Source organism: Ctenopharyngodon idella, chromosome 20 (assembly GCF_019924925.1).
Source record: "Ctenopharyngodon idella isolate HZGC_01 chromosome 20, HZGC01, whole genome shotgun sequence".
Taxonomy (NCBI): domain Eukaryota; kingdom Metazoa; phylum Chordata; class Actinopteri; order Cypriniformes; family Xenocyprididae; genus Ctenopharyngodon; species Ctenopharyngodon idella.
Window position 1 is genome coordinate 9024984 of NC_067239.1, and position 217351 is coordinate 9242334.

Consider the following 217351-nt stretch of genomic DNA (forward strand, 5'->3'; position numbering starts at 1 on the left):
CATTTCACAATTTGTATCTATACTGACAGCATTACTCAGAGTGAGCGTCAATGGCGGAAGAGCAAACCCAATGTAATTTTACAAATACTACTGTTAGTGTGTCACAGAATGTAGGTTTTTTTTTCTCTCTTTTTTAGGTGAGAATGTAGTTTAGACCTCAAATAAAGCACCTATTTGAAAATTTCTTTAGATGTTTTCAGAGATATTGCTTTGCCATCACAGGTAAATTGCATATTAAAATATATTACAATAGTAAACAGTTCTTTTAAATTGTAACAATATGTCAATCTTTCTGTTTTTACTGTATTTTTGATCAAATAAATGCTGTCTTGGTGAGCATAAGAAGCTTCTTTCAAAAACACTTTAAAAATCTTTTTGAGCCCAAATTTCTGAACAGTTCTGAACATGCTGGGTGAAATATCCTTAAAAATGATTAATCATACATATAAATACACACAACAGGGTCAGCATTTGGGTTTCGCTTAGCTTTAATGCATATTTAGTCTTTAGTTTTAGTTCCATTTCTTCAAAATTTATCAGACACAATCACCGTTCAATCACAATATTAACATTATTAGAAAGACACACAATCAATATAGATAGAAAAAACAAAATGTCCAAAAGTCAAAGGAGTGATTTCTACAGATTCTGTCAATACCATTTCAATCCACAATCGAGTTCATCTAATTATGTAAAAAGCTGCTTGTCAACGTAAACATAAATATGGTTTCAGCTTTTTTACTTAATTTGATGAACTGTGCAAGAATCGCAAGAATCGGATGGACGCTATGGCTTTACGTTTAATAGTTGCATCATCCACGCAGTGACCACGGACAAATAATGTCTGATGAGCAGTCCAAAATATGGGATAGAAAATATACCTGAATTCCCATTCAAATCCACACAATGGGCAAATATGTTTTTTTATTCTAGAAAGAGTGTGCAGCATATGAATGTATCTAAACTTTGTATATAGTTCAGTTTTAGGCTGCAGTGTGAAAATTCAAAAACAAGAAAACCGAAACTGACATGCATCAACTTCAAATATTAAAAGCTTATCTTTGTAATCTAGGTCAGTACGACTTAAATCTTAATCCGTTAATTCTGAAAAATGGATGTAATGCTTCGAAATAAAACATTACAGGGGTGTTCAGAATGGAGCAAGCAGAGATTCAGCAGTTTACACCAATTCTGATGTCAAGTGCCACATGCCTCTGTATCGTCTGTACATTTTTGATAATAAAAAAATGTTATCATGATAATAATTACTGAAAGACCATGTGAAATATGCAAACAATGCAGTGATATGTCTAAAAATACATCGCTTCATTATGCATTATTATTTTGTATTAGCAGAAAAGCTGTTTAGTTTACGAGAGGCACATAAACACTGTTATGGCAATGAGGAGTCTCCATATTTGGCTCATTAGAACAGTCTTTCTGTTAACTAAAAAGTTTCCCCTATGAGAGCAGACACTTACTATTTTTCTGTGGCACACTTTTGAGTGACCTATTTTTGTAACATGATCCATAAAAACCTTGATCCATAGCAAAAGCAAAAGATGGCCATATCTAAAGAGCAAAAGAAAATAATTCAAATCAAACAAGTCACGAAAAAAATAATCCAGTGAGAACAAACAGTAGCAGTGTTTCAAATCAAAGCAAAGGCTCTTTAGTGCTGACATGGATTAAAATCGAATGCAAACGGCAGTAACAGGATGTTCAAACGAAAAAAAAGACATCAAAAGTGTCACTGTCTTCATATGCTTGGCAACATCAGAGCAGTTTAAAACTCGTCTGATAAAGACACGGTGAAGATCGAAGGCCGTTCACAGACACGGCAACCTGCTGTCAAGTTTGTCAAAGAGGGAGAGAGATAAAAAGAGTGCTTCTAGCGTAGCAGGGGCGTCCCAGATGGCAAACCCGTGACGTCCCTTTAAAACTCGATGACAGGTAACCTTTGTAGTCAGCGAAGCCGTGCCACCTTGCAAAATTTGGCATTATGTTAATGAAGGCAGTTTTGTTTGGTTTGGCCCTCCAGAGACTCTCCATGTACGTGTACGACTACAGTCGAGCGAGGACGGGCTTCTGGTTGGGAATTTTACCTCCTGTGTGACAGAAGAAAAGAAAAGTAAACAAGTTAAGATGAAAAATCGAACGGAGAAGCAGGAGGTCATGGCAGTACGGCACAGCAAGAACTGGGTCACAGTGTAAAATGAGGCACACAACACAAACACAAACTGTGACCGAAAATTTAAAACATTACTTCTTAAAAAATTGACAGAATTTTCCAGCAATCCATCGCTGCGTCCGAAATCGCATACTGTCTGAGTAGGTACATTTGAATTTAAACTTACTTCACGACTGATGAAAAAGTGTGTTCTATATGGTAGTATGAATGAAATTCAGACATACAAACCGATTCCAAAAAAGTTGGGACACTGTACAAATTGTGAATAAAAAAGGAATGCAATGATGTGGAAGTTTCAAATTTTAATATTTTATTCAGAATACAACATAGATGACATATCAAATGTTTAAACTGAGAAAATGTATCATTTTAAGGGAAAAATAAGTTGATTTTAAATTTCATGGCATCAACACATCTCAAAAAAGTTGGGACAAGGCCATGTTTACCACTGTGTGGCATCCCCTCTTCTTTTTATAACAGTCTGCAAACGTCTGGGGACTGAGGAGACAAGTTGCTCAAGTTTAGGAATAGGAATGTTGTCCCATTCTTGTCTAATACAGGCTTCTAGTTGCTCAACTGTCTTAGGTCTTCTTTGTCGCATCTTCCTCTTTATGATGCGCCAAATGTTTTCTATGGGTGAAAGATCTGGACTGCAGGCTGGCCATTTCAGTACCCGGATCCTTCTTCTACGCAGCCATGATGTTGTAATTGATGCAGTATGTGGTCTGGCATTGTCATGTTGGAAAATGCAAGGTCTTCCCTGAAAGAGACGACGTCTGGATGAGAGCATATGTTGTTCTATAACTTGGATATACCTTTCAGCATTGATGGTGCCTTTCCAGATGTGTAAGCTGCCCATGCCACACGCACTGAGCGCTGATAACAGCTTGGGTTGTCCTTGTCCTCTTTAGTCCGGATGACATGGCGTCCCAGTTTTCCAAAAAGAACTTCAAATTTTGATTCGTTTGACCACAGAACAGTTTTCCACTTTGCCACAGTCCATTTTAAATGGGCCTTAGCCTAGAGAAAACGCCTGCGCTTCTGGATCATGTTTAGATATGGCTTCTTTTTTGACCTATAGAGTTTTAGCCGGCAACGGCGAATGGCACGGTGGATTGTGTTCACCGACAATGTTTTCTGGAAGTATTCCTGAGCCCATGTTGTGATTTCCATTACAGTAGCATTCCTGTATGTGATGCAGTGCCATCTAAGGGCCCGAAGATCACTGGCATCCAGTCTGGTTTTCCGGCCTTGACCCTTACGCACAGAGATTGTTCCAGATTCTCTGAATCTTTGGATGATATTATGCGCTGTAGATGATGGTAACTTCAAACTCTTTGCAATTTTTCCTCTGAGAAACTCCTTTCTGATATTGCTCCACTATTTTTCGCCGCAGCATTGGGGGAATTGGTGATCCTCTGCCCATCTTGACTTCTGAGAGACACTGCCACTCTGAGAGGCTCTTTTTATACCCAATCATGTTGCCAATTGACCTAAGTTGCAAATTGGTCCTCCAGCTGTTCCTTATATGTACATTTAACTTTTCCGGCCTCTTATTGCTACCTGTCCCAACTTTTTTGGAATGTGTAGCTCTCATGAAATCCAAAATGAGCCAATATTTGGCATGACATTTCAAAATATCTCACTTTCAACATTTGATATGTTATCTATATTCTATTGTGAATAAAATATAAGTTTATGAGATTTGTAAATTATTGCATTCCTTTTTTATTCACAATTTGTACAGTGTCCCAACTTTTTTGGAATCAGGTTTGTACTACATCCTCCATGTAGTTACTGTCACGTGACATACCTGCGTCAGCTGTGTCGCTTCACTGTTAATCATAAATCCTCTTCCGTGGCCTCATGGGATAGTAAAGTGTCACACTTCAGAATCTAGCCGGAAGTAGTAGGTCATCCAGGTACTTTTTGCCTACTGTTTTATAAACACTATGGATTCGGACATACTTCTTTAGGCGTACTGTTTTTCGCATATACCATATAGTAGAAAAGTATTCGATTTCGGACACAGTGCATGTTTTCACTGTTATATGGTAGGGGCGCTATTATGCATCTTCTGAAAGAGTAGAATCTCTGGATCAAAACAGGCAAAGAAGGAGCAGAAACAAGTGATAGCATTGCTTACGCATATGTACACTAACACTATCATCAACCATTATACAGCATATAAATCATAACACTAACACTATCATCAACCATTATACAGCATAAAACTGCCTAATGCTACCAATTGAAATGTCGAACCCAAGAAGAGGTATAGGACTGTGCAAGTTTTGGGGGTGTTGATGGAAGTAATTTGCTCCATCTATGTTTTGATCATTATTCTGAATCCGATCTGGACGTAGTCTTTGACAAAAACGCGATTTTCTCAGTTTTTTGTACAAAATGTTTTCATGAAAAAAGAAAAAAAAAAAAGAGTGCATTAAGCTATAAAATAATTTTTTTAAAGCTAGCTCTGTTTTTTCTTTTAATAGAATGTATGTTCAGATATTCATACAACAAAATATTCTACTTGTCATAAAATTTTTGTGAAAATGGGAAAGAGTTAAAGAGGAATTTTAAAAGCAAGCAATAAAATATCTGCTCAGCAGCAGGGCCAAAAAGTCTCAAGATTAACTACAATTTACTTTTTGTTTAGTTTATTTATAATTATTTCATTTATAAATACCATCAACATTTACATTTTAAATGTTATATATTTAGTTGTATTTAAATGTATTACCATATTAGCTTCACATGCTCAATATAAACAATAAATAAACACTTGAAATTCAGCTTGAAGGAAAAAAGACTAAACTATTTTTAATACACATGACATCTCTATAAAAAATTCTTTAATTGTACTTGTGACAAAAAAATGTAACTATCCCATGCAACTTACTATGCACAGTACACTGTACATACTATATACTGCAGAAATATTTACATTATTGTTACAATGCGACTCCAAACACTGCCATACTTGAACGCATGCAATTTTGATGACATCACTCTTACCCAGCGTATCCCCCAGTGAGTTCACTGCAATCTTGTTCACCTTCAACGCCACCTGATCTCCACTGTGAGAGAAGTTCACAGTTAAAAAACCATAACATTTCAAAAGCCTATAACATATCTAATAAAATAAATGGTAACACTTGACAATAAGGTTCATTTGTTAACATTAGTTAATGTATTAACTAACATGAACTAACCAAGAAAAATACATTTGTTACAGTATTTGTTAATCTTTGTTAACGTTAGTTAATAAAAATACAGCTGTTCATTGTTTGTTCATGCATAAATTAATGTTAACAAATACAACTCTTGATTTTAATAATGTATTAGTAAATGTTGAATTAACATTAACAAAGATTAATAAATGCTGTAGAAGTTTAGTTCATTATTAGTTCATGTTAATTAATGTAGTTAACTGATGTTAATTAATGAACCTTAAATGTTACCAAATAAAGACTATTAGGGCTGGGCATTGACACAAATTTCACAATTTGATTCGATTTTGATTCATTTGGATATATATCAGATACAGTATTCCTCAAAGAAAAACATATTAACTTTTTAGTTACATAATTATGTTTAAAACATTTAAACGGTGGCTGTCATAAAAAGATGTTTTATTCAAACATTTATTTAAACATATTAAATATTGAAAGACATGTTAAGAAAAAAATATAATGAATATGTAATATAGTGCATATATTTACTGAATGACTTTTGTAGTGACAGTGTACGTTTACATGACAACAATGTAATAAAAACGAAAAAGTTTTTTTCTTTGCGTTTAAGATGACAACGTTGTCAAAACGATACCTGTTCACACAGGCCCTGTCCCAAATGGAACACTTCTATGCACTTTCGGTCTTGTGGACTTACAATGGCTGCCGCGTGCGTGTGTCTGTTAAGTCCACGAGACCTTAGGGTGTCCCATTTGTCAATTTTAGGCTTCAGAAGGGTGCTTGCGAGTGCCCCCTTTGCGGCCAATATGCACCCTCGATGTGCACTTTTGCTGAGCCCGCACTGGTGTGAGCTCCGCGGCAGACTTCTTCCCGACAGTCAAAGCGACGTTACGTCACGAAAGTGCAGACTCGTAGGAGGGCCGTGAGTGTCATTTGGGACAGGGCCACAGATTCACGAAAACGACTAAAAACGCTGTATTATTCATGCCAGTCCAGTAGTTGGCGATGTCACTTTGTAAAGAAACACTACGCATTTATAGAACGAACACGTAATATTCATGCGCATGCTCAATCATCACCATTTTCACCATTTTTGTGTTTTTGTAGTTTACACAGAGACGATAAAGGTATTGTTTTCAAAAACTTGCACTTTGAAACCTGTTTTCAAAAGTTGGAGTTTTCAGGCCCCCAAAACACCGTAGTCATGTAAATGAACGGCCAAAACACAAAAAGTTTTCTGTTTTTAGTTAAAAATAGTGTTGTGTAAACGGCCCCTGAGACAGATCAGACACACAATTATTTGTTACATTTAACAAATAATCCACAATACCCCTCTCCCAACAAGCAAACCCCAATCTGCAGCTAACCCCAGATGTACTACCAGGCTTTGGTTACCATAGAAACAAAGGCACATTAGCAAGATAAGACTGTTTTAGAACCCAAATGACTTTAGGGAGAGTTCACTCTCACCTCATACCCTATCGAAACATATATGCCCATAAAAAAGACTCCTCTTCATTAACTCATAGACAAACCTTTCTATGAATGAACATACATATTGTGTGTATTAATATTATCTTTTGTATTGTATACTGTTTTATGCATGCCTACCATGTTTCATTTCAAAATGATCCTCGTTTAATTTCCAAAACATTGGAGTACATCTCCTCCTCATAATGTGCATTTTATAATTGTTATATTAATCAGAGTATAAGAGGACACAAAACTGACAGCCCAATCTGATCATGCAAATGAGTCAGCTTCCAAACAAAGAAATGTTTCCCACATGAAATCACACCCTTTTCATTGGTCAAGCCAATCTCAAGAGGTGTGACCTCTGCAAAAGTTAACAGTCCACTATCTCAGTGACCCTGCCTCTTCTTTGGGTTGTACATGTGGGAAAAGAGCGGAAACATCCAGTCCTACCGTGACACCGCGGGACCTCCCCGCCGATAAAGTTACACAAGCCATGTTGTAACTTTCCACCCAGGAGCAAGGACTCTCCCAACAACTGAGTCAGAATTATCATCGAACTATTGAACTATCAAGGCTTTTGTCCCAGACTACACATGGCCACTCGTTCAACAGCTATGGCATTGCAATTATATTTTATATTTGATTAAAGGTGGACTCAGTAGAATTTCAAAAACACTTTTTGGAAGTTAGTCGGGCCGACACCAACAACAAATGTCTAACCAATCAATATATGTCGAGGAGAGAGAACGAGCAAGAGGGAGATTTGAAAATAAACAAAAAAAACTGCAGAACGAGACATGGGACACAATACAAAAGAGCTCAAAAGAATATCACTGGAATGAAGGTTTATGACTGGGCAAGCACTTTAGGACCCGCGTTTATATTAGAAAAGCTTTTCAGCGCTGGAGATAGCTAAGCGGGAAGGCCTCCAGGCCAGTGGAGGATAGGCCGGGGTTCGAGACTGACTCAGAGCAGGGTGGTTAGGATTGGAGTGTGAGTTTAGGAGGTGGAGCAATGAAGAGAGCAGTGGGTTTGTTTGGGTTGATTTCAAATATCAACAATGTCCAACAGCGTTCTTCAAAATCTACTGATTGCACCTTTAACTAAACAGAGGTTTAGTATAAGCTGTAGTCCCTTTGTTAACAAGGTGCTTTAAATCTAAGAAACTGATGGTTTTGTTCAGGTGGTTAACTGACTGACCCCTGTTTCTGTTTCATTGTTATTCACGTTCACTTTTCATTTTGTCCATGTATGCGTGATTGTGTTTGTTTAGACTAGTTATGTGTTCCTGATTTAGTCAAATAAAACTTTTATGCACATTCACGTGAGTGTTGATTCTGTGGTCACTGCTTACAAAAAAACGATGCGACCACAGCTAACCTTTCTGAGAGTTGATAGACGATTAATACGGAGTGTTTTCTGGATGAACAGATTAATTGATTGTGATATTAATTCTGCTACATCAAGTTGATTTGTACAACTGATCCAAATATTTATAATTAATTATAATGAGTTATAATGAATTATTCTTATTTCCCTTCATATTTGCTACACTTTTCTGAGGTAAATGTGCTGTTATGTGACATATTGCTTATAAGCTGTTTTATTGCTGTCTCTCTGAGGTTGAAACACTGATTACATGAGACATGATTCATTTTGGTAAGCTGTACTGTATCTTTCAACGTACCTTCTAATGTTCATTCATGTTTATTTCATGCTATAACTAGTAATAGAGAACTAGTAGCAGTCGATATCGGTTCATCAAAATGAAAATGTATTGAAATCGAGAAATCAATATTTTTAACCCAGCCCTAAAGATTATATGTAGATAGACTTACACTTTGACCTTCCTCACTGCTTTGAGCCTCAAGAGAGCTGCTAGAGTGTTCTTCTGCAGGTCTGAGGATAAAGCTTCATAACACTTCAGACGGCCTGATGCCATGATGACAAACACAGAGACAAAACAGAAGATGTAACCTCAGGCAAAATCAGCTTTTTGAAGTCTGAGACAATTACACCTCTACAAAATCTAATCACAAGCATACACAACACAGGAGATGCATAATCAGATCACCTGCGATGGATGTCAATACTAAGTGTAAACAGGACCTGATATGTAAAAAGCCAAAACACTGTCATACTGTGTTACCTGCTAATATGAGTTTCAGTGCAAAGTTCCTCACAGCGGGAATAAACTCCTTCTCCGTCAGGTTCTCATTAGTCTCCTCACACAGATAGCGGCACACCACCTGCACAAAGACACACACAAACTTAATATGATCTGCAATAGCAGTTTCTGAACCTAAGAATGTGTCCTATGTGAAAACACCTTAAAGGGATAGTTCTATCCTGGCTCTTCCAAGCTTTATAATAGGAGTTAATGGTACCATTTTTTTCTTAAGCCCAAAAAAGCGCATACATCCATCATAAAAGTAATCCATATGGCTTCAGGGGGTTAATAAAGGCCTTCTGAAGCAAAGCTGCGCATTTTTGTAAGAAAAATATCCATATTTATAAACTATAATAACTGGCTTCCAGTAACGACCGTACGCAAGTCTAGTTCCGGTCAAAAAGTGAACTCTAACCAGACAGGCGTATTGATGAACGCGGAAGTGCAGAAGATAGAGCAAAACAAAACACCGGTCACTAATTAAAAGCCTAAAATGCTTGAGTTTGTTGCCCAGCCCTATTTGTTTGAATCGCGAGAGGTGTCTACCAATGCTTATGCTACACCTACTGTCCTATGTCATACGCCGAAACTCTTAAATGCGCGGACGGCTGTTGCTGGAAGCTAGTGATTACAGTTTATAAAATTATGATTATGGATATTTTTCTTACAAAAACACATCGCTTCACTTCAGAAGGCCTTTATTAACCCCCTGGAGCTGTATGGATTACTTGTATGATGGATGGATGGATGCACTTTTTTTGGGCTTCAAAAAAATGTCATGATTCACTCCCATTATAAAGCTTGGAAGAGCTAGGATATTTTTTAATATAATTCCGATTGTGTTTGGCTGAAAGAAGATAGTCATATACACCTAGGATGGCTTGAGGGTGAGTAAATTATGGGATAATTTTCATTTTTGGGTGATATATCCCTTTAAGAAATAAGCATAATTATACAGGACCAACTAGTTAACTATTCCTACAGACAACTCACTAGCTGTTTCCATCCACCTATCTTTTTGCAAACTTTGGGAGTTTGAAGTCGGTAAGATTTTTAATGTTTTTGAAAGAAGTCTCTTATGCTCAGAACAAGGCTTACATTTATTTGATCAAAAATACAATAAAAACAGTAATTTGCGAAATATTATTGTTAAATATTATTACAAATTTAAAATAACTGTTTTCTATTTTAATATACTTTAATATGTAACTTACATTTGATCAATTTAATTCAACCTTGTTGAAAAAAGAATTAATTTCTTTCTTTTTTTTTTTTTTTTTTTTTTTTTTTATAAATGATTGACACCAAACATTTAAATGGTAGTGTACATTTGCACACTATGTGTAAGGTGTCACCTGGTATCCTTGCAGGAAGGGGTCCAGAACTGCACACAGGAAAGCGAGGGTGCTGTGACCGCTCGGTGACATCACAATTTCATGCTCCAATACCTGCAACACTCCACGCTTCATGAGCAAATAACATGCTTCTTCAAAGTCCTACAAAAACACACACATATACATACAATAATATATCATAGAAAGATTTTTCATTACAGACTAGAGGTGAGAATCTTGATGGAATTTGATTTGGTTTCACATCAGAGAGACATGATTTAGTTTTCAAATGATTCTCAATGTTCAAACTCAAAGTTTCAGCAACAAATCAAAAAACATTTTGTGAATGTGCTCGAACCTGAACCGAGTCCCCAGGGCAAAGAATAAATTCATTGGAGAACATGTTCCTCAGGAAGCTGAAACAGTTGTAGATGTCATCTAGAACACAAATTACTCTGTGATTGGTAACATATACTAATTCAAGGTAAAAGCAGCAAAAGCATTTATGAAAAATATTTCTCTCACACCTTTACTATTAGAGTTGGCACTTTGCATGGCCACTGCTAACAGAGCAGGTCTCAGAAACACATGCAGGATCTGGTTCCTGTAGGAGGCACAAGAGAGCACAACGACAGCTCGGTGAAACACCGTTTCCTCTGGTGTAGTCTCGACCTGCAGCGCCTCTGTGACGTTCAACTGAACGTGCCCCGCGGACACAGTCAACAGGTGTCTGTGCAGCGCTAAACTACAGCTGATGACTTCACTGCAGGTCGTGTGATCTAGAGAGAGACAGAGAGATCATATTATTGGGGATTGTTCAAATTAAGGTCAAGTAAGCTCAATTAAGCTATTGGATTTCTCTGCAATGAATTATTCATCAAGCATATTTCCTTTATCCAAGCAGATTCTGCATATCCTGGAGATATGCATGATCATTTTTGCCATGCTGGGAAAATATGAAGAGCATGATATATGATAATCGGATACAATTTCATACGACTCTAGCTGCTTAACTTTCAAATTTAGAGATCTTTATTCAGTGATACAAACAGTATGTATGTAATAAAATATTTTATATGATTTCATATAGGACTTTTGATAATCAGAATGTTTTTTCAGTGCAATTTTCATATAATGTTGTTGATTGTTAATCATGTTTGTTTATAATGCAATAACTAATGTTCATTTATACAACTTCTAATGTTAAATATGTATATGTAGAAATTAACATTAACCAAGATTAATTCTGGTAGATTTTCTGGTAACACTTTACTTAAAGCCTTATGCATTATAAAAGTATTTTTAATGCATTAATTATGCCTTGTAATGCACCTTATAATGCATTGTATGTTCTCATGAAAGGGTTAGCGTGTATCAAACTTCCAAAGTCACGCCCCCCAGTGGTGAACTATTGAAATTTCGATACACTTATGACATAACGAAGCCTCGTTTACTAAAATCACATAACTTTGGCAGTTTGATGCACGCTCTGTACCACTGATTCGAAACAAAAGATTTGTAAAGTTTCATGAAGCAGTGTTTTGAAATTGGCCATCACTGAATAAAGTCGTTATTTTGTTTTTTTGGCATACAAAAAGTATTCTTGTCACTTCATAACATTAAGGTTGAACCACTGTAGTCACATGAACCTTTTTTAAGTACATCTTTAGTACCTTTCTGGGCATTTGAAAGTGTTAATTATCTTGCTGTCAATGCAGGCCTCACTGAGCCATTGGATTTTATCAAAAAATATCTTAATTTGTTTTCCAAACATGAACAAAGGTCTTACGGGTGTGGAACGACATGAAGGGTGAGTAATTAACGAGATTAATGAGATTTTCATTTTTGGGTGAACTAACCCTTGAATAATTGTAACCTCACTTATAATATATTTTAATACTTATGTTACACCTTTAGAAAGTATAATGCATTAAAACACATGACAAACAACCAATTTCAGATGTAACAAGAAATCTGCAAATTATATAACGCTTTTTAACTTTGGTTAGGATTATTTATGAAAAGATATAATGCATTATAATGTACATTATGAATACCTTTATAATACATTATACATTTCTGTGTCCATTCAGCGCTGTGACAGGGTTGACCAATGAAAGGGTGTGGTTTTCAAGTAAGGGGCATTTACAAACCCACCATATGTAGTTTAAAGGCCAGAATCTGTTATAGTCTGAAAAAGTCAAATTAGATTTCGTATTTGGCATCACATGGGATATGTGAACTTAAATCATAAAGTGTGTCTGGAGCTGTGTCTGAACACACTCATTTTCAATTTTCTAATATAGCAAGCTGTAATATTCACTACTGTATGCAGAAAATGAGTGAACAAGTCAGCAGACACAGTAGTATATGTATGAATGTGCACAAGACGTATGAAATGCTGCTTATATTATCTCATGGGCCTTGTGAGTTTAGTACTGGAATGAGGCAAAATTTCCAAATCAAATCAGATTTGTGTGTAGTGTGAACATAGTCTAAAGGCCCTGATATGCTTCAAGCAAAATGGAAGAACGAGCTGGTGTGACGTCATTTCGAAAATGAAGTTTGTTTCTGGAGTTTCAGGAAAAGTATGCTCCGGCTGGTAAACACCTTCAAACTACCATTGGTTCGTGGCAATTACGTAATAGGTAGGTGTGGCTCTGAGGCTCTGCCTTCTTTGACATGTAAATCTTCTCTGGTTCATTTCTTCTGTTAAGTCCGTCAAGGTCAGACGCGAGTAAAAACATGAACACACTGGAGAGCCGCTTTATAGTAGAGATTAAAGTTGTAATTCTAATTGCTAGTGACACTGACAGTAATTGTTTTTTTTTTTTTATGTGGTGCTGTTCAGTCATTTTTTACCGAAAAATTTTACAATATCACACATTTCAGTCTGGGAAAAGCCCAACTAGTAAAATCTGTATATATTAATGTTAAAAAAAAAAAAGGTCAAACAATAGATCAACTTATTAAACGATGCCCTCTGCTGGATCAAGCCTTGCGTCGTGTTCTTCTGACGCAAGGCTTGATTTGTCTTCCAAACTTGAGGAAGACTTGAAGAGACTGATGAAGTTGCTTTGTTTACATTGAGAACGGGGACTTTTACAGGATTGCGTGGATGATTAAGGTACGAATAGCAGTGGGTGTGGCACATTAAAAATAATTAGTTATTTCCCAGACAGGAAAGAATGTACCTCTTCGTACGGATTACATAAAGAGAGAACATTTGTTTTGACTTGACTTATATAATTTAAAAGTAATTGATGTATTACTTTTATCTGTATGACAAAAAATGACAGAGTATTTTAAGTCGTTTTTGCTGCTATGTAAAGAAAATCCAACAAAACGCGCCGGCGCGTTTGCCGACCCCAGAGTGTTAAAGTTTATTTTGATCGTTTGCCATTTCCCGCCTCCTTCTTCCCTGAGCTTGAACTTTGTTACGGCAATACTGTATTAGTATTATACAATAGACTTATTATTAGCACTTATACAATACACATATTATATAAGTGCTATATAAATAAACGTGACATAACTTGACTGGAGCACTGAATTGCAGAGCTGGTGCAAACATATTCACATCACCTTTATCAGATGCTTTCTTATCGGCCGTCATTTTTGTTGTGCGTTTATTTTGTTATTGAGAGGAAAGCATGCAACACATATTTACATATTCACTAAACATCGCTCTCAGCAGTGTTGGTGATGACGGGATGTTCGTTAACAGTATATCACTGCAAAGGTATTTTCAACTTCTTTTTGCCCCTAAGCGAAGAACGAAAAAGAACTTCGCCTTGAGTATATCGGGGCCTTAAATGTCTCAGATTTAAAACACTGGATCACTTTCAAGCATGCCATGAACCTCTCACACTAGCTTTGGCAAATCCAGTGATTAGTTCTCCCTTAGAAAGTCATCAGCCCTGAGGGTTTGACAAGGTGCTTCTCTTACCAGGCCAGTCCAAGAACGCTCCAAATGCCAGTGCCAGATGTCTAAGCCAGTCTGTCTGCTCCGTGAGAGAGGAGAGGTCCAGACCGTCAGGGTTCTGTAGCAGCAGTGTGGCGATGAGAACCCAGGGCTTTAGAACCATGTTCTCCTCCTGTATGCGGACCAGACGGAACGCAGCATCGTTCAGAAACTCATGAGTGTCTGTGCTGGGTTTCTGAGGAATGTACCTGATTAAAAAAAACAACAACAAAAAAAACACACTAAATTCAGTCGTGAGGTTCAACCTGACATTTCACTTTGTAGAGAACAGGGTGCTTCAATTAAACTCATATTGTGGCTGAAATCTGTAGAAAATAAAAAGATAAAAAAATAAATAAAAAAAAGTAATAAATTGGCAATAAATTAGATAAATATGAATGTACTATACATAAAGATAATATTGAATGTAAATGGATAAATATAAATATACACTACCATCCAAAAGTTTGGGGTCGGTTAGATTTTTAAATCTTTTGCTCACCAAGGCGGCTGCATTTATTTGAACAAAAATACAGAAAAAAAGCAATATTGTGTAATATTATTTCAATTTAAAACAACTGTTTTCTATTTTAAAATTGTAATATATTTTTAAAATAATGGGAAAAAAAAAAAAAAAAAGAAAAAAAAAAAAAGAACATTGATTATTAATTTTCCAGTAACACTCCCAAGAAGCACTTCTCACACTGCAAGTTGCTTTAGATAGAAATGTCTGGCAAAATGCAAAAATTTAAATAATTTGATCATCTTTCTGATTGTTTTACACTACAGAAAACTTTTTATTAATTAACATAATTTACTGTGACATTATTAAACAAGGATCAGAAAACTTTGCATGCCATGGTGGTCAAATCCCGCTATGTGGCTGCTAGCATGCTTTGTGTGAATAATGTTGACCTTTAGTGCAAAACTGCAGGTGTCATACCTTGGCAGCAGGTTGTACTGAGAGCGGTTTATTTTTCCCTCTGCCAGACTGCGCACAGATACAGGATGACCAAAGTACACATGCATACTGCCATAGTCCTCACTCAAGACCCGCCGGGCCTTCAACAGACCCTGAGAGAAACAGAGTTGAGAAATGGATGTCAACAAAAACAGAACAATTAACTCTCTGGGATTCGTTCTTCGTACCTCACTTAATACATATGAGATGATTTGACACATGCCAATTCTTCTAATCGTGATAACTAATCTCTGGATAATTTGATTAATCAAACAAATTTGTGGATTTGATTAAAATATCTGGATTAAGTTGTCTGATATTATTGCATGTTCATTGGCCAGGCCAGATATATCAATACTCGAAACCATGATCAGCAATGCAACGATTGGCTGGTGGCAAGACGGCACAATAATGACATCACAAATTTCTATAAGGAAACAGCCAAGTGACCAAAACAACATAAAAGTTATAACAGATAAATGAAATGTGTATTGTTTGATACATAATTCCGTATTATTTCCATTATTTCACGTTTTCTAGTAATTTGTACAGTCTTTACATTTTTATTTCAATGCTGTACTTAGCAATTCATTTAATTTTACCTGTGAAGCAAGTGTTACATGACAGCATTAATTAAATTTTCTTAAGGGTCAAGACTTTAAATATCACCTTCACTTAAAAAGATGCAATCTAATCCTGTTTACATGAAATAAGCCCGAGAAGTTTTGAGCTTATGGACCTGTTGCTATGACAGTGAGCTTTGAAGAACCTAACAATCCTGGATCATGTCAAATCATCAAAAGTAAAATCCAGATAACTGAGTAATCCACATACGAAGAGCGGTTCCCTGAGGTCTGTCTTTCCAGTAAAATGTCTGGATGTTCCAAAAAAAGAAAGAAAAAAAAAAAAAGTTCCAGTAAAAAAAAACTAAACATCCAAGCACTGAGGTTTTATGTCTGAAACACTGAAAGAATATTTAACCAAAGGGGTGAGAAAAAAAAAAAAAAAAAAAAAAAAAAAAAATTATATATATATATATATGTGTGGTAACACTTTACAATAAGGTTCATTAGTTAAACATTAGTTAATGTATTAACTAACATGAACTAACCATGAGCAATACATTTGTTAATGTATTTACTAATCTTCGTTAACATTAGTTAATGAAAATACAGTTTTTCTTTGTCTGTTCATGTTATTTCACAGTGCATTAACTAATTTTAACAAGATTTTAATAATGTATTAGTAAATGTGGAAATTAACATTAACAAAGATTAATAAGTGCTGTATAAGTGCAGTTCATTATTAGTTCATGTTAACTAATGTAGTTAACTAATGAACCTTATTTGTAACCTAAGTGTTACCATACATTTATATTATATGGACTCCATTATGAAAAATATTAAAATGACTTATTCTTTCTAGGTACATACTTTCATATTTACACACCATTCAAAAGTTCAAAATCAGTAAGGTTTTTTTCTTTTTCTTTTTTGAAAGAAAATAATACTCAAAACTTTTATTCAACAAGTATGCATTAAACTGATCAAAAGACTTTAGAAAAAATATTTAGAACTTTTCATTCATTGAAGAATCTGAAAAAATGTGTCACGTTTTCCACAAAAATATCAAGCAATACAGCCTTTTCAACACTAATAAATCAGCATTAGCAAACATTTCAACATTAGCAAATCAGCTTATTAGAATGATTTCTGAAGGATTATGTGACAGTGAAGACTGGAGTAATGATGCTGAAAATTCAGCTTTGCATCACAGGAATAAATTACATTTTAAATTGAAATATATTAAAATAAAAAAGAAAGTTATTTTAAACTGTAATAATATCTCACAATATTACAATTTTTACTGTTTTTTTTTTTATCAAATAATGCTGCGTATATTTTGTTGTTATACAGTATGTCTGCTAAAAATGATGATTGAATAATAATGTGCAGAAGAAGGCCACACGTACTGAAGTCGACTCTTTGGGCTTCGGGACACCAAGCAGCTCACGGGCGTACAGAGTTTCTTCCAGAATTCTCTCGTAGCTGATGCTGACAGGAACCAGGTTCACGTCAAATAGCTCTCCTTTAAAAAAAGGCTCCATCACAATATTCAACAACCCTTAGGGAGAAGAAGAAAGAAAGAGTGTGGGAGATGAAGCTGACACAAAACGGTGTTCAAAGAGGTGGACCATTTTGTTTCTCTCATTCATCTAAATTTGCTTTTGTTCCATTTGATTGATGAGCTGCCACCGTCATGCTTTCCAGGTTTCAAGCTGTCGTTTTGAACCTCTGTGCCATAAATTAGACAGGGGCGCTATTTCATTCTGGGACTATGATTCAATTGTGAAAATCCTGTGAAATTTCATTTAGCTGGCATCTCACTTCCTGTGAACAAGCAATGCAGACCAAAAAAAATGTTACCTGTCACCTTGAATTATTTGTGCAGCAATAAAAAAGGCTGAAAAGTGAGGAAAAGCCTTGACGCTGCACAATACATGCAGAAGTCAGCAAAGAGCTTTTATCAAAATGAAACACCCCAAAAAAAAATGTCACAGCAGCACAGACAGCCTGTTTTTGAAATTATATAAAAAAAAAAATTTACAAATCGATAGTTGATGTATAATTACCCGTCTTTGGTGTAAGAGATTTGCTCGTCCTGCTTCTAGTTCCTTCCAAGAAGAACTCAATTGGGGCATAACCATTCTGAATAAACAACATATAACAGGTTAATAATTTTTAAACTGTCAAAAATGCAGGTATGTACATTAAGTAGTCATTTAACAGATCCTTATATCCAAACCTACTTACAGTACACTTATTACAGGGAAAATCCCACTGGATCAACCTGCGTGAACTGCATTTTGATCAAAGGTAAAAAGCCCTCCTAATTACATGTTTATAAGAGGGTTAAGAGCAGTGTGAAAAGAAGGGCTGTGTGATTACTCAAAATTGTGTTTCGATTTAGATTTTGGCTTCTGACAATTATGAAAATACAATAATTAAGATAAAATGATTATTGTGCCCCATTTCTTTCCTTTACAGCGGTGCACTTTTGCTCCTCCTTAAAAGCCCGAACTTAACGTGCAAATCAGTAAAATCATGTAACGTGACTTTCGTAAAATGAGACGTGCTTAATATCAAAAGCGCGAAAGAGAACTTGCGCTGTTCCTTAGGTGGCTTTCTGTGCACACGCTCAGAGACGGAGTGGAATGTGGACAAGCAAAGTAAACACTGAGATTTGGGTGCGTGCCTAAACAGTTAAATACATGCAAAAATGTGTCAAAATGCCTGGTTTGGCAAGTACTCACTTAAAACCAGTCGGTTATGTCTTAAGTGAATGTAAACAGTTGGGAGAAAATAGAATGTGTGTCAGTATATTGGATCTGTGCATTTTGTCTTAAAGTGACAGCAGCCTAATAAATCTAATGTGAATCAAACAACAAAAGACAAAGACAAAATCACTCACTGCTCTTGACTGAATGACTTTGACTGATTGCTTATTTTCAATAATTTTTGAGGACTTTTTTTCTTACGTTAGCAATCTGCTGTGGTATTGAAAATGGTATCGAGAATTGTGAAAATTCACTGGAATCTAAAATTGAGATGTTATAGCAACCTTATTTCGAGCAAATATATACTATATTGCTTTCATTAAATAAATTACTCATATAAGATTTTGGTCATATGGCCCACTAATAATCGTGTTAAATAATCGTGATTACAATATTGACCAAAATAACTGTGATTATGAAGCAGCCCTAGTGAAAAGCCTTAAATCCACCGCAATATGAAGCCTGTTTTTCATCCTATATTAAAAGACAGTCTAATTCCCTGATTTGCTCATTTGTTCAGTTGTTTGGATGAAGGGTCTTACCCTGAGCATCGTCTTCACATACTCAGAAAACACAGCCCAGTAAAGTTTATCTCCTCCAAATGACCGACGGATGAAAAACGCTCCAGACATACGCAGCATCTCACCAACAAACTTCATGCTCATAAAATCTACAAGAAACATCATGACATTACTAAACACTACATGTAATGAATATAATATGAAATCAACTGTTTTACCAGTTTTAATCATTTTACTGTAAACACCATGATACATGAAAATGTTAATCAAATTGTACCAATATATCCAAACATTTTATAGAAGAATGCCAACAGCATATTTCAGTTTTATTTTTATTTTATTTTTTATTTGTAAAACATTTTTAATGACATTTTTATTCATTATAAATAAAATATTTAAAGAAAAATATATAAATTAAAATAAAATATGTTGTTTGCATTCTTTTACAAAAAAGTTGTGGTATCATGGTCCAATTTGATTTATATTTTTAAAAACTGTCACTACCATGTTTTCATACAGTATCTAAACTGCCACAGTTAAGGGCTTGTATTCGGATTATGAATCTGAGGGACAGCAGTAAAAATGATCATAGATGACTGTAGAGATCAAGTAAAGCAAATGCAAAGATAATGCAGAAAGATTATCAAATGTTTATATGTTCTAACTGGCACTTTTTGTTCAGTTCTAAGGAAACTACATCAAATCAACCAGATACTGTTTAAACAAGGTCGCCTCTCAAAACTCCCTGAGAAAACAAGAAAACTTGAGAGAGCCAACCAAAAAAAAAAAAAAAAAAAAAAAAAAAATGTTAAATCCAAACACTCCTCTCAAGCATATCAAATGATATATGGGACTATATGGGAGGCTGGCATAAAAAGTTATAAGACCAAAAAAATTGTGGTCAAATAAGCATAAGAACTTTTTGACCAAATCAAAATGTAATACTGTATGTGTGTGCACAAATGTTATTTGAAGTAGAAATGTTTTCGAACATAATGTCTTCATGTTTGTCAAGTTTGATCAATTTATTCATGCTTGCTGAATTTAAGTGTTCATAAAAAAAAAAACAAAAAAAAAAACTTTTGAACAAAATATCTTTGGTGAGACATGCCTCTTGAATACTTCATTATTAGAATTTATTTATTTTTGTTAAAAGTAAACTATGCAACTTTCGGCCCTTTAGCGGTTAAAAAACAAAACTGCATGCATTTTGCAGAATAACATTGTTTTATGAGCAGTAGGATAACTCTCTTGTGAACCGCACAGTCACGCAGAGCCAAAGCACAACCAAAACATTCACTATAGGCTTAAGAGATAAAACCAGTTTAGATGAAAAGGATCTCAAGCTGACTAGCTGAAGACGTTACTGTAGCTATACACATTAATAGACACTACTTCCTTGAAAATAAATACCAGCACAGCACTAAAACAAACATAATGAAATGACCCTTCAAAATAGATAATGCTTTACAGTGAACTCTGTTAGAGAGCTACATATGACCATTTAGCTTTTCAATAAAAGACCTTACTCACCCCTTGAGTAATAAAAATGCCATCTCCACATCACTTTTACAACATTTCAAATCCCTCAGTTCCCGCCTTCTCCGAAAAGCCAAGGCAATGTTGATTCTTGTTTTATTACGAGCTCTGTCACGTTCTCTTTTTGCCAGCAGACTCCTCTCTGTTCAGTGTTTTTTTAAAACGTGTGATTCCCCGTATGTTCAAGATTTAGCTGCTCCATTTCAACATTTCTCGCTTGTTGTGACAACTAACCAATTCCCCTCCCACACCATACACACGTCAAAGTAGCTGGAGCAACTTTTTTTCTATTTACGGATATGATGAGACATGCATGGACGAGTGATGCAAGTACGCAATTTCATGCGAAAAGCATCCAGCTCAGTCTAAAATATAAACACTTATAAAAGGCATACCATAGTGAATTAGGGTAGTACAAAAACACGTTTTGGAAAAAAGAATGATGGTGTATTGACTCATGATTTAAAGGGTTAGTTCACCCAAAAATTAAAATTATCCCATGATTTACTCTCAAGCCATCCGATCTTCTTTCAGACAAACACAATCGGAGATATATTTAAAAATATCCTGGCTCTTCCAAGCTTTATATAATGGCAGTGAATGGGGGGCCCGATTTTAAAGCAAAAAAAAGTGCATCCATCCATCGTAAAAGTACTCCACGCAGCTCCAGGGTGTTAATAAAGGCCTTTTGTAATGGATTTTTGTAAACAACAACAACAACAAAAAAAACATATTTAAAACTTTATTAACTATAATAACTAGCTTCCGGCAGACGGCCGTACGCATCAATTTGCGGCGGAAGAGTAACCCCTGACCCGACGCATGACGTAATGACAAGCAAGCAAGCGCAGAGGATATAGCAAAACAAAACACCAGTCACGAATTAGAAGTCTAAAACGAGAAATTTTAAAGAGAAATGACGAAGGACTTCGAAATATGAGAAGAGGAGCTTGAGTTTGTTGAACAGCCCTATTTGTTTGAATCATGAGAGACGTCTAAGCTTATGCTACTCCTACATCATACATCGCGTCACGGGTTACTCTTGTGGCACAAGCCGATTTGTGTAGTATGCGTACGGTCGTCTGCCGAAAGCTAGTTATTTTAGATTATACAGTTTTAAATATGGATATTTTTCTTACAAAAACCCATCGCCTGCTTCAGAAGGCCTTTATTAACCCCCTGAGCTGTGTAGAGTACTTTTAGGATGGATGGATGCACTTTTTTTGGCTTCAAAATCGGGACCCCATTCACTGCCATTATATAGCTTGGAGGAGCCAGGATATTTTTAAATATATCTCCAATTGTGTTTGTCTGAAAGAATAAAGTCATATATACCTTGGATGGCTTGAGGGTGAGTAAATCATGGGGTAATTTTCATTTTTGGGTGAACTATCCCTATAAATTTTGTTAATTTTGAACAAAAAAAAAAAAAAACAAAAAAAAAAAATCACCTTTAAGAACATTTTCTGACAAAAAGTTTTAAAACAACATTTTTAGAAGAAAATTTGGCTGGTGCAAAATTCACTACAAAGCTAGAATCATCTAGGAGAGGGGGTTGTTATGCGGTTGCTTAGGTGTTCTGAGGGGTTGCTTACTGGTTTAAAAGTGTCAAGATTAGATATTTTGGTCCTTTCTTTAATGTAAGTTTTTTTTCTGTTGTATCATCTGGCAGGCAAAATAGCAGGTCTGATTACTCCAAAAAGTACGTCTAAACAAACTGCTCAATTTGAGGTATCCTTCTTCATGTCTGTAGCAACAAACAGCGTGGGATGAGTTACATGCCGAAGTTTAATGCTTATAAATGCATACTATTATTGTTGTTCATAGCAAGTTTGTATTTCAGCACTTAAAGGTGCTTTATGTAAGAATGACAGCTAGTGGTTGAAATCGGTACTGCAGTCCAAATTCAAAATATTGTTTGCCCCGCCCCCTCCTCCTCAGACTTGACACTCACGCGGGTTGCCAGTTTGAAGATACGCAACAGGAGCGAGCTCAATTGACACTGGAAGGCGGGGAGACTTACACACTGTAAGATAATTCGTTGATTTATTGATTTATGATGAGTTGATATCGCATTTTAATATGCTCTCGTTCGTAGAGATTTTTAGATGGATGCTGAGGCTTTTTAGGTTGGGTAGAATCTGCGATCTCTGACCCAGTTTTTTCGTTGGCTTCCATGGCTGCAATTCGTTGCATTGGTTTTCCGCCAACTGGCAACCCAGGGTGGCGAAATACTATTGGGTAAATTGGCAACGTGTGGTCTTGAACAGACCAAAACAAAAACAGAAATTCTGACACGGAACTCAAATTTCAAAGTAAAATAACTGGCTGTAGCAATGGTTTACCAGGTTAACCTGTTCACACTCACCCATTCCAGCTGCAATCACTGGCAGGGGAAGGTCGTATGTGTAAAGTAAGTATGACATCATCAGGAAGTCCATGTAACTACGGTGACTGGGCAGAAGAACCACCGGGTGTTCCTGTACAGCCTGCTGGAGCTGGAAAGAAAAAACGTCATCAAAACCATCATAACATCAAACTCTATCTAACTCTCCATCTAAAATCTAACTCTAATGTTTTTAATGAAAACTCTTATGCTCACCATTTATTTGATCAACAATACAGTCAAAACTGTAATATTGTGAAATATTATTACCATTTAAATGAACTGTTTTCCATTTTAATATATTATAACATGTAATTATAAAAATCTGTGATGGTAAAGCTGAATTTTCAGCATCATTACTCTAGTCTTCAGTGTCACATGATCCTTCAGAAATCATAATATGCTGATTTGCTGCTCAAGAAACATTTATGATTATTATCAATGTTAAACTGAAAACAGTTTTTGCTGCTTGATATTTTTGTGGAAACTGTGATACACAATCATTCAAAAGATTTAAAATAATGATGATGATAATAATAGTTATATTCTAAAAAGATTTCTATTTCAAATAAATGCTGTTCTTTTGACCTTTCTATTCTTAAATAAATCCTGAAAAAAAAGTATCACGGTTTCCACAAAAATATCAAGCAGCGCAACTGTTTTCAACTGTGATACTAATAAATGAGCATCAAATCAGCATATTAGAATGATTTCTGAAGGATCATGTGACACTGAAGACTGGTGTAATGATGCTGAAAATTCAGCTTTGATCACAGAAATAAATTATATGTTAAAATATATTACAATAGAAAACAGTATTTAAAAGTGTAATAATATTTCACAATATTACTGTTTTTACTGTATTTTTAATCAAATAAATGCACCCCTGGTGATCATAAGAGACTTATAAAAATTAATAAATCTTATTTATTCCAAACTTCTGACCAGTAATATATATAAGCAATAAGGTACGAGAGGCTGTGCTGTATCCTGAATAAGCCCTTCAGCCGTGACTTATTCACAATACAGCACTAGCCTCGAGTACCTTATTGCTTCAATAAAACGGTTACCACACAATACAAATATTAAAGCCAAAAATATGTATCAATGCAACTTTCATGGAGTAAAGACTGTCTTTATGAGTATGTCAGTCAGTTTACATTGAAAAGACTGAACTGTGAACATGGAACAAGACGCAACTGACAAATGCTTTGACTAGCGCCGTCAGTCACGGGAAAACCCCTTAACTGTTAAAAGGACAAGATAATACATCAGACATTTAAACATATTTTTTATTATGAACATAGGACTGACCTAAAGGAAAATGCTAAATCTGAATGCAGGTAATAAACTCGCTCACTCGATCTTTTCTCACAACACTCTTTTACATATTACAGTAAGCTACAATATCAATTGAGAACATACAATTTATATTGCTAAGAGTGGATGCTAAGGGTGTTGTGTAGTGATACACAGAACCATTGGGTAAAGCGGTCATAGCCATGTTTTATCGTGAATAAAACACAGCTATTGACCAGTCAGAACCAAGGACAGGAACTAACCATTTTATAATACCCTATATAGGGGGCCATCAGCTGGACTGAACTATAAAGATAATATTATTCATATGCTAATAAGCACATTTAAACATACAAATAAGAGATCATCATACTAATGAGAGTGTCACAGGGAGTTTAATCCCTCAATCCCTGTAACCTTATTCTACTTCAAGCATTAAGGCTGATGATATAAATTATGACATGTTTCAGTAACATTAGACGACCCTAGTAGTCAGCTCACAGTGTAAATGCCAGGTGTTTTAGCAGGAATTTCACACATGTATTTTGGGGACAGTAAAGAGTCACTCACTCTCTGGATGCCCTCCTCATTGACACACACACTGCGGAAGAGTCTCTTGAAGGCTTTGCTGAGAGTAAAGGCGAAGAAACGTATGGTGCTGAGCTGCAGGCGGTGAGCCATCTCATCCAGAATCAGAGACGCTTCCTCCGTTACACACTCACTACTGTCTCCTGATTCTAATGAAACCTACACAGTACACACACACAAGTAACCATTAAAACACCAGGTTTTGATCTGTATTGTTAAATACAGTCTAAATACAGTCTAAGAAATGATCTCAAAAGATATAATAGGCATAACAATGCCCTGGCAACCACCTGTAGCACTTCTCTGAAAACATAATTGTAATATTGACATAATTATTTGCAGTTTGTAATACTGACATATTAATAATGAAATAAAACAATACAAATACCATACAGTTCCACACTAAATTACCTTACTAAATTTAAATTGAAGTAGTTAGTTAAATTTAAAGCATTAAAAGGGTCCTATTATGCTTTTTTTTTTTTACATTTTCAACTTTTTTTAGTGTGTAATGTTGCGATGTGAGCATTAAAAAAAAAATGTCTGCAAAGTTATAAAGTCAATCCAAAGGGAGTTATTCTCTATATCAGTAAATACTGTTTGTAAACTCTCTGAAATGCCTTGATTGTAGTCTTGAGTTTTCTTCCAGGAACGTAAAAGTCACATTATTCCTCATTTTAATAATTCCTGCCCAAAGCATACAGGAATAAACGGGACAACGCCTGGTTGAGTTGCGTTTGTAGTGTGTTGAAACTCGTGGTTATGGTAAACGGTGTAACATTTCCGAAACACACTTGAAGCAGTTGACCAATCATACCACACTGGTCCACTCGACCACACTGTGCTTTTCAGAAGGAGGGGCTTCATAGAGACAGGAACTAAACAGGGGTGCATTTCTCATACAATGATGTAACTCACTGATTAAAGGTGCTGTATGTAATTTTTTTGACTATACTAAAGCAGAAAAATACCATAATACATTTGCAAAGATTTAGGAAACATGCTAAATTCACATACTTGTTTCTAAGAAAAACAATGCCGGTTATTCTACTTTGAGATGTGCGTTCTGTGTCGGAACGTCTGTTTGTGTTTTGGTCTGTGTGATCCCGCCCACTGTTTTACCCAATTTACCCAATAGTATTTTGACACCCCATGTTGCCAAATGGGCGAAAACACAGCGTATTGCAGCCAGGGAAGCCAGCAAATGAACTGGGTAGGAGATCGCAGATTCTACCCGACCTAAAAAAGCTCTATGACCAGAGGAATATTAAAACACGGATAAATCAACTCATCAATTTACAGTGTAAGGTTTGTCGCCTTCCATCTTCAATTGTGCATGTTCTCAATCACGTGAGTGTTGAGTCCGAGGCTATACAACTCTCTCCAATATTTTGAATTTGGGCTGCAGTACCCATTTCAACAACTAGCTGTCAGTATTACATACTGCACCTTTAAAGGATTAATTCACTTTCAAATGAAAATTACCCCTAGCTTTACTCAATATCTAGCTTCCGCCAGACTGCCTTCCGTATTCAAGTTACAAAGAAAGTGTAAACTAGTGTCGCGCCAGTTACACTTTTTTGCGTAAATTGAATAGGGAAGGCGTAGGACGTAGTGTAAGCTTTTTAAACTGCAAGAGTTTTACATTTTCTTCGTATGCTGAATACGGAAGGCGGTCTAGCGGAAACTAGATATTTTACTTCATAACTTGTTAAAGGAACACTCCACTTTTTTTGAAAATAGGCTCATTTTCCAACTCCCCTAGAGTTAAACAGTTGAGTTTTACCGTTTTCGAATCCATTCAGCCGATCTCCGGGTCTGGCGGTACCACTTTTAGCATAGCTTAGCATAGTTCATTGAATCTGATTAGACCGTTAGCATCTCACTCAAAAATGACCAAAGAGTTTCGATATTTTTCCTATTTAAAACTTGACTCTTCTGTAGTTACATCGTGTACTAAGACCGACGGAAAATGAAAAGTTGCGATTTTCTAGGCCGATATGGCTAGGAACTATACTCTCATTCCGGCGTAAAGCGTGCCTTGCAACCATGGAGACATTTGTGAGAGACGCTGTGCAATATTATTGCGCCTGCTGCACCCATGGTACGGCAGCAAAGTTCCTTGTTTATTACGCCGGAATGAGAGTATAGTTCCTAGCCATATCGGCCTAGAAAATCGCAACTTTTCATTTTCCGTCGGTCTTAGTACACGATGTAACTACAGAAGAGTCAAGTTTTAAATAGGAAAAAATATTGAAACTCTTTGGTCATTTTTGAGCGAGATGCTAACGATCTAATTAGATTCAATGAACTATGCTATGCTAAAAGTAGTACCGCCAGACACGGAGATCAGCTGAATGGATTCAAAAACGGTAAAACTCAACTGTTTAACTCTAGGGGAGTTGGAAAATGTTCCTTTAAATATTTCTTTTACACAAACGCTTCACTTTGCTTCAGAAGGCCTTTATTAACCTCCCGGAGATGTGTGGAGTACACATTTATTTATCAGCTCATACTCGTGAACCCTGTTCACTGACATTATAAAGCTCGGATGCGTCAGGATATTTATTAATATTTCTCTGATTGTGTTCATCAGAAAGAAGAAAGTCATATACACTAGGATGGCTTGAGGGCGAGTAAAGCTTGGGCTAATTTTCATTTGAAAGTGAACTAATCCTTTAACTACCATAGTACGATGCATCGTTTGAGAAACTAACCAACTAGTCAACTGTTTCCTGAAACCATAGTAACATGGTCGCACCTCTGTCATTTGAACCACATTGGTTCAACAATATAGGACTTTCGATAAAGATGTCACGCACAGGTGGAGGAGTAATAATTTCTGCTAATAAATCTATTCAAGATGTCCGATATGCTGCTGTAACGAACATGGCACCTAATGACTACTTTCTTGTTTTTGTCCATGTCATTTTGCTTTATTTGATGCTTGATTCATCGCGGTTCCCTTTATACATCATAAAAGATTTGTAAGCTTGCTTATTGTGCCCAAGAGCAGATCTATTTCTGTAAGTCCATGTCATTTAACAAAAAACTATGCTTCTAACCACAGCTCGAGAGCTGTTGTTCCAACCACACAAGTTTGCTATGCTATTTGTGAATGTTTGTTGAAACTGTGGTTTCGGGAAACATCAAAACGTTCAACTATGTTGGTAATAATGGAACTGACTAGATGGCTAACGATGCATTCGGAAAATGCACCCCAGTGCGTTACTGACAAACTGGGATGAGAAGTGCTGCAACAATATAACATATGTGAAGAATAATGTGTTTTTTGGACATTTAAGAATGAAAACCTATTCTATGGGACCCAAACAAATCAAGACTTTGTAAGATGGCATAACATGGCCTCTTCAAAAGCATAAGTTATTGCATGAACATATGGCCCTGAGGGAATCGTGGTGCTCTGTGTTGTTTCTGTACCTGTTTAATGACATACTGCAGGTGGTCTGACTGCAGAACTATGGTTTTCAGCATGCTGGCTTTGCAGGGCACTAGTCCTTTATAAAGTGAGGGAGTGTAACATCTCAGTGCGTATCTCAGATCACTGGAACGCCGCCTCTCCTCCAGGATGTCTTCAAAATCATCCCGCTTCTTCAGCATCCGGTGCCTAGACTGTATGAAGACAGAAAATATTTTGTTTTTTTAAAGTGATAAGACAATGGTGATCATTTATATGAGGATTAGGGTCTTTTTTGCTTTCTAACTGTAATGCATTACAATTATTTTTTTATTTTATTTTTTTAAACTGAAGAATATAATTACAAGGACCGATATTCAGTACAAATGGACAAAATATTACAGATATTCACATTTATCAAATTTAACTGAATTATGATTTGTATTTATGTTTCTCAAGTTCTTCAAAACCTTTTGTTTTGCTTGTACTTAAATGCTTTCAATTAATATATGTTTGTTCAAATGAACTGTAAACTAAAAATAACTAAATCTAAATTATACATATGAATGAACTTTCAGGATGCCCAGACTGTGTAGATCTGTAATCTGTTCAAAACTGTCCATAATTTAGAAGAAAAAAAAATATTATATTTTGATTATAGATTAAGATTAATCTAGATTATATTTTGATTATAGATTAATACATTTTGATTTGTGGTCACTACAAAATCCCTGTTCATTCATTTGTGTCATCATTTGTGTTATTTTATTGTTTTGATGACTTTCTAAAATGCAGTTTACTACTAAATAATTTGTAGGTATGTCCATTTATATGTAAACAATGTAAAAAAAAAAAAAAAAAACTAAAAATGTAAAATTAAATAGATTACAATTAATGTAGCTTAAACAATACATGCATATAATTATCACTATCATAATATCATACAGTAATTAATACAATTCCGCCAGATTTAATATAAAGTTGGGACCTTTTCTAGTGATATAGGGCTATAATTTTAAAAACCAATGACTCATGTGCACTGGACGTGCAGTGTGCTTAATATATCCTAAAATATTAAAAAAATATTACAGGAAGCTTAATGAGAAGATTTACACTGCAAGTGTTGCAAGCATGTGATACTTAATCAAAACATGCAAAAATGTCCTCCTAAAACACTTACCGAATACAGTGCTCTAGACGCCATTTCCATTCAGTACCTATCAAAGCATGAGTGTATTAGATCAAATGAGTTCTGTGTGAGAAAGTTTGGATCAAGGTTGATCGTTTAGCCCAGTACTCATTCCTGTCATTGAAATACAACAGGCGGGTGGAATGACAAATGAGCATGAAACAGCGGTTACCGGGTGGGCGGGGTTTGGTGGTACGGCTGTCAGTTTGGAATTGGTCTAAATAATAATTTTATTTGTTGTTATTATTATTATTATTATGGTACTCTAAGATATTTGTTTGTACGTCACAGACTTCACTGAAGTGTCCTGAAAACACCTCTCTGTAAACAGCAACAAAAACAAATCGAAATATGATTGGCTAAAATACCAGATTTAGCCAATCAGGATCGGCCTCTACCTGTCAATCATTTTGTGAGTTCGAGTTTGCTGGTTTATGGTTAGCTGATCAGTTTTTGGAGGGCCAGCTTTTTAGAGAGAGAGAGATTTGTTGACAAAATATGGCTGAAATGAGTAAAACGGATGAAATATGGTACCACAAGTGCTACCATTTACTTTTCTCAGCGCTGTCTGGATCGGCCAATCACTGACGTTTGTGATTACCAGATTGCAGATTTCATTTAATCTCTTTATTTAAACAATCTGCACGGATTTTTTATTACAGATAGCACTTTACGAAAGTAATAGATTTAAAAGATCATACTTTGTATCGTACAACTGTATCCATTAAGACAAAAACGCCGTGAGATTTTAATGCGGTTCAATGGAGTTCTGGCTCTTTGAACCTCACTGCGCCGCCTAGAGGAAAACAGCGGCTTTTTGACAGACATTAGAATTTCTTTCTTCTCATGGGCGGTGTCAAAATTCAGATTGTGTTACTTCCGGGACGAAGAATGGGTTGACGGAAAGTGAGGAAGGACATTTCGCGTGTATGATGCACACACGTGAAACACACGAATACAAGGTTTAATGTTAAAACTTGTGTTATTTTTCAAAAAATGAGTGTAGCAAGAGATCTACACGGCGGAGAGGCGGACGATGATCGTTTTTTCCTCGATGAAGTTCTGAACAAGTTGTATGATTTCGGTGAGAGTGAATGTTATAATAACAGGCTAACATGTTAAGATATTTATAGCAGATGCTGATTAACACCATTAATACCGCCAATAATGTATGATAACTTCATGTTGTGTAGTAATGTGTAGTGTGTTTACATAGAAATGTAAAATATACTGAAACATTACTTAGTATGCAACGATAAACATTTCAAACAATAGTAATCCTAACAGTATACTGCCTTCAGCAAGTGGCAATTAAAAACAGTTTTTTTTTAACCCTTATTTTGTTTAAATAGTTGTAACTTTGCACACAGATCAAGTAATAAGTCAATAAATAAATAGAAATTAAAGGTTGTTATTAATTCAAACTAATTTTGAAATGCATTGCATTGTGGGATATGGTATTGCACACTGCTTACTTTAGCAAAGGTTATTTTTTAGTATCCTATGCACACAGTAAAATTAGCAAACTGTGCATAATATAGTCATACATTCTAAGTATGCTAACAACAGTCTATGAAGTTTCTAAATACCGGTTATTATATTTCATGTAATTTTTTATGTTTAGGTGGTGGAGAACACAAAGGATCGAAGAAGTCTCAGAAAAGGATAAACGTTGCTAAAGATTACAACGCTGATAATGAGAATGATGCTGAGGAAAACACAGATACTATCAGACATGACACAGATTCAGAGCTGCCCATGACAAACTCAACTAAACAATCCAGTGTGGAGGTTGTTACATTTATTAATCCTCTGAAGAAAAACAAATTATCAAAGGCTGTTGAACCAGCAAAGAAGGTAAGAGGAACATGCAGCCTCAGAAGTACATGTTCTCCATGCTGCCATCTTTGCTTCATGGGCACTTTTTTTTTTTGAGCCAAACACCTGAGCCCTAAATGCCATGTGACTGATGACTCTATATTCTCTATATAGAGTGTTGCCGTGATGAAGTCATTTTGTAGGCCAACTTGTAGGTTATTCTGCCGTCACGTGCCTTCAGAAATTTCCTACTTCCCAGTGGTAAATACGACTTGAGAGGCCATTCATGTCCAATTTTTAAGTAGGAAACTCATATATACGATAATTACGATAAAACCTCTGTAGTCCCATTTAGCCACTTGTTAGCAACTGCCTTTTACAAGACAAGTAAAAGCTTTAAAAAAATCACATTACTGACGTATTACATGTGAAACGAGAATATTCATCACAGACTTTATTTTAGGCATTTAAACAAAAACCCATTCAAAATTACCTTTCCCTAACTATTGGCCTACAAAAATATGGCATCCCTAAAGCACTCTATTGTCTATATATTTATATACACTACATAAGTCACACTGTTAAGAACCCTAGTGAAAAATTTGTCCCTGGTAAAAGATCTACAGTATTTTTATTTTTTTTTGCAATTATAAATATGATATATGAACAAATATGAGGTTAGTTTTGAATGGCCTTTTTTGCATTACTATGGAAGCTTGTTTCTGTCACGGTAACTTTTCATCTCGCAATTCGGACTTTTTTCTCTCAGAGTTGCGAGATATAAATTCAGAATTGTGAGTCACAATTCCTTTTTTAATCATCTTATTGCGTGGCACAAATGAATAAAACAGAATTGTGAGACGTAAACTCAGAATTCTGAGGAAAAAAGTGAGAATTGCGAGATGGAAACTTGCAGTCATGAGTTTATACAAGCTTGCAACTGTGTAAAAAAAAAAAAAAAAAAAAAAAAAAAACAGGTCTGACAGGCCTGTGAGATTACAAGTCACAAGTACCTTTTTTATGTATTTATTTTTTTTAATCTGTGGTGGAAACAAGCTTCCATAAGTTACTATATCTACCAGCAGGCTGTCAAACCTTGATCTCCTGGGTAAATCCATGTCTAGCTCAAGTGCTCATGGGAATTCAAAGTCTTGTGTTGTAAGCATACGTGCATAAAAGAAGGAATGAACCCTACAAAAAAATGACAGCTGACTGCAACTGCATTCACATCTCATCTGTTTTCATCCATATTTGTTTATCCTCAGGCTCCTGTTGTCAAAGAAAAGAAGAAAAACTTCACAGATAAGAAACTAACGATAGAAAAGGTGAGATTATTGCTATTTTTTGAAACCTAGTAAGCTGGTTATGTAGTCAGCATTTTAAAATTAGCATGAAATGAATGTTTTCTAAATGCACTTTACTGATCTCAATGTGAACTATTCATCCATGCATACTTATTTTTTTTTTTTTTTTAAATTGACCTCAATGTCATAACTTGATCTACTAGTAAAATGACAGACTTGGTGACATATGCCAGACTTCTCCAATAATTTAGTCTGCTTAAACCCCGCCCCTTTCTTACAGTCGACTAAGATGGATTGAACCAAGTCTCCGCCCTTTATAATAACGTCTTTAATAACATCTTTATTTCACTTGGATGTACGTATGTCACAATTTGGAAGAAAAAATCTGTAGCTATGTCCATTTCATCGCGACTTCAAGGCATCATGGGCACGGTTGGCTGTACCAAAAAATAGGCAACTTACTTGTCTTGCTTAGTAAGATGCCTCACTTTAGGGAAATTTCCTTCATGAATCCTGCACAGACAATGCTGTCCCTTTGGCATTTCACTCTTTGGGCCTGTCCCAATACCCACAGCCGAATAATGACCAATACGATCAAATTTTACCTCTGACTAAATTCTGGCAGTGTCACAAGATTTGACGCACAGTCCTGTAGTGTGAGTTCTACGACTACCGTCAAATTAAAATCCAATAGGAGCGCAGAACCTGATGATGCAGTAAGTGAGACATCAAAAAACCACAACTTGCTCCATACACTATGTAAGTTAAATATACATTTATTCTCATTAAAGTTACTAAGTGAGTCAGTTAAAAACAGTGATTTTCTCTTTTGTTGTTTGATTAACATTAACAACAGACAGCAACAGGAATGTTAGGTTGCTGTCACTTTAAGAGCGAATGCACTGATCCAATACACTGTTATACATGCGTTTTCTTTCTCAACTGTTTACATTCACTTAAGACATAAATGACTGTGTTTACAAGGATACTTGCAAAGATGGGCATTTTGACACCTAAGTGTGTGTATTTGACCGTCCAAGCCTAATAAGGCAGTAAAAAGAACTCGGTTCAGTACTCTTGTGCTGTATGAGCAGCAGCTTTATGTGCGTTCGCTTCAGGTGTGTGAGCTCAGAAACCGTCTCTCTGAGGGCGCACGCATATAGCAAAACGAGTTCTCTTTCGCTGCTTATTGCACTTCAGTGGTTTAATTAAAATCACTTGTTTTTAAACTGCAATGCTTAAAAACGTATGCAAAAGATAACCTTTCGTAACAATACAGCAAAACAAAGTCACATGATCTTAACCGCGATAGTCCAAAATCTGTACCGGTTGACACATTTCTGCTGGTTAATAGTGTCTACCGGTTTATCGCCCACCCCTAGCGGAACTATGTGGTTTTCATGTTAGTTACGAACAAACAAAAGGATGTTGCGCAAATGTGCATGTGCGACCAACACAAAATGAAGGAACCGCTCTCTAAGACACTGGCTGCATCCGAAAACTTAAAAATGCTGCCTTCGGAGGACGCATTCCAAGATAGGAAGGCATCAAGGCACGTTTGAATCCTATGTTAGTTTCACTTCCCGTCTCCTGAGATACCTTCTGATCAATTTTTGAAGGCAGCATAGATGTATCCTTCGCCGCTTTTGATATCCCACAATCCTGTGCCTTCCATTCTGTCACTTTGAGTTGAAAAAAATAATGATGGTGTCTGAAAGTTGCTGTTGCTGGTCAGTTTGTGTGTACAGTAAATGCATGTTTTTGACCACTTCTGATGTCATTCGAGAAATTACTATTGTAGTAATTAAATATTTGCTTAGTTATCACCAAAGCTCTCTCTATTTTGTTGTAGATCATTAAACTGTTATGCTGCCTCAGAAGTCTGTCCGAAATCAGTTTTGTGAGGTACCTCCATGTGCAAACACTGCCTACAAAGTCATTGCCTGATAAAGCAGTGAAGTAACAAATCAGCTGCCTAAGTTTTCGGAAGCAGCCGTTATTCCTGAGTTATATAAAAGATTTGTTCAAAATGAATGACTCGTTCATGCTAGGCCATCACTAATTGGGACAGGCCCAGTGCAAAAAATAAATCCAAGATGATGGACAAAAATAGAGAAATGTTGAATATAAATAAACTCTGAATTCATTTGATACTGAAAAGTATCAACATAAATAGTTTAAAATCATATAAAACAAAAGCCCAAATGTGTTTTTTGTGCGTTTTTGGTTGTTAGCTTAGCAACATGTAAATTTCAAACTCTTGAAATAATTTGCAGTCACTGTTACTTGCCTCGTGGATTTTGCTTATATAAAGCATTCAGTCATTTGTGAGGTTCTGCCATTTCTCTTTTGTCGCCTTTGAAATCAGTTGTGAGTTGAGTCTCTTGTTCTCAGTGTACAGAGTGATATTTGTACTGCTTATGTATACAGTTCCAAGTCAGTAACTTTCATGGCTGAAACTCATTTGCAGTATGATATTCCAGTTATTTCTTCAATGTCCCTTGAATTCATGTTGTGTGTGTCCTCCACAGGCCCGGTTTGAGGTTCACAGGTTTGGACTGTCAGGGTATGAGAAGCAGCAGCAGAGAGTCTTTGAGCAGGACAGAGCCATCATGCTGGGAGCCATAGTGAGTTAAACACAGATCCAATAATCAGATGCAACACTGGTGGACCTAAAACATACTCAAAGCCTTTAAATCTTATTTGTGTTCAGAAATGTCGCAGAGTGCAATTCATAACACAAGTACACATTCTCAGCTTTGCCACAAGGGGTGCTACAGCAGGATATGAACAGAATCTCACAGAGAACCATAGGCTGCATTTACATTACAGAATTCAAGTGACCCAATTCCGTTTTTTTTCCCTCCCATGTGGCACAGATCGGATATGACCCATTAACATGTAATCAGGAATAAAGTACATGGATTCTGATATTCTCAGACTGGTTTTAGGTCTCATTCATATGTGGAAATAAATCTGAATCAGAAACGTGCATTTGCATCTGCCATGTAAGCAGGCAGATCGGATATTCCCATGTCAATGCGAGTCGTATGTCAGAAGTGAATGACACCAACTGAGATCACATGACTCTTTCCAATGCCTAGGCTGTAACAAGGGCTCTCCTCTTTTTTTTTTCTCCACCTTAAGAGACCAATGTTTTGCTGACCTTTAAAGATGGTGCAGAAAGAAAAAGCTTGTATTATCATTTTGTCTGCATCTATTGCAAATCACGCTGTTTTTACTTCCTTTTCGGCCTAAGCTTTTCTGGGTCAGTACATCTGTACGCCAAGTGTACAATGTAAATGCAGATATCGGATATGGGTCACTTTTAAAAGATGATGTAAGCTGGTTGTCAAAAAAATTGGATATGGTCAACGAATCAGAATTTGGGCATCAAGACCTGCAGTGTAAATGCGACCTTAGTTAAAGCTAGTTAAACTGTTGACGTGTACATTTATTAAAGGGTTAGTTCACCCAAAAAATTCTGTCATTAATTACTCACCCTCATGTCGTTCCACACCCGTAAGACCTTTGTTCATCTTCGGAACACAAATTAAGATATGTTTGATAAAATCCAATGGCTCTTGAGTCCTGCATTGACAGCAAGTTAATTTAGACTTTCAAATGCCCAGAAAAGATACTAAAGATATATTTAAAACAGTTCATGTTCACTTCAGGGTGAGTAAATTAAAATTTTTTGGTGAGCTACCCCTTTAACCGTTTTGATTTAAAAACATTTTTACAACACTCAAGTTTTTCCCCCTGTGTTTTTTCCCCTATAGCCCCCTAAAAGGCAGTATGTTAACTACAAAGAGTATCAACGAAACATAAGGATACAGAAGAGGCAAGAGAGAAAAGGACAATCCGTGAGTTCAACATTTAAATTTGAATGGTTATATGATTACTTGACACTGAACACTTGACTTCTTCTGCAGCATGTACAATCATTCTAACTTTCCTTCTCTGGGTCTTTTGTCAGGAATCACAGAACAAAAAAACGAAAAAAGGAAAACCAAGGTTTGTGTTTATGTTTTGAGTACAATGACGGTAATAAGAGAGATGTCAATTGGTTCTAGTTTGTTTATTCTTGATTGAATTAGCACAGGCTTAAAGGGTTAGTTCACCCAAAAATGAAAATTCTGTCATTAATTACTCACCCTCGTGCCGTTTTACACCCGTAGGACCTTTGTTGATCTTTGGAACACAAATTAAGATATTTTTGTTTAAATCCGATGGCTCCGTGAGGCCTACATAGGAAGCAATGACATTTCCTCTCTCAAGATCCATAAAGGTACTAAAAACATATTTAAATCAGTTCATGTGAGTACAGTGGTTCAATATTAATATTATAAAGTGACGAGAATATTTTTGGTGCTCCAAAAAAAAACAAAATAACGACTTTTTTTAGTGACGGCATGAGGGTGAGTAATAAATGACAGAATTTTCATTTTTGGGTGAACTAACCCTTTAAGGCCGGGACACACCGAGCCAGTTTTAAAGAGCTAACGGTGACAAAAGCCGACTTTGTTGTCGCCTCTCGTCAGCTGCGTCTTGGCCAAAAAGTTGCCTTTGAATGCAGATTAGTGAAATTTGTCTATGTAAATGTAGCTACTGGTAACTGTCAAGATATCAGGTTATGGTATTTGTAGTGTTGCTAATTTTTGTTTTCTTTTTGACTTTCCAGGATTGAGAAAAGTAAATCCTCCTCTAGTGTAAAGCTTGGTGGACAAGTGGGACGCTTCAAAAATGGAATGCTGGTCTTGAGCTCCAAAGACATTCAGAAATTAAAAGTTAAAGCCAAAAAGTAACAGCCAATTGGCAACAGAAAACCTGAGCTCATTTGAAATGTAAGAGCAACTACATAGCAACATGTTAAAAAACACCTTCACAAAACCCTCAATAGCCTAGCATCATAGTAGGTACACACAATTTCTTCAGGAAGTGTAAAACTGTAGTTTTATTTTATTCACCCAAGAATGATTTTTTTTTTTTTTTTAATACAATTTAAGTCATGTGAAAAAGAACACAGATGAGATACTTTGAATAAAGACACATGAATCGGTCTTCACAGTTTCATTGTTTATTAAAAGGGAAAGACAGTTTTTCTTCTACACTAAGTAGTAAGAAAAGAATGTCATATACAATGTATTTGATATACAAACCACAAAGACATACAAAATATCACATTAGTAAGAGGAAATGATAGCTCAAGATCACATACAGCGGAACAGTACCAAAGACTCACGCACCCACACATTAGTTTTCGTCACAGATGACGAAGATGTCACACAACACCAGGGCTGTGTTCATGTGTGTGTCCTGTGTCTGCGGATCAATGGAAAGATGCGTCTGGGAAACAGCTTGTCTTTTTGCTTAGACTAATGTACATCCACATAGGCAATATGCTGTATATATAAAAATAAATCCTTGAACGCTTGGTACGCAGATGTTATTGGGACTACAACACATTTTCTGATGATGGTCACACTCACAGGCAGTCATATTAAGCATACGCCTATATAACAAACACCTCAAGACCATTTCATTTTGTGCATTATCAAAAGCATCATAAAAAGATGGGATTACTCTTTACTTGTTTTTGGAAAAATCCAATGGAAATCATCTGTGCTTTCTGTTGATGGATGTTTCTTCAACTTTGGCCATTTTTATGTTAACTTTTTTGTTAGGTCACATTAAAACTAATTTCCCATGTCTTCATTTATTTTTGGTACTTTTACAATTCCATTTATACATAGTTTGTTTTATACTTTTGTGCCAGAGTGCCACACACAGATTTATAATATCTTTTTAATTAATAAATTACAAGTCCTTTGATGATCTAAACAAAAAAAGAAAAGAACAAACTATTTAGTTATTTATTGCGCAAAAATTATTATATTAACCAACATGACCAAAAACTCGTGAAGTTCTTGTGAACAGAAATTTTTGTGCGTTTGGAGCAATAATGCAAATATGTAAGAAAATAATCTTCTATTAATTGTGTGTATTCAGGATATATAAAATGGTAGGTATAAAATTAGCCTTAGCAAGACAAATGAGTTGACCGTTCTATTTCAAAAATGTTTAACATGTAATTTCCAGTTGAGATGTGATGGAAATTACATTTGTTGGTTAAATAAATAATAAAATAAAATAAATAATTAAAAAAAAATCTTTAACTACATGCATTGTTGGACCTTGTTAATTGGGACAATGTATGAGAGTTTATTTTCTAAAAGTTTACAAGGCAAAAATGGCCATAGTTGAAGAAGCACCCTGATATGAAGATGTAGTTTGTTGGTTTCCACACCACATTCCCAAGCAAATTCACTAATTTTGGCAGATTTGTGTGAATGAGGCAAAGCTTGAGGTTAACTTTCTCAGCCTAATGAATATTTAAGACTGTGAGAAATTGGGAAAAGTAGGGAAAACTACATGTCTGATCTGGATATTTCAGGTCATTAGTGATATTGGCTGAGGAAGTAAACTTGATCCACAGAGTAATTCCTGCCTAAGTGAATTTTTCAACCATCTTTGTAGTACACATCCCTCCTCAAACGATTCCTTGGGTCATATCCATATTTATCTTTACACATGAATTCTCCATTACTGTACAGTTGCTTTATTATCATACACATACAGTGCACTCTCAAGTTCTCATGTCAGCGTCATTCCATTCTCAGCAAACTTTTATGAGTGCACTTTCTTTCATATTCAGTATGTGACCAATGATTCTATTATCTATATTGACATAAACTTTTAAATATACTTTAATACAAAGAAATTGTAATTTTTAAAATTACACTGTAAAAAAAGTTGATTCAGCAAGATAGATTTTCTTGGACAGACGGCAGTTTTGGCAGGTGTCACCCACACAATCAGTATAAATTGGTTTCAAAGGAATGTTCAGGTTCAGCTGTTACTTTGCCCCACTGATGGGCATGGTGGATGAGGTGAAAAGTCACGTGACTGAACAAGATGCATATGGCACATATATAGCAATTACCACTGACAATAATATATTCTTGCCACTTACTCTACAATAGAGGTCTATGGGTCGAAACATTATGGAGGGTCTAAATGTATAGGAATATGCAGCTTATATTTTCACCAAAGCACTTACACTTGTTATTCCATTCTGAAATGTCTTAATTGAACTGTGAAGTTGTCTAAATCGTCATTTTAGCAGCCAGATGACTTTTCTATGCTGCTTTTGTAGTGTGCGAAAACTGGGTTTAGGGGTTTATTTAGATGAAAACTTGGAAATAACTTTACAAAGTTTGCACTTTTGTGGTACTCAAGACCAGACCGGAATGTCTCAAGTCTGAGTTCAAAACCATATTTTCATAGTCTTGCTCTTGTCATGGACTCAGGAGCATTTGGACTCGGTCTTGACTGTTAACTCCTCTTCTGGTCTTGGTTTTGACTCTGACTCAGCCTACTCAGGTCTCATGTTACTATGTATAATATTCAGTCTTGTGACTATAGTCAGTGTGTATTTAAAAAAAAAAAAAAAAGTGGTCATAGACCTTATGATTTAAATGGTGTATTGAACCCACATACACTTAGTACTTTAAAGATGCAAATGACCCAGGACAACAAAGCCAGATGATGGCCTTGACTGAACCAAGGACATTCCTTTAAGCATAGCTTTTCACGTTTTACCGCTTTATTCCTTTTTCTTTTTTTAAACAAGTGCTCAAAATGCACTTGGTTGTCGCCTGCTTCCTTTTATTTTGGTACTCCTGACAGCAAAGTACTCACTCCCCGATAAAAGCATCGGCACAAGCTATTTACATTAATTAAACTTCATAGAAATGTGTTATAAATATCAACAACATCCCATGCTTTACATCACCAATGGGTCATTATCTACTCCCATAATCCGGTAAGTTAATGTCTGGACAAGATAATAAACATAAATATAATATCTTCCATTTATCTCTCATTTCTCCCTGAAACCATTGTAATTTGAGCAGAGGTATAAGCTGAACATAGGCTTGTATCTCCTATTGTGAGGTCCATAAGTGGCTCTTCATAGCGTTTAATGTGACATGCACCGGATTTATGACAATAAGAGAGCTGTTGCTGTATGTAGGTATGTGGCTTCTTGGGGGTTTACCTCAAAGCTACATTGTCAGAAAATAATTCCACACAACAAACACTAGGGGGCAGACTGCAACTCTCCATACTGTAGGCCCTATTCCTGTTTTATCGGTGTCATCATTTGTAACACAAATTCAATATAATGAATATGTAACTCATGCACGCCTCACTGCTTTGACCATATTTACAGCTTATAAAACATGCAATTGCAATCATCTCACCCGACTACATTGTATGACTTGCTATTCTGGCATTGTCTAAAAAAAAGCACAGAAACCATTGAAGGGCGTGGCGTGGAAATAATACTAATAAATTGATCCATGAATTGCTCATTTACTTGTTATGAGGTGTATGAAGCTTGAATCTGTCATTTACTTAAAGTCAAAGTGTGTAATTTCCAGGTCAACTAGTGTCACTAAAAGAATTTACAAAAATAGTGACTGTTTTTAAAAGGGTTTCTCAAACACTCTTTCTGTTGTTGGTCGAAAATACAGATAGCCCGCCCCAAACTCTCAGTCGTTGAGTCGTTGTTGCCAGGGGTAGATCAAACAAATTGAGCAATGTTTTGAAAGCACCACAGAGGCACAGTGTTTACACTTTTCTCTGAAATCAACCTAAAATGGCTTACTTACAATTGCCTCTGCTTATTAAGCTGGAATAGGAGAAAAATTACACACTTCATCTTCAAAACTCGAGGAATATGTCTGTCACAGTGTAAGGAGAGTTGAGATTCTGGCTAAATATTCACAACTGTGGCTCATATACAGCACCAAGACCAAATCTACTTGGTGGTGAGGGAACAATCTATCTATAATGGCAGGTATTCATTTCTGTAAACCAGAACTTTGTGTGTGTGTATGTGTTTAGTGCTGTTTGCTAAGACAAGCATCACAACTGTGCATACGATAAGCACATAACTCATCCCGCAGTTTGTGCTACAATCATGAATGATACCTCAAAATTGTGCAGGTAATTTAGCAGAAGTGTGCTATATATGCTTACTTTTTATCCTTTTTCTGTAGTCCACAAGTTGAAAACTGTAAGTAACCTCCTAGCAACCACCCAGAACACATTAGAACCTTTACAACAACCGGCTTAAGCCATTCAGAACACACAGCAACTGCATAGCAACGCCCTAAAAACCACCCAAATCACTCTATCCTCCATACAAGTAGTATCTATTTCATATTATACAAGAAAGTTCTGAATCAAATATTAGGATTGGAATTTGTTGAACTACAGAGATTGTAAACTTCATTCTCTGACGCAGGGCCTTTGGCTTGACTGGGACTTTTTTAATCCCAGCGACCCAGATTTCTGGTCTGAGTGATGAATTTGTTGAGGCCTTTTGAAGTGTGTGCTGTGATCACACAGCAGATTAAAGGTGAGTAAACCTGAGATTCGTGTAGCGTGTTAAATAACCTGAAATGATTTTAAATTCACTTTTAGGCTCACAGTTGTTTGATTACTATCGGTTGCTCTATTCCATTGCTAACATATCAAATGCTTGATATGTTGATTTTTTAAATCAAATTACATTTTTTGAACGGTGCTAAATTTTCATTGGAGGTATGAAAAAGAGGCTGAACTCTACTTCAAAGTGCTTTGGGTTCGACTCCAGCTTCGGCCCCAATGGGGACATCCAGTGGTTTGTTTTTCTGTAAACATGGGAATGATTTGTAAACACTGAAATGCAAATCACCCAGATGACCATAAGGGAAAAATATTAACTAGATCAAATATTCCAAAACATATTTTTTCCCCCCAAAGTTTTATCAGCTTTATATATCAGTGCAGTATAAGAGCACTGACTTGTTTGATAAGAAAGATCTGGCTCGTTGTCATTGGTCAAAGATGATCACATGATGCTCTTTGGGACTTCCAGACCTGTGATCAGAGTCACCTGTGGAAAGACAAATTTCAATCATTAACGCTGAGTGATGTGATGTGCTGATCACTAGGGAGTGGAATCATGATGAAAGATTCTGATTCATATTATGATTCACCTTAAAAGATTCTAGTTCCATCTATTAACAATTCTTAGTACTTTTAGAAAGGGTTTAAAGTACCATTTATTACAACAAAACAAACCAGAAGAATCCAGATGTTTGGTCAAGAATCCTGAACATCATGAGAATGATTATGAATAAGAATCAGTTCTTGATTTCCAAAGCTACCTATCACTGAGTAGGTTAAAGGTCAGTGTGGATCTGCTGCTCACCTGGACGTTGCGGTTGAGGCTGACGGCGGGCATGAACACACCCTCCAGGTTCTCGAAAGCCACTGGTCCATGCTGCTGTTTATTGATGAAGAAGGTCAGTGTATGTTTTGTTAGGTCTAACAGGATCCCCACAGTCGAACCTTTCGTGATGCCACCCTCAGCCCTGCAAGAATCAGGTAGAAGAGGAAGGTATTCAAATCTAAACACAGAGAACAACTGTATCATAGAAAAAAATGGCATGATACTAATTGCATGTGATGTAGTTTTCACTCATTATTTTAACAATTTGTTTTGTTCTATACATATTATGCAACCATAGACTGTAAAAAAAAGAGATGGACAGCAGTCTCCGCTTCCTTCCACTGTAGAAAAATAAAGCCAAAATATCCCAGTAATGGTTGTTGCCAATTATGTCGTTCGGAGTCTGTGCAGTAGTGATCCTGTGGTGGAGCTACGGTATCAAGGTCCCTCCCACATTCCCGCAGACTGTCAATCATAACTTTACACCCCGTTTTTATAGCATCAAATAACTAACTAAAACCAAACTTACTCGGAAAACGAACTCTTGAACATACATCTGCGTGATACAAACTACCTAAAATGACACAAACCATCTTTGGAAAAAAATTATTTGACGCGTAATTGGATTTTTTTTAGTTTGGCTCGCGTTTTATTCGATTAAAAAGAGAGAGGGCGGGGTTTATGACCTATACTGCAGCCAGCCACCAGGGGGCGATCGAAAAGCTATGGCTTCCCTTTTCAGGACTTGTGTGGCACACTTGTATGCAGCTGTAAGCTATGGTCTTCTAATCTGATTGGCCAAGCATTATTCAGTTCTGATATTTAGTATGAACAGCACTGGAATGTTTCACTGTTGGCTTCACTCTGCTTGTCTCTGTTTGTGTTTTTCTGAACCAGAGCATGTGTGCGATACAAAGCGGGGAGCGGAATTGTGTAATTTTGCCTGGAAAAAGGAGCAGGTTTTCTTTAAAAGTCACAGCCTTTGAGTTTCCTTTTGATCCAAGATCAATGAAATGAGGAAAATTTGGAGTGGAGCTGGAGCAGAGAAACTCTACTTACAACTCCAGTCTGTATGTAACGTCTGAATCACAGCAGTGCTCATATTCAGTCTGACAGGAAGACTGCAAGTGTGAAATCACATACAGTACTTATATTTATAGAGTGGTGAAACCAGTGGTTCAAAAGTTTTAAAAGAAGAAACATGTTGAGGAAGTTCTACATATCAAGTATTTCTAAACATTGGCCATGTTTCTATTTGGTATTAAAGGGATAGTTCACCCAAAATTGAAAATTCTGTCATTTACTCACCGTAATGCTCTTCCAAACCATAAGACATTTGTTCATCTTTAGAACACTAATGAAGATATTCACACGTCAAATATGGTGAACAGAAGCTCAACCATGCTTGATGCACAAAAAAAACAATGAGGTTTGTTCTCACGTGACAAGCAGGCACAGTTGAGCTTCTTTCCACCATATTGATGTGTACTGATCAACGTTTATATATGTGAATAAAAAAGTCTAAATTAAATTTGTTCATCATATGAAGTGACCTTTCTTCAGAAGACTTGGAATAAACTGTTCAATTCATATGGATTACTTTTACAATGTCTTTATGAACATTTTGAAGTTTTTCAAAATTTTGGTTGTGTGAAAATTTTGGATGTACAAAAATGATGAGAGAATATTAAAAATATCTTAATTTGTGTTCTGAAAATGAATGGAAAACTTTGGAACATGATGGAGAGTAAATGATGACAGAATTTTTCTAACATTGATTTCAAATGCATCTCTTGTGACGTCCTGTGTTCGGATTTCTTTAAGACACTCCCCTCTTTTTTTGTCATAAACTGCATCACTTCTGTGTGAGCGGCAAGTGTGGAACACAAATACTACTGAATGAAATAACACTTGTTAAGCGTCTAACAAGTGAGCAGGAAATCAAGCGAATGAAAAGGAGAAGGAGGGAAGCAACGATAATGACGGTAATCTGTGTTTTTTGGTAAAATCACCTGCTTTGATTTGCTACATCACAACACATCCCATAATAATGTTCGTGTGTTAGGTGAGTTGGCAGCGCTTCAAGGGATAGTTCACCCAAAAATGAAAATTCTGTCATTAATTACTCACCCTCATGTCGTTCTACACCGTAAGACCTTCATCTTCTGAACACAAATTAAGATATTTTTGATAAAATACAATGGCTCAGTGAGGCCTGCATTGACAGCAAGTTAATTTACACTTTCAATGCCCAGAAAGGTACTAAAAACATATTTAAAACAATTCAGGTGACTACAGTGGTTCAACTTTAATGTTATGAAACGACGAGAATACTTTTTGTGCGCCAAAAAAACAAAATAATCATGGGCGATTTCAAAACACTGCTTCAAAGCTTTACAAATCTTTTGTTTTGAATCAGTGGTTCGGAGCGTGAAAGTCATGTGATTTCAGTAAACGAGGCTTCGTTACGTCATAAGTGTTTTGAAATTTCAATGGTTTGCGTGACTTTGGCAGTTTGATTCACGCTTCGAACCACTGATTCTAAATAAAAGATTCGTAAAGCTTCGAAGCTTCATGAAGCAGTGTTTTGAAATCGCCCATCACTAGATATTTTTGAATATAGTCGTTATTTTGTTTTTTTGGCGAACAAAAAGTATTCTCGTCGCTTCATAACATTAAGGTTGAACCACTGTAGTCACATGAACTGTTTTAAATATATCTTTAGTACCTTTCTGGGTGTTTGAAAGTGTAAATTAACTTGCTTGTCAATGCAGGCCTCACTGAGCCATCGGATTTTATCAAAAATATATTCATTTGTGTTCTGAAGAAAAACTAAGGTCTTACGGGTGTGGAACGACATGAGGGTGAGTACTTAATGACAGAATTTTCATTTTTTGGGTGAACTAACCCTTTCACTGCAGTCCGGGACGGTTGACACTACAAATGCGATGTGGTCACATGCATTTTTGCACTCTCCGTATGTGGTGTCAGTGGACCTGTTTCCACCTGATATTAGGATGCATTTTTTGTGGTCCAATTACAAGTGGTCAGCACTAAATAGAGGTGGAAACAAGTTCTAAAACACTTTGTGATCAGATCACTGAAACTATATAAAATGCATTTTTAATACAAACACTATCTGTCCTGAATGATTCCCGAATACCTAACATGTTTGCTCTGGGACACATTGTGAGAGAATGTACTAAAACAACTGATACAAACTCTGCTGTCGTTATGGTCAAGATCTGCCCTCCTTATCCTTATTCACTTCCTGCTGCTTGCTTGCGAATCAAAATAAAGGCCCATTCACACCAAGAAGGATAACTCTAAAGATAACTGTAAAGATAACTATATTAGTGTCCACACCAGCGATAATGTTCTGATTATTATAATCAAACACTATAGTTTTGTTATCTGCTGCTTTAAATGCTCAAACTCTTTAAAGTCAGGTGGATTCTTAATACCCGGTGGAAAAAGGGCCAGTGATCTGATCACAAATCATTTTAGACCCTTCTTCCACCTGTATTTAGTGCTAAACACTTGTGATCGGATCACCAAAAATGCATATTATTATTATAAACAGGACCACTGTGTTTCTAGAACATTCTCTCATCTAACAACCATCACAGAGCTGATAAGAGTACTAGAACTATTACTAGCAGAGTTCTACTGGAGTGACTATAAACTACTTTCACCTGAAATGGTTTACCTGCTTAGAGCCCCTGGGTGATGAAGGGACAAAAGAAAAAAAGAAAATGTGTATAGGGATTTATAAAATATTACAAAAATGTATAAAAATGAAAGGAGATGCATGGATCCAAGACTGACAAAGAAGTAGAACAAGTCTGGCTTCAGGCGACATTAAGTGGGTTACATACAAAAGGCACAGATTTCAGGGATTAAGTTTAACATTAGCAATACTGTTAGCGTGTCCTCTCAGTCACCTCAGCATCCATAAACGGAGACAGAATTTTAAATCGGTGCATTAGTATTCAAGTGTTATAATCAGCCTGTCCTTGATACTCACCTGAGGGCACTGCATCAGCATAAGTGTGACATACACTACATGAACTACATGTTTCAATTAAGCTTTATATTCTGGTTGCTCCACAAGTTGTGATGAATCGCTGAGTTGTGACATTGGAAGAGGCTTGTCGATTTGAAACATGGTAGAAACTCTTATCTATAATAATAATAATAATATCATATATATGTGTAACCTATATATAGAGAGTCTTCAGTGAATGATGTTAAAGGGGCTATTTTATGCCCTTTTTCATAGTCTTGATTTTGTTTTTGGGGTCTACTAGAATAGGTTTTCATGCTTGATTTAAAAAAAAAAAAAAAAAAAATTCTCATATTTTACATTGTTGCAGCACTTCTCTTCCCAATCTGTCAGTAACACTCTGTTTAGTTCCTGTCTTTATGAAGCCTCTCCTTCCGAAAATGATTGGTCGGATTGGTCGGCTGGATCAGTGTGTTGTGATTGTTCAGCTTCGAGCGTATTTACAAAATGTGATGACCCTTACCGCAAGTTTCAACACACTACTAAGGCAACTCAACCAGGCCTTGTCCCTTTCGTTGCATATGTCTAATTTAAATGAGGAATATCACGTTCGTTCCCGAAAGTAAACTCAATACTACAATCGAGGCGTTTCAGGGAGTTCAGATGCAGTGCTTACTGATATAGGGAAAAACTCCCTTTGGAGTGACTTTGTGCTTTGCAGCTCAGCAGACATTTACATTACACAAGAAAAATGAAATGTAAAATAGCACAATAAGACCTCTAATAAATGTTCACACTTCACATTTACAGTAGTCAACATTTTAAGTGGATCAAAACCTTTCATCAAAGTTGTCCTAAAACCTTCTTCTTAAGACAACTTAGTTCTTAGGACAACTTGGCCTCCAAATTCCCCAGATCTCAATCCAATCAAGCATCTGTGGGATGTGCTGAACAAACAAGTCCGATCCATGGAGGCCCCACCTCGCAACTTACAGGACTTAAAAGATCTGCTGCTAACATCTTGGTGCCAGATACCACAGCACACCTTCAGGGGTCTAGTGGAGTCCATGCCTTGACAGGTCGGGGCTGTTTTGGCAGCAAAAGGGGGACCAATATAATATATTAGGACGGTGGTCATAATGTTATGCCTGATCGGTATAAGTGATCGAAATGGATATTTTTCATCATTTTGAATTCAGATGTAGTTATCTGTGTTTATCGTTCACAGTATATTTCTTTTGTGTTGTTTATACTACTTCCATGTTATGTTTCAGAATACTTGAATGCATGACATATCATCATAACGAATGCCCAATTTGGAGGTACAAGTTTCCCAGGTGCAGTTAAAGGCAGCAAAAATTAAAATCAACAAAAATTAAAATCACAAAACTAGAAAATTTAGGCATGTACCTGTTGGTGTGGGAGTTGTTGTGCATGAACCAGGAGCGATTGTTGTCCACATACATAGCCCAGGCCTTATCATCCTTCCCAAGCATCATGTCCTTCATTGTATTAATCCGTGCCACACCGAATGCAGGATCGGGGTGGTTATCATAGCGATCCACGCTAAGTTCCCAGTAATGCACACCCTTGGAGAAGGCAGCTGTCCCGAGCACTACGCGATCATCGTAACTGTTACAAGTCACAGTCTGGTTTTCGTTGGACAGGACAATGTCTCTGTGAGCTGACGTAGGGTCAAAGGTAAACCACGCCACTGCAGAGGAAAGATAAAACCAAAATATAATAGCCAAAATAATTCAGTGTGGTTCAGAAAAATGCATATTTTGCAGATAATAAGAGGTTAACCAGTCTAAGAATTAATCAAAATAGCATTTCACAGTGGTCGACTGGTAATTGACATACCAGTAGCTATGTTTCCATCAACCTATTTTTATGCACATTTCGGGATATCGCATCAAAAAGGATGGAAACACCAATATGCAAAAATTCTAAAAATGCACATAAAAAACTTATGAGCTCAAGTAAGTCTGATAAATTTTTTATGCGATAGAAAACGTGCATAAACTACGGTGGAAAATCTTTTACCGAATAAAATGCCTTGACGCGCATTAAAAAAGAGATGACTTTGCTATGGGACGGCATAACTGGACTAACCAGCGGACCTATCTAATTGCACAGCATCTGAAATGCTGTTTTGGTCATTCTGTAATGCCTGAGCAAGGTCTGTCGTAAAAGTGCCTCGGTGTAATTCCCTCCCAGAAGGGCTTCACATGATTGCGTTCACAAACACCAAGGATCTAAATGCAAGATAACATGACAGCGTTTATTGCGGTTCACCTGCGCACTCTGAGGCGCAGGTAATTATATATGAAAATTATTGGCTTCGACTGCAGAAACTTCCATTTTTCTTAGTGATATTTAGTGCCAGGTAACCAAAAAGTGACGAGTTTGTTCTTTTTGTCTCACTGGATGGAAACAGTGCTTTACTCGCAAATGTTTATGCGATATTCCAAATTTCCGCACAGGTTAAATTCACAACTTTGGATGGAAACGTAGCTAATAATTAATGATGTTACTGAGACTGTGTCTAAAGGGTAGTTAATAGAACCAAATTTGTGGCCCACCATTTTCTTTATGACGTAAAAGGCTGGCTTTGACTGGTCCCCTTGTTTACTGTCTACAGAGCCCAGTGATTTTTTTTTTTTAGGACAGATATTTCCGTTATATCCGACAGACAGAGGTGGAAGTAATGAATTACAACTACTCACGTTACTGTAATTAAGTAGTTTTTTTCGAGTTGTACTTTTGTGAGTACATTTTTAAATCTGTAATTTTACTTGTACTTAAGTACAAATTAAGCTAAGTAATCTACTTCGTTGCTTGTAAAATCACATTCCGTTACTGAGTACGCCTACATTTTGAATTAACATTGAAACCTTTGACCGGCATATCGGTAGCCGATAAAGTTATCTGATCGTAAACAGACCAATGAAAACCCTGATATTTTACCAGCGGCGCGTTCTCATTCTTTCATCTCACCAACAGCGAGTTTGACACACACCTGCCTCCTCCTGCTGTCACTCGTTTCAGTTACAGCGCAGGACTGCAGGTATTGCGCATAATTTTAATCATACCCGCAGGTTTCAATGGTGTATTTTAATTACAAATGTCGAGAGCGCATTATTGTAATGCGAGAGCACATTCATGTAATGGCTGAAAACAATGCAAGCTCTCAAATATACAAGTAAACTGCCTCTCCTCTCACTCAGATGAGCGCGCGCTCTGTGTAGTGTGCAATCGCGAATCTCTCCGTGCTCTTAAATTAAACGTTGTCAAAAGTTATCAAACAATCAGAATACACTTCCATGCCTGGCCGATGAAAATGCTACAGGAAATCGTATTGGCTATAAGCGAAATGCACTAGAAAGTCTTTCAACAAACAAAGGTGGATCTTTAATTTCTTTACAATGTAAATGTATGTTTCAGAATGGGGCATTTGTATCATTTGTACATATAAATAACCTAGTCTAACTGCATCACTACATTGTACAGACAGGTCAAACCATTCTGATGTTCTTTTTATCTAAATAAACAACATATTATATGGCTCTTAAAGGGTTAGTTCACCCAAAAATTAAAATTCTGTCATTAATTACACACCCTCATGTCATTCTAAACCCGTAAGACCTTTGTTCATCTTCAGAACATAAATGATATTTTTGATGAAATCCGAGAGCTTTCTGACCCCAGACTGCAATGTAATCTTTCTGGGCCTGCAACTTTTGCAGGCCCAGAAAGATAGTAAAGACATTGTTAAAATAGCCCATGTGACTACAGTGGTTCAACCTTAACGTTATAAAGTGACCAGAATACTTTTTGTGTGCAAAAAACAAAATTAACGACTTTATTCAACAATTTCCTCTCTTCCGTGTCACTCTCTGACGCTGTTCATGTGAGCACCACAGCGCATGCATGTGATGCTGACACAGAAGCCAGCCAATAATGAGCTGGCATTCTGACGTAGAACCTGGAAGTGCTGCACTTTGTTTACTACGTGAACAGTGTCAGAGACTGACACAGTAGAGAAGAAATTGTTGAATAAAGTCGTTTTTTTTTTTTTTTTTTTTTTCGCACAAAAAGTATTCTCATCGCTTAATAACATTAAGGTTGAACCACTGTAGTCACGTCGACTATTTTAACAATGCCTTTACTACCTTTCTGCGCCATAAAAAGTGGGAATAACGTTGCAGTCTATGGAGGGTCAGAAAGCACTTGGATTTCATCAAAAATATCTTCATTTGTGTTCTGAAGATGAAAGAAGGTCTTACGAGTTTGGAACAACATGAGAGTGAGTAATTAATGACAGAATTTTCATTTTTGGGTGAAACTAACCCTTTAAGATACACAGCATATAAAAAGTCTGTGTTGTTATATTTTGTATACCTCAACTGAATTGAGGTAATTTGTTTTATTTGTTCTTATTTTATTACTGGCTGTTTACTTGTCTTTTTTGTAAATTCAACTCAGTTTGAAATCAAGCTTTCTTGTGCTGCATGTGAGCTATTGCAACAAAGTTACCCTATTGTAAAGACACAAATACACAGAGTGAGCAAATATTTAAGTGAGATTATTGTAATGGTAATTGATCAATGTTTAAATATGTAAACAAAAGCCTAAATTAAAATCTGTTCATCGTATAAAACAGACGTGTCTCTTCAGAAGACTTGAATTAAACCGCTCCATTCAAATTGATTACTATCACGAGTCTTGTGCTTTTTGAAGCTTGAAAATAATGATTGCTTTGACAAAACAGATGGACATAAAAATTATATTTTAAAATATCTATATGGCAATATACAGTATGTGGTGGTTTTCCCCATGGTTCTTAAAATTATACTGAATATTGATCATTTTCAAGGTATTGTATTGAAGTTAGAAATTCCAGTATCGTGACCACTAATTCATGCACTTCATGAATAAGGTGAAAGTGCTTTGTTGAAAGTAGCTATTTTCTACTGAGATCTATGATTTGATTGAATATTGTTTGGTAATTCATTAAATATCGCCAGCTAAAAAGTAATTAGTAATTTGTAATTTGAGTAGTTTTTGAGAAGAGTAATTTGTACTTTTACTCGTGTACTTTTTTGACACCAGTACTTTTACTTGTAATTGAGTATTATTTCAGCAATGTAACAGTACTTGTAATTAAGTACAAATTTCCAGTACTCTTTCCACCACTGCCGACAGATAAAAGGGACATTTTATGTGTGATATTCTCATGAAACAAATGCTTTAAGCACCTTAAGCAGGATATAAAAGAGTGTAAGTATAGTTTGTTGATCATACACACATCTATCTACACATATTCGCTCCTTCAGTGACACATAAATTATTAAAAGAGTTAAAGGGATGAAATATTAAAGCTGGTATGCTCTCTTAGAAGTGGAGTTTTACAGTGCCTGTAAGGCAAATCTAGCATCAAATCCTTGCATGTTCTGTGTTAATTAAACATCTCCTCTGGGACCATTGGTTTATGTAGTCATGCAAACACCAACTCATCCAGGTCCTGCTAAAATTACTATAACTGAGGTTTTGTCTTAATTCTAATAATCTTGGGCTGATTAAAAAGAGAAAATAAAACTTAAAAGCAGTGGTGACCAGTCACACTAATTATTACTAATTATGTTAGTGTTTTAGAACAAATAAGTTGCGTGAATGATTCACTGACTCCCTCATAAAGACAGTCACTCTACTGGTTCAACATTGTAGCCTGCAGAAGTAGAGTGGAGTGATACAAACAGTGAAAAGTCCCAGTGCTGTTGATATAAATATCAACACTTTTGAAACACTGCTCAGTCAAGTGTATTCAAGGACCGAAATTAACTCAAAAAGCTGAAACAGTTGAAGTCTCTATGTACCTAAAGTTAAAGTCTATGTCTACAGTAAAATGTTTGATCACTGTAGAGTAGCTAAAGTGTGATGAGAGGAGTTTTCCTAAGACACTCATTAAAGAGAAGCATCCACAGCAGGGATCCACTAAGGAAACGGAATATATAATGTGGAAGCTGTGTGTGTGCGCATAAGCATCATAGATAGAAAAGAAGTTTTAAGAATTCTCAGAAACCCTATTTAAAGGTGAATGCAAGAAGCTCTGTGAAGTAGACGACCAAAACACCCACCATCAGATGTCTTCAGAACAACAACCTTGCTGTACGCTCCCACTCCAGCAGAGTTGTACGCTTTGACTCGAGCGTTGTACGAACTGTTAAAATGAAGGCCGTCAACTGTACAGACGGTCTCTTTACCCACATATACCTCCTGGAACATGAACAGGACAAGAAGAACAGACAGGAAGTAAAGTTAAAAATGGAAAGCATCTGGAAAAACATTATCCTGCATAAGATAAGATATAAGATGATGCTGCATGTTTATCATGAATTATAAAATAAGCTGTAGATGTCTTAAAGAGAAGAAGATAATTTATTTATTATTTTGCAAGCATTAAAAAAACTAGATAACAAAAAGGCATCATTTGATGGATGGATGGATGGAAATCAGTCATTCTATCAACTGTTTTTTCTTTAGAAAACAGATTTTGCATTGGATGTCAAATGACGACAACACAATGCCATAATTATTGTTTAATGTACTGTAGTTGCAGTCATATTTTCTTTTACCTTGCATAGTTTTATTGTACAGAGCCTCGCACATGACAAAATATCATGGCCACAAATTATAAATTCGTTCTCACTACTTAATTTGTTTCCACATTTTAGTTACATCGCACCACCTTGGACTAATTCACTCCCTTATTTTCATTCATTTGTGCCCTCCAGGAGCAGGAATGGACACCCCTGTTCTAAATCCACAATGGTTATATATGTGTTTCAATATTTGCATTTAGCATTTGTGGCTTCTTGTCCATGTCTGTTAGCTTTGAGGTCATACCTCTGATTAGCAACAAATGTAACTGGACCTACTTACATCATTCTGAATGGGCAGCTAACAAGGTCGTTGAAGACCACAGCTGCTAGCTTGAGGTTGTGAAAATGTGTGAAAATTTCCCAACCGTGACATCCCTACTACCATCTGGGTCACGGCACCAACATCACAGTTCCTACTTGCACTGCTCCAAGTGGGATTCGAACTGGCGTCAACCCGCATAGGAGGCTAGCATTGCATAGCATCCCAGATTAGCTAGCATGTGTTACACAAATAGCAAATCACGTTCATGGCTGTGATGTAAACTTGCTATTGACTATTTTTTTAAAAGAGGGACAAATTCTTCAAAATGTCTTGGCCAAATGACTTGTTTCACTGAGAAATACCTCAGCACAGGAGTGAAAACTGTACTAATCAGTTGATTTCATGGGATGTTCATTTAGCATTCAGAGTACAAAATAAACAAGTTTTCCTGACTGATGAATGATTTCAGTGTGGAAATAAAATGTTGACCAGGTACCCGGTAAGGCCCGCCATTCCCGTCATCCAGCTCCAGCACGTAACCCTCTACAGGCAGGGCTTGGACTGTAGTTATCCTCCAGGCCAGAGTGGCGCTGTTGTTCCGCATGCAGCATTTTTCCAACTGTAACAGTGGTGCGGGAGGCACTGTGGGGCTCTCTGCTAAAAGAGAGAACAATGTACACATTTAAGCATTGACTATCATCCTCTGAGGCATCAGAAGGTTAAACAAGGATAAATCTGGAGTGACATGCATGGGAGTAAGCACTTCCTGAAAGTCACTGGTGCATCTAAGAAACATACGGAGGATAAGGGACTGTGGTTTGGGGTGGGGTCGAGCATTACAGGGGAACAGTTTGTAGCAGCTCTGAAATACCTCCTGTGTTCTCCTCCTCTTTCTGGTCACTTGCATGCATTTGTTTCAATGATGCAGCCTCCTGACCATCTGAAAGATGATATCGGACAAAGCAGGTGTTGCATGTATAAAGGTAAAACTGGGGGGGGGGATCATTTGCCTCTGAAACTAGGAATTATGGAATTTGTGCTTGGATTGTGTAAACTATTCTTCGAGACGATGATGAATTTGAATTTGCAAGATATATTGGTTCAGTTGCCAATGTTGAAGAGTTTGTTTACTAGTCCTTGGATTCTAGAATCAAGTTCTAAATGGAAAACAAGAATCTCATTGCAACAAATATATAAAACAATATATTATTAGCCTAAAGTGACCACCAGTGTTGGAGAACGTTACTTTTTTAAAGTAAGGTGTTACATTACTGCTAGACATGTGCCGATATTCGGAAATACGATATATCACGATATTGAAAATGCACGATATTGTTATCATGGGAACTTCAAAATACTGTGAATAATTGTTTATTACGAATTATTACAATTTTTAGAATACATTTTAAGAATACTTGCCCCATCTAACGTATAAAATGCACAACACCGCTGTATGCTGCGTCAAAGGGACGCGCACTAGATGTAAACAAGCTCAACATGCACGAGAAGCACATGGCGGAACGAGTGAAGGAGACACGCTGAAAGTGCACGTTCACTCTCTGACAGCAGAGGGTGCTGATGAAACAGCAGAAATTCTGCGGTTACCCCGGAAACCCCGTAAACAAATCAACTGCGCTACTGAACAGTATCTAAAATGCTTCAAATAGCCATTTAGTTTTTTTTTGTATTCGCAATGTTGTTCATCACAGCACCAATTACTTAATACTTAAAGACTTAAAAGGCTATTTATTTTAATCTGGACTACAACATGCTAGAATGATTGAACATGTTCTGATTATTTGTTATTGTTCAGTAACACTAGTTAACATTAGTTAACATGTTAATTCCTTATTATCAAACTGACAATGAAAAGCATTTATTAATCCTAGTTATTGTTAATTTCTTATTTAAAGTTTAATAACATTACTAAAAAGCTGTAACTATTATTAACTATTATTTAATGGACCTGAGCTAAAACTAACAATGATCAGTTGTATTTTTTAACTAACATTAACAGAAAATAATACCTTCTGTAACAAAACATTCTTAATCTTAGTTAATGCATTAACTAACGTTAAATAATGAGACCTTTATTGTACAGTGTTACCTGTTGATCTTTATAGTAATTCTTTTGCACTTTAATCTGTTTGAAACATTTTACTTTTTTTGTGTGTATTGCGTAATTGTAATTGTTATAAGAAAAAGAGTTCTTAAACCTGTTATATGACAACACTTTTTTTGCATCTTATTTCAATATTGTGATAATACCGTATACTGTGATAAAAGCTTCAGCAATTATCGCAACATGAAAATTTGATGCCGTCACATGCCTAATTACTGCATTACTCATTAACAAGTAACTTTGCGATAATTACGCAAAATATGTTGCAGGATTAATTAATTATTGAAATCTACATACATTTCAGCAAATATTTCTGAACCATCCCCATAACAATGCAGTGTTGAATCAGCGTTGAAAACAGTTGTGCTGCTTGATATTTTTGTGGAAACCTTGATGCATTTTTTTTATATTATTTGATGAATAGAAAGTTCAAAAGAACATCATTTATTTGAAATCCATGATGGAAAAAAAGGATTAATTTATTTCAAAACAGTCTTTCCAACCCAAATGAATTGTATTGTAAGTGTTCTCTGTCACTTCCGATGTGTTCCATCCATCTGTTTTATCGCAATAACATGCCAAATCTTAAAAATTATTAGTTTCAAAACATAACCTTATCATGTAATGTTATTCCCCAAACACTGGTGACCACAAACAGCGAATGTTAAATCTCATTTGTTTGGTGTGTTGTCACATGTTACCTTTATTCTGGGTGAAGTCCAGCTGGAGAATTGACTGCATCAGAGGGTCTGTGTTGACTGTCAAGGCAAATTCTGGGCAGACCTTTGGCTCCAACGCACCTTTTACCCACTGGTCCTGAGAGGCCTGAACACGCTTTATCAATGCATCTGAGATCTGGAAGAAGAAAGAAATGAAGAAGAGAAGAGAAATGATCAACTGTGATGTCTTAAGGCACCCTCACACTACAAGATAATTGGGCCGATTTTGGGCCCAAATCTTTCCTTCCGACAATCCTAGGTAAAGTCGCGATTATATTCTACAGATTATCTTATCAGATGTTCCTGTGGTTTAAGGTGTGTTAAGAGTGATTGAATCTGCTCAGAAGAACGTCGGGGCCGCACCAATCTCAGGATTAGAAATCCTGTTGTATGGGGGGAAACCCTGAGGTAAAATACACATGTGCTCTGTAGATTGGGTGTCTTTTTGTGCCACATGCCAATCAGAAAGCGTGCTGATGAAAAGACAGAAGCATAATATGACTTTATCCAAACCTTCTTTTTTCCCCCGCATTTTCTGTAAAAAGCAGTCCAAACACTATTATCACCATTTTTTTGCCCGTCATCCGCCATCCGTCATCCGTTTACTCTAAAGTCGCATCTGACTGTGAGAGATTTTGCGGGATTTCGCGTGTTCACAGTCGGGGCTCTGGTTGTTTGAGAATGGAATCTGTTAGTGTGTGGTGTGCTGTCTTGGTCACTTCACAGCACTCCACGCACTATAGCAGGGGTGTCCAAACTCGGTCCTGGAGGGCCGCTGTCCTGCAGAATTTAGCTCCAACCCCAATTAAACACACCTGAACCAGCTAATCAAGATCTAACTAGGCATATAGAAACTTCTAGGCAGGTGTTTTGGAGCTGGTTGGAGCTAAACTCTGCAGGACAGCGTCCCTCCAGGACAGAGTTTGGACACCCCTGCACTATAGGAACAAAACTGTTTGTTTTTTATCGTCATGTTTGTGGTCTCTCGCATTTGGAAAATCTGATAAGATTTTAAAAATCCTTTAGTGTGGGCCTTTAGAAAATCAAATATTAATATAATAATAATATTATTTATTTTAATTTGTTATTTTTATTATTCTGTTGTTTGTCATTATTTATTATAATCACTGTATATATTCTTTAATTATTATTAATTAAAATAATCACAATAAACAATCATTTTAAAAAATCTACTTTTATGGTTGGAAAATGGTTTAGGTGAACTATTCCCTTAAGGACATGTTTTGAACAGTTTTGGTACTGTGTGAGGTTGCCATTGATGCACAGTATAAAAGTTTAGTCCATCACATTTTGCACAGTGTTTCAGGGATTTTTTTGTACTCGACTTTGTATCACTCTTCTTTGTATTTTGGGATCAAGACAAATCACTGTATAGTACTGTCTGCCAACTGCCTCTCTCTCTATCTTTTTCAGAAATCTCTGCTGGACAGGCATCTCTGACTCACATTACATGCTTTGTGAAGACACTCATAGAAACATCACAATTGATACTTCATAAAAAATTCAGTAAAGAGGCATCGTTGCTCCTCTGAAGCAGTCTTCGCTCTCTGTTTTACACTCACTGCTATGAAAGATCAATTATTAAAAGAGTTTAATTGCTGAGGGCCAGTCTAAACAGCAGGCAAACACTATGAAAGCTTGTTTCCGCTATGGAATAAAAAAATAGAAAAGGTAATAGCAACTTTTCATCTCATAATTCTGATATCTTTTTTTTTTTTTTTTTTTTTTACAATTGCGAGTTTATATCACAATTACCAGTGTGCATCTTACATTCATTCAAACTTCTGAATTAGCATACTTCTGAATTAGCATAGACAGAAATTAGGACAACGCATGTGTACAGTATCAGTATACTGGATCCGTGCATTAGATCTTAAAGTGACAGCAGCCTAATATTCCTGCTGCTGTCTGTGTTTTTATTGTACTAAAAGAAGATGCGAAAGGGAACTCAATTCATTACTCACACGCTGTGTGGGAAAAAATTACTTGCTGCTCTTGACTGAATAATTTTTTAAACTTTAATAAGGATTAATCTATGTTTAATTTATACACTGAAGATGATCCAGAGTTATTTTAAATTTGATTACTTTATTCAGTGTCTCTAGCTGAAAACTGCTGTTACTTGTCTTTAATAATGTTTTAAATTTATATTAGTTAGGATAGTAGTTTTAGCTGTGGTATCATTGGAATTCATAGTTTTCAGTCACATGACTCCCACAAAACATGCATGGAACTGCATTACAGACCTGTCAATTGTCCATCTCAAAAGAAGAAAATCAAAAACATGTGAACAAAATGCAAGTTTGTGATCCATACACAGCATCTTCTGCAGTATTTCAGCCACTACAAAAAACAGCATGACATTCTAAAACGGTTATTGTGAAAAACCTTAATGTACTAATGTACATTAATGTACTAATGCCTTAATGTACTAAAACAGTGATATTAAAAGATCAAATTTAGTATAAACCTTACTGAAGACGTATACTATATACAGGTGAGCAGATGAGCCCATAATATGAATGCAACATGTTAAATGGTTAAGCATTTTGTTTATAATGGTTTTCTTTGAAAAACACCTAATGAGAAACTGTGTGTTATATTTCAATTCTGGGTTAATCTACTTGCCTGTACATAATATGCATCATCAATAAGGTGTATACTGAATTGGTATTTTAATTTCAATTGTCTTACTACATTAGTACTTAGCACAAACCTGGTAAAAATGGTGGGCAATGGAGGAAAGCATTGTTTGTGGTGAGTTTTCCTATAAGTGTGTGACGTCACATGAAAACTATGAAAAGAGAATTGTAAATTTTCAGTGGTATCTAAAATTTTGGTGTCATAACTGGCTGTTTTTGCAAAAACAGTTTAATGGCAGTTTCCTTGGCAGGTGTGGCAAAAAGTTAGTTTTAGGCCCTGGTTGTAACCATAATTGTAGTAATATATATGGCGTATGCCGATTTGAATCACAATAAACATGCATGTAAACACTTTAATCGCATCTATTCCACACTGACATACATGAATGATGTTGTTATGCGCAGATTCGTACATAGAGGTAAAGAAGGAATCTCATTTTTTGGGGTGCTGAAGAAACTGAGTTAATAACATTGCGCAACATGAATATAATGCAGTATACTGATGGTCGAAAACACTGAAATTAAGACATTTTGGCGCATCAGCGAAAAAATCCAATACGTCCATAGAAAAGTGTTTTGCATTTGATGTAAGTAGATTAAAACAGTGGCCAGTAACACACCTACTGTATGTGAGTTTATCATTATTATTATTATTATTATTATTATTATTATTTTAGATCTTTGACCTTTGGCTTTGTGTTTCTCTCTGGGTTTTTCTGTTTCTCTTTGTACCTGTAGGAATCCACTGGGATCGTTCTCTTTAATAACCTCCAGACAGAATTCCATCATTCCTGTGGTCTGTCGGAGCTTCATGGTGCAGTGAGTTATCTGATCCTTTACAGTCTGAAACAGAAAGGCGATGGTTAAATTCTCATCACACACATACAGTCTGAGCAGTAGCATAAGAGACATTCCATCAAAGACCAGCTCATAGTGATGAACTCATGAGTTGAGTGTCACATCAGACAAATGCTTCAAAAGTCATATAACTAATATCAGGATCACCCAAAAACACAACTTACACAAAAAGGTAGATTGGTCTAATTTGATTCTGAAAAGTAAGACTGATTAGCTTTAACTAATCGCTAGTTGGACAGACTAGTTCTTAAAACATAGCCTTAACTTAAAGGCTATGTTTACGCAACTGGCCCCAGATTTGTATGGTTGTCAAGGATCTTCAGTTTCAGCCAATTAAGGCAATGTTCCGGGGTTCAATACAAGTTAAGCTCAGTCAGTTACCACAGAAAATGCTTTCAACAGAAAATTATTTTACAGTAATGCACTTTAAATGGAGCAAGGCATTGCACTAAAATAAACATTATAATACATTACACTAAACTAAAATATTTTCTCACCTATCCTGGATGTTGATTGATCAAGTCAAGTTGAGTCAAGTCACCTTTATTTATATAGCGCTTTTTACAATGCAGATTGTGTCAAAGCAGCTTTACAGTGATAACTGGTATATAATTTTGGCTGCACAGCAGCTCTTAAAGAAAATGGTGTCATTGTCCATCATAAGTAAATTCAGTATCGATTAATTCGGTTGTAAGAATCAGTAGTTATTAATTTTGTTAATTTATCTATATCAGCGCTGGAGTGAACAGTGATGTCATCATCCAGCTCAGTTCACTTCGCATACAATGGTGTCAATGCAGGCAGATCAAAACACTGTTGAATATCAAATGTCAAGTGTCCCCAACTAAGCAAGCCAAAGGCGACAGCAGCAAGGAACCCAAACTCCAACAGGTGACATCAGGTGGCAAACAGGTGTTAAAATAGGTGTGGTGTGATCAATACAGCATTCTAGCCATGCTAAAATGAGCCTGTATGTATGAAATTCCTAAACACCTATTTACCATATAAAACTTGATTTTCACCGCAGGGGGTCTTTAATGTTTGTTTTTGAAATACAAAGAATTGAATGTTTGACTTCATTAATCATATTCATTTATCCATCCATATCTAATTGTGCAGATCTGATCAAATCACTCTTTAAGTCACTCTTTATTAATTCTGCATTAATTATAATGCATAATTATTTGATGATGCGCTTGTCAAGCTCTCTCTGGAATGAGATGAATGACTGTTTAATTATAACTGACAGAACCAGCATTAACCCTTTAAGGTATAAATGAATGAATATTTAAACAAAACTGGCATCTCAATCAGACAAAATAAATTAATAATGCTTAAAGACATTGTTAATGTGAGTTTGACAATATGGAAATATGAAGGAAAATAGATGCCCTTTATTTTAAATTTCCACTTTTTTGTCTGCCAACCTCTTTGTGATTAAAAATCTGTGTCAAATGAACTGATGTTTAATGTGAAAAGAGTGATAGATACACCAGGGTAACCTAAATTCTTCTGCTTTCCTGTCTGCTTTTTTATTTTACACACCCAAGTTCCATTACATGAACTGTAGATAAATTCAGTGCTTTGAAAGCACAATATAATCTTGCATCTCTGTGATATAAAGCATCGTATGGATTAACTCCGTAACTCCCGTCATCCCCTGTTCATTGTGGTGAAAGAGGGCATGTGTAAAGCTCTGTTGTCAGACTACTGGCGTGGAAGAAAAGAATTAGAGTAGAAAATGACGTCTCCTGTCGCTGCAAACACAAGAACACTTCATTTGATTAACTGCACACAGACCCCGGAAGATGGAGGAACAAAAAACATCTATCATTAAGATAATTTGTGGCTAATAGTATAACTATTAGTCACAAATTATCTTAGTGGAAAAACGCTACTTATAGACTGGATTGCTGGTGATATGGTGGATACAACCAGAGATGATGAAAATGGCACCAGAAGCATCATGCTAATTTAAACATTGCCATTAGTGCTTGCAACTTCCCCTCAAAAAATACATTAAACTAAAAAAAAAATAAAAAAAAAATAATTTAAAAGCATTCAGATATGCTACTAGTGCACGTTTTTGATCATGCACTGAGTAAATAAAATTTTATTCCTTACATACAGTTAGATTAAATAAATCTCACTTTATTCTGACCATATGGAGTCACACAGATGAGACAAAAACTCAATCTGCTTTCCGTATGGTCACGACACTAATAGTGTTTTACAGTATTACAGAAACTCTCTCCCTCTATCCCATCTGTGTGGTGAAGCAGGCTACATTATCATGTGACCGATTGAGGAAATAATCTTGCTGCTGCAAAATTTAAAGTAGTTAAAGTTGAACTTTTGAATGGTTTTAAGCTGATGTTATTATTACTACTCCGAAAAAAGTATTATGCCTAATTTTAGGTTTGTGGACCCTTGTCAAAAAGTGTGTGTGTGTGTGTGTGTGTTGACCTACCTTCAGTTTGCTTTCTTTCTCCTTTGTGACCTTGGTGAGCAGTTTGGCCTTCTGCCGAGTGAGCGCTTCAATCAGAGAGTCACACTGAGCGACCAGACATGCCTCAAACTCAACCCCGTTCTCCTGTTACACACACACACACACACACACACACACACACACACACACACACACACATTGGGTTTCCATGTTTTATGGGGACTTTCCATAGGACTTTCCATTATACTGTACAAACTGAATATTCTATCCCCTAACCCTACCCCTAAACATACCCATCACAGAAAACTTTCTGCATTTTTACATTTCCAAAAAACATCACTTAGTTTAAAATGATAATGACATAATTTATAAGCTGTTTTCCTCATGGGGACCAAAAAATGTCCCACAACATAGGGAATACCTGAACCACACACACAGTATACACTCCTATAAAACAGTACATAACATATATCTCAATCATTTTGCTTTGTTCTAAATATAAAACTTTTGTAACATTTTAACCCCCCTCCAGAAGAAGTCTGCTAATAAAGTTTGTTGTGATAAAGTTGTTGAGTCCACAATTTTCCACCCTCTGTCTGAGCCTTAAGAATTAAACATGCTACTGTACCTTTAAGACTTCTATATGTAAAATACCTCTTATTATTTGCTAACATTTGAAAATTTGTACATTTGCATATTTTAATTTTCTAAATAGACTAAAATAGTGTTTATATGGGCAGTTATAATTTAAAGGGGTGGTTGATTATGATTTCACTTTTTTAACTTAAGTTAGTGTGTAATGTTGCTGTTTGAGCATAAACAACATATGCAAAGTTACGATGCTCAAAGTTCAATGCAAAGGGAGACATTTTAAAGAAATCACTTTTTAAGGACTACAACAAATGGCTGGTAGGGACTACAATGAGCTCAATTTAATGCCAATTTAAAGGGTCAATTTAATGCTGGATTAGCACAAAAGCAAACACAGCAACTACATAAATTTATCCACTAACCATTCAGAAATGTCCAAATGCATCCTAAAAGTTGTAACTTCTTCCTGATTCTCTACATCAGTGTCTGACTCCAGTTTGAACAATGTAAGGCTGAACACCGTTACTGACAATCGTCATTTTGGCTGCGTGAGATTCTCCAGCTTTGTTGTTGTTGAGCAACCAAAGCGTGAGCTGTTGAAGCTCTGCCCTCTTCTGGAAAGGGGGCCAGGAGCAGCAGCTCATTTGCATTTAAAGGGACACACACAAAAACACTGTGTTTTTCCTCACACCCAAATAGGGCAAATTTGACAAGCTATAATAAATGATCTGTGGGGTATTTTGAGCTGAAACTTCACAGACGCATTCTGGGGACACCAGAGGATTATATTAGGCTACATCTTGTAAAAGGGACATAGGTCCCCTTTAAAATTGTGGCAATGTGGATACAATATGATGTTTATATGTGACAAGTTTTTTTTAAAAAAAGCTGCTTTACAGGTTAGCTTCAATATATGGTCTGGGTGGACTGGGGAGGGAGCTGTTTTCAAACAAGTTTCACAAATACACCCCTGTCTGCCATTGGTTGATCGAACAGATAGCCCTGTCCCAAACTCATTAATTGTTTCTGGTTTTGTTTTGCTTGTTCACTGATGCTCGAACAAGCAGAGGCAAGTCTTGCCAAGCCACAATGTGACAAAATCAACCTACAAATGTCTACAATAGATGCTTGAGGCTGTCTACACTGAACATGCCAAAACGAAAGTTCTAAATCCATTTGTACTGTTGTCTGAAGTAGCGCAAGCACAGGGAGTATGTCAGAAACAGAACAAGGCATCAAGCAACAGATATAACATCACCCTTCAAATAAAATCAACAACAGTATATTGAAATATGTGCAATTAAATTTTACTTTTTTTTACACAGCTACTTCATAATGTCCGTCAATGGGCAAGGATGCTTTTAAAGGCATCAGAATGGTGTAGTTACAGCATCCACCAGAACAGGCAAACTGGACCATGCAAACCAGGCTTGGGCTCAACCAGTGGTGTGAGTTTGGTGCTGGACTCCCTGTTTGTGCAAGCAATTAAAGACAGAGTATTTGAATCTCTATTCTGCTTGGTACCCCTAGTGTCACGGAAATGACACACTTCAACTTTAAAATGTATTTTGTTAAGCTGGCAAAGATCAGTTTGAGATCGTCTGTGGTGTAGGAGTTTAGAACGGAACTAATCGTTCATTCACTTTGAGTATGGTTGTGATTCAGATGTGAGACATACACCCACACACTGACACTAGGGCTGATGGGACTGAGTCATTTCATCTACTACAAAAAGATGATGAAGAGGAGACATTTGATATGAGCATGTATGACTGGTACATTTTAAAATAAGAAGTCAGGCTTGAAACCAGACTATAGTCCTTCTGCAGGACTTGTCTCTGTGTGTGCCGGTATGTCACATTACATTGAAAATCACTGATCTCTGTAGCACTTTAGTTCAAAGTCTACTTACAGAGGCTTTTAAAGACAATCTCTCTCTCTCCCTCAGCTGCTGGTCAGTATGAAAAGGCATTATACTCTCCACTTTAGTAAAAATAGCTCAGAGCTCATAATCCAGTGGTCTCCAGGCAGAATACAGTTCAATACTCATGACATTCATATACATGCATGGATTCGATTGTATGCAGCAATTGCATTTGATCAACATTCACTACAAATAAATGTTAAGCTACAACAGTTTTATTTCTCTAGACAGGGTTTTTCAACACCTGCTCCAGGGACCCCCAGTATAACGTAAAATTTTTCCAATAACATTTTATTTCAACATTACATTACGTTCTAATTGATGTTCCAAACTTGTCATAAACTATTTTTATATTTTTAATCCTTCATGATATATCTGCCTACAGACTCTCTTGCACAGACCCCCATGGAACCCTGGTTGAAAACCTTTGATGTTCAATGCAAAAACATGCCAACAAAATTCATGTTAACATCTAACATATGGCATGTTTGTTTGATACATGCTGAACATCATAATTACCCCACTTCATTTTTAACAAGATAGTAATTTGCATATTTAATGAGACACTCGCAAATCAAAGAGGACAAGATAATATTTGAGTGCTGCTTGCATGGCTATTTTGATTATATTATTATTTTTGCTCTGATGTGAAGGCAATTTTTTATTCATAAGAGTTTAAAACATAGTGATACTTATTGGAAGATATTCATCAAAACTTCTAACCTATGTAAGCATTTAATATTTTAAGAGTTTACATCATTTTCATATTTCTAATACATCAAAACACATAACAAAGCCTGATGAAGAGTTATATACCTGTATCTGCTGAAGCAAGTTTTTCAGTTGCACCAGGAACTCCTTGGCCTCCTTGGCTTTATCAGACACTCCATTTAACGCCTGGGACAGCTGACACTGCACACAAAAACACAGGTCACTTAATTCAAAATGCTTCAAAATCTTTTCATCAAAAATCATTTGTTGATAGAGCTGTGAGCAATTTTATGTTATGTAACCCTTAATCAATTCAATTAATCTATTCATGCTACATAAAAAATTTCACAAGTTCATGGAGCTATTCACCAACTACATCCCACTGATCATTTCCAGCATACTCCAACACTGTCCAACCTTAAAGAGCATTCTCAAACACTACCTAACATTCCACGCATCCTAAAATACAACCTACCATTATTTAGAGTCCTGATCAACCCAACATTACCTGGCATCCTCAAATATCTCCCGACATTGCCACCATTCATAAACATACCCCAGATTCCCAACATCTTCAGACTCAAGAGGTCAAGGTTTGGCTGTTTAGCATAGACTGTTAGTCCCTGTTGGTACATGCCATAGCTAAAACATTATGTGGGCAAGAAGTATCTTTCACCCTTGACAGCCATTCAAAAGTAGCCTTTTATTCTAATGAAATAACACCAAAAGAAAGAATAAGACCCACTGCCCAAGGGCCTCCTCACAGGCCGCTGATCTGGCCATGCCAATTCAACATTACTCAGCATCATAAAATGACACCCAACAATCCCAAAATCCTGAAACATCCAACATGAATGAGCATTCTTATAACACGCAGGTTCAAAGAAGCAAGAGAAAACAATGGATCTAAATACAACTATTTAATAAAAGAACTAAAAACACATAGACACCAAAACACGAACAGAATCCAAGGAATGAGAACATGAACACAAACGACAACTGACAGTAAAACACAGGGGCTGTGTTTGAAATCGCCCCCTATACCCTCATTCACTATTTCCTACATTACTCCACTAATATCGTTCCACTTGAAGTTGAAAACGAGTGACACTGAATGCACCGGAAAGGCTGCCACTTTTGCATAGTTTGTGCTTGCTGTTTAATAATCATTTGAAATTTAGCAAACTGGCAGCTCTAGTAGTAATGAAAAGATTTATCTTGAACTCTGTCATGGCAACTAGCATGTGTAAACCTTAATTAAACAATTTAACAATCAATTAAAAAGGAATTTATACCTATATGATATTACGCTGTAGCCACATTGGACCAGTGGTTCGGAAAATGGATGCAACGATAATTTAGCTGCGGGCACCATCTTCTGGTCAGACGAGGGAATTCATTCAGAGCGACCGTCACAGTGCATTTTTGAGTATTCTCTCGCTGTTGAGGATACATCGGTTGTATACTTGTTATTGCGGTGCATTGTGGGATTGAATGAGAGCACTCGATAATGTCCACTATGGTTTTGGACACCACTACAAATGGCTGTCCCCTCAAATAGTGCCCTATTTAAGGGTATAGGGGGTGATTTCAGACACAGCCAAGGAATCCAGGCCTTAAATACATGAGGTTTAACAAGGAAACATAGAACACATGGGGAGACAATCACAGGGAAACAATTATAAATAAAACTACAAAGGACTACAAAAACATCACAGGGAACACAGAAACAAGAATTTCAACATAAAAGTCCAAAAACATAAAACAGGGGATACATGACAGAGCCCCTCCTCCATTTAAGGAGAGGGTTCCAGACACTCCAAAAACAGGCTGGAAACAGGCAGTTCAAGGGTTCATGAGGGGAGGTGCAGAGGGCCTTGGGAACAAGGTGGAGCAGGGGACCACAGTGGTGACCACAGAAGAGCAGACATAAAACATAAAACATTAACATAACACACCACCAAACATTCCCAGCATCTTCAAATACACCCCATATTCAAAACATCCTCAAATATTTCCACCATCCTCAAACACCACCAAACATTCCCAGCATCTTCAAACACCACTCAACCCTCCCAGTGTCTTCAAAACACTGCCCAACATTCTCAGCATCCTCAAACACCACCCAACATTCCCAGCAGCTTCAAACACCACTCAACCCTCCCAGCATCTTCAAACACCATTCAACACTCCCAGTGTCTTCAAAACACTGACCAGCATTCTCAGCATTCTCAAACACCACCCAACATTCCCAGCATCTTCAAACACCACTCAACACTCTCAGTGTCTTCAAAACACTGCCCAGCATTCTCAGCATCCTCAAACACCACCCAGCATTCTCAGAAGCTTTAAACACCACCCAACTTTTCCAGCATTCTCAGACACCAACAAAATTTTCCACCATCTTCAAACACCACTGAACATTCCCAGCAGCTTCAAAAACCACCAAACATTCTCAGCATTGTCAAATACCACCCAACATTCCCAGTATCTTCATATACAACCCATATTTTCAGCATCCTCAAACACCACCCAACATTCATATCAGCTTTAAACACCACTCAACACTCCCAGCATCCTCAAAACATTGCCCAACTTTCTCAGAAGCTTCAAACACCACCCAACTTTTCCAGCATCCTCAAACACCAACAAAATTTCCAGCATCCTCAAACACCACGTAACATTCCCAGCAGCTTCAAACACCACTCAACACTCCCAGCATCTTCAAAACACTGCATGACATTTTCAGAAACTTCAAACACCACCCAACTTTTCCAGCACCCTTCAAACACCAACAAAATGTTCCAGCATTCTCAAATACCACCCAACATTCCCAGCATCCTCAAATACAACCCATATTTTGAGCATCCTCAAACACCACCCAACATTTCCAGCATCTTCAAAACAACACCCATCATTTCTGTGGGGCCTTGAAAAATGATGTCCAAGAGCCTCACATTAGCATCATCCAATCCTACCAATCCAACATTACCCAGAATCCTCAAACACCACCCAATATCCTGGATCAAAGGACCATGATCCAGTCCAGCAATCCAGCTTCACCATTTTCCCAAAATCCTTAAACGCACCCCACATTCCCAATATCCTCAAACACATCTCAAAGACCCCAAGCCTGACAAAACATTCTAAAATACCACATAACATTCCCAACACCTAACACCAACTCTACAATACTCAACACAACTGTGCAATATGACATCACACACTTCAATCACTCACTCAATCAAATATAACTAAACTCTTTTTCATGTCCTGTCAATATTTTTCTAAACAAAACTCAACTCTCTGGATTTGAATGATTTTTATGGGTTGTATTGTGTCTGTGCAGAATCGGCTTTAGACCATTGAAACACGCCAACTTAATACTCAGTCACGAGAAGCTCTGCCCAGAGGTTTACAGACCTCCATAATCCATAGACAGCAGAATTAAGGACTAATTTGGACTTGATTATCTCAAAGCAAACAAAAGCTTTGCATTATGGTTTCTTTATGGTTAAAACTTTATCCTTCTCTATTGTGTGTGCCAACTATCTAATTCTCATATGAGCTTTAATAAAACCCCCAGCCTGAGCCCGAGCCTGGCCGACATTTGACAGCAGGAGTGAGAACCAAGATGCGTGACTCATTAATCCAGATTTAGTAGGAACACTGAAATAGCACTCATCACTAGATCTCTGACAGGAAAAGAGTGTGAAAAGATCAATAAATAATATGTTCTATTCAATAAAGTTCTATTAACAAGGTTATCGTGACAAAAGGAATACCGTTTCCAAGTCCACATCTCCACTAGTTTCAATTGAGAATCCCATCTCAACAGCTGGTAATAAGCACTATATAGCGAACTGAGATTTCGGTATGGAGATAGAATCATGATTTTTCGGTAGCATTACAGCACACCGTGAGTGTATATTAGTACTGTTTGTTGTTAGAGCATTTGGATCTAGAAACGGTAACGTGACGTAAGATAACCTGACTCTTTTCTCACAGTGTCTGAAATGGTTTAATAAAGGATTCAGTATCTCTAAACCCCTCCTTTCTGAAAGCCTGCTCTGCTCTGATTGGTCAGATGGCCTAGTCTGTTGTGATTGGTCGACCTCTTACAGCACGTCAGAAACTAAACACCTATTACCATATCTGAATTTCAGCTCTGGCGACTTCCTCAGTGCTTGATACACAATGATACGAACAGTAACAATGGCGTCGGTTTTACCGTATCATTTCAAGTCCTCATCCTTTGGAAATGCAGCAAAGTGGATTTGCTTTCACAGCTCAGAAAACAGCGTCTTCTCAACATGTTGACAACACAAACCAAACTCTTCCAGGCCTCAGCTACAACTACAGTGTTTGAGGGGCAAAGTAGACATTGTTCACAGGCGGCCAATGAAGACCATAGGCTGGCATTATGCAAATTTGTTACAAACCTATGTAGGTTCATGCCGGAATTAAGACTGTAATTACGCCTTGATGGACTGACGACTTGTTGCAGGCAGTTCAGAATTTTTTTTTTTTTTTTTTTTGGGAGACAATAACTCCATTTATTATGCATGTCACAAACAGCTATATTACACACTACATAAAAAGGTAATATTCGAAAAGCCTATTAGGGGCACTTTAATGTAATATAAAGGCCAATTATTACATTGTATTTATGTTGCCTCTAAAAGACATTTAAAGTATTCAGCATTTCCTTTTTTCAAAATATTTCTTCATCATAAGTACTAACAGAACAGCTAATGAAAATGTTAGTTGTTAAAGGGATAGTTCACCCGAAAATGAAAATTCTTTCATCATTTACTCAGCCTTAATTTGTTCCAAACCTGTATAAATTTCTTTGTTCTGCTATACACAAAGGAAGATATTTGGAAGAATGTTTGTAACCAAGCAGATCTCGCCCCCCCTTGACTACCATAGTATTTTTTCCCCCCCTACTATGGTAGTCAATGGTGGACGAGAAATGCTTGGTTACAAACATTCTTCCAATTTCCTTCTTTTGTGTACAGCAGTACAAAGAAATTCATGAATGACATGAGGGTGAGTAAATGATGACAGAATTTTCATTTTTGGGTTAACTATCACTTTAAGAGGAATCAGAACCAAACCTGTTAAATTTCTTGTGATTTCCTAACGTAATGCACACAATAGAGGGTAAAAATCTTCCATGCATGTGACTCTGGCTTGACTAATGATCACTCAAGTCTGTGGAAAAGACCCTGGCACCAATCCACACAGATACACACACACATTTCCTTTCCACCTGCTCCTTCCTCTGGGCCTTCCCTGGCCTTCTTCGATCAGCGGGTTCTTAAATCAACGAAAGAAACACACACACATAAACAAACACAAGCACACACGCAGACGTATCTCCTTGTTCTATTAATGTGCCATCTGCCCGGGCAAGCTGTCCAGCCTGCTAACAAGACCCTGACAGATACCCCTCTCATGGCCCACTTCTCCCAGTATGTGTGCCTGTGTGTTCGAGAAGAAGACACCAGGACACTGCTGGGGTCAATGATGCATCAGGGTCACCGTCCCACCCCTGCTTTTGTTGTCGATAGACCCTGTACAATCTGGCTCTCCTTCACACTACTCAAACTAATTTCAGCCAAAGAATCAAACAAAGAAATGGGCTTGTTTTTCTTCCCTTGCTTTGTTAAAATAGTGTTAACAGACTTAAAAGTGCAAAATGTCACGGTCGTAGTTGTAGTTTATTGACCACAGTCAGCACAAAGGTCAGGTGGTCAGAGTCACTTATACAGAAGTAAAATGTATATCAGCTCTACAATTTCTACAAATATTTTCTTTTTCTTTTATTCAGCAAGGATGTGTAAAACTGCTGAAAACTTACAGTAAAAACATTTATAATCTTACAAAAGATTTCTATTTCAAATAAATGCTGTTCTTTTGAACTTTATATTAATCAAAGAATCCACAAAAATATTTTCACAAAAATATTCAGCATTGTTTTCAACATTGATAATAATAATAATTGTTACTTGAGCATCAAATTAGTATATTAGAATGATTTCTGAAGGATCATATGACACTGAAGACTGGAGTAATAATGCTGAAAATTCAGCTTTGATCAGAGGAATAAATTACATTTTAAAATATATTAGAATAGAAAACAGTTATATTAATTTGTAATAATATTTCACAATATTACACTGTCTTTTTGACCAAAAATGCAGCCTTACCGACCCCAAACCTTTAACATATATAGTGTATATATAATATTTAAAATCCAAACTCATTTTTGTAAAAATTTTGATTTAAAATCGTGTTTGTGAATGCCAGTTGGTTTAACATTTTGTTATATAACTCAATGACATTCATTTTTAAATGTAGCGTAGGTGTCCAAATAGCTTTTAGGGGCCACTGTATCATTTCAATCTCTATGGAAAGCTGGACAATAAACTTTGAGATAAAAGGTGTCTGCTAAAAGAATACATGCGAATGTAGAAGTAGAAAAACACTGCACTGATATAATTAAACAGTGAGTCTGTGATAATGTGGAGAGCTCTGAGAAAAAGGCTGTGCTAATATGAAATCACATGGAAAAGTGGAGCTTCTTCATTCAAGCTTTCTATCCTGCTAAAAGACGGAGCGCTATTATCTCATTATCTACTTCAGCAGAGCAATGTGATGAAGAGGTGATGAGACGTGATTGAATTTATAGACAGTGGAAGATGAGCAGTGTGTGTGTGTGTGTGGGGGGGGGGGGCATCACAGGGACATGCATGGCAGTTCAATAACTGCTGTTGGTTGATTTTTCTGACAGGGCAATTGGGCACTTGGCTTATCAGCATGTTTGCTGGACTGAGGCTGTCTGTTTGTGCATGTGTATGTGCGTGTGTGTGTGTGTGTAATAGAAGACGATACAAATCTGTGCTGATGTAGTAGTGACCTTGATTATGAGTCCTCGGGGAGTATGCACTAAAGAATGGGTCGTTTTCACCATACACATCCAGAACTACCTCCTTTTCTGACTCTGTTCCAAATTGTAGTGAAGAACCTCTTCATAAGCAGAGACCTTTTTAAGGCAAGCATCCTAACTGATATAGACACCCATAAATAGGCTCACATACATTAGCGGAGGGACATTCTCCATTTGTTTATATTTTTTGAGATTTTAATAAAACTTTTGACCACACTGCAAACAAAAACAAAATGCAATGTGAAGTCACAGTGTATGCCTGCAGCTATGTGTGCGTAGCTATAAAAAGGACAATCACTACTTGACTGAACTAAGTGCTAAATGCATTTGAGATGCAATCACTTTGACTTTGGCTCACTGGCATACAACTTCAATGCCTCGGATTTAACACATTTAAAGTGTCGCACCAAAGCAAATTATGAGATATTTACTGTACATAAATATTTGAAGATGAACAGACTAACAATTCAACTTTGTGGTTTAGATATTGTAATTAGCCAATTAGCTTAGCAAGAAATATATTGAAACAAAAGTGCACCAATGAAATGAATTAGAAACTGACTTGTAAAAAGTCAACAAATATAAGTTAGCTAATGCTAGCTGCGCTTCCTTGATCCTCCTTGATCCTTCCCCTGCTGTCAAATGTAGTGTCTGTTTGTCAGGCTCTCAAACAAAAGGTTTTATTCTTTCACATCCATCTTTGTTTTCCATTGTAATCTGTAATTTTTGAGATTGATACTTACCGTATATGCTAAACTGATTCAAATGTGCTAAATACTAAGCAGTCTTCAGTTGTTTGGATCCTAGATGCTAAGATGCTAAGGACAAATTATGTAATATGAATTTAATATGGATTCCATATTATACAGGACAGTGGGCAAACCTACTAAAATGACTGCTTTGGACAACCCGATCTGAAATTTAAATTTTTTTTTTGAGTTGGCGTTTTCATATGAATTTGAGTATGAAAGAGTATGAAAACATATGATTTGTAGAAAAAAACTAAGCCTTTAAACCTTTTTGCTGGCAAAAACGTTCCAGTGTCTGTTGTCAGCAGTGTAGTGATATACGAAGCCCAGCTCACACAGAAGTGACTTTCAAACCAAGCAGCTTTCTATTGGTCAGTGTGGGTAATTTATGTGACTAACTGAACCTGTTGCGAAATCTGCATAGGGAAATCTTTCGCTTTCATGCGTAATTCCCAGTTGCTTGAATTCTTGTTAAAATGACTGGATTTCACTCATGAACATTTGCCAAAAAAGGTAAATGTGACTGTGGCGTGAAGCAGGGCGGGGCAGAGAGCTGTGGGAGCGGAGCGAGGCCGGTGGCGCTAATGTTAATGAGTGACATCTGCGCCACACACCAGTCTCAAGTCCCACGGAGAATATCCGGAAGGATAAAAGGAGGAGTGACGTCAGTGAATGATGAGAGAGGACTAGGCCTGGAACATTTTATGTTGTGTTTATTATGTTTATATGCGTCAGTCATCCGTGAGGGGCTGCCACTTGTTTTTGTTTTGTTGTTTTGTTTATTTTGTCATTAAACTTTACATTGAAAGTTTGCTGGTTCCCACCTTTTTCTTCCCTGAGCTTGAACTATGTTACAGTGACCACACTTTAACCCTCAGTGGGACATTACACACAAAAGAGATTCTACAAATATGCCACCAATTTGCCGAAACTTTTGGTGTTAGCATGTTGCTAAGCTAACAATACGATACACTAATAAGGCGAGGAAAAGAAAATGTATTCATAAAGCCCATTTCATTCACAATCATAATTCAAAGTGCTTCACATAGTCATATTAAAGAGAAAGAATAAATAATAATAAGCATATATCCCAAATACTGGATAAAATTATTAACTGTAATTTAATCGATTTAATTTAATTAAACTGTTACAACATTTCTACTGATTGAAATATATTTATAATCAATATTTCTCTCACTTCATCTGCCATTTTGGATGGATTTTTAACTAAGCTTATCACAATGCATTATGGGATTGTCTTACCTGTGGAAGATCTATGCTGCGTCCCAATTTGCCTACTTATACTATGCCCTAAAAGTAGGTACTCTTTCTGTAAACAAAAAGTACATACTTTTGAGCGTGTAGCAAAAGAGTAGACAAGCTTTGGAACATACTATCACGTCATACAATTGCGTCTTTGTTCTCTGTCGCATCCTGTCACCGTAAACTGGCCTGTCAATCATCTTACATCCTCCACATTTCATTTAGCTAATTTCTTACCGTATCGGAGAGAAATGCAGTACCACGTTGATCTGCAGTCGCGGGTCTTTCATGTGGAGAACTCTCCTCATATTAATGCATAATGATGCATTTAAAAGTTAATGGCCAATCGGATCTTTATAAAAGTCCACATTGGTATTGCAGATGAAATATAACATGGATAACATTAAATAAATATTTTCTATCAGGTTGAACTGATTATTAAGTCACTCAAACTTCTCAGCGTCAGTCGTGCATATCCGCCATGTTTTGTAGTTTTTTAACACTTTTTACTCATTTGTAGTTCTGAACTGAATCCTCATCCAAAGCGCAATGGGTTGTGGGCAATATTAGCCTTTATAGTGTGCACGGATCCACACTTCGAAAATCTACCGGAAATAGTAGATCATCCGGGGACTTTTGGCATACTCTTTTCAACATACTATGCTTTGGGACACACTTATTTTAATCTCACATACTATTTAGGATGGATAGTATGGACATTGAGATGCAGGGATACAGTATGTGATGCTAGAATGTTAGAAGGCAGCATAATGCAGAATATCCAAACATCTTTAAAACTAGACAAATTTAGGAGCAAAATATTAAGATTTAAATAGGGAAAGAAATGGGCATGGAAAATAAATAGCATTTAATAAATCAAGATATATTCTCTGGAGATAATATCTTAAAGGGATAGTTTACCGAAAAATGAAAATTATCCCATGTTTTGCTCACTTTCAAGCCATCCTAGGTGTATATGACTATCTTCTTTCAGACGAACACAATCAAAGTTATATTAAAATATATCCTGGTTCTTCCAAGATTTATAATGGTAGTGAAGGGGGCGTAAGATTTTGAAGCCCAAAAAAGTGCATCCATCCATCATAAAAGTATCCACACGGCTCCAGGGGGTTAATAATGTCCTTCTATAGAGAAGCAATGGGTTTTTGTAAGAAAAATATCCATATTTAAATCTTTAGAAACTATAATAACTAGCTTCAGGCAGACAGCTGTATGCATCAATTTACGGTGAAAGAGTAACCCCTGAAAATTATACACCTAGGACGGCTTGAGGGTGAGTAAATCATGGGACAATTTTCGTTTTTGGGTGAACTATCCCTTTAAGCACTTTTGTTCTTCAAGTAAATTTATCTTGTTTTAAGAATCTTTAGATATTTTTTTAATGTAAAGCAGGATAAAAATGACTGATTAAGAAAATGATTTTTGCAGTGCGAGCAGCTCATTAGGTTTTGGAGTGGAGCCTTTGTCTCTGTCTCTGTGGGCAGCTGTGTGATTAATGCTGTACATCTGGAGGTCAGAAGAACCAATCACCCATCTGACCCGACCCACACAAATCTTCTACTGATGACAACATCCCTCTCTCTGCCTCTCTCCTCTGTTTATCTCCGTGGTTTTATGTTTGAGATGGAAAGAGAAAGTCATTGGCATCATCATTTTTTAAATTAATATTTGACAGAACATTGTAATCGTGCTACGAAGCAAATCTTGCTTTAAACATTGAAATGAAAGTTACTCGCACATGTCAGTTCTTTAGCCATTTTTTATGAGCTTTTTGTTCATTCTGTGATGCTGGGCGTTAACTGCAGTCAGAGGGAATCAGGAATGTGTGTTATATGCTGAAGACAGTAAGGGAAGCCTTGAGGTTTATTTATACTCATCACTCCAAAATGTTTAAAGAAGTAAGCAGATTAAAGTAGATCTGAAATATTTACAGATTAATTAGAACTAGCAATTAAAATACTGGCATTCACTCATCCTCACATTGTTGTTTTTCATGGCACATATATAGAAATATAGCTCACAGTAACCAGGTTTGTCAAGATCCATAAAAGTAGTCCATAAGAATCATGCTCTATATTCCAAATAATAGCTGCATGTGAGGAATAGGCCGAAATTTAATGCATTATTAACCTTTCAGGAACATATAATATTTCACCCCAAAATTAAAAGAGAAAAAAATGTTGTCTAAAGAAAATCTAACCTATTTTTAGGATCATTATGTTTTTTTGTTGTTGTTTTTTTGCATTGTGACATTCTTTTCATGACAAATGTTTATTTTCATTGTAGTCCTAAAAGTAATGATATATTATTAAAGGTTCAGTGTGTAAATTTTAGCAGCATCTAGCAGTAAGGTTGCTCACCCCTCCCTTTCGAAGTACATAGAGAAGCTACGGTGGCCGTCTGGCCGACACAAGACAAAGATGTCGTCATCTGAGACAGAAGAGAGTAGCCAGTCAAGCAATGAGGTTTCCTCTTACTTCTAACAAAGAATGGTCTCTGCTTCTAATAAACCAGACGACTACTACTACTATTACTACTACTTCTTTGTGCGTATTCAACGTAGTGACGATGCAAGCTGCCTCTAAAAACACAAAAACGATTTAGAAGAAGAGCAACATAGTGACGAAACACACTCTGTAGAGCAGTTTGTCCGTTTAGGGCTTCTGGAGAAATATATCAGCGCAAAATGGTGACCTAACATGTAAGGGGACCCGCGGTGTATAGAAATGGCTCATTCTAAGGTAATAAAAACATAACGGTTCATTATGTAAGGTCTTTATACACCACTGAAAACATTATGTATATTATATTGTAGGGCTGGGCATTGACACAATTTTCACGATTCGATTCGATTTCTATTCACATGCTTGCGATTTGCTCCGTGCTGCCGCTTCTTTTTAACTGAGGTGCTAAAGCGATCTGTCACGTCACATTAAACAGCACCAAAACGGTATTTATTTTTTGAATCTCATAATAAGATGGACGTCATTTGAAATCTGAGACTTTGCTTCATATCAAAAGTAACAAAGCACAAAGATTATTGTGATTTATTGGATGGGAGGCACGCTACATGTTCTGTTCATTCATCAACTGAAAACAGACTACTACACTAATCGATACTTGGGATTTAAGAATCGATATCGGTTCGTAAAAATGAGAATCGATTAAAATCGAGAAATCGATATTGTTTACCCAGCCCTATTATATTGCATTTGTCAATAGATTAAAAAGTTATTAAGTATTCATGTTTATTTACATTTTTAAAAATGAATTATGATAATGTTTTAATATTAAGAACCACCATTTAGAATAAATTACAAAAAGTAAAATATGTTAATACATTTCAGTGGTGAGAATTAGGGGGAAAAAAATAATGGTTCTAAAAATAAGCTTCATAAATTCGTCATATAAAGTATAATTTCTAATTTTTTTTGTATTTTGATTTTGAGACTAAATGTGACCTGGACTTTTTTTTCCCCTTTTGTGTGTGAAATTAACTTAATGTTGATTTGAAGCAAAAGGGGAGGTGAGAGGTTGTCTGTTCAGCAAGTCTGAAGAAACCACAGTCACTGCAGTTATTTTCCCAGTTGTGTGGGAAAATGAAACATTGTAACCATGGAAACTTGCTAGATTACAGGATTCTGTACTTAGGCGTTGAACAGGATGGATCATGTTTGTAGGAGGGTGTGTGAAGCTCTCTCTCTATATATATTTCTCTCTTGCTTTTTTTCCTGTCTTTTTTATGAATAGTTATCAAATCTGCTGGCTGTCCCTCTTTGGCTTTAGTGGGCTATGTAAAACAGAGTAAAAATAAAAAAGTGATTTGCTAATTCTGTGATTTTGCTTGATTTTTACAAAAAAAAAAAATAAATAAATAAAATTTCTTTATTTAACAGTTTCATTTTCTTTAAGAGATGTTTCCGCTACACTATGTGTTTCAGTCTTATTTGCTGAAAGTCTGGTTTGTAAGATTCAGTCAGTGGTCTGAGTTTACTGAGCTGTTTCCTTGGTCACAGATAGCCAGAAGGAAAAAGCGTGAAAAAGACACACACACACATACACACACACACACACACACACACACACACACACACACACACACACACACTCCCCAGCGATGGCATATGGAGGAGTGGTACTGCATATTTCTGTCTGAAACATCTAACCTACATTCGATTTGCTAGTGTGTGTGGTGTGTGTGTGCGTGTTCATGTGAGGCAAAACCATCCTTGCGTGTCATAAATGTGTGTGTGGAGGAGGAGGTCACAGCTATTCCCACACATTAGTTTTATGAATATGTGTGGAAGGAGACGGCATTCCTGCATTACGTGTCTGGGTGCTAGAGTCATTTTTATTCCATTTATATTTTATTTTAGTGACGTCCATTGGTATTTCCACAGACAGAAGACATATATGTATGTATATATATATATATTAGGGATGTAACGGTATACAAACATGACAATTCAGTACGGGTTCGGTACAGCAGAGGAAAGAAAACTTAACATAAAATGTGTGTGTGCATGTTTTTGTGACATATCAGGACACAAATTTGTATAACGACATGGGTATGACATAGGTATTACAAGGAGAAGGTGACTTATGAGGACATTACCCCATGTCCCCATTTTTCAAAAGGCTTATAAATCATACAGAATGACTTTTTTTTTTTTTTTTGAGAAAGTAAAAATGTGCACAGTTTTCTGTGATGGGTAGGTTTAGGTGTAGGGTTGGTGTAGGGTGATAGAAAATACGGTTTGTACAGTATAAAAACCATTACGCCTATGGAATGTCCCCACAATTCACAAAAACATTCATTCATTCTGTCACGTGAGGTGGCTGTAGAGAAGCGCAGAAATAGTCTTTAAGAAAATAGTCACAGAAATAGTCTTTAAAAACTCCAACAGGGAATAAACAAACTCAGCTACTTTAAACTACAACGATACTGGACAATGAAACACAGGAAACTGAGGGCTTAAATACACAGAGGATGACTGACTAAAACAGTACTGGTGTAGAGCTAATTAATAAATAAGCGAACTAACTAGGAACTCAGACAGGTAAAACATTAACGGAACACGGAGAAAATGAAACCAAAGCTAACTACACGTTATGTAAAGTTATTCATTCATTCATTTAATGAACAAGAATATATAATATTTCCCTTATAGTAACTTTTAGCCCTGCTTTACACAAAAAAATAAATAAATAAATAAATAATTAAACAACCATGTCATTTATTTAAAGTGCAATTTTATATTGGTCTAATCTAAAATCATGGTTTCTGGTTTAAACTTGTTTTGATCAGTTTGTCTAAAAGCAAATAAAACTCCCCAGAGAAAAAAATAAAAATAATAATTTAGTTTAAATAGTATTTTAACTAGTCACCAGAGTTTTAAGGTGCTGAACATACTGGCTAGATTTACTGACTGCAGAAATGGATTTTATTATTATTTATTTATTTATTTATTTATTTTTGTCAGTACATAACTGATAATATGATGCATATTTTAAAAATACATATTTATTTTATAGGAAGTAACTTTATTTATAGTATGTACACTAAATTAACAATTGACTATCAAATAGTCTTTTTACTCTGTATGAATAATACTCTGTATGAAAAATAAATATTTTCAAATAATATTAAATCAAGATATAGGGTTTGAACCTAAAAACATAAATATAATTTGAGAAAAACTAACAAATTTGAGTATTTTTTAGGTTGTTTTGTTGTTGTTTTCAGTAGCTGCGTTTCCATTACCCTTTAAATTGCGCAAACTGTAAGTGCGAATTGAAATTACGCTCAATGGAAACATGTGAATTTTGCAAAAACTCCCAAATATCGCAAAAAAGTTTTTACGCTCACATGAGGTGGTTTTTCAGGCAATTCGAAAAAGGAATATTTCGCAAAACTGCAACAGAAACTGTTTTTTCGCATTTACAAGTCACCTGACGTACAGTCACGTCATCATTCTTTAAAGATAGCACAGTTTGTTTGTACAGAAGACGAGACAGGGGGTGCTTTTCTTTTCTTATGCATCTCTTTCCTCGCGCCTCAGCTTCACCCAGTAGATGCAAAGGGAGGATGCAAGAAAAGATAACAAGGACGGGGTAATCAAAGGAAATCTTATTAGTAAATTGGAATATTCTTGATCCCTCGAGCATCACTTCAGAGCGTCATCAGCTGTGCTCGTGCCTCGGACCTGGGGACCCTTATTATTAAAGTTTGACATCTAATACTAATAGCATTAATCGATTAACAATTAATAATTAACATAATAGAAACTAATAGTATTAAATATCTATGCATCTGTGCATCCTCGCTCATTGCTCCTCAGGAAGCTTTCTCACTCCTCGTTCCTCACCTCCTCCCGGTGCATTTATAGAATTAAAATGGCCTTCGAGATTTTTTTTGATCGGTTTCCAGGTCACAGGCTGAAGGATGGAGGAGTGAAGAAATGAGGAAGCATACATTGGAGTATTGAGAAGCACCCAGGGAAGCATATATGAGGGAGAAGGGCTTCCAGAAGCCATGGCAATTATTATTGTCAGCATCCTACCTCCTGTAGTTGGTCTCCATGCCTCTAGAGGCACCCTGTGTTCCCCTCTGCCTTAGTTCTTCCTCGTGTGTCCTTGTTAGCATTATCCAGGTCACCTGTGCCTTATTTCCCCTAGGGTATTTTAGTTGTGTTTTTTCCCCTTGTTCTTCACTTGGTTTTTGAGTCTTGGTTATGCGTTTGCGTTGTTTCACCAAGTCCTTCCAAGCTACCTCAAGTATGGTGTTCTTAGTTATTGATTGTTAATGTTCTCTGGTTTTGTTTTCTTCCCTCGTGGAGTTTTTATTTTCCCATGTGGTTTTTCCATTATCTCTACTGTTGTTAATACCTCTGTCCGAGAAGAACTTTTGTTGGGTATTTTTTTTTTTTTTTTTTTTTTTTTTATTATAAATTTACATTGCCTGGAGTACTGCCTTGAGTGTTTCGTTTGGGTCCAACATTACCGCCTCTGTGGCTAAGTGGTAGATCTCTCAAACCACCACACCAGAGACCTGAGCTCAAGCCTGACTTGTGACAATTACGCTCCAAGTAAAGCTCTCAGAAAGAAGTATCTTTTGGAAAATGACTCCTCGTGAGAGTTTTAGTCACATAACATCGGTTAATGGAAACGCTGTCATTTCGCAATCATTTTTTTATCGACATTTAGGATATATCACAAAGGTTTTGTGCAAATCTGTAATGGAAACGCGGCTAGTGTAACATATAGAGCAATAGGGACATTTCTGAATACACTTGACTCTGAGCACTATTTAGGGAACAGATGTCTCTCTAGCTGGTCAGGGTCAGGGTGATGGGTAGTGTTTAAGGAAGAGGTCAGGGTTCAGAGGTCAAGGGTCAGCTAATAGTAATCTACTATGAGAGTGTGTGTATAGACATCAACAGAGTTCCATAGCAACAAATACACACACTGCACAGGGAAATAAGTCAATATCAAATCAATACATTGTAAACAAATTGAAGTGGTGACAGGTGAAGACAGTATTTTATTCTATGAAACCTATTTCTGTCTCACAGTAAAAAAAAAAAAAAACTGACTTTGTTTCTTGTTATTGTAAAATTATATCTCACAATAGCCCTTTATCTTTTACAATTTTGACTTTATTTAGCATAATTGTGATTTTATATTTCACAAGTGACTTTATAACCATGCCTTTATTTTTTGTAATTGTAATATATCTCACAATATACAGTATGTCACTTTATCTTTTACAATTGTGTCCTTATTTAGCGTAATTGTGACTTTATATATCTAAATTGTAACTTTATTTTTCTAAGTGCAATTTATATTGTGTAATTATTTTTGGTAATTGTAACTTTACATCTCACAATGTCACTTTATCTTTCATAATTGCACCTTTAGCCGAATTTTGACTATATTTTCGAACTGTGACTTTATTACTCATAATTGTGACTATATTTTTTTGTAATTGTGAACTTATATCTCACAATGTGACTTTATTTATTGTAATTGTGAGTTTATTACTCGTAATTGTGACTTTGTATCACAATGTGATGTGACTATATATATCTCACACTGATTTCTTATCACTCTGATCTCTCAAAATAACCTGTTTTATGTTTTACTCCAAGGCTGAAACAGGCATGCATACAATCTAACAGAGAATATTTCTATCTATATCTGTATCTATATTTGATACATCTGTCTTCATTCAGTATGTGTCCCATGCACAGCAGGTTATTATATGTAATTCAGCAATAAAACTTGTAGTCGATAAGATCTCTCTCTTCTGAAATATCATAATGGATGGGAATCATTAGACATCAATACTTATATCTCCAACCTAATGTTTTATTCACTAAAATCAACATATATGTCCCATCTTCATAATTTACTGCCCATTTTTGGTTCATAAATGACTAGCACAAACACCACTTAAACGATAAGGACCCCAAAGCGCACCAACGTGGGGATTAGAGAGATTCAGGCTAAATTCAGTGCTAAAGGTGTGTTCTAATTTAATTGATCAGTCTGACAGCTTGATGCAACATTTGTCAAATTATCTGTTCTTTCGACTCCATCTGAATCCATTAAAGTGCATGTAGAAAAAAGAGGCCCAGCGGGAGGGTAGAATTTAGACTGACTCATACACACTCACACAGTTCCTCCCCGCCTACAATAAAACAGCACACACACACTACACAAGCTTTCCTCAATATCCTACTACCCTCTGCCACAGTCAGCAGCGCACACACATACTGTACAACACCATAAGGCACTTACACTGACATACTCACATACAAACACATAAAGCAGAGCTGAAGGGGCAGAAACAAGCATGAGTAGAATCCCAGAGTGGACAGTGTGTGTGTGTGTGTGTGTGTGTCTGTGTGTGTTAAAACAGCTTGAGTGTGTAGCTTAGATTCAGTCTAACTTAAGGTTGTGTTAGTGTGTTGGAATGCTTAAGACGTCAAAACCATAATGTGAATCATCTCCTGCAGGACTTTAAAAAGTACATGCATTTGTTAGCATAAAATAACAGCTATTTGAATTGAACAACACTAAGTGTTAGATCAGTGTTTTGTCTTGTCTTTTTGGTAAGAACAAAACCTAAAAGTATTGTGGTGGTACCATGGTATAGCGATAGTATCAGGTGGAAATACAATGGTACTTTGGTATATATCATGAATCATCAATATTTTCATATGTTTTCATGCCAAGGTAATTGAAATAACACTACACTTTTAGGGTTTATTAAGGTTTTAAACCTTTTTATGCCAAAATATGATCTCATGTTTGTTTGGAAACCCAAAAATGGTTCAATATACAATCTTTTCACTTTCACTCTTGAAAATAAAAGTACTTTATTGATATTGATGGTTCCATAAAAAAACTTTTTCTTCTATCGCATTGGTTCAGTATGAAATGGTTCTTCTATCGCATTTCTATTAAAAACCTTTATTGTTAAGAATATAGCAACCAACAATTAGGGTTCTTTTCATTAACCTCTAATAAAAAGTTTAAAACATTACAAAAGCTGTCACTAGTGTGGTACCTTTTCAAAAGGTACACTTTTGAACCTCATTTACCCTGAAGGGTGCATATTTGTACCTTAAACGAACATAATATTATCTAAAGTGTTCATATTAGTATGCTAAACAGTACATACTAACTAGTACTAGTACATTTTCAAAGGGTACTGGTCCAGTATCAGATTTTGTACCCTTTTTTTTTTTTTTTTCTGAGAGTGCATGGAACATTTTTGGGGTTCCAAATATGAATCCTTAGTTCAATATAACATAATTTCATCTAAGAGTGTGTGGTACATTTGGAACTTTTTTTGCTACTGTACCAAGTACCAAGTTTTTTCCCTTTGCTTTTTTCCCCACCCTTGTTCTTTGGAAGACAAGTACCGTGGTATTCTTGAAAGTACCTTTGGAGTGACATGCCACGGTACATGATTTTCAGTAGGTAGTACTATGGTTTTACCAACATGATAGTACCATCACTGTACTATACGGGCACTGTGGCACAATGTGTCAATTACCTTGTGTTGTTTCCACATGGCAGGCAGGGGCTTCACGTCATGTTTGCCGTGTTTTCCCTCCTCCAGGCACTGGTAGCATACAGGGGTCTTGCAGCTGACGCAGTACATGTTGTAGTTCTCCGATTCGTGATCCACGCAAGTCGCCTGTTTACGCGCGGAGGCTCCGGTCGGTTGCGCGATCCCCGCCTGTGCCTGAGTCGGCGGCAGCAGCCGGTGCTTGGCCAGCGGTCCGCGGGAAGGGTGGCAGCGCTGCTGGCACGGAGCACAGTAGAACACATCGCACTGCTCGCACATCACCGTGGCGTCCACCGGATTGCGGTCGCACAGCTGGCATTTGACAGAGGCGGCGCGGCTCTGCTGGTAGCGGGACACGATCGCCTCCAGCAGTCGGTTTCGAGGGAATCCCCGGAGCCCCCGCTCGTCCAGGGATACGCTGCGGTGGCACAGCGGGCAGGTGATGGAGCAGTGGCGGTGGACCAGTGCCGGCGGGAACACTCGCACTCCGTTGGGAGACTTCAGGCACGGCGTGTATGAGCCGTAGCCGCTGTCCGTCTCGCTGTACATGCTCATCTTGTCCATATCCAGATAATCATAGTCCGAGGTTCCGGAGCTTCGGTTCTGCGGAGGGGTCTCTCCCTCCGGGGTCTGCACGATGATATTCCGGGCACACGCCAGGCAGACATTATGAGAACACGGTAAAATAATGGGCTCCTTAAAGAGAGAACCGCAAACCGGGCATTTAAGTTCTTCTTCCATCGCGTCCATAAACCCACTCACACGCGCAGCCGTTCAATGAAATCAGAGCAGCACTACCAGACGCGGACAGCTCCGTTACCCGCTCCGCGCATGCGCATTGAGAGAACGATTGTGGGCGTTGTAGTCACTCTGCCGATACCCGCCTCTTCAGTTGAGCTCTTAAAAACTACAACTCCCTTAATTCCGCTAATTAAATGCGGCGAGAAGAATTTGTATTATCGTCCCGTATTCCAGGGTCATGGGTTTGGGGGAAAAAAAGCCTAATTTGCAATTTAAAGAAACCCGTGTGTAAACAACCCCGTCAAAGGAGGACAGGCGTTGTAATTGTGATGGCATCCAAGAGAGGGCTGACCAGTAGCCTATTTCTGTGAGTGGCCGTAAATAATTAGGGCAAGGAATTTATCACAGCGTGCATCGAGCTGCTTACAGTCCATCCTGCCCACACAGTCTAATTACAGCACAGAATTAATGAGCACTTCATCACACATGCATCACCATAATCCTACCACACTGTTATCTGATGATTGACTGGTAATGGGAAAAATATTGCATTCATATAAAAAAATAAATATTGTGCATTTATAGTATTTTTTTTCCCCCTTGAAACAGATAAGGTAAGTTAAAATGAAAGACTTTTCTCATGTACACAAATTACACATAATACATTTATTTATATTTAATTATACTATTTAAAAATTTTAGACTAAATTAGTTTTCATTATGATTGAATGTATGTGTATATATATATATATATATATATATATATACTGAAAAATACACAATCATAATTGCAATATATATATATATATATGTTTACATACACACATACATATACATATATATATATATATATATATATATATATACATATATATATATATATACTGTATATAAATATTTACTGAAAAATACATAATCATAATGAAAACTAATTTAATCTAAACCTTTAAATAATATAATAAAGTAAAATAGTAATATAAAGTAATAGTGGTAATAAATAATTTTTGATAAACTAATGTCCAGTCTAATTGAATCTAATAGTAGAGCAGTACAGAGTATTTGGTTTGACTTCAGGGCAGCGACAGCACACACTATTGTTCTTTCACACACACTTGTGTTGTTCAGAGGCGCGAGACTGATCCGTGAGATTAGGCTGGGGGTCTGCCAAGAGAAAAATGAGCTCTTGTCATAACCCAGAGTGATGCATACCTAAAACACTGGAAAGCCAGCATTCATGTTGTGTGTGTGTCAGTGCAAACCAGACTATATCAAATAATGAAGTTAGATTTTATTGATGCATTAAAGTCTCATGAACATCACACCATTTCCTCGTATTATCATTCTGTCTGTGTCAAGAGGGTTTAAAAAAACAACAAAAACATAATGCAAAAAGATCTTGTGAATATATGATCAAGGATATGCAGTGCGACAGAGAACAGAAACAGCAGTATGAAAGAAAAACAGATGAAAGGGGAATAGTTTTAATAACTCCATGTTATTGTCAAGACTGGCTTTGGGATTTTTTTAACCAAGTCTTACTTTTATTGAACAATTCCCTGTACACCAGGGGGCACTACATTTAAAAGCTTAGACATCTGGAGCACAGGCTAAAGTCAATTCAACATATTCATGTTCAGCTAGTATAAAGGGTTAGATCACCCAAAAATTAAATTTCTATCATTAATTACTCACCCTCATGTCGTTCATCTTCGGAACACAAATTAAGATATTTTTGATGAAATCCAAGATGTTTTTTTATCCTCAATAGAAAGCAATGAAATTACCACATTCAAGGTCCAGAAAAGTAGAAAAAAACATTGTTAAAATAGTCAATGTGACTGCAGTGGTTCAACCTTAATGTTACGAAGCTATGAGAATACTTTTTGTGGCAAAAACAAAACAAAAATAACGACTTTATTCAGCAAATTCGTCTCTCCTGTCAGTCTCGTATACAGAACGCAGTTCAGCGCTTCCAGGTTCTATGTCCGAATGCCGGGTCAGTATTGGCCGGCTCCTGCATCAGCATCACACACGTCATGCTGCTCATGTGACCAGAGCGGGCCAATACTGACCCGGCGTTTGGACATAGAACCTGGAAGCGCTGCAACATAAACAGAATTTATGACGAATTTGTTGAATAGAGTCGTTATTTTTGTTTTGTTTTTGCACACAAAAAGTATTCTCGTCACTTCATAACATTAAGATTGAATCACTGTAGTCACATTGACTATATTAACAATGTTTTTACTACTTTTCTGGACCTTGAATGTGGTAATTTTGTTGCTTTCTATTGAGGATAAATAAAATCTCTTGGATTTCATCAAAAATATCTTAATTTGTGTTTTCCGAAAATGAACGAAGGTCTTGTGGGTTTGGAACAACATGAGGGCGAGTAATTAATGACAAAAAAATTCATTTTTGGGTGAACTAACCCTTGAGCGAGTTTAATGCACCTTGCATTCTTAAACAAAACAATGTCTTTACTAGTTAATAAACACAGTGAAAAGAGAGCAGTAAAAATTAATGTTTTCATCTCTACCTCAGTTTTGATTTGTTTTTTTGCTTGACTGAAATGACAAATGGTTCGAAATGTAATTCTTTATATTTTAACAATATTAATTTTCATTTACTTTAATAATATACAATATACATAAGTTATTAAAGAATCAAAAGCACACTTACTATTATACAATGTAAGTGTTATACAATCACTATTTATTTTTCAATAATGCTTTTTTTTGCCATTTTTTGAAGCTTGATTGTAAGCTTTGAAAATTGTAAGATTTTTTTTTTTTAATTCTCCTTTTGTGTTCCATGTACAACAACATAAAGCTTTGACGTGAAGTCAAGTTAATAATGACAGAATTTTTATTTCCAGTGAACTATTCCTTTAAAGAGTGTGAGAGTTTGGAGTGCATCACGACACAAAAATGAGTCATATGAGTGTACTCAGTGAAATGTGTTGAGATTTGAAGACCTCTGTGGTAGTGCATTAGCAGTCTCATTAATTCACATTCACCCCGTCTCTCTTAAACAACAGACATGGTGCTGTCGGGGTTGACTCTGACAGGCCGAGAGCTCTTCCTCAGATCCTGGAGCTGTTTGGCTGGTTTCCCCACTCCCTCCTCAAACCTCCTCTCCACAACAGGAAGCACCGTCTCATGCAGGAAGGATGCGTTCTGTAGAATGAAGGCTTTTTTCTCTGTCTCCTGCTCGCAGCGCAGGCTGTAGTCCACATGCTGCACCGCCACCAGTATGATCTCCCGCAGGCTCTCCAGAAACACCATGTGCAGCTCTGGGAAGTATAGCTTCAGTCCTTCCTCCAGGAAGGCCATCATCTGCTTGGTGAAGGCCACAATGGTGTAGCTCAGGTTAACCCAGCAGTCTTCGCCTGTATACTGGTCGAAACTGCCTATCCCGCAGCTTCGCATTTCATCTTTGAGTTTTGCCAGAGCTTCAGGAGTCATGAGGTTCATCCTACGCCACATCTCCTCAGAGTTACGATGCCTCGTTGCTTCTATGATGATGTCTTTCTGGCTTTGTAGAGCTGCCCTGATGTCTTTCACAAGCAAAGACTGTAAAATGAAGGTCAGATCCAAGCCGATCTCGCTCAGCTGCTTGCAGTGCTCGCTTGCGAATTTCACGCATTCTGCGGCGGTGGACAAGCTCTCTTTGCTGTCAAACACCTGCTTGCTGAAGGCATCTACGAACATCTTCATCACCGAACGAGACCAGACCACAAAGGCAGAGTAGCAGCCAGTGTTGCCCGCAAAATCCGTCTCAAACTCCCTGGCAGTTTCCAGTAGGCTTGTGAAGAAGATGTTACAGAGCTTCTGGATGTAAAGCAGCGTGGCTCCTTCGATGCGAAGCTGACGGATGGCGGTTTGGACGGCCGCTGCTCTGTTTTTCAAAAAGAGCTCACAGGCCTTCGTGGACTGGCCCAGCCGAATGAGCTGGGATACGGCTCGCCGTGTGGCTTTAGGTCCTCCGCGGAGAGAGCGATCAGGTGAGAGTTCAAACACCAGAACCTCCGTCAGCTGTCGAACGCGCTCATCCACCTTCCCCCTGAGCTCCTTCACCCGTGGGCTCACTGGTTGCTCCTTCAGATATTCGTTTAGTTTATCCAGAAGATCAACAGCACCCTCAAAGTCTCTCTGAGCGATGCACACGTCAAGGTCTTCTGGAAGCTCCTGGATCCATTCGGGACTCAGATCCACCAGCTCCTCTGAATCCAGAGGTTCTTCATCATCAAATGGGTTTGTGGAGACTTCCTGTCTGACTGGGGACGTTGGCACCTCCTCTTCCTTTTTGTGCTTGTCTTTTGCCACTTTGTTTTTCTTTGTTTCCTCCAGGATCTCCAGCCACTCCTTCTTGATTTTGCTGTTCTCAGCTTTGAAGATGCGGCTGTCTGGAAACATGAGGATTTTGAACATGTCTTTCATCGGAGGGTTGTCTTTTACATTTACAACCGCAAAGCTTTCCAGATCATACAATGCATTGTATTTGTATTTCACAGCTCCGCGCCTGTTTGCCAACCAGGTTGCAATTAGCAGGCAATCGTTCATCAGGAACGCATGGACCTTTTGGATCTGCGACATGTTGTCTACGTCATACTCCAAAAGATCACCATTATAGACCAGATATCTGCCTGGGGTTTCCATGATGTTCTTGCATCCCTCCACTTTTTCCAAAAGTGTGGTAAGGGTTCTTTGTTTGACCTCTTCTGTTTCCTTTGGGAAGGCTGTGAGCATCTCTTTGGCTGTTTCATCTTTATCTGTGGACAGGAGAGACTGTGTAATGCTCTCCATTATGCTCTTCTGCTCAGTGAGAATGTGACTGAGCTGATACATCTCACTTTCCAGGTAGGAAATCTCCTTGGCTGTCTCAATAAACTGTCTGTAGTTTTTATAAACATTTTTCTTCAGGTTTTGTGCGGTTTCGTCGGCGAGTGTTTGTATTTTTTGACGGTGTTCTTGTAAATCTCGGTCACCGTCCGACTGCTGCGAGAGCTGCTTCACATACGACTGAGGATCAAAATTAGGGGTTTCCAGCAACTTACGCAAACGATTTCCAGTGTCTGCCATTTTTTGGTTGTTAAGGCTGAAGACAATGTATAAAAGAAACACAAATATGGATATAATTGTTTGAAATCAGTCCGACATTGTAGTACAGCTGCAGAGAGAGAGAGTGCTTCCTCAACAGGAAACGCACGGCACCTCCCCGTAACGTCAGTCACATCACGTGAAGAGCGAACATTTCAAAATACACAACAACAAAGATTTACCCACTTGTAATATGTTTGAATAATTCAATAATAATAACATGTGCATCTCGTAACACGTTGTTGTTTGCATTCAGTGTATTGTACATGCCTTTTGTTGTTGTTGTCCATGTTAATATGCCTATAATAAGTAAACAAATAAATAGTTTGATTAAAAAAACACACATATTCACCATACAAATGTTTTAATTCATACTCTTTATGGCAAATATAGCTCACAAATTTAAAGTATATACATATCTTGAAATATGCCTATTTGAGTAAAACAGCGAGACCAAAAATAAGTGCCGCTTCCTTTGTAGGAAGTGTTTAACAGCGTAAAATGTATAAATTACCCTTGAGGAAATCACCTTCTTGATAAGGACAATATTTGCATAAGACTCCAAATTTCAATATCGGAGTGAATAATTAAATATCAAATTATTAATTCTACTATTTGTTGTTGTTTGTGCAGCTATATCAACTCCGTGCAACTGTTTTGAATAGTCAACATTTTCCATAAGAATAACGTAACCCTGCATTCATTTTTATTTTATTTTAGTAATTCTATTGTATCTGTTTGGATATAGCATGTTGTATATATCCCCTCATATCCCCTATTCGTGCATATAACGTAACATTGTAAAATCTAAAAATAGAAATACATTTCCCAGCATTCCCCACACTGTGTAACTTTATGATTGGCCAACAATTATTTTTTCATAGGTCTCTAGTGGATATGCACTGACAGTATCCTTTCAAAAAATTTTAGACGTTAAGCATTATCGTCACACTCATGAAAGCCTACGATTAGCCCAAACTTTATACAAAACCCTTTAATGTATAAAGCGGAAGTTTCGTTGGTCGTGATTAATGGTTATATGTGGAGGTTTTGTGCTGGTTGATGTTGTCATCCAGTTAATTTATTCTTACTAAAGCAGACTGAAGATGGAGGATGAAGACTTTTTACTCGCTCTTCGTTTACAAGAGCAGTTTGATCAGGAGACATCGGCTGTTGGATGGAGTGATGAAGACTGTCCATCCAGTAAAAGGCGTAAAATTGACTCCTCTGGTCTGATGGATGTGATTCCTTACTCTCAGGCCAGACCAGAGAGACCGCTGTCCATCGTGGATGAGTCGTGGGAGACCCTGGACCCCAATCCAGACATAAGAGCCATGTTCCTGCAGTTTAACGACAAGTTTTTCTGGGGGAAACTCAGCGGTGTGGAGGTGAAGTGGAGTCCGCGGATGACACTGTAAGATTCACAAATGATTCTGTATGATGCTCAGCAAAACTTATAGATAGAAAAACTATAGGTAGATAGATAAATAGACAGGCAGAAAGACAGACAGACAGATAGATAGATAGATAGATATTTAGATAGATAGACAGACAGACAGGTAGATAGATAGTTAGACAGACAGATAAAAAGACATAAATTAATAAATAGATAGACAGACAGATAGATAGATGTTTTTGACTCATGTTAATTACTGGCTAATGTTGGACTTCCTCAGATGTGCTGGTGTTTGCTCTTATGAGGGAAGAGGAGGCTTATGTTCTATTCGTCTCAGTGAACCACTCCTGAAGCTCAGACCCCGAAAAGATCTTGTACAGGTTGGTTAAATGTGACTTTCTTCATTTTTAATGTCAAAATAAAAAATAAAAAAATCTTAACCCAAGCCTATTGTATAATATCTAAGGCCTCTAAACTTTACTTTACTGACAAACCTGTTGCACACAATCTTCTACATGTCGTTTGATTTCTGTCGTCCAATTGATAGTTTATCCTTTTTTTGCAAGAAAAAGGCCTTTTAGCATAATTGTAAAAAAAAAAAAAAAAAAAATGCCACGTCTTTGTGCTGTGAAATCTTTAATGATATTTAAAAAATAATGTAAGAATAACTTTAAAATTGTAATCATAATATTTCAAGATGAATATTTACTGGATTTAAAAAACTTTGATTACTTGATTATCCACACACACATATATATATATAGTATGTATATGTGTGTATGTATATAATATATATAATCTTTTTTTTTTTTTTAAATCATGAGAAAATGTTTGTATCAAGTATGTTACAACATGCTTTTTTCAGAACACATGCTTTTACATCTTTCATCATCACACACACACCCCCTACAATAAACTACTACTACAGTGCTTTGGCTTTAAAACTAAGCATATAAATAATCATCTTACTAAGACATATTGGGATATTGGGATATATATTGGGAGATAAATAGTGACGACTGATTTTTATATGCATTTTATGCAAGTAGTCTGCCATACTGTTATAAAATCTCATTGATTTACCTTACAAGCTATCATAATATCATATTACTTTTTAGCCATATAAATTGCATATTTTTGCTCAGTTTGGGCCTCTGAATAATATTAAGGTGTTATTTTTCCTCCTTGAGTCAATTGTAAACTCCGTATTCTCACTATATCATATGTACTATGGCTATATGAACCATAAAAGCCTGATTGTATCAAATATGATACTCAACATAAAACACATATGCAAACCTTTTTGCATATGCAAAAAATAGATTTATAATATTTCATATGTGAGCCTTTACAGGGTTAATAAATACACGCTTTTGGTCTTATTGTTTACAATGCAACAATGCACCCTAATCTAAAGAAAAAAAAATGCTTTGTTTTTGAAACCTATGTAATTAATCTAATAACTTGTTCCACCTTACAACTTTACCTGAGGAAAATTTAAAATAAAAAAGTGCCCTAAATGTATTTCATGATCAGTTGCAGCTTTATTTTAATGTTACTGTTTCTTTCCACAGACTCTTCTTCATGAGATGATCCACGCTCTTCTCTTTGTGACTCAAAACAACAGAGATCGAGATGGTCACGGACCAGAGTTCTGTAAACACATGGACAGAATCAACCAAGCAAGCGGCACCCACATCACTGTAAGACACGTTTTTGATATTCAGATCAAATAATTAAACAATATCCAGTTGTTAAAGGGTTAGTTCACCCAAAATGAAATTTTTGTTATTAATTACTCACCCTCATGTCGTTCCAAACCCCGTAAGACCTTCTTTCATCTTCGGAACACAAATTAAGATATTTTTGATATCTCCACGGATGTAGAACGACATGAGGGTGAGTAATAAATGACATTATTTTCATCTTTGGGTGAACTAACCCTTTAATGTTATTAAGCGACGAGAATACTTTTTGTGCGCAAAAACAAAAATAATGACTTTATTCAACAATTTCTTCTCTATCCTGTCAGACTTGTATGCAGTGAATGCAGTTCAGCGCTGCCGTATTTACGTCCGAACGCCGGCTTAGTATTGGCCGGCTCCTGTGTCAGCATCACACGCATGCACCGTGGTGCTTCCGTGAACAGCCTCGGTCAATACTGAGCCGGCCTTCGGACTTGTGAAGTCCGAACTGTGTTCGCTGCATTAACTGCATATGAAACTGACAGGGTAGAGAAGAAATTGTTGAATAAAGTAATTATTTTTGCTTTGTTTTTGTGCACAAAAAGTATTCTCATCGCTTCATAACATTAAGGTTGAACCACTGCAGTCACGTTGACTATTTTAACCAGTGCCGATCCTACACTTCTGGGGGCCCTAAGCAAAACTTTGTGAAGGGGCCCCTGTCAGTGCATTCTTAAAAACCCCAAAATTTATAAATATAAAATAAACCAATAATTACAATGGTTTATGCAAGGTGCACCGCCGGTTTTCTATAGCTAATGGAATTAAAACATGAAGGAAACAAGCTGCAAGAAAAAGTATATAAATATATACTTCTGGACCTTGAATGACGGTAATTGTGTTGCTTTCTATGAGGGATACAAAAAACTTGGATTTCATCAAAAAAATATCTTAATTTGTGTTCTGAAGATGAAAGAAGGTCTTACGGGTTTGGAACAACATGAGGGTGAGTAATTAATGACATAAATTTCATTTTTGGGTGAACTAACCCGTCTGAAGTCACGCGTCACAGTTTCCAGGAACAAATGCCCTGTCAGATCCCAACAGCAAACGGTGCCAATATATACTCATGGAGTCACAGTGTGCTGTAGTACTGGCTAAAAATCATGGTCTAACCTTTATGTCCATACCAAAATCTCAGTTGACCAGACAGTGATTCATCTTTTATGAATCGTTAAAATATTTGTGTCCAGGATGCCATGACCCTGAAGACTGCAGTGTAAGCTTAGCTTATACATCTGTATAATATGCTATAAATGAATAGTGTTCATAAATGACTGTTGAGAAAGTATTCTCACTTGAAATGAATTAGAGGTTTGGACTCTATGAACATTAATGACATCAATCTCTGTGCTGTATTGCATCTCTTTTCACAGATATATCACTCGTTTCATGATGAGGTTGACGTGTACAGGCAGCACTGGTGGCGCTGCAATGGACCCTGTCAGAATCGCCGGCCATTCTTTGGTTACGTAAAGCGTGCAATGAACAGACCTCCCTCGCCCAGAGACCCCTGGTGGGCTGAGCACCAAAGGACTTGCGGTGGAACATACACCAAGATCAAAGAGCCAGAGAATTATGGGAAAACAGGCAAAACCGACAAAAAGAAAGACAATAATCCTTCCAATGAGACTTCTAAGGATTCAAGGCCTCCCAGAAGCACAACAGGTGATCCATTCGCTATTACCACATTATTAAACAATGTATAAATGGATTTTTATTCATACAAATGTGCATAGTTTTAAAAAAATAACTCTAAAAAGCAATTTAGACCATCTTTTAGAGCAAATGCTAAATAGAAAAAATATATAGAAAAAAATGAACTTGAACTTTGAACTTTCTGAACTTTTTTTTTTTTTTTCACACAATTTCTACACTACTTCTACTAGAATAATGATTTTTCAAATACGGTTTAAAATTTCAAATAGAGTTGCATTCCCGCCATGCCGTAATTACCATAATTACTAGACGACAACACTAACGTTTAACTCGATGCTGTATTGTATGCTTTGGTAACACTATAAATGCAAAAATGAATCTGGGTTGAATTGAGTAATCAATAGACAAAACCACAATACAACAATAACAGACATAATGCAGATTCCTTATTAAGAAACTTATAGTGTATTTAGCCAGACATTAGATAGTTATTAAACTCTTTACTAACTATTGTATTGTCTTTCTTTTTTTTCTTCTTCTTCTTTTTTTTTCCAGACTCTTGCATTAAAGCCGAAAGTATATTTACCTTAAGTATTTTTACCACTACACCCCGCGGACTGTTGACGTGGTGTATTTTCTGTCATTTGTACAGTCCGCACACCGTCCGTGTGCAGCCAAGTTTTTGTGTTCGCGTGGACAACAGCAAGTGATTTGAGCACTCGAAAAGAATGGTCCACTAGATAGTGTGCGCATGGCCAAGGAGTGTACTTTGAAAGGCCTGGGCGCAGTGCTGAACTGTGCGCAAGACGGAGCGGAACGCAGAAAAGTATACCTGAGATTTAAAGGGATAGTTCACCCAAAAATGATTTTTTCCCATAATGTACTTACCCTCAAGTTGTTCCAAACCTGTATGAGTTTCTTTGTTCTGTTGAACACAAAAGAAGATATTTTAAAGAATATAGGTAACCAAACAGTTGACAGTAGCCATTCGACTTTCATAGTAAGAAAAAAAATACTATGGATGTCAATGTCAACTGTCTGGTTACCAACATTCTCCAAAATATCTTTTGTGTTCAACAGAACAAAGAAACTCATACAGGTTTGGAACAACTCGAGGGTAAGTACATGATGGAAAAAAATCTTTTTTGGGTGAACTATCCCTTTAATTATCCCTTTAATTCCTTATAGGAATTATTAAACAAGTATTTTGACTCACTGTTTCCACATGATGTTACAGAGGTCAGGTTGTACAAGTGGGAGCTCTCAGAAAATTGAAGTTGTACAAGTTGTAATTACAAGACATGAATGCTTTTAAGTCAGAATCTTGTAATTGCAGTAATTCCTACATGCCAGGAACGCACCTCAGGTTTTCTTAACACTCCCCCTGTCCGCCACTGGTCAAATGAACAGATGGTCCCACCCCAAACTAATGCCATTGGTTGAGCCAGTGTTGCTATGTCAGGCTACTTTTTACAAAGAGCATTGTTTTGATAGTGCCACATTGTATGCATTTCTGGACAATCAAATATGTATTTTGTTGCAGGCTCTGGCTCACAAGACATCAGAAATATCATTCCATTCAGTGGGAGAGGGTTTATTCTTGGAGGAAACATGCAGACTTCCACAAACAAGCAGAGTCAGAGTCCTCCCAAAGCTCAACCCGAACCTCTGGTCTCTCCTCCTGACTCTCCACTCCTTCCGAGACTACGGCCCTTTGAGACAAACTTGTTCAAACGAGTCGGCTCAGGTGCATCGAATGTTCCCCGCAAGAAGTCTGTTGGCAATACTAATGCCTTTATCAACGTCAATGGCTCGCCTGTGAGAATTTCCAAAGGCAATGACTTAAGAGGCAAGCAGAGGTCAGTACGAGATCTTTTCCAGGCCATAGTCCTCAAATCTCCAGAGAGAGCAGCCAGTGCTTCCAGTTCCTCCAAGCCTGACACAGAAGCCACGGCAGCAAACCCTGCTAAATGTAATGGACCATCTTCATCTAGTGCCAAAACAAGCCTGATCAATAACCATCATTCATCCACCACCACAGGGCCAAAGCCTGGCTCTACAGAGTCGAACCTCTCCAAATATTTTGGAAGCAGTGCTAAAACAGAATTCCCAGATTCAAAGTCAAAAGCTTTTGGAAGCCCCCAAAAGTCTGCAGCTAGCACACCAGGTTACGTTTCTAAGTTCTTCGGAAGTAACCAAAAACTAGGGTCCGATGCTGCAAGTTCAGGATTCCGAAACACTGGCAGTCCCCAAAGTTCACATACTTCAACTACTTCAGGGTCCAAGCACTTTGGAGGCTCTGGAAAGCCTGAATCCAACTTTCCAAGCCCAAGATCCATTGGCAGCCCCCGGACATCGGGGACTACGCCTTCAGGAGCCAAGAAAAGATCATGGGAAGACCATAACTCTGAACATATCTTTGATTACTTCCAGCGGACAGTCGGTGAGTCTGCCACGTCCGCAGTGCAGCAGAGAGAGAAGGTCGGAGACACCGTTTGGCCTGCAGTCTGGGATCAGCAAGCAAACAATCCTCCAGTCCAAATCACCGTCCACTGCCCTGTGTGCCACATCAAAGTACCTGAGTCGACAATTAATCAACATTTAGATTCCTGTCTGTCATAATCTAGACAATCTAAACATAAAGTAGAAGGCCATAGGGCTTTACTAAAGCTAGGAGAGGTGTTTTCTATGGTATTCCTTTGCTTAAAACTCAGGTATAGCTGTAAATAGAAAGATTATTTTATGTCATAGTGCTGAGAAATTGTCTTCCAATGCAATAACTATATAAGTCACAGCTCTTAAAATAAATGTATGTCTTTAGCAGAACAATAGCTCACAAAACTTCCCACATTTCATTCTGTACTAATCTAATTACTGGCTTAATCTACCTCATTTTTGTAAAAAGAGAGCATTTGCATCATGGCAAGAATGTTGGGCGTGGTCAGCACTGATTGACAGCTTAGTTGAAACTGAGTGAGTGGTTTAAAGAGACGTCACTGTCCTTGTGCGGGTTGATGTCCGCGGTTCACGCTGATTCAGCAGTACTGAATTTTGCACGTGCTGGCTCTCCGCTGTGGGATTTAGATGTGCTTAGCTTTTCTGCCGGATCAGGCTTTGCAAGATCGCTTTCATCTCAGTGTCATCAATAACAGCTCTGTCAGGTTGTCCCATGAGTGGGGGCGGAGCTTGTCCCACCTTCTGCATAAAAAATTCACATATACTTTGTGCCTTAGAGGAATGCACACATTCAAAAATTAACCCCACCCAGATGTGAATATTAAGGTGTGCAGGTTAACACCTCGTGATGTAATAATAGTCATGATGTATTGTTGTGTTTCAAATCCAGCGACCCACCTTAGAGGAAACAATGCCTGATGATGATGTCACGCCGCTCATGTTACACCTAGAACACGCAGATGTTACTTTTGGCGTGGTTCACTTATAGGCCCAAGCGCATAATATTGATTTACCTGCAGGACGCAGTGATTTGTTAAGTGTTTTCATGCTCCAGGCATCGGTGACGTAATTTGTAATGTATGCGTGCGGTTCCAACATGCACTACAGGTTCTGATAAAGGCAAACTGTGATGGTAATGCATCATTCTCTGTTGGGAGTGAAAACTTTGCACAATTTACTGTTGGCCGATTTAGGGCCAGACTTTTTGTTTTAAAAAATGGTTTTATATTGATTTATACTCTATTTTAATATAAAATTGAGAAGTTAATTAAGTGGTTTTAAATGTTTGTGTGTTGTTTTTGTTAAATGTTGATTGGATTTTCTATCGTGTTTTAAACTCAAAATTGTGCCTGATTTAGGTTTGACTGTTGCTTTTGTTAACTTTGTTGTTTAAATAAATGTTCACTTCATTAATTTGGTATCCCTTTGTCTTCTTGAAACACTCTAGATGGTGAAAAATTATATATATATATATATATATATATATATATATTTATACCAAGTTTTACATATGGGCAATTTTGGTACCTTTTGAACTCTGTAACATTTAAAAAATGTATAGACTTGTTTGTAATTTAAGGATGTATTTTTATAGGATAAAGACTTAGGGTGTGGGGTAATTTTGTGAATTGCCCCTAACAGGCAGCTTTCGCGACCAATTGTAAAGACCTTTCGTCACGACTGTTACTCCAACCTGCAGATACCCACACTTGGAAAAACCGCAAGATGCAAGCAGTGGAAAGGAAAAAAAGAAAAGGAAAAAAAACACAAGATTTCAAGACATGTTTTTAAAAGTTACAACAAAAAGTTGAAAAAGTCTAACAAAAGTTTGTAAATATATAATGTGTGTGTGTGTGTATGTATATGTATATGTGTATATATGGGAAAGTTACTTTAAAAGTAATGCATTACAATATTGCGTTACTCCCTAAAAAAAAAGTTAGTTTTTATGGAAAGTAATGTGTTATGTTACTTTTCCATTACTTTTTCTCATCTGGGCTGGGCTGTTCGTTTGTTTGTTTTTGTAACAACAAAAAGTTCAATTTTTGGCAAATGTAAAGGCCCTTTTGCACCAAAAGTGAAAAGAATAAGCCTTTACAGTAGAGGGCGCAGTTCAAACAAACAAGACTTTAAGCTGTGCTGCCATTCTGGAATACAGAAGAATAGATCGCAGGTGAAGAAGTAAACGAGTAAATGTATGCCAGGGTTGCCAGGTTTTCACAACAAAACCCGCCCAATTGATACTCAAAACTAGCCCAAGAGCATTTCAGGGTGGTCTCCTGGTAAAGGGGGGTAAAATCCGCATTTTGGCAGGGTTCCCCTGGTTAAATTCACATTTCAGGGGCTAAATATCATGTTATTTGGGGCCGCTTCAATGCGTGGACATGAAAAAAAAAAACCAGCGGCAACAGTGTAAAAGTAGCCCAATTCCGCAGGAAAACCGCGGACTTGGCAACACTGATGTATGCTCACATTTAGTCTAGAACTAGTCTGGAAGAACCATCATGTTTACACGAGCTGTCAGTCAATAAATACGAAAACAAAGGAACTTGCATTACTTATTTGAAAAAGTAACTCAGATATTTTGAGGTAAATTTAAAAGTAATGCGTAACTTTACTAGTTACTTGAAAAAAGTAATCTGATTACCCCAACACTGCATGCATATATATATATATTTACAAACTTATGTTAGATGCGATTAATCGATTTTAACAGCACTAATTTTAACTTCAGCATTGCAATTTAGAACGACGTGTGAGACGCTGCAAAAGATGCAAGCGCAGTGGTCAAAGACATCCATCTGGCGCATGTTTAAATAGAAAATCAATAGAAAAGTAGCACAGTGGAATGCAACAACGCAAGACACAGGGTAGCAGGGTAGATGATATAAATTCAAGGTTTAGAGACACGGTTTTTAAAAGCTGGACTACTTTTACCTTGAGCACTGCTTTTTTAGAACTGTCATGGGCAAGATGCTTCAAAATATGTGAGCGCAACTGTCAAACACGTCCATTTACAGCACTTGCATAGAAAAACAATGGAAAAACGTAACAGTGAAGTACGAAAATGTGTTCTGTGTGAACAGCCCCTTACAAAATAAGCTCTGGTTCCACCGGAACGCGATTCCGTATTCTTCAAAAAGCTTACGCTAAATGTCCTACGCCTTCCCTATTCAACTTATGGAAAAAACGGAACTGGCGCCGCGTTCATTCCGTAAGTTGAATAAGGAAGGCGTAGGACATTCAGCGTAAGCTTTTTGAAGAATACGGAATCGCGTTCTGGTGGAAGCACTTGTGATGCGATCATTTGTGCCTATAAAGCATATACATTTTGATTTTTTTTAGAAAATTACCGATCGTTTCGCTAGATAAGACCCCTATTCCTCGTCTGGTATCGTTTAAAGCCCTTTGAAGCTGCACTGAAACTGTCATTTTGACCTTCAACCGTTTGGAGACCATTGAAGTCCACTATAAGGAGAATAATCCTGGAATGTTTTCATCAAAAACCTTAATTTCTTTTCGACTGAAGAAAGAAGGACATGGACATCTTGGATGACATGGGGGTGAGTAAATTATCAGGAAATTTTTATTTGAAAGTGGACTAATCCTTTAATGTTATGAAGTGACAAGAAAAACCCCCCGAAAATAACGACTTTATTCAACAGTTTTTCCTCTTCCTTGTCAATCTCTTACACAGTTGACGCAGTGAATGCAATGCAGCGCTTCTGTGTTTACATTCAAACGCCAGCTCAGTATTGGCCGACGCTGTTCTCGTGAGCACCACGACGCATGCGTGTGATGCTGACACAGGAGCCGGCCAATACAGAGTCAGCGTTCGGACGCAGAACACGGAAGCTCTGCATTATTTTTATTAAAACTATTAAATTATGTGTTCCGAAGATGAATGAAGGTCTTGCGGGTTTGGAACGACATGAGGGTGAGTAATTAATGACATAAATTTCCTTTTTGTATGAACTATCCCTTTAAACACTGAGTAAGGGTGTTATTTTAATCTTTCGATATGCATATTATCAGAAATATTTCTTTATATTTTGTATTTTGTCAAACAGGATGAAATGTTTTACAGCGACACAAATCAGCTAATACCACAAAAAAAAAAAAAAAAAAAACATGTCTGAGCTGTTTTTTTCCCCAGCCACTTAGTCACTTCCTGGAGGACAATTCAGTTACATTAGGATATATGATGAAGGCATGACCATGTACTGTAAATTGACATATATAATGAATGAATGAGTCATGTGATAACATTCATAGTAAGGCACTTCATGTGGACAACGTGGTACAGAACAGAGAAATTACACAAGAACTAGTAAAGAATGGATAGCCTGCTTTGGAATTGTTTGGGTCCACATTGTTCTTTAACATAACAAAATGTCCTTGTGGTCAGATCTTTTTGCAACTCACTGTTCTCAGGAGTCTCAAACACAGATAACAGTTTCAGCCAAATTGGGGATTTCAGTCTTTTAGTTAGTTTGTGTATTCAGTTCATTGGATGTTAAAGGAGTCAGGGAAGTTTAGCAGCATCTGAGCTGTCTTTGTGTGTCTGTGTGCACATGCTGTCTTTGTAATGGCCTCATGTCAATGCTTTGTGTCCAGCTGCAGCTGGGTGTGTTGTGTCAGAGGGGCGGATCCGTGGCTGATCGTGGTCACCATCTGCCCGCTACTGACACCTTTGTTCCGTGTTGGGATTCCGGCCCTGACCTCACCCTGAGTCAATTCATCTGGCCATTTCCTGCCCATGTGTTCTTCAAGCCAAGGTCTGAGCTGCCATTAGAGAACTGTGATCTGGTTTTAACCCAGTAATCAAAATTTCTGTGCTAAATTGGAATATAACAGCATAGATGCAACACATTTGTACTTATAAAAGTGTTTATTTTTTTTAACACTTCATGAAGTTAATATAATATAGAAGTATCTTTTAACAGTTTTTGAAAACAGAATACAATTTTTTATTTTTGTATTATTGTTTTTTTTTTATAAAAAAAAAAAAAAAAAAAAAAAAAAACAGGTCAGTAGCAAATCCAAATAATATAGCTACATGCGATGAAAATGTAGGTTACCGCATAATAGCTCTGGCTGTGCTTTGATCAGAAGAAAAGATTAAATCAGAACTTAATTCTCATGAATATTCAATGACCTTCCTGTCCGTCATTGGCGGCCACGCCCAGTCTGCTCTGGGTCTCTTTAAAACGACAGGAAGTGCGAGTTCTAGCCTAGAGATTATAGGTGTTGTTCGGAGCGGTGGCTGTTACATGGGGTTTTCGACGTTGGAGTGTAAAGGTCTTTAAGGAAATTATCACATGCCGTTACTGTACTCCCGTCTGTAAGCAAAGCGTGTTATTTGTGAATGTTAGTATGAATGGTAAGGTTGGGAATGGAGCAGCGGGCGGCATGCTGGCCTGTATTGAGGGTCTACCGCCGCTGCCCAAGAGCCTGAGCGGACTGCTCAACTCCAGCGGCGGGTCGTGGAGAGAGATGGAGAGGATGTATGTGAAGAAGACCATGATTCAGGATGACTTGAGCCGAGGACGGAATAACACGGACAGTCTGCTGGCGAATAAACCAGCAAACCTGGATGCCGCCCTGGCTTTGCTTAGAAAAGAGATGGTAAGGGGGTACAGAATAGTAGGCAACAGCTGTTCTCCTGACTGCAGGCGTTTCATTTAACTTGTCAGTGCTTGTGTCTCAAAGTGAGCTTCCGAACGACTCGAGACAACATGTTTTGACATCATAGGAGCCAATAGAAATTTTTTTGGAACGCTAATGGATTTAAAAGTTCGTTTACGAACTTGTTCATTTGAACGCGCCTGCCCTTTCTTTTCGAATGTTCGAAACTAGTAAGTGATTGCCCAAAAAAAAAAAAAAAAAAAAAAATAGAATGTTTTGAACTTGACCGTGATCCTCGAAAATCCTCGAAATGTTTTGCTAGTGATTTGAACACGAATTTCCAACAATGCTAGATTCGAACGATTGGATCGTACATTTGAAACCTGCTTGTGATGCCCAAAACTGATCGATATAAATGCTTTAAATTCCTGTGATGCCCAAAAAATGTTCGCTTTAAATGACCCTGAAAAAAAGGCATGATTTGATTGTTTTGAACAGCCTGTGATTCCCAACCGTGTTTGATTGAAATGTTCCGATAGCGCCTGTGTTGAACACTGTGATCACAGGCAACACTACTGTGATGCCCAAAAATCTTCGCTTCGAATGTTTTGAACATCACTTTTTCAACTATTATTTTTATCTGAATGTTTTGAACACTCCTGTAAATTCCGACCTATGTTCGATTTGCATGTTCTGTGATGAACTAATAACTTTGGTTTGTAAGTTAACTTCCCTCTGATGCCCAAAAATGTTCGATTCGAATGTTCGAAACTAGTCTGCGATGCCTAAAAAGGTTTGCTTCGAATGCTTTGAACGTCACTGACTACTTCCGACCATTCGAATCGAACATATTTGGCCACCATAGGGAAGATGATAACGTAGAAAACCAAAGTTATTTGTTCATCACAGGCGCAATCGGAACATGCAAATTGAACATACTGTAGTTGGGAATTTACAGTGTTTAAAACATTCAAATAAAAAAATATCAAGGTGATTTTTGGGCATCAAGTTACGAACCGAACATTAGAATTGAACATTGTTGGTTATCACAAAAGTGTTCAAATCATTCAAATCGAACATTACGGTCTTGTTCAAAGCATTCTTTTTAGACGAGACCGTAATGTTTGATTTGAATGATTTGAACACTTTGATATCCAACAATGTTCAATTCAAATGTTCGGTTTGTACATTAAGAACTAGTCTGTGATGACTAAAAATGTTCAGTTTGAAAGTTTAAAAAGCACCTGTGATAAACAAAAATGTTTTTTTTTTTTTTATGTTCTTAAAGGAGTAGTTCCCTTTAAAATGAAAATTACTCTGTTTTACTCACCCTCAAGCCATCCTAGGTGTAGCTATATGACTTTCTTCTCTCAGGCGAATACAATTGGAGTTATATCAATAATCACCCTGACGCTCCGTAGCTTTATAATGGCAGTGCACGGAAACCACCTATTTGAAGCTGAAGAAAGTGCATCCATATATCATAAACGTACTCCACACGGCTCCGGGGGGTTAATAAAGGCCTTCTGAAGCGAAGCAATGCATTTTTGTAAGAAAAATATCCATATGTAACAAGTTATAAAGTAAAATATCTAGGCTAAACATCCTACGCCTTCCGTATTCAACTTACGAAAACAGCGTAACTGATGCGACGTCAGTTAGGCTTTTTTTGTAAGTTGAATATGGAAGGCGGTCTTGCGGAATTTAGATATTTTACTTGTTAAATATGGATATTAATGTGTTAAATATGGATATTTTTCTTATCTGTGATGCCTAGAAGTTCGATTTAGACATGTTACTTAAAAACAACAGGTTCTGTTTTGGGTCCTTCGGCTATTTTTAAGTGTATTGCTTTACCTTTTGCTGTAACACTTTAACAATCACTGAGAAAAGATCAAACCATTACAATGTCAGAACAAAGCTAAACTTGAGAAACATAAGGATTGGAATGCAATCACAAAATATACATTATATGACTTTGCTAAATACCACAGGTAGATTTCAAAGTAAATGTTTGTTCTAGTATGCAGTTTGTTGTCTCTTTGATCTTTCTGTATGTACTCATTACAGTTTGTGTTTGCGCAGGTGGGTTTGCGGCAGCAGGACATGTCCCTGCTCTGTCAGCTCTGGTCCCTTCACGAGTCCATCCAGGAGTACAAAGGCAGCTGCCAGGACCTCTCCGCTGTGTCCAGTGCAGATGGACCGTATGGAATGGAGAACAGCTATTTCGATGAAGATGAGGAATATTATACTGAATCCGGTATGACGCCAACCGAAACGCCAGATGGAAATGATACATCTCCTAAAAACGGGACATCCAAGGACAGCTGGATACATGACTCGTTCCATATCACAATATAAAATGCTTGACTTTTTTTTTTTTTTTTTTTTTTTCGTTAATAAAAACAAGCTGTGCCATAATTTAGTTTGCTGGCATTGTTTAGTTTTACAGCAGACTCTTTCTATAGGAAATATAAATGATTATTATTTATTGTATAATATACTACATAGTATTTTTTTTTTTTTCTCCTGATTTAATCAACATCGGAAATTTTTATAAGATCATTTTTATAAGGGCAGAAGCATATCATTTCATAATGATGTTTACAGTAAATAATGCTTAAAATTATGTTGGTGAATTTCAAGACGTTGGTTTGACTTTTCACCCCTCTGGATTTCTAAAAGTCTTATTTCTCGCTGAGCAGTCGCTCGCTGGGTGCTTACAGGAAACAGGGGTTTGTTTTTATTGAAAATATCAATTCTGAATATGCTGGAAATGCTACCTATTCTTCGCTGACATGTAATCCAGGGTATAACCAGCACAAAGAGCTTGTGACAGCATCACCAAAACAAAACTCAATGTTCCAGTTTTCTTATTGTATTATGTAACTCATTATGAACATATCTATATACTGTGTAAGTAAATCGATAACCAGCTCCATAACATTTCCTTCCCACCTTATGTAAACCTATGCTAGATCATGTATTGTAGATGTTTTATTTATTTCCTTATAATTGCTGCTTGGATTCAGTCTTCCATTGCACTTGAAATTCCTCTCAGTGCATATCACGGGAGAATCATCATGTGTCTTTTTGCTCAAATGTCAAGTGACCATGAGGTCACCTGTATTCAAAATGTGAGATAATAAACTTTGTTTTAGCAAGTACATATGGCCATCAGTCCACCAAAAAAAAGCAGCATATGCATATTTTGAATGTTATCACAGCATGCCATAATGTAAGTATTTTCTTGATGGTGAATCGAATGCCTGGAATTCAAAAAGTGCATCATGATGGATCATCTAATTCTGACTGAGAACTGACAATCTTCAGAGATGTTTCATCTACAAGAATATTAATATTAACAGAGAGAGAATCTGTTCTACCTCTTGTGTTTTTGAGCTCTGAAATGTTTTTTTCTCACACCAGCAGACACAATCAAGCCGCTTTTTATAATTCCCAGCATTTCTGATTCAATTTTAACACTATTCCAATTTATAACCTTCTTATTTGGCTCAATTTTGAGAGAAAAAAAATAAGGATCTTGTTATGCAACCACAAGGCTTTAGGTGCTTTGATCAAAAGCAGCACTGAACTTCACACATCGTGCCTTGACACACCTCGGCTTTGAATCCAGGTGTTTTTGCCATTTTTGGCCCTCTCTTATCATATAATTCCATATCTACATCCAGCATCTTCAAACATCCATTTCAGACCCTCTAATTAACAGCAGAACGTTCCACCCTGAAAATGTCTCCTCGCCACCCGCCTCATTATCTTCTACCCTGTGGTGATTTATTGCTGTGATCCTGCTCGGAAATTTCCGCTCGGATTTCGTAATTTGCATAGAAGTCAGTAAAAGTAATTTTTGGCCCGTTTGATCTCTGTGGTTGGTTGTGAAATGATTTCTGCAGTTGTTTTGTATACAAAGATGGTACATTATTCTGTTAGATGGCTTTTGTCTGTTTGACTTTAATGTTTCTGGTCAGTCCATGTTCTTGTATGTTTTTCAAAGTTGTCAGATGTGTTTGAATTGATAATTGATACAGGAATGATCCCTTTTTTGTGTTTTATTGTGTGTGTGTTAGCTATATAAAATAAATATAATAATGTATGGTCCTTTAGCGTTTTTGTTGCTACTTTTCTGTCACTTTACAATGTTCTACACAGTGCAAAAGTACTACATATAAAAATATATAGTACTATATATTTATATAGTAAATATATATAATAGTAAGTGGAAAGAATAGACAACCCCGCAATAAAAGTTTCAGACTGCTTAATTCAGATGTCCAGTTATCTTGTTTAATTTGCATCTTAATGCAATTTTGTATATAAATATCTTCACTTCTGGCAGCCTGTTTATCAAGATATTAAAAATTGCAGCTGATCTGATCTAGTTTCATCCATCACACTGGAAATGGAAGGACAGATTGAGTGCATTGCATTGTGGGATAGAGTTCTTTTATACTACTTTGACAAAATTAGTTTAAGTCATTTATCTGGAAATGTGCATATTGTGCATAGTGTACTCATTATGACTATACTTCAGTATATAGTATGCAGCACAGTATGCAAATTTTATGTATGCATAGATTTTCAGGTTGACCTACATATGTGAACATTGAACATGGAATATCATCTCCAATAATGCAATGTACTCGATTCAACCTTCCATATCCTTTTTTATTTGATCAACCTGCTAAATGTTAAGACATTTATACACAGATCTGGATTAAAAACGCAAAATTACCATTTTATTTCCAAGATAATAACATGATACCACTTGCTGAATTAAACATGCAACATAATGAGGTCACGTGTGTGACATAAAATATTACTGTTTGAAATGTTTATGTGGAATAATGTTGGACTGCCTTACTGGTCACACTTTATATTAGGTGTCTTTAACTACTATGTACTTAAGTTAAAAAAAAAAATAATAATAAAATTTAGGTACAGTGTACTTATTGTGTTCATGTTTTATTGCAAAACACTTTTGCTGCTATTTAGGTGGGATACAGGTAAGATTAGGACAGGTTTGGTGGTATGGTTAGGTTGAAGGAGTAAGGGAAGGGTCAACTGTGTAATTATGTGTAAATACAGTATAATTACACAGTAATAACTGTGTAATTATATATAAATTAATTACAGCTGTAATTACATGCAGGTATTTTTTTTAAATATAAGTACAATGTAAAAACACGTATGTTACACAATAACTTAATTGTATCAAATGATTAATATAAAGGGGTGGTTCATTGCGATTTCACTTTTTTAACTTTAGTTAGTGTGTAATGTTGCTGTTAGAGCATAAACAACATCTGCAAAGTTAGGATGTTCAAAGTTCAAAGCAAAGGTAGATATTTTCTTTTACAGAAATCTCTGTTCAAGGACTACAACAAACGGCTGGTAGGGACTACAACAAGCTTCTTCCCGGGTTGGTGACATCACTAACCCTAAAATTTACATAAACCCTGCCCCCGAGAACACGCAACAAAGGGGGTGAGGCCATGTTATTGCAATACAGTACGTAATGCAATAGCATGTCATAAAAGCAAGATGACCGTAATTAAACTAAACTATACCTGTTCTATCATCATGCAGCATATATTCTCTGACTCTGTAGGCATATTACAACAGTTTCCACGCGAGCGATTTATAGATTATCACGACAGACTATGCAATCAGTAACTTTAAGATGGTTAACTCCACATCAGCTACATAAATTCATCAACTAACCATTCAGAAACGTCCTGTTGCATTCTACATGTTGTCACTTCCTCTTGAGTCTCTCCATCACTGTCCGATTCCGGTTTGAACATAAAAGGCTGAACAGTTTCTGACATTTTCAATGAGTCTGCCTGAGGTAATGTTAATCAGAGCTGCAAACAGGAGCTCCTGAAACTCCGCCCTCTTCTTGAGAGCAGCAGCTCATTTGCATTTAAAGGGACACACACAAAAACGGAGCGTTTTTGCTCACCCTCAAACAGTGACAAATTTAACATGCTATAAAAAATGATCTCTGGGGTATTTTGAGCTAAAACTTTACATACACACTCTGGGGACATTAGAGACTTTTTTACATCTTGTAAAAGCGGCATTATATGACCCCTTTAAATGTTAGTACATAGTAGTTAAAGACAATATAAAATGGGAACCACTTATATTTAAAGGGATCCTATTATTTATTTATTTATTTATTTTTAAATTTTCTACTTTCTTTAGTGTGTAATGTTGCTGTTTGAGGATGAAAAAGGTCTGCAATGTTACAAAGCACAAAGTCACTTCAAAGGGAGTTATTCTCTATACCAGTAAACACTGTTTCTGAACTCCCTGAAAAGCCTCCATTGTAGAGTTAATTTCCACAAAAATGTACACGTCACATTATTCGTCATTTAAATAATTCCTACCAAGGCATACAGAAAAAAGTGGCAGTGCCTGGTTGTGTTAGTAGTGTGTTGTCACATGTCCAAGAGACACTCTGTCCAAAATCACATACTTCCCTACTATATAGTAGGCGAAAAACTGTATGTGACAAAAGAAGAATGGTTGAATTCACAGTACTCATTAAAGAATAGGCAAAAAAATGACCAGTATGACCCGGTAAGATTCTGAAGTGCGCATATGATAGACACTTTACTATACCATGAGACCACGGGAGAGGATTTGTGAATGGCAGTGAAGCGACACAATTGACGCTGGTAGGTCACATGACAATGACAACATGGCGAATTTATTATGATTACATTTATACTACACACATTCAGCACTAAGCAAAAGTAATTATTCAAAATAAGTACCTACTCAAGAGAGTATCTGATTTCGAACACAGCCACTGTTTTTTCCAACCCTGCACAAGTCATGCTTGTGAAAGTGCTTCAGGTTGATCAGCTTGTTCTTCTTAACTGTCATTATCGGACTCAGGCTTGAAATGATACAGCAAAACTTACGCCATATTTAGTGTAGTTACAATAATGTTTACAGTGCCTCAGAAGCCTCCGGAGCTGATACTCACCAGTTATGTTAAGGTGCGTTACATTTCCGACACATGCTCTAAGCGGTAAACCAATCACAACAGACTGGGGCCGGCTGACCAATCAGAGCAGACTGTGCTTTTTGGAAGGCAAGTTTTAAAGAAACCGAAACAGAGTGTTCAGACAGAGAGTAAAAACTGGTACTGCAACAATGTAAATTGTAAGAAAAATAATAGAGTTTTTTGAACATTAAATGATGTAAACTAAACATATTCTAGTAGACCCCAAAAACAAAATGATGAACCTGTAAATGAGCATAATAGGACCTCTTAAAAAATAAGAGGCAATTTGCAAGTATTGAGAAAGTATTTGTAGCAATGTTTAAGGCTCAGGGAAGAAGGAGGCGGGAACCGGAGAACGTTCAACACTTTATCAAATTAAACAAACACAAAACGAAAGTAAAGCGACAGCCCCTCATGGACAACTGCTGCACAAACATAAAACACAATGTAAAATCAAGGCCTTTTTGCTATAATCATAAACATAGGCTATACGCTGTAGCTATAGTAAGTTATTAGTATAGTATGCTAGTGTGTGAACATAGCCAGAGATGCTCTGCTTTATATGCTACAGTGACATTGGTCACCACATGTAGTTGCTGTTTGAATTGTTTCCAGCACTAATTGGCATATTACTAACGGGCAGAACACCGAGTCCTTGCCCTGACCTGGCAGGAACAAACATGACAATGGGATTAAAAGTCACAAGATCATGCCATGTATTGAGGAGATGAATAACATCTGTGAGTCTGAGCGATCTAGACACAGCTGCAGGCCAGTGATGATATTATGATATTCCACTGCTCACAGGTCTAACTGTACTGTCTTTAACTTGATATCTCAGTACATTTAATAGGATATTGTGTCAGTACTGATACAATTATACAGTGCTCTTCAGCTAAAGGGAGGCTAGATGTTGGTCTTCATTGTTTCCATATGAGGGTGTTTTATTGCTGTGCACTAAATCTCTAAATAGAAATCCACACCTCTGAGTTTGGGCCTAAGCACCTGTTCAGGAGATTGAGTCGGATTACCGTAATCTTTATTGAATGCGTCCGCGTCACGTTGACCAGGGATTTTCCTGTTCCAAATGCAACAAGGGAAAGATGTGTTGCCCATGCAGCAGAGAAGATGGTAAAGAAGCCAATACATCTGTTATTAGTTAGAAAAAATGAATGTAGACCCTTTTTTTGTTAAAGGGTTAGTTCACCCAAAAATGAAAATTCTGTTATCTTTTACCCACCTTCATGTTTTTCCAGACTCATAAACTGAAACAAAATAAAGAAATAATAAAGATTATATATATATATATATATATATATATATATATATATATTTCAAGTTAAAGTTTATTTTATTTTAAGGAAAATAAGTTTTCTTAATATTTTAGTTTTAGTATATAGTATATTATATACACTACCGTTCAAAAGTTTGGGATCAGTAAGATTTTTAATGTTTTTTTAAAAAAAGGTTTCGTCTGCTCACCAAGGCTGCATTTATTTAATTAAAAAATACAGTAAAAACAGTAATATTGTGAAATATTTATTACAATTTAAAATAACTGTTTTCTATTTGAATAAAGTAATTTATTCCTGTGATGCAAAGCAGAATTTTCAGCATCATTACTCCAGATTTACTTCAGAAATCATTCTAATATGCCAATTTGCTGCTCAAGAAACATTTCTTATTATTATCAATGTTGAAAACAGTTGTGTACTTTTTTTTTCAAGATTCCTTGATGAATAGAAAGTTCAAAAGAACAGCATTTATCTGAAATACAAAGCTTTTGTAACACACAATACCATTCAAAAGTTTGGGGTCAGTAAGAATTTTATTTTTTTGAAAAGAAATTAAAGAAATTAATACTTTTTTTCAGCAAGGATGCATTAAATAGATCAAAAGTGACAGTAAAGACATTTATAATGTTACAAAAGATTATATTTAAAATAAACGCTGTTTTTTATTTGAAATTTGCTGAAACGTATATATTTATTTCCTGAAATGTATATTATTGTATACAAAAATATATATCTTAAGTCATGTAACTGGTGATCATTTTAAGTTTTAACAATATATATATATATATATATATATTTTTTTTTTTAAATTAAGTGAGCCTCTCAATAAATGAGTTCAATATCTGTCTGACAAGCTGAATTAGTTCAGCATGAGTATTCATTGTTCATAGAAAATTTAAAATTAGTTTTAAGTGAATTATATCCTTGTGCACAGAACTGTGGTTAACACATCACATGAATCAAAACCAGCTGAGTTATTTAAATAATTCAAAACTCCTATCAAAACCTCTGCTACTTTGTACCTCTGATTTTTTGTTAAAATATATCCCTGTTTTTAGTAGTTTGCCTCTCTCTCTCTCTCTCTCTATATATATTGCATATAATAAATGCAAAATTTATTGGAAATTATTCAAATACGTAAAGTAATTCAAGAGTGTAATAGGGAGACCGACTCTGTTACATCATTTGAATGTGTATCCTAGCATGACTGGAACGCTTTATCGACCAATCATCATCCTGAAATGGAATTATGCATTAAAAAAAAAAAAAACTATTTTATATAAGTGGAATTGAATGCAGCCATATTTTAACTTTTCTTATTTGTACTCACTACTGAAAATGATGTAGAATTTTTGTGAAATGTACCCAGATAGCATCTGAAAAACATGATACAAGTATTCAAAGAATGACTTAAAGTAATTGACTTGAAATTTGAGTGGAGCCCAATCGTGCATACTCTACTTATTGGATAACTTCGTTTCAGGACTTATTTAGCGTGCCATTTTACTCTTAAACAATACTGATCTGTGAAGCGGACAAACAGAGATCCTTCAGACCTTTACCAACGCAGAACTGCACCCTATGACAGGTAGTACAACAAAATACCACAGTATGATTGTTTAAAATGTAGATATTTAAAACCTGTTCTGACTTGTGGACATTCCACACTGACCTGTGTTTAGTCATAACAATCTTCAGATGACAAAATATGCAGTGTGGATTAAACATACACTGAAAAAATTCTATCTACACTGTAAAGAAAAAAAAGCATTAAAAAAAACAGTAATTTTCTGCCAGTAGGGATGCCAGAAAATGTCTGTTTAAAAACAGAAAAATACTGTCAGAAAAAAGAAAAAAAAAGTATATCTGTTTATTTTCTGACAGTATTTTTCTGTTTTTAATGAGACATTTTCCCCTGCTGCCAGAAAATTAGTGTTTTTACACAGTATTTAATAATACTAAAATAACTAACTTGTAAACTATTTTAGGGCACCGATTTTGAAGCAAATACACACTGTATTTTTTTAAAAACTTACTCTTTAATACCCACAATCCCCCTCAGCACTGCCTCAGAAACACTAAACCGTTACAAAACATTAAGCTGGGTTCAAAGAAGTGCAAGAATCATTCCCTGAGTTTGTTCAGAACAAGTTGCACAAGTTCATACTGAAAGTCCACACTTCACATTTATGTAACAGAGATAAATTACACAAGTCCATACATAAAACAGCCAATATAAAACAGACATTCAGATCATTACAGTATTTGAACGCATCATGTCGACACAGGTCCACAGCCATCTGTAGTATATTTGAGTTAACATCTTCTCTCAGCAGAGCTAATTGAGGAATTTGACAAATGACCTCAGGAATGTGAAGCTGTCCCTTCAAAGTCTTTATAAACATACAGGATTCCGTGAAAACTGCAGGCCTGCTCTTTTTCTGCCTATATAGACCCAAACTAGTTTCTGTGTATGAGGAGAATTCTCAAATGAAGACAAGTTACTGGTCTTAAAAGGGGTTAGCTTAGTAAACACCAGACATATATGCATGGAAAACCTCATAACCATGTGGTAACCATAGTAAAGATGAACAATTTGCTCTCTATGACCTCATTTAGTTTCACAATAAATTCCTTTGTACAAAACATCTTGCTCAAACAACATCTCTGAAGTAATAACAAGCATGCCCCTACATCCACATCTGAGATTTAACAAGGTAAACAGTTTCATAAATCAAACTTTCTGTCTCACTGACCGCAAGGAGGTCTTGAATCATTCACGAAAATAGTTTTGCATCAATTCATAGGGAATCTATTTATATTTAGAAAGGACTGTTTGATACGTTCAAAGGTTTGAGACAATCCTGAGGTTTCAGACTCCTGGAGTGAAGTCTTCATAATCTAGAGCATTGACAGATAGTCTTGTGAACAGACTTGCAGTGTTTTTAAAGTCTGGGCAACCCACATCTCCAACAGCAAGCCGCCACACACCGCCAGGAGAGACAGACGCCGACTGCAGTTCAGAATCACTGGAAGATGGAGAATACTAATTAAAGTGGAGATGCATTTTCAAAATATAGTTTAAAACATGTACCAAGTTTTTAAATATGCTCTGTTAATATTATTCATGTTGGTTTGATATGGTTTTGAAAATAATATTTATAATTTATAATAAGTTTAAATTGACTGTTCAAATATCATTTGGTGTAACCATGAAGTTCCTTGCAGTTTGATCTTAAAAAAGGGTTTTAAATATATTTTTACGTTTTTTTAAATGATTAATTCACAAATATCATTCACTTTTCAGAGTCAAACCAAATGAGATTCATACAACCAGCGTTATTTTAGTATGATTTATGTACACTGAAAAAATGGTGTAGACTTTTTTAAAACAATTTTCACTGTAATTATTTGTGAAATTTACTAGCAATTTCTAAGAATCACATTGAATTCAATGTGAATTTTCAGCCTGGTCTCATTGTTAATACTTAGGTATTAATACGTAACTTTCAAAGACACAAAACGTACATTTTTGTACGTTTAGAAAGGTGCTAAAACGTACAATATTGAAGTAATTATGGCACTAAAACGTAAAAATACTTACGTTTTTACAGCGAAAAACGTAAATACTTACGAATCTTTCATGTCATAAAGATATATGTATAATTTCCATTTTATCGTTTTGTAGATAAATGTAAGATCCCTAATCCCCATCCCGAACTTAAAACAGAATGTTAAAAGAATAAAACACAAAGAACAGAAATGTGTAGGAAAATGACAATTTTAGTGAAAATATAACATTAAAACGATATTTTGAGCCACTAATCCTACACCTACCCCTAAACCTACCCATGACCATTTCTTTAAACTACCTACTGTTATAAATAAAAGAAGGACAGACAAACAAGCGTAATCACAATAATTTATTTTTTGCGAAAATGTACCAAAAGTAGCTGTGTGATGATGAGTTCCAGTCACAGTCCTCTCTGGCGGTAGGGTACAGAGCAGAATTTAATTTATTAATCCATGAAAATATGATAAATCCGGCTACTTTCCGTGAAGGCGCGCACTCATTTCAAATGTCAATCCACTGAAACACGGCATGTCGCAATCTGTGACGAAGCAGGTGAGAACCAATGAGCGTTCGATATCAGTGCCGTAAAACCATGTCGTAACGCTTCTCGAGGGTGGCGCTACTTTCAAATTTGAATAATAACGAGCGCGAGCTTTGACTGTGACTGTCGCTGTTGCTGAGAATGAAGATGAAGATCGATGGATAAAGGGCTGAATTTGGATCTGTTCCTTACAAACATATGGATTCTAAAGATTTGGAGTACAGCGAACAAATAAAATGGATGTGATTTGTGTATTTATGTTGTGCTTTGGTGTATCTTATGGTTGTATTGTCAGTCGTTGCATAGGAGAAAACGCCTTCTGTGTCTCACAGCAAACAAACTAAATATTACAAAATGGTTAAAGAATTACAGAAATTCTATTCATAAGGTTTCAAATTGTAGTCTTGTTTAACATTATGTAATCCTCCGAAACGAGCAGCACAAGTCACAAACAAATGTTATTTCATATTAAGTAGATGAGTAAACTGCTTTCAATAAATTCGACTAAAAACATCGTTAAATCATTAAAGCCACGATATTTAATATTAATACATGGGAATTCATATACATTCACACTTTACGTTACATGATTTACGTTTTTTTTTTTTGCTGTTAATACGTAAGTATTTTTACGTTTTAGTGCTATAAATACGTCAATGTTGTACGTTTTTGTGTGTATGAAAACGTAAGTAAATGTACGTGTGGTAGAACCACAATTTACGTAAAAATACATACGTTTTCTCATGAGAGCACGTTGGAATTTTTGAAGTAGAAAAAGTATTATTAGAGTATTAATTGATATTTGAAATGAGCTTTTTTCAATTTTTAACCACAAATGCTCATCTTGCACTGCTCTGCGATGTGCCACACATTACGTAACCACATTGGAAAGGTCACGCGTGACATAGGCAGAAGTACCGCGGTAGGTCAAAAAACTCCATCATATTTTCTCCTCCAACTCTAAAATCGTCCGACATCATTGTTTTACCTTTTTTTTTTGACGTAGTCTTTGCACATTCGCTTAGTAGACACTGGATCGGTGCTTCCGCCTACATCACGCGCGACCTTTCTAACATGATTACGTAATGCGCATCGCAGAGCAGTGCAATATGAGCATTTGTGGTTAAAAAGTATATACTTATATCTTGGATGACATGGGGGTGAGTAAATTATTTTAATTCTGAAGTGAACTAATCCTTTAATAATTTTACTACATCAACCTAAGCTTATTTCAGTTAGTTAACAAATGCAATATTTCTAATTTTCCTTTGAGCTTTTTTTAAGTTTTAAATTAATATTTTATTTTATTTCAGCTGTATTTTAATTAATGAAAACCATTTTAATAGTTTTAGTTAAAGGGATAGTTCACCCAAAAATGAAAATTCTGTCATTAATTACTCATCCTCATGTTGTTGTACCATCGTTCATCTTCAGACCACAAATTAAGATATTTTTGATGAAATATATATGACCCCTCAATAGACAGCAATTTAACAACCACTGTCAAGGTCCAGAAAGGTACTAAAGACATTGTTAAAACCGTTGACGTGACTGCAGTGGTTCAACCTTATGTTATGAAGCGACGAGAAAACTTTTTGTGCGCAAAAACAAAACAAAAATAACGACTTTATTCAGCAAATTTTTCCTCTTCCATGTCAGTCTGTTACGCAGTTGGTGCAGTGTGCTCCGCAGTGAGCTTCCGTGTTCATGTCAGAACACCGGCTCAGTATTGGCCAAGGCTGTGTTCACGTGAGCACCATGACGCATGCGTGTGATGCTGGCGCAGGAGCCGGCCAATAATGAGTCACCGTTCGGACGCAAGCTCTGCAATGCTTTCACTGCGCCAACTGCGTAACAGACTTACAGGGAAGAGGAAAAATCGTTGAATAAAGTTGTTATTTTTGTTTTGTTTTTGCACATAAAAAGTATTCTCATTGCTTCATAACATTAAGGTTGAACCAGTGCAGTCACATCGACTGTTTTAAAGATGTGTTTAGTAACTTTCTGGACCTGGACAGTGGTTGTTAAATTGCTGTCTATTGAAGGGTCCCATACCTCTGAGATTTCATCAAAAATATCTTCTCAATTTGTGTTCCAAAGATGAATGAAGGTCTTACGGGTGTGGAACAACATGAGGGTGAGTAATTATTGACAGAAGTTTAATTTTTCGCTGAACTAACTCTTTAACAATAACAACCCTGTTTACAACTTGGTCTAAACTTGTCCAGTCATAAAAAGGTCAAATTATATGCTATTTTCAGACACTTAATGACCTTGAAAAGAAAACCTCATGACTATTTGTCAGGTTCCCTCTGAATAATGTCATTATATGTTTTATTCCCCCCCTCCTGCATGTTGGTTGCACCACATGACAAGAATAGCAAGCAGTTGAAATAACTCCACAATGCTAAAAAATACTTCACAATACATTTAATGCAAGCACAGCATCTTTTAGCAGTGTCCAAATTTGCTAAAGAACACCAACCGAAAGAACACAATCCGCTCATACATGAATGATTTTGGATAGCTATCATATAGATTTAGAAAAATTTAGCACACAAACAGACTACATTTATAGTGGGGTTTTTTTATTTTTTTTGAGCGTCTTGGTTTCCAGTCACTCAGGTGCCAAAGTGAATCAAAATAAAAAATACTATAGAAAATCTTGTTTCTTTTTTAAACATTTAGCTTTAATTTGGAACCAATATACTGGTACGTTTGATATCCCTACACCAGTGTTGGTGAAACATCTGTTCAAACTACAGGAACTGCTGGGAGTGACCTGTACCTCCAGGACCTTGCGCAAACAACGGCCCACTCTAAACAATATAACCCTCTATGTGAACACATGTGTGTGGGAAATGGAGCATGCGAGGATAGAAAGTGTGAGTGTTATTCACTTTGCCTCTGGGTGTTTACGTGAATAAAAGAGAGTGCGTGCTTATATTATGCTGCCAATGAGTGTGTTTAACTTGTATGTATTCCATAAAAATAGATGTTTGTTGGTGTTTACCTTTGATGGCCTGTGAATTGGAGGTCAAAACAAACAGTCGTATGAGGCTGAAGCAGAGCGGGGAGAAATCGTGCTCCCAGATGACAGCTGGAATTAACAGAACTTTGCCATAGCCGGACAGCAGAAGAGCCTTCAACAGCGGAGTGAATTCTAAAGAAGCTCCACAGAAGAGTTGCGCCATCCAGAGAATGACCAACACACCTATGCAGAACACGGCCAACTCTAGAAAAGCACAAAGCACAGGCTGTTAAGATGAAGCTCCGCATTATGACATTATTTTCATGACAATTAAGCACATTTTCCCCCCTTTTACATTACAGTAATAAGAATAAGAATATAACACTTTACTCAAAGCCTTATATATATATATATATATATATATATTAATTATTATTATTATTAATAATAATATGCTAATTGAAAACATTATTAATTATGAGCCATTATTCAAGACAAAAAAATTCTCATTGCTGCAATAAAATAAATAATAAAATAAATAATATTATGTAAAGGAATACTAAAAGAAAATATTACTTTATACTTTATACCATTCAAATGTTTGGGGTGAGCAATATTTTTTAGTATTATTTAAGAAATTAAAACATCTATTCAGCAAGGGTGCGTTAAATTGATCAAAAAAGTTACAGTAAAGACTTCCACATTGTTGCAAAAAAAAAAAAAAAAAAAATCAAATAAATGCTGTTCCTTTGAGCTTTCTATTAATTGAAGAATCCTGGAAGTAGCACAATCATTTTCAAGTGTGATAATCAGAAATGTTTCTTGATCATCAAATCATATTTGAATGATTTCTGAAGGATCATGTGACACTGAAGACTGGAGTAATGATGCTGAAAATTCAGCTTTGATCACAGGAATAAATTATATTTTACAATACATTCAAATAGAAAACAGTTATTTTAAATTGCAATAATATTTCACAATATTACTTTTTTTTTTTTTACTCTATTTTTGATCAAATAAATGCAGCCTTGGTGAGCATAAGAGACTTCAAACACTTTTCAAAACCATTAAAAAATCTTACTGACCACAAACTTTTAAACAGTACTGTAGAAAAATGTATTTTCTTTATGCATTTTTTTTTTTTTTTTTGATTTTGAACTGATTACAGATCACGCTGAAGACACTAGGTCCACAAACATAAACTACAAACCTCTAAATCTTTCATAATGCCTTTAAAAATATGCATAACTTGTCCACTATTTGTTACCCAACAACTCAATTAGTCCGTCTCAATAATTACATCCAATTAGTCAGTGCCTGACTTCATTAAACACAGTGATTTACCCAGTGCAGCCAGTGCAAACATGCAGTAAAACTCCCATTCTTTAGTGTAACGGATGATGTCAGCGGGGTCATCGCTGGGCTGAGACCCCTGCAGGAGGGACCAGCGTAGGTACGCCTCACACAGCAGACAGAACACACACAGTTTCCAGTGGATCTAGAAAGAGAGTAACAGAGCATCTGTTTACTGTGTTCTATTTATGCAATATGCAGTCTGTATTCTGCGCATGGTGTGCAAACTTTCTGTTTTCCAAAACTGAGTAAAAATACATTATACTCACATTGATCTCAGTGTTGAAGAGTATATGTCTAAAGGCCTGGGTTTTGCATAGAGTGGCATCTATCAGAATAATAACTGGATCATATTCTATGTATTTGTCAACAGGTTTCTTGCATGAACTCTGCAAAGGGGGAAAAGCACAGTTTTAATTTACAGACTGCTTAAAACATATCTACAGATTTATTTATTAATGGCAATTATTGTTAGCCAGAACATTGTTTCATAATTTTATTAAGTCTTATAAGTCTTTTAAGGCATTAAATAGCCTTAAATAATACATAAAATAATGCAAATGCAGATATTCTGTGGAAGATGGCGTTACAGCAGCACACAATTTTGCAATAAACAGCAGTTTCACCGTATAATTGTTGTAAATTAACTGTATCTTTTTTTTTTTTTTTTTTTTTTTTGCCAGGCAATAACGGTGTATGAGTTTAAGATGTTTTTTTGTTTTTTTTTTTTCAGCCAAAAAAATTTATAAATACAGGAATAATATTATATTGAGTAAAATAGTGACAAATATCAGCGGTCTTCCCTGTGTACATTGCAATAGGCCTAAATTGTGGGCATTTTAACCTCAACAGACCAGATAAAATCAGACTAAACTTGAAATGTTGATGTACTCACACATATGGTGAGCTTTAGTATGCCGTTGCTGTAGTCTCGATGCAGTTCGGTTGCATCTTCGTTACACTCGACGCATTTTAACAGTCCCGATGCCATTCTCCAAATGACAGCATGAAAACACGCCTACTGCTTCCTGATCCTCCATAACAGGCGGAGCTTATGACGCTACTGACGGGAAATGTAGTTCATTTCTCCACCACCGCCACTGCCGGAAGTAGGGATTTAGTTCCACGCAACTACATTACCCAGACTACTAAACCGTTCCTCACCTGCTCATAACATTTACTCACAACATGGCACCTGCTGGCGGGGGTGTTGTGCTGGCGGCTCTGTCGCTGCTGTACTTATGTGGAGCTATTTTATCCAGCGAGTATTTCTCCACTTTGACTTTCTTCAACAGTGACCTTCACAAGCACGGCTGCAGCTCTCCAGCCGAGTGGGAGGAGTATGCGGCGGACTGCGGTGAGCTTCTGCCACGTCCTGATCTTTCTGATGAATATCTGTATGCGTCTCACTCTCTTCCGCTTACAGTGACGCGAACTTGACGGGATCATACATGCAGAAACTAAGATCATACAGGAGAAACTCACATTATAAATGCAGAAACTCACACCATACAGCAGAAACTCAAAGCATTCGTGCAGAAACTATAAAAATGCTCGTAGAAACTCACATAATGCATAAAACTGGTGCCTCATGCATGTGTTTCTTAATGCTATATAAACATGCTGCAGGAAAACTTTCATTGGGTGTCACTGAGTTCATGATTGCTTAGTTTCAGCAGATGTAGTTTGGTATTACCATGGTTATTTGTACATGATACTATGGTAATATCATGGTATTCAAACATGTAACTAACATGTAGGAATATGTAAATCCTGTGGTCTTTGAATATGTTAATCATTAAGTACCACCATGGTTTTAATTGGGGTATAAATAGTATGAGTCCACTATTTTCAGTAGTAACAATAACTGTAGGAACTAACTATTGTATTGTCAAAAACTATTGTTACCATTGTGACTTGGGATTCTGTTTCAGGTTTTGTTTTGATCCAAAGGAGGGGCCATAAAACACAATCCCAAGTAATCCATCATAAAAGAACCTAATGTAATCGAATACTTCCTTACTATATAGTTTGCAAAAAAAAAAAAAAAAGCCAACAGAGTAGTATGTCCAAATACATAATATTCGAAAAACAGTAGGTGAAAAGTACCCGGATGACCTACTTCTTCCGGCGAGATTCTGTAGTGTGCAGTCAGTGGACACTTTACTATCCCATGAGGCCACAGGACAGGATTTATAAATGGCAGTGAATGACACTATTGACACTGGCACTGTAGGTCTCGTGACAATGACAGCATGGCAGATGTAGTGATATACGTCTGATTTTAGTCATACTACACACAGTCATACTATAGCAACATACTTTTTTAACGGTCACAAAGTAAATTGAAATGTTGTACCTACTCAGACAGTATGAGATTTCGAATGTCAGACACTTTATGCACTCAACTGTCACAGCTTTTCTTATGTAGCGGAGGGAGAGGGCCTATGAGATATTGAATGACAAAATAAGTTGAGTACATGGTGCATAGTATATAGTGCGTCATTTGAGAAACAGCTAAAATCGTTTGGTTTTTTTTTTTTTTTTTTTCTTTTTTCTTTTTTCTTTTGTCACATCCAGTAACTGTTTTGCTTTCTTTCTTTTTTTTTCTTTTTTTCTCTTTGGTCCCTCAGAGTCATCTATTCTGCAGTTGGAGGATCCAGACTGTGAAGAGGGGAGCAACCCTCCCTGCGAGTCCATCTTTTCACTCAATGCAGAAAAAATACTTGTGAGTTGGATTTGCATTATACTGCACAGTTAAAGGAACAGTTCAGTCCAAAACGAAAATTTTGTCATTATTTATTTATTTACTTGTTTCGTTCCAAACCCATTTGATTCACTTATGGTCAGCCAGTGAAGACCATAAGCTGGCATTATGCAAATTAGTTACAAACCTATGTATAGTAGTTCATGCAGGAATTAAGAGTGGAATTACTGACTACTCATTTCAGGTCGTTCCAAATCGGTTCTTTCTTTTAGGAGACGATAGGTCTAATTCCCTAATAATCGCATGGATTATTTGTATTTATATGCACAGGAGAACTTCTCACGTAAAATTTCTGCCTAATTCACAAAATGTGTGTACGCACATGGATTTGTTCTTGAAGGGTTAGTTTGTTCATCTTCAGAAGCAGTACTGAGCCAGAACTTCGGTTACCGGCTCAGTATTGGCAGACGCTGTTCATGTGAGCAGCACGACTCATGCATGTGATGCTGACGCAGGATCTGGCCAATAATGAGTCGCTGTTCTGACGTAAAACCTGGAAGCGCTGGACGTAAACAGCTTAAGAGAATGACACAGAAGAGAAGATATTGTTGAATAAAGTCGTTATTTTTGTTTTGTTTTTGCGCACAAAAAGTATTCTCGACGCTTCATAACATTAAGGTTGAACCACTGTAGTCATGTCGACGGTTTTAACAATGTCTTTAGTACCTTTCTGGACCTTGACAGTGGTTGTTAAGTTGCTGTCTATTGAGGAGTCATAAAGCTCTCGGATTTCATCAAAAATATCTTAATTTGTGTTCCGAAAGTCTTACGGGTTTGGAACAACATGAAGTTGAGTAATTAAATGACAGAATTTTCATTTTTGGGTGAACTAACCCTTTAACCTTGTTCTTACATCAGTGAATTTGGAGTTTTCTAAATGAGCGACCGCGTACACAAGGTTAGTAATTTGCATAAAACACGGTTTCAGGTGAACTATTCTTTAAACATCTCTTTAAAAACTTAGAACACTGTAAATAGACACATGAATAAAGAGTGTCAAAACCAAAACACTTCCTATTTAGCAAAAAAAAGTTTTTCTCATTCTCTGTGATTGTGGATCCCTTTGCATTTTTTTTGTAACCACCGGTGGGTTGGATTGATTGCAAGAGGTCAACAGACTTCCTGACATGTTTTTCTTTCTTTCTCTCTTTCTGTCACCACAGAATCAGGCAAAGTTGTTTGTCGAACAGCGTAGGTTTCCTTTCGCTGTAGAAAACCAAAATACCAATGAAGAACTTGGTATGTGCCAAAGATATTTGTCATTGTCTTTTGCATATGTTTTTATGTGATGTAAACCTCAAATGCTCTTTTGTTTTTATATCAGCTATAGGCTACGTTCTCATTGGAAATGGCCTCTATGATGAAGCTATCAAACACTTCTCCTTACTGCTACAGGTCAGTTTCATTGAGGCCTGATGTAAACATAATGATACAATGTTTATTCGGCATTATTCCATTATTCCAAAATAGAAAAAACCTGCTCCGTCTCTGAAAGGACTTCCCTTTTTGGCTATTGTCACTCAAACTATTGATTAATGTTAACTAATAGCCAAATAGCGATTTAGGTATTATTTTAGGCAGTTAGTGTACAGCAGGCATTTGCTTTTATTAGCAGTAGCAGCAGCAAAAAAAAAAAAAAAAATGTTTAAAATTATTAAAATCATATGTGTAGCCTTTATATAAAGGTCTGTTTATACCACGTTAATACCAGATTCTGACTTGTAAAAAGCATTCACATCCTTGTAGAACTCGTAATTACTAGTAAACTTAACTGAACTTGTAAACCGACTTGGGGGCTTAAAATTAAAGTAATCTTGTAATATTTCAGTGTAATAATTCCTATAATTGACTGCTGTTAATGTCTTAAAGGGATAGTTCACCCAAAAATTAAAATTATCCCATGATTTTCTCACCCTCAAGCCATCTTAGGTGTACATGACTATTTTCTTTCAGACGAACACAATCGGAGATATATTTAAAAATATCCTGGCTCTTCCTCTTTTGGGTGAACTGTCCCTTTAATAATGCAAGATGAATCTGAAAATAATCAAAAGACATGTCTAATGTCTTATTAAATGCGATAAATAAACTTTAAAAGTTATTAAAAAGGCATTTGCATAACAACTGTCACTTGTTGTATTGTTGGTTTGTCTATTGATTAGTCAGGTTACACAGATTAATTTTAGCATTAATAGTTTTGCCATAGTTATAATATTCGGAGTCTGTATAGAACGTCTGTCACGGTGTGACAGCGGGTCGCCTCATAGGAGCCGTCATTTTGAGGTCACATGACCATCCGAATACTACTCACTTAGGCTGTGATCCACTCCAAATTTTTATGCCCTTCACTCACTAACTTCCCTCCGTCTCGTGGACTCAGATGTGCGTCATTGCTTACGTTGCATGAGTGCCCACTACTGGCGGAACTCGTGCATAAGGTTTAAATGAAATGCACTAAGCCCTTGATCACTTGGAATTCACTATGGAGCTGATTTATTATTTAAACCCCTTTTTTACTTATGAATTTGTTTTATGTTGTATTATGCGATTAAATCTCAACATAATTAATATATTATAGACTATTATGCGATTAATTCTCAAAATAATTAATAAATCATAAACTTCAGTTAAGCGTGATCTGCTGTGATGTCACAATCAAGTTGAATTGTGCGATATAGAGCTCCTTGAAGTGTACATCAGAGTAGACTCGCTCCCTCTGTCAAAATCAAGGGGACGAGGGTCTGTCCATATAAACTTCCCTCGTCCACTTCACGAAGTGGAACGCACTTAAATATGGCAGGGGAAGTTTCTGAGGGGAAGTGCTTAGGGAAGTTTGTGAGTGCATTTCTAAAATTGGAGTGGAACGCAGCCTTGATTATCTTGGTAACCTTGTTATTAGAAACATTTCATGATCCAATCAGTTAAAATAGCCCATGTATTCACATTCTAGAAGTGAAAGTTGTGAAGGACAAATCATGTTGAAATATTACTGTATCAATTATGCATACAGTTGAGAGTATAACAACAGAAACATTCTAACATTCATTGAGTAGTGATAGTTAACAAGGCGATGATTGTGCAGTGATAGTGGACTTATTATAAGTACTTTTACAAAAGGACTGTCCTCTGTCACCTCAGGGAGATCCTGAACTGGTCAGTGCCATCTATGGAAGGGGAATAGCATATGGCAAAAAGAGTCTGCAGGTAAGTCAGTTGTTTTAAACTACTAGTCAAAAGTTTGGTATAATTAAGGTCTTTTAATGTTTTTAAAAGAAGTATCTTATGCTCACTAAGGCTGCATGTATTTGATCAAAAATACAGTAAAATCAGTAATATTGTGAAGTATTATTACCATTTAAAAGAATGATTTTGTATTTTTATTCCAGTCTTCAGTGTCACATGATGAAGAAATATTTCTTATTATTATCAATGTTCAATCAAAACAGTTGTGCTACTGCTACTTAACATTTTTTTTTTGGAAACCATAATGCACTATCATTCAAAAGTTTGGGTTAAGTAAGACTTAACAACAACAACAACAACAACAAAATTAAGAAAGATTTCTATTTGAAGTAAATGCTGTTCATTGAACTTTCTATTCGTCAAAGAATCCTGAGGAAAAATATTAAGTAGCAAAAACTGTTTTCAGCGTTGATAATAAGAATTATTATTACTAACTGAGCACCATTATTAATTGATAATATGAATGATTTCTGAAGGATCATGTGACACTGAAGACTGGAGTAATGATGCTGAAAATTCAGCTTTGCATCACAGGAATAAATTACATTTAAAATGTATTCAAATAAAAAAGTTATTTTAAATTGTAATAATATTTAATCTGTTTTTACTGTGTTTTTGATCAAATAAATGCAGCCTTGGCGAACATAAAAGACTTCTTTCAAAAACATAAAAAAAAAAAGTAATTATTGCAAACTTTTGACTGGTAGTGTATGTATGTTCCCTTATCAAACACTACTAAATATATTCATGCTCCTATTGATGGCTGTACGTACAAATTAAAGGGATAGTTTACCCTAAAATAATAATAAAAAAAAGTCATCATTTACTCACCCTGCTGTGGTTCTAATGCAGTATGCCATTCTTTATTTTTCGGACCACAAAATGAGAAAAAAAAAAAGTCCCGCTTGCGCTTGTCCATATAATTGCAGTGAATAGCAACCAGCATCAAGCTTTTAAAAAAAGACACAAAAGTATCACAGAATGGTCTGATGTTACACGTGTCATATACTACAAGTGTTCTGGGCGTATATGATAGGGTTTGGTAAAAAACAAACCAAATGTAATGTGTTATTTAATGAAAATCCTGCCCTTGGTCGTTGGACTTCTGTGCACAGCAACACAACGTATGCGTTTGTGAGACTCTGTTCACTCCGACTCACCCAAGTTGTGAGAAATCAAGATGGAAGGGGACCTATAATTCTCCATTTACAAGATGTAATTTAAGTCTCTGGTGTCTCCAGAATGTGTCTGTGAAGTTTCAGCTCAAAATACCCCCACAGATCATTTATAATTTGCCCCTATTTGGGTGTGAGCAAACACACACCGTTTGTGTGTGTCCCTTTAAATACAAATGAGCTGCTGCTCCCGGCCTCCTTTCCAAAAGAGGGTGGAGCTTTAACAGCTCTTGCTTCGGTTGCTCAACAACAACAAAACTGGAGAATCTCACGCAGCCAAAATGCGATTGTCAGTAACGGTGTTCAGCCTTATATTGTTCAAACTGGAGCTGGAAACTGACGGAGAGACTCAGGAAGAAGTTACAACTTTTAGAATGCATCTGGACATTTCTGAATGGTTAGTGTATAAATTTATGTAGTTGCTGTAGAGTTGATTCAACTCATCGACTAGCATCTGCCGTCATGTTAATGTTTTGTGCAAATCCAGCATTGAATTGATCCTCGTTTGTAAAGCAGTCTGGCGTAAAATGAAGGCATGGTAACACTCTTCTACAACAACTCTTCCTCTTCTCTTTGTTGTGTGTTCCCAGGGGCAGGGTTTATGTATTTTTTGTGGGTTTGTGATGTCACCAACCCGGGAAGAAGCTCGTTGTAGTCCCTACCAGCCATTTCTGAAGTAAATATCTCCCTTTGCATTGAACTTTGAGCATCGTAACTGCAGATGCTGTTTATGCTCAAACACAGCAACATTACTTTTGCGACTTTTTTTAAAAGGTTGATTTTCCTCACTATTTACTGCCATTATAGGGATGAGCGCGAGCGGGACATTTTTTTACATCTTTCCTTTTGTGGTCTGAAAAAGAAAGAAGAGCATACGGCATTAGAACAACACCAGGGTGAGTAAACGATGACTTAATTTTCATTTTAAAGTGAACTAAGTAGCTCTCACTCTCTCTAAAGGACATAAAGAATGCAGACTTGGCTCTGTATGAGTTGAGCAGAGTGATCACACTGGAGCCCAGCAGACCAGAAGTGTATGAGCAGAGGGCGGAGGTAAGGAAAGAGGGATTGAAATCTTTCACACACAAAAAAAAAAACCTTTTGTTTAGAAATAAATCAACCAAGGCTGTGCTTATAAAGTATTTCGTGTTAATAATGAAGCATGTGATTTCAGATTCTGTCTCCTCTGGGCCGCATCAGTGAAGCTCTGTCAGACCTGACTAAAGCCATACAACTGCAGCCTTCAGCCCGACTCTACAGACACAGAGGAACACTGCTCTTCATATCAGAGGTACACACGCTTGATACAGCAGCCGCCTTATCAGTCAAGATGCACTTTGGTTTTGACTTAAATAGACTGAAGTGTTATTGTAACATATAGATCACTTCATATAATGTCTATCCCAAAGATAACGCTGTATCTATATGCCGTGGGTACGGAGTCTGGGAACATCAAGTTTTTCAGCTTTAGCACATGTGAAGAGATTTTTTTTTTTTTTTTTTATTATGCAAGTGCACAGTAATTATGATTGATACATGATAAATACAGTGCAAATTTTTAGTTATACGGGTGTTATCATAAGGAATTAAGAAAGATAAGAGGTCATTGTACTATGAAAAATAAACTGAAACTTTTAGAACTTTCTCACCAATTCAAAAATAGCATTTATTGAAATCAAGCTGCTAAAATGAATTCCTAACTTATATGTTGTAATATAACAGAAATTAATACACTACACTACTAACAATAGACAATGGACCTTTTTTGCACATAAAATTTTGCCAAAATGTTGCTAATGCGTCTTCCCTGTTACTTCAGTCTTCAGTATCATATTAGAATGATTTCTGAAAGATCAAGAAATATTTCTTGTTATTATCAATGTTTTCAGCAGTTTTTCTGCTTAATATTTTTGTGGAAACCATGATACATTTTTTTTTTCAAGATTCTTTAAAGAATAGAATGTTCAAAAGCACAGCATTTATTTGAAATATGATTGATTTTGTAACAATGTAAATAAAGACTTTACTGTCACTTTTGATCAATTTAATGCATGTTTGCTGAAAAAAAGTAGTTGTTGCTAAATAAGAATAATTTATTTAAAAAAAAAAAAAAAAAAAGAAGTGCTCATTGATGAATAAGATTTACAGGCGTCTTCCTTTCTCTCCTTGTTTTTCAGGATTATATGGCAGCAATGGATGATTTCCAGCAGTCTCTAGAGCTAAAGAAGAACCAGCCCATCGCTATGCTCTATAAAGGGCTGACATTCTTCCACAGGGGTCTCCTTAAAGTAAAAAAAAACCCTTTAAATCACAAACTGCAATACAGAATGCCCTGATTCAAAAAACATATGCAGTTTAGATGTAAGATCATCTGGACTGACATTTAAAGAGATATTGGGCAGTAGACTATATTTACTGTAATTGACAAAATTTACAGTCTATGATACTACTAAAATGTTGTTTTCTGCATGCAGGAGGCCATAGAGGTGTTTAAAGAAGCTCTCAAATTAAAGTCGGACTTCATAGATGCATATAAAAGCTTGGGTCAGGCTTACAGGTGTGGTGCTACTGACACATGATGATTTTAACAGTCAGTCCTTTTAAATGTTCCTCTGGAGCCAATTTACATGTGTGTGTGTGTTTGTTTGTTTGGTCAGGGAGTTGGGTGATTTCGAGAATGCAATGGAGAGTTTCCAGAAAGCTCTGTTACTGGATCAGAACCACATTCAGTCACTCCAGCTCAGGGGAATGATGCTGTACCACCACGGCAGCCTGCAAGAGGCCATCGGCAACTTTAAGGTAAATCAAATGTGTGTGTCATAAATGTGTTGTTTGTAAGGGATAATCCACGGCTAACTGTGCATTAAACAATTATAATGCACTATGCGGAGGCAAAGAACTGCACGACGCAAAGCATTCAAATCGTGTAATGCACAGCTAGCCGTGAATTATCCCGATTATACCATGGTCATTTGCCAACATTGAGAAGTTAAAGCTGTTATTAAAGTTTGCAGCACAATATTTGACTACAAGGGTAAAAATAATGGTTATTTTTGTTAATTATGTCTCTTTAGATAGAGAGAGAGATGTGCGTGTGAATTACCTGTGTCTGTGCAGCGTTTCTCTACTAGCAATGAAGCTGTGAGTTTAATTACTTCAAAAACAGCAATATTCCCCCCTCGTTGCTGAGAAATATAATGTAGCGATTTCATTAATAGCAGCGTTGATAACAAGTTTCTGTGCTCATGTATGTTTCTGTGTGTGCGCAGCATGATCTCCGATCTCTTTGTGCGAATGACGTGTGTGTGCACTTCAATGAAAGCAGCACATTAATACAGAACGGTGATTAAACTGACTGGAACTACCTGTGCATTAAATGGTTTTAATGCACACCTTCCAGCCAATCAGAATCGAGTATTCAGACAGACTATGGTATAATTACCTTTATGTTAGCAATATTAGTCCTTGAAAACATGAACTACAAATTAATATGAAGTAGACTCATTACTTAATCTAATAAATGTTCAGGATTAATCAGTGCAAATTTCATAATCTTCTATCAAAATTTTGTAAAATTTTTATGCCTTTTCTTCACTGCTGATGTAACCATGGCCACATATCCATGATGGGTAAAATCAAGTTCTGCTGTACATTATTTCCCAGTAAATATTTACTTTTAATTGGAAATGTTACTTTAAAGTAGAATGAATATGAGGAAGAATAGTGTAATTTCATATAAGCTTTAACAAAAATACAAGCTTCACATTTCTGCTTTAAAAGCCTCTGGAATGCCTTGTACCATTGACATTTTTGTGTTTTTACAAACTAAGGGATGAGTCGAAATGATCTTCTATGGTAAATGACAACACGTCATAGATGCTGTCCGTAGAGTTTAAAGGGATAGTTCTGCAAAAAATGGCAAATTCTTTACAAACTCTCATTGTTTATTTAAATGGAGACTCGCTTGCGTCAGTTGGACTCCTTATTGAATATCGGCTAGACTTTCTTTAGTCAGGATGACTTGTGCAATTCCCTCTTTGCAACATCAATAACATTGATTTTTTTTTTTTTTTAAATGAAAAAGTTCATTGTCATTATGTTACTTATACATGGTTGTTTATTATATACACAGTATTTTTCATTCTTGTATTTCTTGTATTGTTTTATTAATTTCTTGTTTTGAATCACAAAACGAACACGTTTTTCAGTTATTCTGATGAGATGTTGACAGTTCACTGGTGGATGTGTGTCATCTGCTGTCATGAGCTCAGAGTCTTGTGGTTGTTTGTTTGTTTGTTTCACTTGTGTCTTTATCATGTTGTCTTTCAGAGATGTCTGCAGCTGGAGCCCTATAATGAGGTGTGTCAGTACATGAAGGGTCTCAGTCATGTGACCATGGGTCAGTTCTACGAGGGCATTAAAGCTCAGACTAAAGTCATGCTCAATGACCCTCTCTTGGGACAGAAAGCCAGCTCTGAATATCTCAAAGTCAAATATCTCAGAGGTGAGAAATTAGAGCTCTTTAATAACTTTGATTATATCATTAACAAACATTACATAGTGCTTAACAGGTCAGTAATTCTCAGTTGCTTCACTATTTTGTGTTAGTCATCAAGATTAGTCATCAAACGTGCTGCATAACACAAGAATGAACCTCACTGGTTCAAACGGAAGCTCAAACGTGCTGTGTAGCACAAGAATGAACCTCATTGGTTCTTGTAGAAGCTCAAACATGCTGCGTAACATGAAAATGAACCTCATTGGTTCTTGTGGAAGCTGAAACGTGCTGTGTAACACTTGAGAATGAACCTCATTGGTTCTTGCGGAAGCTGAAACATGCTGTGTAACACAAGAAAGAATTAACCTCATTTTTGTGGAAGCTCCAACGTGCTGCTTAACACGAGAATGAACCTCATTGGTTCTTGCGGAAGCTCAAACATGCTGCGTAACACACAAGAATGAACCTCATTGGTTCTAGTGGAAGCTCAAACGTGCTGCGTAACACGAGAACAAACCTAATTGGTTCTTACAGAAGATCAAACATGCTGCGAAACACGAGAATGAACCTCATTGGTTCTTGCGGAAGCTCAAACGTGCTGTGTAACACTTGAGAATGAACCTAATTGGTTCTTGCAGAAGATCAAACGTGCTGTGTCACACGAGAATGAACCTCATTGGTTCTAGTTGAAGCTCAAACGTGCTGTGCAACACATGAGAATGAACCTCATTGGTTGTTGCAGAAGCTCAAACGGAAGCTCATATATGAATTTTTTTGATAATAAACCATTTAAAGTTGAAATATGCCTCTGTTTCTTTCTCGTGATAGAATACTCTCGTTATTTACACTCTCATCTGGATGTACCTGTTGCGGAATATAATGTTGATCAGGATTTGCCTGGAAACTTTAAGAACCACTGGGCCAAAAATCTTCCCTTCCTCATCGAGGACTATGAAGAACAGCCTGGACTTCAGCCTCATATTAAGTGAGTTTACAAACAAAATCAGTCTTTTGTGTTATTGGGAATCAGGGACATTTTAATCTTATTTATATGTATTTTTCACATCGTAACTTTTTTTTTTATTCCCACGTTGTCTCTCTTTGTCTTGTAGAGATGTTCTACCTCAGAACTTTGACAGTTACTCTGCTGAAGTTCAGAAGCTCATCTGTACAGCCGATCACCTCGGCGCACTGATGCAGTACGACACATTAGGGTTCCTACCAAACCTCAGAATACACCGAGGTCAGAGCTCTTGAAAATCACTAAATAATAAAATTTGTATTCAAGTCATTGTATTTATGAATTGCATTTTTAATGTTGTGTTGTGTTTGTGTAGCGATGGGTTTGGCCACCATAGAGGTAATGCAGGCCATGCAGCGCACCTGGAGTAACTCGAAGGTTCGAGTCAACGGAAAGACCAGACAGCTGCAGTGGAGAGACATGTTTGACATTGCAGTGAAATGGAGAAGGTCAGATTCCAGCCAACATGCCTGAGCTCTTCTCACGACTCTGTTGAGGGTGTTACCAAGTGTTAGGCTTGATGATTGATCTTTGCTGTTTTGTGTGTGTGTGTTCATGGGTGTGAGTAGGATTGCAGATCCAGACCAGCCTGTGCTGTGGTTGGATCAGATGCCTGCCAGGAGTCTTAGCAGAGGATTTAACAACCACATTAACCTCATCAGGTGTTGTATCTGCCCACAACGTGTCATTTGCTCTGTAAAGCTACCAGTGCTAATCGCTTAAAGGGATAGTTGACCCCAAAAATGAAAATTCTGTCATCATTTACTCACCCTCAAGTTGTTCAAAACCTGTATAATTTTCTTTGTTCTGTTGAACACAAAGGAAGATATTTTGAAGAATAAAATTTATACAGAACAAAGAAATTTATACAGATTTGGAACAACTTGAGGGTGAGGAAATGATGACAGAATTTTCATTTTTGGGGTCAACTATCCCTTTAACAACTTTGTTTGGCTTTTAAGGGCCGTTTTAATAATCGTTCTAATTCTCCGTGCCACAACGGTAACGATACAAAGGAACAATATCATTGTAATCACTTTCAGAACGCTAAAAACATTGGTGGCCAATCAGAAAAGCGCTCAAGCATTTGTATTATGTTAAAATTCAGGGGCAAGATCATGGGTTCGATTCCCAGCAAAATTCACATGCATTAACAAAGCACTTTTCTTGTAAATATTTACCCTTTGACGTATACAATCACACCGTTGTGATTAGAATGTTCAGTGCGTCATGTGATCAACTGCTAAATTCAAATCTGCTTTTGTGCTTTGGCTGGCACTGAGCCAGAGACAGATGTGCGCAGCACTCCTCATATATCACATCTGTTCAGTGTTTTCAGCCACCAAGTGCTTATACTAGCAAAAACATTCATAGTTTGTAAAAATACACACTGATGTCTTTGGAAGCTGCAATAATAATTGAGAAAATAACCTTTCAAATATATATTTCACATTGTGTTTTATTTGCTGTAACTATATAGGTTTCTCTGTTTTTCTCCAAGTTGACTGGCCAATAACTTTCTTGTCTTTAGGGAGAACTGGATGAATTCATGTGTAAATATGTGTAAAAGACTTTGCAGCATAAACAATCATGGTGGTGTACATAGCCCAATATGACTTGTCGAGTAACTAACATAATCATTATAAAAGTATTTAAAACACATTACATTTACTTACACATATTTGAGAATCGGAAAATCAAATATGTCACAATCTAGTTAATATTTGAAGTATAAGAAGAAAAAGAAAAGAAACCGATGACCTACGCAAATCATACAGTGTCAAGTGTCACATGACTAGCTTAACATGTTGCCATGGAAATAGGAATGTGATGCGTTTTTTTTATTTTAGGGTACACATGATGCTGATGTGGCTTGGGCAAAAATTGACTTTGACACCCCTCTAACCTGTCAACTTGCATGCCAATAAAATTCCGATAAAATTTTCATTGCTCATGGTTATAGTTTGAAACTATGGAAGCTCATTTCTGCCACATGAGGAAAAAAAACATGTTCTGATAAGTCATGATTATTACTAAAATTATGAGATTAACAAGTCAAATTTGGCATGTCATAATTTTGATATTTTATGTCATAATCTTTTTTTTTTTTTTTGTCATAATTCTGACTTTCTTTCATAGTTTCAAGTTTTTGTCATAATTTCTACTTCAAGTATTCTTTTCGATTTAAGTCAAAATTAATACTTATAGTTGAAATTATGACAAAAAGTCGAAACTATGACTTAAATAGTCAAAACTATGACTAAATCAGAATACTGACTTAAATCAAAATTATGATTTAACCCAATATTATGACATAAGTCAATATTTCGATTTAGTCATAGTTTCGACTATTTATATCATAATTATGACTTACCAGTGCATGATGTTTTTCTTTTCTTATGTAGTGGAAATGGGCTTCCATATGAAACAGACCTAAACCAATTGGTTTGGTTGTTTTATAGTGTTTTAATTGCTTTTCTGTTGTTTCACAGAGGGCAGATCATAAATATCAGATATCTGGAGTATTTCAGTAGTATTCTCATCTTCGTAAAGGACAGAATACTGGTTTATCATGGGTGAGTTATGTTTTGTTTTGTTTTTTTGGCAGGAGTTTTTTTTTTTTAAATACTGGCAAAAGCCATTCATTCATTCATTCATTCACAACCTTCATTCATTCATTCACAACCTTCATTCATTCATTCACAACCTTCATTCATTCATTCATTCACAACCTTTATTCATTCATTCACAACCTTCATTCATTCATTCATTCATTCACAACCTTCATTCATTCATTCACAACCTTCATTCATTCACAACCTTCATTCATTCACAACCTTCATTCATTCACAACCTTCATTCATTCATTCATTCATTCACAACCTTCATTCATTCATTCATTCATTCACAACCTTCATTCATTCATTCATTCATTCACAACCTTCATTCATTCATTCATTCATTCATTCACAACCTTCATTCATTCACAACCTTATTCATTAACAATATGCAATTCATTGATGGTAACACTTTACAATAAGGTTCATTACTTAACATAAGTTAACTAATGAACAGACAAAGAAAACTGTATTTTCATTAACTAACGTTAACGAAGATTAGTAAATACAGTAACAAATGTATTGCTCATGGTTAGTTCATGTTAGTTAATACATTAACTAATGTTTAACTAATGAACCTTATTGTAAAGTGTTAGCTCATTAATTTATTAATTTGTTCAAGCATCTCATTCTTTTACATACACTTCTTCTTTTTTTTTTTTCTTTTTTTTTTTACTAAATTAATAATTTTATTTAGCAAGGACTCATGAAATTGATAAAAATTGATGGTAAAATCATTTATAACATTACAAAAGAATGTAATTATTTTTTAATGAAAAAAATACAACCTTGTTGAGCATAAGAGACTTCTTTTAAAAAACATAAAAAAAGAATCTTACTGTTTCTAAACATTTCAGTGCTAGTGTAAATCACTCATCCATTTACATACTCTGCTCATTCACTGACACACCAGTCAAACAGGTACATACACTATATTGCCAAAAGTTTTGGGGCACCTGCCTTTACGTGCACATGAACTTTAATGACATCCCATTCTTAATCTGTAGGGTTTAATATGGAGTTGGCCCACCCTTTGCAGCTATTACAGCCTCAACTCATCTGGGAAGGCTTTCCACAAGGTTTAGGAGTGTGTTTATGGGAGTTTTTGACCATTCTTCTAGAAGTGCATTTGTGAGGTCAGGCAGTGATGTTGGCGAGAAGGCCTGGCTCGCAGTCTCCGCTCTAATTCATCCCAAAGGTGTTCTGTCGGGTGGAGGTCAGGACTCTGTGCAGGCCAGTCAAGTTCCTCCACACCAAACTCGCTCATCCATGTCTTTATGGACCTTGCTTTGTGCACTGGTGCTCAGTCATGTTGGAACAGGGAGTGTCCATCCCCAAGCTTTTTTCACAAAGTTGGGAGCATGAAATTGTCCAAAATGTCTTGGTATGCTGAAGCATTAAGAGTTCCTTTCACTGGAACTAAGGGGCCAAACTCAACCCCTGAAAAACAACCCCACACCACAATCCCCCCTCCGCCAAACTTTACACTTGGCACAATGCAGTCAGGCGAGTACCGTTCTCCTGGCAACCGCCAAACCCAGACTCGTCCATTGGATTGCCAGACAAAGAACCGTTATTCGTCACTCCAGAGAACACGTCTCCACTGCTCTAGAGTCCAGTGGCGGCGTGCTTTACACCACTGCATCCGACGCTTTGCATTGCACTTGGTGATGTAAGGCTTGGATGCAGCTGCTCTGCCATGGAAACCCATTCCATGAAGCTCTCTACGCACTGTTCTTGAGCTAATCTGAAGGCCACACAAAGTTTGGAGGTCTGTAGCTATTGACTCTGCAGAAAGTTGGCGACTTCTGCGCACTGTGCGCCTCAGCATGCGCTGACCTCACTCTGTGATTTTACATGGCCTACCACTTCGTGGCTGAGTTGCTGTTGTTCCCAAATGCTTCCACTTTATGATACCACTTACAGTTGACCGTGGAATATTTAGTAGTGAGGAAATTTCACAAATGGACTTATTGCACAGGTGGCAACCTGTCACAGATTCCACGCTTAAATTCACTGAGCTCCTGAGAGCGACCCATTCTTTCACAAATGTTTGTAGAAGCAGTCTGCATGCCTAGGTGCTTGATTTTATACACCTGTGGCCATGGAAGTGATTGGAACACTTGAATTCAATGATTTGGAGGGGTGTCCCAATACTTTTGGCAATATAGTGTATTTTATTCGCCTTGTAAAATGATTCATTCATCTTTTATTCTTTGTCCATTTATAAATACACCATATTCATGTTGATAAATGTGTCCTCTCTCCATCAGGGCGTATAACCCTCGGGGCCTTCAGGAAGTCAAGCAGGCTCTGGAAAATGTTAATAAAGTGGAGGATCTGCTGCCCATCATGAAGGTAACATGAGTGTTAAACAAGAGTTTTACAGCTGCTTGTCACAGTGTTTTAATCACCTAATTATTATCATTAAATGGATCATTTGTGTGCTAAACAAATGCAATTTTAACAATCTTTTGGGTTAGACAAGGTCTGACTGTATGAAAGACTAAAAACATCTTTCTCATCCTAATAGATTACCAGTAATTAATGTCAAGATATGTTTTTTTTTTTTTCAACATTCATATTTTTCATATGATAATACTAAATCTGTGTTAATAAAGAACTTCTAATCTTGAGTGTTGTAGCCTCTGATAAACACATGGGAAATGATTGCTCATAATTTTATTTGCCTGTTCATAACTACGATTGATATTTCACACTTACATTTTGTGTTTTTAAATAGCCACATTTATAATAAACATGCAAGTTTTCATAAACCGCATGAAGATAGTTTCTCTGATATGTTTCTGTGCGTGTTTTCATATCTGAAGCAGTTCAACAGTAAAACCAGAGATGGTTTCACAGTCAATTCTAAAGTGCCCAGTATGAAGGATCCTGGGAAAGAATACGACGGTTTCACCATCACCATCACCGGAGATCGGTGAGAACTTCCACCTGAATTATTCTAAAATATTATGCCTTCAAAGTTTGTGTTCTTTAGTATATTTTCAGTTTATGGGATGGAGCAGGCCATGTTTTCTATTCTATTGACTTTCATATGCAGGTGTGTGGATGGGCTTCTGCAGGAGCAGATGATTAATATGATTAATATAATATAATGCTTCAGGGAACAGATTGTATGAAAATTATATATTTCAGACATTCTTAAATGCACACAGTTATGAGAGGTTATCTATATCTGTATGTGCTTCATGATATCTAGATTTTTTTTCCACACTGTTTTTCACTAAATAAATATTTAATATGCACCAATATAATCATAAGTAGTCAAATACTATATTACTGTATTTACTTAAATATATTTGTACAAAAACATTTAAATATGTGAAAAATGCCACTTGGAGACTTGGAGACCATTATGATGACACAAACAAATCATTGAATTAAGTTTTGAATCGATTTATTGAACTGGGCAGTTTGAGGTAATTAATTAAAATAAATCAAACTGACCATCTGCTTTGTAATTTTAACAATAATAAATTAAAATATTTTGTTGAGGGTCGTGAATTTGTGACACGGGCACGATCCTACTTATGGAATATCGGCCTTCCGAACAGAACCAAATTCCCAATGACTTCCTTTGAGGGGGTAAAAACTTTCACATAACTCATATAGAGTATTTAAGCTGTCTTATCGCTAGCAAAGTGTAACAACTAGCCTAGGACAACGTGCTAAAATATGTTAGAAACTTGCTAGCAGCATGCTAAAAGTTTTTAGCAGTGTGCTAAAACATGCTAGCAACATGTAAAACAGGGTAACAACATGTTAAAACAGGTTAGAAATATGCTAAATCATGCTAGCAGTGTTAAAACATGCTAGAATCATTCTGAAAGCTTTTTTAAAACCATATTAAACTTTTAGACAAGGGTTTATCCAGCCAACATCAAAGTTTATCTTCAAACGCTGCTGAAAAAAACAGCTAAACTAGCCAGCTAAACTTTGGGTCTCTCAGAAACTCTCTAAATCCAGCCTGCTAATATCAGCCATCCATCATTTTTTTTTCATCAGGGGACTTTATCCATATAGTTGTTATTTTTTTAATCTACATATACTAATCAACTTCTGTAATAAAATAGCCAGTTTTACCATTCTTTTTCTCACATGGTTCCTAATGCAACAATGTGTAAAGGCTGCTTAGCAGTTTGTACAGTGTTTTTACATGCTTGTTTCGGCCCTTATTTTGTGTCATATGCTAATGATTTTGTGGTGTGTGTGTGTGTGTGTGTGTGTGTGTGTGTGTGTGTGTGTTAGAGTGGGAAACATGCTATTTTCAGTAGAAACTCAGACCACAGATGAGAGGACGCAGCAGTATCAGTCAGAAATTGAAGCTCTCTATAAAGATCTCACTGCCAAAGGCAAAACCCTGATGCTCTCCACTGAACTAGGGGTAAGGACATCTGTTTGCGTGTCTGTCAGTCTCTGTTCTTCTCCGTACACCTCTGAGCATCAATTTCACAAGCTCCTCTATCTCCTGCTAAACCTGTCGTGTGACTGCTGGCGTGTGTTCATTAGTCACTTATCTTAAAGCAAATTAATTCAGTGTCACGTAAACGCAGTCTCACTGCAGTGCTCACAGCTCTGGAATCTGCACCTGTCTGACCTGTTACACAGAGAATCATTGGAGTTCTGTGACCTGTGTGTCTTGTCTCTCTCGCTCACACACACTAACAGTCCCACTTACACTGTTACACCCATTTCTCTCTGTCTGTTTTCCTAGATGACAGCAATATTCATTTTTCAGTTTTATAATATTTTATAAGAAACATTAGATCATATATATACAATTTATGCTGCAATTTATATCATCTCGATTCATTATTAAACAGTCTGCCAAAAGTTAAGAGATTTTTATAAAATTTTTTTATACAAAAGTGCATTAAAATGCATATTAAACTATGGTAACTGGACAACTGAATTAAAGTGATAGTTCACCCAAAAATGAAAATTGTCATCATTTACTCACCCTCAAGTTGTTCCAAACCTGTATTCATTTCTTTTTGTTGAACACAAAGGAAGATATTTTGAAGAAAGTTTGTAACCAGGCTGCTTTGGGGCACCATTGACTTCCATAGTAGGAAAAATAAATACTATGGAAGTCAGTGGTGCCCCAGAACTGTTCAGTTTCCCGCATTCTTCAAAATGTCTTATTTTGTGTTCAACGGAACAAAGAAACTCATACAGGTTTGGAACAACTTGAGGGTGAGTAAATGATGACAGAATTTTCATTTTTGGGTGAACTATCCCTTTAAGCAATTCAGCAAAGTGATAGTCATGTGATGACAATGCATTTTTTTTTTTTTCCAGGGCTGTCAAGCGATTGATTTTTTTTTTTTTTTTTTTTTTTTTTTTTTTAATCTAATTAATTACATGATGTGGCAATTAATTAATCTAATTAATCGCAATTTAATCACAGTCATTATTGTGTAAAGCATCAAATAGACATTACAAAAAGTAGCTTCAGAAAGAAATATTTGATTTGATTCAACATAGAATTTATTACACATGAACTTGTGGACTTTTCAGTTTGGGGTGAACTATACTTTAAAAAAAAAATGTAATTAATATGTAAATATAATTTATTTATTTTTTTTTTAATAAAATTAGACTCTAAATAAGAAACTAAAACTGCCAGGAGGTGGCGGTAAATGTCTTAGTGGTTAAGTTGTTCATTCATTCGATTCATTCAAACAGCTGATTCATTCAGCTGGTTCTCTTCAGGCTTGTTGGACCTGAAGCAGCGCTACACGGAATGATTGGTGTATGATATCAAGATAGAGATCAGTAAAGTAGTCTGTGAAGCGTCATTTCAAGTCCAACAAGTCTTTTATGAATGGTCCGCTAAATCATTAGTTTCACTCGGTTCATTTAAAACGCGGATTCAGAAATCAAACACTGCTGTGTGTTGTGCGGAGATGAACGGTTCTGCTTTGTAATTATAGTTTCATTGGCAAAACTGAACAAAACAGACCATATTGTGTCTAAAATAACACACTGATTCTTGAGATAAGGGACAAAACATGTTTTATAAGTTAGTTTTTATTATTTAATAATACATTATTTTCAAAATGATATATTTGTAGACAAAGGTCTCAGCTAATGAACCAAGGGAACAGGTTTTTCTGAAAATGTTCATTTATTTACTTCCGAACTTAATTTGTGTCAACTCCGTCAGACACATTTAAATGATATGATATGATATATATAAGACCGGTTCTATGTGATATGATTAGATCTAGTGTATGATTAAAACAATGAGTGGGTCTGGTGACGTTTTGCTTGACTCCAAATGAGTTTAGTAAGTCTGTAAACGCAACTCCTAATGCATCATTTGTATTATCTGTGTGGATGTTAAAAAATCTCAATCAGCGCTTTATCAATGTTGACCAATGAGAAACTCTTCAACATAGGGCCCTGGGGAAAATCAGCATAGGGCACTGGAGGTCTATATACGGTAGCCAGAGCAGGGCATAACAGGATTTTTTTTTTTTTTTTTTTTTTTTCTATCTGAAAGTGTAACTGTAACGGTTCTGGATAAATAAGGAGGAGAAGGCAGGTTCGGCTTAAGGTCCTATTTATTATAACCACTCTTGAGTGTAAAAACAAAAACAGTAGCGCCACTCGTGCTTCATGGCAACAATCACTTTCTTCAGTCTTTAGCTTTACAAGCAAGCCTCTTTGTGTGCCCGAGTCCACCAGTCTCTCTCTGCTTTGGCCCATCACATGTCAGTTTTTATTCTTTCCATGCCAATCACTGCAATAAGATACAGGTGTTAGTCACGCTGCACTTCACCTACTTATGCACCGCTCGTCTCCTGCCTCGTTCTCCCGTTTGTGACTCCACTGAACCTCATCCCCCTTGTCACAGTAACATTTAGCACAAGCACTTCAAACGAATTAAACCGGCGATTCTCCAATTTAATAACTTTAGAACACACTTCACGAGAGAACACAGTCACAGAGTGACAAAGCAATGAGATAAATAAATTAGTGCTGTCAACGTTAACGCATGCGATTAATTTTTTTCCAGTTTAACGCATTAAAAATATTAACGCAATTAACGCAGCGTCCGTTTTTTTCTGTCATCCTTTGGCTAGCATTACATATGATCACGCACTTATTCATGCAAATGCTTTTAAACCATTTAAACGCTAAAAGAGAAAAAGAGAACGTACTGTCTGTGAATGTCCTCTTAAAGTGACAGCAACCACTAATGCCGTCTGTTACTGAAGATAATGAAAGAACAAAGGTAACAGAGAAAATTACTCACTGCTGTTGACTAAAGAACTTTTGTAGCTTTAATAATGATTATCTATATTTAATTTAGGCTATAAATTATGCAGTGCAGACTGTTTGGTAACTTTATTCAATTTCTGTAGGCTATTTTTCCTATCTGTTAGGAAGAAAAGGAAAGGCATTCATAAAAAGATGCCATTAAACAAGTATTTAAAATATACTATCTTTATGTTGTTTCTTTATGTTGTTTTAATTTGGAGATTAATTGTGAAATTATTACATTATAAAATATATTAAAAACGTAAGTGTTTTTAATTGCAATTAATCGTGATTAATCACAGAAAAAACTGTGATTAATCGAGTTATTTTTTTTAATCGATTGACAGCACTAAAATAAATAAATATAAACAAACATACAACCGTGATGTTTACTGTTATTATAGTAGCATTCATTGCCTTTCTTTCTCTCTCTAGGACGCAGATGCCGTGTGTAATTTAATTCTTTCTCTGGTGTATTACTTCTGTAACCTCATGCCACTGTCCAGAGGCTCCAGGTAAGAAAACAGTTTAATTTCTCTGTTTAAAGAATATTTATGCCTGCATGAGAAATAGGATTTTAAATTTTAGTCTATGAGTGGCATTAAAAACTGTAGAAATCAGTTGGCAATTTATTGATTTTAAAATGAACATATTTAATTAATGTTTTAGGTAAAAATAATAATAATCTTTGATTCTGCTGAGACAAAGCATAAGAGTTTAAAGCAGTTTAAATACTTTCAGGCTTTGTCAAGGCAGAATCAAAGTTTATTTTTTAAAATTGGTTTAAAAGTTGTTCCTTGGAATTTGAAGATAAATATAGGTAAATCTCAAGTCAGAAAAACCATGAAATAAATAGGTGGGTGCTAGGGGTTTGGGGATCTGAATTAATAATTAATACATAATCAATACAAAGCATTGTTAATAGCATTTTAAGATAATTGCTTTTATTAATTTAGGTGTTGATATTGAGAGTTATACTTTTTAAAGGATTGAAAAGGAATAAGAAAAGCATTTGCCAAATACATGCTAAAAAATACTATTTAAAAGATGTATTTAGATATATTTTAAAAGGTGAACTAAATAACAGTACATTTGTCGGTTTTACATTGCAAATAGATTTGTTAATATTTTTACTTTCAGATTAATAAATTGATCATTAATTGCGTATGTGTTTACTCCTACTAAGATTGGACAAGTTTCTCCATCATACGCAAAACAAAGATTAAGCAACATTAAACTAGTGATGTAAGTGAACTTGCATCACATCATTTATACCGTATTGTAACGAATTATCAAAAAGGATGGTGAGGACTTGGTTCTTTCTGTCCATTGTTTGTTGGTTGGATGGATGCAGATCTGAATGTGAGCTTGCAGTCGATTGTACGAACCTGAGCTAAGTTTAAAGGGGCTATATGTAAGAATTTTCATGTGTTAATTGCTTTTTTATTGCCAATGTGTGAACAGCTTGTATCAAAACTTAAAAAAACGAATCCTTCCCTGACTTCCTAGGTTGTCTATGAAAGCCCGTAGACTGATTTTTATGTGAAGGACTCAAAATCAAAAGGATGTGACGTTTAGCTCCTCTTATGTTCAATGACACATTAAACAAATGCTTATACAATATTCAGGATAATGCAGAAAAGAGCCATTCTGTAATGTAATGTCATTGTGTCATGCAAAGAAAAGGGATTCATTCAAATTATAGTCTCATAGAGCCAGATCTATAAAGTCTCTAGTCTCAAATTTACTTTATAATTTTAATTACCTCATCTGTCAACATGATGCAGGTGAATCGCAGAGAGCTGGTGCAAACATATCCACATCACTATGATCAGATGCTTTAACTGCTGTTTTGTCTTTTTTAATTTTTTTATTTTGCTATTGAGAGGAAAACATGCAGCGCATATTTACATATTTATCTAAACGTCGCTCTCAGCGGTGTGGATGGCGTCGGGATGTTAAGTAACAGTATATCGCTGTGATGCAATTTTTTTTTTTTTTTTTTTACTTCTAAGCAAAGAACGAAAAAGAGCTTCGCCATGATTATATTGGGGCCTTGAATCATGTTCAGTCTCTTGTACATTACGTGTGCATGAGCACGAGCAATAAGTTGCTGGCTGCAGTTCACTTAACGGCCACCGGTGTCGCTAATAACAATTCTACATATAGCCCCTTTAAGTAGACTAAATGATTGGAAAAGTCTGGCATACGTCACCATAGACAAGTCTGTCATTTCACCAGAAATTACATTTTGATTCATAATTACAAGGTCAAATAAAAAAAACATTGGATTAATAGTTCACAATAAGGTAATTTAAAGGGGACCTATTATGCAAAATTCACTTTTATAAGGTGTTTGAACACTTATGTGTGTCCGCAGTGTTTAAACAACCAGCCTGTAATGATAAAAATCCACTCACTCCTTTTTTTTTTTTTTATAATTCCCATAAATCAGAAGCAGTCTCTTCAAAAGAGCAGATTCAATTTCTTCCCTACAATGATGTCATCATAGGGAGAAGCCCCACCCAAAACCATCTGCCCTATTAGCATAGACACAGCCCTGAGTGAGAAGCACTAAGAGAGTCCGGCATTTCTGTATCCTCACTGTAGCAGAGATATTACAAGTGTTGTGTTTTGGGATGCACCAATGAGCATAAGAGTCTCCTTAGATTCCCGCCATCTGAGTCACTGAGGACATTGTGGTTAAATTTCATTTTTGAAGGAAATGTCCCAAAGAAAGTAGGTAAAGTCTACGTTTGCGCCAATCATTTGGACTGCTTCACAAACAAGGGTCTGTTCAATGCTGTATTTTCACAAAGATTGATTCTGAAAGATGGGTCAATACCAACACTTCATGCTCAAACTTCATATCCAGAACTGATGCTGCCCTTACATGCAGTCTAAATTATCGTAAACAAGAGTTTCCTAGTTAAAAATTGCACATAAAATCCCTTTCTGACATTTTTGGTGCGTGAGATTGTCCTGTTTAGTTGTTGCTGGTATGCTGGAGCATGAGCTCTTGAAACTCTGTCCTCTTCTGGAAAGGGGGCTGGGAGCAACAGCTTATTTGCATTTAAAGGGACACTCAAAAATGGCACGTTTTTGCTTACACCTGAAAAGTGGCAATTTTAACATGCTATAAAAAATTATCTGTGTGGTATTTTGAGCTAAAACTTCATATACTGTACATACTCTTGGGACATCAGACTTATTTTACATCTTGTAAAAAGGGGCATAATAGGTCTCCTTTAAGATGCTTCTAGAAGATAGATATTGTACATTTCCATTTCATGCTGACTTGAACAATTTTTCAATAACAGCAGACTATATTTCAAAACTTTGTTTGTTATACCTGCTTATTTAAAATTGCTGTTATTCCTCCAGTGTTGTGGCGTATTCTGTCGTCATGGGAGCTCTGATGGCCAGTGGGAAAGAGGTCCTGGGCCGAATCCCATCTGGAAAGGTAAAGACATAAATAATGTTATTGCACTTACAGTTACTGTATAAGTATCTGTTGCAATGCATAACTTTTTCTGATTCGTCACCCAGCTGTTTGACTTCGAGGCTATGACTACAGCCAATCCAGATCGCTTCAGTAAGACCGTCAAGAGTTGGATGAATTTAAAGAGGTATGACAAGAAGCTACAACTTATATTACTGATGCTCACATTCATACTAGTAACACTTTCGTCTTTCTTTCTCTGTTATTAGTTTGCCAAGTTGGTACCAGAACCTTCCGTCAGTTTCAGAGACGTTCCAGTTAACAAGGACCATGATTGAAGTTCTAAATACAGACTCATCTTCGCACTGTCCCAAGAAATCCTAAACTTGAAATACCATCCAATTATTCAAAACTCAAACAAGGGCCGTCTCTACTCAGGGCATCTTTGCTCACAGTTCTCACTTTTACATGGTTTTACATATCAAATTTCAGTGCAAATTCTCTTTGATTTTAGCTTTCCACAAACATGGAGAAGAGAGTTGACTCTTTGTTCAAATTTTAAATTAAATATAAATTTGTGTTGCTGTTTATTATGTAATTAAAGTTCAGCAATTGCAAGCATAATCTGAGTTGAAAAAATAAATAAATAAAACAGCAGGAAATGTAGCAGAATATAAATTAAAAAATCTTTATTAAATTATTATTCATCAGTTGCTTTTTAGTTTTAGAATCAAATCGGTGACTGGTTGCAGAGATGTCCTTTGAAGAGTATATCAAGCAATATTATTCAGATCTGAGTTCCTTTCTGAATACTTGAACACAGTGGGGAAAGATGTTTGCAAATGTTTTTGTTGTTTGAAAGGCAGATTTTACCATGTTTACTGTCCACACTGGCTTCTTTATTATTCTTTTTGTCGTCTCTACTTAATGGCTCAACTGAATAATGCGCGATGAGATTCTGGAGATGTTCATCTGATCTTAAACACTGGAAACAGTTAAACCTCAATCTTCAGTTGATGAAGGCAAAAAAGTCTTACCTTTCCTTAATCTTATAAATCCTTAATTTTATTTTAGCATCTTCTTAAGTGACCATTTTAAGTAGCTTTTCGGTTTTCTCATTCATGTGGTTGGTGCTTAATGGAAAAATACTTATTTCCTTTATTTTTTCCTGTGAAAATGTAAGAACAACAGTGTTTTTTTTTTTCATGAGGGGAAATAAAGGTGGGTTCTTTAACGCACAAGAAAAAAAAAACCTTTAAAATGGAAAATCTATGACTTCATTTGATCGAGCAGCCACAGTCAATAAAATCAGTTGAAAGAAACCAGTGTTGTTGTGTTTACTCTGTTTTTAATCCCTTTTTTGTGGAGCAAAATCAAAAATATATCTTTTTTTTTATTTATCTTTTTTTTTATTATTGTTATTATTATTATTATTATTATTATTATTATTAGTAATAATTAAATAATAATAATAATAATAATAATAATATTATTTTAACTTCTACAATATTTATACTGACCAGGGTAGGCAAGAAGGCGGCTTGTAGTATACAGTACATCCACTAGGTGGTACGTGTTCTAGGGTCCGTGCGTCCCGGAAGCTGGTCTGATACATTTATTTAAACTTGTCACTGTTTTTTCAATTCAATTTCTATTTCAGTTTCTCGGTGATATTTTTTTTGACGTAAATTGTCCAAACATACTCCAAACGACTGGAGAAAAAAAAAACAACAACAACAACAACGATAACACGTGGTAACTGTTACTTTCCTTAGCGCTGATGAGGTTCAACCAATCACCGTTTAGGTTCCGTGATCGCGCAATCACCTGATCTTGCTGAATGAATGACAGATGGTCAGTACAATATGCAACTCACTGTATGCACAGCATGGCTACTGAAGTGGACCAAAACGCACTTATAAGGGCTCTGAACGAACTGAAAAGATTTCTTAGAACATCGTTAGATAATGTGGAAAATGATCTCGCCAAAGGTATCCTAAACAATTTGAGATCATTTTACCTCTTATGGGTGTGCAATGTATGTATGTAAGTTACAGTATGTGTGCGTGTGTATAGATTATGGTTTAAAAGTCCGAGTGTCTATAAAAAAGGTTTCTGCTTTGCATTGTTTAATAATTGGCTTGTTTTACTATAATTTACTGTTGTATTTTCAGAATACAGTATATAGATATAGAATTCTCATATTTATTACTGTTGTTTAGGTGGTTCTTCACAAGAAATTGTAAATAAGAAAATTCGTCCATTATTTGGTCTGATGTCAGCAGGGGCCAAGTTCTTTAACAGGTGTGTATACTTGTCTTTAAACATGGCCATGGTTCATGTTTGAAATATTTTCTTGTACTACAAAATAATAAACTCCCTTCCATGATATGAATAAGTTTTCTTTCAGTGTGGGTGTGAAGAACCAAAAGGAAGCAGAAAGTTTATGGGAACAATTTTTTCAGTGAGTATGGAAATATTCTCAAAGGTTTTGTATAATAACCGCTAAACTGTTTAATTGACCAATTTCCCAGGTAACCCTCACAATTTAATAAATTAGTCACCAATAAAATGAATGTATTTATTTGGTTAGTAGCAATGTAATAAACAGAATTACACACACACGCACACACACACACACACACACACACACACATATATATATATATATATATATGATAGAACAATATAAAAAAAAAAATTATAAAAAAATGCTCTTCTGTGTCCTGTACATTATCCATTAAATATTGGGTACCAGTGGCATAATACTATATAGATAATAGTACTAATATTTGTTTCGCAATTTAACAGAATTGCAGAGGTTCGAGATAATGTTGAAGGCTTACTGCAACTGGAAGTAAGTAATATAATTTTTTAATGTTTAATATGTTTGCTATAGAGCCCCTAAAGGGACATGATGATGGTAAAAAAAAAAAAAAAAAAAAAAAATAGATGGGTGGAAATTTTTGTGTTACCCACAGAAACGCAAAATTTTTCAGGGGAATGCAATACTTTGGCTAGATAATACAAAATTTCTTGCTGAAACGCAATACTATGGCGAGAGAACATAAAATTTCTTCAGGGAATGCAATACTTTTTTGGTGAGAGAACGCAACATTTCTTGGTGGAATGCAATATTTTTGTTAGAGGAGGCTACATTTCTCGGGGGGGGGAACACAATACTATGGCGAGAGAACACAACATTTCTCAGTGGAATTCAGTACTTTGGCTAGAGAAGGCAAAATTTCTCGGGGGGGAACACAATACTTTGACCAGAGAAGGCAAAATTTCTCTGTGGAATTCAAAACTTTGACAAGAGAACTCAAAATTTCTTGGTGGAATGCAGTACTTTGTTGAGAGAATGCAAAATTTCTCAGGGAAACACAATACTTTGCTGAGAGAAGGCAAAATTTCTTGCTGGAATGCAATACTTTGGCGAGAGAACGCTAAATTTCTTGGGGAAATGCAATACTTTGGCAAGAGAACGCAACATTTCTTGCTGGAATGCAATACTTTGGCGAGAGAACGCAAAATTTCTCAGGGAAATGCAATACTTTGGCGAGATAAAATTTCTTGGTGGCATTCAATACTTTGGCTAGAGAAGGCAAAATTCCTCAGAGGAACACAATGCTTTGGCGAGGGATTGCAAAATTTCTCAGTGGAATTCAATACTTTTGCAAGAGAAGGCAAAATTTCTTGGAATGCAATATTTTGGCGAGAGAACACAGATTTTCTCAGGGGAACACAATACTTTGGCGAGAGGGCAAAATTTCTCAGTGGAATTCAATACTTTTGCGAGAGAAGGCAAAATTTCTCAGTGGAATTCAATACTTTTGGTGAGAGAACACAAAATTTCTCAGGGGAACACAATACTTTGGCGAGAGAGGGCAAAATTTCTCAGGGGAACGCAATACTTTGGCGAGAGAGGGCAAAATTTCTCAGGGGAACGCAATACTTTGGTGAGAGAATGCAAAATTTCTCAGGGGAACGCAATACTTTGGCGAGAGAATGCAAAATTTCTTAGTGGAATTCAATACTTTTGGTGAGAGAACACAAAATTTCTCAGGGGAACGCAATACTTTGGCGAGAGAGGGCAAAATTTCTCGGGAACGCAATACTTTGGCGAGAGAGGGCAAAATTTCTCAGGGGAACGCAATACTTTGGCAAGAGAATGCAAAATTTCTCAGTGGAATTCAATACTTTTGCGAGAGAAGGCAAAATTTCTAGGTGGAATGCAATATTTTGGCGAGAGAACACAACATTTCTCAGGGGAACACAATACTTTGGCGAGAGAGGGCAAAATTTCTCAGGGGAACAATACTTTGGCGAGAGAGGACAAAATTTCTCAGGGGAACAATACTTTGGCGAGAGAACACAAAATTTCTCAGGGGAACACAATACTTTGGCGAGAGAAGGCAAAATTTCTTGGTGGAATGCAATATTTTGGCGAGAGAACAAAATTTCTCGGGAACGCAATACTTTGATGAGAGAGGGCAAAATTTCTCAATGGAATGCAATACTTTGGCGAGAGAAAGCAAAATTTCTTGGAATGCAATATTTTGGCGAGAGAACAAAATTTCTCGGGAATGCAATACTTTGATGAGAGAGGGCAAAATTTCACTGGAACGCAATACTTTAGTGAGAGAAGGCAAAATTTCTCAGGGGAATGCAATACTTTGGCGAGAGAACGCAACATTTCTTGGTGGACCTCTATACATTGGGGAGAGAATGCAAAAGTTTTTCAAAAGACTGCAAAAGCATTGAAATATAATTTTTCCTCCTGTCTCATATTTTTTTCATCACCATGTATCCTTACGGCACTCCGTAGACTGCTTGTTTTTAAATGCTAAATTGTTTTAATATATTACCTTAGTTTAAGAGTGAGTGAGTAATTTGGTGTGCTGAATGGATGTTTGTTTGATTGACAGGTGGAGTGGGATAGTTTTTTGAAACGTCTGGATGTTCAGATGCAAATGAGCGACACAACTCTTTCCCAGTGTCCTGCAGCCCAGACGCTCAGCTCGGATACACGGTTTATACACGTCCAAACTAAAGAGTGAGATAAACATTATATGATCACTATTCTTATTCAGTGGAAGCCACAATCCAGAACTACTGACAGGGTTCTTCTGCTGTTGAAACAAAATGAAGGCCTTCAGTTGCAAGTGTTTATTACTCTGCATCATAACTGTAATTACATCAGTGCTTAACTTGTGGTTACATATTTAGTCTATAAGATGTTTCTGAATGTGGAAGCCAGTTGTTTTGCCAGTTATGGATAGTAGCTTGAAATCAATTTTCAGCACTTTGTTTTTCTTGCTTAAAGGGATAGTTCACCCAAAAATGAAAATTCTGTCATCATTTACTCCCCCTCAGGTTATTCCAAACCTGTAAAAATGTATTTGTTCTGTTGAATAAAAAGGAAGATATTTTGAAGAATGTGGGGCACCATTGACTTCCATAGTATTTTTTTCCTTACTATGGAAGTCAATGGTGCCCCAAAGCAGCCTGGTTACGAACTTTCTTCAAAATATCTTCCTTTATGTTCAGCAGAACAAAGAAATTCATACAGGTTTGGAACAACTTGGGGGTGGGTAAATGATGACAGAGTTTTCATTTTTGGGTGAACTGTCCCTTTAAATATGTCATGCATTGTGAGAATCATAACTTTATTACCTGGTTAAAATTTAACCCTGCAATTTTTGTTGTTGTTTTATAGATAATCCATAGGCAATATCTATAATTCCACTTATTTCTGTATATAGTTAATGATCAATGTTTTGTAAAGATAGTATCAGTATGTGAAAAGAGATAAAGTTATCAATAAGGGTTGTGCATACTGTTTTGGTCAGTAGAATTTTGTAATGTTTTTCTCTCTATCCATTTCTCTTACACTTGCCAAGGCTGCATTTATATGATCAAAAATACAGTAAAAACGTAATATTGTGAATTATTATTATTACAATTTAAAATAACATTTTTGTAATTTAATATACTTTAAAATGTAATTTATTCCTGTGATGTAAAGCTGAATTTTCAGCATCATTACTCCAGTCTTCAGTGTCCTCCAGTCTACATGATCCTTCAGAAATCATTCTAATATGCTGATTTGCTCAAGAAACATTTCTTATCATTATCAGTGTTAAAAGCAGAACAGTTTTGCTGCTTCATATTTTTGTGAAAAACATTCAGGATTCTTTGATGAATAGAAATTTTGAAAGAACAGCATTTATTTGAAATAGAAATGTTTTGGAACATTGTAAATGTCTGTCACTTTTCATCAAGCCTTAATAAAAGTATTAATTTCTTCCAAAAACAAATCATACTGATCCCAAATGTTTGAATGGTAATGTATATATTATTGTAATAAACATGGAAACATGTAAAATATGGACCATTTTTAGTAACTTTTTAAGCTTAATTTTTATGGACCATGGTGGAATACAACTTTGTAAATGCTCTGATTTACCCCAAATTTTAATGTCAGTATTTATTGAAATTACTTTTGTAGCTATTTCAGTTCCAATTCCAGCTCATTAATTGATATGACATGTCTGAACTGTAATGTACACTGTGGTTGTTCTGTACTCTTGCAGGAATGTGTCTCTGAGTCAGTACTTGGGCAAGGGAGAGAATCTCCTCCTTGTGCTGCTCCGGCATTTTGGATGACAGCCGTGACGAGACCACCTGACTGAGTTGAAGGACAGCAAGGTAAGACAGCCTGTCATTAATGAAGATGAAAACTGCACAGCTGCAACTAAGCACAGCCAGTAGCAGACCTCAGCCATTTCTGCTTATGGACACTTGCTTGGAGAACATCTTGTTGACCCAGCTGTGGTCTTGGTCAGGCAAAACATTGTGCTGCTATTTTGTAGAGAATGTTCCAAAGTCAGCATTACCATGTTCTTTGAATCATCAACGCTGTTTCTGTTTTTTTCTCGTATAGAAGCTTCTGGAAGCTCAGTCATTGCGGGTGCTGGTGGTCTCATATGGTTCTCTTGAAGGGGCAACGTTCTGGCTTGGTCAGACAGGCTATGAATTTGACATGCTGTTGGATGCAGAGAGAGTGGTGAGGACTATTGACTGTGCAAAAGCATAATTAGTCCTTGCTTTGCTTAATTATAAGCTCTTATATACAGTAGTGGCCAAAACTGATGTCCGGAGGGGATATTTGTTTTGAATGACCATAAATGTTTGATTAAACCATCAAAATATGACAAAAATATTTTGTATTTTTAAAATATTTTAAAGCTGCAGTCCGTAAGTTTTGCCTCTTTGTCGCCATCTCTGTTCGAAACCTGCAATTGCAGTTATTTGCGGAATTATCATCTTAAAGTGGGTTGTGCGTCGGCACAGCTCCTCGCGCGGATGAATCTAATGTTTTGAGGAGAATGTGTGGCTGTCAGTCACCGCACCGGTGGATACTGTACAGGTACTTCAGAATCACAGATTGTAGTCTTGGAAGTATGACCAAAATAAAAAATTTCACCGCAGAATGTCATCTGAACAAATAAGTAACATGTCTGCCACTTTTGTTCTGACCAACTGGGGGGAAAAAAGCATTACAATAATAATCGTGCTACCAATTAAATCTAATGATCACTTAGCTCATATCACATCAAATCGTGCAAATTATTATTATTGTTACACTTTGTTCTCAAATTGTTAATGTTAACAACATCAGCATTGCGTGACTATGTGTATTTAATGTTTATTAGCGTTACCTGTAGATTTCAATTTCTGTACAGTCTAATCTCTAATTGTCCATTTGTCATACCATACAATCCGTCATCAAAATGATGTTTAATTATTGCAGCTGCTGTGAGCAAAGGCTATAAATGATCCGCCATCCATCACATGCGATATAGCCTACTAGCTGGGATTTGTTCTTTATGTAAACAGACGTGACGTAATGACGCAAAAATGAACAGCGGCATGCTCAAATTTCCTGCGGAAACCTAACAGTACCACCTGAATTATAAAACATTGTTACAAGCTTACCATTGTGAATCAGGCTAAGGTAAAGAGATAGTTTTGAACACTGGCTGGTTATGTACTTGCTCAAAAACTGATTTTGGATCATTTTTAACTAAAAAAAGTTACGGACTGCAGCTTTAAATATGAGGGAAGAACAAAACAATAAAGGTATATATTTAAGAAAATTATTTAGCAAAAAAGGGCAAACTACAGCTACAGGTTTTATTTTACTATGCAAAAAAATTGCATAGAAAAACAAAAAGCTCTCAAGAAAAAGCCTACATTGATTAATCAGTAATAGTTCATCAGTTCTCTCTTGTTTTTGAATGTGTTCATAATTTCTTTGTATGACAGCCTGGCCAAAAATTATGTCCGCACAATTTGACATGTTTTATTTTGTTATCACAAATAAAACAATTGACTCTAAGCACAACTACGCAATATGCTTACAAAAGTTTAATGTTGTGTTACAGGTGTATCAAGCTTTCGGTCTGGGTTCATCCATCAGCAAGGTGATGAAGTTTAAGTTAATGCTCCACTACTCTGGAATTCTGGTGATGAACCGACAGTTACCCGATGTGCCACCTCAGTTCATCGATGATCTATTTCAGGTGACAATTTACTAAAAATATTATGTACAGAACATAAGAATCCAATACCAGGATTTTATGGCATAAGAGCAATAAAAGACCTTGGCAATAAAAGACCTCTGTACAGACACCTGTACATACAAATTTGTCTATTTTTGTTTATTTATATATTATATATACATATGTGTATCTTATATATATTTATTTTTTATTTTACTATCTGTGTACTATTGTTGTCTCTGTGTACTGGAAGCTTCTTTTGTCACCAAAACAAATTCCTTGTGTGTGCAAACATACTTGGCAATAAAGCTCTTTCTGATTCTGATTCTGAAAAAAAGGAAGAATGTCAGACTGCATAATGGGTTAGTTTCACTGATCAGACTTATATCAAATCTGTAATAAAATCTAACAATGATAGTATCATAAATTTCACTTCTTCAGCTCAAGTCGTGCAACAAATACAATGTGATTTTTACACCCCAGAAGGATATTTTTACCGGGGGACCCCAACCCTGGTCTAGGACGTACTTTTATGTTCCATTTGGCCCAAAGGGGTTTAAAAAAGCTGATAAAGTGTTTTGTTTGACACCCTGTGGTTAAACATCAGAATTTTCACTGACTATTTACTGAATGAGAAAAAAAAAGAAGTTTTTAAGAGACTCAGGCTATTTGTGGAATGTGCCAAATCCATAAAAACCTATTCCAAATATTGCATAATACTCAGTGAGAGAATAAACATTTGTCTCCCTGTAGTCTAGGACTCTTGAAAATGGATTAAAATCCCTCTATCTCTGTCTCTCTCTCAGATGGGAGGTGATTTTGTGCTGGACCAGGGTGGTAAAGTGATATTTTCCTACCGGTGTAAAAGCCCTGTGGACAGACCATCGGCTACACAGATTCTGGCTTCCGTCTCTGCTCATTCTTAGCATTCTTAAGTCCTGGAGAAAAAGAGCTTTCAGGTTTGGTCTTTCTGGTACTTTGAACTGCTTTACTTGCTTCCTTGCCATCCTCATAAGTAGTTCCAGTTCCTGAAAAGTTATACTCATTCATGTTCATGCCAGGCTTTAAAAAGAGATTTAGACATTTAGACGATGACCAGAATAATTCTGTAATATTAACCATTCCAAACCCTTGGTTCTTTTACAAAGCAAAGTCTGCCCTAAATCATTTCACTTATCTGTAAAATGTAAAATTGGGAAGCTGCTGTTTTACTATGAGACTCACACAAGGGGAAAATGAAACAAATATGATTTCAGAGTATAACTTCATTAACTCCATTAATATATAGTGTAGTAAATTCCCGCTAACAAAAATATGTTCTTAGAACGTTCTGCTAATGTTCCCATTAAGTTATGAAAACGTTATTTGAAATATGTTAAAAAAAAAAGCTTTTTTCTTGGTTATATGAATGTTACGAGAACATTCCATTTTAACATTCTTCAAACATTATGGGAATGTTACTTTTGAATGTTCTCTGAATGTTCTGAAGCAAGTAGCAGCATTTAAGAAATGTTAAATGAACGTCCAACTAAAAATTTCATGAAAAAGTTCCATGAATGAGGTGTAAATTATGTTTTTGTGCTAACGTTTTGAAAACATTATTAAAGACCAGATAACTCTGACCAAACATTCTATTTAAGTTACCGGAAGAATGTTTGTTCATAACTTTGAGAGAACCTTGGCAGAACGTTCTCTGTTAGCTAGGCTGTCACTGACTTCAGGCCTTATATGTGTTACTATAGGTTGGCTCCACAGATAGACAGCTCCCCCAGAGGTTGTATGGATGAAGATCTGACTCAAACTCATACACTTATGAAGAGTCGTCTCTGATGGATATTTACACCCTCTGGTCATCTCAGCTTCTCGTCTGTTGAGTTAGCACCTAAATAACACATTAACTACTGTCTTGATTAAAAAAAATCAGATTATTAACTTTATTATACAAGTCATATGAAATGAAATAATCTTAAGTTGTTGAACTACTATTTACTGTGAAGGGTAAATGTATAAATATAACTGATTTATATAGGTTGGAATTTGATAATTGAAGTCCACATTAAATAAAGAGCTGGATATCAGCAAGAATGAGACTAGACTTTTATCCACCTTTCAGCATAGATCAAGAGTCTTATTTCACTTTAAACCTGTTTCAGTAGTTTCCAAGTGATTCAAGCTTATAAAACAAATACTTGACAGGGTTGAAACAACAAGCCATAATTCTAAAGAAGGTTTTAGAAGAACAAAAAGAAAACACATTTCTGTTACAGTTTTGAACACAAGTCAAAAACAGCACTAATGTAATGTCAGGACCGGAGCAAATGTAGACCACCCTTGCAATAATGCAAACATTAAACATCAAGAAGATTAAATAATTCAGTATGTTTCATCCATGTTTTTCAAACCTTACAAACAAAAGATTTTGTGGTTTTGTGGCATTTTAGTCTGTTAGCTTTAAAGCCATCTCGATCTGTAGGCTATTGTAATTTTAAAGTCCCCTTGCAGTCAATAATTTTATCCCTTAAAGAGGACCTATTATTGCCTTTTTACAAGATTTTACAAGAATATAAGTCTCAAGTTTCCCCAGAATGTGTCTGTGAAGTTTCAGCTCAAAATACCCCACAGATCATTTACTATACCATGTTGTAAATGCCCATTTTTGAGTGGTAGGAAAAACATGCTGTTTTCGTGCATGTTTTGTTAAAGGGTTAGTTCACCCTAAAAGGAAAATTATGTCATAAATTACTCACCCTCATGTCGTTCCACACCCGTAAGACCTTCGTTCATCTTTGGAACACAAATTAAGATATTTTTGATAAAATCCGATGGCTTTTTCAGTGCCCAGAAAGCTACTAAAAACATATTTAAAACAGTTCATGTGACTACAGTGGTTCAACTTTAATATTATAAAGTGACGAAAATACTTTTTGTGTGCCAAAAATAACAAAATAGTGACTTTATTCCACAATATCTAGTGATGGGTGATTTCAAAATACTGCTTCATGAGACTTCGAAGCTTTAAGAATCATTTGTTTCGAATCAGTGGTTCAGAGTGCCAAAATCACATGATTTCAGTAAACGCGGCTTCGTTACGTCATAAGTGTTTTAAAACTTCAATAGATCACGTGACTTTGGCAGTTTGATACATGCTCCGAACCACTGATTCGAAACAAAAGATTCGTAAAAAACTTCAAAGCTTCATAAAGCTTCATTTTGAAATCGCCCATCACTAGATATTGTTGAATAAAGTCGCTATTTTATTTTTGGCGCACAAAAAGTACTCTCGTCACTTTATAATATTACACTTAAACAACTGTAATCACATGAACTCTTTTAAATATGTTTTTAGTAGCTTTCTGGGCATTGAAAAAGGGAGTGTTATTGCTGGCGATGCAGGCCTCACTGAGCCATCGGATTTTATCAAAAATATCTTAATTTGTGTTCCAAAGATGAACGAAGGTCTTACGGGTGTGGAACGACATGAGGGTGAGTAATAAATGACATAATTTTCATTTTTGGGTGAACTAACCCTTTAAATGCAAATGAGCTGCTGCTCCCCACCCCGCTTTCTAGAAGAGGGCGGAGCCTGTACAGCTCGTGCCTCGAATACTCTGCCAAAAACTAACAAAACATCTGTTTGGTTTTTATTATATATCGCGGCCATGCTCATGTGACATTGCAGTTCTTCGTCATCATGAAAGTTAGTTAATTGCATGCGTTTTAAAGCAGTTTAAACAGTTTAAACTTCTGATAGATGGTTTTCTGAGCACACACATCCGAAGCAAGCGTACAGAAAGCTGACTGTCAGACGGCACGTCCTGTTAGTATTAAACTGATTTCACGTCTTATTGCACTTAAACTGTCAAATACACACAAGGTTATGTCAAAAACACACAACATTCACAAACAGTTGGTTATGTCTGTGAACATAAACAGCAGGGAAAGAAATCGCATGTGTATATTAGATCTGTGTGTTAAAGTGACAGGAGCGTAATATACAGTACCTACTGCTGTATATGCTGTTAATATGAATCAAACAACAAAAGAAAAACAGAAAATCACTCACTGCTCTTTATTAAATAACTTTAATAAGAATACATTTCTTACTTGAATGATGCTGTTAAATGCTTTGGCGAGGAGATAAACATGACGGACTGTGTACAGCTCAGGGGAGGAGCTAAGCTAATAGGGCAGGTCATCACCAGTCACGGGCGGGGCTGGGACTCTTACGTTAGAGTAGGGGAAATCTGGAACCGCTTGTTCGGAGTGGGTGGATTTTTACCATTACAGGTTGGTTGTTTACACACACTGTGGACACATTTGTGTTCAAACACCTTATAAAAGTGAATCTTTAAAACTCATCATTGATAAATAAAATGACATATTTAAATGTTTTTTTTTTTCCTGTGAAAATAATTTCTTAATGACTTAAAATAGCTTGAACGTAACTCTACACGCTTGGTTCATTTAGTATAAGCGGATATATGAATATGTAAATTAGCCCCCGTCTCCACTCAATCACAGCAGCTTGGTCCTTTAGGTAATGCTACACAATGGCAGGTGGATATATTGGTTTAATTCAGTGGTGTAAAGTATTTAAGTAAATGTAATTAGTAACTGTACTTAAGTATTATTTTGGCTACTTTTACAAACAACTTTTACTCTCTACTTGACTACATTTTTGAATAAGCATATCTGTACTCTTTACTCCAATACATTTGTGACGAGCAATTACTTGTTTTTCGTGGCACCTAACTTTTTCTGCAGCAGTTTATTTCTGCTTCAAAAGAAGTGATATCACCAACTAAAGGGCATTGAAGGTACTATATCTTGTACATTTTGCTCTTACTCACTCAAACTTGTCAACAAGGCTACTTTACGCAGGTGTAAGTGCATTAGCAGGTAGTTGTGAATCGCAAGTGTTTCACATATTTCAGATGCGGCCGAAACCAGCACGTCCAGTGCAAGTTGGCTTTGACTGTTTAATTTTACTTAAAAGTGCAATATGTAATAATTTTGCAGTAAAATATCAAAAAAACACTAGGCCAGTGTTATATATTTTGTTCACTTGAGTACTTACAATATCCCAAATGTTTCCAACTATTTGTTAATTGTGAGAAAATTACAATTTTAACCAAGGCTCCGGGACATGTGAGGAGTCGTCTGTCAATTGCGTCATAACCGCGTTATCCTCGGTTTCCAGTTTTATTTTGTAGAAACCATGGAAACACCAAAGACGCTTTAATATATTACATGTTTTAATAGACAATGAAACAACTGTTATGTGATATATTTATAGACAGAAAACTAATTATTTTTATATAGCTCAGCACGTTTAGTCTTATTGTTTAAATCTAATTTTCTTGATTTTTTTTTTTGCAAGTACCATGCTTTACCATGCCTCAGAGAAAAACACTATTTTGTCAAGTAGTTAACATAGCATAATCAGATGCAGCTTTATTTTTAGTAACAGTAATACAGAATTTTCTCCATCATACAATACGTTTTAAAATTAATTGCATGCCATTTATCAACACAAGCCATCCAGCATTTATTAATATGATATTCTAAAATCTTACTGCAGTGTGTAACAAGTGTCTCACAGCAGCCGTCACTCAAATGTATCTAATATGATAAACAGAGCTGCGTTACCTCATACTCCTGACCGGAAAAGCGGAAGCAGCGCCGGCAACTGTGTCATAATAAAAGTTCCGCTTCTCGCGAGGCATGTGTTGCATTCGTCTCTTGTTAACAATCGCTCCAGCGGCCTCGTTCAGCTCCAACAACACTCTGTCCTCCTCTGCTTCATACTACAGTAACGTTAATAATCGCATCCATGAACATGATTTCTTCCCGAGTCCTATCCGGATTATTTTCCACCGGCTGTGAGGTGAAGACCACATGTCCCAAGATTCCGCACTCAAACTTGGCGTCATCAAGCTACGCCTTTGTTTTGAATAGGCCTCTAGCGACCTCTAGCGGCAGAAAATCATACATATTGCACCTTTAAATTTATTTTATTTATGTTTTATTGAATAGACTTTTTCGAAGGATATTGGTTTACTTTTTGAGCTTAACTTGGACTTGAGTGTTTGTAGACGTTTAAAAGGCTGTTGTCGACCTTGATTTATTGCAATTTCTTAGTCCTATGTTGAGCTAGTAGGCTAGGTAATCAGCTTTTTAATAAAGGCTAACTGAAAACACACAAAAAAGAAATGTTTAATTTGACCAATTTTAGCTTCTGTGATATAATGTGATATTTAATATTTAATTTAAAAGGCATTAACATTTTCATGATTAAGACTAAATACAGGGTAAAATGATATTCTATCATTTCTATTGAGGCAGCAAATAAAGCACTTATAAAAAAGTCTTAACCAAAAGAATTGCTTTGGGCTTCAATGGGAATAGGAGGCAAAGCCCTAGATATGTCCTGCTCCAACATCCTGTTTAAATAGGAAATGCATTTATCAAAACATCTCATGTGATCTCTAAATTCACTGGCCTTAATTCTACATGTGCATAATTCTCCAGTTTTTTTTTAACTGAATAGCTGCTCTCGGTAAAACAATTCAAAATTAGAAGAGAGCTGGACCATACAGGAATTGATCAAATTCAAACATCAAACTCGCACAGATAATACATGCGTCTTTCACAGTAGGTGTCCCACCAGTCTCCATCATCTGAGGACATGGATACACAGTTCTCTCGTTTCCCACCATCTGGCTGGCTTGAAAGGAAGTGCTTCCTCCATTGGAAGTAAGTGACACGGGTTGTGTCCTCAAATAGGTAGAGGCCTTCGGAGCGCTGGTCATTAATCCCAAGCCAAACAGGCCAGTTTCCAGGGAATACTGATTTCACATATTCAGCTAAAGCTTCCTGCTCCTTGCGATCTTGTGGCATAGCCATGCGTCCGCCTCGCTCCTGGCACTTCAGGGATGCGTCTGCGTATGTCTCATACACACGGTATGCCAGAATGCATTTGTAACCCATTTTATGGCCTTTCTGACAGCCTGGAACATCAAAAATTTATTTTAATCAGTCATTTTAATTGTTTTAAGATAGACATTCAGTTTAGGAGTGTCATGTGGAGTACTTTGAGGTGTACATACTGTATTCCTGGACCAACAATCTTTCTGGTCCTGGAACATTACTATTACCCAATCAGATTTTACAGTTAAGTTTTGTTTTAATATACTTTAGGCCCCAATGAAAAGATCAGTACCAGCATTGGCAACATGCATGGTTTTCCTCTATAACGTTCAGATCTAGGTTCGGGATTGGCATTACGAGTTTTGTCTAGGACAAGTTGTGGAAATAGGGACTAGAATTTAGGTAAGGGTTAAGATTTGACAGTCAAGCATAGGATAAGGATTAGTGTTTAGGGTCGGAATTTAGGAATTGGGTTTAGGTCTGAAGATTGGATGGAAGTGTCTTGGGTAAAAGGTTTGAATTAAGAGTTGGAGTCAGAATTTAACGATTGGAAGTTCAGGGCTGAAGTTAGGGATAAGAGGTAAGTCTGCAGGGTTAGGACTGGGTTAGGACAGGGGTGTCCAATCCTGGGCTACGTTTAACTCCACTTTTAGACATCAACTCGCAAACTTCTCTAAGCATTTCCCCGCCGCCATTTTAAAATGCGTTCAACTTCGTCAAGTGGCTGAGGGAAGTGTAATTGGACAGACCCTCGACCCCTCCATTTTGACCGGGGGAGCGAGTCTACTCAATATGTACACTTCAGGCAGTTCCTGATGGAGTATTTTATCCATCCTATAGAAAACAATTGTAGAATTAGTTTGCTTACTATAAAAGCTAGAAGTGTTTTGAGGCCTTTTGGCCTATGTGACTATAAGGGTCAGATGTATCTGAGGAGTTAACTTGGCCACTGAGCATATTTTGTTGGTAATTTTCCACCAGACAACAGGTGGCTGTGAAATGAATAAGACCATTGTTAAGGGTGTCATGTGAAGGCTTCTTGCCTCTGGGGAGTATTGACTGGTCTGATACAATGTTTCATTTGGCCCATGGGAAAAGGGTTGACCATCAAATTGGCAGAAGGCCTATGAGAAATTAAGTCAAAAGATGTACAGTATTTGGAAGTTGGTCACCCTTACTAAGAAAATTATCTCTTACATAAGCAACACCAGCAATTATATTGGTGAAATGACTGTGGTGGAAAGGTTGGGGAGTACATGGGAAAGAAAGGGAGGAGAGCCCCTGTAAGTGAGAATGTGGGAAAATGTAAGGGTGGATATTACCAGCCAATGATACTACTTTGGTGTGTTTTAAGAGATAAGAAAAATGTATAAAAAATGTGCCCCAGCTAAGAGAGATTCAGATGTGGAGCTGGCATCTCACTTTGTTGCTTGACAATAAAGTTAAATACTTCTGAGACCTGGAACTTCGACTCTGTGAGTTTTTCTTCGAGACCAGAACTGAAGGGACACAGAGACATCGAATTTGCCACAACATGTAATTGGACAGACCCTCGACCCCTCCATTTTGACCAGGGGAGCGAGTCTACTCAATATGTACACTTCAGGCAGTTCCACAGACCACAGTGCACATGGTTGTGATGTCACAGCAGATTGTGCTTAATTTACCCCCACCCCACACAACTCTAGTGTACGATATTGGAGTTATTAACCTCATAATACTTGTAACTACCTTAAGCTGACTGTTTATTGATAGTTTATTATTGTATTGCTATCGTTTTCATTTGTGTAATTTTTTACATTTTCTCCAACAGCCCAAGCATACATACATGCCAATAGAATTGTGTGTAAAACAAATTCATAAGGAAAAAAAACTTTAAATAATAAATCAGATCCATTGCAGATTCCAAGTGATCAAGGGCTGAGGGCATTCCATTTAAACACATTGCAAGGGTTCCACCAGTAGTGGGCACTAATGCAAATTAAGCAATGACGTACATCCGAGTGAACGAGATGGCGGGAAGTAAGCGAGGGAAGGGCATAAAAATGGGACTTAAACCCTCCAGGAGGGCCACCTTCCAGCAGAGTTTAGCTTTAGCCCTAATTAAACACCTGAACCAGGTAATCAATGTCTTCAGGATCCCTTGAAGTTTCCAGGTAACTGTGTTGGAGCATGGCTGTGCAAGAAAGTGGTCCTCCTGGAGCAGGATTGGACACCCCTTGGTTAGGTGAAGTGGTTAGAGGTTATGGATCAGGGTGAGAGATAGAAAAGTCATATTTCAGATTGGAAGTAGTTTTGTTAAAGAGGGTTAGGAATAGGGTCAGATGAAAGGATAAATGTCAGAATAACACATAACTGAACACACTAACCCTCTAGTCGTCCAATCTCTTTGCGATTGTCCTTGCAGTAGGACGAGACCTGTTGAATGGCATCCTCAGTGTCACCTAGTCTATTGTCAAGGCGCGACACTCTTTCTAGCAGTTGTGTCACTTTAATGTCCAATGTGTAATGTCCCACATTTAGCCTGTGGATGGCCTGATCCATCGCTGCCAGTCTAGACACTGCAGAAATTTATAAATAGACAAATGTGAATCAAGTCTTTCATTAGCAAGCTATGCAGCAGCATACCAGAGAATGAATAGAAATATTAAGAAACTGTGTTTTGGAGGAGGAAGGGGTTGACAAGGTAGCTGATGATATAGAATGTCTGGATTCTTGGAGAGCCTTCAATAGCAGGGTTTTTTTTTAAAGATAGAATCTTATTGAGTTCATCAAATGACTATAAAGAAATAGCATGCCCAAGTTTCATTATGTAATTCACATGCCCAGATTATTAAATACTACCACACTAACAAGCCTTCATGTAAAGCATCTTCATCTGTGCAAGTCAAGACAAAGCTTGTTATTGCAAGTAGAATACATTATACATTCCGTTACATCAGTTTTGGCTTGCTTTTCTGGCACTTCAGACGCAAGTGTTTAAGTGAAATGAGTGATTGGGTAACGCACATATGTAGTTGTAAGTGCTCTCCATGTCGGAGACGGCAGTGGTGGGTTCAGGTTCTATGATGTCAGGAGTATCCCCTCGCCCTCTAACCGTCTCTTCATTGAACTCTCTCGCCTGTAGAATTAAACGACAAGAACCTCCATCAAAACCAGACTTAAAGAATATTATATACACAACTTTTGCCCATATTTTTGCCCTGATTTATGGTCTGGAAGAATACAAAGCTATGTACCAAAAGTCAGGGAAGTCGCCGATTTCACAGAAAAATGCATAGTGTATAAAGGGCACAGACTCTGATTATTTAGCTTCGAACTATAGCCGCTTTTCCACAAACCGTTCTCATTGCTTAATCGTTCCATTCTGTGCCGATCGCAAGTCACTACATGCAATTCCCTGCTGAAAAATCCAGCTAAAACCAGCCTAAGCTGGTTTTAGCTGGTCTCCCAGCCTGGGTTAGCTGGTGTTCAGCTGGTTTAAGCTGGTCTCCCAGCCTCCCAGTCTCCTAGCTAACCAAAACACCTCTAAAACCAGCTATGACCAGACCAGCTAAAACCAGCCTGACCAGCTTAAGCTGGTTTAAGCTGGTTTTAGCTGGATTTTTCAGCAGGGATTCTACCAGCATGTTAGCCAACTGTGCTGAGAATTCCGGGCCGAGAATGGTTTGTAATCGTGCTGTGCCGAACCAAGCTCAAATGGAAATATAATTGAAACATTTCCTTACTGTTCAAGAACCGACAGTGGAAAAGCGGTTGATGATTCCATCCAGTCGGAGGATAGCAAAAATGTTTGATATTTTTGAGCCGATCCTAGCACCCATATTGTTTTTATTTGTCATGCGTCTCCTAGCAACAAGGCACATGTTCCTTTTGAGTTTATGTTCAGAAAAACTTGAAACTGTGTTAGTCTGTAATCCTCAAATGTTTAGTGCTCAATGTCCAATTTTTCTCTGCAACTCTTTACAAAGTCGGAAAGTGTGGAATGGGTAATGTTTTAAAATCTATTTAGATTTTACAAGTTGTGTAGCGTATTTCAGCCTTTACCTGATACTGAATACACATACACTATCACAATGGAGGTCAAGGCCAGGTACTTGAAATAATGTGATTGCTGATCAAGGATGATTTGTAGCAACCAGAAATGAATACTCCTGACATTTGCCCCCAGTGTTGCATATTGAATTAGCCTCATAATTCTGATCTAAAGCAACACAGTAACCCTAAGTATAAAACCATAGTGTTGTATTATCATGGTATAGTGATGGTATCATACTTTAAAGAATTCCAAGGTATTTACATAATACTCCAAGGCACTAGAAAGAATAGTATTCTTTTAGCATCATGGTAGGTTTACAAAGACACATTTTCTAAGTGAAACTTAATACAAAGATTGTATCAATGGAAATCATTCATTGTATTCATATACAAGCTGCCATCAATAAACATGGGTAGTAAATCTAAAGTCTTAACCTGAGACAGATCAGCTGTTGCGGTGGCCGATCTCGTAGTGATGTCTGCAGAGTCACAGGAGGACAGAGCGCTGAAGCCCACTACAGCCGCCAGAATCACTGTTGGAATCATCTCCACTTGAAATCACTTCCCTTTCTTCTTTTCAGCCAGCTCTCTGTCTTTTGTATATGTATACAGACCCAGATTTCCAGCCCTTCTGATGTTCACTCAACAGCAACCTTCTCTCCTTGTCACATTGCTTTCAACCTACTCTAGTTTTCTCTCGCTCTGTAGTTCACCTCTATACAGCTCTGTTTTGTTTTAGCCTCCTCCCTCTCTGCAGCTGTTGGACACTTTTCCTCCTCCTTTCACCTTGTCTGAAAGATTTCCTTCTTTCTCTGTTTTCTTTCTTTCAGCTGCTTCATCCTGAGCGTTTTATACCCAAACACAGGATTTTTTCATTCCTCCCATTTCTATTCTTTGTGCTAACATGGCAGTTTCACTGACACAGCTCTTTCTCCCTCTTACATAAACATTTAAATAAATATTCATTTTCTCGCCCTAGACTCAACTTTCTTACAAACACATTTTTTTTGTGTGTGTGTGCTTTTGTCCCTTGGGAACATGTTGTTCTGTGGAAGTCAATGGTGGGCAAATGACAAGAAAAAGATAAACATCTCATTACCAGCTGTGTTCTGTTGAAGACACATGGAAGGAATTTGGACTTCTCGTCACTTTCTTTGGAAAGGAATTAGGATATGAGAATGGAGTTTTGCCCAAAAGAATCCAATTCATTACATAACAAAGTCTAACTAAGCAAATCTCTCCCAGATGACTGTGTCTAGACATTATACGGAACAAGGAACAAAAACAGATAAACAGCTTAGATATCTAGCATTAACAAATAGAAGAACTCTTTAAATCTACTGTTGTTAGACTGGCTGCTTGTATATCAGAATCATCTTGGATCAGTCAGGAACCAGAACACTTTGTGGCTATAATGAGGTAAATGTTGCCCTTAAAAAAAGTTAAATATATTGAAAAACCTCTTGGATAACCACAGGGCCATTTTACAGTCAGAAACTAACAAGACCTTTCTCAGAACATGTGAAGCAATAACGTCAATCCCCAAAAATAAAAATTACTGCCCAGGGAATAAAATTCTTTAAATAGAGCATATTAGTTGCATTTTAAAAAATTCCACATATGTGACCAATTATACCGCACATCCATTTTATTAAAATGAATAACACAGCGGACAGAGACCTCTTTGATTATTTGAGAAATGGCAGAAATCTGTCATGGGATTTATGAGTAGAGCTCCATCTTTGCCGCAGTTGTTTTTAATTAGCGCTGCACTGCCCCCTACCAGCCAAGTGAAGAATGTGACAAACAACATGAGTTAAGTGTCCTTTTATTGTAGTTTTCTTGCTTTACAGATATGTGAATGCATAAACACTGGCTCCAGGCCACACATTTCGTATTCAAGAAAAATCTTCTCGCAACAAAGCTCCAAAAATTATTCCTACTCTTAAAAACCTAGTGAATTAAGCCCTGAATCATACAACAGGCAAGTATGTGAACGCAAACGCTTATTATATCTCGAAGTAATTGCATTTGAAAACCAAGTGTTTTGAAATCATCAAATGCAAGTTATTCAACTGTCGACATGTTTTTAGCTAGCTACCTGAATATTAGCACATTCAGTTTTAATGGTGCAGAAGGTAACACTATCGCCCCCTTGAGTACTGGAGTTAGTAACAATGATGCACGTTAAATGTTGCCTCTACATTTGCGTACTTGTGTGGAGTATGTTTCAGGCCTAACAAAGATTGGAGATTGTAAATATTGCTTTAAGTTATTAAGTCATCTCTGGTGTACTGGGCTACAGGAAAAAGATAGAAAGAAAACATTTAGGAGAATGAAGAAAAAGCTTCACTTCAAAGCATACAATGAAAGCAGCACGCGTATAAAAAGTCTACAAAACAAGCAAGGCGCAAGTCATCTCAAAACCATGCTAGCGCTACGGTGTCTCATATAGGTCCTTATCAATAAATGTACAGTGAAGCATCTTAACACTAGTATCGAGGTCTAGATAAATATATAGATAAAAAATTATGGCAGTGACGGTGACGTGGCATTCACACTAGTGGTTTTAGTGTGGATCTAAATTGGCTTATTTCATTAATGCATCTTCTGAAACTGCACACAAAGGAAATAAACTCGAGTCTAAAAAGGGGTGTGATTTGGTGTGATGTGAACCACAGTTCTTGGTTAATGTTAATGCAATCCAGACGTGGGCTGGTACTCAGGTTGGTAGTAACGGCAAACAAAATCAAAACATTGTTCTGCAACTTTAAGATTTCAAGCTTTGTTGCCTGGCTGCAATGATAAACAGCTTTTGGTGAAAAATTGTGCAAACGTACCACAGTTCAGAACAACATAACAACGGAAAAGCAAACCAACAGGGAAGTAGGGACAATGGGTTCTGACTCAAGCAAATATACCAAGTGTGAAACCGACATAAGAAACAAGGACAGACATATGCTCTGTTTGAAATCCTTCCCAATGTATCATAGCTCATGCATTCAGTAACTTCTAACTAGTGAGATGAGGTCAGACAGATGAAGATTTGAATACAATCATAGAGATATTGATGCACTATAAATAAACTACTAAAGCATATGGATTTAAAAGGAAAGTGTTCTGTAGTGTTTGTGGTGCTTGTAGGTCCTATGATCTGGAATGGGTTCTTCGGGTGTTACCAGTTATCCAAGAAATCAAATCCAGTCTTCAGGATACTACTGCTTGTGTTGAACTGAAAAAAATGGAAATAAAGCAATTTATGGGTTTTCAATGGCTAATATGTTAATGCCAGAAAAACAAAGAGAAAATTGATGTGTGGGTCAATGGGTGTCAAAATGTTGTTGTTGTTTTTTTTTTAAATATATAATTCAACATGTATTCATGTTGGTTTCATATGGTTTTGAAAAACGTTTAAATTTAAACGTTTATTGAAAATGGTGTAAAGGGATAGTTCACCCAAAAATGAAAATTCTGCAGAACAAAGAAATTTATACAGGTTTGGAACAACTTGAGGGGGAGTAAATGATTACAGAATTTTCATTTTTGGGTGAACTGTCCCTTTAATTACTCAGAAAATGTCATGTGGTGTAATCATCAGGTAAAAATTAAAAACATTTTCCTCAAACCATAAATACAAAGTTTTAAAATATACTTTAAGGGGTTTTCAATGTGTTTCTATTACAAACTGACCTAACTAACCTGGTCATAAAAAGGTTATTCTAAGAGACTTATTAATCTTGACACAAGCTGTGTCCCAATTCAGAAGCTGCATCCTTTGAAGGCTACATTTGAAGACAAAGGTTGTCTCAATTCAAAGTCTCCTTCGAATGCGTCCTTCTTTCCTTGGGCCGCAAAGATTACAACGAGTGGATCCTTCGCAGCCTAGTCAAGCCCAAGATTCATTGCACGCCGTGAAGATTTTTTCAAGAGAAAATGCTGGATTACAATTTTAAATATAAGTATTAGGTTTCAACTTACTTGAATATCTAATGACACAATTTTTTCATTTTTTAAATATAAGTTAGGTTTTTAAATTTCCGCAGCCTCTGAATTGGGATGCAGCTACAGTCATGGTCTACAGGGGTCCTCTCTATGATATTATTTCCTGTTTTGGATCACATGGCTTTGCCTTATTATAAAATATTAATGAGCAGTATAAGTTGTTACAATATTTTCAATTTTCCTAAGAAATAATTATAAAAATTTCTGCCAAACTACTTAAGGCTGTCTTTTTGAGAAAATCATTTATTTAACTCTTTCCCCGTCATTGACTGAATTTTCCGGAAATCTATGTTTTCACTGTTATACGGTAGGGGCACTATTACACATCTTCTGAAAGAGTAGAGAATCTCCGGATCAAAACACAGGCAAAATAGAGCAGAAACAAGCAAAAGAAGCACTGCTTATGCACGTTGTAGTCTTTACAGAAAAGAAAAAAAAGATTTATTCAAAATGTTGCTTTTTTTAATCAAACTTAGCCACATTGCATAAGAATGCATGAAGCTACAATAAAATGTTTTTTAAAGAACAGCAGGCTCTGTTCTTTCTTTTGATATTTTGCATGTTCAGATATTCATACAACAATATATTCTGGGGGCCATGAAAGTTTTGTGAAAATGTTCAAAAATGCTGGCGGGGAAAAATTTCATTTAATTTTTTCACAAATACCGTGTTTTCCATTTCAGTTTTTCTGGATTCTATTTTTAATGGTTGGATTAAATTTTAATAATCAAAAAGGATGACTCATCAATTAAAATCATGCAATTTTAACAATTTAATAATTTATTATTAAAAATGTAACAATAATAGGACCCTATGAAATGTTTGAAATTCTGTGTTGTCTGTTTTAATTTTCTGGATTCTTTGTTTTACAATTTAATACAAATGTATTAACAGTAATCAGTAACAATAATCAAATAAATTCATACAAATTTAACAATTTAAATGTGACCATTTAGTTGCAGACTGGAGCGCTGTAACTATATGAAATGAAGGTCTAACCTGTGAGAATGTAGGACTGGAGGTCGGCGAGGCATCTGCCCTGTCGGCATCTTTGACTGTGCTGTTGGATTGAGAGGAAGACCTGGTGACCAGACCAGGACTGAACACATCATCCATAGTGCTGCTGACAGAGGGAAGGGTGCTCTGGGCCCTCTCCCACCCTTCCTCTGATGAGGACACAGGAGCAGGAGGTGTGGGGGTCACACTAATAGCCACAGGGGTCACACTGATGGGAATGGGCGGAGGAGGAGCATGAGGTTTGGAGGCTCTCTGTTTAACCGGCCGTGGGGCGGGCGCTTCCTCTGACTCCCTCGGCCCAGACTCCGGCCTCAGGTACGAGGGCAAAGGCTTCTCGCCTTTTTCCAAAGACTTGATCTGGCTGGGAGTCAGAGAATGAAATTCAGCCTTCTCGCCCTCTAGCCTAGAGCGTTCAGCACTGATCTTCCAGAAGGAGGACTCATCATTGCTGGGCAGCTTGGTACCCTGAGAGGTCTTGGGTTTGGATTCGTTCACGGAGGAGGGAACGGCCGGTTCTGTTGCACCGGAGATTACGCTGAATTCCATCTGACTCTGTTAGGAAAGGATGGGCTGAATCACATTTGTTTGCACTTTGCTAGCAAATTGAATATGTATTTTTAGCAGAGGTGGCCTACTTACCTTGGTCTCCCAAGAGAAGGGAGCCGAGTGCTCATCTTGCCAAGTTAAGTCCTTGAAACAGAAGAGACAGAGATGTTAACATGCTGTAATGTCATTTCTGCTAGATATTAAAAAAAAAAAAAAATCATATAGATATCTGGGTTTAAACTTATTAAGAAACATACATAGATATTGGGGCAGAGATTTGTTTAGTAAACAGTTTAATGTCTCCACCTTATTTTTCAGGTAAGAGCGGGCGCGGTCATTTGTAAAACTTAATGTTTCTGGCTTCCGGTGTCATTCGCTTCCAGTTATTTTTAGCTGTACAAAACAGCTCGTTATGCTGCTTGATATTGTAAAATTGTATATCTTACCATATTATTTTAATGTAATGTATTGTCTTAATTATAAAAGTTTGTAGCGCAGTTTTACAGTTTATTGCACTTTGATATTCTTCGTTATTTTCCTATAGCGGCAAATAAATCGGAAGTCTCGCACATTCACAGAAAACACCTTCCGCGTTGAAAAATAATTTGGATGGATATTTGACACATATCTGCAAAGTAAACAGTTTAGTGTGCAGACATTTGAAACATCTGATAAGTAAATCGATTAATTCACTGAAATTTTAGAGATTTTAAATACATTAATATTAAGTCGACAGATTTCTTTAGTAAACAGTTTAACTTATTCCTGAGAATCCTGAGAGTTTTGAATAGTAAACTTTAATATATATATATATATATATGAATATTTAAGTTTAGTACACAATGTTACTTTTTTTTTAAGTTGACACTTGGTAAAACAATTTAATTTAGACCTATAGAGTCTTGTGAGCAGGCGTATTTTGACAAAGAAAATAAATTATTTTCATGAATAATAAAAGAAAAGTAAAAGAAAAACATGAATTAATAGCGGACAGTTTTGAAGGTTTGTTTTTAATTGTTCATATCATAATGTAATAATTGTTAGGGATTGACCAGCCTTACTTTACTAGAGCAAATCCAAAGAACAAGTCGACACTAAATCAACAATAACCATTTTAACTTAGCACGTCAATACAAAACACAAGCACCTCTTCTCCGAAGTGTACGGTCTTCTGTCCGGTCTGGATGAGTAGTTTCGGGTAGCAGATCACCTCATCTCGGTCCACCCGGTGCATGGCATACCGAGCCCGGATCCGCGGATCCATCATCCCGTTGTCTATCGCCGTGTCTTGTTCGACCGGGCTCATCTGATCCCAAGCCGAACCGTACCTCTCCTTTATCTTCTCCCTCTCCTGCATAATCTTACGGGCCATGGAGTTGATGGAGGAGAAATACTCCAGCTTTTTGGCCTCCGTAACGTGCGGAGGATCCGCCACAGCCCCTGCCATCGCTGCGGCCGCCATTTCCTCAACAGCTGGACAACAGACGCTGACGTACACAAAAGACTTTTATTTTATTTTATTTCATACCAAAATAACTCTTTTGTTAGATAAAAATGTATCTTTAAAATGTTACATTTGGGTATAACGTAACTGTTTGGACACATGCAAGCAAAAACAAATAAATAAATGGACGTTTCCATGATTTTTCCCATTACCTTTCCAGTCGTTGATAATTTCTAAGAAGAATTTTAATAGATATTAAATGGAGATTAAACTCACGAGGAGTAACATGATTAAACATTGCTTCATTAAATATTGCAGAGCGAGGAGACATTAGCATGAAATCAAAATTTCCAGATTTCGCATGACTGTGAGAACCCTGTAAAACAAACAAAATTTGTCGAATCATTACGTATATATTTTATTACATTTAAAAACGACATTTAGCTTAATATTGTATAGTTTTACCATTTAATTAAATCAGCATATTTGTTGACATTATTTATACGTTTAATTATTTATATTTTTTTTATATGCTCCATCTTTCTTCTATTAACCAAAAATAAAAGACTTTTATTCTGTCTTGCGCATGCGCGTGAATAAGAGCGTCTTAGAGTAATGGCTTTAGAATCGGCGACCTCTAACGGCACAACTGGTGAAAACCACCCAGAAGAAAAAGACGAGTGGAAAGAAGGATGGTTATTTAAGAAAACGCACTACACCAGGCGATGGAAATTGGTGTGGTGTCATATCAGAGATGGGCAGCTTATCTATGGTTTTAATGAAAAGGTAAGAGTGAATGATGCCGGTTTGCTCATTAAGCCTAGTACTCGCAGTTCTGTCGGGCTCTTAAGAAACTTATAACAGTGATCAGCTTATCAGCATTAACTTCAGCACACCTGCGAGAGCGGTGTGAATGCGGTCTAGATGCTGTTTTATCACGTTAAATAATTAATAAGTAAATGTCACGACGGATTGAGTTTCTGCTTGCCATGTTGTTGTCATGTTACCATAGCAACGCCTGCTCTTTAAGATAGACCTTATTCACAGCGCCATCTTTTTTTTTTTACGGGAATGAAAGCGACATCTCTTCAGTGGGTTACTGTTATTTAATGTGTTTTTGGATTGTTCTGCTGACGAAACACTGCAAAAAATAATATCTTTCCAAGAATTTTTAGTAGACAAAAAAACTAAACACGGACGGTAACTATAACTATACTATAACGATAATCAACTATATTAGCGTCCACACCAGCGGATGATATCGTTCTCTTTATTGTAAACGCGCGCTGACGTTATGTCTGCTGTTATGCACGAGCTAAAGGGTGGATTAAAGCAGGATAGATTCTGAATGGTTGTCAATGTTTTTATCGTTCATCAGCTCGAAAATAAAAATAAAAAAAAAGTTGTGAAAGTGATTGAAACGATCAATATTTTTAACTGCTACTGTGTAATCTTTGCCTAGTCAGCAGAAAAGGCCATTAATCTGGTTGGAGCAAAGGTGGAGTTGCTGGAGGGTGATGATGGGACATTTGGCTGGACAATCACAACTAAGGACAGCAAACGGACCTTCATGCTGCGGGCCAACAGTGCAGAAGAGCAGTGGGCGTGTATGACTGCCATATGTGAGGCACAGCTGAGTTCAGAACAGCACTGCTCCAATGCATGTGTTGTGCAATAGACCGATGTGAAGGACACACACTCTTTATTTTTAAACAAGTGAAACATGTTTTATATGATAAGATATTTTTGAGATTTTTTTCTTCAGTAGTTTGTTTCTTCATTTTGTTTTTGAAAATGACCAAAAGCCAAATTGAATATGCTTTATATGCTACCGCATGTGTTTTAATAAAGCACATTGCTAGTTTTCAGCGATTACCATAAATACATACAGCTGAACTGTCAAATGTTCATGTTGAGTCAGAGTTATTAACTAAAACTAAAACCATAAAAAACATCTTTAGTACTTGAAATAAAATAAACATTAACTGAAATAAAATATAAAAGAAACTTAAACGTATTTTATTTCAACATTTCTCCTTTTCGTTTAAAGTTGAAGTAGCTAGCTACTAAAATAACTAAAACTAAATAAAGTATAAAAACCTGCTTTTATTGCATGCAGTTGCATATAGGCAGAATGAGAACTTACATTAGATCTGTAGCAAAATTTGAATAGGCCTACCGTAATAAATGTACTGTAAAATAATTTTTGATATTGTTATGAAACAAAAAATGCATCGGAAAAAATAGAAAGATGAGGTGGTGATTGATCAGAGGCAGGTTTTCCATTTGTACTTTTAAATATTGGCCAGTAGAGGGCGGTGCGTATTAGAAAATAAATGACATTCACAAGTGCTGTTGAGGCAATATAATTTTTTTATATATACATTTTAATATAATATAATATTTTATATAAATAAAAATACATTTTAAAAGATTTTTTTTATTTATTTTTATATTTTATAATATATATTTATATAATATATATATATATATATAATATATATTTATTTATATTTTATGTATTGTGTTTTTAGAATTTATTGTAAGCGTTTTATATATGCAAAACATTGATGTTGATAATAATAATAATAATAACAATAATAATGTTTTAAATCATCGTATTGGAATTATTTCTGAAGGATCATGTGACACTGAAGACTGGAGTAGCTAATGATGCTGACAGTTCATCTTTGATTACAGGAATAAAATACATTTTAATATACGCTTTATTAAAATAGAACACTTTTTTTGTAATAATATTTATTACGGTTTTCACTGTATTTTTTTCACATTACTGTTTTCAATGTATTTTTGATCAAATAAATGCAGCCTTGATGAGCACAAGAGAAAACATCTTACCGAACCTAAGTGCCATATGTCGTGTTTTGAGAAATAACAGGCTTCTAAATTGACCTCAGATGTTTGGGAATAAAGTTTCCTCACATGAAATGTCGAGTCATGTGTTTGACCCTCACTGCTCCATACAGACGATTTAGCAGAGATATAAATTTGACCTGTGTGTGTAACACGATCCGCCCGCTCTCTCTCTCAGAGAGAGAGAGAGAGAGAGAGAGAGAGAGAGAGAGAGAGAGTGTTTAGTTTCGGTCTGTGGGTAGAGCTTCAGTGCTGTTCCTCTGATCTGATCATCAGTGTTCAGTTGTTAGACATGAGAAAGGACGCTCAAGTGTAGCGTGGGAAACTTTATTTCACTTTAGTGAGTTTGAGAACTTGGCCGAAACTTTCTGAATATCTGAACAGAAGAATGGAGCCGATAACAAAGTGGACACCGACTCAGGTTGTGGATTGGATCAGAGGTAGGAACTGAATGACTTGGTTCTCAAATTTAAACCCCTTTAATATAATACACAGTTCCTTTAATGAATTAACTTACGATAGTAACTCAACAATACGAGTTGTCTTATTAACAGTTTTGAGAAAATAGATATATTTAATATTTATATTTATATTAAATATTAAAATTATATATATTTAAATATTAGTTTTATTGTAAAACAATAGTAACTTCTGTCAGAAACGATGATTACCATGGTAAATGTTTGAAGGTAACATCTACATCTCTAACCAAACATAGAAACTCAAATGTTTATTTATTCCTCCCAAAGCATGATCGAAACTCTGACTTGAAACTTGAAAAGTCTACTAAACTTCTGCTAAACCATTCATATCTGAAAACAAATATATAACATGGAGAGATCATATTGATACATATTTATTGTTTCATTTATTGCATAGCCTATTTATTATTTTAAAGTGTTGTTTACAGTTTTGTGATACAATAATTTGAAGTAATAGTGTTTAATAGTTATTAATAATAATTGTTTTGAGTCCTATATTACACTGTAAAACATTTTCAGCTGGTTAAACTTAGAAATGTAAGTTCACCTGCTGCCTTAAAATGTGAGTTAACTCAACTTGAAAGTAAGCTTTGTTTCAACTCAAAAATAGTCAAGACAACGCATTACTTTAAGCTAAAATTTAAACTTAAAATAATGCAATGCTATTTGTGAGTTGAAACAAAGATTATCTTCAAGTTGAGTTAACTTATGTTTAGTTGAGCTAACTCACATTTTCAAGGCAGCAGGTGAACTTTCATTTCTAAGTTTAACCAGCTGAAAATGTTTTACAGTGTCATTACACAATCCCTTACATTAATTATCTACTGCAAATATTACAATATCAGTTGGTATTTTTAAACTAACTGTTGTTAGTTTTGGTGAATAAACATAGGCTACTAGTAGGCCTAACTTTCTAATCAATTAATCAAAAAAGTGATAAATTGCAGCAATGGAAATTTTCACTCCCTTTAGTTTATTTGCATAAGCAAATTACTTTGTGTAGGATGGATATGTTGTGGTTGGTCGTTTGAATGTGAATGTTGTTTTCTTGCTTAGCACTTATTTCAATAGTAAAAGATGTTATACATCATTATGGGTAATTTTATTAAGAACTGTTTGGGTATTATTTTCCCATTCTGACTGCTTTCCATTTCCATCTCATTCATTGTTAGTTGTTGTTAAAGTTATAGCGGATATGAAGTTCATAATTTGAAAAGGCTAATGAGATTAATGCATCAGATGTTTTGAATGCCATGTGTCTGTGTTAGACCAAATACTATATCTTCATTTAATTCTAGAAGTCTTGCAGAATTGTTTCCATTTCCATACATGCTCTCCATCTTGGTCCAACTGCTTGAAACAACGTAAAAAGCATAAGAAACTTTCACTTAGCAGAAACCTTGAGTAAAGCGTCAAGGTCCACCACAATATGAAATACCTATAATTCTCTGCTAACCAGAAATGTCTGGCTATGTGATGTGAAAGACTTCTGAGATGGTTTTGGTCCAAGCCATTCACCATTCTAAATAGAGAGAACTTTTCAGCAGATGCATCTAATTATAAACTGAGCCACCTTAAAGGTCCTAAACCTGCTGTTCAGACTCTGGGTAAAAGTTGGCCTTTGGTGCTAATAAAGGACTAGCGTAGCTCTCCTGACGCCAGTTTATGACAATAAAAGCTGCCTCAGACAATGCAGAAGTCAACAGATGTGATATACTCGGGTCTCTAAGTAGCCTATGTCTTAAAGGAAGTGTACTGATCTAGGATCAGCTGCCATCATTAAACTTACTGGATGAAAACAGACATATAAGTCTATACATTTATACTTTAATCATGACAACTCTTAGAATAAATGTAATTTTTAATTTCAGCATTTATTAATAAGCATGGAATGACATATTGGACTTGGTGGACTAGATCTGCTACACTGCTGCTGCTGGATGAGTGAGGATACATCAAAAAATGCACATGAAAACAGTGAATTGAATTCAGGCTTCAGCAAGGAAACATATGGAGAACCCCCCAAGCAGATCTAGGCAGGTGGTGCTGGGGAAGGTGGAGGGCTAGTGAAATCCCATGGTGCACTACAATGAACTGATCCGATTCGAAGTCAGGAATAAATAGGTTACGTAGAGAGAACAAACAGAATGATTGGACGACTGGTTCCGGAAGTAATTTTTCCTTTAATTTTTCCAATTTGAATTTTTAAAAAGTCTTTGTTAAAGCGTTATAAGCTACAAACCAAGCCAACCAGCTACGAGGTGAATCAAAACACTACACATTTTGGTTTGAAGCAAAACAGTTTTTGAAAATCGGACAAAAATACACTTAATGTGTGTACTTAATGTGATGGAAAGAACTACAATATAGCAGCATAATCTAATTAAAAACTATGAAGAAATATAAAACTATGTTTTTAAAATGTTGATATATATGTAATAAAAAAAAAAACTATATTTTAAGCTTATTGTTAAAATATGCATATATATTTAGAAATATTTAAGAATTTTGAGAGCGTAGGGAAACCGACTCAATTACTATCATGTAATGTAGTTTTTTCACCATGAATTCTGCTGTTCAACATGATTATGATGGGTTCAACAAAAGCAAATATCATTGATTAACAACCTTGTAGCTCACAGCATGGCTGTCTTTAAAGGTTTATAAGTAATTGTTAAAAATCAATTTACTTATGGAGAAAATGAATGGAGTTTTTACTTCTAGAAATTGACTGTTGCACTCTTGCCTTGACCGAAAGGTTACTTTGATATCGTTGTTAATGGACAACAAACACTTCATATTTTTAAGTGAATTTCGAGTAAACATTTTGCAAAATTAAGGTTCATTTAATAGATAAAGGTTTATTTCCATAGAAAACGAATTGAAATCTATACTCTTCTACCGCTGCCTTCTTATTTTATTAGTCATTTTAGTTTAAGTGAACCCTAGAAATTACACAACCATCATGGATAACAATCGGCTACTAAATGAGGCTTATGAAAAACCGTCCTGTGAGACTGCCTGACTGACTGACTCACTCAATTGTAAATTGACTGTTGTTTACTGTTGGCCAGTGCTTATGTTCAATAATATGAAAATAAAACAAACAAAATATCACTTTTAAAGCCACTTTTTATATATTTAGTGCTTTACTCAACTGCCACAATAATGCAATTGAATCTTCATTTGGTGGCTTTTCTCAGCAAATTTTAATAAGCAGCAATTGCAAGTAATTTGATGAATTAATAAACATTATTAAATATTAATGATTAATATATAATTAAAATACTGTTCAAAAGTTTAAGGTTGGTAAAATAGTTTAATGTTGTTTATTCTCACCATGGCCACATTTATTTGATCGAAAATACAGTAAAACCAGTATTGTTGTGAAATATTATTTAAATTTAAAATAAATGTTTTCTATTTCAATATATTTTAAAATGTAATATTCCTGTGATGCAAAGCTGCATTTTCAGCATCATTACTCCAGTCTTCAGTGTCACATGATCCTTCAGAAATCATTCTAATATGCTGATTTGCTGCTCAAATAACATTTCTTATTCACAGTTTTTCTGCTTAATATTTCTGTGGAAACTGTGATACTTTTTTTTATACATTCAGGATTCTTTGATTAATAGAAAGTGGAAAAGAACAGCATTTATTTAAAATAGAAATATATATAAACAAAATAGTTAGGTAGCTGATCCTAGAATAGTTAATATATTTGGTTTCCCAGTGAATCAGTAAATGTCACAGATCCAGGACTCAAGCATGACCTTGTGTTTACATTTGAATCCTGGAGGTACTGATAAAAACTACCAGCATTAACCGTTACTGTCTGTTTACATGTCCTTATGAGGTCACGCTACACCAACTGTTTACACACCAGCACCTTGTCACCAGGTCGGCAGATCTCTGATTACTGCATCGTGTTATGTATTTTATTAGCTATAAAAATTGTTTGCTTTCGAAGCAATCTGCAGATAATTAGCAAAACGTGCAGATAATTAGTGGATAATTAGCAAAACGTGACCACAGTTTCAATGACATTTGGACTAAGCAATACAAATATGTTTGTGAGTCCCCTCAGTACAAGAAGCGCTGCTTTCACATACTCTAACACATATTGCATATGTATAACCCATCAAGTATATTCAGTGCAATTCAAATGAATCAGGTGGAGAAATACATTTGACTGAAAATATGCCTGAAGCTGTTGATGAAATGATCTGCTATCGGCGGGAATCGTGCAGTAACACGCCTGCATTTTTCACCAGACTGACATACTTCACTCAATACAAAGGACATGTTTTTCCTTTTAGTGATTAAATCTCATTTGTACATCCTGGCCACACCTTTCTGACATCATCACAGTATCATCGTTGTGATGTAGGTTTTTTTGGGACTTGTCCACAAATTATTGTCACACATGAGTGAGTTGCGTGACTGCGGTTGGACTGTTTGTGTATCAGGCGGAGACGGCAGTTTCGTCTTTGTTAGCAACATTGACTCTGACTCATACACACACAGACGCAAACATACTTTAGCTCCGCCCCCACACCAATAAAGAGGAGATATAGGTGACAGTTGTCCTGGCAGACAAATCCCAAGTCTGTCTGTCTGTCTGTCTCTATCTATTGGTCTGTCTATCTGACTGCCTTACTATCTATATATTGGTCTGTCTGTCTGTCTGTATCTGTCTATCTTTCTATCTATCTATCTGTCTGTCTGTCACTGTCTTTCTGACTGTCTATATTTATTTATCTGTCTATCGGTCAGTCTGTCTGTTTGACTGTCTCTAGTGGTCTGTCTGTCTATGTATCTGTCTGTCTGTCTATCGGTCTATCTGTCTGTCTCTATCTCACTGTCTGTCAATTCAATTCAATTCAAAGTGTACTTTATTGGCATGACAATACAATGTATTGGCAAAGCATTTCTAATTTTTTTCTAACATCAACATATCAACATACAGTGAATCACATGTACATATACAAACATAAAAAAGTAAGTAGAACAATATGCCTGTCTCCGTCTGTCTGTCTGTCTGTCTATGTTTCTATCTACCTGTTTGACTGTCTTAATCTGTCTGTCTGACTGTCTATCTATCTGTTTTCTGTCTCTATCGTTCTGTCTGTCCATCCCAGTTCATTTCAAGTTCATGTAGCTTATTTAATTCCATTGGCACATGTAACGGCTGAGAGAAATGCCTCGGCTTGACTTGCAGCTGCTTAGAGCAGGTGATGACTTACTTAAGATGACTTATTAGCAAGCTGCTGTATTCTCATTGATGTGCTCTGCTCTCATAACCTGACACTGGTTTTCACTTGTTTATGGATTAGCACCAGTTAATTAATTGGGGCTTAAAGGGGCCATATCCTACACTTCATATTTCCCCCGAAATGTCCTCTTATAATATTAGTTATGCAGTCTTGCATCATAATTTTAGAATGTGTTACTGCACCTTTAAGATTTGTATGTATATAAATATCTTCTGTTATAATTGGCAAACCATTTCGCATGTGAAACAAATCATGTTTTTCATTACACGACCCCTCTAAAGCTTTACAAAAATAGAGTATTCCAATTCAACAGTCCTATTCAGGTACTATCAGGATAATTGAGTTTCAATGAGCTCAAACTCTCTTAAACAGGAAGCTGTTATGTCACTGCTGGAATTACCCCAGAATACACAAGCAGAGCTTCAGGAACTGCACGACTATGTGGACGCTTTGTTGAGTTCTGGAAGGTCTGGATGGAGGAAATTCTCTTTTCCATCCTTTTCTCTCTCCCCCACCCCCAAATACTGCCTTTGTTGTCCCTCATCTCCTGCCGATGGAAAAGACTGATGTCACGTCACCATTGAAAGGGACACTAAATGCACCAAATGTTTCTTTCATCCACTCTTGCTTTCCATGTGCACACTTGTTTTTAGTGGGTGAGGAGGGGCGGAGCAAACATTCCCTCTATTGACCCCCCAAGCTGTGGAATGTGTGCCAAACTTCACTTATTCACAGCTCAGACAACTAAGCACGTGTCCACAGTAATGAGCTGACTGTAGTGAAGGCTAGCTAAACAATGTATACGCTAGTAAATAACAAGGCCAGCCAAGCAAAATAGACTGTACAGTGAACAGTGAAATAGATAGTGAACAGTTTTGTGCTAAAAAGCATGACTGACTTTTGTCAAAAAACAAAAACTTGAAGTTTATCAGTGATGGCTCTTCATCATTCCAAAGGATACTTTTTGCAACTATGTGCAGTCAGTTTTAGCTTTGCAAGACAGTGAGCTAAGCAACAATTCGGTCCACCTGTTGAGTCGAGTCTGTCTAAGACCACATGCCTGATCAAACAAACATGTATAATTTATATAGAAACTATAAAAATATAACTGAAAATTTGCATAGGTTATAGGCTAAGCTATGAAGCTAAACAACTAGCGGTGTGCTAAATAATGTTATGTTTTGTGCTAACCTTTTGAGAACATATAACTATATAACTTTGATCGAATGTTCTATTAAAGCTACTGAAGAATATTTGTTCAGAACTTTGAGAAAACCTTGCTAGAACGTTAACCCAAAGTTCTGAGAACGTACCCTGTTAGCTGGGTTGTGAGAGAGAACATTACTGTTTGTCGTGATCATGATTTTTCTGAAATCATCTGTGGGGTGGGAGTCATGTGAATAATAACACTCTGGTTTAATGTCACATACATTTGAAGGTAAATCTATCGACCCACTGAGAAGTGAGGTTTGTAAAACTTGTAAGTATAGAACAATGCTACACACTTCCATTACGTTGGTAGTAGCATTCATGTCTGAATTAGCAGACTTGCGTAGAGTGTGTTTCTGGACTACAAAGAAAAGTGCAGCTGGACTTGGAGTATTGTAATACTATTTCTTTGTTGTGCTGCCTAATGTAAATATAGCTTGGATTTTCAACCAGGGAGGCATTTGAATGGTTATGCAATGAAAGTTTAAAGTGCAAGATAAAGCTGGTTTTATGTGGTTGCGGTACAAATAAATTTATTCGCTTTTGAAATTAAGATATTTGTGGATCCACTTTGACCAGGCAGGAGGGCAGACAGACTGTGACATCATTCTAGCAAAGTCCTCAGTGTGATGCATGCTTTGTTTTAGGTGAAAATATTTTGTTTGCATATTTCCCTTCTTAGACTTCTACTAAAGGGCAAAAAATGGAATGGCGTATGATTCATGCAGGTCTAGATATGGAAGCGTAACGCTCAGGACCGTTTCGGAATCTTGGAAGAGTTTCAGTCGCACACGGAGAACAATAAACATTCTTCAGGTCTCCAAAGGCTCAGTAGGAAAGCTTTGGAAATATACACTGCTACTGCCTTTTGTACACAAGCTGACTTTCTCAGCGCTGGTCTCTCAGGGAACCAGGCCAGCTCTGTCAATGAGAGACTCCACCGGGACAGGGGATGGGGAGGGAAAGACAGGCCATGGAGGAAAGAGAGGCACTCTACTCTCTCATTTGTAAATAAAACTCAGGTTCCTCGGCTCTTCAAGCCTTGGCACATTCAAGCTTGTTAGTCATTTGGATGTGAGTGGGGTCAGTGGATATGATTGGGGGGGTTTGCAGTGCCTGTTTCCCAAAGTAAAGTCCCAAAGTTTCCCAAAGTCCAAAGGAATAGTTCACCCAAAAATAAAAATGATCCCATATTTTACTCACCCTCAAGCCATCCTAGGTGTAAATGACTATTCTCTTTCAGCTAAACACAATTGGAGTTATATTAAATAATATCCTGGTTCTTTACAGCTTTGTAATGGCATTGAATAGTGCCCAAGTTTTTGAAGCTCAAAAAAAAAAAAAATCTCCATATTTAATTCACCCGATGTATGCCTTAGGAAATACGATGTTCATGTGGTTTGGCATTTTTCTCTAAAACTTCTCGTTTTAGACTTCTAATTTGTGACCAGTGTTTTGTTTTGCTCTGCGCTTCTGCGTTAGTCAGTTCTCACCTAAGCTTAAGCTACATCTACGTCATACACCATACATCATATTTCAGGTCAGAGGTCACCCTTTCCGCCGGAACTCGACTGTGATTATAGTTTATAAAGTTGTAAATATGGATATTTTTCTTACAAAAACCCATCGCTTTGCTTCAGAAGGCCTGTATTAACCCACTGGAGATTACTTTTATGATGGATGGATGAGCTTTTTGGAGCTTCAAAAACTTGGGCACTATTCAGTGCCATTACAAAGCTGGGAAGAACCAGGATGATTGTGTTCAGCTAAAAGAAGAAAGTCATATACACCTAGAATGGGTTGAGGGTGAGTAAATTATTGGATAATTTTCATTTTTGGGTGAACTATTCCTTTAAGGCAAGTAATTGAAACACCTCTCGGGCAGCTATTTCAGTCATGCAAGTACAGCTCCCATCTCTTTCAATAGGGAAACATCAAATTCTCCAAAGCTGTTCACCAAGCTTACGATTAAATTTCATATTTGAAATCACCAATGAAATCTTACAACAACTGTCTCATAAATGTTGTTTCTTATGCCCAAATAGCATTAAAAAGCACATTTTTCAGGCTAGATCCGCCAATGCGCATATGCAGTTATAAGCGCGCATCTCAGAACACTGACTTTTTCTATAGCAATCGGAGCTTCTTACGGCAGCTGCGGTGATGCAAAGACTTTACCAATCAGTGATTGGCTGTTTTATTCAGAAGGCAATATGAGTGCACTGTCTTTTTGTATCTAAAGTCATTGCTCTTTCCCACCATGTAGCAGCACAGTGTGAAAGACCTCAGGCATTAATAGTCAACTTTTCTAGCCAAATTTCCTAACTGCTACAGCATGACTACTGTACTGGGAGCAATATTATCTCAGCTAAATACTCTCCCGGGTAAGGGTTTATATCTGAGGAAGTGTTCTAAACAAGATTAGAAGTTGTTGTCACATGGAACCCTCTTGAGGATTTTTATTTTGGTCAGCTTTTAAGAGAAATCTTTTGATGGTAGCTTCCACTTATTAGTTTGTCTTTAAAAGACAGTTCACCTGACAGTCATTATTTTATCATTCTTATTTAGATTGATATGACATGCTGTGGCAGAGGAGAAGATTTTCAGTGAATAACAGCTTGAATTCCTCACACTAAGCTATTGTGGCTTCAGAAGACTTGGAATGAATCATGAGATGCGTCAAATGGGTTACATTTATGAGGTTTTCTGGTCATTTTTTTGGATCTGAATTATCTTTTTTGGGTGAGCCATTCTTTTAATGCTTGATTTGAAGGCATGCAGAGCATGTGCTCATGTAAACAGATCTCCACCCAAAGACATCCGCTTTTATCTTCTGTTTTCTTCAACTTTCTCTTATAAACCATGAGACTGTCAAACCCCTATGATTGGAGGAGCTGGAAATAGAAAATAGATGGAGCCTGTGACACTGAAGAGTGGAGTAATTGCTGCTGAAAATTCAGCTTTGCCATTACAGGAATAAATTACAGTTTAAAATATATTCAAATAGAAAACAGTTATTTTAAATTGTGAAAATTTTCAAAATGTTACTGTTTTACTGTATTTTTGATCAAATAAATGCAGCCTTGGTGAGCATAGGAGACTTCTTTCAAAATGATTCTGATTCTTATTTGGAGATTTTATCTCTGTCAGAAACATAACCTGCTTTTTCACTTCATCATTTCACCAGTTTACAGACACTTCATCACCAAATGTGCATGTCAATCACACTGAACGGCACATGCCTGCATCCCTTTAGATTTGCCAGATTATTTAACACAGAAATACCCTGAGAATTAGAGATAACAAAAGCTGAAGTTAGTTTGCTCTCACTACATTGGTGGACCATTATTGCTGACACTTTCTCGTATGTGGCAGCTTTTCTGTGCCGGTTCCATTGACACTGTGTCTCTCTTTTTGAGCTCAGAAAATGCAGCTGTTGTCTCTCAGTAGGGGCGTTGAGGGTGGAGGGTATTCAGGAGTCCCTAACTTTGCCCTTTGACCCCTCTTTGCCTCCTTTTCTCACTTTCTCTTTGATTTAAAAAGGGCCGTCTACCCCCCACAAAGAGCCACTTTTTCATACTGCAGTCAGGCAAACAGTGGACAGAAGAGCTCACCTCCCCTGCTTCAGACAAGAGTTTCAGCTAAAAAGCTTTAACTGTGTCTTTTCAGACTTGGTTTGCACAGTACTGTAAGTCTTCAGCCTTCCAGTGAAATGCATTCAAATGAGTCAAACAAGGGTGAATCTTACCAAAACATGTCCAGGTCATTTCTATCCTAGATAAAAAAAAAAAAGAATATCTAGAAAATATTCATAAAATGCATAAAGAAAATGAAGCCTATGTTGAAAAAAATGGTGCAGGATTTAGTTTGAAACAATTTTCACTCAGAAATTGCTATAAAACAAATAACTACAAAGAAATGGCAAGTAATACACTGAATTAAACGTGAAGTATAAAAAGACTGAAATAGTATTTTCTTGTAAAACGTATTTCAATAATCTTTATTTACAACTTTGAAAAATCTTTTTTTACATGATAATTTCTCAGGATCATTATGCATTGTGACTAGAGCTGTCAATCAAACTTTAATCAGATTAATTACATGAATTAAACATGTAATTAATGAAGTCACAATTAAATTAAACATGAAGGTGATATTTCAAGTATGAATTGCTCAGTTGGTAAGAATATTCTTTATGCAATTTTCGCACAGGTCATTGGGCATGATTAATTGCATTTTTTTTTAAATTACTTTGTATATTTTGCTTTTGGATTTTCTTATTCTCATTATTTTCAGCGATGATTCTAATGACTTCAATACAATTTAGGCCTATACTTCATTAAAATCAGCATACAGGCAAAACAACATACACAATGATGAATACTTTACAATTTAAATCTTATTTTTGGGGTTACAGTTATTAGTGTGAATTTAGGGAGGAAATGTAGTTAACTGTCATTAAAATAATGAAATAATAATTTTATTTATGTGTTTATGTATATATTTAAAGCTGCAGTCCGTAAGTTTTGCCTCTTTGTCGCCATCTCTGTTTGAAACCTGCAATTGCAGTTATTTGCGGAAATTATCATTTTTACGTGGGTTGTGCATTGGCACGGCTCCTCAGCACAGATGAATCTAATGTTTGCTGTCAGTCACTCACCACCACATCGGTGTGGATACTGTACTTCAGAATCACAGATTCTATGACCAAAATAAGAATTTTCACTTGAAAATGTCATCTGAAGGAGTAAGTAACAAATCTGCCACTTTTGTTCTGACCAACGGAGAAAAAAAAGCATAAATCGTGCTGCCAATGGTGATTAAATCTAACTATCGCTTAGCTCGAATCACGCCAAACCATGCAAATGATTATTATTGTTATACTTTGTTCTCAAATGGTTAATGCTAACAACATCAGCATTGCGTGACTATGTGTATTTAGTGTGTATTAGCGTTACCTGTAGATTTCAATTTCTGTAGCCACTCTGCAGTCCGAAGTCTTTTGCTTTAGACTACGGTGAATCTCCAGTTGTCACTGATGACTGTCATTTGGATCTTTCTGGATTACACTCCGCCATCAAAATTATAAGTTTAATTATTCCAGTTGCTGTGAGAAAATGCTATAAATAATCCTATAAATATAGCCTACTAGCTGGGACTCCTTCTTTCTGTTTACAGACGTGACGTAATGACATTACAGACGTGACGTAAAAACATTATTACAAGCTTACCGTTGTGAATCGGGCTAAGGTAAGGAGATAGTTTTGAACACTGGCTGGTTATGTACTTGCTCAAAAATTGACTTTGGATAATTTTTAACCAACAAAAAAAAAAAGTTACAGACAGCAGCTTTAATTATTATATTTGTCTTATTTTATAAAATGTTCTTATATTTTTTATGTACGTAGAATTTTATTATATAACTTTTAGGTGAAATATGGCCCAGACTTGGTTTTGACAGGTTTGTGATATTCACTCATTCATGCCAACCCTTACATATGTTGCTGTGCCGTCTGTCAGACACAACTCATGTGCTGATTGTGTGTGTTGTGCGTTTGTGGAAGTAATACCAGCATGGCTGCATTTTCTCACACACATGGAGTCCAGCTACAGGACAGTGGTGTGATCTCATAGGTCTTACTATATTACAACACTCTGTTCTCAGATCAGGTAACTGGCACTTGTACATGAGAAACACTAAGGAGCGGGAATCTTCAGGCTAGTGCAAATGTCTTATATTGACTTAGTGTCTCAATGTTTGCACTGACACTTGTGGTGTCAAAACACATGTGGATCCACACTCACTCCCTGAAAGAGTTTCTTTGTGTTCTGTCTCCCTCATTCTGACTTTCTGTCTCTCTTCAGGGCTGGACGACAGTCTCCAGCAGTATGTTGCTAACTTTGAGAGAGAGAAGATAGATGGAGAGCAGCTTCTGAAGATTTCGCATCAGGATCTGGAGGAGCTGGCGGTGACCCGCGTCGGCCATCAGGAGCTGATTCTGGAGGCTGTGGATCTCCTCTGTGCATTGGTCAGTACTTTATCTGCCCAACAGCTCACTCCCGTCCAATCAGATGCCCTTTTACTGCCACATATCCTATTAGATTTCTCAGAGAGATCTTATACATATAGGCAATGTATACAGATATAAGCATATATAAATGCTTCTGTTTTATTTATTATTTTGAAAGAATAGTTATTGACTATTTTTTTTATTTTTTAATGTAATGTTGTGTAAAAATGTCTTGGCAGAACCAATCAAATGTTTAAATTAAGTCAAAAAAGCTGATATTACTTCAAGTGTTAGTTCACCCAAAAATTAAAATTCTGTCATTAATTACTCACCATCATGTCGTTCCACACCCGTAAGACCGTTGTTCATCTTCAGAACACAAATTACGATTTTTTTCGATAAAATCCGATGGCTTAGTGAGGCCTCCATTGACAGCAAGATAGTACTTTCTAATGCCCAGAAAGGTACTAAAGACATATTTAAAACAGTTCATGTGACTACAGTGGTTCGACCTTAATGTTATGAAGCAACGAGAATACTTTTTGTGCACCAAAAAAACAAAATAACGACTTTATTCAACAATATCTAGTAATGGGCAATTTTAAGCTGAAATGAAGCTTCGAAGCTTTATAAATCTTTTCTTTCGAATCATTAGATTAATTCATCACATTGGAAATGAAAAGTCATTTGTCATTTTCATCATATTGGAAATGAAAAATTCTGTAGTATACTGCAAATTTTGACAAATCTATACATATGCTATCCATAAATAAAATGCATATGTACTGCACAACAGTGTCAAACCATTAATATGTCAGTTTTATAGAAGTTCACGCACATGACATGCAAACAAAAAATATATATTGTGGCCACGATTTAAGAATTTGTTCTCTCGTTTTAGTAAATTGTGGCCACGAATTAAAAATTCGTTCCCATGACTTATTAATTAATTCCCTCATTTTAGTAAATCATGGCCAAGCTAAACTAATTTGTTCCCTCATTTTGACTTTACTAAAACAAGGTAACGTATTATTACAACATGGCCACAAATTACTAAAACGAGGCGATAAGTTATTATATAGTGTGCACGATTTACTTAAAATGAGGGTACGAATTAGTAAAACACACTGACGTATTAATAAGTCGTGGGAACGATTTGTTAATTTGTGGCCACAATATTTTTTGGGGGGGGGGGAGGGGGGGGGGGCGGTCTTCTGTACATTTCTGCCTCGGAATAAAAATAAAAAAGGTAATTGCAACTTTGTGATTATCTCGTGATTCTGACTTTTTTTTCTCCGAATTGTAAGTAGTTTACATTTTAAAATTCTATTTTTCCCCCAGAAGTTTTACACAACTGATCTGACTGCATATACATGCAGAATTCTGAGTAAAAAAAAAAAAGTCTGATTTGACCCTTCGCCGGGAGTTTGATTGACAAGCGATCTAACCAATCATAACGCCGAATCCGCCATTTTGTCCGACTTTGACTTTGTTTAATATCATAAGTAACCTGCTCTGTCTTGTCTGTCGACGTGTTGTCAGTGTCCTCTTTGCTCCGCGATGTATTTTTCACTCTGTGTGGCGTGACAGCGCCATGGCTTGTCGGACAAAGCAACAGTAACTAAGGGGGGCGGGTCTTTGCGAAGGGTCAATTGCGAGAAAAAAAGTTGCAGTTACATGTTTTAATATTTTTTTATTTTGTGGCTCGTCATTTGTTTGTGAATTGGACTAAAGTGGTTGAGCTATGGTTGTAGCCAGCGATACAGGTAACATTTCTACAGAAATAGCAAGAGTAGTATTGTAGTGTGCTATTCCAAGCATTGCTAAAGCGGCCATAGCCAAGCACATCATTTTCTCTGAAGAGCCGATATACCTCTAAAATGACCGTATTATTTTACTGTTAATCAGGCCACATAAAGCTGTTGACAATAAAGAACTGTTTGGACACAAGTAGCTTAACATTCTGATACAAATGGCCTCCTCTAACATTAAAAGAGAACTTTCTCCCCAGCATGAGCTGTGTTATAGGTGGAGACGGCCATGAACAGGAAAGCAGAGATTTCCCAGGCATTCCGATCAGCTGTTCTGTCTCGCTTCCTTCCCAAAATTTCTTCTTGACTTCCTCCACTCTCTTTTTCCCCCCTCTCAGACAGTATTAATGACCAGAAAGTGCACCTTAAAAACTCATGGTGGACTAGAGGAACATTCTGCCTATATTAAACTGAGGATGTGTTTTTGTGTGTTAGCAAACCCAAAGTTGTAGGCAGTGCTGATTCTTATCACAGAACCGGTGCTAGCTGCCGCTCTGTCCCAACATTGTGGTGGATATGAATAGGGAGGGTCAGTTGGAACAAACAGTTTCCACTGTGTCCATTCAGAGACCACTCTTTCAGGATAGGAGACTGACACAGGACTTTATAATAGGAGACTGCACCATGAAGAGACACCGATGAGACACTTTCTGTTCTATCTCCATTTTTCTGTGCAATTTGTTTGTGCATTCAAATGGTGCTTTCAATAAGGAAGCTTATATGTAACTTCATCAAATGTGTCTTAAAGGGAAAGTTCACCCAAAAATTATTTACTCATCCTCATGAAGTGAGGCACAATTAAATAAAATGTAGCCTAAAAAAATCTAATTTCAACTAAAAATCTATTAAATTTGGTAAATAACCAATATAGTACACCATACAACTAAAAATTTTGACTATCATGTCTTTTTGTGCTCCACAGAGGAAAGAGATGCAAGTCATACAGGCCATTTTATTTCAATATTCCATTTTAGACATTCTACTGACTATAAGTAACTTTGCAACTACATGTCAACTAACTCTCATTAGAGTATTAGTAGACTCTCTGCTTAATATCTGCTAACATTTTATTTTGAAGGTCCCACAACAGACATTTTACCGACTATAAGTAACTATTCAACTACAAGTCATTTCTACTTACCCTAACACCTAACCCTAACATAACAGTCTACTAATACTCTAATGAGAGTTTAATAAATAAATACAGAAGAGAAAACACAACCACCATAAACATTAACACAAGACATTGAACTGAGGAAAACTGAGGGGCTGTTTACACAACACCGTTTTAAATTAAATCTTTTTATGCATTTTGGCCATTAATTTACATGACAACAGCGTTTTGGGGGCCTTAAAACGCAAAAAAAAAAGTTTTTGAAAACGATTATCATCTCAGTGTAAACTACAAAAATGCTAATTTGTGAAAACGGTGATATCACGTGCATGCGTATTACGCATTCAGTATATAAGCACGTAGTGTTTCTTTACAAAGTGACATCACCAACTACTGGCCTGGCATAAATAATACAGACGTTTCCGCGGATCCGTGTGAACAGGGATCGTTTTGACAATGTTGTCATCTGTACACAAAAAAAAGAAAGAAAAAGGAAACGCTTTTTCTTTAGTACATCATTGCCATGTAAATGAACCCCCAGGGCTTAAATACACAAGGAAAGATAATCAATGGAACAGGGAACAGGTGTGAACTAATCAGGAACCATGACAACTAATGAATGAATGGGAACCATGACTAGAAACTAAACAGAACAAGATTATGAACTAAACAAGATCATATCAAGACAATATTGGTGCATCATTATTTGGGTTTTTTGGAGTTTGTTCATCATACGTGACCCGTGCTGGCAAAATGAGTCGGAATGCTCAAGGGCTAAATTCGAGCTACAGGCAAAACAAGTGAAAAATGGCATTTTTGGTCGAAATTGAGGTTTTCACAAAAATTCATTAAGCCCTCGTCTAGCGATCCCAATGCTCCAAATAGCAATTAAACATCTAAAAGTATCTTTATTTGTACATTTTCTGAGAGGAGTACCTTTCCTTTGTCCATCAAAAATGCCAATTTTGTCTGGTCAGTTCTCCACGACTGGCTCTTCCCCTCAGCACAAGTTTAGTATTGTTGTTAAATGCAGCATTCCAACTTTGTAAATATTTATAGCGAATTCTCAGTGGCATGAGTCTGAACCAATGAAATGTGATTTTCAAACTCATGCTGATGTAAAAAAAAACAATCTTACTCGCGCTGACTGACAGATCCGAAGCACACGCACAAAGATGCCACGATCCCGATATACACATACACAGAATTACAGTAGCCTATTTAAAAAAAAAAAAAAAAAACTGTCTTGGCGAGTATTCACGCAAACATTATCTTGACATTGTCTTAAGTGAACGTTTGGTTAACTGTTGGATTTAACTGACTTGGTTTGTGACAAATTTGGTGTTATTACCAGGGATTTTAAGGTAGGGTTGCTAGGTGATTTTGTTTTGGAACCTTCAGAAAACTATAACTTGATTTTTACTCAAAATTAACTTTGCTGACTCTATCGACTTCAAACAGGTGTAGCTCATTCATTTTTTGTAGGATTCCAACAAATCATACATCGTTTTGAAGGTTTTTTAATAGAGAATAATGTGAAAATAACAATCATTAATTTTCAATTTGTTCATTGCGACTCATTTTGCCAGCACGGGTCACATATGTTTAGAACCATACGAGGGTGAGCAAATGATCAACAGTGGGTGAACTAATCCTTTACATCCGTCCATAATTGCACAAAAGGTGTGTTTTTTTTTTGTAAGAATATGCCTGCAGCAAAGAGTAAAAGGAAGCTTTGTGGTTTGATGTTGGATGTTGACACTCTACCTGTTAGACCAGGTGGCTGTTCACAAGGATGTTGTTGAGAAAAGATTTACCTCAGTCGTTTTCCGTTTATATTTAAGTGTCATCTGTTCTAAGCAGTGAGTGAGCAGAGAACCACAGAGGAACTGTAGCATGAAGGCTGGAATAGACATTGCGGTGTTGACTTTGTGAGAGGTCAGCTATAGCACTCCTGGGTAGAATGTTCTGGAAGATATCTCCTGGAGAGCAGGAAACAGATGTGACCCACCCACCTGTCAGAGAGCCCCCCGCCCAGCTCTCTCTAACACAAACTCATACAGACAAACACACAGTAAGCTAGTGCAGGAAAATATGTCACGCCATTGTTCCAGTAGTTTCCGCTGAGCGGACTGACTCAGCCTCATCTTAGTGCTCTGTATCTGTTGGGTCTCTGGTTATTTTTAAAAATAGTTTTCATGAGCATTAAGGACGTGCTAAACTCCACAACTCTCTCTGGCTCGGTTCCACTTCAGTAAAGTACCATGGTTCTTTGGATATGGAATTATGCTTATCTTGGAGTCACATAAACTGTAAATACCATGATATATAAATATGTTTAATCAGTATCACGGTCATGTTTCCTTTAGGACATACTTCTGATGTGGCTCCTGCACAGACAGGGATGTTTCTGAATGGAAGCAAGACACAAAAATATATGCAATCCATGGACACTATTTTATCTGGAATCCATTGCATGTCTATTGATAGAAGAGTCTGAACAATTCATAACATCAACAAAGAGAAAAATAACAACCACAATTGAGATTGTCAAAATTGCGACTTTTTATATATCACAATTTCAACTATATATCACAATTGCTACTTTTTATCAAAATTTCATCTATCAATAATTCTGACTCTGTCACAACTGCGACTTTGTCACAATTACGACGTTTTATACATCACAATTTCAACTATATGTAACAATTGGGATTTTATATGTCACAACTGTGACTGTCACAATTGCGACATCTTATATATCACAATTTCAACTATATGTAACAATTACGACTTTATATGTCACAACTGCGACTCACAATTGCGACTTTTTATATCTCACAATTTCAACTATATGTAACAATTGCGACTTTGTCACAACTTTAACTGTCACAATTATGACTTTTTATATATTACAGTTCCAACTTTATGTAAAAATTGTGACTTTATATGTCACAATTGTGAATTTTAAAGGGGACCTATTATGCCCCCTTTTACAAGATATAAAATAAGTCTCTGATGTCCCCAGAGTGTGTATGTGAAGTTTTAGCTCAAAATACCCCACAGATCATTTTTTATAGCATGTTAAAATTGCCACTTTTTGGGGTTTCAGTGTGTGCCCTTTAAATGCAAATGAGCTGCTGCGCTCAGCCAAAAGAGGGCGGAGCTTCAAGAGCTGTTCTCCCCTGTCAGGATTCAGTCAGGAGTCAGGACGCACTATAATGTCAGAAACTGCGAATATATGCTGCATGGAGATAGAACAGGTATAGTTTAGTTTAATTACGGTTATAACTTATATTGTCTTCTTGTTTTTATCCACTATATTAGTACAAGCCAGTTAACCTATGAGATTTATAACATTTATTATATATCACACAAAATATGAAGCGTCTGTTTTCACTCTAGAAAATCACTGTAAGAGCTTAAAACACAGTGCAAGTGTGCATTAAAATATTATCCATAAACTCTCTCTCTCTCTCTCTTGCATTATCATCAAGATACACAGTGAAGTACACAGAAACACTAGTTACAACTAACAGTAAACAAATATATAAAGACCTTATGCCTTTTCGGGTGGTGCTTAATAAACTGGTCAACTTTATATTCGTAAATCAACTCCGATGAACTGTAATAAAGTGCTCTCACCTTCATTACTGCCATATCCAGTATCACTCTGGAGACTGTATGTTTTGTATTGTCCCTTTGTATTGACATTTGTTCTCAAAGCAGTCCGGTGTGAAATGGTTCGCGCAGACATAAACGAATTTCGGTAGAATTGAGGGAGCATTTTCTTCGAAAACAAAATGAATCCACCTCATCTTCAGTGGCTCAGATTTAGGGAGCAAATGGAGAGAGCTATGTGGATTAATCCATCCAGCTACAGAACACCTAAAAGGTTTGGGAGACATTCTTGTCAGTGCAGTAATGGCGGACTGTACAGCTCGCTGTGAACACGCTCAGGGCGGTTCTATGTTAAAACGGCAGTGTCTGTCAACATTCGTGGGCGGGGCCTGTGGCAAAAGTGAATTTTGCATAATAGGTCCCCTTTAATGTATCACAATTTCAACTATATGTAACAATTGCAACTTTATATGTCACAACTGCGACTCACAATTGCGATTTTTTTTATTTATTTAATTTTTTTTTAATATCTCACAGTTTCAACTATATGTGTAGCAATTGGGACTTTGTCACTGCTGTGACTTTGTTACAATTACTAATTTTGTATCTCACAATTTCAACTTTATTTCTCATAATTGTGATTCACTGTATTTCTCACAATGTAACTTTACATCTCACAAAGGTGACTATTTCTCGCAATGTGACTATATAGTTCTCATAATTACAAAATTATTTATTCAATGGTTGGCTCATTCACTAAGAAATGACAAGACAGTTGGCCTCATAATTACAGGTTCCTACATTTTTGACTTGGAATGTGAAAATAAACTGGGAGGTGGGGGGGGCTTTAGAATGTTTTATATGTTTAATGTCTTATAATCAATTCTTTTAGCTCCTACTTTGTCTGTCCTTCTAATTTATTTCTCTCAGGTATTTCAGTGTCTGTATTTATGGTTTTAGTAACTGCAGATGGCAGACATTCTGCCTCCGGGCAGAGTCATGCCCCACATCTGTCTTGATGATAACACCCCCCATGAACTTTGAAGGAATAGTTCTCCCCAAAATGAAAATTTGGTAATTTTCTCTCAAAATCTCATTCATGTTTGCACACATGCAGTACTGCCACACCAAGATACTAAATCTAATGCCACTGATGCCAAACGCCACTGGATGAGTTGGAATGCTAGCTTGGTTGAAATATCTAGTTCAATCATGAAACTCTAAATAGGTCTTTTACATGCATTCTGCAGGCAATCACATCATTACCACATTTAAATAATAAAAATAAAAAAAAAACATTTAAATTATCAGGTTCAGTGTTTGCTGTAGGCTAGTCCTCTGAAACCTTCCACCTCCCCCAGCTCCACCTGTCTAGATCTGCTACGGGATTTATGTATGTATATTCATGCAGCAGCAGCATATCTTACATGCTCACAGTGGCAGCGTGTCTGTGTGTGTAATGGCAGTAGCAAGTCCATACTTGCTCTGCAACAGCAGCATGCATAACAGATATGGTCCAAATACATTAAAATTGCCAGATTCGGTAATGTCAAAACTACTTTGTGTTATTTGCATTGAACTCGTTCAACATTAAACACATCCTAGAGTCTTTGGTCCAGGGGAGATTCTGATCGTACAGTTAATTTCTAGCACAGTTATTTCTCCTCATCTTTGAAGAAGGCAGCATGAAATTAATATCTGGAGGACGGATTACCCTTTATTATTGCTTTAAGAATTCTGACATCATGAACTCATCATAGCTAAAGCTTCATCATAATACAAAAACAACAGGGGAAGATTCCAGAGGAAGATTCCTGAACTCAGTGCAGGTTAATATATCTCTCAAACACCTGTATTTTGTGTTGTTGTCTTAGACCAGGCCAAAGTCTCTGCACTTTTTGGCAGACAAGTGCATGCAAACAGTCTGTCGGTCAGTGTCTGGCTGGGTCTAGGGCAGAGAGGGCTTTCTGGAATTCTTTTGAAGTCAGGCAGTGACCATGTTCATGTGTCGGCTCTGACTGGTGTACTGGAATGTGATGGGATTTTTAGCTGGAAAGGTTGTGAGAATGACCCATGCGCTGTAGCCACTGTCACATGGCATTACAAATACCAGATACTTCACATTTCATATCACTAAAGTAGAAGATAAACAAATGGAAACTGCTTTAGCAGTTGATAAGCTAGGCATTTATTAGTGGTACTTTTAGCATGACTATTATTATAGCTTATAGTGATTGCAATTGACATGCTGTGTCTAAAAACATTGCATTCAGTTTGCGCTTAAGTATATTCTTTTAAAGTATTTTATTTCAGTAATAAGTACTCCTTTAGAGAGTGTAAAAATGTAGTTTGATCTTAGAAGACTAATGTAAGACTTTTTTTTTTTTTTTTTTGCAGAACTGTGGTGTGGAGACTGATAACTTGAAGACTCTGTTAGGTCAGATGCGAGCAGCATCCAATAACTTGCACAACTGTGCATCAGAGCGCAGGAAAAATCCATCTTATGATGGAGGAAGTCCAAACAAACCACCTAATGTGTTCCTCACCGCTGTGGTGGAGCTGATAGGGGCTGCCAAGGGCATGCTGGCCTGGCTTGACAGGTATGTGAGATTTACACACGCATGCACATACACATTTGCTTTTAGAGATGCTAGCAGAGTTGACAAATGACGTCGAGGTTTTCAGGTATGTTGTGCTAACGTTTCTAACATCCCAACAGTTTTGGCTACTGTTATGCAAAGAATGTGTAAATGTTAGGAACAAATGTTCTTAAATTAAAATCTTAAAGGAATAGTTCACCCAAAAATGAAAATTTTTCATATTTTACTCAGCCTCAAGTTGTTCCAAACCTGTATGAATTTCTTTCTTCTTTTGAACACAAAAAAAGATATTTTGAAGAATGTTGGTAACCAAACTGTTGATGGACCCCATTGACTTCCTTAGTATTTTTTTCCCATACTATGGAAGTCAATGGGGTCCATCAACTGTTTGGTTAACCATATTCTTCAAAATATCTTTTGTGTTCAGCAGTAGAAAGAAATTCATACAGGTTTAGAAGAACTTGAGGGTGAGGAAATGATGACAGAATTTTCATTTTTGGGTGAACTATTCGTTTAATGCTGTTATTCATAATCAATAAACATTTTCACAATGTTAAGAGAACATTAACATTATGCTAACATTATGTAAAGGCTCTGTAAACACTAGGAGAAACTGCTACTACTATAATAATATTACAAATATGTTAATACAACAAAACATGGTGTTATTAGCATTCAAAGTTCTCACAGTGTTAAGAGAAAACCTTTGTCCAACATTTTCAAATGTCTTGAATTAGATTTTTTTAAGTAATAACAACAAATGAATAGGTTGACAAATACAGTTTTCAAGAATGTTACGCTAACCTTTAAATACCGTTAACTGAACATTTTCAGTGAACTCACAACCAAAATGTATGTTTTAGAAAGCATTTTAAAACATTCAGAACAACATTTTTTTTGCTCGCTACAGTATTTTCTTACTAGATATGAATTGTAGTACAGGTGTCATTGACAGGGTTTTTAAATCCTGTAACTGCAAATTAACTTAAGAATCACATTTTTACTGGCAGCTGTCTCACCAACTATTGTTTTGGTTTTGTGCTCAGTCAAAACACCTTAAATCTTTTCTTCGTGATGTCATAGAGACTGCTGGCATACAGACACACATGTACATATATACTACATGTTTGGGCTTGAACCAACACATACCAGATTTCACAAACATTTGAACACCTCATGAGCATTTGGATGAGTTACACTTATGTTCTCTTTGTCTGCAGGACTCCCCTCACAGGAATCAGTGATTTCGCCTCAACGAAGAACAAGATCATTCAGCTCTGTCTGGAATTGACCACAACTGTCCAGAAGGTTTGTTATGTGTTAATGATCGTTCATCTCCTCAAAACTCTGCAAGCATTCAGTGCTCTATTAATGGTCACATACTCTAAAGGGGTGGTTGTTTATGATTTCACTTTTTTAACTTTAGTTAGTGTGTAATGTTGCTGTTTGAGCATAAACAACATCTGTAAAGTTACGACGCTCAAAGTTGAATGCAAAGGGAGATATTTTCTTTTAAAGAAATCGCTTTTTAAGGACTACAACAAATGGCTGGTAGGCACTACAATGAGCTTCTTCCAGGGTTATTGACATCACTAACCCTAAAATTTACATAAACCCTGCCCCGAGAACACACAACAAATGGGTGAGGCCATGTTATTGCAATACAGTTGGTAACATAGCATGTCATAAAAGCAAGATGACAACATGACAAGTTATAACTGTAATTAAACTAAACTATACCTGTTCTATCTTCATGCAGCATGTATTCTCTGACTCTGTAGGTATCTTACAACAGCTCCCACACGAGCGATTTATAGATTATCATGACAGAATATGCTAATCAATGACTTTAAGATAGTTAACTCCACATCAGCTACATAAATTCATCAACTAACCATTCAGAAACGTCCTGTTGCATTCTACATGTTGTCACTTCTTCTTGAGTCTCTCCATCATTGTCAGAGTCCGGTTTGAACATAAAAGGCTGAACAGTTTCTGAACAGAGTCTGCGTGAGGTAATCGGAGCTGCATTCAAAGGGACACACACAAAAACGGAGCGTTTTTGCTCACAAAAAATTATCTGTGGGGTATTTTGAGCTAAAACTTCACACACACACTCTGGGGACATCAGAGACTTATTTTACATTTTGTAAAAGTGCCATTATATGACCCCTTTAATTCAACAAGTTTGCATTAAACCAGTCAAAAATACAATTAAAAACATTATTAATGTTGCAAATTATAATTTCTGTTGTTTGAGAAACGTTTTATTTTATAATTATTTTTATAATTTAATTATTCAGTCTTTATCGAGTCCAGAATTTCTTTTTTTTTCAAATTCTTTAGTGATTTTTTAGTAAATATTGTGTAAAATATTATTAAATTGAATGCACATTTCACATTTTAACAGGGTTATTATTGTTAACTAAAACTAAATCTACAAACATTAAAAAATGTGTTTTCATTATTTAAAATAAACTTTAACTGAAATAAAATAAAATAAAATATAAAAAACCTTAAACTTATTGTATTTCAGCTAGTTGCCAAGTCAATATTTCTCATTTTCGTTTAAGCATCTCATTAAGTTGTATTAAAACAACTAAAACTAAACGAGCCAAAACTAATACATGAAATCAATAAATACTACATAGACATTAAAAAACTATTAAAAATGATGAAACACACAACAAAATTGCTAAAACTTTAACTAAAATTAAAGTGAAAACAAAAAAATCTGATTGAAAATATTACCAAAAATATAATAGTAAATCAATACTAAAACAACACTATTAGATTTTTATTAGCATTAGGGGTTATGATTCTCAAATGATTTGTTCGAAGCACTTCAGTCTCTTTAAACCCCTCTTTTTTATATTTTCTATCGAGTGTTCAAAATACGTAGATTTGTGTGTTATGTTGTGTAATCCCAGTGCAGCTTTAGTTATCGGGCTAACCGGCTAACTCACCTTATTGTTCTCTTACTGTAATATAGTTCTGCTAATCAGCTGTGGGCCCATTATTACCTACAATTGTGATGATTAATGCAAATTATCTGCTATTCTTATTACTTGGACAATAAGAATGGATCAAAGATTTTTGTTTACAAACTGTAATGTTTTATCAGTCATTTACGTTTGTGCTTGGCTAACGTTTGTACGTGGTAGACCAGTCACAACAGACTGGACCATCTGACCAATCAGAGCTCAGTATGCTAACGGAAAAAAACAAAACAAAAAAAACAATGATTATTCATACTTACAGGTTGTGATTCTGAGAAGCAAGTTGGTCCAAATAAACTGGGTACTGACCCATCTTTCATGGACGAGCATTTTGCGAATCCCTTGTTGAACTCACTGAGATTTACAAAGCAGTCATCAGTAAAATGACAGGAAACTACAAAAGGCTGGGATTATACTGCTGAGGTATCGTAAAAATGAATTCCAACCACTAATTCTTCACATCCTCAAACTTTTGAAGTAAAATAACACAAATTTGCTGTTACAGCACAGAACACATCAGTGTCTTCTCGACATAATATAAACCACACAAACCAGGGTCAAAGTGATGGTCAAAGTAGTTGTTCACGGGCAGCCAATGAAGACCATAGGCGGGCATTATGCAAAAATGTTACCGCGTTACTTATGCAGGTCACAGAAATGAGACTGGAATTACTGACGACTTGTTTAGGCGGTTCAGAGTCAATTTTTTTCTTTTGGGAGACATTAACTTTATTTATTACATTCACAGACAGCTATATTACACACTGCATGAAAGGTAATATTCGATAAAGCATAAAAGGGGAACTTTCATTGAAATATAAATAGTCATTTGTAAGATTATAAATGTTGGATGATCAATGTTATGTGACCTCAATTTCTTTCAAAAACTGTTGAATAGTAGTGTATTATGGTATGTCTCTTTACACACAGACTCCTGAAGCACAGAGAAACATATGGTTTTAGTGAGCATGTCTCAGTGGGGATGGGCGGCTCATAACTGTGATCGATGTCTCTGCTCTGTTTTTGCTCTTCATAGTCTCACAGCTGTCAAGCACCACAATTTAAACTCTGCAGCAATTATCCCGTCAGACTCGTCTTTAAATAATAATTAAACACATCTATTTGTCAGCACATTCCATATTTTGAATCCTTATATTACATTTCTTAAATGCTTTCTTTGGTATTTTCATTTCATGTTTACCATTCCATATTTTCCTGTGGGAACTTAACCTAACATGGCATCTCATGCGAATCCTCCCTTTTTAATTGCAGGACTGTACAGTGTTTGAAATGGAGGAGAAGATATTAGAAGTGGTAAGTAGAAAGTCTTGCACACAGTATATTTATGAATTCCCTTGAAGCAGCAACATTATTCAGGCATGCAAACTTCTCTCAGGTCAGAGATTCAGCTGTTGTCTGTGATGCATTTGGGTTCATTGTAAGTGTGAAGAAGCAACTTCTATTGTTCGGTTGAGATGTTCTCCTCAGGAACCACTGAAGCATCCTGTGGTAGATAACAGTATCTCGCAGTCTCCTTCAAAGGAATGTTCTGGATGTAATACAATAATTTTTACAGATAGTAAAAACAAGCATAAATTGCACACTGGAAGTCTATGGGGCAAAGTATTAGACTTGCATAAATGTTAAAATACACGTACAAAACACATTCTCCTACTTCAGCTTAATATGCAGAGTGTGCAAGAGATACTGAATAATCGATGAGAAATAATATTAGAAATACTTCATTTTATTCTTTTGGAATTTGATTGGATCAGATTTGATAAGTTATGAGATTTGGTTAATATTATTTATCAAATCCCTCAAGGCCTTGGTTATGTCAACAGAATAGAAAAATAGTTTCAATAATCATGCACAATACAGCCATATTTTTAGTCACCCTCATGTCACTCCAAAATATGTTGACTTTTCAATATGTTGACCCATTGACTTATAGGAAGAATCACCGACAACTCTGTCTGGTCCTCAAACTACGTTTAACAACCAAACACACACAACGCAAGGTCACACGTGAGACCGGAGTTCTCGCGCAAGACTGGAATTATTATTAAAAATGTTAGCCTGCAAGAAGCTTGCAATCCAAATTGTCTGCGTGCTATTTTGCAGCAAAAAGGAGAAAAATAAAAAAAAAGATTATGGAGGAGGAAATGGTTGGGGAGACATGGGTCTATAACGCATCCCCCAACTTCCCGCTGCCCTGTATCTTGCTCTCTCATTGGCTGTAGGTCATCGCCGATGTCATTTTCAGTCAGAACACATTTCACACAGCAGGACTTTGAATTGCAGACAGGTCCAGATATTTTGCATGGCGTCTGCAACACACTGTAGATTCTCTCAGTTCGCATCTTTGATAATTCACAGTGTGTGATTGTCACTCGCGTGAACGAGCACAGAGTTGCCTCCGTTTTTTGGGTGACTAAATTTGTTGGCGAGTAAAAACCGGGCCTAAAATCGTGCAATGTGAAATCGGCATAAGCCTCAGACATCATGCCCACAGACTGTTGGCTGATGTATAAGGCACACAAAATGGGAAATACTTTAGGAGTTGCGAAGTTGTCATCGTGATGCCAAACCCCCTCATGGAAAAAGACAGCCGTCGTGTTAATATCTGTGATAATGAGTGCTTCGAAACACTGGATTTTCAAAAGTATGTCAAGTTCATGGTGTTATCCCTGTTGAAAAAACCAGCATATGCTGGTTAGGTATGTTTTGAAGCATGGAAGCTGGTTTGAGCTGGTTTATGCTGGTCCTTAGCTGGTCATGAGCTGGTTTAAGCTGGTCAAGTGCTGGTCCTAAGCTGGTCCTGAGCTGGAGCTAGTTGCTTAGGACCAACTTAGGACCAGCATAAACCAACTCAAACCAGCTAATGACCAGCATAAACCAGCTCAACCAGCTTCCATGCTTCAAAACATACCTAACCAGCATATGCTGTTTTTTTTTAACAGGGATTGTTGCGGGAAACTTGCACAACCTTCTTGAATGATTAATTTATTAGATGCACTCCGGTCTGCTATCGTAGGGACATCGACTTAATGATTGGTTGCTTTACATGTCGATCAGACGTCCTTTTGGGCGGTCCTTAGCCAATGAAAACTGCTATGGAGTCCAGACCTTCTGCCATAAGTCTGAAGGTCTGGCTGCACAAGACTACGAAATATGCAAGAAGCAGCTTAATATCATTTTGTGAAAATATCACCATAGGCACTTTTTTCCAAGTTCTGGTTAAGTTATTATGACCAAATAAATTCTTAATACTGCAACACTGATCTTTCTGTTTACTTAAGGCACGGGTTTTGACTGGCATTTGTGACTCCACCATGAGAATGACCTCTGACCCCTTGAAGACTCACATGACCTGTTTGGAGGAAGTCCCCATCACCAATATCAAACCAGGCGAGGGACTGGTAAGTGTCAACAGTCTTTGCACATTACCCGCTGGTACTGTTGTACTCGTTGCATAACAACTGCATATTATTTGCTTACTCTTTGAAGGGAATGTACATCAAATCCACTTACGATGGGCTGCACGTCATCACCGGAACCACAGAAAATGTGAGCCAAGCTTCTTTAAATCACTAATAATGTATCAATGTCCAGCATCATTCAAACCACTTCACAGTCTGTGACTAATGGATTGCCAAGATCCATAAAACAAGAAACAGAGTATAACTTCAATTGATTCTGTCTCTGTTTCACTCCTCAGTCTCCAGCAGACAGAACTCAGCGGATTCATGCAGGTGATGAGGTGATACAAGTCAACAGACAAACAGTGGTGAGTCCATCCGTCTGTCACATGATAGTGAGGAGGATTATGGGTAAATAATCTGGTCTAAAAGAGTGAAAGGAAGCAAGATGATAAGCTTTTGTGTTGGACTGAGTAAACCTGATCCATGGGAGAGAGATATGTCAGCGCTGAAAAGCCTTTTGGATAACCATATTGTTATGGACACCTTTATCATTATTTTGGATCAGTGCTGTTTTGTATTCACCTCATATTTACAGTGAAAGCACTGGATTGGTGCCGAACCATTTGTGTTTGTACAGCATAAAGCTATTCAGATTACATTTGCTCAGCTACAGTAGGATCAACTTTCCCCCCATTTATGGTCATTTATATCCAGGTTTCATTTCAGGTCCACCCTTGTGAAAAAGAAGTGCTCTTAATTGTATTGAATGTGCACTTGTAGCATACCTCAAATCTTAAAAGTACATATAAAAAAAACTTAAGTGCACTTTAAAAACATGCACTTTGTAATAAAGTCATATAAAAAGTTTTACTTTATAGTACATTTTAAATAATTATTCATTTAATCTTTTATGTTTTAAAGAAGTACACTTAATTTGATTAACATACTAAAATGTGTAAAGTACTTGATTATAATTCTTACTGTAGTGTGTTATTTGATATTACATTATTAAAGTTAATATATTTTAAATGTACTAAATTGCAACTTTATCATTATAAATTTGTAATTGCAAATAGGTTACATTTAAATACATGACATAAAAGTTTCAGTAGAAATGACATTAAAGTATATTTCAGTTTAGCATAAATGCTTGTCTGTACATCAGTACTGTAACCATATTTAAATGACTATAAATGTAGTTATAAAATTACATACTGTATAAATATATACTTAATCCTACACAAATTGGCCTAAAAGCACTCTTAAGTTCAACAAATTTGATTTACTATAATACAATTTACTATGATACAATTTAATTTAATTGTAAATAACATAAAATTAATCAAAATCATTATATTTATTTTGCACTTAAGTATTGTAATGATCATCCACTGAAAACATGAAACAAGAACAGACGTGACAAGTATATTCTTTAAATTATATTTTTTTAATAATAAGTACGCTTTTTAAAAGTATGCTAAAGTGTTCTTTTTCACAAGGGCATTTCTGCCTCAGAGCAAAAAATAAATAAATAAATAAAATTGTGAGATATAGTTGAAATTAAGTCACATTTTGAGACAGTCACAATTAGGAGAAATACAGATGTAAGAATTAAAGTTAATTGTTCAAGTAAATAATACAGTATATGCAATTATGAGAAAGTACAAGTAGAGAAACAATGTTGCAATTACAATTAATAATGAAACAATTTTGAGAAAGTCATAGTTACCAGAGATAAAGGCACAAAACACAAAATGTCAGAATTATTTGTTTTTCCCTCTGGCTTAAATACATTTTACACCAACAATTTAAATACTATATCAATATTTATTCTGCATTACAGCAATGAAAATGTACTACAGTAATGAGAAATTTGCATAATTATTATGAACGTCATTCCACAATGCAAATACATCTTAGTGGTCCTAAATTGGTACTGGAGATAGGCTTTACTTTCATTAAGTGAAATATTTCTTATTTCATAGTTTTGACTTTGGGGTGAAATATGATCTTGTCATGTTTTTGACAGGTTTTGTGAGAGTCATCCATTAACAGATGTACTAATGTAACTTCTCAGGTGGGCTGGCAGTTGAAGAATCTAGTGGAAAAGCTCAGGGAAGATCCTCAGAATGTGACACTGACGGTGAAGAAAAGGCCATCAGGTACCTGTGGCTTCACACCGGCACCACTGAAGAACATGCGCTGGAGACCCCCTGTCGTCCAGGTACTGCCCTCATTCTCCTATAGATCAGATGCACAGGAAACTTTTTGTCTGTTTAGATTTGGGCTGGAAATTCAAGTGGAAAACTGTTATTTTACAATTTTACTGTTTTTTACTGTATTTTTGATCAAATAAATAAGGCCTTGGTGAGCATTACAGACAAAAACATAAAAAAAATCTTACAGACGCCAAACTTTTGAACACTAGTGTAGACTGTTCATAGTTAGTAGTATGCAAATAGTGATAGCTTGTGAGCTATTTTACACTGTGTTTCTCTGTGTTTCACATTTGCACAAACTCCATGAACTTTCATTGTCTCAACATGAGTGGATGGGTTTGTATGGGTGTTGCAGAACTAAAACAATGAAAGACTTCTTCCCCTCCACACACATTAACTTGCCTCTGAAATGCATATTTATGTCACACATCTTCCACAGCTGACTTATGCTGATTAACAGTTAAGATTGCTGGACTAGCAGCAGGGTTTCACATCAGGATGTGTGTTTCCACCTGATTAAACTCCCGGTCCAAATGTCACACAGCCATTGATTTTAGAAATGCTGTAGCTAATATTAGTCCAAACGGACTTTCCCAAACTCCTCGCCATTCTTTTAAAGGTCAGACTGTAGACTACATCTCAGGAAAAACGATTTCTGTTTGATGAAAAAAAAAAAAAAAAACATTAATCTAAAAATCCAAGATAAATAGTTTATGTATTAGTGTTTCACTTGCTGAGGCTATTTTTGATTTGTGTTATGAACATGATTGATACCTGAAATCAGGCTAAGATTTTTGCCTGAAAAAAATGAACTGGGTCATTAAGTAACCCCTTAGCAACCACCTACAAATTGTGGTGATGAGTTTTCACAAACAAATGTAAATGGACCTACTCGACCCACTCCGAGCGGAATTCAAAACTGGCATCTCCTGCATGGGAGGTGGGGCGCACTAACAAGGATGCTAAAGACTGTAGTCTCTTATGCGCTTCTTGAGGCCAAAGGTGTGATGTTTACATGCACTGCTCTTACTAGCTTGCTTCCGTTACACTCACCCCCCTAAACCTCACTTCCATCTGGATTATGGCGAAAACCCTCTGGTCCTACTCGCCCCACTCTGAGCGGGATTCAAATGGGTATCTCCGGCATGGAAAGCGTGCGCACTAACAAGGACGCAGCCTCTAGTGTCAGTCCCTAGTGCGCCTCTTGAGGCCAGGGGAGTGAGGTTTACATGCACAGTTCTTACTAGCTTTCCTCCGTTACACTCACCCCCCTCACCCCCAAACCTCACTTCCATCCGGGTCACGGCACCAAATGAAACCCCTCCAGTTCTACTTGCCCCACTCCGAGCGGGATTCGAACAGGTGTCTCCGGCATGGGAGGCGGGCGCACTAACAAGGACACAGCCTCTAGTGTCAGTCTCTAGTGTGCCTCTTGAGGCCAGGGGAGTGAGGTTTACATGCACAGCTCTTACTAGCTTGCCTCCGTTACACTCACCCCCCTTAAACCTCACTTCCATCCATGTCACGGCACCAAATGAAACCCCTCCGGTTCTACTCGCCCCACTCCAAGCGGGATTCGAACAGGTGTCTCCGGCATGGGAGGCGGGCGCACTAACAAGGACACAGCCTCTAGTGTCAGTCTCTAGTGTGCCTCTTGAGGCCAGGGGAGTGAGGTTTACATGCACAGCTCTTACTAGCTTGCCTCCATTACACTCACCCCCTCTAAACCTCACTTCCATCCATGTCACGGCACCAAATGAAACCCCTCCGGTTCTACTCGCCCCACTCCAAGCGGGATTCGAACAGGTGTCTCCGGCATGGGAGGTGGGCGCACTAACAAGGACCCAGCCTCTAGTGTCAGTCTCTAGTGCGCCTCTTGAGGCAAGGGGAGTGAGGTTTACATGCACAGCTCTTACTAGCTTTCCTTCGTTACACTCACCCTCCCTAAACCTCACTTCCATCCGGGTCACGGCACCAAAAAAAAACCCTCTGGTTCTACTCTCCCCACTCCGAGCGGGATTTGAACAGGTGTCTCCGGCACGGGAGGAGGGCGCACTAACAAGGACACAGCCTCTAATGTGCCTCTTGAGGCCAGGGGAGTGAGGTTTACATGCACAGCTCTTACTAGCTTTCCTTCGTTATACTCACCCCCCCAAACCTCACTTCCATCCGGGTCACGGCACCAAACGAAACCCCTCCAGTTCTACTCTCCCCACTCCGAGCGGGATTTGAACAGGTGTCTCCGGCATGGGAGGCGGGCGCACTAACAAAGACACAGCCTCTAGTGTTAGTCTCTAGTGAGCCTCTTGAGGCCAGGGGAGTGAGGTTTACATACACAGCTCTTACTAGCTTGCCTCCATTACACTCACACCCCTAACCTCACTCCAATCTGAGTCGTGGCACCAATGAAACCCTTCCGGTTCTACTCACACCGCTCCAAGCTGGATTCAAACCAGTGTCTCCAGCATGGGAGGCAGGCGCGATAACAAGGACTCTAAACAAATTTTAGGAAGTGTAAAAATCTAGTTTACATAATGTACCTTTCAATGAATGAAAGGCCTTTTTGCCAACAAATGTTCTTTTGAATATCTGTTTATGCAATTCAGATAATCCATACAGGAACTTATTACGTATAAAGACTATTATCAGTTCTTTTTACAAAAGTAGAACAGTACTTTTGGAATGATGTGAACTTAAGTTCATTCTTGCCCTGGCAAAGTCAATACTTAAAGGCTTAAAGAAAGTCTACATTCATCAAAAATAGGCATGTCTTAAACAAAGCAGGGCCTTGAGATGGGGAAAACAAACTTCACTACAAAGTGTCTTATAGTAATTTGGTGTTGAGATCAAAGGTCTATATGGATTGAAATGGAGTGCAAATGATCCAACTGTTAATCTCATTTTAAAGATTATGTAAGATGTAATTTAGCAAGGCTTTCTTCATAGTTATCTTATGCAAATATATCTTAAACATGGCAGAATGAGGGACTAATAACTTTGTTTGTTTTAGAGCCCATCCTATGTGCCTGCTGCCCAGTCATCCAGAAATCCTGTGCAAATCTCTGTCAAGCGGCCAGAGAAACCTGCAATTTTAGATCTCTATATCCCTCCTCCTCCTTCCATGCCATACAGCCCACGGTCAGTATATGTTTCTCTGATAACTTATCGCCTTCATATTAAATCATATTAAATTACACTGTGGCTCTGTTTCAAAACATGAACTTCCTTACTCTACTTCCTGCATAGGCAGCTGCCTCCTAAGGCACAATAAGCACTACAAATTATGCTCCTTAAAGGATTAGTTCACTTTGAAATGAAAATTAGCCCAAGCTTTACTCACCTTCAAACCATCCTAGGTGTATATGACTTTCTTCTTTCTGATGAACATAATCGCAGAAATATTAAATATTAAAATGTCCTGACGCATCCGAGCTTTATCAGTCTTAGGGATCAGTGAGTATGCACTGAAGAAAGTGCTTCCATCCACATCCATCCATCCATCATAAATATGTGCTCCACACGGCACCGGGGGGTTAATAAAGGCCTTCTGAAGCGAAGCGATGCGTTTATGTAAAAAAAAAAAAAATCCATATTTAAATAAGTTACGAAGTAAAATATGTAACTTCCGCCAGACCTCCTTCCGTATTGAAGTTATGAAGAAAGTGTAAACTGGCGTCACGTCAGTTACACTTTTTCTGTAAGTTGAATAAGGGCATAGGACGTAGCGTAAGCTTTGTGAACTGCAAGAGTTTTACACTTTCTGTGTACGGAAGGTGGCTCGTGCGGAAGCTAGATATTTTACTTCATAACTTGTTTAAATATGGATATTTTTTTTACACAAATGCATCGCTTCAATTCAGAAGGCCTTTATTAACCTCCCAGAGCCGTGTGGAGCACATATTTATGATGAATGGATGTGGATGGAAGCACTTTCTTCAGCTCATTCACACTGATCCCTATCACTGCCATTATAAAGCTCGGATGCATCAGGATATTTATTAATATTTCTGCGATTATGTTCCTCAGAAAGAAGAAAGTCATATACACCTAGGATGGCTTGAGGGTGAGTAAAGCTTGGGCTAATTTTTATTTTAAAGTGAACTAATCCTTTAAGCCCAAAGTATACTCCAGTTTTGGCACAGATTAGCATATAAATACAGCCGAATACATTCCAGGCGGTCTTGAATGCACCAGAAGTCATAAATTGTACATACGAACTTCCCAAGAGGACTTGAATGCACCGTAAGCTCTAATAATCAAAGAAAAGCATAGTGAAAATACACCAATATTGGGTAGAACTGTCATTTTTATTTGTAATTACGAACTTTTTACCAATAGGCCTACAATATTTCATCCACCATCTTAGAGAATTGTTTCTGCCTTAAGCCTTAAAATGCGGCCTTGGTTTGTTAACTCTAAAATGCTTCTATATCTCTGTATGTCTGTAGAGATGCAGAGACAAGTGAATGTGCAGGTGTGAAGATGAGACCAAAAGGTTCAGAGTCGCCCAACTCATCTCTGGATTTAGCTAGTAGACGGCGTTCAAATATCAGCGACTACAATAGCAAACCTAGTGTAAATCCAGCTGAGGTCGTCATCCCACAAGCACGACTGAGACAGCGGACTCCATCTCGAGGTCAGTGCCTGTTCGGCCAAAAGTACTTTCACCAAAGTATTGTCACTGATACAAAACACTGATACATTTTTATTATTTTTTGTGTATCCAAACTCAAATTTGTTTAAGTAGCATGTAGTCTGAACAGCAAAAAAATTTAAGAAATCTGATTCTTATCAACCCAATGCAAACCAAATTAATATTTCAGATACAAACCACATATATTATGGTGAGAAAATGTCTTTCTATTGAGCTGGTAATTGACTGAAGTTTAGTCCAGTTCATCTTACGAGAAAGTTCTGTTAATAAATGGTTCTAAAAGACTCACAAAATCACAAATTCAGTCTGACAGTTTAGTCCAATTCATGGATAAATTACTTTTATGAGCCAGTTCTGTTAATAAATGGTTTAAAAGACTCACAGAATCACGAGTTATCATAATCAGTCTGACTGTTTAGTCCAATTACTCTTATGAGCCAGTTCTGTTAATAAATGGTTGAAAAGACTCAAGAGTTATCAGAATCAGTCTGATGAATCCTTTTCTGAATGAAATTCCTGAATCAACATGACTCACTTACCGAACTGCAAGGTAACTTTCATTCCATCTGAATGACACAAGTTTTTAGTGAAAATTAAGTTACTAAATAAATGTCTTAGCCAGCATGCCTTAGGCAAGGACTCAATTAGACTGATTCTTTCTTTGTGCATGTGCTTTAGGAAAGCCACGTCCCATGTCCATGCCAGTAGACACTTGCCTGGGCGTGTCGGACTCTCCCTCTAGACCCTGGGCTCTTGGAAGGAAAGGTAAGTGCAACACCTGCCTGTGTGTAAACTACAGCTGAAGCGAGTTAATCTCCAGCTGTCAGCGTAAACATTTCACAAGCCCAATTACATGCAGACAAAGGTCAGATAACACTGTACACTTTGCATTTTTGTCTCTGTAAGTAGCTTAAGGGGTAATCTCTGTATACCCATAGTTCATTTGGGTCAGACATCAGTAAACATGTGTAATGTTTTTGCAGATTAGAAATACATGTAGAGTTGTTTTCCTGTTGTACTGGAGAATGTGGACTAAAGCGACATCATGAATTTTCTTTTACATTGTTGCTTAGTCGGTACCAAAAAAGACCAATGTCTTTTAGAAATGGTGCCAATATTTTATTCACATTAGAACATAGATAACATAACAAATGTTTAAACTGAGAAATTTTACACTTTTATCCACTAAATGAGCTCATTTCAAATTTGATGCCTGCTACAAAAAAGATTCAGCTGGGAGAACATCTAGCAACTAATTAAGTTAATTGATATCAGGTCTGTAACAAGATTAGCTATAAAAGGGATATCTTAGAGAGGCAGAGTCTCTCAGAAGTAAAGATGGGCAGAGGCTCTCCAATCTGTGAAAGAGTGTGTAAAAAGATTGTGGAATACTTTAAAAACAATGTTCCTCAACGTCAAATTGCAAAGGCTTTGCAAATCTCATCATCTACAGTGTATAACATCATCAAAAGATTCAGAGAAACTGGAGAAATCTCTGTGCGTAAGGGACAAGGCCGAAGACATTTATTGGATGCCCGTGGTCTTCGGGCCCTCAGACGACACTGCATCACTCATCGGCATGATTGTGTCAATGACATTACTAAATGGGCCCAGGAATACTTCCAGAAACCACTGTCAGTAAACACAATCCACCGTGCCATCTGCAGATGCCAACTAAAGCTCTATCATGCTAAAAGGAAGCCATGTGTGAACATGGTCCAGAAGCGCCGTCGTGTCCTGTGGGCCAAGGCTCATTTAAAATGGACTTTTCCACTTTTAAAGTGGAAAAGTGTTCTATGGTCAGACGAGTCCAAATTTGACATTGTTGTTGGAAATCACTGAATTGGCCTGCCTGCAGTCCAGATCTTTCACCTATAGAGAAAAATACATCAAAGAAGACCACAAACTCTTCAGCAGCTGGAAACCTATATCAGGCAAGAATGGGACCAAATTTCAACACCAAAACTCCAGAAACTCATAACCTCGATGCCCAGACATCTTCACACTGTTTTGAAAAGAAGAGGAGATGCTACACCATGGTAAACATGCCCCCATCCAAACTAGACCTGTAGCAGGCATCAAATTTGAAATGAGCTCATTTTATGCAAAAAATTGTAAAATTAAACATTTGTTATGTTATCTATGTTCTATTGTGAATAAAATATTGGCTCATGTGATTTGAAAGTCTTTTAGTTTTCATTTTATTTAAATTTTAAAAAAAGTCCCAACATTTCTGGAATTTGGGTTGTGTGTGTGTGTGTGTGTATATATATATATATATATATATATATATATATATATATATATATATATATATAGATATATAGATATAGATATATATATTTGGGCCTGAAAGAGAGTGAGCCTCAGTCAGGTCAGAAAAAGTAACACAAAAGTAACACAACACAGTAAAAAAGTAATGTAACTAATGCAAAATTGTAACAGATTACTTTTAAAAGTAACTTTCCCCAAAGCTGAAGATTGTTCCCAAAGCTTCCCAACTATGATAAAATATCTCTCATTAAAAGTGTTTCCATCCTTAGATGATGTCTCTTGTCTTTCCTCAGGTGAGGAGGTTTTGCACAGGTATCTGAGTAACGAACAGATCCCCACCATCTCAGAAGAGTCACCCTGTTACCCACTGCCCTACCGGCCCACAGGCGAACGGCAACTCGTCCGAGGGGTCGACCACATCCGCGGCAGCCAGTGTTTCATCAATGCAGACCTACACGACAGCGCCACCATACCCTACCAGGAAGCTGTGGCACGGAAGCCAGCAACAAAATCTTCCAAGAGACCACCCTCAGAACCCTCACTGCTCAGCAGCTGGATCGCTCGACTCAAGCTGCTCACACACTGAATGCCGCTGGTTGTCTGCCATCCGTGTGCAGTATTATCATTTAAAATCTGGAATGTTCCACAGGATCTGAGACCAGGATCTGTGGAAATTCAGTTTGGCCAGTATTAAAGACATCCTCGGTGTAATGCCTGTTACTTTATTCAAGGTTTCATCAGCAGTAAAGACTACTGAAAACTCTATTCCTCTGATAAATCAGGTTTTTAAAAGGATTTTCACTTGGAACTGTGTCATAAGTTATTTAATTTGTGCATATATTGTATATTATAGATACTGGTCCAACTTATTTTCCACTTGCTAAATAGCTTCTCTTTTTTAAACATATGCCTTATGTAAGTTAAAGCTATTTCCTATCTGAAATATAGAGAAGATATGGGCAAGATTTTTTTTTTTTTTTTTTTTAAATAAGTGTCCTTCATTAATAATGTGCACATTGACATGTTAATAAGGCAAGAAAGTTCTTGTGAAATACCAAATGTATGATTCATGTTTGGGAAATTTTCAGAATTTAAAATTGAACTTTTGACGCTCTACAGGAAGTTGGAATGGACTTTGAATTGGAATGACAGGAAGCTGAATTTACTGAAATGCAAAGTAATAATTTCAATGGTCCAAGACGATTTGACTAATCATGGCTGATAAGTAGAATATACAATATTCTCAACTGATTAGACATATTTCTCACTCTGCACTTTCAAATTAACAGTCAAAAGTTTTTCATTTTGTCATACAGCACCACTTTATTGAGGTCGGTAAGAACTTTTTTAAAGGAAATTAATACTTTTATTCAGCAAGGATGCAATAAATTGATCAAAAGTGACAGTAAAGACCTTTACGTTGTTCCAAAAGATTTCTATTTCAAATCAAAGAATCCTGAAAAAAAAAAAAAATGTATCTCTGTTTCTTTTAACAATTTTATTGTTATTAACTGTGATAATATGTTACAATATCAACATATTAGAATGATTTCTGAATGATCATGTGACACTGAAGACTGGAGTAAGGATGCTGACAGTTCATCTTTGCGTCACAGGAATGACATTTTAAAATATATTAAAAGAAAATAGTAACTTAAAATTGTAATATTTCATAATATTACTGTTTTTATTTTTGATCAAATAAATGCAGCCCTGATTAGCATAAGAGACTTCTTTTACAAACATTAAAAAATCTTACCGACCACAAACTTTTGAATGGTACTGTGTGTGTTATAGGCTACTTTATTTTTTGTATAATATACAGTTTATTCTGCTCATTCCATTTTGATTTGACTTCCTTAAATTCATATTCAAATTACATAGGCTGTCTGCATCCCGTTTGCTACCTCAATTCAAATTCAGGAATTGGCAATGTGAATTCAACTCTGAATGGCAGAGAACCCTGGTGAGTAGATTTAGCCATTTCATAGCGTGAAGTGTCTGCTTTCAAAAGACTTCAATTGTGCTACAGTAGCACAGTAATAAAGTCTGACACCCTTTTTACTTTACTAACTTGCATTTCAGTGTGCAAATTACTGACTGTCTTACATGATATAAATGGTCTTCTGTTGCGAACTTTATTTATGCTTAAATCATTTCAACAGTATCAGATGCAAACAAACTGATAAACAAGAAAGCTCGAGTCTTAAAACCACAGACTACTGTAACACTAGAGCAAGTCATAGTTTTGAGCAAGATAGGATACTACTTGATGCTCGTTTATGTTGTCAAACTCTGTTAATAAAGAATGCTATAAATGGGAAAATCCTCTCATACCATGGATTCTTGTGTGGAGCAAATGCGGTCAGCTTAGCTAATATTTCCCATTAGCCTATGCTTTTCCTCCAGGGGGCGCTCGGCGACTCAGAAAGCGAATCAACTGTTGAGTCGCATTCAAATTGTTTAAACAAAAACATATCTTACTTTTTCTCACATTTCTACGCCTTGAAATGTGGCTTATGATTGGAGAATTTTAACATGATAGCCTACTTAGCCAGGAGAAGTTTAAGATAAAATTTAAGATAAAATTCTTTTTCAGAATTTTTATCTGTATTAACGAAACCAAACAATACATTTTTCAAAAATAAAGAAAATTGAGAGTACACAAAATCAATTACATACGCAAACTACACTTTTGTGTAACAGCAAAATAAATGTACAATAGTTTCATCTTGCATATTACAAAAGTTACACATTGTGTCAATGTCAGATTTGAATTTCTTTAGGTAAACTATTCACTAGATAGAATCTGTGATTTAATTTGAAAGATACTTCTTTAACTTTGTTCACAATAAGGTATTTATATGGCAATAGCCAAACCTTTTTCCAGTTTACAATATTAGCAAAGTTGCTCCAATAGGCAATTACATATGGTTAGGTGACAACCCTCTCTCTGAAAGAGAGCACAAATCGATTTATTACTTGAATGTGGAACAAGACAAGCCTTACCCACTGTTGTTTGAGTTGGATCACAGGTGGTATGGTATTCACTTTCAATTTAATTCACATGTATTTGTAACGCTTTTCACAATACATATCATTTCAAAGCAGCTTTACAGAAAATGCATGTTTCTACATTACAATTTAGAATAATCTGTTATCAGAGATGACTGTCAAAGAAATGTTCATATGTCAAAAATGTAGTTCTAAGATAATACAAATCATGTACTTAGCTAACATCATGTATTCATTTAGGCAGAAATAATGAGCTCATTACAGCAATTATTACAAGAAAATTTGGCAGTGGTGCATGCTGATTCAGAGTTGGCGTCATCTGAAGCCCTCGCAGGAGTTGGTTTCAGGTGTTGGGGCATCTGAAATCTTCGGAAAAGGGTGGATCCAAACTGGAGCTGGCGTACTCTCTAGATGGGCATCCCGAGCAAGAAACAGAAACCAAAGGAAAAATAATTAGCGTAGCTGCTGTTCATAACGTTTCAAGAAATACATATCATATGCAATTAAGGATGGTCCAAGGCACTCAAATCTTATAGAAAATGTACATATCATATGCTTTTGATCTGATATAATTGGAGTA

General features: G+C 36.6%; 13 protein-coding genes across 20 annotated transcripts; 7 read left to right on the forward strand and 6 right to left on the reverse strand.

Moving 5' to 3' along the window:
• Positions 1 to 470: 470 nt before the first annotated feature.
• On the reverse strand, positions 471 to 29729 carry gnpat (glyceronephosphate O-acyltransferase). The gene is made up of 16 exons (XM_051874779.1): positions 29562 to 29729; positions 28405 to 28596; positions 24946 to 25122; positions 23059 to 23188; positions 19173 to 19300; positions 17926 to 18001; positions 17266 to 17417; positions 15276 to 15406; positions 14318 to 14541; positions 10896 to 11147; positions 10727 to 10806; positions 10390 to 10530; positions 9014 to 9113; positions 8703 to 8796; positions 5210 to 5271; positions 471 to 2108 (listed from the first exon to the last, which is right to left on the reverse strand). Exons 1-16 carry the CDS (start codon positions 29589 to 29591, stop codon positions 2065 to 2067), a joined length of 2013 nt encoding a protein of 670 aa, XP_051730739.1. The 5' UTR covers positions 29592 to 29729; the 3' UTR covers positions 471 to 2064.
• A 679-nt stretch (positions 29730 to 30408) lies between these two features.
• On the forward strand, positions 30409 to 37755 carry c20h1orf131 (chromosome 20 C1orf131 homolog). Its single transcript, XM_051874780.1, has 7 exons — positions 30409 to 30654; positions 31195 to 31427; positions 32654 to 32713; positions 35224 to 35319; positions 36475 to 36558; positions 36672 to 36709; positions 37377 to 37755. Exons 1-7 carry the CDS (start codon positions 30567 to 30569, stop codon positions 37498 to 37500), a joined length of 723 nt encoding a protein of 240 aa, XP_051730740.1. The 5' UTR covers positions 30409 to 30566; the 3' UTR covers positions 37501 to 37755.
• Position 37756: 1 nt separating this feature from the next.
• LOC127502156 (E3 ubiquitin-protein ligase TRIM9) lies at positions 37757 to 85919 on the reverse strand. 4 transcript variants are annotated; one of them, XM_051874776.1, is made up of 12 exons: positions 85065 to 85919; positions 66116 to 66211; positions 62806 to 62928; positions 60210 to 60320; positions 56797 to 56950; positions 54845 to 54913; positions 54470 to 54630; positions 53187 to 53325; positions 48457 to 48760; positions 43020 to 43182; positions 42611 to 42701; positions 37757 to 42456 (listed from the first exon to the last, which is right to left on the reverse strand). In XM_051874776.1, the coding sequence occupies exons 1-11, from the start codon at positions 85827 to 85829 to the stop codon at positions 42657 to 42659; spliced, it is 2130 nt and encodes a 709-aa protein (XP_051730736.1). In that variant the 5' UTR covers positions 85830 to 85919; the 3' UTR covers positions 37757 to 42456; positions 42611 to 42656. The 4 variants fall into 4 exon arrangements, with proteins under 4 accessions (XP_051730736.1, XP_051730735.1, XP_051730738.1 ...); XM_051874775.1 differs by having other exon boundaries at positions 37757 to 42701; positions 85065 to 85918; XM_051874778.1 differs by lacking the exon at positions 54845 to 54913 and having other exon boundaries at positions 37757 to 42701; positions 54470 to 54627; positions 85065 to 85918.
• A 1169-nt stretch (positions 85920 to 87088) lies between these two features.
• Positions 87089 to 91056, reverse strand: exoc8 (exocyst complex component 8). Its single transcript, XM_051874840.1, has one exon. The coding sequence runs from the start codon at positions 90902 to 90904 to the stop codon at positions 88850 to 88852; it is 2055 nt and encodes a 684-aa protein (XP_051730800.1). The 5' UTR covers positions 90905 to 91056; the 3' UTR covers positions 87089 to 88849.
• A 730-nt stretch (positions 91057 to 91786) lies between these two features.
• On the forward strand, positions 91787 to 99592 carry sprtn (SprT-like N-terminal domain). Its single transcript, XM_051874841.1, has 5 exons — positions 91787 to 92336; positions 92599 to 92698; positions 93893 to 94021; positions 95440 to 95731; positions 97266 to 99592. The coding sequence occupies exons 1-5, from the start codon at positions 92029 to 92031 to the stop codon at positions 98342 to 98344; spliced, it is 1908 nt and encodes a 635-aa protein (XP_051730801.1). The 5' UTR covers positions 91787 to 92028; the 3' UTR covers positions 98345 to 99592.
• A 3813-nt stretch (positions 99593 to 103405) lies between these two features.
• Positions 103406 to 106974, forward strand: fam89a (family with sequence similarity 89 member A). Its single transcript, XM_051875593.1, has 2 exons — positions 103406 to 103807; positions 105893 to 106974. Exons 1-2 carry the CDS (start codon positions 103556 to 103558, stop codon positions 106166 to 106168), a joined length of 528 nt encoding a protein of 175 aa, XP_051731553.1. The 5' UTR covers positions 103406 to 103555; the 3' UTR covers positions 106169 to 106974.
• Positions 106975 to 114158: 7184 nt separating this feature from the next.
• Positions 114159 to 121623, reverse strand: arv1 (ARV1 homolog, fatty acid homeostasis modulator). The gene is made up of 5 exons (XM_051875053.1): positions 121479 to 121623; positions 120853 to 120972; positions 120575 to 120728; positions 119270 to 119491; positions 114159 to 115170 (listed from the first exon to the last, which is right to left on the reverse strand). Exons 1-5 carry the CDS (start codon positions 121572 to 121574, stop codon positions 115043 to 115045), a joined length of 720 nt encoding a protein of 239 aa, XP_051731013.1. The 5' UTR covers positions 121575 to 121623; the 3' UTR covers positions 114159 to 115042.
• Positions 121624 to 121683: 60 nt separating this feature from the next.
• Positions 121684 to 147962, forward strand: ttc13 (tetratricopeptide repeat domain 13). Of its 2 annotated transcripts, none has more exons than XM_051875050.1 (23): positions 121684 to 121940; positions 123217 to 123311; positions 124514 to 124589; positions 124675 to 124745; positions 126489 to 126554; positions 128729 to 128821; positions 128943 to 129059; positions 129946 to 130056; positions 130243 to 130325; positions 130426 to 130567; positions 132098 to 132272; positions 133095 to 133251; positions 133379 to 133509; positions 133604 to 133736; positions 133857 to 133949; positions 135780 to 135863; positions 138179 to 138263; positions 138740 to 138846; positions 140178 to 140313; positions 143634 to 143713; positions 146583 to 146661; positions 146748 to 146827; positions 146910 to 147962. In XM_051875050.1, the coding sequence occupies exons 1-23, from the start codon at positions 121772 to 121774 to the stop codon at positions 147022 to 147024; spliced, it is 2478 nt and encodes an 825-aa protein (XP_051731010.1). In that variant the 5' UTR covers positions 121684 to 121771; the 3' UTR covers positions 147025 to 147962. The 2 variants fall into 2 exon arrangements, with proteins under 2 accessions (XP_051731010.1, XP_051731008.1); XM_051875048.1 differs by having other exon boundaries at positions 121690 to 121940; positions 138737 to 138846.
• A 501-nt stretch (positions 147963 to 148463) lies between these two features.
• selenol (selenoprotein L) lies at positions 148464 to 157300 on the forward strand. 2 transcript variants are annotated; one of them, XM_051875051.1, is made up of 10 exons: positions 148464 to 148631; positions 148863 to 148944; positions 149051 to 149104; positions 149452 to 149497; positions 151569 to 151696; positions 153237 to 153351; positions 153587 to 153709; positions 155091 to 155228; positions 156014 to 156166; positions 156950 to 157300. In XM_051875051.1, the coding sequence occupies exons 1-9, from the start codon at positions 148481 to 148483 to the stop codon at positions 156131 to 156133; spliced, it is 957 nt and encodes a 318-aa protein (XP_051731011.1). In that variant the 5' UTR covers positions 148464 to 148480; the 3' UTR covers positions 156134 to 156166; positions 156950 to 157300. The 2 variants fall into 2 exon arrangements, with proteins under 2 accessions (XP_051731011.1, XP_051731012.1); XM_051875052.1 differs by having other exon boundaries at positions 148467 to 148631; positions 149040 to 149104.
• A 1526-nt stretch (positions 157301 to 158826) lies between these two features.
• Positions 158827 to 167112, reverse strand: clec11a (C-type lectin domain containing 11A). The gene is made up of 4 exons (XM_051875552.1): positions 166611 to 167112; positions 165147 to 165258; positions 164507 to 164698; positions 158827 to 162217 (listed from the first exon to the last, which is right to left on the reverse strand). The coding sequence occupies exons 1-4, from the start codon at positions 166719 to 166721 to the stop codon at positions 161820 to 161822; spliced, it is 813 nt and encodes a 270-aa protein (XP_051731512.1). The 5' UTR covers positions 166722 to 167112; the 3' UTR covers positions 158827 to 161819.
• An 875-nt stretch (positions 167113 to 167987) lies between these two features.
• Positions 167988 to 173227, reverse strand: c20h1orf198 (chromosome 20 C1orf198 homolog). Its single transcript, XM_051875547.1, has 4 exons — positions 172888 to 173227; positions 171834 to 171884; positions 171177 to 171746; positions 167988 to 169407 (listed from the first exon to the last, which is right to left on the reverse strand). Exons 1-4 carry the CDS (start codon positions 173200 to 173202, stop codon positions 169351 to 169353), a joined length of 993 nt encoding a protein of 330 aa, XP_051731507.1. The 5' UTR covers positions 173203 to 173227; the 3' UTR covers positions 167988 to 169350.
• A 175-nt stretch (positions 173228 to 173402) lies between these two features.
• si:ch73-111k22.3 (pleckstrin homology-like domain-containing protein) lies at positions 173403 to 176153 on the forward strand. The gene is made up of 2 exons (XM_051875553.1): positions 173403 to 173970; positions 174647 to 176153. The coding sequence occupies exons 1-2, from the start codon at positions 173800 to 173802 to the stop codon at positions 174860 to 174862; spliced, it is 387 nt and encodes a 128-aa protein (XP_051731513.1). The 5' UTR covers positions 173403 to 173799; the 3' UTR covers positions 174863 to 176153.
• Positions 176154 to 176290: 137 nt separating this feature from the next.
• Positions 176291 to 216097, forward strand: cnksr3 (cnksr family member 3). 3 transcript variants are annotated; one of them, XM_051875544.1, is made up of 13 exons: positions 176291 to 176498; positions 188894 to 189057; positions 197983 to 198185; positions 199406 to 199493; positions 202457 to 202498; positions 204487 to 204606; positions 204695 to 204754; positions 204906 to 204974; positions 206687 to 206833; positions 209839 to 209966; positions 211277 to 211464; positions 212161 to 212249; positions 214055 to 216097. In XM_051875544.1, exons 1-13 carry the CDS (start codon positions 176447 to 176449, stop codon positions 214340 to 214342), a joined length of 1638 nt encoding a protein of 545 aa, XP_051731504.1. In that variant the 5' UTR covers positions 176291 to 176446; the 3' UTR covers positions 214343 to 216097. The 3 variants fall into 3 exon arrangements, with proteins under 3 accessions (XP_051731504.1, XP_051731503.1, XP_051731505.1); XM_051875543.1 differs by having other exon boundaries at positions 212161 to 212247; positions 214050 to 216097; XM_051875545.1 differs by lacking the exon at positions 176291 to 176498 and adding an exon at positions 196546 to 196659 and having other exon boundaries at positions 188938 to 189057; positions 212161 to 212247; positions 214050 to 216097.
• Positions 216098 to 217351: the final 1254 nt, after the last annotated feature.

Bases quoted from the DNA above. Each gene is read 5' to 3' on its own strand.
- gnpat (XM_051874779.1), bottom strand. From the start codon at position 29,591: ATGGAAATGGCGTCTAGAGCACTGTATTCG. The intron at 11,148-14,317 runs GTAAGAGAAGCA...GTCTCTCTCTAG, and splicing joins AGCGTTCTTGGACTGGCCTG to ATCACACGACCTGCAGTGAA. The intron at 2,109-5,209 runs GTAAGAGTGATG...TCTGTCACACAG, and splicing joins CTCACTGGGGGATACGCTGG to GAGGTAAAATTCCCAACCAG.
- c20h1orf131 (XM_051874780.1), top strand. From the start codon at position 30,567: ATGAGTGTAGCAAGAGATCTACACGGCGGAGAGGCGGACGATGATCGT. The intron at 35,320-36,474 runs GTGAGTTAAACA...TTTCCCCTATAG, and splicing joins CCATCATGCTGGGAGCCATA to CCCCCTAAAAGGCAGTATGT. The intron at 36,710-37,376 runs GTTTGTGTTTAT...TTGACTTTCCAG, and splicing joins ACGAAAAAAGGAAAACCAAG to GATTGAGAAAAGTAAATCCT.
- LOC127502156 (XM_051874776.1), bottom strand. From the start codon at position 85,829: ATGGACGCGATGGAAGAAGAACTTAAATGCCCGGTTTGCGGTTCTCTC. The intron at 53,326-54,469 runs GTACCTGGTCAA...TTCATGTTCCAG, and splicing joins GGAATGGCGGGCCTTACCGG to GAGGTATATGTGGGTAAAGA. The intron at 43,183-48,456 runs GTACATGCCTAA...TGATTCTTGCAG, and splicing joins AACAACTCCCACACCAACAG to GGCTGAGGGTGGCATCACGA.
- exoc8 (XM_051874840.1), bottom strand. From the start codon at position 90,904: ATGGCAGACACTGGAAATCGTTTGCGTAAGTTGCTGGAAACCCCTAAT.
- sprtn (XM_051874841.1), top strand. From the start codon at position 92,029: ATGGAGGATGAAGACTTTTTACTCGCTCTTCGTTTACAAGAGCAGTTT. The intron at 92,699-93,892 runs GTTGGTTAAATG...TTCTTTCCACAG, and splicing joins CCCGAAAAGATCTTGTACAG to ACTCTTCTTCATGAGATGAT. The intron at 95,732-97,265 runs GTGATCCATTCG...ATTTTGTTGCAG, and splicing joins GCCTCCCAGAAGCACAACAG to GCTCTGGCTCACAAGACATC.
- fam89a (XM_051875593.1), top strand. From the start codon at position 103,556: ATGAATGGTAAGGTTGGGAATGGAGCAGCGGGCGGCATGCTGGCCTGT. The intron at 103,808-105,892 runs GTAAGGGGGTAC...GTGTTTGCGCAG, and splicing joins CTTTGCTTAGAAAAGAGATG to GTGGGTTTGCGGCAGCAGGA.
- arv1 (XM_051875053.1), bottom strand. From the start codon at position 121,574: ATGGCATCGGGACTGTTAAAATGCGTCGAGTGTAACGAAGATGCAACC. The intron at 120,729-120,852 runs GTGAGTATAATG...CTCTCTTTCTAG, and splicing joins TCTTCAACACTGAGATCAAT to ATCCACTGGAAACTGTGTGT. The intron at 115,171-119,269 runs GTAAACACCAAC...TCCATCTTCCAG, and splicing joins CAATTCACAGGCCATCAAAG to TGATTCTGAACTGCAGTCGG.
- ttc13 (XM_051875048.1), top strand. From the start codon at position 121,772: ATGGCACCTGCTGGCGGGGGTGTTGTGCTGGCGGCTCTGTCGCTGCTG. The intron at 124,746-126,488 runs GTCAGTTTCATT...CTGTCACCTCAG, and splicing joins ACTTCTCCTTACTGCTACAG to GGAGATCCTGAACTGGTCAG. The intron at 138,264-138,736 runs GTAACATGAGTG...TCATATCTGAAG, and splicing joins ATCTGCTGCCCATCATGAAG to CAGTTCAACAGTAAAACCAG.
- clec11a (XM_051875552.1), bottom strand. From the start codon at position 166,721: ATGATTCCAACAGTGATTCTGGCGGCTGTAGTGGGCTTCAGCGCTCTG. The intron at 165,259-166,610 runs GTTAAGACTTTA...TTAATTCTACAG, and splicing joins CAACAGCTGATCTGTCTCAG to GCGAGAGAGTTCAATGAAGA. The intron at 164,699-165,146 runs GTGCGTTACCCA...AAATTTCTGCAG, and splicing joins GAGCACTTACAACTACATAT to TGTCTAGACTGGCAGCGATG.
- c20h1orf198 (XM_051875547.1), bottom strand. From the start codon at position 173,202: ATGGCGGCCGCAGCGATGGCAGGGGCTGTGGCGGATCCTCCGCACGTT. The intron at 171,885-172,887 runs GTGCTTGTGTTT...TTCTGTTTCAAG, and splicing joins CCGTACACTTCGGAGAAGAG to GACTTAACTTGGCAAGATGA. The intron at 171,747-171,833 runs GTAAGTAGGCCA...CTTTCCTAACAG, and splicing joins CCTTCTCTTGGGAGACCAAG to AGTCAGATGGAATTCAGCGT.
- si:ch73-111k22.3 (XM_051875553.1), top strand. From the start codon at position 173,800: ATGGCTTTAGAATCGGCGACCTCTAACGGCACAACTGGTGAAAACCAC. The intron at 173,971-174,646 runs GTAAGAGTGAAT...ATCTTTGCCTAG, and splicing joins TCTATGGTTTTAATGAAAAG to TCAGCAGAAAAGGCCATTAA.
- cnksr3 (XM_051875543.1), top strand. From the start codon at position 176,447: ATGGAGCCGATAACAAAGTGGACACCGACTCAGGTTGTGGATTGGATC. The intron at 198,186-199,405 runs GTATGTGAGATT...CTTTGTCTGCAG, and splicing joins ATGCTGGCCTGGCTTGACAG to GACTCCCCTCACAGGAATCA. The intron at 206,834-209,838 runs GTACTGCCCTCA...TGTTTGTTTTAG, and splicing joins GGAGACCCCCTGTCGTCCAG to AGCCCATCCTATGTGCCTGC.